This window comes from Dermacentor silvarum, chromosome 8 (genome assembly GCF_013339745.2).
Source record: "Dermacentor silvarum isolate Dsil-2018 chromosome 8, BIME_Dsil_1.4, whole genome shotgun sequence".
Classification (NCBI taxonomy): domain Eukaryota; kingdom Metazoa; phylum Arthropoda; class Arachnida; order Ixodida; family Ixodidae; genus Dermacentor; species Dermacentor silvarum.
Genome location: NC_051161.1, coordinates 4,833,363 through 5,057,762, shown reverse-complemented (window position 1 = coordinate 5,057,762; position 224,400 = coordinate 4,833,363). Strand labels below are relative to the sequence as shown.

Below are 224,400 nucleotides of genomic sequence, written 5' to 3'. Positions count from 1 at the left end.
ACGACAGGTGGTGCGACAGCTGCATACTCCGCTGGAGGCACCCCGGTAGTTCCGCGGCATGAAAATGACGGAGCGCGCGCGTCTCATTCTCTCTCCTGTGCAGCGCCGCGATGAGCGCTCGGGCTGCTGCCGCGAAACCATCTCCCGCTCAAGCTGCGTACTCCGCCGGGGGGGTCACGGTAGTTCCGCGGTATGAAAATGACTGATTAATGAGCTAGGACCAAGAAGTAAGGAAGCTCTGTTGAAAGCAGTAGCAAAATGCTTACAACATAGGCGAATACCAGACAGTTGGAGACAAAGTAGGATGAAATTAATTTATAAAGGTAAGGGGGGAAAAGATAAAATTCACTCTTATCGACCGCTGACCATTACATCGGTAATATACAGGTTAGCAATGCAGGCGATTAAATTGAAGCTGCAGGCATGGGCAGAGAATAATGGCATATTGGGAGAACTTCAGAAAGGTTTTAGAATCGGTAAGCGGCTCGATGATAATTTATTTGTCCTTACTCAGTGTATTGAAATATCCAGAAAAGAAAGGAGACCACTACATGTGACTTTTCTAGACATTACCGGAGCGTATGACAACGTAGATCGCAGCATTTTATGGAATATTCTAGAAGGGGAAGGTATAGGCAACGACTGTATGCAGCTATTGAGGTAGATTTACCGAGAAAATACTGTTTGCGTTGAATAGGAAGGGATGACGAGCGAGGATAAAGTTGATATCAATAACGGACTAAGACAGGGCTGCCCTTTATCCCCGCTGCTGTTTATGATGTACATGGGAATGATGGAGAGCGCGCTAGAAGGAATCAATATCGGGTTTAACCTCTCATACAAACAAGCTGGCACAACAGTTGAGCAGCAGCTTCCAGGTTTATTTTATGCGGACGACATTGTGTTGCTTGCTAACAAGCAAAGTGATATGCAACGTCTGGCTGATATCTGTGGAGAAGAATGTGAGAAGTTAGGATTAAAATTTAGCTTTAAAAAATCAGGTTTTATGGTATTCAATGAAAACAGTGAACATACAGTGTTGATTCAGGGCCAGGAAATACCTTAGTATATGGATAAACGAAGGCGATAGATATCTGGAGAGACAGGAGAAAACAACAACAGCAAAAGGGAAGAGAAATGTGGCCATAATGAAACAGGGCGCTATGGGGATACAATAGGTACGAGGTGCTCCGGGGTATGCGTAAAGGTGTAATGGTTCCAGGGCTTACATTTGGAAATGCGGTTGTTTGCTTGAAGTCAGGAGTACAATCAGGACTCGATGGCAACCAAAGGTCAGTGGGACGCCTCCCGTTGGGGAAGACTACTAATGAAGCCGTGTAGGGTGATATGGGCTGGACAAATTTTGAAGCAAAGGAGGCTCAGAGTAAAATTGATATTGAAGACTGAGGGAAATCGAAGAAAGTAGATGGGGTGCTAGCGTATTCGGGTATCTGTACAGGCAAAACATTGACTCACAGTGGAGGAAAAGAACTAGGAAGCTTACCAGCAAATATGCGACCGGTATGGCCAGTGTTACGATTGACATGTCACGCCCCGTGTCAAAAAGGATTACGATTGACGTATGACAGCCCGGTCGTTACAATTAACATGTGACGCCCCGTGCAAGGGGAATTATCGGAGGCCCATGCCTAAACCAACAGAGGGTGAATCCCTGATTTGCTATGGTTGTCTCGACTGGTCCTCAATCTGGCGGGCGAGTCGCAGTGCTTTTGGCCCCCTTTGTGTGTGTGCGCCCAGCAGGCGAGGGGTTCCGCCTTCCCCGAACTGTGTACCACCGGGGCCTCGTGCCGCATTGTTTACCAGGCCCTTTGCGTACATGCACGCAGAGAGCGAACGATGCGCGACAGGAGCTTGTGGGGATGCGCGACTCTCACGCGTCCCCTGATGTTGTTTTCCCCGCATGTCTCCTGTAGTCCGGCTTCTCTGCGTGGCTAAGCCCGGCGGTGGTTGCGGCGCGTTGCGAGAGATGGCGCTGGTGTCGCGATGCCAACGCCACCGAACGGCGAGGTCACTTGGCGAGGTCACGCACGAACGCTTCGCGCGTGCGCCGGCCCGCTTCGCGCGACCGTCACGCGAGGCTTAGAGCGGGACACCGGTATGGACGAACACGGATCGTTCGAGCGCGCGACCGTTCGCGTGACTGTACACGTGAACGACTAGGCGATGGTGTCATAGCATGGGGCGAACGTATTCGCTCGCTATCGGGTCGCGGTGAGTCGGACTTCCTTGATTTGTCGCGCGCCCGTGTGAATGTTCTATTGGTTGTAATTCGGCTAGTATGTATTAGTGTATGAAAGGTGCAATAAATGCCCTTTTGATTGTTTGCACTACTATGTGTCGTTCCTTTGTCCCAAGAGAACATGTGAGACTCCACAAGCTTTAAGTCACCGCTATCGGAGGCAAGCCCCCGAAACGCCGAAACGTCGCTTAGGAAAGAGGGAGCAGCTGCCGCACCCCCGACTGGACTCAATACCTGTCACGTGACGATGACGTGAGCGAAATCCTGCCTACTATGTTAGCGGGCCTATTTAAGCGGCCCCACCATGTATTTTTCATTCATTCTCTTCTCTTTGATCCTTCTTCAACTATGAAATAAACTGTGCAAGTTTCGCACAAGAAATCGTCTTGCCCCTGGAGGAGGAAATAAACTTTATTGAAAACAAGGGGAGGGGGAGGGGGGAGCCGAGGTCAGACAGAGGAGGCTAGTGTGGCGTCCAGCTGGCCGCGACCTTCGCCACCCAGTCCGCCTGCCCGGCTTGGGTTTGAGGGTTAGTATATTTTAGTACGGGGGAGTCCCACGCCTCCTGTGAGGGAGCTTGCCGCAGCAGATTGTTTGGGGGAGGATTATTCCTGCAGCCCCATAGAATATGATGCTGATCAGCTGGATCTGTGTCGCAATATTTACATTTTGAATTATAGTCGCCTTTGGATAGATAAGATAGAATTTTGAGGGACATAACAGTACATGTTTGCGCCCTGCGGAGATCCGTGGCTTGCTTTCTACTAAGGGAAGAATCCGGTGGTGGATATATCCGCTGGTCCTCCCTGTACGCGGTGACAATTTCATTGTAGCTGTGTGTTTTTCTGGCGGAGCTCTCGTAGGGAGCGGACGCATCTCACATGCGCTCCGCACCTTTTCGATCTTTTTCCGCAACCGGCTCACGCAGCTTCACCAAATTTACTAAGGACTTTCCTTGTGTGTTTCGACACCCATACGGACCATTTGGAGGAACCGGCACCAAGATTCTTCGGCGATTTTCGCCGTTTTTGGTAGGCGCCACGCCACCTCACAGCTACGCCGAACCCAGGCCTAGCGCGACAACGGAGACGCCGTTGCTCGCCCGCTCGACGCAGCCAGTGTCTCCGAGCAAGCAGTGATGAGTTACACCGTCGAAGGCGAAGAAATCGACCCCGCGGAGCTACGTGATGGTACGTGGCAGCACCCGAAATGTCCGGCCGACCCGCTAGACCTCCAAAAGCGCTTCGGTCGCAACCGACCCCACCGAGCTGACCGAGGAACTAGGCCTCGCCAGTGCTTCGGCTGCCTCCAAGAATAAGCCGCGTCCGCCGCAGCTACCGCGACGGAAGCCCATGCCTCGACTGCCCGAGGAGGACTATAAAATTGTGTTGCGACCCAAGTGTGCCGTGAATCTGACCAACATTGGACTTATCGCACTCTTGGAGGCGATCTACGCGACATCCAAAATCAACCAGGCGCAAGCCGAGCAAGCCGACCAGGTGAGAGTGCACCCGATCAAAAACACCATCACCATTAGTACACCCGATAGAACGCAGGCGGACGCTTACCGGACTCTTGAATCTTTACGCTGTGAAGAGCATAACATCGACATACCGGTATCGGCGTACGTACCGGCTCCGGACGACTCCATACGGGGACTGGTCTACAGAGCCTATACTAACGAAACGGATCAAGCCATTCACGATGAAATAGCAAACAAGAACCTGCAATTACCTATTGTGAATGCAAGAAGACTCGGTCATTCAAAACACTTTGTGATCACCTTCGCCGGCCGAGACTTACCGTCCTTGATACGTTATCGGTGTTTCACTCTAAACGTGTACCCCTTCAGGGAGAGGCCGGAAGCTTGCTTCAATTGTCGGAAATTAGGACATCGCTCCGACGTATGTCCACAACCCCGACCAGAAATCCCCAGATGCCGAAGGTGCGGGGAAGAGCACTCACCTCCACCGGAAGGAGAGAAACCGACGTGCATCCCACTCTGCGTCGTTTGTCATGGGACACACCCAACGGGTAGTCGAAACTGCAAAAGGCGCTTCATACAACCAAAACAGAACAAGAAAACGACGTCACAAAGCGACACCCAGACCACCGGAGAGACCAGGCGTTCCCACTCAAGAGGGCGAACCCAAGGCGTCTTTCGAGACCGCTCCGAGTCATTCCCTCCTCTGCACAGCAGAGAGATTGACCAGTCCACCTCCGGAGGAAACACCTCCCAGCAAGACGAACCTGCCAAGCACGTAGCCTGGGGAAGCGGTAAACCTAACCTCCGCGACAAAACAACACCGCAAGTGACCACCTCATTGGAGACACCGCCCGAGCAACAATCGCGAAACGGACGGACAACGACGCAGACAAGGGAAGAACGTTCCGGCTACAAGATCAGCCAAGCTGCCCGAGAAGAGGGCACCCCCACAAGGCCCCAGCAAAGCAAGCCACAACAGGTGAGGGAGCTGGCAGAGAAGATAAAATTTCTAAAACAACAATTGGCTGCCGCTAATAATAAAATTCGACAACTCGAAAACAAACCAACCCCAATTAGTACCTCGCAGAATCTCTGTGCGAACAGACCAGTGGTTCACCCTGTGAACCACTCCGCCCCAAGTGAGGCAGAAAATATGGAAACTGACGTAACTAAAGGCGAAAAACGGAAAGCAGCTGGCCCAACAGAATCAACAGGTGATAAGAAAGGTAAATCGGAAGGGATGGATGCTCGTGTAGCTCAACTAGAAACCGCATTTGAGCACATTCTAAATAACATGAGCAATTTAACCGAGCAAATTAAGCAACAAACGGAAAACATTGTTATCCTGAGCACGGCAGTGCAGGCACTTGCTACCCATACAGGCCTTGACATGGCACGTAAGCCGCCCGCAAATCCCTTGCATCTGTCGGGAGACAATGACTCATCTGAAGCTTCGACGTCAAAGTCAGATGCTCGACACCCGGCAGGGGGTCCAATCAGATCGCACAGCGTCGGCGCGGCGCGGCTGGATCCTCACAGGTGTTCGTGATGGCTGGAGCACCTATAATTTTATGGCAATGGAACTGCAGAGGGTTCAAACAAAAACGTCGAGCCCTAGAATTAACAATTCAAGATTCGCAAGAAAAACCTGACGTTTTGGCACTCCAAGAAATTGGCATTGCAGCCAAATTAACAGGCTATGCAACCTACACGGAAGGTCTTCGATGCGGCCGCTCTCCGACCACAGCGCTCATGGTGCATAGAAATCTGACAGCAATTCAAATAGACTTGGAATGTGACGAGGTAGCGTACACATTCATTGAAATTCTACCTAATAAAAGAGCAGATCAATCTCTTTTCGTTCTAAATTTGTATAGCCCCCCAAAAGACAAAAGTCCATCGGCATCCAAATTGATGATCAACGCCTATAAGCACGCCCATAAAGCACCACTCGTAGTGCTGGGCGATTTTAACGCCCGGCACTCAGCCTGGGGCTACCCAAAGGGGGAAAATAAAGGCAACAAGATTTGGGAAACAGCACAAGGCTACGGTTTCACCCTTATAAACGACCCGGAGCGCCCCACACGCATTGGCAATAGTGTGAGTCGAAACATGTCCCCCGACCTAGCCTTCGTCAAAAACATTGCAAAAACCACATGGGAGAATGCTGAAATGAGCGTGGGAAGTGATCACTACATTCTAACTATCACGGCCTTTCTAAAGGGCTACAGGAAACGTAAACTTACTATCCTGCATACCAGGTGGGACGCTTTTCGTCAAGTTCGCGATAAACGAACTCCCGCACCCATCTCTAACCTCGAAGAGCTCGAAGAATGGGTCGATACCATACTTCAAGACGCCAGTAATGCAACCATAGAGACGGAAATGGAAGATGACGGCCCCACTCCGGACTCGAGACTAATTCACTTATGGGAAGCACAGAAGAGCATACAAAAGCGATGGTCGTCACTAAAACATAACAAAATCCTTCGCAAAAAGCTCGTAAAATTAGAAAGGGAAATTGAACAGCACTGCCAGTTCCTTAGTCAGGAACACTGGCATCAGCTTTGCGATCGAATGAACGGACAGTTGGGCAGTAAAAACACATGGTTCCTGCTTAGGCACTTAATCGACCCTAATCAAACCAAGTCTGCATCGCGGAAAAACATGCAAAGAATTATTCATTCCTTCCCCGGAGATGACGACACTCTCATTAAAGAGTTGAAAGATCGCTACTTTAACGTCGACAAAGACTTCCCAGTCTCAAATACCTACACAGGGCAAGAAAATGAAGCCCGATAAAGGCGGCCGAGTGCCTCGGCCCGAGCCTTCCTCCTGCCTACATTGTTTTCTCCCATGTTTTTGGGAGGGGGGGGGGTGATAATTTTATTCCTAATGCTGTTGGGAATACGAATTCTATCCGTTGTGCCGGCAACGGGGCGGAGATTCATGGCTTCTAGAATTCTGTGTCCTTGAGCAGAACATGATAGGCGCCACAGTTGAGAAGCCTTATGTGAAATTATTTCTTCTATAGTGTTATGCACTCCGAGGTCTAGGAGACGCAGGCTACTGGTGCCTTTAGGGATTCCCAATGCAGTTTTGTAGACGGTCCTGATCATGGTATTGAGTATTTTCAAGTCAGATTTTCGGAGGTAGAGATATGGGCACGTGTAGGCCAGCCTTCCAATGAAGAAGGCTTTGACTAGTCTGCATGCCTCGTTTTCTTTCACTCCCTGATTCCGATTTGTCACCCCTCTGAGCATATTACTGAGCTGTTGGACTGTAGTTCGTAGCTTGCTTAACGTCACTGAATTCTGGGCCTTTACTTGGATGTACAAACCGAGTACTCGAATGGTGGTACGATTGGTACCTGCGTGCCGTCGATTAGAATTTTATACTTGTCTATGGCGTTAGGGAGCTTCCTGCACATTAAGAAGAGTTCCGACTTTGCCGGAGAGCACTCGAGCCCGTTCTTACGAGCATGTCGTTGGACTTCATCTGCAGCCCTATGCAGCGCTTCCACCACCTCATCTGAAGATCCAGTACGCGTCCATATGGTCACGTCATCCGCATAGATAGCGTGTCAATTATGTGCGGGATTGCCGATAATTTTCTCGCAAGTGGATACATTGCAACGTTAAATAGAAAGGGAGAAAGGACAGCCCCTTGAGGGGTACCGCAAGTCCCTAGGGAGATGTTGTCGCTGCAGGCAGTGCCAAAATGAATTGCGGTTCGGTCGCGCAGGAAAGCCTTGATATAGGTGTGGGTTCTGTCGCCAACCCCTAGAGCTGAGAGACCCTCGAGAATAGCTCGATGCGCCACATTATCAAAGGCTTTCTTAATGTCGAGTTCCAAAATTGTTCTGGTTACTCCAGGGATCCCTGGATCTAAAATATCTCTCTGCAGTTGCCATAAAATATCCTGGGCTGAGACGTTGGGGCGGAATCCGACCATGGTCGGGGGAAAGAGCTGCTTCGTCTCCGTTAACTCGACAAGTCGACTCAAGACCACATGTTCCATCGCTTTTCCCAGGCATGATGTGATTGAAATAGGGCAAAGGTTTTCTAATTTAAGAGGTTTGCCGGGCTTGGGTATAAAGATTACTTTTGCGTCTTTCCATTCAGGAAGGAATGGAACCATCGTGCCAATAGTCATTAAACAGTTTGGTGATGGCGTCAATAGAAACTCCATCCAAATTCCGGAGCATTTTATTGGTTACTCTATCGTTGCCTGCCGCCGATGTGGAGCGTAGGCTGGCGCAGGGCCGCACGAACCTCTGCTGCAGTAAAATCTTGATCCAGATCGGCATTGGGAACACCTTTATACGGTTCATAAGAGTCACTATCGACTTTGGTGTTTAGGTATGTGGAGCAGAGAAGGTCCATCATTGGCTTTTCCCCACCTGGAAAGGAGTGTAAGATCTTAAGCATTTTCTCTTGAGAGGCGCCCTTCGATTAGTCTGGATCGAGTAGTTGTTTTAGCAATGCATGGGTTTTTGCTACCCATGCTGTTCATTAATCCTATCACAGATTTGATACCACTGCGATGAGTAGTCCTGAATCTCTTGGTCGAGTCCCGCCAGACGAAATTTAAGCTGACGGTTATGCTTGTTCTTCAACCATTCTGTTTGTAGCGTTTGCTGTTCCCAAGGGTTAATTAACTTGGGGTCTGGTTTAGGGCTGTTTTCCTCGAAAGAAATCTCCGTTGTATGTTTATCGGCATCCCCTATCAGTTCTCTGACCCATCGACCTAGGTCCGTGATGCAAGACGGGGCTTTTCTATTACGTTTGAATCTGAAGAGATCCCACTTTGTGTGTTTCGTGACGAATTTCCTCTTTTTGGGGTATCCTTTGGCCGGGATGTCAATGGTGAGCATGTAGTGGTCACTGCCGAGGTTTAGCTCTGTATTATTAGACCATCTAGCACCATCCGCATTTTTGACAAAGCAGAGATCTGGGGTGGTATTCCGGGAGATGCTATTGCCGATGCGAGTGGGCTGTTGGTGGCGCAACCCACCACCCCGTTTCAAAGGGGACGCTCATAGCATCCATCCATCCATCCGGAGCGAGCGCGCCTCATTCTCTCTCCTGTCCAGCGCCGCGATGACCGCTCGGGCCGCTGCCGCGAAACCATCTCCCGCTCAAGCAAACCATCTCCCCGCTGCTTCGCATCCACACATGGTTCTCTTTAGCGGGAGATGGAGTAATTTTTTTCGTCCCACTTTCAGTGTGATCTTGAGAAAAACCTCGAGGCATCGCAATCTTTGATACGCAAACCTCTTCCGCTTTCTCTTGTGGCACTGCAAGAGCCTTCCGTTCAGCGCCGACAGTCTTCAGGCCTAATGTAAACGTACTGGTCTACCGCGGCCGACAGGAAGTGCGAGTCAAGAGGATCCAAACGAATGCCATGCCAGCGAGAGTCCCATCACCAGCTCTGCAGCCTTAATGTCGATCTTGAAGTAAGGCTGTCGTGTTCTGTGTTAGTGTCGTATACATAGCTTACACGTGACGTCACATCCGCGGGCTCGCTGCCGCCATGCTTGCGAACCGCGCTTGTCGCTAGTCCGACGCGCGCTCGCTGCGAGAATCCGTCGAGCAGTTGTTTTCTCTGTGTCGTGTTCTATTCGTCTTTTCCGTGGACATGCCAGCATTTCCAACTGCACGGCCCTTTTGCGAGGACTACTTCACACAGTTGATTGGATCTGCGCGTGTACGGTACAAAGAAAAAATTCAACTGTGCGAGAACGTCGATCCCTACAATGGTAATGGCTGGGTGAATCCCTGGAAATGGTTGGGTGAAGAGTTTGTCGGCGAGGAGGCTCGGAGAGTGCTCCTACTTGAAGAGGTAAGCAGCAGAATTTTTTATTTTTTTTCCCCACTTTCAAGCTCTCTCAACTGGTCGGTTTCTCCTGTCGGGTGCGGCGAGAGGGGCCGATCGGCGCACGGCTGGATCGCTGTCGCTGCCGCGTCGGCCTTTGCACACCGTTCCTGCAATTCGGCTTCCCGCTTTTCGGCGTCCGCCTTCCTCTTTTCGGCGCATCGTTTTTCGAGGTGTTGGTGTCGTGAGGGATACGTGTTCATGGCGCTGTAGCCGAGGAGAAGCGACGGAGCCCAGTCAGGGTCCGTCTCGTCGAACAGTTTAGCCGGCTTCCTTAAGAACGCAAAATGAACAAAGTTACAAAACTAACCTTTCGTTATATATCGCCGTTATCACGCTGTCAAAGTCGAAAGGAATTATTTACCTGCAGTGAAGTGTGCGCCGCAGACTCGCAGGTTGCGGTTCTCGATGTCTAAGTTGGCACGTACGTTTAATGCGCGCCAGCCATAGGCTGCGCCGCTTCGTGCTCAACGCTTTCGTGAGCTCGCACTGGTTCTCCACGATATTCGGAAATGAAAAGAAGTTGCTGTTAAGGCCAACCTCCATGAAGCGAAAAAGCGACGAACTTTCGGCGGCGGCCGCTCGGCGACGGCCGCCCGACGTCAAAAAAATGACCCTTCGTCGCCGATTCACTCTCTCCAGATATTCGCCGCCCAGCGAACCGCCGCCGCCAGAAGTCGTCGCACGCGGCGGAGAGCGTGGGCGACGCAATGGCAAAAGCTCAGAAGGTGGTATCGGACAACCTGGAGCATGAACATCTGGTCGTTCTCCATGCTGGTCTCAACGATGTGCTGAAGGGAAAGAGCCAGAACCTAAACAGACAGTTAGAGGTTGGGTTGCGTAAACTCAGAGAAACCTCTGCGAAAGTGCATGTGACCATATGCACAATCCCACATGTCCGGGGCCAGGCTAGCGCGATGGAATGGAGGGTGCTTGAGGCTAACCGGGTCATTAGGGGTCTGAGCAGACCACTTGGGTACGGCATAATGGAGGTAAACCGGGAAGTGTACGAGTCTGGCTCCCAGCCTTTTGCACAGGATGGCATTCACTACAGTGGTGCCACGGGCGGGAGCGTAGGTAGTAGGATAGCGCGCCAAGCTACGGCTTTTTTGGGGGGACCCAGAGCCCTAAGACCACCAGTGTAGATGAAGACGGACCCAGAGAGGCTCCAAGATTCAGATTCAAGAAACGTAGAATCGGTAGAAGAAATAGACGTAAGCACCAGGGGCAAGGTCATTCTGACATAGATTACATTAACATGCAAGGTGGCAGGAATAGACTGAAGTGGGAGGAGATAGACGAGCAACTAAGGCAAGAAAAGCTGATGGTATACGGGTTTGTGGAGACACATCTTAGGGACATGGAGCAACCTCCCTGTAATCCTGACTATGCATGGGAATATTGCAATAGAACAGAGGGCAGCAGAAAAGGGGGTGGAATTGGTGCATTCATTCATAAAAGTATGAACTGGCAAAGGGTCAAACAGGAATGCAAAGAGCATTTATGGCTAAAAGAGAAAGTTGCAGGAGAGCAGACACTCCTTGGCTTTGTATACCTGTGGACAGGAGCAAATGCCAAAGAGGAAAACAAAAAAATGCAGGAATGCATATCAAGTGACATTAATGAGCTAGGAGAAGGGTGCGAGATTATTATACTAGGAGATATGAACGCACACATAGAAGACATGGACGGGTACACAGACTCAACAGGCAACATGATGCTGGATATGTGTGAAATGCATGACTTAGTTGTATGCAACAGTACTGAGAAGTGTGAAGGGCACATAACATGGGAGGTAGGGAGCCTGCAGTCGACGATAGATTATGCACTAATGTCACATAGGATGCACGATAGGCTAAATGTAATGAGCATAGATGAATATGGCTCCAGAAGTCTAGGTAGTGATCACAAACGTATTAAGGTGAGTTTTAGAAGGGAAATGAAAGTAGGTAGGAGGCAAGATGAACAACCAGGTGGGATATTTTACTTGGAAAAGCAGCTTGAAATAGCAACCCAGCAAATTGAAGTAATTTCAGAGGATACAAAAACAGAATGGACATATGCAAATTTAACAGGACTATTTGAGCTAGAGCTTACTAAGGTACGAGTCAGGACAAAAGGGAACAGAAGACGTAAACCCAAGAGCTGGTGGGATGAGGAGGTTAAGAAGGCCATAGAGAAACGCCAGGAAGCATCCAGGGAACACAGATATTCAAAGCAGAGGGGTGAACCAGAAGCTGATGTAGGCAGAAAATGGAATAACTTCTTAAACTGTAGAAGGAAAGCATCCAATTTGATCAATGAGAAGATCAGAAGAAAGGGGAGCCAATGGTTGTCAGAAGTAAACAAAAAGGATAGAAAAGCAGCGAAGAAATTTTGGAAACATCTCAACTCCTTGAGTAATAAGACTAGCCTAGAGCAGAGGTTTATAGTTACAGCTCAAGGTGTTCGACTAGAGGGAGATGAGGCAATGGAACATATAAGAACAATGATGACAGAAAAATTTAAAGAACGAAACATAGCATGTGCTCAATCAGGTGAGGATGGACTAGTCAGTGCAGTGGCTCCATTGGCACAAAGCGAGTGGGAAAGGGCAGAGAAGAGGGTTCCTAGTAGCACGTCGACAGGTCCTGATGGCATCCCAATTATGTTGATAAAGACATTGGGCCCAAAATCTAAGAAAGCATTAGGAGAGGAAGTGAGCAAAATGATAATGGACGGTAAAGCCCCTGACGGGTGGAGACTGAGCAGGATGAGCATGATATATAAGGGAAAGGGGGACAAAGCCGACATAAACAACTACCGTCCCATAACAGTGACGTCAGTGGTTTACAGGGTGGTGATGCAGATTATAAAGGACAGACTGCAGGCATGGGTGGAGAGCGAGGGATGCTGGGGGAACTACAAAATGGGTTCCGAAAACAAAGAAGGTTAGAAGATAATCTGTTCTCATTGACACAGTGTATTGAAATAGCAGAAAAGGAACACAGGCCCCTATGGCTTGCCTTTCTGGATATCAAGGGAGCCTATGACAGTGTAATCCAAAAGGATTTGTGGGACATACTGGGCACTCTAGAGGTGGAAGATGGAGTAAGAAATCTTTTAAAAGATATCTATAAAAGTAACAGGGTGCTTATAAAATGGGAAAACAAGGTATCTGGGCCTATAGAGATACAGCAGGGGCTTAGGCAGGGGTGCCCTCTGTCACCTCTGTTGTTCATGCTGTATTTACAAGGATTAGAGAAAAAATTACAGAGAGGAGCGGACTTGGCTTCAACCTTTCCTATTTCAAGCAGGGAGAATGGATTAAACAGTCATTACCAGGACTGATGTATGCAGATGGCATTGTACTTATGGCTGACAGCAAGGAAGACTTGCAGAGATTAATGGACATCTGTGGTAAAGAGGGAGATAGCTTAGGTTTGAAGTTTAGTAAAGAAAAATCGGCAGTCATGACTTTTAATGATAATCAGGGCAGCGAGCATAGGATACAGGAGGTTACACTGGAGGTGGTGGATAAGTACAAATATCTTGGGAGTGTGGATAAACAATGGGGCTGAGTAGCTAACGGAACATGAAAAATATGTGACGGCTAAAGGTAGCAGAAATGCAGCTGTGATGAAAAATAGGGCACTGTGGAATTACAATAGGTACGAAGTGGTGAGAGGGATTTGGAAAGGGGTGATGGTCCCTAGTTTGACTTTCGGCAATGCGGTCCTGTGCATGAGATCAGATGTTCGAGCAAGGTTGGAAGTTAAGCAGCGAGGCGGTAGGTAGACTGGCTCTGGGAGCACACGGAAATACACCAAATCAGGGGGTACAGGGTGACATGGGATGGACGTCATTCGAGGGCAGGGAAGCCAGCAGCAAGATAGAATTTGAGGAGCGATTGAGAGAGATGGCAGAAAAGCGGTGGGCAAGGAGAGTTTTCAGTTATTTGTACATGAGGAATGTTGATACAAAATGGAGGAAGCTGACCAGAAAACTGTCAATCAAATATTTGGACTGCAGGAGGGGTGCAAACCAGGAAACAGAGAGGGTTCTGTGGAAAACAGGGATGCAGACGAAATCAGCACTGGGCACATACCGAACTTTCAAGCAAGAAATTGCCAAAGAAAATATCTACGATAATTCTAGGGAAAGCTCTTTGTTGTTTGAAGCCAGGACGGGAGTATTGCGGACTAAGATGTACCGAGTCAAGTACCAAGGTATAGACACGTTGTGCTGTGCGTGTGGAGAAGAGGAAACGGCTGAACACCTCATACTTTTCTGTAAGGGGCTTAACCCTACAGTGCAAGGCATCGGGGCTGATTTTTTCAAAGCATTGGGGTTTAGGGACAGTGAAGGCAAAATAGACTTTAAGCGGGTAGAAGTGACCAAGCAGAGGTTATCTGATTGATGGATAAAATTAAGGCAGGGGTGAAATTTCACCCACCACAAAGTACAAATTATGTTAATGGTCATGGCTAGGTGGCGTATGCCACCGCCCGATTTAAAGGGTTCAGCCCGTGGTTCAGCCTCATCCATCCATCCAGCGTGGACCAATCGGGCCACAGCGCAGAGGTTGACTTCCGTCGGTCGCCCGCCGACGGGAGTTTTGGTTGTTGACGCTTGGCTACGCCACCGTAGCTTGGCTACTGTTCGGCTATTTCCTACCTTCGTTTAAAACGCTTGTTTTCCAGCGCTGTTTCACCTCCTTGTTGGTTGTTCTGCCTCAATGTTCTAGTGAATAATATGTGGTCACGGCTTGTTTTGTGTATTCTATGTAGTTAGAGGCTTCGTTTCCCGATGATGCTCTGCCCATGGATACCCGCAACATGATGCCTTGCGTACCGCCGTGTTTTGGAAAGACGTCTGATTGAAGTTTGCAGGTGTAGCTCACTGGTACATCCGAGAAAAACGCGAGCTGAAGCATCGCGCATGTGCGGCATATGAGCGGCTCGCTACTTTAAGAGACAAAAGAGCCTTCTCGCAAGGCATGTGGGTAAAACATGGCAGCGGTCCCTGCTGCCCGCTTCGAATTGAATTTGACGTGGCTTTTGTAGAATTCGCTTCGTTCGTAGCAAATGACTGCGTAAACGGCTTTCGCTTAGTCTCAGGCCGCTTCGACGACATCGTACTATGGATAACCTTGTGGAGTTTTCGAGATCGCTTCTCGTTTCAAACTACACGAAGCCTAACGAGAGAAACCTTCAAGATATGTCAGCGCCACCTATCTCGTCGGTGAAGTCGAGAGATAGGCGTGACGATGGCATATGGCTTCTGAGATCGAAAGATCTCGCAGGCCAGCTAGAACTAATAAACGTGCGCTGCTTAGCGTACGCTGTACTATAGCGTATAGCGTACGCTATTAGTTGTGTACGGTATACTAAAACTGTCTAATAGCTTTCCTTGATGGCAGGGCAGGCTCGAAGGCGGAAGCTGACGGGAGAAAAACTCGAGAACCGTAAACAAACACAGGGTGGTAGACGAGGGATAAGTATCGGTGAAATACCGACGTGCCGCGCATAAAAAAAAAAGAAAAAAAACTGTCTAAATAGATTTCGGCTAACAGCGAACACTTATTGCACGTACTTTTTCAAGTCAGGTGCCTTATTTTACGTTTAAAAACGTTGATTTAGGCCCTGTATTGCCTTCTGCTTTTTCATTCGCCAACGTCGCTTTCGTAGCCTATCTCGTCTGGCCACAATGACTCCTCGCGGGCTGCGTCGACCGCATGGTCGGCGGCGTTCTTGGTTGCATGGAGTGTGGTGCGACGAATTCGCGACGGCGATGGATTTTTCGTCACGTGAAATTCGTCGCGAAAGTTCGCTGCATGGAGGTTGAGTCGGTTTTTTTCTCCCGCGGGTGCCACTGCGGTTGGAACAACCAAATATCATGCACATGACCATGGTACGGTGGCTAGCCACCGTAACCATGGTGACTGCGGGAGAGTGCATGGCGGACGCATATCCCAGAATTCCTTTCACCGACGTCAGTGCAAGCTATCTATACGCACTGCTGCGTCATTGCGAGCACGCCGCGCGTCTTTATTTGTTCGCGTGCGCATAGAGAAAGAAATTCAACAAGAGGGGACACTCGGAAAAAACTGGCAACAGGAAACACGTCACCATACGTCACGCTATACTTTTGACACCGAACGTTAGCTGCCGCGAGCATCGAAAAAAAAAAAAAGAAAGTGAACTTAAGTTAACAGCCATTCATTTATTTTTTAATTCTTTGCCGCGAAAACTAAAACGTTTTGCGTATAAATTATCTTAAGCTTTGCGACTTATTTTCCTTGCCTTAAGCCCGACCCTCATGGAGCGAACTTCCCCGACGATGTTCGCGCGTCAAAAAATGTAGCGAGACGCGCCGCCGTGTTTTCGCCTCACCGCCCCTCATGCGACGATCCAGCGGCGAACGCCGCCGAGCCGCTATCAATGTGGCCAGCCGTGAAGCAGGATATTACTGTTTTTTAAATGTAACCCAGAGTAAGATTTAGCATGTTGCGACACTTAATAACGTCATAACTTAGTGTTTTATAATTTTTCTTGAGTTATTTCTTCTACAACATACGCGGTTCCATTACGCTTTGAATTTCGCATACATAGGGCAACCAAGTAATTCTATGTGTGTGTGCGTCAGGAAAGTGCCAGAGGCAGCGCAATGGAAGCCAGGAGCGCGTTGTATTTTTACTTCCCATGTCCGCCGATCTGCAGCGAAACAGACAAGCAGTACAAGCTATCTACCATAGCCCCGAAAGCTTCCCATCTCAGAGGCCATATGCCGTCGTCGCGCCTATCTCCCAACTTTACCGACAGGTGGCGCTCGCATCAGAGTACCGCAAAGGTACGCGGCATGCTGGCAACATTGGGTGGCGGCGGCCATATTCCTTCCAGACTGCTGACGCGCTGTAGCGGTGCCAGTGTTTATAGAGGTGCTGTGCCAGTTGACAAGCATTCGTAATCATGCTGTAGCCGGTTTGCAATAAAACTTACTATTTTACAGCCTCCCTGTATAAGGGACACCATACCATTTGTCCCCGAATTGCTTCATGCTGTCAGCAAAATTCGCATTTTCAGAACAGCATGCAGTCACAAAGTAAGATGTGGAGGCAAGCAACATATTTATTTCACAATAGTCACAACAACAATTTATTTCGTCAAGCATGACAACAGCATAATGGTCTTCCGATTCAACTCTTGGTTTCTCAAAATCATCAGGAATGAAATGGTCCTATAGTTTGTCCATGGAGAAAACAAAGAAAAATAGGAATGTTAATAACCCTACCCTGTGACAGTGCTTAAAATATCTAAACTGTAAATAGTCGCAAAAAACAGAGTCAGGAAAGCTATAGAAGACATTTTGAAGCAACATTTTCTGTATAGACCTGGTGCTTGTTCAAAACACGTTATTCATGGGAACCGCCTCCTTTTACTCTGTAGCACAACACGCTCACTTGAAATGCATGTTTGTTGTTTCCATCGAGCCGCGCGAATCAAGCACTGCAGCTTGCTTGACATGTATGTACGTTTTCTTCAAACGCGGCGCGCAAACCGAATGAAACAGTGGAGAGCTTGCTAGGAAGTTCGTACTGCGATGTTTTCAACAGCACTAAGTAGAGGAGCTTACTTGAAACATAGGTACTGGGCGATTTTCAATAGCGCAAAACAAAGCGAGCCGCGCAAACCGAACAGTTTACTGGAATCAATAGCACAAAGCAGAGCGGGTCGCGCGAACCAGAGACCCTACTTGAAAGATAGGTACTGGGCGATTTTCAATAGCGTGAAGCAAAGCGAGCCACGCGAACAGAACAGCTCACTCAAAACCACGTGTGCTAGCTTTATAGTGTTCAATAGCCGCACTCAGAGCGATGAGCGTGAACCGGACAGGTAAAGTTTAGCGGTCACACGCAAGTACAGTCACTTGAAAGCAATAACTGTCCAGCAAACTAGTTATTCAAGAAACTTACCTCGCACAAGCGGGTGTTCTTCGAGGGCGCGAAGTTTTTGCGGCCAATTCTGTGGAGCCACGCAGACCGTCGTTCACCGTCGTCCTTCCCGCACGGAATACAGAAAAATGCTATCCCGGACTCCGTTCGCTTGCTACACCCGAAGGCGCAGCAACCAGGCATGATGATGGGTTATTTCTGACGCCTGTGTTCGCAAGCGCAACGCAAGCGTTGAACGAAACGGCGAAGTGCTCTCCGTGCGCGGTGCGTACGCTACGGGTTCGACGTGCCAACTGAAAGGGCTTGGAAGAAATATGGCGGCAAAAGGTCACGTGACACGAGCGCCCCAATCACCGGTGGCCGCGGCAGGCGGCGGCGCGCGGAAAACAAATGCGATACTCTAAAAATTTTCCAGTGACTCTAAATGAAAATGTCTCTCTCTAGGCTTAGGCGCGTTCGAAACGAGAAGCGATCTCGAAAATTCCTCAAGATTAACCATAACACTCTCTCGTCGAAGCGGCATGAGACTAAGCAAAAGCCGTTTGCGCATTCAGTTGCTACGAACGAAGTGAATTCTACAAAAACAACGCCAAATTCAGTTCGAAGCGGGTAGAGTGTACTAGAATATGGTCGAGTGGGACGAGCGGCTGGGGCTGCGCATGTTTTGCAGTGAGGCGCCCGACGTGGAAAAATACTGGGGCGGCGCTGCAGTCGAAGTGGATTGGGCCGCATCAAGGTCGCGCCGTTGGAAACTGCTGGCGATACTGCTCGGCAGGGACATTCGTACTACTTCGCGCGCTGGTATTTGCGTTCAGACCGATCAGATGGGGTTCATAATTGCATATGACATGTATTTATGCCTAAGAATAAATTCCTTTCCTTTCTCTCCTTTATTTATGTTTTATTATTTTCTAATGCGGCTCGGTGATTGCACGTGCATTGCGGCCGCAGTGTCGGCTTTCATTCTACTATATTATTGTGCGGTTCCCTTTGGAGAAAAAAAATTTTTTCACGTTCTTCAAGCAGCATGTATCTCCCGTGCGTATTGTTTTGCTTATAGTTTTCTATCAGTAGGTCTGACGAAACGCAGACGAAGCAACATATGTAACCTTCCTGCTTGCCGCTTCAAATAAGTAAAGCATATCTGCCCCATCCGGCGCCTTGTACTTAGATTTACGGGACTCATTGGTATAGATAAAAAAAAGTAAACTGCAGTGCAACATTCCAATCAAGTTTCCGCCTTTCTCGCGTAACAGAATGCGGAGTAATTGGTACGTGGTCATAAATTTATTGCAGTCGGACCTCGTGCGCCGAAAACGGTTTTAGTTAGCCATTCTATATGCTAATCTTTGGCCGTAAGCCGTACGTGGATTTTTTTCCAGTCAATACTTCAAAAAATAAAAAAGAAAGAAAGCCTGCGCGGTAGCCTAATTAGTGCCTATATCGTGGATACGGCGTTGCGCTGCCAATTCGGGAGCTCGCGGGCTCAATCCAGGTCGCGGAATTCAATGGGAACGAAATGGAAAAAGACTCGTGTACTTCTATTTAGGTGCGCGTTGAAGAACCCCATGTGGCAAAAACTAAACCGGGTGCCTCATAATCATATCGTGGTTTTGCCACGTAAAACCGAAGAATTTGCTCATATTAAAAAAAAGAAAAAAGCAGGTGGCTGCGTTCTTCGGCTTATTTCTGGGGGTGTAAACAACATAAATTATTCTCGAGCCTGATTTCTCCGAAAAACATGTTACGCTCAACCTATATTTCATGCGTAAATGTAATGCCGTTCCCAAATGTATGACCGTCCAACTCTGCAGCTTGTATATTATAAACGGCTGCGTTCAGTTATCCGGTGCACTATCATAACGACCATAATGAAACAAAGGAACGGCATGTCTCACATACAGGTAGAGATATGTGCAGATCTGTTGCGTTCATTGATGAAGATAAGTGTGGTACCACATGGGGCACTCAGTTTTAATGGGCTGCAAACATGGTGAGACTGGACCTCCAGTCCGTTAATTCTCTCAGGAACTGCGCCTCTGCGCAACTGCCACGACTCTCCGGCAACAAAATCATTCTGAATAACAGTCCTCACTTGCATGCAGTCACTCACCTTTGAGATTTCAATAGTGTTGGCATGCGTTACATTCGAACGGAAATGACTATTCGGCGTCGTACAGTATACCTATAACACTTGCGCGCGCGCACACACACACACACACACACACACGCACACACACACACGCACATACATACATACATACATACATACATACATACATACATACATACATACATACATACATACATACATACATACATACATACAAGATGGTCTTGCCTGTTAAGAATATTCTTTCTACGAATGAGAGTTTTATTTCCAGTATTCACTAATAAGTGTGTTTGTTACTGCAAACACGTGCGCTTATTCCGGCCGGGAGTTCTCACTTTTTCAATTATTGCATTTATAATATTTGTTATTTTTCCCCTACATATATATATATATATATATATATATATATATATATATATATATATATGTATGTACCCTTTCATTTAATTACCTAGAAATACATTGATCATTCTTCGCGCCATGCAGTTAATAAACCTGGTTTATTTCACTCTAATATTGTTTTCTTCAATCATTGTCCCTGATCAATATCCACCAACAAGAAGCGCGTGTAAATGACAAGATATCAATAATAAAATTTTCTTACGTAGCCTTCATGTTGCGGAGATACCAGTTAGTTTTAGAGGACAGTGGTAAAAACGGCAGTTCACCTGGCTAAAGCTAGATTTGGAACCAGCCGTCAAGAGTCATGGGCGCACCGAAGCAACTAAACCATTAAAAATGTACTGCACAGAGGTTCTGCCAGAAAAACTGGGCGTCCTCCAGCGTCCGCGTAGCGAACGCGCGCTCGCTAGCAGACGACGCGCTTGACAACGACAGCAAAATTGAAGACGTCGCGTTGTATAATCCGTTCCTCAAATATATATGTTTGGCAAAATGGTGTAAACATACATTTACAGTTGAAATAAAGCACTATTTTAAGAGCGTACTATGCGCAATTGGCCTCGGCGCTCGCAACGAAAGTACATTGAATATGCCGCGGAGCGCGTCTCCGCCCCAATCCAGTTCGCTCGCAGCGCCCTCGCACTATTTTTCCACACGCGGCGCCTCAGTGCCAGAGCGCCGTTCGGCCCACTCGACCATTAGACAGTTTTAGTTTAGCGTTAGCGTAATAGCGGGGTTACGGGAAATAGCGTTACCGTTCCGCAAACGAACTTTGCAGAAAGAGAGTTTTAGTATAGCGTGATAGCGTAGTTTACGTGCGGGACTCTATTGCATTACGCTTTGAATTTCGCATACACAGGGCACCTAATTCTATGTGTGTGTGCGTCCGGAAAGTGCGATAGGCAGCGCAATGGAAGCCAGGAGCGCGTTGTATTTTTACTTCACATGTCCGTCGATCTGCAACGAAACAGACAAGCAGTACAAGCTGTCTACCATAGCCTCCGAAATCCTCCCATCTCAGAGGCCATATGCTGTCGTCGCGCCTATCTCCCGACTTTAGCGATAGATGGCGCTCGCATCTCAGAAAAAATTTCTCTCGTTAGGCTTAGGCGCGTTCGAAACGAGAAGCGATCTCGAAAATTCCTCAAGATTAGCCATAACACTCTCTCGGCGAAGCGGCATGAGACTAAGCAAAAGCCGTTTACGCAGTCATTTGCTACGAACGAAGTGAATTCTACAAAAACAACGCCAAATTCAGTTCGAAGCGGGCGACCGGGACTGCCGCCATGTTTTACGTACACTACGTACACCACGCTAACACGGTAACGTTAACTCTGAGAAATAGCGTGCGCACGGTAAACGGTATGGGTTGGTTAGCGTTCTGCGCATGCGCACTTCGATCCCGCTATTCCGGTACGCCCGCTATTCCGATAACCACGCTAAACTAAAACTGTCTATTGTCTAGTACACTCTAGAAGCGGGCGACCGGGACCGCCGCCATGTTTTACATAAGCTCAATCCCATGATGCAACGGCCGGAAGTGCTGCCTCCTGATTGGATCGGGCTTGTCGCCGCGCGCTGGACGCTTCCGGCGGCGGGCGAAAATATCTATCCCCTCCAAATCGGTGGCGCGTGTCGCGATTTTTGACGCCGACCGAAGAGCGGCCGCCGTCGGACGAAGTTCGCCGCTTGGACGCCGGAAATTCGTTCTATGAGGGTCGGGCTTTACCTAGCCACAGGTCAATGACGCGCCAGATACATGCGTCATCCGCCAGACACTCCCCCGAAGCCAGCGAGGATGGCTGCACGCGCGTTTGAGCGCTCGCGCGCGGCGACCCGTCTGTCTCATTCTTTTTTTCTTTTTTAAATGTAACCTGGTTTATTGGGCTCTCGGCGTATTCTTGCGTTCCTTCTGCACTGGGACAAGACACCACTGCACTATTGGACTACGGCAAGGTGAGAAATCTTGTTTCACAGTCTACGACGCAATTAGGCTTACGGCACGGGACCGAGACTTAAGACGCAGTTAGCGAAAAACAGCTCGGCCATCCTGGCTCAGTTAATTTGAGTTAATGAATCGTGCTGAGACATGTTTCCGACACTTCCTAGGGGACTATTGTAACTTATTTCGGTTTTTGAGCCACACTGGCCGCACAGGGCGCCATGTCGCAGTTAGCGAGAACTCAGCCGTGGTGTGTAGTCTAGTGCATCTTGCTAGGAGAAGTTTGTGCCGCTTTCTCTGACGCCAGACATTACTGAAAAGTAATTTCGTTACTTTCTGGGGTACTTTTGAGGCACGCTGGCCGCACAGCGCGCTGTGACGCAGTTAGCGATAAGCAGCTCGGCCATGGCGATAAAGTTTGGCGTGTAATGAATCTTAGAGGGACAAGTCTGTGACGTTTTTTGTGGCTCCGCAACAACATATACTTTCTTTCGATACTCACGCCTGTTGAAAGCGCGATGGGCGATTGCCAAGAGTGATAACATGAGGTGTGCTGCTGGCGCCGGCAGAACGCGCGAACGACGAACATATCAGAAACTTGTAATTCGAAAATTACGTCTTCAAAGGACTGAAAGAAGGCATTGCACCCACGCATTTGTCTTGAGTGCCTGTTGCGTCCGTCTCGGTGTATGTCGCGTACCGTCGCGTCGCCCGAGGCCAAGTTTTGGAAACGCGAAGTCGCTCGTGTATTTGTGCTGCCTAAGTGCAGGAAATAATGCCCGGAAATTGGGGAACGCTTGGAAACCAGATGTTTTCATATATGTTTGGGATGAGTCGGGTATTTTCTACGCCATGTATGTAAAAGCGAATTGCTTTTGTTTGTAATGCCGCCCATTCACCGCTTTCGCACGTTTCGCCTCGCAGTATTCCTATGTCTAAATACCAAAATGACTCATGCTTGTAACATGCTGTTACGTGCTTGCAAATGTAACATGCTTGTAATTTACTTTTTTTTTCAGCTGGTACCGTCCGGTGGAGCTTCATACAGGAACGACTGCCTTACCTGCTGGTGTCACAACGTTGGATGAACGCACAAAAATCGCGGACCGAGATTTTATATAGAGCAAAATAAATATTTCCTCATTGCACAATAGGTCTTGCGTCTACTTCGTGAAATTGCACGTGGCACAGATTCGATGGGACTTTACGAGATCGTTCGCAATCATTTTTACTAAATAATAAACCGATTCTGCACGAAGAGCAAAAAAAAAGGGGGGGGGGGAAGGGGGGGGGGGTGCGCAGCCGGCGTGCTAGCTTGCGTTCAAAATACGCGCGCCCAAAACCGAAACCGGAAGTGATGCAAGTGATCGACACCGACCGCTTGGCACGCTGCAGTCAATTCGGCCGCTGGGCCCTATGGGAGTGTCCCCTCTTGTTGAATTCCTTTCTCTATGGCGTGCGTTTCATGAGCTTGTGCTTGGGTACACGGGCCCTCGACAAAGGTGGCAGCGGCCTTCTGAGCGGCGTTTGAAATGGGTAGAAAATGCTTCGTTCCGAACTGTAATTCTGGATACCGGACTTGTGCGGATCGTGTGCCTTTATTCAAAGCGCCGTCCGACAGCGGTCGTCTAGAGCAGTGGCGCCAGGCAGATCTGAGGGCAGACCAAACTCGTAACGCTGTCTGCCGTCGCTTGGAGATACTCAGATTATTATTAATTTTTGCATTCCTCCTAATTACATAATTATTTTCATAAGTGATTAATAAACTTTTATAATGCTATAATTGGATAAAAAAGTGTGAACGAGAGAATTGTACAGCAACATGAAAAACTCCCGATACAGCTTTCTGTTGCTCAATACCTGATACATAAAAGTGTTCCGAGCGTGAAAGAAACCCGCGAATACACGGAAAATTGCCGCGCGACTGGCCGCTCGAGGCACTTTGCGTGTATTCGTGGGCTTCTTTCACGCTCGGAAAAACACTTCTACGTAGCGCGTATTGAGCAATAAAAAGCTGTATCGGGAGTATTTCATGTTGCTCTACAATTTTCTCATTGACACTTTTAATTTAATTATAATATTTGAAAAGGTGATAAATAATTAAGACTAATAATGTAATTAGGCGGAATGGAAAAAGTAATCCAAGTGTCTCGAAGGGACGGCAACTTTACTATGGTTCTGTCTACATGACATTTGCATATCTTTAAATCTTTGTGCACCCTGAATAATACTGCTGTTTTCTGTGCAGATGTGTGCCTGATTTTCAAATTTGTTGCATCCTGGCTACTGATTTTTTTTTTTTTTTTACAATGCGCGTGCGGTGTATATTACGCACTTGCATGTTTTTATTCAACATTTTTTTCATTGTGGGAGTGTATGAGAGCGTAAGCTTCTGGGATTGTTATCCCTTATTAAAATTATCGAGCTGCTTCATGCACAATTTTTTTCGTATTGTCTTTGCAAAAGAATAAAAACAAAAATAAAAGGTCTATGAGATTATTGTGTGGTGGGTGTAAGTGCATGTAAGTGAACAGGCATGCATTGTCAAATACGCTTACATTGCCACATTCTCATATGCAATTTAAGAAAAAAGAAAGTCACCTCTTTTTTTTTTTTTTAGATCTTGCAAGAGCCACTCAGTCCTCAATGGACGAAAGCCAAATTAATAATATGCACAGTCTATGCTAAGTGGAATTGGAATAAAAAAGACATTTGCTCAGATTTTCATCAGTAAACTGTATTCGTGATGCTGTAATCCAAGATAAGACGCCTGCCTTCGTCCCGCCTAATAAATTCCAATTTGAAAGAGTTTTTACATAGCTTATGCGCATTCTCATAAGTTCTAGCCATCAACAGTCACTTTGCTCTAGTTCGTTGCATACCGCAAGGTTGAGCCGTTTCATTTCTCAATTTATATCATGGCCACACAGAATTCGCGCAACGATGTTTCAACGGTTTTCTGAGTGTGAATGGAAGCAGCGATAAGCATGAAATACAACATTTTCCGGTGCAGTCACTATTTTCTTCTGATCGAGGGATAACACGTGGGCTAATGCTTTTATTTTTTAATGCTTGGATGAACGGCTAGTCCAGACGAAACAGATTGTGCGCGCGAGCGTAACTTGAGTGGGCTTTGAGTGCTGCCCGATCGATCCGTGTTCACGTCATTCACGCCCTGCACAAGGAACATTCATGTTAGCGAAGCATTAAGCGTGGTATACTTACCCTTTATTCTGAAATAACGAATTTACTTCGCGCTTTGAGTTTTACTCACTCCACTATGAACGGAAATTTAGGGTAGGCAAGCCGGGGCGCTGCTAAGCTGGGACCGCTGACCGCGGCGCCATCTATCGGCTCGCAGCAGAGCTACTACGCTCTATCTGGCTTTCCTAGACATGGAAAAAGCCTATGACGGTGTTCCCCGCTCGAGGCTTTGGCAAAACAACAGGGCATCGGATTGGAATGTAAAAGCATAGACCTCCTCAAGGACCTATACACGGGTTGCACAGCAGTGTACAGACTACACGAACTTAGGTCGAAGAAAGTCCAGCAAAAAATAGGACTAAAACAAGGATGTCCCTTGTCCCCAACACTAATGTATACATTACTCAACTCCTTCAAACATTAGACAACGAGGGACCAGGCCTCCGACTGTCCACGATAACAACTGATGGGCAGGAGGAATACACCAAGATCTCATGTCTGGCATTCGCCGATTATATTGTCCTGTTAGCAGAATCAGCAGCTGACCTCCAACACCAGCTTGACATCTACTCCCGAGTTGCAGGAAACGACCAGCTAAGGTTCAACACTGAAAAAACGCAGTGGTTGGGAATAAACATAAACAACACTGGCAATACGAATTCACCCTCCAAGGGAACCTCATCAAAAAAAAAAAAAAAACATCTGAATACAAATACCTCGGTGTAACACTCGGCGACCAACCAAATTATCTATATCAGCACCAAAACGCCTTAGTCAAAAAATCAAATCGCCTCAAAGGCAACATCTGGAACTTGGCCAGGCACTCATACAACCGAACCCTAACACTGTTGGACGCACACTGTGGAAGGCAATAGCTGTACCAGCGACAACGTACGCAGACGACGAGCTGGCCTACTCCAGCGAAACCATAAAATGCCTGGAGCACAATCAAACAGAACTGGGCCGCTGGCTGCTGGGGGGTAGCATGGCTACAGCTAAGGCAGCAGTAAGCGGGGAAATGAGCTGGTCCTCGTACGAGGCAAAGGAAGCGAGGTCCAAACTACAATACGCCGGCAGACTAAAATTCATGGCAAACACAAACTACAGTCGCAGAATATACCTACACCTAAGATACAAAAACATCAAGACGGATTGGATACGGAAATACACGTCCCTAAACACAAAATACAACAAAAATTCCAAACACCACGAAACTAAAACAGAGACAGAGTGGCGCAAGTCATCAAAGAAATCAATGATGCCGAAACATCAATATAGCGCACGGCAGTAGCAAAAAAACAAAGCCTGGCACTCTATCACCAACACAAGCCGGAACCGTGCCAATCACCACACTATCGAGGAGACAAAAGGCAGCGCCCTACTGTTTCAAGCCCGCACCGGCGCTCTCCTCACAAACCAACGCCGCCACGAACTATTCGGCGTGGATCCGACGTGTCACTTATGTGGTGCACACGAAGAAACCCTCCTCCACGTCTTACAGCAGTGCCCGAGGCTTCCCCCAGACCTCCTATCGTGTACCCAGGCCACGGAGAAAGAGGCGCAACTCGGCTCCTTCTCGCGTCGTCGGACTTTATGGCAGACTAAAGTCCCTATATAAGAAAAGTACCGGGACTTGTTGCTGGGCTAGTTGGTTCATCTTATTCCGTAGTGTTTCGACGCAACCAAGGACGGAAAAAAAGTCAGGACAGGAAAGAGCGCCGCTTGCTAACTAATTTATTGAAAGTAGACAAGAGTAAAATTCATAGGAGAAGATGGCCTTGTGCGCACGTACATTTGCGCACGTACACTTGTGCGCAAATGTACGTGCGCACAAGGCCATCTTCTCCTAGCGCGCGCTGTGCGCGCACGAGATGTCCGCCCGGCTACCGCCGCGTGTGCTCCGTGCGCAAGCGACGGGCGAGCGCCCGCGGGAGAAGGTAGCAGCGTGTGCTCCCCACATCCTCCCCCCCCCCCCCCCCCCCTTAAGAAGGCCCCCGTACGTTGAGGCTGGCACCTAGGGACGTCCGTTTGCCCGAGTACCCGCCGAGGTTGGCGACCGAGGAAGCGTCGGGCTGGTGGTGAAGTGGGCCCTCAGCTGGCGGACACTTGATACCGACTCGGAGGCGGCTGGTCAGCTGCACTGCTCGGGCTTGCGAGACGGGATCGTTGTCGGGGCTCGAAGGTGGCTCTCAGTGCTACGCCTGTCACCGGTCAGGTAGAACGAGACATGGCGGAGCTTGTGGGGATCATCCCACCGATTAGCAGAGCTTACGCGCTCGTAATCATCCAGCCAGTCCTCAGCATCTTCACCGCGAAGACCAGCGAACAGATGGGGATCGCGCTGGTGGCCGCTGATGATCACAGAAGGTGCGGCTTGTGGAGGCGGGATGGTTAGGGTAGAAGCGCCAGGCTGCTCGTCCTGCGACATGCTGACGGACAGTGGGCACAAGCAGCGACCCGAACGAAGCTCCAGGGAGTAGGAGGCCAGGGGCGTAGAGGACGGGGAACCAAGACGCACCTCCACCACTTGTGACGTCACAGTAAGGTCAGACCTTTATTGAGCCCGAGAGACGACACGGCGAAGGAGGGCGGCGTCCACAACCAGCCTGAACAGCCTTCGACAGTCCACGCTGATGATGATGCGCCCGCACGCGCGATGAAGATGAGGGGCACACGCATGATGATAATGTACAGATGACGAAGAAATGCACAATAAATGCCCACAATATTGTTACGCGAACAACGAGTCAGTAAGACGGGCAACTATTTACAGGATGTATTTACAACAGCGGTTGCAGCGCTGACCGGTTAGGTTCACAGCGCGAGCCCAGCTCGTTCTTCCTCTTCTTTTCTCGAGTGATGGCGCCCGCGCGCCTCGGTCAAACAGTCAAATACCACACGCGTGTAGCATAATCCCCCGGCGGCAGAAGCGACGTCCCGGAGCGTCTAAATGTCATCACTGGGAGGGTGATACTGCTTCAGTCGTGTAACGTGCACGATATCGCTGAACTGGGAAGCAGATGGAGCGTCAGGGGCGATCTCGTATGTGACGGGAGTCACGGCACGAAGCACTCGGTAGGGGCCTGTGTAACGCGACAGCAGTTTTTCTGACAGGCCGACCTGACGCGACGGAGACCATAGAAGCACCAAAGAACCAGGCGGGAAGTGCACGTCTCGGTGTCGCTGGTCGTACAAACGCCTTTGGCTCTCTTGGGAGTTCAAAAGGCGGTCACGGGCAATTTCCCTTGCGTGAGCAGCGCGGGCGACGGCATCAAGTGCATATTCACTGGTGGGTGCCGCGTGAACAGGGAGAGTTGTGTCGAGGGGCAGTGCTGGTTCTCGGCCGAACAGGAGGAAAAATGGGGAATAGCCGGCTGTGTCGTGGCGCGAGGAATTATAGGCAAAGGTGACAAACGGCAGAGTGAGGTCCCAGTCTGTGTGGTCTGAAGAGACATACTTCGCGAGCATGTCTGTGAGAGTGCGATTAAGACGCTCCGTGAGGCCATTGGTTTGCGGATGGTATGACGTGGATAGCTTGTGCCTCGTGGCACAGGACTGCAGGATGTCCGCGATAACTTTTGACAGGAATGTCCGGCCACGGTCTGTGAGAAGTTGTCGCGGAGCTCCATGTAATAAAATCACGTCGCGTAAAAGAAAATCGGCAACCTCTGTGGCGCAGCTTGTAGGGAGCGCTCGGGTGATGGCGTAGCGCGTGGCGTAATCTGTGGCCACAGCGATCCACCTGTTCCCAGAGGTAGAAAGAGGAAAGGGGCCAAGTAAATCTAAACCAACCCGAAAGAATGGCTCCGCGGGAATGTCGATTGGTTGTAGGTACCCAGCAGGTAGCGTCGATGGTGTCTTGCGTCGCTGGCATTTATCACACGCAGCTACGTATCTTCGAACGGAGCGAGCAAGCCCAGGCCAAAAGAAGCGTCGGCGGATCCGGTCGTAGGTACGTGACACACCGAGGTGACCGGCAGTGGGGAGGTCGTGAAGTTCGTGGAGAACAGCCGAGCGAAGGTGTTTAGGGATCACAAGGAGTAATGCTGGGCCGTCGGGGTGAACGTTGTGGCGGTAGAGTACGCCATCTTGAAGTGTGAATAAGCGAAGGGAACTGTCGGCAAGTGGAGATTCCAGGCGGTCAATGATGACACGCAAGGACGGGTCACGGCGCTGCTCGTCGGCGACATGGACCAGAGGAAAAACAGAGAGAACGCAGGCGTCGGTGTCAGGCTCAGACGTAGAGGTCGGGTCTTCGACTGGGTAACGAGAGAGGCAATCTGCGTCCTGGTGTTGGCGTCCCGACTTGTACGTCACTGTGTATGGATATTCTTGTAGTCGGAGAGCCCAACGACCGAGCCGGCCAGTAGGATCCTTGAGCGACGAAAGCCAACACAGCGCATGATGGTCTGTGATTACTGAGAAGGGCTTGCCATATAAATATGGGCGGAACTTTGAAACAGCCCAGACGAGAGCAAGACATTCGCGCTCGGTAATCGAATAGTTGCGCTCTGCAGTTGTCAGGAGTCGGCTAGCGTAGGCTATAACGCGGTCGTGTCCGTGTTGGCGTTGCGCTAAGACGGCGCCGATCCCATAACCACTGGCATCGGTTCGGACCTCTGTTGGTGCGGACGGGTCAAAGTGGGCCAAGATCGGTGGATTAGTCAGAATCGTGATAAGGCGTGAAAATGCGGCAGCCTGAGGGGAACCCCACGTAAAAGGCACGTCTTTCTTCATAAGTTCAGTGAGTGGTTGAGCGATTGCTGCGAAATCTTTCACGAACCGTCTGAAATAAGAACAGAGCCCCACAAAACTCCGGACGTCTTTGACAGACTGAGGTACAGGGAAAGCCGTTACTGCTCGAACCTTCTCCGGGTCGGGTTGTACTCCGGAAGCATCGACGAGATGGCCGAGCACTGTAATCTGTCGGCGCCCGAAGTGACACTTCGACGAGTTTAATTGGAGCCCAGCCTTGCGGAAGACGTCAAGGATGGCTGCAACGCGCTCAAGGTGCGTCTCAAATGTAGGAGAAAACACAAGGACGTCGTCGAGGTAACAAAGGCAAGTTGACCATTTGAAACCTTGAAGCAGAGAGTCCATCATCCGTTCGAACGTGGCGGGGGCATTGCATAAACCGAACGGCATAACCTTAAATTGGTAGAGGCCATCTGGAGTGACGAAAGCGGTCTTTTCTTGATCTTGCTCATCGACGGAAATCTGCCAATAACCAGATCGAAGGTCAATGGACGAAAAGTATTTGGCGCCGTGAAGACAATCAAGAGCGTCGTCAATTCGTGGTAAAGGGTAAACGTCCTTCTTAGTGATTCGGTTTAGGTGGCGGTAATCAACGCAGAAACGCCACGTGCCATCTTTCTTTTTGACGAGCACGACCGGCGACGCCCAAGGACTCGACGAGGGCTCAACAATGCCTTTGGCGAGCATCTTGTTTACTTCCTGCTGAATAACTTGCCGCTCTGCCGTGGACACACGATACGGGCGGCGGTGAATGGGAACAGCATCACCAGTGTTTATGCGATGCTGAACAAGGGACGTCTGACCAAGTGGGCGATTTTCAGTGTCAAATATGTCGCGGTAGGACAACAAAAGGCGATATAGGGCGGCTGCTTGGTCAGGGCCAAGGTCCGGAGCGACCATGGGACTTAATGGGCCGTCGAGGTTCAAGGCATCCTGTGGGTAATCAGGAGGATCTGGAGACGCGTCGGCTGCAAAAGCAGTGACGTGGTCGTCTGTCACAGACCGGAGCGTGGCCACCACTATGCCCTCAGGTAACACTTGCTTCGTCAAGCCAAAATTGATGACGGGGAGACACATCCGATTAGCGGCAAGGGTAACGACGGAGTGTGGCACAGAGACGTCGCGCGCCAGGAGGACGTCACGAATAGGTGCAACGACATAGTCGCCATCAGGCACGGTTGCCGTTGAGGCCAATTCGACGAAGGTTAGGGCTTTTGGAGGTAACCGAACAAACGCTGTAGTGCAGAGGGTGTTCGGAGGTTCGGGGCGAACGTCGGAAACAAGAGGAAGCTCGAGGCACAGCGTACCGGTGGAACAGTCGATGAGGGCAGAATGCGTCGTCAGAAAGTCGAGCCCGAAGATGAGGTCGTGAGGGCAACTGGTCAGCACGGTGAACAGGACTGGAACGTGGCGGCCAGCAATTCCTACGCGCGCAGTGCACATACCACTGACGGCAACAGTGGCGCCATTGGCGACGCGTACGGCCCGAGTGATGGCAGGCGTAAGAACTTTTTTGAGGCGACGACAAAGATTAGCGCTCATTATGGACACTTGGGCTCCAGTATCAACCAATGCCTTGAATGGTACACCATCCACGTCTACGTCAATTAGGTTCGCGTTCGTGAGGAGCGTCAGCGGAGGATTTGTACAGGACGGACGGGATGCAGCACTACCTCCAAGAGCTGCATGGCCTAGTTTTCCGTCCGGCGGTTTGGCGAGGAAAAGCGGCGAGGTTGGGGTGACGGGGAGCGACGGCGTTGAGGCGACGGCGATCGCCCGGAGGAGCGGCTGTCAGGGGCATCAGAAGTAGAGTACGGACGGCGAGGTGAGAAACGGCGAGCGTCGGCGTATGGGCGAGGAGCAGGGAATGAGCTCCAGTACGGCGGCATCCAGGTGCTGCGGCAGTGGCGGGATACGTGACCAACTCGGTGGCAGCGGAAGCAGATCGGTTTGTCGTCGGGGGTACGCCATTCAGCAGGATTGCGTGGTCGGGGAGCGAAATACTGGTCGGTGAAGGACGTGACCATGGGAATGGATGCCGAATCAGGTCGGGAGACAGAGCAGGCGGTAGGGATGCCAAGGTTGGCAATTTCTTGCCGCACAACTGCTTGTATGACGGAAATAGTAGGGGCCGCTGGGTCAAAGGTACCGTCGAGGGGTCGTGGATGAAGGGGGGCCGGACTCGCCGCTTCAATCTCACGGCGAACGATGCGAGTGACGTTCTCTTGAAAAGGTCATGTGGCAGGAAGAGCGGAGCAAGAGGACGTGGCAGGGGTGTTTGGGAGCCGGGAAAACTGTGGGACGACGCGGCGGCTTTTGGCTACCTCGAAGCAGCGGCATTCTTTGACGATGGCGTCGACAGTAGAGACGTCGTTATAGACGAGCAAGTGGAAGGCGTCGTCCGCGATGCCTTTTAGGATATGGCCCACCTTGTCAACCTCGGTCATGTGCTCGTCGGCTTTCCGGCAAAGCGCGAGCACTTCCTGTATGTAGGCGACATATGATTCTGTCGACGACTGGACACGGGTAGCAAGCTCCTTTCGCGCAGCCTGTTGGCGACCTGACGGGTTGCCAAAGAGGTCGCGAAGCCGCTCTTTGAAAGTGTCCCAGCTGGATATCTCAACCTCATTGGTGCGAAACCAGACAAGCGGTGTCCCGTCCAGATAATATATCACATTGGCAAGCATGATGGTGGGGTCCCAGTGGTGGCTTCGGCTAACACGCTCATACATGCTGAGCCAGTCGTCGACGTCAACGCCATTTTGGGCGGAGAATGTCCCAGGATCACGGAGACTAGGAACCGTAACGTACGTTGTGGTAGGCGCCGCAGGTGTAGGTTGCGACGGGGTGTTTCCATCGGAAGCCATGGCTGAGAAGACGACGGTGCGGCCGCTTCGGAGCTCCGTGGCGAGGACGGGGAACGTTCCACCTCCACCACGATGTTACGCGAACAACGAGTCAGTAAGACGGGCAACTATTTACAGGATGTATTTACAACAGCGGTTGCAGCGCTGACCGGTTAGGTTCACAGCGCGAGCCCAGCTCGTTCTTCCTCTTCTTTTCTCGAGTGATGGCACCCGCGCGCCTCGGTCAAACAGTCAAATACCACACGCGTGTAGCAATATAATGAACGAGAAGAAAGGGAGCCGAAGGGCCCGATTATTATCAATCATATCATAATTATATAAGAAGCCAACAAACAATGACACCAAGGACAACATAGGGGAAATTGCTCGTACTTACTAACTCAATTAAAGAAATGAGAAATTATAGGAAAATGAAAATGGATGAAAAAACAACAGTCCGCAGGTGGGGAACGATCCCACGTCCCACGATTACGGTCCCACGATTACGCGTGCCACACACACACACGCGCGCGCACGTGCACACGCACACACACACTGTACAATAAGGAGCAGTGGCCGGGGCTGTGGCTAAAAGAGGGAGAACGACGACGAGAGATAAGCCGCTTTCGACTGGTCGGTCGTTCTCCTTAAGACTTCCAGACTATATACCAGTATTTCTAGCTGAGTTTCTGGCGGTTACATTGGCTCTACGAAAAGTACACTCATCAATCTCGGAAGTTGTAATCGTAACGGATTCTTTGTCGTTATGTTCAGCTCTCACTGCAAATAGTGGCTCACAAGTTTCGCGTACATTCCAATGTCTTATTCCTTCTAACTTAAAGCTAATTAGATTGGTATGGGTGCCTGGTCACAAAGGATTAGTTATTAATGAATTAGCTGACAGCTTAGCGAGAGCTGCCCTTAGTGGTCCAATCCTTCCGATTCTTCCTGTATCAGCTTACATAACCGCGGCTAGGTTCAGGAGACGGGCAGTCATGCAAGACTCCTGGAACCTGCCATTAACAAATCTAACTGATTATCGACACCTCCTATTTCCTTGGAACAGAAAATTCTGCCATAATAGAAAACTTGAAGTCCTCTTTACCAAATTCAGATGTCGCATTCCTACAATAAACTTTTATCTGCATCGATCTGGTCTGGCGCCCTCCTCCTTGTGCTCATACTGTGGTGAAGATGAAACAATAGAACACTTCTTCCTGTCATGCCGCTGTTTTTCCTCATTAAGGGGGGACGTGGCTTTGAAAATCAACTTCCTGATTTCTTCATGGATTTTGATGAAAATTGGCACAAATGTTCAGAATGTCTCCCTGATACTTCCATAAAAGTTTCAGAGTGATACCTTGAGAACATTTTATTGAGCAGAATTTTTCTCTCTTGAACTTTCTGGAGGGCCTGGGGAGCTTAAAAAACATGATGGAAGGCTCGTTGAGTATTGACTGCATAGCTCAATGCGTGCTGAAGGTCGTGACAGTCTTACTTTTTTTTTTTTTTCGCAACACACATTTTTTAGATAGTCATTTTTCAAGTTACCTTCGCACCAAGCACACTTTCGGGGTCAACGAATAGCCACGCCATAAATTTATAAAAAGTCAAGATAAAAATCCGAGACTGTCTCGACCTGCACTGTAGTCCAAGGAACGTGACAAAGAAAAAAAAAAAAAGAATCAAAATAGGCTAAACGGTAACAAAGAAATCAGCTCCAGAAACTGAGCAGAAATGCGAAAAAACAGTTTTGAGAAAACGGCTCTCAAAGTTGCACCTTCTCTTCAGTTCTCTAAAACGCACCAAAGTTGTAATCTTTGATGTGTTTTGTGACGTGGGGCTTCTTGGACATGTGGCATCTGGTCTGCTGAGCCTTTGTTCTGCCTTTTTCATGTTTGTATGGTATTCTTTACTGCTGCTCTACAAAGAGCATGGTGCCTGGGTTTCAAACCAAGTGAGGTGCGGAACTGTGTGGGCATAAATATACAGTAGTTCTAGCTTTGTATCTGCAGACTGCCTCATTGATAGCAGCCTCTAGTGCAGTCAGTGAGGCATTGTTTTCTTTTGGTAGAATCGACCATGTTACTGAATGAAGGCTCTCAGCAGCCTTCTGAATCATCTTCCATTGACAATTAATGCATGGCTATGGAGGTTAGGAGAGCCACAGATAGATAGGCAGCAATGCAGCTGCTAGGTGCTTTCCAGCCTGTACTTTTGTATCATGCAGCCAGGTGTCTGTGCCAGCCCAAGTGGCCTAGTGAACAGAGCTCATGATGAGGTTCTCTTTATGAAGGGGTGGTATGATAGGTATTATATAATTACTAGATATCGTGGCATTACGATAACAGAGTCGGCGCGCGATGTGCTGAGTCGCGGGTCCGAGGTGCCGATGTGCGAAATGCCTGGTCGCCGGTCCGCGGAATAGACGCTCGACGAGCTTAGTCGCGCAGTCCGAGGTGCCGATGTGCGAAATGACCGGTTGCGGGTCCGCGGAATAAACGCTCGACGAGCTTAGTCGCGCAGTCCGAGGTGCCGATGCGCGAAATGCCTGGTCACGGGTCCAAACGCTCGGTAAGCTCAATCGCGCAGTCCGAGGTGCCGACGCGCGAAATGCCTAGCCGCGGGTCCGAGGAATAGACGCTCGAGGTGTCGACACTCCATGAGCGATGTGCCGACACGCGAAATGCCTACCCGCGGGCTCGAGGAGTCGACGCTCGAGGTGCCGACGCGCGAAGTGCCTAGCCGCGGGTCCGAGGAGTCGACACTCGATGTGCGATGTGCCGACGCGCGAAATGCCAAGCCGCGGGCTCGAGGAGTCGACGCTCGATTTGCTTAGTCGCGCAGTCGGAGGCGCCAACGCACGAAATGCTTAGGCAAGGATCTGAGAAGTCCGTGCGCGATGTGCTTCATCGCCGAGTCGGAGACGCCTACGCGCGAAAGGCTTAGCCGCGTGTCCGAGCATTCCGTGCCCGAAGCTCGGTCGCGAAATCCGCGTCACCGATGCTCGGAATGCTTAGCCGCGGTTCCGAGACATCTTTAAAAAGCGGGATCGGTCACGCCACTGCGATGTCCGCGTAGCGCCCGCTTTAACACTCGTCAAGATTACGGAAACTGTCTAGAGCTCGTGAGGAGACCGCAACAAGCGGAGCAGACGACACCATCACGGAGTGAGCACCGGACCAATGGCGAACCGCGCTGGAGTCACGTGGCGGGCGCGGCCAATCGGTGGCTCCGGCACGACCTTCGATCATTTGCTTTTTGTGTGCTTGTTTCTCTATGGATGAGATAGCTGAAGCGGCAGATTTGAAGACGGAGAAATGCGCTTTCCAACGAGACCAAGATGGCGGCGCTCGGCTGCGCCGTTCCGGAGATATCGTGGCTTGAAAAACGCCGTTCTTTCGCGATTTCCGCGCAATTTTTCGGCACCCTTGGCTGATACAACAATTTTTTTAGAGCACTTCTACTTGGTTTTCAGTGATGATATTTCGGAATCGGATAGAATAAGAGTTACAGAAACTGAAAATGTGATTTTCAAAAAATCGATTTTTTAGCCATTTTTCGCGATGCGAAAGCCGCGTCCCCCATTAAGAAAACATGCTTTGGAAGAAAAATTTAACAGTGCTGAATTAAATTTAACGATACCCAATATTCTATCTTTTGGTGCCTCTTCTCTCGGACACTGTCATAAGGATGTTGGCGCAGCTGTTAATCAGGAGGATTTCCTTGCTAAATTCTTAAATTTTATATGAATAATTTCCTTTCGTGTCATTCAAAAATTTTCAAAAGTGATCCTGATTAGACTCCGATAATTGTTTTCCTTCAATCACCCGATTCTTGGCCAATCCCCCATAGTGGGTACGAGCCACTTTTAAAGGCAAGCAAGCAAGCAAGCAAGCAAACAAACCTTGTTTCGGTGCTCGATCGGCTGTGTTACCTCTCGCTGCTCTATCGCGCTAGTCGCGAACGCTTACTTCCAAAGTGCTTCGCGACGTCATTCGACCTACAACAATCTCGCTTAGGCCGTACTTCCACTGTTGTCCATCACATCGACACCGGCTACCATGCGCCCCTACGCCACAGGCCGTATCGTGTATCCGCCACTGAGCGTAGCGTCATCGCTGAGCACGTTGGAGACATGCTCCAACGCGGTGTCATACAACCTTCGCACGGTCCCTGGGCTTCTCCGGTAGTGCTGGTCAAAAAGAAAGATGGCACAATTCGCTTTTGCGTGGACTACCGGCGCCTCAATAAGATCACCCATAAGGACGTTTATCCACTACCCCGTATTGACGACGCGCTAGACTGCCTCCATGGCGCATAATTCTTCTCATCTTTAGACTTACGATCCGGGTACTGGCAAGTGCCCGTGGCAGAGTCAGACCGTCCAAAAATAGCCTTCATCACACCTGACGGTTTATTTGAATTCACCGTGATGCCATTTGGCCTGTGTAACGTGCCTGCCACATTTGAAAGAATGATGGACAACATCTTGCGCGGCCTCAAATGGCAGATATGCCTCTGTTATCTGGACGACATCGTTATCTTTTCACCAGACTTTCCTTCCCACTTACTTCGACTTGAACGCGTCCTCAAATGCATCGTCGATGCTGGCCTCCAGCTTAACTTGAAGAAGTGTCGCTTCGCCGCCCGGCAGCTGATGTCGTGTCGAAAGAAGGTGTGCTCCCTGATCCGGCGAAACTACAAGCTGTTGCCAAGTTTCCACGACCACAGACCTTGAAAGAACTGCGCAGCGTCATACTTCCGTTTCATCCGCAATTTCGCCAGCATCATAACACCTTTAATGCAGCTTCTTCGTGGTGGCCACAACCTTTCGACTTGGTCAACGGATTGCGATGCCGCATTCACAAAGCTGTGTCGTCTCTTGACGTCTCCACCAATCCTGCGCCATTTCGACCCAAGCGCTTCAAATGAAATCCACACGGATGCCAGTGGCGTCGGCCTTGGTGCCGTTCTCGCTCAGAGAAAGGCTGGCTTCGATGAGTACGTCGTCGCCTTCGCCAGTCGTGCATTCACAAAGCCTGAATCGAACTATTCTGTAACAGAAAAAGAATGCCTCGCTATAATTTGGGCCATAACCAAATTCCGTCCGTATCTCTATGGCCGCCCATTTGACGTGATAACTGATCACCATTCGCTGTGCTGGCTGTCGTCCTTAAAAGAACCATCTGGTCGTCTGGCTCGATGGGCGCTTCGACTGCAGGAGTATGACATCCGAGTGCTGTACCGTTCTGGCCGAAAACACTCGGATGCGGATGCCTTGTCTCGTTCGCCACTGACCGACGAAGTTAGCTCCCCGAAGGCCTCATTGTGTGAGTCTTCCCTTGCTGCCACAGACATTCTTCTGGAGCAGTAGAAAAACCCATGGATTGTGTCCATGCCGAGTTTCTTGTCCACCCCATCAGCACCCACCCACTACCAATCGCGCAATACGTCGCCAACCACACCACTTCTCCATTCGCGACGGGCTCTTTTACCGTCGTAACTACCTGCCGGACGGCCGCAAATGGTTGCTTGTCATCCCTCGGCATCTACGTTCGGATATTTGTGCAGCATTCAACGACGACCACCCAGTGCGCGCATGCAGGTGTACTGAAGACATACGCACGTCTACGCGTTCGTTAATACTGGCGGGGGATGTATCAATTCATCCGTCATTATGTCCGCTCCTGTCCAACGCCGCAAAGATCCTCCTCGTCGTTCAACCGCTCCATTGCAGCCTTTGCCTTGCCCAGCATGTGCTTTTGATCGAGTCGGCCATCGACATTCATGGCCCTCTGCCAATCACATCAGACGGCAACCGCTGGGTAATCGTGGCCATCGACCATCTTATGCGCTATGCGGAAACTTCCCCTTCGCCCAGCGCTTCTGCACGTGACGTCGCCTGGTTTCTCCTGCGCCGTATCATCCTTCGCCACGGAGCTCCCAGGGAATTACTCAGTGACAGAGGCCGCGTCTTCCTCTCCGAAGTCATCGAGGCTCTCCTCAAAGAATGCCGCATCATTCATCACACCATTACTGCATACCATCCGCAGACCAATGGCATGACCGAGCGCTTTAATTGCACTCTTGTCACACTGGCTATGTACGTTGCATCCGACCAAAGCAAATGGGACCATGTTCTACCATTTCTGACCTACACTTACAATACTGCCACGCAGACTACCACGGGATTTTCGCCCTTCTTTCTACTGTACGGACGCGAACCTTTTTCCACAATGGATACTATCCTTCCGTACCGCCCTGACACCACGGAAACCACTACCTTGTCTGAAGCTGCTGCACACGCAGAAGAGTGTCGCAAGCTGTCCCGTATGTTTGCGTCAGAAGACCAGCAACGCCAGAAGCACCTTCGAGAAACTTCCCATGCTCCTGGCTCGCTAGTGTGGCTTTGGGTTCCAGCCCCTACCCCTGGACTGTCACCGAAACTTGCGTCGAAGTACCAGGGCCCATACCGCGTGATCAGTCAATCGTCTCCAGTTAGCTATATCGTGGAACCCCTCGAGCTACCTTTGGATCATCGCCGTCGAGGACGCGAAATTGTGCATGTTCAACGTCTCAAGCTGTACTATGATCCGCCTGTGTTGTCGTACCCATAGGTCGCCGGGACGGCTTCCTTTTCCGTGGGGGAGATAACTGTATTGTAAAATAAGGGGCAGTGGGGCTATGGCTAAAAGAAAGAGAACGACGACGAGAGAGATAAACCTTGTTTCGGTGCTCGATCGGCTGTGTTACCTCTCGCTGCTCTATCGTCCTAGTTGTGAACGCTTACTTCCAAAGTGCTTCGCGACAATATATATATATATATATATATATATATATATTATTATATAATTATATATAATATATATATATAATATATATATATAATATATATATATAATATATATATATATATATGCAAGCGTTATTGATATACTGTACCACGGTGAATAGTCGTTTCCGTTTGAATGTAATGCATAACAGCACTATTGCAGTCTCAAAGGTGAGTGACCGATGCAAGTGAGGACTGTTATTCCGAATGATTGTGCTGCCGGAGAGTTGTGGCTGTTGTGCAGAGGCGCAGTTCCTGAGAAAATTATCGCAGGGGTGTTAATAAGTGTAATAAGCTGTCATTCAATATAAATGCCCTGTTTTGGGGCATCCTGTAGATCTGCTAACTTGATTCAGACAAGGAAAACTTCTTTTGACATTCTCACCATGTTTGCAACCTATTAAAACTGGGCGCCCCATGTGGTAGCACCATGTGGGTAGTACCAAGCTTGGTCGTCTGCTTCGGAAAGCACGTTATATGGACCCGCAACTTTCGGTTGTGTTGTACCACGGCTTGCAGCGAATATCGGGCGCCGAAGATTTTTTCAGGGGTGGCACGCTGCGTTAAGGCAAGAAAGTATGCAACGCCGAATACGTGTACGCAGTTCAAGAAATAAGTGGCGAAGTTTTAGCGCGGTGTCAATCGCAAGCGAAGCGAGTCACGTACGAAGTTGAACTTCAGGTAAGGTTTGCATGCTGCTAGATTCAGGCGCACAAACGCGAGGAAATGCTTGCTATAAATGAATTCACAGCAGCTATAAGCAGACATCACGTCTACGGAACTGCTCGAGCGCACGACGGTACGCGCCGCGACGGCAGCGGTCTTTCAGCATGCCGCGATGTACGAACTGCTCGAGCGCACGATCGTACGCGCTGCGACGGCAGCTATAGCGACAATTAATGATTTTATCATCATCCATGGAAGGTCAGGATGCAAGAAACTGGCAGACTTGGCTGGACTATTCAAAGGTTGAGTGCTGGTTAGACAGAGTTGGTGACTCTGAACAAGCATTCGTTTTTGTTTGCTGTAGAAGCAAAGTCAGATAAAGTGAAGAAGGGACAGGTCAAGTTTTCTTATGCACTGAACACAAATGAATAGATTCCAGCTTGCCCGCATTACAATCCTGCTTTAACAAGCATTTTAGTAGATTACGCTCACAAATACTTGTTGTCTGATGTGGCTGGTCAAGAAATTTAGACCTCCTGGTCCCAAATTTTTTGTCATGTTGTGAAGGGCAGTATTGCCCACACCTTAGAATCTTACAATCTTGATGCTCGCGTTCAAGACTACAGTGTATACAAAGCGGCTAGGCACATCCATAGCATTGAGAGTGACTGCAGTTGGCAGAGTTAGTGCTTTAGCCGCTCACTATTGTAAAAACCTGGATGTGGATAATGAAAGCTCTTAGTTGCACTTCCTCGTCGAGTGAGGTCGAAGAGCTGTGACGTACAGTTTAGACTGCTTTCAGTGGAACTGCAGGATGTCATATATAGCGCAGCCTTTTCTGGTTCCCAATTGAGGAAGTAAATTTATATGCATGCCTGTTGGCACACAACTGCGTGATTTAAGTACCATCTATAGTGTAGCTTTTCAAGCAGGCTAGCAAGGCAGCCACCGTAGTTCTTCACAAGCTGTACAGTGAAGGCATTGCAAAGGAAGAGGATATGTAGAATGCACAAATGAAGAGCAGAAAGAAAAAGCCACACCCGCGTGACATACTCGAACAGAACTTGAAATGGAGTGCCCTGCGCCAGTAAGGTGTGCTTTCCCTTAGTACTTTCTTGCTAGCACTGTCTCATGGGCACTTACTTGTCATATGAGGGTGAATCAGAAAGTCTTTGCCCCAATTTTTTTATTAGCCAAAATAAGGTACATACAGGTAATTACAAATATACATACTATTCTACTTACCTTACACTATTTTTTCACATAGTCTCCACACCGGTTCAGACATTAGTCCCATTGCAGCACTAAACTTGAGATGCCTCTGTGTTAGAATTCGTCCGGCTGACTGTGGAACCACTGTCAGACCCTGTCCTGCCAGAACTTTCTTCAGCAGACCGACAACGTGGAAATCACTATCGGGCGAGGTCCAGACTCTCCTAGTGAAATGACCGGAGCTTATTGGCGGTTCTGATTGCCACATGTGGCCTTGCATTGTCGAGGAGGATAACCATGTTGTCCACATCAAGAATCCCTCGGCGTTTTCGCCTTATGGCAGCCAGCTGGTGTGACAGTGTGGAACAATAACTGTCGGCTTTGATGGTTGCACCTTGTGGCATGAAATCCAGGAGGAGCAGTCCTCGGCGCTCCTAGAAGACCGTTAACATCACTTTCCCAACAGATGGCACTGAACGGAACTTTTTTTGTCACAGGCGAACCCGGATGTTTCCACACCATGCTCAGGCGCTTTGATTGGAAGGTGAAAGTCCAGGGAACTTTCACCCTCCTTGGCATACCATTGCAGATGATTCAGTAAAGCAATCGTTCGCTTGCCTTTCATCATGTGATCCAACTGCTTAGGCATCCACCGACATAAAACCTTCCGGTACCCTAAGGACCCGTGAATGATGTAGTAAACACTCCCATACGAAATGCCAAGCTCCCAGGAAATCTCCTTGAGGTGTACACACTGATCCACTTTCACCATTGCATCCACGCGGGAAATGTCATCAGTCAGCGACGCATGCAGCTTTCCCGAACGCTCATTGTCATGCAAGTCCTCACGGCCTTTTGCGAACTCACAACAACAACACCTCACACTCCTCAAAGTGAGACACCTTTCCCCATACGTGGGCTGGATTTCCCTGTAGATTTTGATGTGCGTTCGTCCCTTGCTCCATAGAAAACGAATCACACTTCGCTGCTCGCACGCCGTGGACGTGTGAAGCACAATCACCATCTTTAACGACTGACAGCAGCACCGTGCCGCGGAGCTACCGGCAGATAAGGCCGGGCCGGTCCAAGAAAGGTCGACTGCTGGGAATGGATATGCTGACTTCGTATTTCCACAGCCATAATTTGGCTAAAAAAAAGTAAGGGCAACGACTTCCTGATTCGCCCTCGTACTTGGAGACTTGCATCAGAAAAATGTTGTGACCAGTATCTTTGGACGAGAATGTTGCCACCATCACAATCATCAGGACATGTAATAAATGTTCCTAGTTTTGAACTACTGGTATTCTAAACTCAAGACACTTTAGCATATGTCCTTTGATATGTTCGCGGGTTGCAGAAAGCAAGTAGTAACAAACACGCCAGTAACAAACTGCGGTGGCTTGTACCAAATGCATAGTCATTCACTGTTGTCTTAAAGGGACTGACAACCGATTTTTATGGACCCAGTTTTTTATGACGCAACGAAAAGCTCACCCTCAGTAGTGTTTACACCTGCAGCGGTTACTTCCAAAAGCGCGTGCATATTTTGCAAGCAGAATTTTTCAATCTGAGCAGCCTCTAAAAAAAATAAAAAGTCCCTCCTCCAGCAATGCTGAGAAGTGATAGCGATGCCGATAGCCCATCTCGTAAGTTGTTAAATCCCCCCATTGTCCTGCTTTCACTGGAGGGAGTGCAACTGTGGTTAACCACCTCTAATGTCGCCTTTCCAACCACATTTAAAGGTAAATATAGACTGGTACAATAAGTTTGCGTTGTTGTACAGGCCTTTCTTATAATTGTACTATCGCGTTTTTCCTCAAGTAGACGCCTACGTCATGGCTGGCTGGCCCCCGGCATCGTTATTATCTTGATAGACGAGCCAAGCCAACTCATCGAAGGCGAAGGCAGCGCCACCTTTCTGCTCACTACAAATGAAGGCTTGCTGCACATTGTAAGTTAGAAAAAGCTTATAATAGAAAGAATGTGACTGCATTTCAATATTAATAAAAAATGTTGCAGTTTCACCCGAAAGGCAAAGCATCAATTGCGATAGCAAATTAGTAGAGAGCTATACGGAGTAAGGATAGTAGTTTTATCAGCTGTATAAGCTTGGACATGCAGCAGCACCAACAACACGCAGAAGTGTTGTCCACGCCGTCGGCGTTTTGCCCGCATTCGCACCGAACGCACGCGGCGTTGGTGACTGTTGCCGGTGCCTCTGGGGGCGGCTCGGAGGTTTTCGACGAGATCAGAACGGGACACTTGTCGAGCAGCGTCAGAAGTCTTTACCGCCTTCTCGCCTCGCAACGTTTTTATATAAACAGGCATTTGGTGCCGCAGCTAAACGTCGTCTCCCCTCCCTCCCGTCGCACCACGGTCTTTCGCGTGACAGAAGAAGTCGCATTTGCTCTATATATATGGCGATTGTAAAGGAGGAAAGAGACGCTTAATTCTGCAGTCCTTTAGGGAGTACGGCGCAGAATGCACGTTTGCTCTCCACCGTGCGTTCGCTCCCCGTGAAAGCGCGCGTCCCTCGCGCTCTATCATACAGCATACGGCGCGCGGCGACAATTTCATCGCCGTTGACGTGATACGGAACCTCACGGCGGCGGTGACGGCAGAAATCCGCTTTGGAGTGTCCATATAATTGCTATCGCAATAAAAAGACCAGGAATCGCATACACTAGTAGAAGGTCATGTGGTAGACCTCATAAGTACGTTCATGTTCTTGCCGCGTGGGGCGCCAAAGGTCATTTTTCGTGACTTTTAGTGAATAATTAAATATATAAATCCACGTTTAATGAGAAACACAGGGCCCGTTCTAGCCAATACGATAGACGATCTTTCCATCAGCGGGGTCATCTTAATTCACGTTCTGAGCGGTTGTCTGCCCCTTTAAATTATATGAATTGTACTGTTGCTCTGTGCTTGTCAATTCTGAGGCTGTCGCTGACTTTTACAATAGGCACCAGCATTTACCGAGTCTGTCTGTCTGCAGGCTTTCAGGTGGTGTCCTCAACATCACTTCGATTCTGAGTAAAAGTGGTTACAATTGTGAGATATGGCAGTTGAAAGCGGGTTTTTTTTTTTTTTTTCTTTCTAATGCTGTGGAACACAGTTGCACTGAATGTTGGCACACTAAGCGAATATGAGGTTATTGGCCAACCACGTTCATATTATTTCTCATGAATGTGCAGCAACAATGCGAACACAAATTAGATTCACTAGTTTCCACTTCCGGTTCTGTGTTTAGGTATAAAGAGGCCCTGCAATGTGGTTTATTAGTGACTTACACGACATGGTATGAATTAAGATGCATCCAGAATTGCTATCCACCTTAGGCCCCTTTCAACAGGAGTAAAAGTACCAGGATGCTGGGGAACAAGAAAATTTAAAGAATTTTATATGTGTAAGCAATATAAATGCTGTCACCATTCCTAACATGGCTTTAAATTCATCTAAATATGCAAGTGCATGCAGAAGCCTATGCACCTTTATCCCAAAAGGAAGTCACCAAAGTGTAAATAGGACACACAAGGATTTATTTAGAAAAGTCTCAAGTACTACTATGTACACAAATGGAAATACAGGAACCTATGGAGTCACTTTTTATCCCCGTTGCATCGTAAATCAGACGGGACTCCATTGCATTCAAGTACAAAAACTTGTGTACACATAATGTCGAATTTTTTTTTCTGAACATGCAGACAATGCAACAGTGGTTCTGTTTTTCAGTACGCTTGCTGAGGTTCTCTTAGATTACAGATGATGCATTGGCACCACAATTTCCTAGTGTGCCAAACAATAAGTATGCAGCATGTTGGCAATGTGTCAGTTGTGACACATGCCATTTTGAACTGAAGAGTTTAGGTTCAGTTGACTGTTCTCTGCACCAGGAACCACCTCAGAAATTCCAATTGCAGTTCGTATTAGGCAGAACAAAAGCAGCACAGCATGGCTCCATAGTGTACCTTAGCAGCTCATCAAACATGGCTTTAGACATTATTTGATATATGGCACACGTCGGAGATGCAGGTTAAAAGTCCCACTTAATGTTCCGACTTGGCAATCCAAATAGCCAAAAAGTTTCACCATGCTCTCATTAATGACATCTTTTACATAATAAGTTAAGAGCTATGCTTAGGAATTGTGCATAAATAACAAGTGCTAATGTTTGTTTATGGCATACATTTCGACCATTACACGTTGCACTCAGGTGTTAATGGTTCTGTTAGCCTCTTTTACTGGTATGATTGGAAGTAATCAAAATTAAAACACTGATTGCATTCAATTACAATGTGCTTTTAAAAAAGCTTCTGGAGTTTGTTTTCATCCACCAATTATTAAACTCACGTACCTTTCATACACAATATTGAGACAACAAAAACTTAACAAAAAAGGCACTTTTTCTTTCCATGAACAGCAGCAAAACGGCAAGGAGGCAACTCCACATGAAGTAATCTTGCACCACAAGAAAATGTGGCAGCACGCCATGCAGGTTGTTCAAGCTCGTAACAATAATGCCTGCATCATGTGTGACCTTTTGTTGCGTTCTACTTTAAAGCACAGTAGACTCTTCCATTTGACTTCCAGAGAACACCGTTTCATGTCCTTATACTGCCGTACGCATTGTGTAAACTTTGAACTGCAGCCAGAGCAAAGGTGGCATAATTTGTGACACAACACTGCAGTCCTCCTTCCCAGTTTTATGCTATTGTTAAACTTGCATCCTTCCCAGCAAGTCAAACCATTGTCCTTATTTAAGGATTAACATACATCACACTTTAACCTTCTAATGCCCAGCATATCAAATATGCTGTACCACATGCTCAAATTAAAATACTATCAATTTCAGCTCTGATAAAAAAATGGGAAAAGGAAATGAACTCAAGTTTGCACAGCACTGTTTTCCATACTCCTGTGCTCTGCTTGGCGCCTAGGACACCGTGATCAAAGGAAATTACTTTATTTTAAACTTAGTCTACTTAATAATGCGAGGGCAGTCTCTTGTACAACGCCTGAAAAAAGACCACTTGTTCAGGTGCCCAGTCAGTGGACAGGTTAACACATTTCCGCCAATTCTTGTTCATTAAACTTTTAATCATGATGTATATGATAGCCATTAAATATCCAATTTGTTCCAATAAATCTGAAGGAGAAAATTCCTAAATGTTCACTAAACGCTACATATATTAGATATGAAAACGACGCCACTTATGTCTGTCACATAAGAAAGTGTTGCCACAAGTTTTGAGGATGAGGAATGCATCTCCATGACGAGACATTTCTGTACATACCCATTATCGGCAGAGGGCCTGATACAACACTTAGGATGAAAAATGTTCAGCCACCCATCCTACAGCCCAGAACAGCCTTCCATCTTTTGTGCCGCATGAAACATCCGGACAACTGTTTGCCTCTAACAAAAAGAATACTGGTGAATGCTGGCTCGGGGCATGCAGCAGCATCCTTTGATGAGGTAACAGAAAGCTTGTGCCAAGTTGAAAAAAAGAAAGCCTAGACCACCGTGCTGACTCTGGAAAAGCGACCAAGGAATGTGTTGAACAACTTTTACAAAGCAGAATATCTTCCCGATGTATTGTTTATGCATTTCACCGGAACTTGGTGAGAAACAGCGCTCCTACTATGGAGTCATTAGAGCTCAGACATCGCATAAGACAATGATTCTGAAAGTTGTGAAGCATGTCAGAACAGAGACAATAGAAACAGACACATACAGTGACGATAATCAGTGCTGTGGCATCATCTGGTGATCAGCACTGTGTGCGTGTACCTGTTCCGATTGCTGCACGACTTTCATAATATGCAATGAAGCTGGTTCGGTGCTCCATGAACGAACAACCTGAATTTGGCTCCTGTTGAATTAAGGTTGGTTTCAGACTTGTGCTGGGTAAAATTGATGTCTCCTAAGTGTGGCACAGCGTGTATGATACACTGGGCATGTTAACTGTTATCCTAGAGCAACACCACTAGTGGCCGGTCAGAGCTTGGGCTTGCTGCAGTCTTTGGTAGTGGTCCTGCGCAAGGCACCTTTGTTGAAGGACGTGATGGAGGAGAGTAGGGCAGAGCGGTCAGTGGAAGATCCTGACGATCCTGACCCTGGAGTTGGTGGTCCAGGCGGTGGTGGTGGTGGTGGTGGTCCACTAGCCATCAACAGAGGGGGAGGTGGCGGAGGAGGAGGGGGAGGTGGCACTTGAGTCTTCGTCACAGGGGTGTCCTCAGCTTTCGTGCCTGAAAGTAAGATGACAACACGTTCGTGGATGCACGGGCATCTCCCCAACAGACCTGAGTAAGACAAGCGGATGTGAAATACACAGGGCAGACTTACAACCACTAGTATTACAGCAAAACTGTTGGAGCAATTAGAAGCGCTACGAAACATAGTATGCAGGCTTTTATGGTGTCCTGGGAGAATTAGATAATCAGCACAATTTAAAGGTAAAGTTGGGCATTTTAGGGGTGATGTACAGTAAAATTTTGAAGTGCATGGTTTAAGGGATACATGAAAATTGCTAAACCGTCTTTTTTTGCCTGTTCAAAGGCATTGTTCAAAACAATTAAAAAGTTTTTGCATTGTTCTGAGAGAACCAAAGGTGGTTGCAATTCCATATTTGCAAAGAATGGGGCCATGTTAAAGGTGACATGTACAGGAAACTTGAAATGTGTGGGTTAATTACAGCCTTCGTAAAAAATTACTTATACAAGTGTTCCAGAGCTTTACAAGCATATTTTACAAACAGCACAGGAAGTTTGCCCAGTGTCCTGGCGCGAGATTGCACAAGCATCTTGTTTTCCAAACATTCGATTGCATTCTCGTGATTAGCCAGTGCCGCACTTTTGTCAGCACGATGAGGCTGGAGGGCAAATTGAGCATTGCCTATTCAGCAAAGTAGGAGACAAAGCAAACATTCCGAAAGAGAGAAGCTTGCGCAATCTCGCCTCTGAATAAACTTATGTGCCACAAAGTTAACATTTTAGGTAAGAGGCTTCATGCCTGGGCAAAGTTTTAACAGCATCAGTTAATTACAGCCTTTGCAAAAAATTCCTTAATTCTCTATTTTTTTCACCAGTGAGCTGGTCGGCAACAGAGCGTCCATCCATCATGATGTAGCCAGCAAGTTTGATGCCAGCGTGCGGGCTGCGGTAAAATCGCTCGTAGAAAATCGACAGCTTCCACTTTTGTGAGATTGTGTGTGCACAGAGTCAAAACGAAACTGCTCCGGATGAAACCGTGATCACTATCGATGCAATCGTGGATGGCAGCTACACAGTTCTGAAGGTAGACAGCCAATCGAGTGTCATCCGCGGCAGTAAACGAAAAAATATATAAAAAGGTACAAAAAGTTGTGTGCTGTCATTCTCGTAAGGTTTTTGCTGATGACCACGGTGATGCGGGCTCCGCCGCTTCATTTTGATTGGATGATAGTGCTGCTATTGCTCTTTTGCATGGAGCATTTTCGGTGCTCCATGCACCAAGGGCTGTGAATTAAATGGTGTAAGGCTAAATACGTTTGAATTAACTAGAGTTTGATACCATTAAATAATGCACACGCCTGCTGGAACCAAAGGACAAGTTCGAATTAACAGATTTCCCTAATTAACGAGTTAATTAACATCACACCAAGTTGACATTTGGAGAAAATGGCATCATGTTATGTGTAAGTTGTGGCAAAACTTTATCATTACTGCCTCAATTATGAGCTTTGCAAATATAATTACCGAACCTTTGTTTTCGCCCTATTTTCATGTGTTATAAAAAGTTCATAGTAAGTTTCCCCGGTGGCATAGACGAACTAAACGAAGCACTTGGCTTATATTTGAAGAAAGGGAAGGGTTGAGTAATGGGCAGGCGAAATACAAATGTGTTTGCTTTAAGTACAGACTTTGCAGTAAATTACATATTGAAGCACTCCAGAATGTTATAGGTGTGTCTTACCAATGGTGTAGAGCAGTGGTTCTCAAATGGGGGTCTGCGAAACCCATGCCGAAAAAAAAAAAAAAAAAAAAAAGAGAGGGCGCATTTTTTGGAAGTCAGTTTAGCCTCGACTCATTTCCAGTTCCGGGAGCATGTCCCGTCCCGGAACTACGGCAGCAACCTGCACAAGATCACCCCGGTTGGTCTCAGTCACCACCTTTCCCTCTTCCCCACACCTTCCCGAACTCACCCAGCTGACCTAGGCGCGAGCTACGTGTGTGTCCGAGCCGTGTGAACAGATTGAATTTATGTGGCACTTTTGTTTGACCATTCTTTGCCAGGTAGCAATAAAAGGCACCTGTTTCACGCCACATGTTGTGTTAATTTATACCCCTCCCCCATCAGTGCAAGGGGTCCCTGACACATCCATGGCTGAGAACTACTGGTGTAGAAAATAGTAATTGCCACCAAGATCAGATTTAATGAAAACGGGAGGAACATTATGGCCAATAAATTACAACCTTTGTAGAAAATTCCTTCAGCAAGTGCCTAAATGTGTGTCGGCAATTGCCCACTGTCCTAGGATAATGTACGTGCCAACAAGTTTACATTCAGGGGAAATGGCCATTTTTAGATATTTAATGTGACACTGTATTACTCAGCTGATGCAACATGACATCATAAGTGGCTTAGTGTGTTTGTAGACAGCTGACTTTCAATAACTGAACATAAAATAAAGCTTTCATGCCACATTGTTTTAGGGAGTCTAGCTCTACTGAGAGGTAACATTTTTCCAAGCTTAAAATTGCCAGATGATTGCATCAACAAATGGCCATGTAAAGAGTGATTTAAGAGCACAGAGCAATAAGACTCACTTGGGGAGCGTGTGCCGGCAGTTGCCTGTGTCCGGCTGCTCTCTGCTTTTCTCAGCTCGAGCAACCTTTTCTTGCGGTCGTCATCCTGCGACAAACGTGCCTGCACTTTGCTCAGCTTGGTGCGCTGTCGCAGCTGCACAAGAATCGACAATAAAAATGCAACATCTTTCAGCACAGATGATAAAGGATGCTGCTGTATGAGAGAGCAGTGCCAGTATAGAAATGGTGACATGCTACCTGAACAGCTCGATCAATGAAAAGCTGCGCTATAGAGAGGAGCGTGTTGTGGAATCAAGGGCAGCTGACACCAGGCAATAAATGTGAATGGAAGCAGCCATAGGAATACAGAGCAGTTTGATCAAGGTAGGTAAGGATCACCAATCTATCCAGCAAGGTCGTGTAAACGCTTTTACAATCCAGAGCACTTGATTTGACAAAGACACTGGCCGAGTAGGCAGGATGTAACGGATGTGCTTGATGATATACTTGCACGGAGGCTGAGCTCAATCTCGTGCCCACTGCACAGCTTCCTATTCGAGCAACAGTCAATTGTGTCTTGGTCACTTCACCTCATCTGCTTGCAGACAGCTTGCATATTTTTGGGCTGCCCACAATGCATTAAAGAAATTACACTTGACCTACTGGTTCTGACTAGGTGCTTTATTACACAATTTTAAAGCTGTTTAAAGAGCCATTTATTAACACAGCTCAAGAAGAATGCTAAACACTTCCAAGGTTCCCAAATGTGAGAAAAAGTTCAGCTAACTATTGGTGGCCTCAGTGGGCACACCCTATTCATTGTACGGGTATGGGACCTTGAAAAACAGATAAACAAATAAGACCTGCTAGCAACATCTGCAGTGGGCCTATGAGCAAACACATAAAATAATGCGCAGTCTTGTAAGTGTACTGGATGCCTGCGTTTATCCTTTCAGACCACATTCCCATTGCAAAAAGAAAGCAATCAGCCACCTAATGCAGTGTAAGCCAGGCAGCGACATCAGCACCATCGTCATGAAAATGGAAATCTGCCAGTCCTAAATAATAAGCAAGACGCTGGTGCACAGGGGAGACTAAACACCCTTGTCATCTTTTGTTTTACTATGAGCATGCAGGTTTCATTCTTTGAAAACATGACAGAGCGCTGCAATCCAGAAGCAAAAGCACACAACGATGTCACTTTCATAAATCATGGTCTTTCTTCAGGGCCCAGAATAAACAGCCATCTAAACTTCACCTAGTATTAAAAAAAAAAAAAAATTCTACAAATTTTACAATACAACTTACGCCCTACACAGGAACAAAGTTTTGCATAATTAAGTTTAACTAATTGGTCAGCTAATCACACCTCAAGGGATTAGCTCACGACTACGAACACTGTGTCAGTGGTGTCATTCGCCTAGGTTAGAGCTGCATAAACAACCAGTAGTATATACATGTAGCACCTTTGGATCATGTACTTTATTTTAGCATGTGAACATAGTTCCATAATAACAATGAAAAATGCTGTTCATTATTGGAAAACTATTTATAAAAGATATTCAATTTGTTTCTGGAACCACTTAATTTATATTTGATTCGGCCTCGAAAATTGCCCCCACCATGACAATAACTATAGTGCCGTGAGTACTCGTGCTGACATCATGTTTCCACTGCATACTGGAGCCAAGGACGAGGAACCACAATAAAAGATTATGGTACTCACAACTTCTTTTGCCATAAGACCAAACAGTTCCCGCCTTGCCCAGTGGATGTGGTAAAAATACACACACCTGTTTCTGGTCCTCCTGTAGCCTCTTCTCCGTGCGTGAGCGTGCAGTCTTGAGTGCATCTCTCAAGAAACTAGGAACTTTGAGTGCCAGTTTGGCTGTGCTTCCGTTGGCTGGTGCCACTTTCTGGAAAAAGCTGAATCCACAAATAGCCACTGTTAACAGGCAAATATTTTCATTCTAAATTTTATCGTAACAAGCAGCCATTTTTCTAACACAATTTTGTGGAAAGAAAATAACACAGAACCAAAGGCTGCAGCAATTACATTGAGATAGGTTCCACACAACCACCTTGTACTATAACTGCTCTTACAGGAGAGGGCATTCTATATTTCACGCTCATAGTAACATTTGAACATTGGTTCATGGCAACATCTACACTCTTCTGAAAAACCTGTTTGATAACTTCCACCCCTAATGTGAAAAACTGGTGTAATAATGTGCCAATTCTTGTCTTATTCTTCTTGGCCAAATCTTCCACATGCACCACTTAGTGGCTGCTTTGGTGATCACAGCTGCTTTGAGTCACAGTGCATAGGTTCAACTTGCCAAGCAGAAAGCACATGCTAGTCGTCTGCTAGAACATTGAACCAAAAATACCGGATGATCTCCAGAGAGAGAGAGGCTTCTTGATTTCGTTATGACAGAAACTTAGATGCACAGCGGACATCACAGTAGGAAACTTTCAGAGCTTAGTCCACTAAAAGAGAGTTCTATATCGAGACACTAATCTGGCCAGAATATGTAACAGTACATGCCATTTCGCTGGAGCTACAGCAGTTTCTACTATTCTTAAGTCATACTTCTAAGACTGCTACTAGGCTAAAAAGAGAATCAGTTATGTAAATAATCTGAACTTGGATGGAGCGGTTGCACACAGCAGCTGCTCCACAACATTAGCAGCAAATGGTCAAAGTTTCAAGAACCACCTCTATGCATATGCAACTCTGGCAGACTTTCACTAACAATAGAAAGCCTCAATCTGAAGCTTTCAGCCTGGAGCCAACACTCTTCATCGAACGAGACAAGTCCCCTTGTTGAAACATTCAGACTAAAGGCTTCCATTGTTTGCCTCAATTCCGGCCTCAATCTTCCTGTGACTTCTTTAGGATTTTGTATGTTTATGACACACTGATTACACCGCAAAATCGTGCTATGACCATAGACAAATTTTTGTAGCATTCAGATCAATGGTCTTAAAACAATTTGGCTGTGGCACTCTTCGATGTGCTGTTCTCCAAACAAGGTAAACTTGATTAATGAAGCAAGGCTTTCTGTTGACTCACGGGTGCATAAGCAGATTGGCCACTGAAGGCAGTCCATTCTTGCACGCTTCCGCAGAAAGAAGTGCCTCCAGAACAGACCCTGCGACAGAGCCAGAGAGCAAGCAAAACCTCTCACAAAACTCAAAATATAGTACCCTCCACTATAGAGAACTTGCTTTATTCTAAATACTGTTTTGTTTGAAGACTTCCATGGCTTCAGTTGCAGTGCATGCACCAGACCATTTCTCTCTTTACCGCAGCCATTGAACATGGTTTACCAAAGATTCACAAGTGCCACGCCCAATTTAAAGGCTCCCAGTGCCCTTACGAATTTGTTGCACCATATAGGATACCATCTAAGAAGTAGGCTTTTGTTTTCTGAGTAATCTACCGTATATATTCGATTATAGGTCGACCTTTCCTTTTTTCTTGGAAATGTTACCGAAAATGAGCTATCGACCTATATTCATGACCAAAAAACCTCGACCTATACTATTCGTGAACAAAACATCCAGCTAACGGAGTTGTGTTGCATCTGCCGTAAGGCCAGTCTCGAGATTATCCAGACTAGATTTAAGAAATGCTGCATATCCAACGCACTCGAAGGCAGCGAGGACGCCATCATTTGGGGTGCCGAGGGCGCATGTGAAGCATCCAGCTATGGGATGACCCCTCTGGAAGTTCCGATGAGGAGGCAGCTTGTAAGCATAGACCAGCAAGACTTATAGTTGTCGAGCTTACGCTAAATGAAGGTTTGTCATGTTCAATGTTTCTCGTGTTTATAAAAAAAAAAAAAAATAGTATGGGTCGACCTATACTTGAAGTATAATTTTTTTTTTTTTAATTTGTCGGGGAGTTGAGTACAGTGAGGTCAACCTATATTCGTGTTTGACTTATTTTCGAGTAAATACGGTAATTTTTTATTGCCATGTGGGGGCAAACATACGGTGTTTAGTGGCACAAGGGCCAAGTATGACCAAAGAGCACCAGGCCAGTGTTTATGAGTTCGAAGTAAAGCAATGAATTACGAGTAATGGAAGTGACAGGGCTGTAAAGGGGCCTAACATATGGTCGGTGTAAATTGTGTAACACCTATATGTAATAAAATTATGGCAATGACTAATGAAGTGTGCTATGGAGACGAAATATGTATTGTGAAACAATGGCGATATACTAAAATATGTCAGAGGCGAAAATTTTCAAAAAGCACAACTGCCTTAACAGAGCCCTTGAGATGCAAGGACGTAGAGGCGTGTGCTATACAAAAGTATAATGTCATAGCTGCATCCTCTGGAGAGAGGATGCGCTACGAAATTGGACTAGTAACATGCAGGACCACATCGTTGAAGAAGCTTAAGACAGCTTTGGTGTTGAAAAGCGGCTCTTCATCAAGAAACATAGCAGCATAGAGAGGGACACAATAGCGGTATGCTATAGGAAAATGTTTTTCTCTCCCTTTCGGCTTCCTGACACTCCAGGAGGACGTGGAGGACGATCAGCCTCTCACCACATCTACCACAGGTTGGAGATTCATTACCATTCAATAGAAAATTGTGAGTACCATATGTGTGTCCTATATGTGTGTCCTAGTTGGGCCAGAAACCCAACTGCGGCTTAATCAAGTGGAGCTTATTATTTGTTTTGGCGTCTCACAAGCGTTGCCAGTGGCTTCGCAGTTTCGTTCTCAAAAAAGACTCGAGATCTGTGGGAGGAATAGTAGCGGTAAGATTAATAGCTTGAGATGTAATTGATGTCGCCATTTGGTCTGCTAGCACATTACCCTCGATACCTCTATGGCCAGGCACCCAGCATATTGTCACATGTCTACTATTTGAATAAATATTGCACAAGTATGAGTTAAGCTCAATAAAAACAGGATTTGTGTGTTTTCTTAAGGACATCAGTGCTTTTACGACACTTAGGGAGTCCGTGAATATTATTGCCTTCTGTAGTTTTAATTTCTTAATGTGTTTAACAGTAGACAGTACTGCATAGGCTTCTGCAGTAAAAATACTTGTATGAGGGTTCAAACATCTGATTCAGAGAAAGAGGGACCAACAGCCGTAAGATACGCCAGCATGTGATTTTGACGCGTCGGTGTAGAATTCAGAGCAAGAGTACTTCGATTGGAGTTCATGGAAATGCATTGCGATTTCAAGTTCAGGAGCATGCTTTGTGACCTCTACAAAGGAAACATCACATTCTATCACCTGCCACTCCCAGGGCGGTAGCAGCCTACCTGGAGGCATTAGGCGATGTTTGAGAAGTGGTACATCCATTTCATTGCTAAGTTCTCTCACACGCAATGAGAAAGGCCGTCTCACGGAGGGTCGATTATGGAAAAGTGTAGTACACGTCAAATCGTTAAGGGTTGTAGAGCACGGATGTTCATGATTAGAGTGGACTTTGAGGAAATATGTGAAGCTGATGTATGTTCTCTGCAGATGGAGTGACCACTCGTTTGATTCTACGTATAAGCTTTCAATAGGGCTTGTTCTGAAAGTGCCGGTGGCCAGGCAGATACCTAGATAGTGGACGGGATCTAGCATCTTTAGCGGGCTTGGAGCAACATAGTGATATACTACAGCACTATAATCCTGTGCCGATTGAATGAGGCTCTTGTAAAGATTCATTATACATTTCCTGTCACAGCCCCATGTTGTGCGAGATAGAATCTTCATTAGGTTAATTGTTTTTAGGCATTTTGCTTTGAGATATTTGATGTGGGGAATGAAAGTTAGCTTAGAGTCAAGTATGATGCCTAAAAACTTGTGTTATTTGTTCACAGGTATTTGCTGTCCATACAGTTAGTTCTACAGAAGGATCTGGAATCAGGCCTCTTTTTCTTGTGAGAAGAACACAAGAACTTTTGTGGGGGTTAACTTTAAACCCGTTTTCGTCTGCCCACTTGGACACTTTGTTCAAGCCCTGCTGTACCTGTCTCTCGCACACTGCGAGGTTACAGGACTTGAAGCCTATTTGTATGTCGTCCACGTTGACGGAATAAAAAATAGCCGGTGGTAATGAGGCACGGAGTGTGTTCATAACAATAAATGAGTGTGCAGCTGAGCAAGCCTCCCTGGGGTACACCAGTTTCCTGTATAAATGGACGTGACAATACATCGCCGATCTTGACGTGGAAGGCACGATTAGACAGATAGCTTTCTATTAGGTTTAGCATATTGCCACGGATACCCATTCCCAACAAGTCTCTCAAGATTTCGTAACGCCACGTTGTGTCGTACTCCTTCTCCATATCGAGAAATATTGATAAGAAAAATTGTTTATGTACAAAGGCGTCCCGGATATTTCCTTCAATGCGCACAAGATGAACAGTTGTGGACCGCCCTTCTCTAAAGCCACACTGATAGGGATCAAGCATTTTGTTAAGTTCAAGAAAATGCATGAGTCGTCGATTAATCATTTTTTCAAACAGCTTACAAAGGCAACTTGTGAGAGCTATTGGACGGTAACTTGCCGCCAAGGAAGGGTCTTTACCTTGCTTCAATACAGGGACCACAATCGCTTCTTTCCAAGCGGACGGAAGGTATCCGGCAGCCCAAATAGTGTTGAGAAGTGCAAGTAGTGTCAGTTGTGTATCAGTGTGTACATTCTTAATCATGTCATACATGACTCTGTCAGGTCCCGGTGCAGAGCTCTTACATGCGATCAAGGCAGCTTTCAACTCGGCAATACTGAAAGGACGGTTATATGGATGTTCGTTCTGTCAGCATTTGCATATGAATGGCTTACATTCCTCTATCTGTTTGTCATTAAGGAAGGATTTAGAATAATGGTTTGAGCTTGACACACGCTCAAAGTGCTCCCCAAGACAGTCTGCCTGGTCCTGCAAGGTATTCCCTTGGTCATTCACCACAAGCAACGGATGGATTTGTTGCCCCTTTAGCTTTCTTAAGCCATTGCACTCTTTTACCTCCTGTGTATGAATTTATACCCGATAGAAACCTCACCCAGCTTTCTCTCTTTGCCTGACGTCATGTCCGCCTTCCCTGCGATTTAATGTGTTTAAATTTAATGAGATTTTCTGCATTTGGCGATCTACGCAATATGCCCCATGCCTTATTTTGCCTTTCCCACGCCTCTCTACAGTCTTCGTTCCACCAGGGAACATGTCTTTTAAGTGAACCACCATTCGTTTGTGGGATACACTTTTCAGCAGCATCAATCATAAAAGCGGTAAAATATGCGACAGCATCATCGATACTAAAATTCTTTATAAAATATCGTGGTAGATAAGTTGATTTTTTAAAATGGTCCCAGTCAGCCAATGCTAATTTCCATCGAGGAATATTGGGAAGGCTATCATGCTGCTTTTATTAAGTTTAAAGTTACAGGGAAGTGGTCACTTCGAAAAGGTTTGTTAATAACATTCCATTCAAGGTAAGGCAGAAGAGAAGCTGATCCAACTGCAAGATCTATCGATGAATAGAATCGTGTTGGGCGTTGTAATATGTCGGCTCCTTCTTATTAAAAAGGCAGGCACCAGAGGTCAGAAGAAAATTTTCAATGAATCGACCTCTCGCGTCGCATCGCGAGTCTCCCTACAATGTTTTGTGAGCATTAAAATCACCCACGATTAGGTAGGGTTCCGGAAGTTGATCTATGAAGTTATAGAAATCTGCTTTATAGTTGATAGCTTGGGGGAATATATATACAGTTAAACCTGCTTATAACGAACCTCCATATAACGAATTCCTGGATATAACGAAGTTTTTCTATTCCCCACCATTACTCCATAGAAGCACATTTACTTGAGACCTCTACGTAACGAAGTGGCAGCAGGAGACCCCCTCGATATAACGAATTTCCCCCTCCGACAACCTAGAGATTTCGCTCCAAATATTGTCATTTTTGCGCGAGCAGCAACCGGAAGCAGCTTCTCCGCCGCGACGGAATGCGAACTTCGAAGTGAGCGCACGTGTGCGTGCGTGCGTGCGTGCGTGTGCGAGGCGGGCCTGTATCCCTGGACCCGGCGATCTTGCCGCCGCGGGCGTGACCTTTCCCCCTCCCTTCATTCAAACCTGATCCTGCCACTAGCTGCAGCTGGCGTAGCCCGCCAAGCCGGCACTCTCTCCTTTTCCAGTTGATGTTGCCGACGCGCTGGTACACGCTCTGACACATCACACTCGATGAGCACGGACACGCGCTGTCAAATGCTGGCGGCGTGTGGAAGCGCCGCTGGAGAAGCGAGCGAAGTGACCTTCGTGCTGTTGTCTATCGCTTCAACGCAAACTGAGCGCCGAGAACACACACCACGCACTAAGCTACGAGCCGCCGACGCACCTACACTGCTACACTCTGCCCCAACGCAGATCGCTTTCAAGATACGGCCCGCGCGCCGCCGCGGAGTACGCAGTTGATGCCAGAGTACAGTACAACGCCGCCCCGCTATCCCTCCCCCCTCGCTTGCTCGCTGGTGCCTCAACGGAAGAAGGCGCGCTTCCTCCTTGCTTTTCATGCGCGCGCGAGATTAGACGCAGTCGTCGGCTCCCCTCGCACACTCGCACATACAGCATACGGCGCGCGGCGACTGCATTATCGCCCTTACAGTTTACACGGGATATCTATGAGCCAAAACCAATTTTAGGGCCACAACGCGTCATAAACACCATCTTTATGTAGCAAATACGGATCTCAAGGGCCATACTTTTTCTGGCGGAAACCGAAAATACGTCATAGTTGTCGCCCCCGGCACTTTGGGCGGCCAATGCCATCGTCAAGCCACCAAGCCAAGCGACATGAAAAGCCAAATGGCCGCTCAGGCCGGCGCGGGGTGGCAGTTCGCAACGTATGATGCGGGAACGGTCCCACAGTTGCGACGCAACAGCGGGGTTACCAATGCATTGGGTTCTATGGGAGCTGTGCCGGGACCGGCCGAAAATGAACAGCCAGGAAAACGCAGCCCCCGGGAACGTAACAGCGGGGTTCTACTGTAACACTATACGACGCTACAACGCCATCGTGACGCTCGCTCTTCGTTTCCGATGCCTCGCGCTTGTGCGAAACGACACGCGTCCACGCATCCGGTACCTGGTGTGACATTCCAAGGATGAGTACTTCGACGAAAACGGAAAACGGGTGCGCGTTACAATTGAGGGCGCGTTGGAATCGAGTAAATAAGGTAAGCGTTTCTTTTTCGAATTTTCGTGCCGAACCTGCATATAACGAAATCCTCTTTATAACGAAGTTTTTCGGGAATTTGTCAAGTTCGTTATATCCAGGTTTAACTGTAGAACAAACAGTTACCAAGTTATTGAAGAGACCTACCCTAACCGACACTGCCTCAAGGAGTGTTTGTAAGTCTACATGATGACAAGCAACAGACTTGTCTGCAACGATTGCTACACCGCCTCACGAGGCGTTGGCCTCGTCACGGTCTTTTCGGAAGATGACGTACTGACGAAGAATGTTTGTGTGTGTTTCAGATGTGTCTATTGAACACACAGCAATTTTGGATTATATGTAGGAGTTCTTTAACGTCATCGAGATTGTGGAGAAGACCCCTGACATTCCAATATAGTATTTGTGTATCCATAGTGAAGGTGTTTTGTGCTGTGTGTTTAAGAGAGGAAATCTGTGTTAGCCCACAAGGCCCTTTCCGGGCCCCGTGATGCGGGGTTTGTCTTTTTTGGCGCGCTCCTGAGAGCTGCGCCGATCCTTCAGCGTCTGAGACGGCGGTGGACTTTGTGACGTATCTATCACCTCCGCCAAGGCACTGGATGCCCGCTCGCGGCGTACGCTCGCGGGTGTTTCGGGCTTCTCTGCGCGAGCAGAGGCCCTAGAAGTCCTAGAGCTCACAGGCCCTGAGGGCTGCTGACTCTTCTTGCTGGGTGGCGGAACAGCACTAGCTGATACCGCAGTGGTGGCAGGTTGCGCTACCGCTGGTCCACTTTGCATGGTCCGAACGGCCGCCGAGAACTGTTGTGGCACTGCCCCTTGCCGTGCCACTTTGGAGAAAGAAGGCCCCACAAATGAGAGGTGTTTTCGTGCTTCTTTGAAGGAAATGTTTTGTTTTACTTTGAGCGTGATAATTTATTTTTCCTTTTTCCATGAAGGACAGGAGCGTGAATGTGCCGGGTGTTCACCCTCACAGTGGGGTTCACCCTCACGGCCGCGGCAGCTCTGAGAGCTGTGACCAAATCTTTGGCACTTAAAACAGCGTCGGGGATTTGGTATACAAGGTCTGACATTGAGTCTGATGTAGCCTGTTTCAATTTGTTCGGGGATGGTGCTGGTACAAAAAGTGAGAATCGGGTGTTTCCTTATCAATTTCCTTATCGTCGTCAGATCTTAATTCGCTGCACATTTGTTACATGTTGTTCCTTCCAGCCCTCTAGGAGCTCTGTTTCTGTCAATTCTAGCAGGCCTTGTTCTGAAACTACAGCTCGCGTGCTGTTGAGGGAACGATGAGGGGTTACTGAAATTTGAGTGTCACCAAATGAAACGAGATTTGTCAGTTTGTCATGTTGGACTTTGTCACGAACTTCAAGGAGAAGGTTGCCACTGGCCATTTTCATAATTTTGTATCCTGGACCCAGAATGTCGGTGAGGCACTTCGCGACAACAAAAGTTGATAGGGTTCTTAGAGTCGTTTGGGGGGTTTCAGCATGGACCACGTGGAAACGTGGGAAGATGTCTTTACTCTTGGCAAAAAAGATTAAAGATTCATCGGTGCACCCTCTTTTCAAAAGAGGGCGATCAGGCAGCTCTGGGAATGAGCTTAAGCCATAAATGTATTTAATTTTCTTCAGCTGTGCCAGCCGCCCACCACGGAGCCCAACAAGGGGACGCGGCAAGATTCTGTATACACAAAGCCTGCGAGCGCCAGCAGTACACAGCCACTATAACCTAATGTATATACCCAAGACTGGATATTTTACACACTGTTAACCCTTGTCACCTGGAAAGTTGGAAGTAAACGGAAGAGAGGAGGAGACAGGAAAGATTAAAAGTGAGAGAGAAAGACGAAGATTGGAGAGAAGGATAGGAAAAAAACAACTACCGATTTCCCCCGGGTGGGTCAGTCCGGGGGTGCCATCTACGTGAAGCGAAGGCCAAAGAGGTGTGTTGCCTCCATCGGGGGGCCATAAAGGTCCAAACACCCGGCTTCGGCTCAACCTCCAGGATCCCCTTTTCCCTGGACATGGCTAAGCCACGTAACATACGGTTAAACGCGGGAGGGGCCAATTTTCGTGTGCTCGGGTCCGTGATGTCTCAACACACCAAACACCGGCTCACGCAGATGCCCCTGCGGGGGGCGGGGAGTGAATGTTTCATCTGCCTCTCACTTGTGGGGATTGAGGGATGGCGCAGGCTTGCTTCACCTATTCTGCCGTTCCCCCGGCTTTCCCCGTCCTCCGCGTAACCGGTTCCCGCGGTGGCGCTACGCACGCGATGGGTTGCGCTGAGGGCGGGGCGCTGACATCACGAGGCGGCCGCGTTTCGGCCGCTGTATAGGTGTTCTGTGGCTCTGTCGTCTCTCCGGGACCAGCGCATGGTACGTTCATGCTTTTCTTTCGTCCGCCGACACCTTTGTGACTAGGACTGGAGCTCGCGCACGGTGCCTTTGCCCGTGCAGGGAGCGCGTATTTTGTGCTAATCGTTTTCCCGACGCTAAGCCGACGAGCGGTGCCATTAGTGCTCGCGCGAGGTCGTACCCCCGCCAAGCCGCACTTGCCAAAAGCCTATGCCAAAGGATATTGCCCGTGCACTCGCGAGTTGACCCATAGGTTATCGCCAGAGCAAGTAGCATAGGCGCCGGGACTTTTCCTAGGGGCGTGTCCCAGCTTGAGCCTGTGCTCTCGCCGCGACGTGCTATAGGCGTCTGTTATTGTATTTTCGCCCTGGTGCGGGATCCCTTTGGCTCCCCGCCGCGCGGGCGTTTGTGCAGTGCTGGTGCCGACGGTTTCAGTAAACGGTTTCCGTCAACTCAGGGCTTTACTGTGTTTTTGCGTGCGTCTCTCGGTAGCCCCTTGCGGCCTCTGAGCTTGCACGCGAGCGGTGCTGGAGGCGACGGCCGGCTGACGCGGCCCTGTGGCTCGCTAAGCTCGAACCCGCGATGGTTGGTCTCCTGTGAGACACCAAGAACCCACACACTTCAACGTGTTTCCGAAACTCTAGATTACACAACCTCCAATACTAAATGCGCAGGAAGACAGCGCACATGATGCCACGCCATCTCGGACGGCCATTCTTGTCACATGCGGCAGATTAATTCTAAAACAGGGCACATGGACTGCGTGCCAATCTGCCCCCTCTCCCCCCCCCTCTTCTCGTGCCCACTTAATCACGTCACCGGAAGCTCGCTCCCCTTTCTTCTTGCTTGCGCGGGAGGACAGTGCTCATCAAGCCACCATCCTTCTCTACTCACCCACGGACGCTTCTACTCGCACCCAAAGCATACAGTGAACAAGGCGTGATAGGATCTTATTGCAGTTGGACTTTATACAGGACACGTTGCTCCGCTTTGACGGTCGGTCTTGGTCGCCCAGTGTGTGGTTTGAGATGTGCATTCGCAAGCAGCTGCTTCGAATCCAAATATTTGACCATCATTCGTCCACATAACTTTCCATTTATTGTCTCGGTTTTCCTTCACGGCAGCAGTGAAGTTCCATTATATTGAAATCCTGTGCAAACACACATACTTATATTGAGGTTCTAAATACATGGTGTTCTATAGTCAAAAAGTAATAAAAAGTTAAATGCAGTCAACGATCTATTTTCAGGATGCCCAATTTTTTGGACATGCCCGAAAATTCGAATGCCTTCGCGCCACCGCCATGTACCCCATACAGTCAATGTGTAAGAACGTCGGAAATTTCGGACGCAAAAAGCCTTCACCATCCGATTTTCCAGCCTTTTTGCCATGACGGCCTTTGTAATCCTCGGCAATGGCTTCGAAGCATGGCGAGTTGCATAATGCCGGTTCCTCAAAGCCAGCATCGCCTCGATACATACGTTGACTATATTTCAGACGTTTCAGACTATACTGTTTTTCAGACTATATTTCAGATATTTCAGATCAGACATTGACTATATTTCGTTATGTCAAGGTTAAACTGTATTAACAATTGCCACCTGAAAAGTAATTTTAAAAAACGGGGGTGTCTCCCGACGCCAGGTGAACAAGCAAGGGTCACTTTGTCTACTGGCCCCACTGGCAAGAATGATAGTACGCCTGCTGTTGTACGTGTAGGACATATTGTAGCGCGAAGGCACAATTACACAGAATATACACAGACACACGTCACAGGCGCTACTAACAACTTTATTTGAAACATAGCGAGATACAATATATATACTCTTCCCAACTCGCAGGCGCACCAGCCACTTTGGGCAGACTACAGAGGGCGATTATCAGGGCTAACACAATCATTTTGAAGATCTAAAGAAAGCAAGGTCCGCGTCGTACAAAACAACAGAGGTCTGACTTACACAAGTACTACTTTTTCCTTTTATGTAGAACACTTCCAATAGCTCACGTGCGGTTCTATCTTTACTTCTGCCCAGGATCTTCACATCATGAAATCTTGCACGACAAGGGCAGGCTCTACAGTGCGCTGAAAGATGCGCATTCAAGTCTTTCGACATGTTGTTAGCATGCTCCCTTATTCGATCATTGACGCAGCGGCCAGTTTGTCCTACATAGGACTTTCCACAAGACAGTGGGATTTCATAAACCACTCTGGTGGCGCATCGCCCGTAAGGTTTGACGTGTTGTACTTGGCAGCCTACCTTAGATCTGCCCATTATGCGGGGACACAGTTGGGCCAGCCTGTAGGGAGCAGAGAACACTACAGGCACTCCATACCTTTTCGCCACTTTCTTTAAATTGTGGCTCAGCTTATGCACATACGGCTTGACTTGCAGCCTTTGGCCACTCCGCTCAACGGCTCTGCCCTCATTCGCTGGTGTGCCCGCTTTTAGTTTCTGTTGCAGTGATTCGGCCACTGACTTCAGGACCAAATGAGGATAGCCGGCTTTTGAAAGCCTAATTAACTGTTTGTCAAAACTATCCAGCATCTTGTGTTCACAAGACCTCTTGAGTGCTGATCCCAGGCAGAGTGAAGCAATGGCTCTTTTCACAAGCTTAGAGTGCGTGGAGTCATAAGGCAGAAGTTATTTTTTTGCTTGCAGTGAATAGCACCAGCAAACATGGTCCTTTGAGAAAGTGAGGCTTAAATCCAAGAACTGGAGGGTGTTGTCTACAGGGAGTTCAAAGGTAAGAGACAAGCCTAAGCCGTGAAGTTTGAAATCATCTAAAATTTTATTAACATGAAAAGAGTTAAACGTACTTCCTTGGTCCATCACAATTAAAAAAATCCCCATCAACGGATCTAAAAACTTTAAAAATATGCGAACCGTGAAAGCTAATGTCAAGAGTTTTGTCTATTTCTGACAGTAATATGTTAAACAGTAAAGGGGCTACGTACGATCCTATGCATCTGCCCTTCTTTTGCAAGACAACCGGTTGTCAAACGAGACAAAAGTGTTCTTCAGGTAGGTCTCAAGTAAAACTAAAGAGTTGTCCACACACATAACCAACACTACTTTGAAAGGAAACATCCCCGTTGACTTCAATGCACTTCCAAACAGCAGTAAACAACGCATCGTGAGGCACAGCATCGTGAGGCACAGAATAGAACAGATCTTCAATGTCAACAGAGAATACGTAACCTATGTTCTGGTTTAGCTGGAAGATTTTGCTGATGTCATCCGAGTTTACTGCGAGAAAAGGGTCATGAATGTGAAGTTGTTTCAGGCTCTTTAACAAAAACTTACTAACTTGAAGTTGCCAAGTGCCGCGCTCACTTACAATTGCTCTCAAAGGAACATGTTGCTTGTGAGTTGTTGCACTGAAAAACACAGTCAAAGAGCCACACACGCTCTTATCGATACTCTTAGCGAATTGCTACAGCTCGTTCTCTTCGCAAAGTCTCAAAAGAGCCTTCTTTGTTTTTGGCAAACTAATTTTTATGGGAGCAAAGTTCTTGTCAATCCCCTTTCGCGCTTTTTCACTAAAGGTGTCTTCGGGCATTACGACAAAACTGCCTTCCTTGTCGGCCTGTAAAAGACATAAGTCATTACGCTTGAAGTAAGCAGGTATGCACTGCAAGGCACACATTTCACTAACTTCGCATTTAGTTGCGCATCTTTGGAGACGGTCCACACCTTCAAGAAGGCACCTATCACGTTGCTCCGAGTCCGCTTTTCCAGCCACTTTCCTGTTCATTGCTGCCAGTTCATGTGCTGGAATCTAAGGCTCTACTCCGTACTTTGGGCCTTTTCCAAATATCTTTGTGAAATCTTCAGGGTACAAGTACCACCCACCATTTGTAGCCTAGACACACAGGCGTCCTTCTCTTGAGGCTTCATAAGCTGACACATTAACTGAACCAAGATGCTTTTCCAAGCAGTGTCTGTCGTTTCCTGAATAACAAGTCTGTAGTCCTTTAGGCTTCTAGAGTCCAGCCAGTCTGAGGCTCGTGTAAAGCACAGGACTTTTAACCAGTCATTTGTCATGCACCGCATGTAAGCTATTGGAAGCGTTTTACATAAAAGAAAAAAGTAGTGCTTCTGTAAGTCAGACCTCTGTTGTTTTATACGATGCGGAACTTGCCTTCTTTAGATCATCAAAATGATTGTGTCAGCCCTGATAATCGCTCTCTGTAGTCTGTCCGAAGTGGCTGGTGCGCACCGCCTGCGTGTTGGAAAGAGTATACATACTATATCTCGCTGTGTTTTGAATAAAGTTGTTAGTAGTGCCTGTGACATGTGTCTGTGTATCTTCTGTGTAATTGTGCCTTCACGCTACAATATGCCGTTCAGCAAACACCAACTTGCCCAACACCAAGTCCTTCCGTTGTACATGTGTTGGCCTCTAATGAGACAAGCCTTAACATATGCTACTCACAGGTCCTCGAAAAACCACAAACAGAGATTCACGAGCACACTAATATGTTCGCCCATTAACACATGTAAATGGACCAAAACGGCACACGGATCACGTGAGGCTAGACTACCGCGGCGACTCCAGATATCCCGAGGATGAAGTTCCGAAAACCTAGGTTATTTACCTAGCCGCCATTTCCCTTCAAATCTGGCTTCAACACGAACCTGTGGTGGTTGCGCTAAATGTTTTGGAGCAGCTGGGGTACGATTTGAAGCATTTCTCTGGTTTTTGGTGTAGCTTGGCACAAATGTAGCACTTTGGCGCAACTGGCGTAGCTATACCATACCTGGATATACACACCATGTTGTTTTAACCGCGATCATACACTCAATAAAAAATAATTACACAAGCCATAAAGAAACGGCCATTTTTTTTCTATGGCAAGAAAATAGTTATTTGAATGGGTGGCACCAGACACAGTTCTCATGAGTGCCCTTTGTATGCATGGGACCGCTCAGTGCAGCGCAGACAGTATGGCCCTGTTCATATCTTCTTATCAATCTGCAGAGGCAACGAGCACTGCAGAGGCCACTCAGCCACACGGCAGCAGCTCCTTGGGATTAGCTAATATAGTAACCGACAGACAAGTCAGCTACTAGCAGCCATGGGCAGAAGTTTGCCACTCTCGTGTTGCCTGTATTGTGCGCTTTTTTACTTAAAGGGACACTAAAGAGAAACCGGAAGTTGAGCTTTAATGGTAGATTATCCTTTCACCATCGCAGTTATACCATTCTTACTGCGAACAGAGGTTTAATAAGTGATAAAATAGCGAAAAACTGAAGGATAGGTGCTGACACCCCTTCGAATTTCCCGCACTACATGTTCGTGACGTCGGAGATCACAAACGCACCCCGGTCGCAATTGGACGAGAGCGATTTATCGCTGTTAATAAAATGCAAAATGAAATACACCTTAAACGTACATAAACAGCATTTGCCAACTTTTAAAACCGTTTCAAGCAATGAAGTACAAGTTTAGTGCAAAATTAAATAAATAATAATAAAAAATGGCATGATATTACATGCGGTCGTCATAGTTTCGTTTTTGCTCCATGCATCATCGCGCGCGCCTGTTCCACTCTACAGTGTTGCAGTGTTTAGTTGCGTGTTTTTGTGGCTCGAAAAACGTTGAGTTCACAGGAAACAGCCAGAAAATGCCTCGTGTGTGTAGTGTTGAGAGCTGTATAAACGGCCCAAGGCTCTTGCTCAGGGGCAGTGGTAGTGTTGACCCGACTGTGTCTTTTCATGTGGTGCCGCGCGATGAGCCCCGGCATTCGCAATGGCCGATGATAAAATGGCAAAAGAGCCAGAGAAACCGATGGTATGCTCTCTGCATTTCTCGCCCTTTGAATATGTATATAATCCTGCCCTCGGAAAGTCTCTTGGCGTGCCCCAGCGGCCAGTCCTTTCTCGAGCAGCTGTTCCCTCAATGTCGCCTTCATCAAATCCCCTATACTGGTGCCCCTAAATCAGCAAACTGGCGGTTCGGTGAGTGCTGAATGTCATTAAAAAAAGCCACGAAAAAACTATACCGAGTACGCGCACAACTTTCGGCGCTTTTTCTGTCGGGAACATCGTCGCCTAGCTGACCGGACGCCTCGCTTTCCGTCGGCACGGCCGGCGGCTCCCCGCCAGTGTATGCGGAAACACCTGTCGCGCAAGTACGGAGGATTATTTTGCGCTCCGTTTCACTGAAGTCGCTGAAATGCAGTCCTGCTTCCCAGGCGACCTCTTCATTGCAAGGTTCAGCGTCAGCAACGGTATCCATCGCGACCACAGAACACCTAAGCAAGTCGCAGCGAACGCAAACGCAGCAGCCATGCAGCAGCCAGCGCCTCGGCCGTTTATGCAAGCGGTGACGTATCATGGCGCCCTCTGATTCGCTGAGAGCAATGAAATCCATGGCGACACTGCTTCAGCGTCGAATATGGGGTGAGAGAAGTTGAGGAAGAGTTATTTGGTCTTTGTTTACGAATTTCTTCGCTAATAACTCACATTTTCACACCTAACAAAAACTGCATGCATTCCTGAAGGTCCCTTTTTCATTCCAGCTGAACTTCCTGTTTCTCTTTAGTGTCCCTTTAACCCTGTCACTGCCGGGTTTTTTTCTGACTGCTCCTCACCCACTGCCGGGTATTTTTTTCATGTTGGTTCAGTAGAAATTTAATGCAATTAATGCACCATGATACTCCACAGGACATGTAAAGATATTCATCAGCAGTTCTTGAATTTCTTCGTCCGTCAAAGTGCGGACGCATGAGGCACGCTGACTCACCATGGCTGCTGTGCTCTGCCGAGACGAAGCGACGCGGATGTAAACAAGTGCGCTCCATCTGTTGTCTAAAATTTTATTTACAAGTTCTATGTGTTTAGGTGACCTCTCCATAGATGACAGGACATGAACGCAATTTTTTTTTTGCACGAGTTGTCTCGGGAGTGGCAGGGAGCGAGTTTAAAAAGCAACACGAGTATACTCGGGAGTAGCAGGGGGTGCGCGTGGGTGGTTTCATGAGTTATCTCGGTAGTGGCAGTTAAAGGGCTTTACAAAAGGCTTTACAACACATGCTTTACAAGCTCGCATGGTGTTGGAGTGCACTTGACGCAATATTGTGTTTCCTTCGAGGGCTCTGCACTTTAATCCTTTAAGGATCACTACTGTAGACGCATGGCAGTAGTCCCAAATGGTCACAGTGGTACATGTACACGCTTGAAAGAACAAACTTTTGGGAAGAAAGTGTCACTTAGAATACCTCCCATTGATTCTAAAGAAATGCTAATGTGCTGCACCTCTCGGCTGCTGCCAGAACTGATTTTTCACCTTCTCTTGTTTCTAATCTCTCAAAGTGTTACCACAAGAAGTTCACCTGCATGGTTCTCCCATAGGCAAGCAATTAAGCTTGGTTTAAAAGCCGGCACTTGCAAAATGGATGACACCGCCGCCTGTGTCATTTTTCACAAGATGCACCAGAATGATTGCACCTTGTTTAGTGATCGAACAAATGAATACCACCACATGTTTCTCGCTTGATTTTTCTGACGAGCGCACCACCAATAAATTTGCTTGCGGGCGCTCATATGCCATGCCACTCTTGCTATGGTCGTGCGTGCTGGTTTTTTTCAAAGCTATTTTTAAGATAAAGATAAGTTCTGTGACTATTATTATACTTGTGAAAAAATAGTTAATCCAGTTTATCCATATCTCCATGAATTAACAACGTGTAGTAAACATGAAAATAATTTTTGTTGCTTTAATTCCATCTAAAAAAGTGCTTACTTTCTTTTTTTCTTTAAAATAATTAGTGTCTGATGACTTTAAATCGGTTGGTGCAAGACAGGGGTAATTGGAGAATGTAGGGAGAGGCCTTCGTCCTGCAGTGAACATAAATATACAGGCTGCTGATGATGACTTTAAATCTGCAATAAAAAGAGCGATTATGGGGAGACGCGCTGCAGGAATTGAATCAACCCTTCAAGGGCTAAAGGGGCCCTGAACCACGTTTTATTGAAGTGGAATACTTTCCCGTAAAAAGTACATCAATGCATTCAGCAGAAGTGCGGTTGTTGGCAATCAAACACCCGCTTTGCTGTGCTTCTGCTCTTTCTTCAATGTCTTGCACTGCGAAGGCTACGGCGGAGCGGGGCGTGCCCACAATGCTCCGCCTGCTGAACATCACCGTGGCGGGCACTTCAAATTTGATTTTGGATGTTGACGTAGACGCCACCACTTCCACTTTTGGTGCCTACAAAGCATCAAACGCGGCTGTCCTCAGCGAGCTGCAGTGTGCTCAGTGAGTGGGCTCGTTGTGGCACCCCGCGGTGGCCACGGTATCTACACCACGTAGCAGACTGCACCTACATGCAACTGTAGTGTGCATGCACAGCGCTTGCTTTGTGCACGACAGGGCTTGAATGCGTGCTCGCACTCATATGCTCCACTCTGGCCGTGCTGCGTGATGTTGACCGGCTTTGTCCTGCACCAGTTTGACCGACGGATAGTGGCCACATTTAACTTGGCATTTTGAAGATCGTGTGGTACGAGTCTGACCTTAAGTTTCACGTGGTTTGAGGCTAGTTGGGTGTTTAAAACTAGTTAGAATTAGCAAGACTCGACGGCTACAACACCGATAAACAGGGTGGCCAAAGTTTGATTCCTATGTGGGCGGCCACGGCCGAGTGTGAGCAGACGATAGTCAGCTTCTTCCGGAAGTATGTAATTATTATCGCAATTGTAAAGCAGATATTCACTTACTTCAGCCTGTTTATTAAACTTTGTCAATATACACAGTAATAGTAGGAAGAAGCACACTGATCCAAACACCCTTCTTGATTGATGTCAGCTATTGGCCAATGGCACCCGTGTATGGGAATCTGCTATATTATGAAACAAAGCATGCCAAAAAGACTGAGGAGCAAGCTTCTATTTTGCGTTATTGCCGCTTTACCCTCTCCTTGCAATAATTTCACACTATGAAGACAACATGGTGATATCTGCGGCACCGCCAGCTGTGATGCGAGCACGGCCGAGCCGTGGTTCACTGTCCGCCGTCAGTAGCCATGCACAGCAGCTGAGCTTGACTTGCATCTGAACTCTCGTTAGTGCTAAGCGTTTGACCGTAGACATGGTTTTTAATAAAGTCAACATTACACGTCACTTTACTCTAGTGGGCATCATTTTGCCTCAGCTGCATAACCAATGTTCCGGCAACGCGCCGGTGCAGTGTCGATGCGCTATTTCTGCAGTTATTAGTTAGTACGATGGTTTTGAGAGTGATAAACAGCACTAACAAATATTTGGCTTAATACAGTTGTTCATGTTCAATAAAATTTGAAGTCCATTCTCGCTGCGCTTTTTTTTTTTTTTTCTTGCGGGGAAGTTCGGTCGTCACCATCTTGAATTTTGGTGCCGTTCGGGATATGTGCCCCCCCCTCCTAACTTTGCTGGTAATATTGACTTGCTTGAAGGGGCGGGGAGGGGGGGGAGGGCACCTGCTCAGAATTTTATGGTAGTATGCGCTGTGCTTTCGACATTTAGTTCGCAGCGAGATAAGCGCAAAGGTCAATTCGCTTGCTGCTGCTGCCACACTTCCTTACTCCAGCATTTTGACAGCGAGTTTCCACGGTCATCGAGCGAGATGTGTTCGTGTTTACCTGTGCGTGCGTGACACCGTGCTTGTTAATTTAGTCAGTAAGCAAATGTTTACAAGTTTATATGGCCGATAAAACTACTATCCTTACTTCATACAGCTGTCTACTAATTTGCTATTGCAATCATTGCTTCACGTTTCAGGCAAAACTGCGACTTTTTCTTTTTTGGCGGTCCCTTGAAAAACGTATCAACAGGGTTCTACTGTCTTCTAAAGGGTGTAAAAGTGCGCGCACGTGATCTCACGAATATTTTCGCACGCCACTAAACGCCGCAGCATGAGTGTTTTGGCCGTCATGGCTGCTGCCGCAGTCGTCGTTGCTGCAGCGGTCCTCGTCTTCTTTCTCGCTGATCAAAGTATCAGTTAAGCCGTGATGTGGTCCAGTCCCCTCGATGGGGGAACCAAAGAGACATTGCGCAGCCGCGTGATGTAGCCGGTTGCTTGGCGACTATAAATGTTGCCTAGGTCCCGCTGTGCCGGCTTGTCTGTGCCGGTCACTCCGCTGGCGCGGCCACCACCGCCGCTGCTGCTCACGCGTTCGTATGATCTGCAGTGGCGCGGCAACGCGTACGTAACAGCCGATGTTTTTCGTATTGTGAGCATGGTATTTCGGCCAAGGAATGTTATGAATTCGTATCACACCGAAATTCGTACCATCCATATGACTGGGTTTTACTGTTTGTACTGAAACTCCCCCGCGACGCAGCACTGCGGTGCCTTGGTTGAAACCACGTCTTTTCGCTACTGGTTGATATTATGGTTTCCTTGGATACATTTTTGGAATACGCAAATTAAGTACAGTTAATTCGCACCTCATTATTTCGAACTTAAGGATCATTTGAACTGACTGTCGCGGCCCGGCCACGCAGCATAGCTGTCTATGGGTAAACCAACTTGTTATTTCGCACGCGCATCGGCTCCTCCATCATTCATTCGAACTGCGTGCCATCAAAATGAGCACTGCCACTCGGTGATATAAAAAAGAAAGAAAAAAAAGGAACCTACAATAAGTGGTTAGGACGATAGTGCTGACCGAAAATAGAAAGAAAACAGAACAAGAGACGTTCCCAGGAGCGTTTTGTCAGTCAAGGAAGAGCGGGCATAGCCTCCGAGACAAAAGATAGCGCGCTCGCTCCCAATCTTGGAGGCCATAGAGTGGGTCACTGGAAGTCAAGCCTGGCCAAGCCAGCAAAGATTCCAACATGGCGGCCTCCACGATTGGGTAGCGTGGTGGGCAGATCTCAGAACGAGCGATTTAGTCCAAAAATCGATCTTAGCGGCATAAATTCGTCCGAAAAATCGATCGCAAAATTGCATTAGCTCTATGGGAACCCTGACAGTGCATTTATGAAGTCCGGAATATCCATCAAGTCCGAAAAATCTGTTGGCGACTGTAATGGAGGTGCTCGGTGTCGAGCGCCTATTTTTTAACTTCAATGAGGGTGAAGATGAAGCTACGTGTCATGTTCGCGCTTTGGAAGACAAACTGATGGCCATCGCTTTTAAAGAAAAGAAGCGAAAAGTGATCACAGATTACTTTGGTCAATAAATATTGTGAGTTACAAGTGCTTTCTAGCAACCCGGTCTCAATTCTGATTGTTTTTCAATGTCCTTCGTTAGTTCGAATTCGGTTTGATTCAAACTCGTTAAGTGTCCCTGTGAAATTCAAATTAACGGTGAGTGGGTTCCGCAATGTGTATAAAGTAAGGTGGCAGTGCGTGTGCAAGAGAATATTGCTCTAGGCTAGTGGTCTGGCATAACGTACCACCAACATTCTGAGCAGTTTAGCTCATAGGACGTAAATGCAAAATATAAAATCTATCAAATCTATATATCTGTAACTCAAATGCACTGCCATCCCCTGCTGCACGAGTGTCAAAGGGAGTGTCTCGCATCGCTCTGACAGTGTTGCCCACCAGCTCGATTTCATTTCCAGTTGCAGCCTCAAAACACTATGCAATATGAAAATGACAACAAGCGTCTCGGGTCACTTAGGCTCTACCAGCTTGACGCGTGTTGTGCCGCAATGATTCGTGCCGTGTGGGCACTTCCCACCCCGCTCAAAGAAGCTGCTGACACAGGCCAACTTTAGGAGCCCAAACGTAAGCTTGCTGAAGAATGACAATGCGCGTTGCGGGGCCACTCGAACCGCAGCAGGCCGGCTTGCATCGGCATCTGGTCTCGTGCTGCAACGATTCGCGCACCCTAATTTATGCCTCTGAAAGGCCGATTCATTTTGCCAGGATTAACCAGTAAGCTGGGTAGAAACATAGAGCAAGCACATGAAAGGCACCCTGCTCATGTTCCAAGGCAAGCATTCACGTGCACAACACTTCTGTACACACTCACTAAACGTGTTGTGCATTAGTCGTATCGCAAGAGATGTGAACAATGCTGTCTTACTCAGTTCTGGAGGGCAGGGTGCCGGGAAGCTGTCGCAAGTTGGAGTGCTGCAAGGCCTGCCGAATGTCATTTCATAGATCAGGTGGCCAAAGCTATACACATCCATGGCCTCTGCAGTCTGTCAAAATGAACAAAAGGGCATCCTGTCAAAAAAGGCTTAATGCAGATGTAAAAGTCACAAGATCAAGTCGTAATCAGCTGACTTCAACAATCAGTTTAACACCAGGGACACGAGAATAATTTTTATTAGGTGACTGAAGACATTTAATGATCCATTATAAGGAAATGATTATGAGGCCTTTTCAAAAGCTTCATTGGGGTTTACATCTTTTTGATGTATTTCTTGATACAGTATAGACCACTTATAACGTAACCGCTTATAGTGCAGCACCGGATATAGCACGGTCTTTTCAGACTCCCGTTAATTTTCCCATAGCACTCCATGTATACACGTATCACTTATAATGCAGTTGCGGGAAACGAAATACCGGTTACAGTGTGGCTGCCTGGGAGTATGGAAGTCAGCGGAGACGGCGAACGCTCCCCTCAAACGGGCGCCCCAAGGAGTGCTCGAGGAAGAAAGAGAGACGAACTGGACGAGAAGGGCACGTGGTGCAAACGAACAGCCAGTGAGGCTGAAACCAGAATCTTGAGTGCGAGCCGTGAAATATCACGGCGTGCCTAGCGAGGAGGGCCACAAAACTGCCAACGCCGGCCAACGCTCGCTTCACGATAACGGCAGTAAACGAAACTTCAGGGAGCGGGCGGCGCCAGCACTGCACGGCGAAGGGCGCACGCGGAGAGTGAAATGTGAGGGAGGAGGGCGGCAGGGAAGTGGATTTCGCCTCGGCAACTTCGCCACTTTGGTGACTCCCCTTGCCCTCCCTCGTAGCTCCCTCACTTTCGACTGTCACCGTGAGCGCCTGCCGCCATGCAGGAGCCGCCGCTCCAGCCGGCCCGGCGCCAGCTCCCCGAAGTTTCGTTTTCTGCCGTTATCGGGAAGCGGGCGTTTGCCGTTGTGGGCAGTATCATTGGCCGGCCTGGGACAGCGCCGCTGCTTCCCTCTGCGCCGTAGCCGCAGCGTGCAAGGTCAACACATGAGTAGAAAGTAGAGGAAGCATAAAGGAGAAAGAAGGGTTCACTGCCATTTTCTACGCGTGGCTACGGTAGCGTGGCTGAGACGTCGGCACGTACACACATGTTCCGGCGCAACGCAGAATCGGCGACCTTGCCATTTGAGAGAGGGTGAAATTTCCGCCGGGTTTTTTTTTTTTCTTTCTTTCTGTTTTGTTTTTGTTCGCGCGCGACATTGAGTGGGGTCTCCTCAGCTTTTACTCTATGGCGGTGCCGGAGCAATGCCGGTCGGAGGCGCCGCCGCGTGAATTATTTCGAATTAACGAGATTCGACTGTAAATTGAATGCAAACGTTCTATCCGCATTCCTCAACTGTCGCATACGCGTAGCGGCTCGGTGCACATGTTTTGCATATGTGCGGGCCTTGAAAATTGTTGCTTTGATTATAGTGCAGTACCGCTTATAGTGTGGATATTTGCGACTCCAGCGACTTACGTTATATAAGCGGTCTACACTGTATATGGTCAATTATGGCCTGGATTCATATTTTTTCTTGGTGGCTGGATCACGACAAAGGCTTTACACACCACAATTATTCAAATTGCAGATGGCATCTACCACAGCCAGCTGAAGGACATGCACCAACACAAAAGTGAAACAAGCACATTGGGGCAAAACGGAAGTTGTTCTTAGAACTTGCAGCACCATTCTAGCTAGCATGTTCTTATATAACATTCTGCATTGTTGTGGTCAATGTAACATCTGTCTCGCCAGTAATTTATGTACTTTTCACACTGTAGTGTAGCTGCCTCACACAAACAAACGACCACTGTTCACTGAATATCTGCATTTAACAGCAGCTGCTTTGAGAAGTGCATTGACAAAGTCAGTAAATTTTTTCAAAGGACCCACACCATCACATGAAATAATATGTGACAGTGACAATGGTGCATACATTCATTACACAGTGGCATTATGTCTTTTGCTCCAACTGTTTCAATGTGCCTGACAACATTGTAAAACAACAGAGAAACTTAGCTCAGTACAGACTTGCTACTAGTGCAGATGCGTAATGCAATACAGAAGGGCATGTGTCAGGGCAGCAGTACTGGTGTTATTTTCAACTACAGAATGCCTAATTTTAATCACGTTGAGTGAGTATATTTCACTGTGCTGCTGGCATAAACATGTTAGTAGAAACATAATCATGATGGGAACGTACTGTTCTCTTTTTCTCTAAGGAGAGCAGAGATACAACACAGGTATGTTTCATACACTTTACGGGTGAACATGGCATCACAAGGTGTCATGTGTGGTGTACCAGTGTCTAGAAATTACCGAAAATGTTGAATATTAAAGCTACAGTCTATGCTCTCAATGAAAGAGAAAGCTAGTCTTTTGAAATAATGGCTTTCTTTTTTTTTTTTTTTTTATTCACACGGAGTTCACTACACCCCCCGAACCTGCATGTTCAGGATGAACTGCACCATGGCATTCAATTCCCAGTGCAGAAATGCACCCTTGCTGAGTGTACTGCTGTGCCACAATGTTGCAGAGAACGTGGTGAGGCAGTGTAGTCGTAGCTACGCCAGCCGACTCAGCATGTGTTTCCAAAAGCACTCTGGCACAGCAGAATTGCATTCCAAGAGCTATGCATATAGCAGTGCACAATGCTGAAATTACCCTTACCATCAAACTGAGCCACTATCACTCATAGTACAGCGCCCTTTAAGGTCACACACAAAGCACATACTGGCGCCACACAGAGAAAGCGGTCTGCACCTGAATGCTCAATGGTGCTGCACCTGAGCTCTCCTAGCGCCAGGGGAGTGGACCAGGCATGAATCAAACAGGCCGAATGTGTCGTCTGCTCTAAGAGTTGTGAAAACCTACCCTGACTTTCTTGAGGCCAACAACTAATGGTCGTAGCCGGCTGGGCAGGCCAAGCAGCTGATTCTGCAGTGCCGTGACCACACAGTCATCACCTCGTAGGACAATGTTGCCAAGGTGCAAATGCCCTGCAATCAAAGCTTGCGTCTTCAAGCAAGAACAGCTGCACAGTATATATATAAACAGGAATGCAGGCAATGTCAGCTGTCAGAGAGCAGTCATGATTGATAGGGATATCATCTGCTGGATTGGTTTCCTTCATTCATTTTGCACCTTGCACACTAGAGGCAAGTGCCTGCCACTGGTGGCACAAGTTATAGAATGTGTTCTTCACTGAAAAGAGGAGGAATGCATCTGTTCTCGCTCTTGAGGCCTGTGCAGAAGCCCAAAGAAATATTTTAAAGGCTGTAGCCAACATCTCCTTTCAACTTCTTTTTTTGCAGGTACATTTGACGGATCTGGTAGTCTTTTTATAAAAGTACAGACAGGGACCAGGAGCTGCTGGGAACATATGGGTCCCACCCCGTCTGGTGTCTGTCTGGTGTCTGTGTGGGCCTGTGTGGGCCTGTGTGTGTCTGTGTCAATTTTGGGCCCAATAAAAGTTGATTTATCATATAAAAGTACAGCCAACATGTTTTGCTGGTTTTTGCATGTCTCTCATTAAGTTACGCTGGGCATAAGCAAGCTGAACAGCTAAATACACCCTCATTCTGCATGTCTTGCTGTGCGGCGTGCCCGTCACGGCTGCAACAACTGTCAGATCTGCTTCCATAGCGTTCCAAGGCATTGAGCATGCGGCGGCGCCTTCCGGCGACCTGCTCCGTGCACTCGTCAGAACGAGGCCGGAGAGAAAAACCAGACCAGGGGATGGTTTAGGGCCTTTTGGTTCCTGCAAGACCTCAACTCCGAGGCTGCACCATCTGGTCTGCCCAATCTTCGTGAGGAGATGGACTGCGGGACCGAGCCATTTCCCACAACTCATAACTCATGACCAGACGGTGCAATGAACAATGATGCAAGAGGCCATGAGGGCACGCTGCTTGTTCTCATTAAATCGAGTTCTCATTGGCTTTGGAATGTTGTCTTTCATCAATTCTATAGCCAATGTCAGAGGGATAGGAAAATATATTTGGAGTACACTCTTACTGCAATTTAACTTAATGCTAAATCACTACACGTCAATAACTGCAATTGCTCGTACACTATATTTTTACTCTAGAACACTTCCATGCATACTGAACCACTGCAGCCAAGAGCTGACAGTCTTCATTTCAATTCCCATTCTATTTTGTTTTGGTTGTCTATGATACTTTTTACAATGATGTAGCATTTAATGCAATCCCTTAAAACTCTGCTTATACGCACTCCCTCCTGGGTTCCCCCTCCCAATTCGACACAAGGTGTTTTGGTATGACTTGCCATACCACGTTTGTGTACAAGGGGTGAGAATTTCTCTAAATTCACCACTTTTAATCCCACCTTTTTTGTTGCCACATAAACACAGAACACTAAACTTGGGAATAACTTCAAAACCAGCTCTCTGACCCCGACAAGAGGGGTGATGGAGAGGCAGCGCACCATGGTGGAATCCGTGCTGGTGCAGCCCCGACAGAACCTGCAGCACCTGTTTGCCCAGCCTGGCCACAGTGGCTGGAGCTAGCTGCTTGGGATGTCGGACGGTGCCGTACTTCCTGAGGTAACTATCTCGGGGCTTGGCCTGCAATGCAAACCAGCATGTCCTTTGGCTCCTCTGTTCATGGCACACTGTTATGGCAACATTGTTATGGTATGGCAAGAGAGATAGATACAAACATTTACAGGTAGGCTATATATCTTTGAATGGCGGTCAACAAGCCAAAATGGCCAATGCCCTTTCTGGTGCCATAGGAATAACTGCCTCGTAACAACGTGTACATGCTTAGATACAAAGGCACTTAAAGGACAGGAAATATGTGTCTTGTTTTTATTGGTTTATTAGATAGATGTCGACACAATAATTATGCTATGGAGCCTCAATTCCCCAAGAGCACAACAAGTAATTAAAGGGACCCTAAAACGATTTTGACAATTTTAGTACAAATGTACTGAGTCATTAGGGTAGGTCCTTCTGATCATTAGGTGACACATTTAAGCACTCTGCATAAAGCGTGCAATTTATTATAAGGTTTCAATAATGTGCATCGCTTCCAATCACAGTGGAGCCCACCTCCCTTATGCGTTTTCAGCTGCCCCCTCCCAATTGACATAGTTATCCCAATTGACATCAGTTGGGCGAGCTATCTGACTGGCTACCCAGGTCGCGTCATCGATAATTTTTCCAACTTTATGGTGAACAAATGTTGCTTGTAAAAATTGAAATGTTCATTAATTTGTTTCTATAAAAAAAAGTAACGAAGAAAATACCCAATGGCAATTTATCACTATACTCGAGCACTTCCAGCACACAGCAAGTGTTGTCTGCTTGTATTACAATGTGCTCCATGTTGACGTGAGCTGTGTGGTCAGTGTTGGTCTCGAGGTTTCTCTTTGTGAGGACCATGAATCATCCTTGTTGCCTTGTGGGCTGCAAACATAGCGATTGGTGACATGTCAAGCTGCGATATCTTGCCCCTCTGCGAGGCAAGAGGCGAGCAGAGCCACTGCAGCACATCAGGCTATCAGAATGTGATCGTCGCCAGGATCTACATGTTTGCAGCTGTCACTTCGCGCCGGAGGATTACTACCACAATACAGTAGAACCCCGTTCATACGTTTTTCAAGGGACCGCAAAAAAAAAAAAAAAAAATGTAACAGCCGGGAAAACGTAACTGTGAGGAAGGCCACAAATCGCCACAGCTATGTCAGAAACAGTTGTGAATGGCTGCCAGTACGGTTATTAGCCGTCTCGATGCTCGTACCCTGACCGAGCGACCGAGCACCGTCCTCGGTGCGTGTGCATGTGTATAATTAAGGGAACATGTACAAAGTTTCGCGGCAGTGGCCCCTTTCAACTCTTAATATGCTTGACCACAATATTTTACTTAAGCTTCACCGCAAAACACATATCCATTGCGGTGAAGCTGACTTGAGAGAACCAGCGATTATGCTACTTATATAAGACCCTTGCCGGTTCCAAAATAAATGTATCGCTACACTCGGTGGATCTGCCCCAGTGTGCGTGGTTCCCGGTAGGCTTTAACTGATGCACACTTCGCTTCGGGTGCTTCGCCTGGCATGTGCAGCACCTGGCTTGTGCAACTTTGGCCGCTTATTGCAAACTTTGGTCTCTTACTGCAACTTTGGTCCCTTACTGCAACTTTGGTCACTTAGTGCAACTTTGGTAGCTTACTACAAATTTTGGTAGCTTAATGCAAACTTTCATCGCCTAAAACTTTGGTCGCTTACTGCAAGCTTTGGTCGCTTGTTGCAAACTTCGGTTGATTATTGCAAACTTCGGTCAATTGTTGCAACGTACAAGCTGGCTGCACCGCTAAATTTAAGTGAGCGCTACGTTCAAACACAACGTAAGATGCAGAAACATTACAGATTGGCGACATATCAAGGAGGAACACAATACATGGAAGTCAACGGGAGTCAGGTCGGGACCGCGAAAATGCGACGTAGCAGTCGGGAAAACGCAGCACTGAGGAACATATCAACGGGGTTCCACTGTAGATGGTTTTATCATATCTGATATTCCAGTAAAAGCAGGCAGACAGGGCGTTTTGTCAGACAGGTAGAGGCGCCAGCCTGAGCGGCCAGCAGGGTTCAGCCACCTGGTGGCACAGAGCTCAATGAGGAAAACACAGAGCTAATATAGCAGTAACCAAGTGTATTCAACTTTGCTGGTGGTGTAAATTTTCAGTATCTGCGTGAACACGTTGTATTTTTAAATGTTTCAAGCGTTTCACACTTGGTTACAGCAATGTTAGCTCTGTGTTTGGCTGGTTAAGCTCTGCACCACCAGGTGGCTGCACCATGCAGGCCGATCGGCAGCTCAAGTTTACGCTAAGATAAACCCCTTCATTGCAGCGGTAGTAGTATGGAGGAACTTTAGTTTACACCTCTGCCCATTCGTCATAACGCTCAGCTCGCCTGCGATTACCAGAATACTGGACACACTCAGCGCTGCGACAGAACGCTTGCAACACATGCTGCTTGGATAGCTCTCAGTGGGGATCGACAGCCAGGCAGCTATGAAAAAAATGGGGAGGCTTCGCATGCTGGCTCCAAGACACTGTAAGTAGACGCCATGGTGCCACATCATGACGCAGTGCCAGTGAAGGCAGAGCTTAGCCCTGATCTCTTAGCGAACAAGTTGAGGAAGAAAAGCATGTCTAGGGAGGAGGGTAACTTGTAATCGTCCGTAGCTCTCTTAACATGAGACGCGTCATTTAAACTGTGGCGCAAATGTTTTACTGTAGCTGTACCCTATGTGTCTACAACATTTGTCCAAACAGTTTCAGGGACCCTTTAATTATGTTACCCTTTTAAAGGGGTCCTGAACCGCCCCTCGGGCTTGGTGAAGAACATAGTCTGCGGATAGCATAGGCTGTTGTGAACATCTCAGCCAAGTTTTGCAGTAGTGCGTGGCACGTGAAGCTCGCAAGCGGAGTGGGAAGTCGCCTTTCTCTCAAACGCTCTTTTCAACAGAAGCCTGCCCCCCACTCTTTTTGGGACGCTTTGTTTCATAATATAGCAGATTCCTGCACGCGGCTGCTATTAGCCAATAGCTGACATCAATCAAGAAGGGTGTTTGGATCAGTGCCCTTCAACCTAGTGTTACTGTGTATATTTACTGATGAAGTTTAATTTAAAGCAGGCTGAAGTAAGCAAAAATCTGCTTTAGAATTTCGAAAATAATTACGTACTTACAGAAGGAGTCGACTATCGTCTGCACATGCTAGGCCGCATGCGTAGAAATTAAACTTTGGCCACCCTGCTCATCGGTGTCGTAGCCGTCGGGTCCCGCCAATTTAGACTAGCTTTGAACGCTTAACTAGCCTTGAACCGCGCGAAACTTAAGGTCAGACCACACGAACGCTTGCCAGCACATGCTCACTCCTGGCAGCTCCTGGTTAGATGCATGGCTGTAGACTTATTGATAGCGCTTCAAAACAATGTTACATGTGCAAGTTGGAAGTGGCTACTATCCGCCGGTCAAGCTCGTGAAGGACAATGCCAGTCCGCACCATGTAGCACAGTCAGACTGGAGCATTTAAGCGCGAGCGCACATTCAAGCCCTGTCGTGCACAAAACAAACACTGTATGCACTGCACTGCAGTTGCACTGCAGTTGCATGTAGCTGCGGTCTGCTACATCCCATAGATACCGCGGCCGCCATAGGGTGCCACGACGAGACCACTCAATGATCGCACTGCGGCTCATTGAGGGTGTGGGGATGCGAGACTCTCACGCGTTTTCCCCGCATGTCTCCTGTAGCCCGGTTCCTCCGTGTGGCTAAGCCCGCAGCGGTCGTGGTGGTTGCGGCACATTGCGGGAGATGGTGCAAGTGTCACGATGCTAACGCCACCAAACGGCGGGGTGACTTGGGAGAGTAAGGTCGAGGGCGCTTCCTCCTGGGCTTGGGATCGGCGGCCAACACGCACGAATGTTTCGCGCGTGCACCAGCTCACTTCGCGCAACCGTCGCGCGAGGCTAAGAGCAGGACACCGGTATGGACGAACTTGGATCGTTCGAGCGCGCCACTATTCGCGTGACTGTACACGTGAATGACTAGACGATGGTGTCATAGCATCGGGCGAACGTATTCGCTCGCTATCGGATCGCGGTGAGTCGGACTTCCTTGATTTGTCGCGCGCCCGTGTGAATGTTCTATTGGTTGTAATTCGGCTAGTGTGCATTAGTGTATGAAAGGTGCAATAAATGCCCTTTTGATTGTTTGCACTACTGTGTTGTCGTTCCTTTGTCCCAAGAGCATGTGTGAGACCCCAGAAGGGCAACCACGTTTGGTGCGTCGTAGGCACCAAATTCGGAAGTAATGGCGTCTACGTTAACATCCAAAATCAAAACTGTGTGCCACGGTGACGTTCAGTAGGCAGAGCATTGTGGGCACACCTTGCTCCTCCGTAGCCTTCACTGTGCAAGGCATTTGAAGGAGTGGAAGCACCGCAAAGGGCATTTGATTGCCGATAACTCCGCTTCTGCTGAATGCACTGAAGTATATTTTGTGGCGAAGTATTTCTGAAATAGCCAATTTTAACTTCAAATGCATTTCTCTACTTTAATAAAACATGGTTCAGGGCCCCTTTAATGCGACCATTTCAACATGTGCACCAAGAGCAGTGCAGCTTCGCACGTGAGAAAGGAGACTCATCACGTCATCGAAACCTGTTGTGACGGTCTCGTGGTACCAGATACTACTGGTGCACACGCACACACTATGGCTGTGGCATGGAAAGCCATATATATTCAGCACTTGACGGGACAAGAGAACAGAGCATGTCTCAATGCCTTTTCAAGAAAAGCACACAATTGGAAGGGCAGATCTACCAGCCTTTGGCAGCACGGTCACTGTATGGCCTTCAAAAACCACACTGTGCTGACTGGCAGGTTCTTAAGTTGGTTGTGACACCACATGATCGCCACCTCTGCTTTTGGTGTAGTGTTCAGCATCCTTTTCACATCCGAAGCCACGCAGCGTTTGATGCGTGCTTTGAACAAGTCCTTTAAAGCTACTGTAAATAAATACTTGTGGTGCTCTTGAGAAATTCAGGCTTAGTACCACAATTATGGTCTCGACAGCTACGTAAAAATGAAAAAGAAAAGCGGAACACAAAACTTCCGCGTCAGTGCTCCATTAAAAAATGACTATGCAGAACTGAATAAAAACCTTCAAGGTTTTTTGCGGTAATGAGTAACGAGTGCAACCTTCTCTTCGGCCTTCTCTTGTGGCATAGAAAAATGACGGCTGCCATGCAATGACAAAGCAAAATTGCAAAAAAGTTCTGAACCGTCCTGCTCAGGCAAAGCATACCAGCAATGCTTGTAATGCTCAGCAATTGTGCGCAGGGTAGATTTCTCTTTTCATTTGTGAAAGCACTTGCCACGCTTGGTCACTGCACTTCTTTTAACTCAGTGCCACATCTATGTTTACTCGATCCTGCTACAATCAGGGGAGTATTTTTTTTTTTTTCTGGCGATGTGAACTGCAATCGAGGGCACATTGTAACTGAGTAAATGCAGCACTTGTGAAAGTGCAATCTGTGAACATTCCAGTGAATTCTTGGCTGATAGCAGAATTTGCAATGCTGTGCATTCATTAGAATGAGTTGCAATATGTGAAACACAAAGATTGTGCTGGCTTTCAAAGCTATAAAATGTGAGCTCAAATCCTTAGGTCACAGCAACATCGGCTGGGATTACGTAAAAATATTCCAATCTGTTTCTATTCCAAATCCGCCATTAGCCCTCCGTGATAGGTCAAAATGGCTTGGGCCTTGCCCATCTATACGGGCAGGGTCCGAGACATTTTGACCTATTACGAAAGGCTACATGGGCAAGGCCTCAGCCATTGTGACCTATCATTGAGAGCTAATGGCAAATTTAAAGTAAAAACATATTGGAATAGTTTTACGTTATCCTGGCCATGGTCAATTCGCTACACTCGATTACTAACCAGTAAACAATGTTCTGATATAACTTTACTTAATACACACAAAGTATCACCTGTAAAAACAAAATGTCACAAGATTATGCTTTCTCTTGCGCATCAGTCAAGAACTCAAACCTAAGCAACTTTACAATACTACTATACATAGAATTTCACATATGCAAAGCAAGTGGAACAATGATTGGTAGGAGTATGCAGACAAGATGTTTCTGCAACTTGCAGGCAGCTGACATGAATCACGTTTATCTCAACCATGTCACACCTTAATCAGGTGTACAGAAATAATCTGATTGGGTTGCTTAGAGTTGCACAGACATCAAAACCACTTCTTTCATTTTTTAAAACTAATGTCAAGTGTATCTTGGCATTGGTTAGAAGTTCAGGCCCCCCTCCCCCCCAAAAAAACTTTCTTGTTCCTTTAATTTTCGGCTGTCTGCTACTAAGCCATTTCAGTTTCATGAAGTCAGCTACCCACATGTTATTACATCCCTCAAATAACATCTGCGTGAAAGTGCTTTCTAAACTAACCTAATACTGACAACATGTCCCTTAATGAGAAAGACAACTCCCTGCAGATTTTCCAGTGGTTTCTGAGCCGCAATGACTGACCCTGACAAAAGCCAAACGTGCACACTTTGTAGCACTTCTGTGCACATATTGAGGTTCCACGCTGCAGTCAGTTCAACAAATTCAGGAACATAAAGGTAATTTGGATTCTGTTACATAAATATTGTTATTTACAAAGAGTATGCATCGCTCTAGGGAAGGAATACAACCAAAACTGCGCTATTTGTAAGCATCGCACCATATCTGGGCTCACAAAATGGGCGAATTCCATCTGTTGGCGAGTGTCACAGAAGTGACCTAATACTGACAACATGTCCCTTAATGAGAAAGACAACTCCCTGCAGATTTTCCAGTGGTTTCTGAGCCGCAATGACTGACCCTGACAAAAGCCAAACGTGCACACTTTGTAGCACTTCTGTGCACATATTGAGGTTCCACGCTGCAGTCAGTTCAACAAATTCAGGAACATAAAGGTAATTTGGATTCTATTACATAAATATTGTTATTTACAAAGAGTATGCATCGCTCTAGGGAAGGAATACAACCAAAACTGCGCCATTTGTAAGCATCGCACCATATCTGGGCTCACAAAATGGGCGAATTCCATCTGTTGGCGAGTGTCACAGAAGTCTTACCTGACACAGCTCATCCCTGAGTGAGCCCTGAGGACAGAACTCTTGCACCAAGGCCGCCCCACTCTCATTGACGCAGCCAAGGCAAAAAGGCAACACATTCGGGTGCTGTAAAATAGAATAAAACACCATGAGTGATCTAACCACAAACGAAAGTGCCATTCTCTTGCTTTGTGCATTTTAACATTAACCAGTTTCATTCTCGAGAAGTAGCGACTTTGATGTATCAGAATGAGGGAACCTCTGAACTAGATAAAAGTGATGTTTTATTTAGTATTTATTTATTTATTTCAGAGCAAAAGACTTGAGAGAGTGAAGGACTTGAGAGAGTGAAGGGGGGAGAGGGGGGTACACCGTCAACAGAAACAGCAGTTATGTTTAAGATGTTAGATGCGCTACGCTACAGGTTCCCAGTAATTCAGCAAGCCCCATATATATGAGCATTACATGAGCAATGCAAGATAAAGACTACATCACAGAAACATTTCTCACAGCTTATTCAGCAAGATGTCCTTTTTTCACTGCCACGAAAAGAATTTTATAAGTAAATCAAGACAGTTTTAGTAAGTGTATTTTTCACAATTAAAGTTCCCCTTCTTTACTTCATGCATAAGCATTAGTGTACAACCAACATAGAGTTAAACATGATTGTTAAAGGCAAGTGAGAATACTAATTAAACCTTATCCCTCAACAGTATGTTGCACTGCTGTGTAGCCAGTCAAAACATGCTGTAGCTCCAAACCTTTGCACCCAAACCTCAACTGTATTGGTATGGAAATGTAAGAATGCTATTGTCTATTTTTACTAGTTCATATAAGCATGCAAGCTACTGTACATACAGAATCTATGAAGACACCACATACCTGTATGGTAGTGAGCAACTTGAGAGCCACTTGCAAGTCCTTGACACTGAGGTAGAAATCGGGACCCAGAGGAACCTAGGCATATGAGTTGACCAACAGAAGCAATGCAGTTCATGCTCGCATCCGTCACACCAAGTTCCTTTAACACTTTTACCGGTCACCAGACCAAAAGATTGCCCTTCATTTAGTGATGGTGATGCCACTAGCAGAGGCAGGTTCAATCTCCAAAGAACATCATGCCCACTCAATTAAAGTACACAGTACGTGGTTTGCCTAGGGTGCTAAAAAAAAACGTGACCACCATTTCACATCAGCAGCTGGAGAGGTTTTATATGCAATAGCAATATTGCAGAATCACTTGCAACAATAGTGCGACTTTGCCACTGCTTTGCACAGTGACAGTCACATTTAGTAATTTGCAGGTTTACATACTCGCTTCATGAAATACTGTAGTAGTAATGCATGCAGCTGAATGCAGCTGCAATCGCGGGGCACTTAACATCTGTTTTGTTTGCCATCTTGGAACAAAGTCCTTACAACGTTATACTCGGCTTAGACTTTTAGGTGCGAAGCACCTTAGGCGCTCGGGCTGTCGGCATCTCCTGTCGTCATCATCACGGTAAAGCAAGCGGGTCGCGCTCGCGCTCGGCACGCGCTCGTGCCACTGCTCCCGTGTTTGTCGTTGTCGTCTCCCACAGCTGGCTGCGTTGCCGCTCATCATTCCAGCGTAGAATTTCACTTCTCTTCTCTCATTGTAATGGGGAGGCCGCGTTTATGGGGTTAAAAGCGATTGCTTAAAGCAGTATCAACCCATTTGCGGTGCATCACTGCATGCTTCGCACCTCCCCAGGCTTCACGTTAGTGGAGCTGCATTTTTATCGTCCCATTCAGCCCTCTTTAACTGCATGTCTAGTGACATTCAGCTGGAAATTCCCCACCACTGCTATAGTCAACCACTCACACAACCATGGTTATGCGCTCCTAAAGACATCCGCCTATCACCTCAGGCCACTACAGTAGAACCCCGCTGTTACATTCCCGGGTGCTGCGTTTTCCCAGCTGTTATGTACGTCGTTTTCGGCCGGTCCCAGCACAGCTCCCATAGAATCCAATGCATTGGTAACCCTGCTGTTGCGTTGCAACTGTGGGACCAATCCCGCATTATACGTTGCTAACTGCCACCCCGTGCCAGCCAGAGCGGCCATTTTGACTTTTCATGTCGCTTGGCTTCGTGGCTTGACGATGGCATCGGTCGCCCAAAGTGCCGGGGGCACCACTTATGACGTATTTTCGGTTTCCACCAGCAAAAGTATGGCCTTTGAGATCCGTATTTGCTATCAAAAGATGACGTCTATGACACGTTGTGGCCCAAAAATTAGTTTTGGCACATAGATGTTCCGTATACAGGGGAACCCCGTTAATACGTTCCTCAGTGCTGCGTTTTCCTGGCTGCTACGTCACGTTTTCGCGGTCCCGACCAAACTCCCATTGACTTCCATGTATTATGTTCCCCCTTGATATGTCGCCAATATGTAATGATCCTGCATCTTGTTGCGCTTTAACGTAGCGGTCACTTAAATTTAGCGGTGCAGCCAGCTTATACGTTGCAACAAGTGACCGGTGCATTTCAACAAGCGACCGGCACGTTCCAACAATTGACCGAAGCTTGCAATAATCAACCGCAGTTTGCAATAAGCGACCAAAGTTTGCAGTAAGCGACCAAAGTTTGCAGTAAGCATTAAAGTTTGCATTAAGCTACCAAACTTGCAGTAAGGGACCAAAGTTGCAGTAAGGGACCAAAGTTGCAGTAAGGGACCAAAGTTGCAGTAAGCGATTAAAGTTTGCAGTAAGGGACCAAAGTTGCAGTAAGGGACCAAAGTTGCAGTAAGGGACCAAGGTTGCAGTAAGGGACCAAGGTTGCAGTAAGGGACCAAGGTTGCAGTAAGGGACCAAATTTGCACAAGCCAGGTGCTTCACATGCCAGGCGAAGCACCCGAAGCGAAGTGTGCATCAGTTAAAGCCTACCGGGAACCACGCACACTGGGGCAGATCCACCGAGTGTAGCGTTACATTTATTTAGGAACCGGCAAGGATCTTATATAAGTAGCATAATCGCTGGCTCTCTCAAGTCAGCTTCACCGCAATGGATAAGTGTTTTCCGGTGAAGCATACGTAAAATATTGTGGTCAAGCATATTGAGAGTTGAAAGGGGCCACTGTCACGAAACTTTGTTCATGTTCCCTTAATTATACACATGCACACGCACCAAAGACAGTGCTCGGTCGCTCGGTCATGGTACGAGCATCAAGATGTCTAATTACCGTACTGGCAGTCAAGCCTTAATCGCATGAGAGTGATTTTGTGCGCGACGGCGACGAGCGATGGCTCCGAGTGGCGAAATAAGCCATCGCACCAACAGATCGCTCGTTCTTGTCGCTCGGTTCTGGAAATCTAGAATGCATCGCTCGTCGCCTGGAAGTGCTACGAGCGACTAGCCAATAGCGCGAAGCCGGAACAGGATGTACATTAGTCAAGTACTACCGATTGTCGCACGGAACGAGCGAACGACTAAATTTTCATACGTGTTAGGATAACAACCTACTGCAAGACCTTTAGAAATATTTATGCGGCTCTTTACAGTAGTACACATCAACTTAAATTAATAAAGCAAGCGTCATGCCAGTTTCATTGTGTATTTAGTGCCCTCATACCGGCAACACTGGGGAGACGTCGCTCAATGTCATCGCTCGCATGCGGTACGACTTGTAGGCGACGAGCGATCACGACAGCTATCTCTATTGCGTCGCTTGTCGCTGTCGCACGCTAGATCGCTTGCATGTGGTTTATATTTAATTCACAACTATTTCTGACATAGCTGTTGCGATTTGTGGCCTTTCTCACAGTTACGTTTTCCCGGCTGTTACATTTTTTTTTCGTGGTCCCTTGAAAAACGTATCAACGGGGTTCTACCACACTGCTGATACGTTTTTCACGGGACCGTAATAAAAAATTTAAGAGCCAGGAAATGCAAGAGACGAGAAACAGGAAAAATTGAGAAACGAGAGTAGAGTTGAACTGCACACAATATTATTTTAATTCTTATGTGTGAAAAAAAGTCGTAGTTTCGCCCGAAAGCTGAAGCAACAATTGTGATAGATAATTAGTAAACAGCTATACAATGTAAGAATAGTAGTTTTATCGTCCGTATAAACTTGTAAACATTTGCTTATTAACTATATTGACAAGCATGGTGTCAGCGCCCACAGGCAAACATGAACACATCACACTCGATGAGCGCAGACACGCGCTGTCAAACGCTGGCTTGAGGAAGCGCCGCTGCAGCAGGGAGCGAAGTGACCTTCATGCTGTTGTCTATCGCTTCAACGCAAACTGAGTGCCGAGAACACACAGCACGCACAAAGTTACGAGCTGCCGACGCACCTACACTGCCTAGACTCTGCCCCCAACACAGATCGCTTTCAAGATATGGCCCGTGCGCTGCCACACAATACGCAGTTCATGCTAGAGTACAACGCCGCTCGCTATCCCTTCCTCCCCCCTCGCTCTCTCGCCGGTGCCTCGAACGCAACGGAAGAAGGCGCGCTCCCTCCCTGCTTTTCTTTCTTGCGTGCGCACGATTTAGACGCGGCCGTCGGCTCCCCTCGCACGCTTTCACTCGCACATACAGCATCCAGCGCGCGGCGACGGCGATATCGCCCTAGGACTTTACTACGTGCGTCACTTTAATGACGCTCCCATATGTTCCTGACGGCGTCTATGTGCTATGTCCTACCGCTTGAAAAGAATTTGGCCGTTCCCCATACCGTGCTCATTGTTATATACAGGCAATCAGACTTTGCTCCCTCTCCTTAATTTAACCTGCTCGACTCAAATTGTTCCCAGAGACATGTCCTTGGGCGACATCTTGCCTGTGAACGATTGCAAGATAACGGCTCTTAAAACCCAAATTCCGTCGCCCTCTACAGGAACCTCCAATTCACCGACTCTCACAGACGAACTTAGCACGATGATCACACCTGACCTTCTTCCTGCACAAGCTGCTGACCTCCGCCGTCTCTTGGAAACTTACCGCGACATTTTTGACCTTGATGGCAGCCCTTTAGCCTAGACATCAGTGGTCACCGATTGCACTTACACCGGAGACGCCAATCTGATATGCCACAGACTGTACCATGCTTCACATGCTGAACGACAAGTGATCCAATGAGAGGTCGATAAAATGTTGACTAAAGGCATTATCGAGCCATCTTGCAGTCCATGGGAGTCCGCTGTTATCCTTGTCAAGAAGAAGGACGGCAGTTTGCGCTTTTGTGTCGATGACAGACACCTCAACAAAATCACGCACAAGATGTCTACCCATTGCCGTGTATTGACACTTTGGACTGCTTTCACGGAGCCAAGTACTTTTCATCTATAGACCTTCGATCAGGCTATAGGAAAATCTTGGTAGATGACATGGACTGTGAGAAAACTGCCTTCGTAACACCTGATGGCCTCTAACAATTCAAGGTTATGCCATTCGGTCTTTGTAATGCCCTGGCAACCTTCAAAAGAATGATGGACTTTTTACTTCGTGGCTATAAATGGTCAACATGTCTGTGTTATTTAGACGATATGATAGTCTTTTCACTAACTTTCGCGAGTCATCTCACGCATCTGTCGGCCATTCTTGCTGTTTTCCGACACGGTGGCCTGCAGTTGAACTCATCCAAGTGCCACTTTGGATGTCGTCAAATTACCATACTTGGTCATCTAGGCGGTGCCACTGGCGTTCAACCCGACCCAGACAAGATTCGCACTGTCCAGAACTTTCCTGTTCCGTCTTCCACCGCAGTTGTAAGAAGTTTTGTTGGACTATGCTTCTACTTCCATCTTTTTATCAAGAATTTTGTCGAAACCGCCCGCCGACCCACAGACTTACTTAAGGAGGACGTTACTTTCACAGGCGGCCTTGCTTAAGCCAAAGCCTTCTCCGCCCTCGTACGCTTGCTAACAGCTCCCCCATTGCTGGCTAATTATGATCCATCTGTCGCCACTGAACTTCACACGGACGCCAGTGGCCATGGAATTGGGGCTACACTCGTTCAATGGCAGCGTAACGAAGAGAGCGTAATTGCATACGCCAGCCGTGTCCTGTTATCCGCCGAGAGGAATTTTTCAATTACTGAATGGGAGTGCCTGGTGTTAGTTTGGGCACTAGCCAAATTTTGCCCCTACTTGTACGGCCGCACATTTTCCGTGGTTACCGGTCACCACGCCTTGTGCTGGCTCTCGTCACTGAAAGACCCCACTGGACAATTGCGCTACGGCTCCAACAATATTAATTTGTTGTTTTATACAACTCAGGTCACTTGCGTAAGGACGCCGACTGCCTCTCCAGTCCTCCTGTCGACCGCCCTGAAGATGATGCACATGACACAGACACTTGTGTCCTGATCTGCGCGACATCCGCACTGAACAACGGCGTGATGACTGCTTACCTGTTCTTATCGATTGTCTGAATTCTGGACATTCGGAACCCACGCTGCGCATGTTCGTGCTCTGTGTCACAGCTTAGGCCCTGAAGGAGCCGAATTTTTACTCGTACCACGCCATCTTCGGACCTGTTCTTGGGCAGTTGCATGACACCCTATATACTGCAGGCCACCTCGGCGTTTCGCGTGCCTACGACCACGTACAGCGCCACTTCTACTGACCAGGCCTATACCGCAGAAAACCTGCTCTGCTGCTCGCTGGACGCCTTCACCCCATAGATGTGTCCTCAGAACCTTTCTTTCGCATCGGTGTTAATCTTCTCGGCCCTTTTCCGACATCAAAATCTGGCAATAAGTGGGTTGTCGCGACGGATTATGCGACCCGGTACGCGATCATGCGAGCTTTGCGGACAAGCTGTGCAAATGAGGTGGCGGATTTTCTCTTACATGACGTCATCCTCCATCACGGCGCACCCTGGCAACTCCTCACTGATCGCGGCCGCACCTTCTTGTCCCGCGTTGTTGAAGGCTTACTTTGTTCCTGTTCTGCCGAGCACAAGCTTTCCACCGCCTACCACCCACAGAAAAATGGACTCACGGAGCGGCTCAATCGCACGTTGACAGAAATGCTATGTACGTTTCTGACGACCACAGTGATTGGGACAGCACGCTACCCTTTGTGAATTCGTCCCATCACGAGACCGCTGGCTTTTCATCCTTTTACCTTCCGTTCAGCCGCCACCCTACTCTGCCCTTTGACACACGGCTTCCTTCCTCGACGCACACTCCTGCTGAATATGCTCAAGACGTCTTCGCCCGGGCTCACGCGGTACGCCAGATTGCCGGCTCCCAGCTCATTGAGTCTCAGGCCGCACAAAAGATTTGGTACTACTGCCAACATCGGGACTTTCAATTTTCTCCTGGCTCCGTTGTCCTCCTATGGACACCATGTCGCCGCGTTGGATTGTCTGAACAGCTGCTGCCGCGCTACACAGGACCCTACACGATATTGCATCAGCTTGGCAATGTGAACTACGAGATCGCTCCACTGGACTTGCGTGTCCCCACTGATGTTGTGCATGTGTACCAGCTGAAACCTTACTTTGCCGCGAGTTCACCTCCCTTATAGTTAGCACCGGACGGCGCCTTCACAGGCAGGGGTTATGTCGCGGCGCAAGAGTAGCGCAAGTGAGAAGACAATTTTACGTGTAGAGGTAGAATCAGTCTTGCCAGCCATCTTGTTTATGTATCGTTGCCTCTCTTGTATATATTGTAAATACACCTGTATATGTGACTACCGCAACGTAACAATATTATTATCATTATCACAACTGCATGCAAACTCAAACGAAACGTGGCCTTTGATTGTGCAGCCAGTCATTAGCTACACAAACCATTAGCAACCGTCAGTCAAATTGTGGCATCAACACAGCCCATTCGTGGCAGCATGACTTGGCAGGCCACACCTTATGCACTTTGGCTGAGCAGCTGTGAACACACAATGGCACCCTTTCTATTGTGTATTCTACCAGCACTGCACTTAAAGAACTGCACTTACTGACAATATTTGGAGCTCTACTAAAATATGCCTTTGACTTTATGCACAACTCTATGCCATTTTTAACAACGCTCAATTCACAAGGCTGTCATTAGCTGCACGAGAACATAAGTAAAACCAGATTCTGAAAGGATCTTTTACGCTGAATCCTCTAAAAAAAGAAAGGGAAAAAGAAAGAACTATGAACATTGTTGGTAATCTGGGGCAAGTGCAGCGGTCTTCATAAATTTTTCTGTATGTACTAGCTTTCTTTCTTTTTTCCTTTCTTATTCACTTTAATGGGCAACTTTATTCTAGCTGCATAGAGAAATATATCGTCCCCACCAGGCGCGGATCCAGGGGGGATGTCCGGATGTCCTGACCCCCACCCTCAAATTTCTGCATCGCCCCCTCGCTGACAATGTGGATGGCCCTGTCGCAAAAAAAAATATGGCCACCAGCATTCTTCAAAATTATTTTTCGCGAGTACCAGTGGTATCAGCCATGTAGAAGTATAAAGCTAGCTCGCTCACAAGCTTAGTTGTATTCCGTAGGGGTGTGGTGTGGCGAAGTTGCCGTAGTTATTTTTTCTCATGAACACCTTGGACCTCCTGGCGCCGGCCGTGCCTTACTCGTCCCATCGGTGGCGTCGAATGAACCAGGGGACGTCCCTTTTGCCAAGCACGCAGATGTCCGCGCGAGCGCCTTCGCGCCTGATCAACTCTGTTCCCCATTGAGGTGTCATCGGTTGCCTCATTGGCTGTCATCGGTTCCACGACCAACCTGCTTAATGAAAGAGATATCTCGCTGAAGTGTTCATATATAAATAATAACATTGCAACTAACAGCTAAACTAAGAGCTACGCATAGGCAACTTTTCTTTAACTGTAGCACTCAGTGTGATCCCAGGTTCTTCTTCTTTCTGTGGTTTTACGTGCGAAAACAAGTTCTGATTATGAGGCCCGCCGTAGTGGAGGGCTCCGAATTAATTTTGACCACCTGGGGTTCTTTAACGTGCACTCCAACGCAAGCACACGGGCGTTTTTGCATTTCGCCTCCATAGAAATGCGGCTGCCGCGGCCGGGATTCGATCCCGCGATTTCGTACTCAGCAGCATAATGCCTTAGCTGATTGGGCCACCTCGGCGGGCTGTGTGATCACAGTTACACGTTGACAATATCCAGTACGAGCACAGTACCGTTCGTATGCTACAAGTTTTTCATTATAACTTCGCAGTTTTATTGTCGTACATTAAGCATAGGATGCTCAAAGCCGCCGGATCCGTTTACCTGAGTGGCCGTTCTCGCGGAGCGGGGCGAAGCCTCGAGCAGCGGAGTGGCTGCGAAGTGGGGGAGCGTGATGTCAGCGGCCAACGCCAGCACGCGGGCCTAGGATGGCGTCGCGTGGTTAGAGAAACGGGAGCAGATGCGCGCCTTGTGTGAAAGGATGACGTCGCGTGGGAAACAAAACATGAAGACGCTGGCTCGCGCTCTCGGCTACTAGGCCACATCGTTCTTGCAGGTGGCGTCGAGACTCTTCTTCATGCGAGGTGATCCGCATATCGTAAACAACCAGCGTAGTGTTGCCGCGTCGGAGCTCCAAAGCAAACGAAGGTGTCTCAGCCGAACACAAAGAATCTTCTTAAGGTAATCAAGGTGTCCCAACAGAACTCCAAAGACGGACCCGTGTTTACGCATGCATAACAAACCTGCGACAGATCATCCCAAATTTTATTTTAAGAAACAATACAGGCTAGACATACCGGGTGTTCAAAATTAAGCTTTATGGTTTTCTTAAAATTAGGCACTGGGAGGCACGTAAAGAGCACCTGCGCAAATAAGTTATGTGGCCAGGGGCACACAAAGTGAGGTGATAATTATCGCTGTCAGCAGCCGAATTACCTAAAATTGAATAATTAACTATTCATTGACAGCAGTAAGTTTGTATGTTTGTATTCAAAAGTTAGAGGCAGTCGTGTTTCTACACAGTTTCACTTGGAAGAATTCTTCTAGCATGTCTATGCTCCGAGATATCCAACTCCAAATTTTAATTGTCGTTCGCATGATTACGCATGCAAGAGAGTGAGGATTGGTGCAAAGCTCTTCCATGATGTGACGCGGCTGTTGAGTGCGGCGTTTAGTCTGACAACGCGGCGGAGGCATTGGCAAAGATAATAACTGTCCCCCTTCTCCTCACGGCTGGCGAAAAAAAAAATCGAAGAACCCGTAACCGCTGTCGTAACACGCGACCGCGCAGCCTGTAAAGCTGGCGGCAGCTGCCATGCCGAGATAATGGCGCGAGCGGAGAAGCCGGAGTGTAATGCGCGTGCGTAATGGTGACTAGACGACCAGGCATGGTCATTGCCTGGGCTACGCAAATAAAGTGACTGCTGATTTCCAAGTATTGTAAGTTTTATTGAAATCAAAAGCAACAACTACACCATCAACAGCAGAAACCTTTTTAGCTATGCTAACGAATATTTCATACATACTGCCGCTTTAAGTTTCGTGTTGTCATGCACAAATCTCATGACAACACTTCACCAATCAAGATGTGAATGCCCTAAAAAATCTTAAAAATGCTTCCCTTCCACAGCAACACAAAGCATAAACCGCTCATGCGTCGAGTCGATAACTCTGCGCAGTAAGACAATTGAAATTTGGAGTCGGATATCTCGGAGCACGAACACGCTAGAATAATTATTCCGACCGATACTGTGTAGAAACACGACTCTCTCTGTTTTCAATACAAACATACCCACTTACTGCAGTCGAAAAAAAAATAGTTGTTCAACTTTAGTTAATTCGGCTGCTCACAGCGATAATTATCATCTCACTTTGTGCCCACCTGCTGGGTGCCTAATTGCCTAATTTTAAGAAAACCATAAATCTTAGTTTTGAACACCCTGTATTATCAGGCACAGCCGCCAAGCACATGGCTGTATTGGGTAACGTCCTTTTCCTATAAACTCGGAGAAACCGATACCTGGCTTCGCTAAAGGGCTTCTTCCTCTTACTGGGGTTTTACATGCCAAAACCAGTTCTGATTATGAGGCACGCTGTAGTGGAAGGCTCCGGATTAAGTTTGACAACCTGGTGTTCTTTACCGTGCACTACAACGCAAGCACACGGGCGTTTTTGCATTTCGCCTCCATCGAATCGAAATGCGGCCGCCGCGGCAGGGATTCGATCTCGTGATCTCGTGCTCAGCAGCGCAACACCTGAGCTGACTGAGCCACCACGGCGGGCTAGAGGTGTTGCTCTAGCCGTATAAAACGCGGGTTTATCGTGAGCAGAAACGGTGCATTTCGGTAAATCAGGAAGGCTACTATCATCATCATCATCATCATCATTGACAGAAGCTGACCCCCCCCTCAGAAAAAACCTGGATCCGCCCCTGAGGGGGACACAAAGTGAGATAATAATTATTGCTGTCAGCAGCCAAATATTGCCTAAAATTGAATAATTAACTATTTATCGACTGCAGTAAGTGTGTATGTTTGTATTGAAAAGTTAGAGGCAGCCGTGTTTCCACACAGTTTCACTTAATAGAATTCTTCTAGCATGTCTATTCTCCAAGATATCCAACTCCAAATTTTAATTGTCGTTCGCATCATTACGCATGCAAGAGAGTGAGGATTGGCGCAAAGCTCCTCCATGATGTGACACGGCTGTTGGGTGCGGCCTTTAGTCTGACAACGCGGCGGAGGCATTGGCAAAGACAATAACGGTCCCCCTTCCCCTGACGGCTGGCGAAATGAAAGAAATCGAAGAACCCGTAACCGCTGTCATAACACGCGACCGCGCAGCCCGTAAAGCTGGCGGCAGCTGCCATGCCGAGATAATGGCGTGAGCGGAGAAGCCGGACGGCAGTGCGTGTGCGTATGGTGACTAGACGACCGGGAATGGTCATTTCCTGGGCTACGCAAATAAAGTAACTGCTGATTTCCAAGTATTGTAAGTTTTATTGAAATCAAAAGCAACAACTACACCATCAACAACAGAAACCTTTTTAGCTATGCTAACGAATATTTCATATATACTGCCGTTTTAAGTTTGATGTTGTCATGCACGAATTTCATGACAACACTTCACCCATCAGGATGTCAATGCCCTAAAAACGTTCAAAATGCCTCCCTTCCACAGCAACGCAAAGCATAAACCACTCCCGCGTCGATTCCATAACTCTTCGCAGTACGACAATAGAAATTTGGAGTCGGATATCTCGGAGCACGAACACGCTAGAATAATTCTTCCGACCGATACTGTGTAGAAACACTACTGTCTCTAAGTTTTCAATACAAACATACCCACTTACTGCAGTCGACAAAAAAATAATTGTTCAACTTAAGTGAATTCGGCTGCTCACAGCGATAATTATCCTCTCACTTTGTGCCCACCTGGCCACATAAGTTATTTGCACAGGTGGTCTTTGCGTGCCTCCCAGTGCCCAATTTTAAGAAAACCATAAATCTTAGTTTTGAACACCCTGTATTATCAGGCACAGCCGCCAAGCACATGGCTGTATTGGGTAATGTCCTTTTCCTTTATGCTCGGAGAAATCGATACCTGGCTTCGCTATAGGGCTTCTTCCTCTTTCTGGGGTTTTACGTGCCAAAACCAGTTCTGATTATGAGGCACGCCGTAGTGGAAGGCTCCGGATTAATTCTGCCAACCTGGTGTTCTTAAACGTGCACTACAACGCAAGCACACGGGCATTTTTGCATTTCGCCTCCATCGAAATGCCGCCGCCGCGGCCGGGATTCGATCCCGCGATCTCGTGCTCAGCAGTGCAACACCTGAGCTGACTGAGCCACCACGGCGGGCTACAGGTGTTGCTCTAGCCGTATAAAACGCGGGTTTATCGTGAGCAGAAACGGTGCATTTCGGTAAATGAGAAAGGCTACTATCATCATCATCATCATTGACAGAAGCTGACCCCCCCCTCAGAAAAAACCTGGATCCGCCCCTGGTCCCCACAATGTTAGCCCATTCCACATCAAGGCAACTGCACTTGAATCAATGCTGCACCATATCAACTGAAACAAAGACAGCTGCTATACCGAGCTCTTCGATAGCGAGAAGTTGAAAACAAGGCAGATAAGTGTGCAACATAGCCACTGCTGTTATTCTCAGAGTCTGACTTCCAATACTGGTGGAGAGTAACTCACCCACATCAGCAGTCGAGGCTTTTCCTTGAGGTCACTCTTGTTGCGGACCATAAAGTACTGTTTCCGAAATCGCCATCCTGACGCCAGAGAAGTAAAAAACGCATACCAAGTGTATCGCACCCTTAAAAAAACCATTAAGCCAAGAAGTCTGTTTTCAAATGGCAATTCTAACATACTGCACAAAAAGTCCTCCGCTAAAGTAATTCTTAAAAAAATAAAATGCAAAAGTTGCCATGCTGGCGGCTTTTTCTCGTGCGCCACCTTTCCTGAGCACTTTTCTTTATATCAGCACAAAGGCGCACAAGCAGTTGATGCAAAAAAACTTGCGCTGCAAAATTCCATCACACTGTTCATTTAACCAGCATGAATCAGCTGGGCTGAAGAGCAGTGCAGCAAAAACAATAAAATGCATAGCATGGAGTATCGCTCCGTCACTGAAGCAAGAGTGTTTATGAGAACAGTTTCTCAAAAAGAAGGCAAAGTATGAACACTGCAACTCCAATTTTCAGCCTGATGTTACACCTTGACATCTGCTTGCTGTCATATTAATTTGATGTCCGTTTTAAAAATGTCGCAGTTTTGCCTGAAAGGTGAAACATCAATTGCGATAGCAAATTAGTAGAGAGCTATTCGGAGTAGGGATAGTAGTTTTATCGGCTGCATAAACTTGGACACATTTGGACTAACTGAATTAACAAGCGTGGTGTCAGCGCGCACAAGCAAACAAGAATAGATCACACCGAATGACTGCAGACAACGACTGTCAAAACGCTGGCAGCAAGCGCAGCCGCCGCAGCGGGCGAATTGTTTGCGCGGTCAATCGCTTCAACGGAAACTGAGCAACGAATGCACAGCGCATACAAAGGTCAGAGCCGTGTGGAGATAAGAGACGGTGCGGGCGACCGCCCCCGCCGGGCAAAGTGCAGAAGAAAAGCTGCCCCCCCCCCCTCCCTCCCCGCGCTGCCTTCCCGCTTTCTTGCTTTCGCGTGGGAGATTGAGTGGCCAGTTCCCCTTGCGCCCGGTTGCAAGATAAGCATTTGGTGAAGCAGGACAGCGTCGCCCCGCCTCCCTCCCTCCCTCCCTCCCTCCCTCCCTCCCTCCCTCCCTCCCATACCCCCACGGCCTTTCGCGCGACGGTCACGTTTGCTTTCCGCCGTGCGTTCGCTCTCTGTGATAGCTCGCGTCACCCACGCGCTTTCACTCGCGCATACGGCGCGCGGCGACGGTTTTACAGCCCTTGGAATTTATACGAAACCTCACGGCGACGCCGACGGCAGAAATCCGGTTGAAGTGTCCATATAATTGCTATCGCAATAAAACTGAAGTGACTGGATGACACAAGTCACAAAGTAACCAGCTGCCACGCAATGTTCCTCAAGGCTAGCAGTGTACATACGACAGTTTCACATAAACAAATTGCGCAGTTAAAGCATATACTTTATCATTATGATCAGTGAACATTCCGAATGGAACTAGTGGCAATCAGAAAGGCAGTTCTCTATATTTCGCCCTGCAGCTACGTATAGGTGTATTGAAAGAAAGTTCCTTCAGAGTGTCGGCTCTTCATGCTGCCAAGCTGCACACTTTAGCAGAAGAGAAAGGCGACAGCATTACATTTCAATGAATTCCCAGCTGCTAGTGTACATGATAATGAACTGGCTGATGCCAAATCGAAAAAGGCTTGCGAAGACTCGAAGCCACTGCTTACAAATCAATTTTCAGGAGTGGACACCAACTGTCTTCTGTCAAGTCTTATACGATAAACAACAGAAAGAACTGGGATGATCCAAAGAATCACCCCTCACATGCCTGCAGACACTGGACCCTAACATAACACTGAGGCTACCACCAAAAATTCAGCGCAGCTGTGCCAGTCTTCTGCACAAGCTGGGAGTGTCTTTTATATGTGTTTACATGCACTTAATGTGACACATTGCGTCTCTACAATGTGAACTGTGCCGTGTACATGAATCTATAAAGCATGTGCTATGTGTGTGGAAGCATGCCTTCAGTGCGTGGAAGAGTGACAGAGGCTGACTGATGATCTTGCCTGCCTTGATAGCCAACCATTGTCAGAGGATGTTACATTGGTCCCTTGGCATGGCTGCAGAATGTTTCCGGACCATCCAGGCATTACTTGAATTTTTAAAAAGTACACGTCTGGACTCTAGGCTATGAGTAGACTTGCCCCATTATGTGTTTTGCCTCTTCCCTCTATCATCATCATTGCCCATCATGCTCCTCTTTCCCCAGCACAGAGTAGCCGGCTATAAAGGAGTGTACCTCAGGCCAACCTCTCGAACTTTCAGATCATTAAACTTTTCTCTCTCTGTCTCTGTGCCTCCATTAGTACAACATTCATACAAGAAAGATCTACACTTATGACCTGTGAAAATCTTTTTTTCTTTTTTCTAAAATCACCATTTCCATTACCTCTGCTTGTGATGTTACTGCGCAGTAATGCAGTGCACATTACCAAGAAGCCACAGCCACTTAGCCACTCACTACTAATAGCGTTTTAAAGGACGTCCACTCACATTATTGTGCAACTCAGTTACCTAGAGTATGAACTTCAATTTCTAAAACTTTTACTATAAGCACAAAAATGTGGTGTGATGGCATGTACTTACCTATGTCTGGAAGTGGGTCCACCACTTCCCAGTGATCCTCGGACCGAAACAACATGGAGACATGCTGAAGGGCTGCCTCTAGAACATTCCAATTGAAGACAAGGTGCATGTAATGCTGCCCAAACTGCATGAGCTACATGTTTACTAGTGCTGTATTGCAGTTAATGCAGTGCGATTTATTTGGACACCAATTGCACTCTCCACACAGTTGAAATTTCACATTAAATATGCGATGTATGAATACAATTATGAAACCTGTACTGAAGCTTGATTGAGTTGAGACGATTTATTTTTCACTACATTGGTGCATACCAAATATACCAAGTGTGGAAAGAAAAAGTTCACTGAAGAGCATCATTATGACTCGCGACTTCCTAGGTTGAAAAAGGTCTTCTGATTGCGAAAATGTCTACAATATCATAAGCCATCTGATTAACAGTTAATGCCACAAAAGAGAAAATTTTTAAGCATTCTGTGAAACCTTATCTTAGATTTCTTGATTTGGCTACACTTTCTGAACTAGCTGTCAAAGTGCGGTGATGGCCAAACTTTGACGTCTCCTGCAGGCAGTTAAAGCAAATGTGCACATAAGAATGCAATGAGATTTTTTTTTATGCCTATAATTTGTAATTTGATGGCAATGAAGGGGTGGCTACGGATGCAACATTTTTGTCAGCAAACGCGGACAGCAAAAAGGCTGTTCGAATGAAAGGAAGTAAACACAATGTAAGCTTTGACCAACATGCTCTAACAGCCAACCATTCATGCTTGAAACTTATGCCAGCTAGACAGACTATGGCGATAAAACTTCAGACAAATTCCGCTCACCACTAACGCACACGAACAGTCCAGTGTCTTCTGTTGCAAACAGCTTGCACACTGCCTGTGCTGGCTACACTTGAAAAATATACTGAGAGTAGTGAACAGGCGTACGCAACTGGCTCCTGCATATGTCAAAGTGAAGTGTGTGGTCCAGAAGTGCAAACCATGTTGCTACCCTCAAACTAATGCAGAAAGTGTGGCCAAATCAAGGAGACTTCTTAAAAAATATATTGACATAGTGTTGGGTCTGTTTACAATACAAAATTAATAACAAAGGCATGGGACACATACGTACCACAGAAGTTTTGGTTGTAATTATTTGGGTCCAGGAAGCGCTTGACAGCCAGGCATTGTGACAATAATGGCTCTGAAAGCACCTGGTCCAAATATTCCTAAACAGTTTTTAAAGTAAAGCATTACAAATGCAAGTTTGCATATATATGACAAGGAATATTAACATGACATGGGGAAAAGCATGGTAAAACTTAAAGTACCATCGCAAATAACTCTGGACTTGTAACCATATTTGTGCTAATGGTTTAAAAATTCAGTTTATGCTTAGGTGACAGACAAATATGGTTGGTCCCGGCTATGCAATAATGAAGTTTGTAATGACGTTTTCATTATGACATCAGAAGGTATCATTCATGATTTATTCATGATTATATTGGCATGAAACCATTCCTCCACCACTGTATGCAACACAAACTCATACCATCCCAAAGAGGAAACATTTTCCTATAGTTCTGTTAACATTACTGATAACCATACTTTTAGAGCTAATATTGCTTAAGTAGCAGCTGCTGTTCTTTTGTAACTCACCACACTTTTGTTACCTGACCGTTGATTGTTTTCGTTTTCTCATTGTCATTATTCTTGAAACATTAGCTAATGTTGCATAAGAAGCAGTTATTATCCCTTTTATACACTGCTGGATTTTTTATTTATTTACATTTAGGTTTGTTCAATACAGAAAAGGTGTACGGCACCACAAACGAAAAGGTGCAGGGGGTGTGCCAGGCTGCACCACTCACTCAAGGGTGCACGGCACTGTCAATAGGTACTTGGCTGAATCGAATAAACCTTTTGTCTCTAGCTCATTGCTGCTCCTATCGGTGATGAGGGTATTATAAATAAATAAACAAACAATGCCAGTCTTTATGATGCAAGAATAATGAAGCTGTGCATGCAAAAAAAAAATACTAAACCTGCAGTTTCTGTTGCCTCTCGGCAATGAATTCTCGACTCATGTTATTGAATAGTTTCTTAGGTGGAAGAGGCAACTCCTGGCCCGAAGCTTGGAGCTGGCTGTGGAGGGCATTGAAGTCGCTGTACCGCCTTTGCACCATCCACGTCGTCTCCTGGTGAAAACCACGCTGCACTCGCAGGTTGTAGCACTGGGACAAGGACACGCCATTCAAGCACCTAGTTTTACTTGCATTTTCAGAAGATGCAAATATGGTTCAAAACGAAATAATTGAGTTGTGTGAACAAATACGAAGAAATTCTGCACAGAGCACAACAGTGAGCTGCCACAAGGTTCTATGGCAACTATGGAACTATGGCAAAGGGTCCTCATACACACACGTCGGATATCAAATGTCAATGGGCTGGTGGGTCTGGTTTGTAATGGTGCCTGTAAACTGACACCCATGAATGCCCTTTCATTCAGCTGCATTGGGAATACAGAAGGTCTTGCTCAAGTGAAAGCTTTGCTCACATTAAGAGGTCTAGAAATTCGCTGAAAGCTTAGCAGACCAAGCAAAATTTAGTTTTCCTTGAGCTAACCCGAATTTTGAATAATAAAAAATTGCATTACCACACGCTGAATGCAAAAAGTGACCAGCTCTTTTATCCCAACAAATTCAAAAGAAAATTTGTGTTCACTGCTGCTTTGTTCTGGGTCAAACTACAAAGTAGGGTCACATCCTTTGGTCCTCATTTCTCATTAGTACACCAGAAATTTTGCTCGCCACAGTTGCACACTTTGCCAGCATCGTCTGCATGCAACTATTACGGGTGTCACATGGCACACTTTTGACTCTGATCAAGGCCGATCCAGATCGAATTTATCGGTCGCGATTCATTCCTTTGCACAAGCTGCACGAGGGAGCCAATCGCGATCGCGATCGAAAGTGGTCGTGTGACACGTCATGCAGTATTACTGTCCAAACAAACGAGGTATAAAACAATGCAATCTTATAGAGAAACTTGCATGAAAACAGAGGTGCGGGCAGTGCAAGACATTCATTTAAAATGTTGGAACAAGAACTAGCTAGCTCAGCGTGTAAATACATTTAGAGAGATTCAAAAGAAAATATGCAGTGCTAGTTTACCAACACTTTGTACTAGGGTGGTTGACACGTTTCATTTTTTTAATACCCCTGTTGCATGTGCGTGTTACATTAGTTCTGACTGAGGTCGATTCCGGCCGCGGCGGCCGCATTTCGATGGGGCGAAATGCGATAACGCCCGTGTCCGTGCATTGGGGGACGTTAAAGATCCTCTGGTGGTCAAAATTAATCCGGGGTCCCCCTCTACGGCGTCAATCAGATCGTGGTTTTGGTACGTAAAACCCCAGAATTTAATGAACTTTTCGAGCACGATCGAAGCACGAAGCATGATCGTCAAGTGTGCTGGAAAATCAGTGTAGAAGCGCTCGATTTACATTTATTCACGCGCGATCGAATGCCCTAGCTGTGACACGCCACCGGTACATTTCTCTCAAAAAACATTTTTTTTTTTTTTTTAACAGTTCATAATTACCAGCACAGCCGTACCAACGCCTCCTATAAAGACATAGGAGGCGTTGGCCGTACATGAGCTCCTTGTTATACAACGTGAAGGAAAAGCTATTCACGGCCACTGAGGCACGCGCAGCGCAAGTGTCGGTGCATAAACGAAATTTCATTCGCTGTGGCTGTGTTGCTACGTTGCAATCGCGCTGCTCTCCTGATAAATGCAGTTGTGCATGTCCCCCATTCACTAGCAGAAACACCAAGTAGAAAACATGTTTATGAAAAAAAAAAAGCAAGTTTATTGTTATGTACAAACTTGACACCACATCCTCTGACAGTTGGGGCGAAACTTCCATGAACTGATCGGGTTAGAAAAAAAAAAAAAAATGTGCCTATCGTCAACAGCAGCGGAGCCGTGTACACAGCATAGCAGAAGCACCTCACGACGGCAAACTACACAATGAAGGGGGAATGTCAGGCAGAGCAACTAGCAAACAAATTTGCGACGAGTAAAATATCCCACGTCAAATAGAAAAGACGGTCTGCCGGTGGTGGAGGCGTATCCCCCACGGCACAAGAGTGAAACGAGTGTCAGGGGAGGTGCGGAAGACATTGGCGGAGTCATCACGAACACATATGAGCAATGTTTCCGAAGCGATAAAACATACTCACAGTATGGCCTTGGACATTTTCAAACGATTCAATTACACACGAGAGTGGTAGCGTGTCATCGAGTAAAATCTTCGTGCTGCGCCTCTCTTCAAACATCGCCATGGCTAGAGGCATTCATTTTTCTGCGCGACGAGAGAGTAGTGCGGTGGCGCTGACTTCCTGCCGGTTGCGAACTATTATCCCATAGACTTTCTCCGCTGGTGCTTCACAGGCACATCAAGCCTAAGGTAAAGTTGCTCATCCATTGGAAGCTAGCACAGGCTGGCACCAGACGGCTAGCAGACGTTGTTTTTCGTTTGTGTTTTGTGTGTGCTAATTTTTACACCATTGCAGTGAATGTAACGCTGCGTTCGCAACCTCGTTGTCAACATTTTCAATGTGAACACCGCCTTTGCACTGCGGCCGCCCTTTTAATGTGGTGGCTAGCCAAGTACCTTTGGAACCGTCGCTGATGTTTCAGATGCGCGGTTAAAAGTTCGGCTTCTTCGTCTCGCGGTCATGCCGATCTATCTGCGGTGGTACAGCGGGAGAAAGTACCTGCCCACGGTATAACTATTCATTGCGAGCACAATCACAGCCTAAAAAACTCCTACATCTGAACGGTTGAAAAGTTTTCTCAAATCGTGGACGGTGCCCGACTTCTCAAAGTCAGAGCGCCACGAAACCGCTGTCTACATGATGGGTGAGTCGCAGAGTATTCCATTTGCGTAACCTATGTAAACTGCGTTGTGGCGCTTTGTTGGTCTCATAATGGTACAACATTATATATTAGAAACACCGCCTGACCAGCTCAATTAGCGTACTCGTGCATCGTTGCGATCTCGCTCACAGCTGTCAACTGCATGGGTGACGCGCCACATGTACCGACGTTTAGGGAGATGCGCGCATCATTTGTCTCCCGCTTACTGTCACATTTTGCCAAATGCTTTCAGCTTCCGTGTTCCTGAACACGCTCACGCCGAAGTTCTACGTTGCTCTCACGGGCACTTCGTCCCTGATCTCCGGCCTGATATTGGTGAGTTCGACAGATATATGTCTCGACTCACTCACCTCTCCATGTGTGGACTCGCTTCAGGACGCTTGTAAATGTATGCCAAGGTTAACATGAAAGCGTTCTGGAGGTCTGTGAAGGTTTTTCAGGGCCAGCTTTCGTGTTTGTTGGCCAAAACTAAAGCAGTTTATCGTGTCCGTCATTTGCTGCCGCGGTTTTTCTCGCATTAATTACATTAGTGACACAATAGTTTCTAATAATCTTGCTCTGTCATAAAGTGCACTATAGCATCTCTTTATATATATATATATATATATATATATATATAGTTATTGCTAGGGGCACCGTTTATGTACTGGGCATTTGAAATTCCTTCGAACCTAGTGAGCACACAATAAAAGCTGAAAAAACAATGATTTGTTTTCTTTATCAAGAAAAGATACTTTTTAGATTTATATGTGTTGTAAACTATTCTCTATGCTAGTTATTTTTGCACATCTACCATAGAGGTTTCTCTGAGGTAAATATCTGTCATGACTTGTCATGAATAGTAAACTTATTAACAACAGTGCTAGCCTATTCTGTTTGCAAAATATATTTTAAGGTTACCTACACAGGAATTGATGAAAGACACAGTTAGCTATGTAAGATCGTTTAATTATTTTGTTCAACTTCAATGATCATGTCCTCGTTCAGGATATGAATCCAACCTTCTGCCATGATCTTAAATTTTTTTGCGCGCAAACAAACAGGGACGAAGAAAAGGAGACACAAGGATGAGCGCTTTCCTTGTGTCTCCTTGAAGCGCTCGTCCTTGTGTCTCCTTTTCTTCGTCCCTGTTTGTTTGCGCGCAAAAAAATTTAAGAAAATGAATCTGTTCCAACTAGGCCGACTCGCAGTTATGCTTCTGCCATGAAGCGCTTATGTTACATCGTAGTGTAAAGGGCTTCTGTTATCAATAATATCAGTCAGATTGTCAAGAAACCTTGAATGTTGCACAGATGTACAGCACATGTTTGATGTCAATGAATAAAGTGATGTGCTTGGGGAATTAGTCATGAATGTCATATAGGGAAGACATTTTGGAATGCTTGTGCCCTCTTGTGCAAAAGTCACCATCTACTTCAGATTACTCTCCATGCCAGAAGTTGACCTGTGCAATGTACTGTTGCCTATATTGTCACTTGTTGGAAAGTACTTATGGCGTTTTTCACTGGTCGATCTGGGGGCAGGATTTTTTGCTTCACGGCGGCGAATCCAAATTTCACTGGTCAAGTTGGAGCGGGTTTGCGTTTTCCACTGGTCGTTTCGGATCAACTCGCTCCGTGCCGGATCGCTCTCACTTGCTCCACTGTCGAGGCGCGGATTCGGGCGGAATAGGCGAAACAGGGCGAGAAGCATACGGGTCACTTTCGCTTGCTGGGGCACGGTGATTTTGGTGGCCATGGAAACACACAGAGCGGAAGTCGATTTTTGTGATGTGTGCGCACAGACTTCCGATACGATTCAGCGCGGAGCATTTTCGCTTTCCGCTGGCAGATTAGGATTGGTGAAATGCAAGCACTCGCTCCAGGATTTTGGAGGCCGCTCCAAATCAACCAGTGAAAAACACCATTAGCAGTGGCACTAGTGGCTAGGACAATTGGCAGCCATTAAATGAAATGGCATGGCTTACATCATGACCTTCATAAGCACCCACAAGAATCATTAGTCTGACATATTCTATCATTCATTTGTAGCACTGTAAGCATGTGATATTGTTCAGACCAACTAGCCAACTAGCTCAGCTTTCTGCCTTAACCAGAATCAAGCACTTTCCTCCATTGTTTTCTGCAATGGCCGTTATTACATATATATATATATATTTCTTGCATTCTAATTTTGATAAAGGCTTTAGAGTGTCACTGGTGAGCCCTCACTGCAGCAAATTTTCACTAAGCATAGTAGCATGGTTGCTGGGATCATGTGATGGATTGGAAGGAAGGGTCTTTCACTTGTATTACAACATATGCTGAATTGTTCCTGTGCCTGTAGATCTTCGAGTGGTGGTACTTCCGCAAGTATGGGACGTCGTTCATCGAGCAGGTGTCTCTGAACCACCTCTCTCCATGGCTGGGGGGTGGGGCAGAGGAGGCCGAGGGGGACCGAGGGGGGCCCCCTGACAGGGGCCCCTCCTCAACGCCCACGCCTTCCTCGGCTGGCGAGTGCAAGGTGTGGCGCAACCCGCTGTCACTGCTGCGAGGGGCCGAGTACTCGCGCTTCCTGGCTGCTACCCGCCGTGAGCCACTGACATTCTACGATATGAACCTCTCTGCACAAGACCATCAGACGCTGTTCGCTTGCGAAGCAGATGCAGGACACCCCGATTGTGAAGGTGGGACATAGCAGCTACCGTGCACCTTCCCTCATTTAACAGCCAGCCTTTCTCATAATGCTTGCACTTAGAGCACCATGCGATTTTGGAAAAGGAAAGGGATGTTTCAAACTTGGGCTTCTTCAGTTTTAGTAGATATTGAATACCTATGCTTTCTGTGACAAAGAGTCCTAATGCAGCAGACATTAAAGCCTGACAAACGCATCTGTGCTGTGTGCCTACCAATCTGGCTCCTATTTAAAGATTACAGGCATTATATCGTCTCGAGCCTTCAGAAGAAGTCTTGTGGATTTGATAAACCGTAGAGCAGCTGGCTCCTGGAAAACACATCCGTCGGGGCTTGCTCTCGAGCAGGGAAGAACCGCGCGGTCTTCTTTGTTCTTTTGGGCGCGACCCACTCTTGCCCTCGACCCACTACCAACAGGTGGCATTATCCGCCCTTCCGAACAAAAGCATCGCCTTCATGCTGCAAAATAGGCGTAAGAAGAAAAAAAAAATAAATAAGACAAAGCGAAAGTACAAAATAAAAAGAATAATCGTCACGCCGCCACAATCAATGAATGAAGAAGAAACTCGCGAGGATAAACGGAAGGATGAAACAAATAGGCGTGAATGAGTGAAAAAAAAAAAAAGTCATGCATGCGCAATGTACGGTGTCATGCGCACAACATGAACTACGTCCGCGCTCGGTTGTCTTTGTGTCCTGCCCCCCCCCCCCCCGGAATTTTTTCGTGCTGGCATGCACCGCCGACCAAAACAACCACCGGCGCCGGGAATCATTCTGGATTTTGTCTACAATGTCTTTTTCACACTCGAAAAGACATTTTGGCACGAACATTGCCAACTCGGGCTCGATTTCGTGGCAACGCCCAAGCACCTGGAGTCACATAACGCAAGGAGCCCCATCCGAGCACAAATTTTCAAGGGCTTTTTGATAGCGAGCGGGCGCATTGCGGCATCTTGCAGCGGCCGCGGAATCTACAGATCACATGGATTTCAATTCTAAAACTTTATGGGTATAAAGTTCTCATAAACTTTCGACATGAAAAGTGCACTGACATTTCCAAAGGCGTGCTTTAGATTTTGAATTCCAGAACTTTATGGGTTTAATGTTCTTATAAACTTGGGCCAACATGTGTGCGCTGGAGCCCTCGTGTCCAAGCCATTCTAGAAATGGAAGCACGCGATCGAAATCTTCTAAACATACGAAAATACTAAATGTCACCGTGAATGCAAGCTGGCTGCATAAATTTTCTCCAAACATTTTCAGGAAGCGTGCCCAATGTGATCGATCAGTTGGACGATGGCAGGCAAAGTAAAATAAGAGAAAATGGAAGAAAGTTACCGGCCTCTTATTGAGGCAGTTCTTTTTTTGTGGGCGACAAGGTCTGGCTCTCCGTGACCATAGGGACAGTGGTCCTATGGATTAAACAAAGCCCCCGCTGAAAATACTGGGATATACAGAGTGCTTCTTCGCATGCGAGCTGATTGTGGAGATACATATCTGAAGAACCATTTGCTGCCCCAGTAATATCTCGTATTTAAGCCCAAATGTACAAAACCAAATTATAGAAATTTGTGGTGAAATTATCAAAGAAAGCCTAGATGGCAAAAGTAAACGCTGCAGACTGCTTCTTCATACTTGCTGACGAAACGACGGATATTGCTGGAATCGAACAGCTTACTGTTTGTGCAAGGTACCTAAACAAGGATGCCAGCAACATTGAAGAAGTGTTTTTAGTAACACCGGAATAGATGCCCTCTCTCATTGCGTCTGCAGGTTCTATGTAAATGTGTACAAACTGCTGCAGACTCTTGTCACCCTTCCAGTGACCACTGCCAGTGCAGAAAGAATTATTTTTTAACATGAGATTACTAAAAAACTACTTGCGCTCTACAATGTCTGAGGAACGCATGGTTAGGCTGGCGCTTCTATTTGCCCACAGAGACATCAGCATCAACGTGTCCGGAGTCATTGACCGCTTCACTAAGCTTCCCCGCCGAGTGAAGTAATGGTCCTTTAGATAGCGAAGCAGCAAAAATCAATGCAAGTAAAAAGCTCTGTTCCTTCAGGTTCATAAACTCGTAATTATGAAAACTGTCACAGCTGTCCCCGATTCGTCGTCGGCGCGAAGTCGATCGACGGGGTAGACAAGCTGGTTGGTCGTTCCGTACGCAAGCGAGCACAGTGAAAAGAGTCAGAGTCGGGAGTAAACAAAAAACAAGATATTTATCGGCTGATAAATACACACAAGTAAATAAAATACAATAATAAAAAAAAGACACAAGACAGACTAACACACCTGAGCTTAATATACACAATGATAAGGACAAATAAATACGAGCGATTAACAGTAGATATACAAATGAAACAGGGCTCGGATCAAATATACAAGAATAACACCTAACAGCATTTCACTAAACAAAGTTCAAAAGAAAACAAAAGAAACAAACGATGTCATACGCGCGGCCGGGCAGCAGCAGCAAGTCCATAAACCATGAAGTCGACGCACAAAGCTTTCCCGAAGAATGCTGGCGGCCGATCTTGTCGAGGTGGATGCGAATTGCTGGGCTGGGTTTCCCGGGAGTCTAGATTGGACGTCTTCTCTCAAGCAGGTTGAGCTAACTTGAGGCGAACTACCGTGAGCTTCGTTGCAGACGCTGGTTTGACGTCTCGTACGTCAACAAGTTCCTCGGAGTTCCGACGTGGCCAGGCGGCCCAGGCGATACTGGACGGCACTAGCCCCCCAACGGCTTCTCAGCAGCGCATAGGTTCAGCTTCTAGACTAATCAGCAGGGCCCAAAACATGCGCCTAAATAGCCTCTCCTTTCCCTAGTTCCCTAGGTAGGCAAACTGCCGCTACGTAGCATTCTCCGAATTCAGCTCTCTTAGCTCCCAACAATCTTGGCCGCACTCGCACTATGGACGAAGAACCGCAGATCAGCCTCTCTCCCACTGTCAAGGGCCAAAGTTGATCCCGGCACTACCACGTGGCCGTACGCGCACACTTCGGGGCCCGTAATTCGGCGTGTCGATGTCGAATGCATTGTACGCTGCACAGTCAGGAGCCCACGTGTTTGCCGCTCGTAATTCGGCGTGTCGATGTCGAATGCATTGTACGCTGCACAGTCAGGAGCCCACGTGTTTGCCGCTCGTAATTCGGCGTGTCGATGTCGAATGCATTGTACGCTGCACAGTCAGGAGCCCACGTGTTTGCCGCTCGTAATTCGGCGTGTCATTAATCAGCGTCCAAACCATTCGAAAATATGCCGCTCCGTGACACAGCCCCCCACTTTCAGAATATTATCACATAATATTCGCTTACACGAGTGGCATTTTCGAAAACAAAAACAAGAAAAAGAAGACCATTCCATGTATACATAACATTATACATCTAATAACCACGTGTACCATGTAAAAAAAAAATCGAACACAACACCACACGTCCAGGCACACAACAACAACATTCTCCAACTCGACTGCACAATGACCGCAATTAAATGGTACTCGAAATAACATATGCAGCACACCTGCCATAAATCGTCTGTTCGTACTCCACATCAGTTTCAATACACGCACTAGTGCAATGGCAACCAAAAAAACGTGCGCCAAACACGCGCTCAGAACTACCAGAATAGTTGCGCATCTAGCAAAGTACTTCCATGCACCAATTGAACCGCAAAACCCTGTCGTCTTCCAAACACACATGCGAGACACACGCCAACGCTTTGTTTCCCTTTGTGCTCGCGGAAGACACGCTTTAAGGAACGGCGCAAACACTCTTCCAAACGACAAGGCCGCCCCACGGCTCCTTCAAAATAAAGCGACTCACTCTCAAAGAAAAAAGAAATCCTGAACCCTTCGGTAAAGTGAACTGATACAGCGTATCCCACCCACAAGCAAGCCTAACTGCTACAGAAAGAACGACATATCAAAAAAACAAAGTTTTCAAAAACTTTCTACGCGCGCAAGCCAGCTCTCTCAGAATATCGGAGGGCTTCCAAAATAATTACACAAAGCTCCAAACTTGCTCACCCAACCAATCTCTAAAAGATTAACCTAACACGGAAAAATAAAGAAACAAACTGTTTCTACCAACAACCTGCGTCACTTTCATTTCTAGTAGCTGAAGGTAGAGCCATATCCTTAAGCCGTACTCGAGGCGGGCGCGGTTTGACGGCTGGTCTGGTCAGCGAGGGAATACAAAAGGTACAGCGGCCATGCTCCTCGCTGCCCACCCTCGACACTTGACAAACAGGCAGCATGCCTTTCACGCATCGCACTGCAACTTTACTGACGCGTATGCCTAGTTCACGGCACCGTATCGGCTCTCTCTTCTGTGCCATGTCGTGCACACTCTTCAAGGAACCGAACGAGGGGGAACACACCGGCACCCTTGCCCTTGTCCGCCCCGCGACGAACGGCCCTTTTCTCTCTTCCTCCCCCGGCGGCTCGGACGCGCTCTTGCTGGAGACATTGCAATCTGCAAACGCACCTTTCGAAATTCTTCACTGGGCTCCCCGCAGAGTTTAGCGCCCTTTGTTTTCCTCGGCTGTGTTGCCTTCTCTGCCGCATTACGGCCTCTGCGACACCGCTTCTTTCTCTTTCTCCTAGCACGCTTTCTGGTGCCGATTTCCAAGCCTTCCTCTGGCTCGTGGTGACCCGCGCGCATATCGTCGGCCACGACTTCCACCCCAACCGCACGGTCCGGAGGATCAGCGGGTGAATCACCCTTCTCAAGGCCACCTTTACTGTCGGAGAGCTCCAAAAACCTCGGTGTAATACAGCTATTTTCTTTAGCGCACCGTAGCTCGCCTACTTGTGCGCTGTCCCCAACTGCACTGTCCTGCCCACACTGTGCTTCAGCGCACTTTTCTGATCGATGGCACTCTCCACTGGTGCCCTTGCCTAACACGTTCGCCTCACTTCGGACTACTTCTGTAGGCGCAACATTCGCGACGAACTCCAGGGATAACTGCGTCAAATCATCTACAGCCATACTAGCTGCTTCTCTAGCATTCTCTTGGCACAGTATCACTTCGCGCTCAATCAGGTCCCCATCAACGGGTCCCTCAACAACTACGCCCCGGTCTGCGGATCTGGCATCACCTTTGTTAGGCTCGCAAAGTTTAGCCTCTCTTACTACTATCGGCAGAACCGTGCGTGCGATTTCTTCGCACTTTCCGTGTGCGACTTCTACGGGCACCTCACATTTCTGTTGCTCCTCCTGCACTTCAAGGTGCTCGCTACTAGCCCTGCTCAGGCTGCCAGTTTGCTTAAACTGAATCATTAATTGTAAAAGCCGTATTTCGCGTTCTACAGCTTCCTTCGCCGCCACTCGCTCTTTCTCCCTTTTCTCTCGGGCCAACGCCCGCTCTTTCTCCTTTTTCTCTCGGGCCAACGCCCGCTCCAGCTGTTCCGCAACCCATGTCCTCAGCTCATCGCCCTCTAGGCCGAACAGTTTGCCTATTTCTATCCACTTTTCAGACTCCATTGCCTCCAAAATGCGGCTACACGACCAAAAACCGAGCACTCACAATTCGCATGCCTGCGCGTTCGATACTGCACACGAATTTGTCAGTAGCACTACTCGATCAATCTCCACGATTATCGTTCTCAGTTCACCATGCTACTTTTGTACGGAACGTCCTGTTCGCGGACGCCAGTTTATGTCACAGCTGTCCCCGATTCGTCGTCGGCGCGAAGTCGATCGACGGGGTAGACAAGCTGGTTGGTCGTTCCGTACGCAAGCGAGCACAGTGAAAAGAGTCAGAGTCGGGAGTAAACAAAAAACAAGATATTTATCGGCTGATAAATACACACAAGTAAATAAAATACAATAATAAAAAAAAGACACAAGACAGACTAACACACCTGAGCTTAATATACACAATGATAAGGACAAATAAATACGAGCGATTAACAGTAGATATACAAATGAAACAGGGCGCGGATCAAATATACAAGAATAACACCTAACAGCATTTCACTAAACAAAGTTCAAAAGAAAACAAAAGAAACAAACGATGTCATACGCGCGGCCGGGCAGCAGCAGCAAGTCCATAAACCATGAAGTCGACGCACAAAGCTTTCCCGAAGAATGCTGGCGGCCGATCTTGTCGAGGTGGATGCGAATTGCTGGGCTGGGTTTCCCGGGAGTCTAGATTGGACGTCTTCTCTCAAGCAGGTTGAGCTAACTTGAGGCGAACTACCGTGAGCTTCGTTGCAGACGCTGGTTTGACGTCTCGTACGTCAACAAGTTCCTCGGAGTTCCGACGTGGCCAGGCGGCCCAGGCGATACTGGACGGCACTAGCCCCCCAACGGCTTCTCAGCAGCGCATAGGTTCAGCTTCTAGACTAATCAGCAGGGCCCAAAACATGCGCCTAAATAGCCTCTCCTTTCCCTAGTTCCCTAGGTAGGGAAACTGCCGCTACGTAGCATTCTCCGAATTCAGCTCTCTTAGCTCCCAACAATCTTGGCCGCACTCGCACTATGGACGAAGAACCGCAGATCAGCCTCTCTCCCACTGTCAAGGGCCAAAGTTGATCCCGGCACTACCACGTGGCCGTACGCGCACACTTCGGGGCCCGTAATTCGGCGTGTCGATGTCGAATGCATTGTACGCTGCACAGTCAGGAGCCCACGTGTTTGCCGCTCGTAATTCGGCGTGTCGATGTCGAATGCATTGTACGCTGCACAGTCAGGAGCCCACGTGTTTGCCGCTCGTAATTCGGCGTGTCGATGTCGAATGCATTGTACGCTGCACAGTCAGGAGCCCACGTGTTTGCCGCTCGTAATTCGGCGTGTCGTTAATCAGCGTCCAAACCATTCGAAAATATGCCGCTCCGTGACAAAAACGTATGACTGTTCATTAGCTTTTAAAACCACAGAAATTTTTGCCGTTTATTCTAACAGTTAGCATCATGATCAAAATGACGAAGACATCAATAACCAATTTTGACCGACCTTACTCATTGAAAGCCCGGCCCATGCGGCGTTTCCCAACAACACACTCGGATATTGGGTCGTTCAACTTGCCTCATCATGTGTGGCTTTCGTTTGGCCTTTTCTTTCCTTTATAACTACCTGCTTTTACTTCTATTTTGAACCGAAGCAATACCCTTCTTTAATTTTTGGTACAGAACATTTGTTGCCGCTCTGAAGGCAGGTAAATTACACATTTTCATACTGATTTCTGCATTATTCCTCTATTGTTCTACCCATATGGTGCTGTCGCAACCGCTGCATGGCCAAAGTACATATCACGATTTCTGCGATTGTAGTTTTGTTCTTGCCTGGATCGTTTGTCTTTCTATGCGTAAAGTTTACTATCTGTGACTGCACAACATGTTTATTTGTATTTTTTGATGCATTATATGTGTGACGTTTGCTTAAACACGTAGATTTGTTGGAGACTTATACGTATATTTAAATATCTTATTGCGAGGTTTTGGGTATATATACTAGCAGTGCACTTTGTTTCCAGCGGCACTTTTTTGCCCTTTAGCAAGTTTTATCTTCGCATTTGTATATTGCATTCTATCTTCGCATTTCTAATGTATATTTTGCAGAACTCCTGCTTTTTATACGTACTCACTGTTGCAACTATAATCTCAGTGTAATTACCGTAAAATTCCGAGCAAGCGCCCCCCCTCGAGCAAGTCGAAATTACCGGCAAAGTTAGGGGGGGCGCTATCCCGGAACGGCACCAAAATTCAAGATGGCCACGACAAAATTTTCCCGAAAAAAAAAAAAGAAGCGCAGTGGGAATAGCATTAAAATTTTATTGAACATGAACTTTATTAAGCCAAAGATTTGTTAGTGGTGTTTATCACTCTCAAAACCACCGTTACTCAAAACCACCGAAAGAACTACAGAAAGAGCGCATCGACGCTGCACCGGCGCGTTGCCGCGACCGGCGACACGAACATTGGTTATTGGTTATGCAGCTTCTATTCCAGGCAAAATTATATCCGCTATAGAGTAAAGTGACGCGTAATATTCACTTTATTAAAAACCATATGTCCACGGTGAAACGTTTAGCGCTAATGAGAGTTCCGATACAAGTGAAGCTCAGCTGCAGTCCATGGGTACCGACGGCGGACAGCGAACCGCGGCTCGGCCATGCTCGTATCGCAGCTGGTGGCGCCGCAAATATCAGCATGTTTACTTCATCGTGAGAAATTATTGCGAGGAGAGGGTAAAGCGGCCACGGCGGTAACAAAACATTGCTGCTTGGGAGCGTCGGCGGTTCGTGCTGAAGCGCCGTCTGCTACAGATTCGAAGTGAACTGAAAAAGGCCTAGCGACGATATCGGTGGCGAGTGATTAGCAGCGGTGAAGCTGCCGGCGATGCCAGAGCGTAGCCGCGACCACTCCTCTGTCGCCGAATTGTCACGTCGCTGTGCCGCAGGGAACTCCTCTGCGCCGTGCGAGAGGCAGATCTCGCCGTCGGCCGGCGGTCCGTGAACTACAGACCGCCAGCTGCAGTTCGCCCGGATGCACTCGTGTGCCCACTGGGGCGCGCGGGTACGACTATGATTCGATAAATGGCTCATCGGGGCGCCCCAATGCGCATCGGTGCGATTTGCCATTATTTTCGTGAACTGGATGTGGCAGGCCAGTGTTGGTGCGGAAGCGGGGGGGGGGGGGGGGGGGCGCTTTCCCGGAACGGCGCGGAAATTCGAAATTGGCAGTGAATTTAGGGGGGGGCTCTTGCATGGGTGGGGGCGCTTGCTCGGAATTTTACGGTACAATACACAACCGGCAACAGCTGCTCCTGCACAATCTATTGCAACTGTAAAGGCGTTTATTAGACACCAGCCGTTTGGGCCGTCCGTTGTTTGAAGGTCCGAGCTCTAAGCACGAGCGGCGTTTCTCGAGGAAAGCGCAGGAGGGATCGACCCACTTGAAATGGCTGGAGAGCGTGACCCGCTATGGGCGTTCGTATTCATCCTTACAATCACCTCGGGAGCGAAGAGGGAGCCGTCGGGCGACCTAACAGCTGGTCATTATGACAGGGTCAGAGTAGGGCTTGAGGCGCTCGACGTTGATAGTGTTGCGTCCACGACGGCGCATGTCCGCAGAAGGTTCAACTGGTTCGACCACATAGTTGACGGGAGATGTGCATTCGACAATACGGTAGGGGCCCTCATACTTGGGCACTAGTTTGGATGAGAGACCAGGCGTAGCGGAAGGAATCGAGAGCCACACAAGCGCTCCAGGAAGGAAGGTGGGTGCAGAAGTGGTGTCACCGCATGTGCTCTTCTGCCGCTCTTGGTCATTGGATGTAAAGACCCATGCAAGATCGCGGCACTCTTCAGCATGTCTTGCCGTTTCAGAAATGGGCGCACATTCAGATGCATCCGGCCGGTACGGTAGAATTGTGTTGATGGTGTGCAACGGTTGCCGACCATAGAGTAAGAAAAAAGGTGAATAGCCAGTTATACAAAAAGGTGAATAGTGTAAGTTACAAATGGCAGAATGATGTCCCAATTAGTGTGGTCGGAGGCGACGTACATAGCAAGCATGTCCCCGAGCGTACGGTTGAAGCGTTCTGTAAGGCCATTGGTTTGTTGGTGGTACGCCGCAGTTGTGCGATGAACAACGTGGCACTCCTTGAGAATGGCTTCAACTACTTCGGACAGGAAGACACGCCCACGATCACTGAGTAGTTCCTGAGGTGGCCCATGTCGCAGCATGAATCGTCAAAGCAGGAAGGAGGCAACATTGCGCACTGTAGCTGCCAGTAGGGCGGTTGTTTCGGCGTAGCGTGTCAGGGGGTCGACGGCCACAATGGCCCAGCAATTTCCAGCCGACGTCAAGGGAAGGGGCCCATACAAATCGATGCCGAGGTGTCCAAACGGCCGGGTAGGGCAAGGTAAAGGTTGCAGACCGACTGGCGAAAGGCGGGGTGAAGATTTCCGGCGCTGGCAATCGGGACAAGAGCGAACAAACTTGTGAACGTAGCTGTACATCCCGCGCCAGTAATACCGCTGTTGAAGGCGCTGGTAAGTCTTGAAAACTCCGGAGTGTGCACACTGTGGATCAGCATGGAAAGCTGCGCATACTTCGGAACGCAGACTGTGGGGTAGCACTAACAACCACTGGTGCCCGTCGGGGTTATAATTGCGTCGGTGCAGCAGGTTGCCACGAATGGCAAAATGACATGCTTGGCGACGCAACGTGCGAGTGCTTGGTTGTGCCGACGAACTAGAAAGCAAGTCTATAAGGGAGGCAATTCAATGGTCCTTGCGTTGCTCAGAAGCGATGGTGTTAAGGTCGAGCGAAGAAACAATAATCTCAGATAGTGAGGAGCAGGCATTGTCAGGCAAGGGAGAGCGCGAGAAGGCGTCGGCGTCAGAATGCTGGCGTCTGTTGCGTTACAGCACCCGGACATCGTACTCCTGCAGGCGAAGTGCCCATCGAGCAAGACGGCCCGAGGGGTCCTTCAAGGACAACAGCCAACATAGTGCATGGTGGTCCATGACTACGTCAAATGGACGACCTTATAAATAAGGCCGGAACTTAATCAGAGCCCAGATGATGGCCAAGCATTCTTTTTCCGTCACAGTGTAATTTGTCTCAGCTTTCGTAAGCGTACGACTTGCATAAGCGACGACATAGTATTCAGGAAAACCCTTTTTGCGTTGGGCAAGAACAGCACCGAGGCCGACGCCGCTGGCATCTGTGTGCACCTCAGTAGGAGCTGTCGGGTCGAAGTGGCGCAAAATTGGCGGAGACGTAAGTAGATACCGGAGCTTCCTGAAAGCTTCATCGCACTAGGATGACCATGAAGTGAGGGGCCCGTTGCATGACAGCACTTTCGTCAGGGGTGAGATGATGGCGGCGAAATTGCAAATAAAGTGTCTGTAGTACGAACACAGACCAATGAAACTGCGCAATTCTTTGACAGACATTGGCTTAGGGAATTCGGCGACGGCCTGAAGTTTGGCTGGATCTGGGAGTATCCCATCCTTGGATACGACGTAACCGAGGAGTGTCAGCTGCCGAGCAGAAAATCAGCACTTCTTTAGGTTTAGTTGTGGGCCAGCGTTTGTTAAGCATGGTCAAAACACACCGTAGGCATTGAAGGTCTGTTCTGAAGTCTGGCGCAAAAACAACGTCGTCAAGATAGCACAAGCATGTGTGCCACTTCAAGCCGTGCAGAACTGTGTCCATCATGCGCTCAAAAGTTGCGGGCGCATTACAAAGTCCAAAAGGCATTACGTTAAATTTGTATAAGCCGTCGGGTGTTACAAAAGCTGTCTTTGGCCAATCGGCGTCTGCCATGGGTACTTGCCAGTACCCTGAGTGCAGATCTAAAGACGAAAATAATTCTGCGCCCTGTAGACTGTCAATGGCGTCATCTATGCGAGGGAGAGCGTACACGTCCTTGTGTGTGATCTTGTTGAGGCGCCGGTAGTCGACACAGAACCGCACGGAACAATCTTTCTTCGTAACGAGGACAACAGGGGATGCCCATGGACTGTTGGAAGGTCGTATCACCTCACGGTGAAGCATGTCGTCGACTTCTTCATTGATTACACGACGTTCTGCAGGAGATACACGATACGGTCGTTGCCGCAATGGCGATTGCGAGCCAGTGTCGATGTGGTGCGTAACAGTGGATGTCCGGCCTAGGGAAGGTTGCCCGACATCGAAAGAATAACGAAATTCTTCTAAGAGGCACAAAAGTTGAGATCGCTGGACCGGCGTAAGGTCATCAGCGATAGAAGAACCGAACACATCACTGGATGGTCCCTCACATGTAGAAAGAGCAGTGAGCGCACTGGAACTAGCACAGCAATGGTCATCGGGGAGGTCTATAACTTGCACGTCTTTGATCGCTTGTACATGGCCGAGACATTGCCCTTGGAGCAGCATCACAGAGTGTGGAAACGGGTTGCAAACGAAAATGGTGCTGTAGCCCTGTTTGATGGCCACTGTCGCAAAAGGTGGCAGCAGGCCTGTCCGGGTGAGAAAGCGGTCAGATGGAGACAGTAGTGCAACCGCGTCGGAGAGGCCACTGCAGTACATGGGCACGATCGTTGACCTGTTGGGAGGAACATGAGTGTCGTCTTGAACAAGTAGCTTCCTCAACAGCGAAGTATTGTCGGTATAATGTAACAGTGGCGAGAGTTCCATTGCGGCCCGTGCGCAAGGGATAACGGCATTGTGACGCGAGAGGAAATCCCAGCCGAGGATAACGTCATGAGAACACTAGTTGAGGATGATGAATTCTATGGCGTAGAGAAGGTCGTCAATAACAACACAAGCAGTGCAAGCCGCTAAGGGGTGGATATGCTGAGCACTGGCTGTGCGGAGGGAAAGTCCAGAAAGGGGCGTCATGACTTTCCGAAGTAGGCGGCAAAGCTTAGCGTCCATAACACATACGGCGGCTCCAGTATCCACGAGTGCAGATGCGCGAACACCGTCAATAAACACTTCGATCACATTTGAAGGACTGCGTTGAGGACTTTCACGTTTCAACGGCGCCGCAGCCCTTGCCTCTTGGACTGCGATGATTAGTTTTCCTCGTCCCGAGTTACGGGACGGGATCGCATCGGCGACAGTGAGCGACGGCGTAGAGACGGTGAACGGCGGGTAGTTGGCGTCGGGCGCAGAGTCGGTGACATAGCCAAATGGGGGTCGGAATATGGACGGTTGAACTGGCTTGTCACGGCTAATGCGTCGCTAGGCGGCGGAACGCGATTACAATAACGAGCGATGTGACCGGCATGGCCGCACGCAAAGCATATCGTAACCGGTTGTCGGAAGTACACTACCGGTTCGCTGGGGTAGGTCCCATCCAAGTAAGAGGTCGCGTAGTACAGGGCGGCTGCTGGTATGACGGCATGGCGGGCTGCGGTCGGGGCCTAGCCGCGACGTTGGCATAACCGAGAGGCACACGCGGAGAGAGTGGTTGAGTCCTCGCGACGACTTCAGTGTAGCTGAGTGGTGCAGCCGTCGGGACCTGTTGGGGTGTCGCGACGACATCAGCGTAGCTTAGTGGAGCGGCTGCAGGAAGATGTTGATGCTGGTCTGGCAAGACCTCGGTGATTTCCTGCTCGATCACGCGACGGATCGTGGGCATAACATTCGTTGCGGGCTGTTGCACATGGGGTGGCTGAGTGAAGGTTAGCAAGGAGAGTTGGCGTGCAACTTCCTCCCGAACGAACGCTTTAATTTCTGTAAGCAGTGCGGACTGGTCGGAGATGGTGGTAAAACCAGCAATGTGTTCATCACACGATGAAGGGCGACGTGTCAACGAGCGCTGCCTTCCAAAAGGAAGCACTTGAAATTCATAGAGACCATCTGGGGTCACAAAGGCTGTTTTCTCGCGGTCTCGTTCGTCTACCTTGATTTGTCAGTACCCGCTTTTTAACATCAAGAGAAGAAAAATAGTGGGCACGCCATAGTCTATTTAACGAGTCGTCGATACGCGGCAGCGGGTACACGTCCTTTTTAGTCACGTTGTTAAGCTTCCGGTAGTCGACGCAGAAGCATAGCGTTCCGTCTTTCTTTTTGACAAGAACGACCGGAGACGACCACGGGCTGTTGGAAGGTTCGATGACGCCACCGTCAAGCATCTCCCGGACTCGCATACGTATGGCTTTGCATTGTTTTGCCGACACGCGGTAAGGCTGCTGGTGTATCGGGCATGCATCTTTGTACGTGATAATCCTGTGTTTAGTGATGGAAGTCTGGCGTACCGTTGAAGAACTTGCGAAGCAGGTACTGAATTCAAGCAAGCTCTTGAGCAGTGCTGTCTGGCTATCGGTGGACAGTTCAGAATTGATGTCAAGATGGCCCAGAGATGTGTCTGCTGTCTCCACTACTTCTGACGTGAAACAGTTGTTAATGTTTGCTACTGCGTCTGCAAACGCTAACGAAGTGCCGCGGAAGAGGTGTCAGTGCTCGTTGCTAAAGTTGGTAACAAGCAATTGCGAATGGCCATCACGGAGCTGTTAAACACTTCGAGCCACATAAACACCTTGCTTCAGTAGGTGTTCCAAGTTAGTTTCAGCCACCGCTTCGCCATCGCGTAAGCCACAGCATGTGACGTCGACGAGGACACTGGCTCGTGGAGGAAGTGTTACACTATCTGCAGAAATACATGTACGTCGTCACGCCATTGGCAGTCTTGCATGTCAATTGCTTGTTCGGATGAGAATGTGATACGATGCGGTTGCAGATCAATAATAGCTCCAAACTCCTGCAGGAAGTCAACCCCAAGAATAACGTCGCGGGAGCATTTGCGTAAGACAAGTCAGCTCGTACAAATGTAGATACTTGAATCTCAACTCTAGTCGTGCAGGCGCCCAGTGGAGTACGACGTGGCCGCCAGCGGTTCGAGTCTGAGAGTTATGCAAGGGCCTGATTACTTTCTTCAGCTGCGTTTTCATTTTCCCGCTTAATATTGAGGAGTCGGCGCCGGTGTCCACTGAAGCACTAATGCCGTAACCGTCAATAGTCACTGGTATATCGAGCAAAAGCTGATCGCCACATTCAGCTGCAGGTGATGTCGGATCGGTATCTTTCCGTATCTGTGTCGATCAGAGGTCTTCAGTACTTCAACCGTCAGGGACCTCGCCCCCAAAGATCGCCTCAGTTAGTTTTCCCGGCGGCGACTGGGTCACCGCTCGGGACAATACCACTGTGGTGGAGGTGAAAATCGTCTTCTCAGACGTGGCAATCGCGAATGCCTCCCGGCAAGCGGTGGCAAGCACTGCTGAGAAAGGTAGTTCGCAATGTCCCGAGGTCGCTGGCCGTATTGGGGCGGCGGCGAGTATAAGCAAAAGCCGCGAAGCCCAAGGCGTCGGTATGGGCACTGGCGGTACAAGTGGTTAGCTTCACTGCAGTGGAAGCACGGAGGCAGGTGATCGGGTGTGCGCCAAACATCCGACTCCCGAGGGGGCGTGCGTCTGTCGTCGACGTAGTGAGCCACTTGCTCGAACGATGGGCAACTGGAGTGGCATGTGCAAAGGGCGGCGGTGTGTACCCAGTGTCGTAGTACGATATCGGCTGCGCCGACTGAAATGACTCTGTAGGCGGAGCACGAACGAACAGTGGTGGAGAGGAAGCAGGGCGCTTTAAGGCTTCCGCGTAGGTCGCACGGTGGTATTCAGGAGGTACTGCCGCAGCGTTATCAGGAGGCAAAGTGTCATGGAGCGCCTGGTGCAGTTCGTCCTTGATAATACTTTCTGTGGAGCTTACCGTAGGGTGCGGTGTTACGGCAGCCTTTTGCAACTCTTCACGCACTGCAGAGCAGATGAGTTCTCGCAGACAGTCACTGTTGCTTCCTATGGCCGTGAAAATGTCAGCAGCAGACATGCTGTTCACTTGCCGCTCATACAGGTTCGACCAATGCAAAAGCATCTTTTCCATGGTCACGGCCTCGGACAAAAACTCCGCGACTGTCTTTGGAGGGCGCCGCACTAGACCAGCAAAGAGCTGCTCCTTGACCCCACGCATCAGATGATGTAACTTCTCATCCGTCATTCTTGGATCAACTCGTCTAAAGAGTCGTGTCATGTCTTCAGTATACGTGGTCACAGTTTCGTTTGGCAACTGGACGTGGGCCTGAATCGCTCGTTCCACTCGTTCGTGGCGATCAGCACTGGTGTAGGTTTCCAAAAGCTGACGACAAAACTCGCACCACGACGTCAGTTGCTCCTCGCGGTTCTGAAACCACATACATGCGCCATCCTCCAGGTAGAAGTAGACGTGTCTCAGTTTTTCCGCGTCGTTCCATTCGTTCACGGCGGCCATGTGCTTGAAGTCGACCATCCAGTCTTTGATGTCTTCGAAAACTGTGCCATGAAACGTCGTCAGGACCCATGGGCTCTCAAGTGTGTACCGGTTCGACATTGTGCTTCCCGTACCGGTTGGGGCAGTTTGAACGGAAGCGCTGGTCATACCAGTTGATGTGATGGTAACTGTAGCTTCGATGACTTCTGCAGACAGTCCCTTGATCCTGCGGCTAGCTGGATGCACGGGAGTGTCGACAGGCACTGGATTTGTAGTGCGGATCCTTGGAGGAGGTCTGCAACATCCGTGAGGGCGTGTACCCCGCACCTCCACCAGTTTGTCACGAGCCTTCAGATGTAGTCTTGTTGGTTTAATAAAGCGTAGAGCAGCTGTCTCCTGGAAAACGCGTCCGTCGGAGCTGGCTCTCGAGCAGGGAAGACCCGCATGGTTTTCTTTGTTCTTTTGGGCTCGACCCACTCTTGCCCTCGACCCACTACCGACAGGTGGCAATATGCCATGATTCAAGCAGAACTTTTTGTTGGGCTAGTTGGTGCATGTTACTGAAGTATTAAAGCGCCGAACAGACGACACAAGAAGCGCTCGTCTGTGTCTCTTCTTGTGTCGTCTGTTTGGTGCTTTAATACTTCAGTAATATGCCATGAGTTTCACAACTTCCATACCACCTTTACACCATGCTGTAAATTGGAGACGGAAGGCACCGGAAACACTCTGTGCAGGCTGATGGTTCATGTCTTTTCGTTGCACACAGTGTATCGCAGTATGCACATTGAATCTGTAACTATGGGCGACGTCCTATGTTTCACGTCCTATTAACAAATGTGAGTACTTATAGCACACTGAAATGTTCAGATACTGGTGAAAATTAGTGTGACATGGCACTGTACCGTTCGCCTGACACAGTCTACATTTCTTGTTGCAGTTGTGTGCAGAAACGAAAGATCAGTTCACGTCATCACAGCCCGAAAGTCCATGAATTGAGAGTGTGTGTATTTAGAATTTAGTGACACAATGGCAGCTCAGTGCCAGAGAATATTGATATCAAAATGCTCTTTCATGTACGAGATTGCTTTTGATATTAAACTGGTACTTCTGATTCTAAACGAAATCAGGAGTGGCTGTTGTTGATACCTCAGTGTTTAGAAAGCTCGACAGATGTTATGTGAAAATAAAAAGTTGTCGCAGTTTCACCCGAAAGGCGAAGCATCAATTGCGATAGCAACTTAGTAGAGAGCTATACGGAGTAAGGATAGTAGTTTTATCCGCTGTACAAACTTGGACATGCAGCAGCACCGGCAACACACAGCACTGTTGTCGACGCCGTCGGCGTTTTGCCCGCGTTCGCACAAAATGCGTGCGGCGTTGGTGACTGTTGCCGGAACCTCTGATATAAATAGGCACTTGGTGCCGCAGCTAAACGTCGCCTCCCTTCCCTGCCCCCCCCTCCCACGGCCTTTCGTGCGTCAGAAGAAGGCGCGTTTGCTCTACATATATGGTGATTGTAAAGGAGGAAAGAGACGCCTACTTCTGCAGCCCTTAAGGGAGCGCGGCACAGAACGCGCGTTTGTTCTCCGCCGTGCGTTCACTCCCCGTGAAAGCGCGCGTCCCTCACGCCCTTTCACTCGCACATACAGCGTTCGGCGGCGCGCGGCGACGATTTCATCTCCATTGACGTCATACGGAACCTCACGGCGACGGTGACGGCAACGGCGACGGCGACGCCGACGGCAGAAATCTGCTTTGGAGTGTCCATATAATTGCTATCGCAATAAAACTGCGATCTCTACAAAGCCTGGGACGTGGCATTTTATTGCATAAATTAGCTCTCACAAACGAATACAAAAAGTTCATAAATGATTGCAATACTCCCTAATGCAAAATTTGAGCGCAGCTCTATATGTGTTTTCATTTCGCGATATATTGACCGCTATACTGTGCAACACATTCGCTCAGGATATCTTGTGATACACAAACACCGACTACCTAGTCCATCTCTTTGCTCTCTGCCCACCTTCTCCTTGGCTCACACTTTCGTAATATCTTCCTCCTGGCTTTTGATATGCCGGGCATGTTCTTTCTTGTGGTAGACGTACACACGTTTGTATTCATTGCCTTCTGAAATAAACAGTGTAATCGTATCTTCACAAACCTCTCTTGCTGTGAACAGCTCTTAGCAAGAGCATTTCCTGCAGTGGAAATTTAAGCAGTTGCAGAAGCACAGCAAGCATTATTAATATAGCAATGGCAAAGAGGCTCGAGCTTGGACTGGCTGCACTTTCATGCTTTTTGTTCTTTGCACAACCCCTGCCCCCTCCCCCTCTCTCTCTCTCTCTTTTTTAACAGCGAAGCTGTTTAAGCCAGCCGTAATTTGTGGTGCATGCCAAGAAACTGCCGCGCCGTAGCCATGGCAACCCGAAGGAGGAGGAGGAGGACTGCGTGCGCAGGCACCCGGTCTCCTCCTCGCCAGCTCCCTGCCTTCCCGACCCCCCCTCTCCTCTCTCCGCGGCACGCTGAGCCAGGAGCAAAAAAAAAAAAAAAAAAGGAAGCCGAAAGCTTGCGCTAGGCCGCGCAAAGCTCAAGACACAGCGAAGCTGGCCGAATGATATCGAGCGGCTAGCCTCCAACACGTTCGGCGTCGGCAAGCAGCAGCATTCTTGGCACTGCTCCAACCTTGGTTAGCCTGCCTGCATTTGTGGCATGCCAGAGCGCTTTTGCTCGTAGGTGCCGATGCGTCCAGCGCTAGTCACGCGAAAGAGGAGGTACCTCCTAAAATGATAACTCGAGAATACCTTCCTACATGCATGGTTTAGTTAAACCAAGTTAAGATCTAGCACCAACCAAGTTAATACCTAGCAGTAGCAGCCAGTAAGTTTCGCTGTGCCTAAGCTTTGCGCGACCGAGTGCAAACTTCCCGTTTTTTTTTTTTTTTTTTTCCCAGTGTTATCTGGTAAACTTGCACAGAACTGCCAGTTAGTATTTCATAATATATCTTTTCTATATGAACATATTTGGTGCCCCTGTCTATCTTGCCCCATGTATTGAAGCTGGGGCATTTGCCATTGCTTCATCCTGAACCCTCCCCAATGTTGTGACCATTCTCCCAGTCAATTTCTTTTCTTTTCTTGAGCAAGACTGATCTCTACTGCTCCCACTGTCTTTTGCTGCCAGCTCTTCAATGGCACCCCTTTCTGTATTTGGAGCCTCGGTAATGGCCAGGTGAGGATGTGCTCACCTTATGGTGTGAAGAAAAGTTCTCCAGAATTATTAGTGCCAGAAATACACCGGTTGGTCTAGCCATCATTCAGCCTTATGGTGTGCCATAAAGCATGGTGGCATTTTACTGTGGCAGCAGCTAAATGCTCAAAATTGGATTCACTCTATCTGTCCATCCGTCCTTTCTGTTGCGCTGCCACCAACGGCAACCATGACTGTCCTCGTTATTGTGTTGACACCTGGCCAACTCATTCTCAGCTTCATCCTTGCCACAAGGCGAGGGAAAAAAAAAGACCCTTTGCCTACCAATGCCACTGCACTGCTCACACTGCAGACAATCCAAGCACCAGAAAAGCAGAATATATTGCATGACATTTCAGTCATTCCTTTCTTGCATGATCAAACAATAAATCATGACTGAACACCTGTACATTTATATTGTCACCTCATAGGTACCTCTCAAGCATTCAAATCGGGTAATATAAGTGTTCATGGTACTCAGTTTTTTTGTTTGTTTTTTTATAATTAAATACATAAGGTGTCGCATACGAACATTGGCAGAATACATGCACAGTTGCAAAACAATTGTAAGAGCTTAGCACACCCGATGGGATTCTAATTCATGTCCTTGTGGCAATGTGTGCTTTTAGTTAACACTTGAGAAATACTGCACTGTCACAATCATTCACTCTTGGTAATCTCTGCAAGGTTTGTGCACCAGGCACTACTGTACTGAATGAAGACAACTCTTAGCAAAGGTGTTGCTTAGGAAGTATCCGCTCAGAAGAGGCCCACGGCTTTGACCACCCCGTAACGTAAGCCTTAGCCCTCATTGGAGACCTGCTCTCACTCTCTTCTTTTCTTGGCGGTTTTATGCAGTCTGCATTTCACAGGCTCTTTGAATTGCTGCTGACTGTGTGTGCATTCAGGCAGCAAAAGTGGCACCTTTTTGAAATAAGGTGCTCAAGCTTTCATTTGAACTTTTAGCTGCCTTTATGGCAATGGCAATGTAATACCTTGCACAAGATTAGGCAAACCTCGCTGAGCTGTACTGTTTTGGTTTGTAAAGACTCAGCCTTGTGTCCTAGGAAGCCTTAGAAACGGGCTCAATTGCTACGGAAAGACTTGAAGAGTACACTACATCCTGCACTAGCCAGGTGACCTTGAGCATTCAAGCCTCGTCCACGGTGTTCAACAAAGCCCTATCACACTGGGCTAGCAACAAATCACCGAGCACAGTAGCAATTCATGCCCCAATGCATGCCCCATGCTCTTGCTCTTCCACAAGGCATACATCAAGCACACGTAAACTCATTAAACCTGAAACAATGATGTCTTGTACAAGTCCATGCATTCTGCCACACACTTCAGAATTCACTCATAGGCTTGTACAGTGTGTCTTTGTGCCCTTCAGTTTAAAAATGACTGTAAGGTGGAAAAAAATTTACTTGGCTTCCATTTTGCATAGGGTTTATTGCAGTTTTCTCTGTGTTTCTGAACGCTGCGTGCTTCCAGTGCTTCTTCTTGCTGACATAATTGTAATCAGGTCCAGCAGCAGCAGTAAATAAAAACATGTAAAAAGCTGTGTTACTCTCTGTTTATGTTGCACATATTGATAAATAACTTTTCAAACTTCCATCCCACAGTGATGCAAATGGCCTGGCGAGAGAGAGACCCCAAGACACGCATCCAGCATGCTCATACAGCACTTGAGAAGAATCCGGAGTCAGTACTGCCACATACATTTTTTTTTTTTTTTTTGTCTGTCTGCTTGATATGAAAGATTCTGTTCTAGGATTGGTAAAGAGAAACTGTGCCTACCTGGCATATGCACGTAATCTTGCTCTAGAATTGTTGTCCTTAGCATTAGCCAAGAAATGTGTGCACCCCACTGAGAAATTATATTATTCTACTGGAAAGCGTTCTAAGCTTCGGGCTTTGCATTGAAACCTTGAGGAATAAACCATAATCACACAAACCACTTGTGCATGTAGCAGCTGGCATTGCTGTAAGTTTGTGCATAAAAAAATTAGAGGCAGCTTCACACTCGTGGTGCGAAGACTGGGCAAACAGCGAAGCTGGTAACCCCACCTAGCTTTATCTCGGTTTGGCCAAGTTTTTGTGAGGTTATGCTTTGAGACTCGGCCACGTTTTGCGCAAGATCACCCCGGAATCATCGACAGCCCAAGGAGCAACGAACACTCGGTCATTAACCCATTTCGGACGAGCTCAGCTCGTCTTTGCTGAACTGTTCTAAAACCGTTTTGGACGAGTGTAGCTGGTCCGCTCGAGGTAATATCTCCTTTTGAGCGTTTTGAATGTGGCACACTCGTTTGTAGGCTAGTTGGTGTGTCACTTCGCAGATGGCAGCACTGGGCAGGTAATTACTGCTTTTTCATCCGCCGCTTTATATTTCTTTGGGAGGAAATTCGTGTTTAAAAAAATGGCGTCCGGTGGGGGCGATCAAGTGTTTCTGGTCAAAGCATTTCGCCATCGTCCAGCTTCTTGGACGATAGTGATTCAGAAACCAAAGTTTACTTCGTTTCTGGAAGCGAAACAATAGCGATGACTTCGAAATTAGCAGTTCATCAGATGAAGAAGACTGCTAAGAAGACACTATTGCGAGTGCACGTCATTGGCGGCGCATCAATGTGAAGAACATCCCCACGAAGGCTCCTCAGTTTCCGTTTTTGGGTGTCCCTGGTAAGGCGTTCGATATAACATTGCCTGATGACTTGATAAAACTTTCCAAACAGCGCTCTTGCTGTGTTTTAATTGTTGATTACCAGAAAGTAACTGGCCTCATTTATCAGGAGCAATAATAAACTTTAATATGCTAATTTTACTTAGTTTGTGCTTGAATATTTTTTTCAACAATGATAACTTGCTTTTTAGAATAAAAATATTCAATATAAACTTTTTCTTAAACTAAGCAGTTTGGGTACAGAAATTGTCAAAATAATAAAACGGTTGAGGGGTATCTGGACGCTTCTGGACATGCAAAAGCTTTTGCTCGATTTCGCGAGCTCGTAACTCCAGATCTTCTGCGAATCGCCAATGTTTCGGCGGCGCGATACTCGGGATTGGACAGAAGTCGTCTCACTCGCTCTTGAGTAGCGGCGCGATGGCTTTCGCGCCGTGCTTCCTCTACTTCGGGAGTGATGCTCGGCGCGGAGACGGCGGGGCTTTTGTGTCGTCGCGGCAGTGACGCAGAGCTATATATCCTGTGCGTCGGCGCAGTGACGTCACAGCTTAGCTCGGCCTCTGCGCAGCCGCAGCAACCACTCTGCACGGCACGGTGTCATCATGGCTCAGCAAAGCTAAGGCAAAGCGATGCGACGCGCGCGGTTACATCACAGCTCACGCAGCTGTGGTGAGGCTCGGTGCGATCGGCACAACTGGGGTCAAGCGTTGCTAGGCGACGCATCGCGATGTCATCGCCATGAGGTTTTGCGGCGTACACTCGATGGACCATCCTCGAGCTTAAACAGCTTCGCTAGTTTACAGGGGTATGTGCCATTGTGCTTGGACCCTTTCTGCACTACCTCCAGGATCGGCGGACATTTCGGGCATACACCACCGGACTCCCTCCAGCTTAAACAGCTTCGCTGTTAAAAACCACTTTTCTTTATCCATGTTCTTGATCCTTGAATGTTTGCTTCAGCATGCACATGTGTTCATAATGGAAATGAGTATATTCATATGCAGGTGTGTGACAGCCTACATCTTGCTGGCTGAAGAAGAGGCTCCAAGTGTGTTAGAGGTATGTGTTGTGCCATATTGTTTGTTGCTGTGGCAGTGGCCATCGGAAGTGCGCAGTTTTTTGGAGAATCATGGATTCCTAGGCTGCCACGTGCAAACCAATGTCACCATAGACATTGTATACAAACTTACTGGAGGGGAATCTTACACAGCAATAGTTAAACCATTGTTAACACTCATTGCATTGCAGATCTAGTTCTTGAGCTCTGTGAGTTTTGTTTGCTTCTATATGACTCCCCATGCAGTTGTAGTATGGTTACGTTTCACTGCTGTCATTATACCATGCAGAATTGTAGGAGGATGCTGAGTTCACCAACTTTTGCATGTCACAGCCTCATAGTAAAAAGTGCAGTGCTGGTGCAGATATTTTAATTTCTCCTGTCGTTCATTTCTTGTTAATGTTAAAGGTCGTAATGCTCTAGTGGTGCTGCTAGTTGGTAGCAAAAGCAGTCATTTAGGCTTTAGAAATGTAATTCACCAGCGAACATGTGTAGCCTGACATCTCTAAAATTATTTTATTTATTTATTTTATTATTTATTTGAAGTACTGCAAGCCAATGATATGGCTCGAGCTGGAGGGGCATCATATAAAATACAAAAGTACAGTATCAAACAACGCAAGTGATGAACACAAGAAATAGTATGTATCGTAAAGAAAATTACAATTTGTGTCATGAAAATTGTTTAACAAATGTGGTCATAAAAAGGGGAAAACTCGATACACATGTAGTAGAAATGCCTAACAAAATAACCAGAAGCATAAAATAAGTAGTGAGGTCAGAAATTCAAAACATAGCGCTGCATTTCATTAACAAAATCACCAGAGGTAAATATGTTGGCTGGCAAAGAATTCCACTCTGCAACTGTGCGTGGGAAGAAACTATATCGAAATGCGTTTGTGCGGGCGAAGATTGGTGCTAAAGAATGTTCATGACTGTGTCGCGTTGTCCTCATACTAAGGCACCTAACAGATTTTGGGAGAGCTAAGTTAATTTTTCCAGAAAGGCAGTTATGAAGGAATGAAAGGCGCTTAACTTTTCTTCGGGCTTCCAACGTCTGTATATTATTGAGTTTCATTAAATCTGAAGGAGAATCTAGGCGTTTGTACTTTGCAGATATAAATGTAACTGCTTTCCTTTGAATTTTTTCAAGTTGCATAATATCTTTTTTATAATACGGATCCCATGCGACGGAAGCATACTCGAGTTTTGACCTTATGCAAGCATTGTAAGCTAGAAGTTTTGTACTAATTGGTACATTTTTAAGTTTTCTTTTGAGGAACCACAGTTTTCTTAGGCCTGCTTCACAGATATCCGATATATGTGCTGACCACGGGAACTTGTTTGTTAACGTAACGCTGAGGTATTTAGAGTTGTCGACTTCTGAAATGGGACTGTTATAATTTTGTAAAAAGGAGCATGATGTGAAGTGCCTAAGGCATATGTTGCAGCATTTTTGATGCCTAAAATGTTTATGCAGTTGTTGTAGCATCACTAGTGATTGAGCATAAGCACAGTTAGATGCTGTGCTTGTGTCGCAGCATGTGGAGGCGCATCACATGGGGGCAACAAGATATGTCCTGTGACCTAGGCAATGCGCTGCTAGATTCATGCCCATGTTGGTGTGCCTGTGCTTCTTTTCTTGCCTGTGCGGGCTACTGTAGTGCACAAATGACTCCCACATTTCTCCATACTGTTTTAGATTAAAGTCTCTCTAGGTTCTATAGAAATTGCACGGGCACCCTCATAAGAAAGCACACTGGCGTCAACACCCGAGTCCAGCATGGCATAATAGGCAGTCTTGTGGGTGCTACAGGGGTGGGACTCTTGCGCCAATTGCGCATTTTTTATACATAGGCAAATTCCTGCACCAAACTACGCCAAACACAGAAAATTGACCAAAATTGCGTCACGCTGCGCCAGAACGGCTTCGGCAGTCGCCGCGAACAGCGAGTGGGGATTCGTTCTTCGAAAAAGAGTGCAGTCATTCACTTCATATTACGCACACCGTGTGACGGCACCTCCCGCAGAGTTTCTCGTAATTTTCGCGCTTTAACACTGAACTTTTCAGCGCTTCCGGCAGGTGGCCAGCGCGCGCGCGGCCACTGCCGGCTGTTGTCATTGCTGTCGGAACGGCTAGGGCTGTGTTTAGAGTGTTATAGAATACGGTGTAGTGGGCCGAGCGGAGCAGCGCTCCCTAGCTGAGGCGCAAAACCACAAAAAGTAGGCTGAGAGTGCTGCGAGCGAACTAGATATTTCGGAGGCACGCCCTGCAGCGGGTGAAGTGGGCGGGTGTCTGCGTCCTCAGGGCCGGTATAACATAGAACTGTTCCAATCAGTTTTTATGCCCATATGGGCGAGGCGTGAGCCATTTTGACCTATCACGAAGGGCTAATGGTGGATTTTAAATAAAACATCTCAGTATTGCCCGAAAGGCGAAGCATCGATTGTGATAGCAAATTAGTAGACAGCTATAAGCAAGTAGTTATGTCTGGTGTATAAACTTGTAAACATGTGTTCACTCACTAAATTAACAAGCATGGTGTCACGCGCGCACAAGCGAACATGAACACATCTCACTTGATTACCGCAGAAACTCGCTGTGAAAACGTTGGAGTGAGCAAGCGCAGCCGCATCAGCGAGCGAATTCACGTTTGTGCTGCCTCACTTCAATGCGAACTAAGCAGCGAAAAACAGTGCACACGAAGCTATCAGCACTCGCACTATGTCCCTGTCGCAGATCGCTTTCAAGATAGGGCCTGCACGGCTGTGCCATATGCAGCAGCCGCCGGAGTAGAACGACCCCTCCCCCCAGTGCCTTGCGCGCGATGGAAGATGGCTCGCTTCATCCCCGCTTTCCTCCCTCTCGCGCGCGAGATTGAGCCGCCATCGTGATTGAGCCGCCATCGTCGGCTCACCCTCGTCGGCTCATCCTCACGCTTTCACTCGCACATACAGCATACAGCGCACGGCAATGATGTTATCGCCCCTGGACTTTGTATGGAACATCACGGCTACGGCGGTGCCGCAGAAACGCGCCTGGAGTGTCCATATGATTGCTATCGCAACAAAACAGATTGGAATAGTTTTGCATTATACCAGCCCAGGGTTGATTGCGGCTCTCTTAGTCTGCGGTGACATATGGTGACACTAATTATGTTACAGCGTCGATTGGACCGCATAATTTAAGAACATTTTCCGCTATCGTCGTGAGCGTAGGCGCGGAAATTTATAGTTTGATCGTTGTGCAACTGATGTTTCCAGCTCTACAGGAAAGCATGCACCGAGCCGCCGCTCAACCCCCTCTTTCATATTCTAGTACGCCATAGCCAACGTTACTAGACTAGCTTCAGTTGCAAAACTCGGCGGCGTTGCGCGGAACCGCCACCCGCCCGTGCCTTCATGGCGCTGCCGTCGCACCCAGCTTCACTTCCCCACTAGCCAGCTACGCGAACTGGCCGGACGACACACGCGGTGCAGCGTTGGTGCATTCTGTGGTTGGTTGTTGACGGCGGATTTCAGGAAGCATGTCATCCGCGAAACTGTAGCCTTCACCGCATTTGTTAAGGATATTAGCAGACGATGCCGACGTTCTGCGTTCCTGACTGCAACAAGCGGCTATCGAACGATGTCGACAGTTCGGTGCACCACTTCTTGTGTGCTCCCAGCAATGCGACACTTTGCTCGGCGTTCAACAGAGCGATATTGCTCGTGCCGACCGGGAACTCTCTGCGAAATCCATGGTGTGTGATTTACACTTTCATGAGCAGGACATCTTAAAGTGTTTGTGCATATTATCAATGGACAGACGGTTCAAGTGCCACGAGACAAGTGGACATTTGCCGAGGGTGCGGTGCCGAAAGTGTTCCCAAACCTTCCCTCGTATCTGTCGAACCAACTGGGGGAAAAAATAAAACGCAAACGAAGAGAGATGTTTGGTGACCTGTTCTGCGCCATCTTGGAGAGCTGTCAGCGAATACGCTGAGTCGTGTTGGGTGCCCCTTGCGCTTTCAGGAACTGAGTGCACGCATCATTAAATTTTTAACAATGGAGCTGTTTAAGCTTTTTGCTTCCCCGCGTAGTGTTTGCAAAAACTCGCCTAGCGATGACGTCACTGCGCATAGCTGCGCCTCGCATTACCTTGCGATAGCCAAACAATATCTAATCTATCAATAATCAAGAAATTCCGGAAAATTCTGGGGATGACTTGGTAGTGATTAGCCTAGCCCAACTAGAGGCTGGGCTAGGCTAATACGTGGCTAATACTTGGCTAGGCTGATACAACGTGGCCAGTACCTTGTGACAGCCAATCAATAGGTAATCGATAATCGATCAATTTTCAATAAATTCCAGAAGAGCATAACCCATAAGGCCAGGACCAGCTAGGTGCCAATCATCTCCGCTGTTTCTTTAGCCTTGCGCGACCTGTGCAAGCTACACTAATTTTTATTTAGTCACGCGCATGCATGCACGCACACCTTGCAGGAACCTTGCATAAAAATGCATTCCTAGGCAAGGTTCCTGGAGCAGCGGCGGGAATCCAGTCTTGAAGTAAAGGCAGCAAGGAAATGTGCCAACCTGTGGTAGGTGGAGTTGGTTTCCACGTAGGCCCAAATCATTTGCCTAGATTATGTCCCTTGTGACAGTTTAAGTATTAGCTATATATAGGGGCATACAGTTGTTTTTTACTTCGTTTTCTTTAATAAAACATTCATTGGTTTACAAGAAAGTTGTACGGTTACTTTAAGTGGCTAACAAATTTGGTCTTGCTAGCGGGCATATAACTGCCCCAGACCAATGTGTTAAGCAAGTAAAAGCAGCGAGGAAACGTGCCAAGCTGCTGTATGGGAAAAGTAAACTGCGTGAAATTTTTCAAGCGGCAGGAAGAAACACACAACACTTAAAAAAGCAGCCTCTGCACTTCGTCGTATGCGTTTCTTCCTATCGTACAGTTTACCCTTCTTTCAGTATGAACCAACTAGCCCGATATATCTTATTGCTGTAGGTGGATACCGCTTTCGCATGGTATCACTAATTTGGACTATAGGGAGAACGCCAGCGAGCGTGAAACACACGCAAGCTGCCCGTCCGTACGAGCTCAAGGCAGCGAGGCATCTGCAGTGGAGCGCGATGGAATGGCGCCGCCATCTGGCGGCTGTCCAAGGAGTGGCGACAGCAGCGGTAAGCGCACGGGCGGAGAATTTTACAACTGAAACTGGTCTAGTAACATTAGCCATAGCTACGAAGTGCGCTTCTACTACGACCTTCTTGTTGGTTTATTCTGTGTTTCGTCGTGGTTTCGAAGTGCGCTGCCGTATTCCATTTGCACCTGTAGTGAAGAGGAATGCCCGGCGCTGCAGCCACATCGCCAGTCATCGGGAAAGCGTGAGCTCGAGATTGCCTGAGCTGCTCTGGTTGAGACACGCTGCGAACGCTGCCTGCTGCTCTCTTGTCCTGTGTTCGCACTAGATTTTGGTGGAGGTGTTGCGGTTTCCCCCAACCTGGAATTACGTCCATCATGCCTGACGACCCCAGCCCGACATCCCCACCGGTTACTCCAGCCATCATATGTGCCGGTGCCCAGCGTCTGTGGGATCCTGACATCTTCAGCAGCACCGATGAGAAAGACGTTGAAGATTGGCTGAAATCGTATGAACGTGCCAGCAGCACTAACAAATGGGACGACACCCTCAAGCTCAACAACGCGATGTTTTATCTCTCGGGCGTCGCCAAGCTGTGGTTTAGAAACCATGAAGCCGATCTCCGCACGTGGGCTCGCTTCAAAACCAGCATTGCAGATGTTTTCGGCTGCCATGGCGTGCGCAAGCTTCACGCTGAACAACGCCTACGCAGCTGATCCCAGCAAACTGGTGAAACGTTCACCAGCTACATAGAGGACATCGTCGACCTCCGTCGGCGTGTCAACCCGACGATGGCGGAGGTGGACAAGGTACGTCACATCATGAAAAGCATTTCCGATGATGCCTTTCATATGCTGCTGTCAAAAAGCCCTGAAATTGTTTCTCAGGTCATTGAGCTTTGCCAAAGTTTTGACGAGCTCTGCAGGCAGTGTCTTCTCACACGGCGCCCACCTGTGTCCGATGAAAGCCTCGCGAGCGTAGCCGTGGCTCCTGACACGGACTCCCTGCTTTGCCAGATAAAAGAGTTCGTCTGTGCTGAGGTCGCTCGTCAGATTTCGCTGCTGTCTTCAGCCACGTCACCACCCTCGCCTTTACCGGCCAACCTTCCCCAGGTCATCCAAGAGCAAGTTTGCGCAGCTCTCCCTTCTGCCCGCGAGACTCCGCCGGTGCCGACTCTCATTGCTTTTCCCGAGGTGACTGCACCTCTCAGCTATGCCGAGGCTTTTGCACGGCCGCCACCTCAGACCTTTGCGCCATTCCCATCAGCCGTGCCACTGCGTCCAGCTCCCCACTTCGTTCAGCCGCGGTACCCACAAAGCAGTGGACAATGGCGCACTTCTGACAACCGCCCAATATGTTTTGCGTGTGGTGTACCTGGCCACATTGCACGATTTTGCTGTCGCCGCCCAACATCCTACCGCCATAGCTTCGACACAGAACCCTGGCCAGATGTCTTCTTACTCGGACCACCACCCTCTTGTTGACCACCGTTCGCCACCACCCCGACGTTGCTCGCTTTCGCCGATACGTCGTCGTCCTTCTACGCCAGACCGGGAAAACTAATCGCCGCAGTTCCAGAGGCGAGAACTACGTCACCCACGAACAGACCAAGGCCTCTCCCTTCTCCGACTAATGTTATTGGTGTATATGTGGATGGCATCGCTGCACTTGCCCTCGTTGACACTGGTGCCACAGTTTCAGTTATTAGTGCCAGGCTTTGCCGTTTGCTCAGGAAAGTTAAGATGCCACTGTCAAACGTATCCCTTCGTGCTGTCAGCGCAGACCGCATCACGCCTGCAGCTGCGTGTACTGCACGTGTTGTGATCAACAGCCTCCTCTACATCGTCGAGTTTTTGGTGCTGTGTGCTTGTTCCCACGATCTTATTTTGGGCTGGGACTTCCTTTCCGCTAATAAGGCCGTCATCGACTGTTCTCGTGCTGAAGTTGAATTTCAAACCCTGTGAGACGCCCCGCTCCTTGACGCTCGTGAACCTGAAGATAAAGTTTTTGTTGCCGAAGGCAGTTACAATTCCACCACCCTCTTTTGCCCTTGCTACAGTGTCATGCAACATTGTTGCTGATGCCAGAGCACTTTTTACGCCATCCGCCATTTTCGCTCGTCGCAAATGTTCCCCGCTGCCTTTCGCTGTTTTGGACGTTCATGCCGGCGTCAGCAGACTGCTCGTCTCCAACCGATTGTCCTGTCCTCTCACTTTGCTTCGTGGGGAGTGCGTTGGCCGCGTCCAGTGTGTCGACCCTGCTACCATCATTGGCATGCCAACTGATTCCATCGCCACTCATGAGGTCGCCGGAGTGACCTGTAACCCCGCGCAGGAGCCGACTTCGCCCGATGTTCTACATAGTTCCATAACTGACACGTTGACTGTTTCCCAACGCACCCGGCTTCTACGCCTTCTCGACAAGTTCCTTTCGTCTTTCGACTGCCAGCATGTTCCCTTGGGCCACACATCAACTGTTTGGCATCGCATCGACACGGGTAACAGTGCGCCACTGCGACAAAGACCATATCGTGTATCCGCAACAGAGCGCCGTGTCATCGACAACCATATAGCTGACATGTTGAAGCACGGCATCATTCAGCCTTCGGATAGCCCCCGGGCGTCTCCCGTTGTTCTTGTTAAGAAGAAGGACGGATCGATTCGATTCTGTGTCGATTACCGTCGTCTTAACAAAATAACTCGTAAAGATGTTTACCCTCTTCCGAGAATTGACGACGCCCTTGACTGTCTCCAAGGCGCAGAGTTCTTCTCTTCTATCGACTTACGTAGCAGCTATTAGCAAGTCCCCATGGCACCCGAAGACCAACCTAAAACGGCCTTTGTAACACCAGATGGCCTATATGAATTTCGTGTCATGCCTTTCGGGCTTTGCAACGCCCCAGCAACATTTGAGCGTATGATGGACAACCTTTTGCATGGTCGCAAGTGAAAAACGTGTCTGTGCTACTTAGATGATGTGGTTATTTTTTCGGCCGATTTTCCCACCCATCTCTGTAGACTGGAGGAAGTGTTACAGTGATTAACTGCCGCCGGTCTTCACCTCAACCTGAAGAAATGCCACTTTGGCACAAGTCAGCTCACCATCCTTGGCCATGTCGTATCTAAACATGGTATTCTTCCTGATGCCCGTGCAGTTGCTGATTTTCCCAAACCTTCCTCCGTAAGAGAACTTCGCAGCTTCCTTGGCCTTTGTTCTTACTTTCGCCGCTTCATTCGAAATTTTGCGTCCATCACCGCTCCCTTGAATCAGCTTTTATGGAGCGACTTGAACAATTACGCCTGGTCCCCTGCTTGTGACGATGCCTTCCAAGAGTTGCGTCGTCTATTAACATCGCCACCTATACTGCGTCACTGGGCACTATGTTTGGCCATAATCTGGGCACTTGGTAAATTTCGACCCTACCTCATGGCACCCCCTTTGATGTAATTACAGACCACCATGCACTTTGTTGGCTGTCCACGTTGAAGGACCCCTCAGGTCGATTAGCTCTCTGGGCTTTGCGGTTGCAAGATTTCGACGTGCGCATTGTCTACAGGTCTGGCCGCCACCACATCGACGCCGACGCGCTTTCCCATTCACCCGTGTCAACCGAAAGCGATGCCTGCCTCTCTGCCATTGACCAAGTACTTTCGTTCCCAGCAGGCTGCGACATGGCTTCGGAGCAACAAAAGGATGCCTGGATTAGTGCCCTTATTCGCTTCCTTTCAAACCCATCGACTGTTCCTCCACCTCTCGAGCTTTGCGCCGTCAAGCTTCTCACTTCGAAATGCGGGATGGACTTGTCTATCGCCGGAATTACATCTGCCGCAAGTGGTTCCTAGTCATACCTCGACATCTTCATGGTGAAATATGTTCTGCCTTCCACACTGACCAGCAGTGTGCACAGTGGGTGTCTTCAAGACATACACCTGGCTTCGCTCCAGGTTTTATTGGCGGGGCACGTACACCTTTGTGTGCAAGTACATTCGGTCGTGCCCTCAGTGCCAACGCCGCAAGGTTCCTGCTCAGCATGTCTCTGGTCCACTCCAGCCAATCCCGTGTCCTGCCAGGCCCTTTGATCACAGTTGGATTGACCTGTATGGACACCTTCCCTTCCAAGCATGGCTTCCGGAAACCGCTGGATAGTCGTCGCCATCGACCACTTGATACGATATGCAGAAACAGCCGCTCTGCCTGCTGCCACAGCCCGTGATATAGCATCCTTCCTACTGAAAAACATTATTCTCCGTCACGCCGCACCTCGCGAACTTTTGAGCGATAGAGGACGTGTGTTCCTCTCCGAAGTTGTAAACGCGCTCCTTGAATGTCGCATCGTTCATCGCACCACCACTGCCTACCATCCTCAAACTAATGGTCTGACGGAAAGATTTACCCGCACCCTTGGCGACATGCTCTCCAAGTACGTCGCCTCTGATCATACTGATTGGGACCTGATTCTGCCATTCATCACGTTCGCCTACAACAATGCACCACAGGCGACCACAAACTTCTCCCCATTCTTCCTCTTGTATGGCCGCGAACCTTGGACTACCCTCGACACCATTCTTCCGTACAGACCCGACTCATCCGAAGTACACCCATCTCTGAAGCTGCCCGCCGCGCAGAGGAATGTCGTCAGCTCGCCCGTTCCTTTACAGCCGTCGACCAATGGCAACAAAAATCTCGACGTGACGATGATCACCTGCATTGTCACTTACTTCCGGACTCCCTTGTGTGGCTTTGGGTTCCTGCCGTTCCTGCTGGCCTCTCATCCAAGCTTGTATCCAAATATCAAGGACCCTACCGTGTTGTAGCGCAGACATCGCCTGTGAACTATATTGTCGAGCCTGTCACGCCAGCTATGGACCAACACTGTCGTGGTCATGAAACTGTCCACGTACAACGCCTTAAGCCGTATTATGACCCAATGATTCCATGTTCCCTATGAGTTGCCAGGATGGCTCCTTTTCCAGTGGGGGGCAATTGTAGTGAAGAGGAATGCCCGGTGCTGCAGCCGCATCGCCAGTCATCCGGAAAACGCGAGCTCGAGATTGCTGTAGCTGCTCTGGTTGAGACACGCTGCGAACGCTGCCTGCTGCTTTCTTGTCCTGTGTTCGCATTAGACACCAAAATTCAGATTGGCCTGCTCCAAACTGCTTCAAATTGACATTTTATCTGCTACAAATCGCTCCAAAATTAAATTTAGTCTGCTCCAAGCTGCTCCAAGATGCTATTTTGTCTGCTCCAAACTGCTCCAACACACATTTTGACCTACTCCAGAAATTGCGCCAAAATGACTTTGGACAGTCCCACCCCTAGTGCTAAATATTCCTTACAATTACATAGGCAGAAAAGCGGCCTGTGTTGATGTGTGGGAATGCCGGAGAGTGAAGGCTTCAGATTGACATCTTCTTTGAGAGCTCAAGACAAGTCTCATGAACAGCATTTTGTGTGTCACAATGGTTGACTTTCTACCATAACTGAGTGTAAAGTTGCTGCTTTTTTCTGTATTATTATGAAGAATGTCTCTTGTCAAAGAAATAAGCACTTGTGCTGGGGTATACAGTTATATCAAGTGCGAAACAGCACCTGCTGGTTGAAGAAGCCAGAAGAAAGAAAAAAATTCTGCAATCGCCATCTTTCGGTGTCCATCGTATGTTTCTGTTTTCGTCACTTACTTGTTGCACTATATGTGAGTAAACATTAATGAAAGATGTATTATGGGAGAACCAAGACTTCACTAGAAAGAAAGCTTTATTTTTGCAGCTACGCTTTTTCAGCCCAATCACATTCGATAAAGGCCAAACCACCCATACTCTGACATTCCCATAATGTCTGTTAGACAGTTGAAGCCGATTTGCTTCTCAGTAATCTTGTAGGAAACTCTTATGGGTGCTGATGTGCATTCGTGTTTGGTTGTTGTGCAGAACATGTCATACACAAATGCACATGTGTTTTGCTTAATACTTCTGTGCCTGTGCAAGGAGATTAGTGGCAGCTTTATGCAATTAACCCTTTATGGACAAGTATTGCATAGCAACCAAAACAATATTTTCTTGTCGAGTCACAGTCAGAGTCAAAGCACAGTCAAAGGTGAAAGACCGATTCCATTTACTTTTTTTTTTTTTTTTTTTACGCTCGGGGCCTTTTGGCATTAACAGAGGGGTTTAAGGATGCAAGATCTTCGGTTGTAGTCGTATTACACAGGTAATGCAGGAGAAATGTAATGTACATTTATGTTTCACATGTAATGAGAAATGGCGGTACAAGTTCCACATAAAGCCTTAAGTGGCTTGGAGTGAAGCTGGTTTCTTATGTTCTGCCTAGTGTTGCCCACCTATTGCTGAAAAATGTTTCCCAAAAAATATTTCTTTTTCTTTACATTGGATCTTGGTGTATTTTGCACAGTCCAATGGAAAATATCCTTCAGGTGTTTTTATGTCTTCCTTGTATGACATTGTGTCCAAATAAAGCCCCTTGATTTTAGTGAGTACTGTACTCTACTACTTCCAGCTTGCCTTCCCAGTTCTCGGATTTCACTCTCGCACAGATGGATGCCGATATAACTTTCAGTGGATGTCAACCGACCCTTCTATTTGGAACACCGCAGAACACCCGTAACATACATTGGAATAATTTGAGTCATTTTCTAATTCACATACCAATAATTTGAGAGCAACTTTTTAATACACCCATTAAAACGATATTTTTTTATTTGCAAGCTTTATTTGTCGTGATGTTATCCTCTGCCACTGTTTTAAATTTGTGGGCACCGAAGTTCTCCAGATGGTGGTGCCTCTACGAATGTGCACTACTAAAGAGAGAAGAAAAGGAGTTCATACTTTTACTGTTTGCAATTGCCAGATCATTCAGAAAAAAAAAAAAAATTCTTCTGCTCTCATATATTAAGTTGGTTGCAGCACTTCTCGGCAGAGAGTCAACCTTGCTAAATTGAGGAACAGAATGTAATCAGATAAATGCAGCTTCCAACAGTGTGTCAGCAGCATTGTGAGGGATTTAGAAAATTTTATTGCATTAAATATGCATGCAGTTTATTGTGCACAGTGAACGACAGACATGAAAGGTTACTGTACTGGTTAGCAAAGGCAACGAACCAGTTTGAGTAAACATTTTTATTTATGCAGGAAAAGTAAATTTTCATACACACATTGCATCAAAAAATAGCATCTTTATTGATTGCTACTATGCTAATAGAGAACTGTGACTGTTGTACGGTAAGCAGTTATAAATAGCACACAAAGTCAATGGCAATATTTAAGTAAGCATTGAAAAATAAAGAAGGTTGAGGTGGGGGGGGGGGGGGGGGGGTGGATGTGCCCAGTACACCAGATTCAGAAAAATGTTAATTAAACTTTGCCTGGAAGTATTCAAAAAGGCACAATATACTAGGCCTTGCAATAAATAGCATGTTTTATTGGAGTGAAGCATTTTCTTTCAATATTTTGCAGCCACAGTTTATGATGAGCAATGGCACAATTTCCTTGGGGAATTGAAAATAATGCAAATTGTTTTTTGGGATATTTGCTGCGTTGAAATACACAGCTGTAAGGCATTCTGCTGGCGAACAAACGTAGGAAAATGAATGTGCGTCCTGCCTGTGCGACCAGCACTTTGCAGGGAAATGGCATCCAAAAATAAGTAAACTGGCAAAGCAAGTTTCACGATGCCTACGTGAGATGCAGGTCAGCTGACAAAGCAGGTTGTATCCAGCACTGTGGCCGCTGAGCACGCAGGAAGTGTCGGGAGAGGAGAAAATGAGGAGGGTTAAGAGGAGGCTGGTGGCTGATATTGCTACTTTTCAGAGCCAAAGGGCTTTTCAAAAGGTTTCAGTGAACCACTTGGCATTCAACACCCACCCTGTCTATTCCATGTTTACCCATCAGGCTGACAGACTATTTCGGCAAGCGCTCAAGTATGCTGAGGCGAACCATCGCAAAAGCCAGCCATTGCAGCACCAGGGAACCCTTCATGAAGCCATTCACAGTGAGCAACATTATGCATTCATGCTGAATTGTGTGCTAAATGCATGATTGCCATTTTCACGCAAATGTGTTGCAATTCCCATCCAGCATCCTACTGTGGTTCAAAACTTGTAGAAAACAACGAATTTGCTCACTATATACCTGCTCATTTTACTGAAATTTTTGAGAATGTTTAACCGAGGGCATATACAATCAAAGCTTGTTATAATGAAACGGGTTACAATGAATTAATTGATATGTAGCAATGTAATCGTAATCACCATTGAAATTTTCATAGAAACCCAATCATCTGATGATTTCGCGCCAATTATGCCGAAATCTGCCAGTGCACAACGTTGCTCCTTGTAAATTGTCTGATGCAGTAGTTCAGAACTTTACTCAAAACTCTGGCAACATTCCTAACTAAGTCGGCAGCCATGTACGTACTCCGCTGCTGCAGCCACCTCCTGCACTCTGTGCACTTAGTCACTCTGTGTCTTGGTCAAAGGTCATCTACTATGCCGTAATGAAATTTGAACAACAGTACGTGGAGGAAAGTGTTTTTGTATCTGCTAACCACGGCCGCAGTAAACTCCTGCACATGGGCATTCAAGGACATACTGACCTATAATTATCCATATGATGATCCATTTCATTGTCCATTATTCTTGCCCTGGTCATCGACTCAGACAAAGCTGTGCTGCTGTTATCACTGTGATCTAGAATTCTGCTCGACAAATAATGAGATGAGAAGACGAAATGGATCGTCACAAAATACGACCTCTGCTCATGTTCTCGGCCATCGCTCAACTTATGAGCTTTTTTGTAAACTAACCAGCACAGCAATGCAAGCCTTATTTTGTGAAACACCCTTCACTGGACACCAGCATGAAAACATGCTTTTCTGTTAAGAAGTTTCTGTTCATATACGGTATGGGTTTTGTACAAAATCGGAGGCTTGCAGTGCTTCCCCAGCACACTCGCAAAGCGCTGTAAGACCTGTTAGGCTGCCACTTGTAGGCGCACTACAACAGAAAAGCTGGATTAGCATTGACCGCTGCCTTAGAGGATGCAGTCATCTCACTCGCAAAGACACGGTTGTTCAGTGGTGTTTCTTTTACATCAGCTCACCCTGTGATTACCAACAGCTTCCTTCCCTCTCTGCAAGCAGTGTCAACCATGAAGGCTGACAGCCATTATAATGAAGTAATGGATTTAACAGAGTAAATTCGACTCATCCCTTCAACTTCATTACAGTGAGGTTTCACTATATATATGTGGAATGCAAGAACACCTGTTAGATGACTGTCTAACCATATTGGATGAAATTTTCTGGTGTGAGATGCAGAAATGAGTTAAAATTCATATAAAAGCAAAGGCCATGTTCTAGTGACTGTAGAGCACAATTTATTTATTTGGAACTTCCAAGTTTTTACAAAGTAAACAGAAATCAGAAAATGTAAAAATAATTGAATAAAATTTACAACTTTTTCTCGCATGCACGCACACAGACTGAAGACACAACATTTTTGGAAGCTGCACCTGATGACTATTTACTACAAACAAAATCTACATGCTGATTTACGATTTATGTGCAACTATTACTTTTGTTACATTAGTTTTGCAAAAAAGCACTGGTCAAAACACATAGCATCTTCTAATGAATTTTTCCGTATTATATGTTCAAACAGATTTAGTTTACAGAATTCAGATATCTGTTTTAGATACAAAGTTGCAGTATGCTAAATTTCCAACTCGCATTTGTTTTCCAGTGTCTGTGTACTAGTTCCGTAAAACTGTATGAAGGCCCCGAAAAAAACTGTTACAATTACTAGAATTTACCTTTTGCTTCCAAATGCAAGATTTTACTAACCTCAGTAAAGTGGTTGACTAATGAGACGTTTTTACATTTTTATCTAGTGGATTTGAAAAGGGAGCTCCCAAGCTAGGCCTTCCTCATCATTTGAGCTTCTGCGCTATAGATTCTAAAAAAGTATATTCAAATAAAAGAAACACGCAATGAAAAGTGAGAATTGTCACTGCTGGCTTCTTCCAGGTAGCATCATTATATAGTTATTGTCTGTTGTGAACAGGGCTGATAAATGTTGCAGTGTGACAAGAAAATGAGCCTCACAATGAGCCACCAACATAGAACGCTGTAACATCATCTCTCAGTAGTGCCGCCTTTCATGCTTGTATGAGAGGAGTACAAGACTTATTTATGGTAGCTCAAATTGTTCTCTTGTCCAGAGCCTGTCAGCATGCTTGCCTCATTTCTGCCTGAAAACAGTGGGTGCCTGCAGTCTCGCTCATGGTGCACTCTTGAGCAATGCTCCGCTACTCTCTGTATCCATTGCATTCACTCATGTAATGGTGCACCACTTGGGCTCTTTGTTATTTATTCATTTTTATTTGCTGAATAAAGCATTGCCTAAAGTAGGACAGCATCAGAAGTCAGCTGGAGCAAACAGCTTGTTACCATTGCTTGCACCGTGAAGGAGCTTTGCAGCGCCAGTGCAAGCTGCAGATTTGTGAAGTCACTGTGGCCTTTTTGCAGGAAGGGACTGCAACGTGCTTGTGTACGTGCGCCGGAGATTGGCCATGTGTGCTCGAAAGCTGGGCAAGGTTCGTGAGGCTGTCAAGATGATGCGTGATGTGAGTGAAGCCTCAATTCCCAACCATGCCCAGCTACTTTCAGCATGACTTCAGGTGTTAATCAAGGGAAGTATGTCACTCTAGCAGCCTCCTTTCTAATGTGACTTGGTAATGATAGCTAGCAACACAGGAAATAAAACATAATTGTGAATAACTGCATGCGTGCCCTGTGTTGTTAGTAGCGGTAGACGTAGAGGAATCTGCCAGTTGCCCAGAACAGAGCAGGTGCATGACACCTGCCAGTCTAAGTTCATCCAGGAAGTAGCAAGAGCATGGAGGCAGTGTTTGATTGATTAGACGTGATAAAAATACATTCTGTGGGGTCTCAAGTGTGGTCTTGGGACAAAGGAATGACAACACAGTAGTGGAAACAAATCAAAGGGCATTTATTGCGCCTTTTATACACCAATGCCAGCTAGCCCAATTACAACTACAGTTAAGCCTGCTTAAACGAACCTCCATATAACAAATTTTTGAATATAACGAAGTTTTTCTATTCCCCACCTGTACTCCATAGAAGCACGTGTATTTGAGACCTCTACGTAACGAAGTGGCAGTGGGAGACCCCCTCGAAATAACGAATTTTCCTAGAGATTTCGCCCCAAATTTTTTCATTATTGCGCGAGCAGCAACCGGAAGCACCTTCTCCGCCGCAACGAAATGTGAAGCAAGCGCATGTGTGCGTGCGTGTGAGCGTGTGCGAGGCGGGCCTGCATCCCTTGACCCGGCGATGCTGCCGCGGGCGTGGCCTTACCCCTCCCTTCATTCAAACCTGATTCTGCCGCTTGCTGCAGCTGGCCTAGCCCGCCAAGGCGGCACTCTCCTTTTCCAGTTGATGTTGCCAACGCGCTGGCAGGTGCTGTGACACATCACACTCGATGAGCGCGGACACGCGCTGTCGAACGCTGGAGGTGTGTGAAAGCGCCGCTGCAGAAGCGAGCGAAGTGACCTTCGCGCTGTTTATCGCTTCAATGCAAACTGAGCGCCGAGAACACACAGCACGCACAAAGCTACGAGCCGCCGACGCACCTACACTGCCTAGACTCTGCCCCAACGCAGATCGCTTTCAAGATACGGCCCGCGCGACCGTGCACCGCCGCGCAGTACGCAGTTGATTCCAGAGTACAGTACAACGCCGCCCGCTATCCCTCCCCCTCGCCAGTGCCTCGAGCGCAACGGAAGAAGGCACGCTTCCTCCCTGCTTTTCTTTCTTACGCGCGCGCGAGATTTAGACACGGTCGTCGGCTCCCCTCACACGTTTTCACTCGCACATACAGCACACGGCGCGCGGCGACTGCGTTATCGCCCTTAGATTTTATACGGAGCATCTATGAGCTAAAACCAATTTTAGGGCAACAACGCGTCAGAGACACCATCTTTAGATAGCAAATACGGATCTCAAGGGCCCTACTTTTGCTGTCGGAAACCGAAAATACGTCATGGTTGTTGGACCTGGCACTTTGGGCGGCCAATGCCATCGTCAAGCCACCAAGCCAAGCGACATGAAAAGTCAAAATGGCCGCTCGGGCCGGCACGAGGTGGCAGTTCGCAACGTAGTGATGCGGGAACGGTCTCACAGTTGCGACGCAACAGCGGGGTTACCAATGCATTGGGTTCTATGGGAGCTGTGCCGGGACCGGCCGAAAACGACGTAAGAGCTGGGAAAACGCAGCACCCGGGAACGTAACAGCGGGGCTCTACTGTAACACTATACGACGCCATCGTGATGCTCGCTCATAGTTTCCGGTGCCTCGCGCTTGTGCGAAACGACACGCGTCCACGCATCCAGTACCTGGTGTGACATTCCAAGGATGAGTGCTTCGATGAAAACGGAAAACGGGTGCGCGTTACAATCGAGGACGGGTTAGAATTGAGTAAATACGGTAAGCATTTCTTTTTCGAATTTTTGTGCCGAACCTCCATATAACGAAATTTTCTTTATAACGAAGTTTTTCGGGAATTTCCCAATTTCGTTATAACCAGGTTTAGCTGTATTGAAACATGCTGTTGAGCGCTGACAAATTGAGAAAATTTTACTCATTGCGCAAGGAATTTGAATGAATATGTTCGCCCCATGCCGGACAGCAACGCTTAAGTCCTTTGTGGGTGCAGTCAAGCGAACAGAGGCGCATTCGAAACATAATGTTTGTCCATCCCGGTGTCTCGCTCCGAAGCCTTTCACGGGACATTCCATCAAAGCATGGCGGCGAGCGTACAACGCCAACCTCCAGCCAAAGAGGAGAAAGCCAGTACGCCTTGTGCCTGAGTATCCCCGCCGTCAAGTAGCGATGGCAGCAGAACACTCATGCCATCTCTTGTACTGCTGCGCAACCACCTACTAACGCTGGCGCTCGTACAACACAGGGGCTGCCATATTACAGGAGATGTGAGAGCCATGCGGGGAAAACAACATCATGGGATTCACACTCATATACTAGAAGAAAACTTCTTAATAATTGCCAACACAGAGCCATGGGAAAAGTGCAGTGTAGGTCAGAGCTGCGCACTGTCCACTGTAGGTAGGCAGCTTCTGATCATCAGACCAGCTTCACCAGGAATTGAAATTAGTGGGTGTGTTGAAAATAGAAGAGAGGTGGTTGGGGGGGGGGGGGGTCATTCTTTATTTTTTATTTGTGTTGATGTGTAGCGTAGCACTAGCAACATTTATGACTCCGACACTTGTGACAAAGATTGTGAACAATTACTTCACTTTACACAAGGAATAAGGTCGTACTTAAGAACAGACAAAACTAAAAAAACAGTGGGACTACATAAAATCTGTGTTCTACAGAAACACCAGGAAGTCGAATTGATGCTCAACACATGTAAACAAACGCGGAAGATGTATATTGGAGCTTTGATATCGACACACGTACATTGTTTATCATTTGTTTATTCTTTTTCCGCGTACCGCTTTTCACCTGCTAACTATTGTGTCGCGATGTGTCAGTTTCGGTTTCACTTCTGCTCGTGCCATCACTTTCGTCTGCCCACCTTGTGCTACACCTACGTCACCGTGACGTCATCACCCTTCTGTATATGATAAGGAGTCACGTGGGTGGCCAGGAGTCGCGCCACAACCCTCGGAAGCATCTCGTTGATTCCTTTCACTCGGCGCTCCGCACTTGGGGCTTCTCTGTGTTCAGGTAGCTCAACGATCGCCCGTCACCTCGGCATGTTGGTGTTCGCACGCCATCTTCTCAATTCCACATTTAACAACTGGTGCAGACCACACCTACGCTTGCTGCACCTCACGAAGAATAATGGTTTGCATCTACAAGAGAAGTGCACCAGCACGTGCCCACTTGGCTCACTCGTAGATGTTTTGACAGGCATCATTTTGTACTTTGTTAATGATGGTGCTTCAAAAGGCTGCAATATTGATAAACGCAATTGTTTTGTTTTTAGAGTCATTAGACGGCCGAAAGCTAGAGAAAAAGCACATTCTCACATGACATAAATCTGCCTCATTGAGTGTTGATTGTACCACACTGTAGCCGCATAACCAGGTGTGTGGAAACGCGAGACAGCAAGAGTGCCAATCTCTTTCTGGAACAGATATTTGTGCTCATGCCTTGCATGGACGCGTACAATCTGTCACACACCATCTATGCATGCGTAAGCACGCCGGCACGAGTTTGCGCGTGCCGGCAAGTGTACGTGTAGTTTGGCCATTAAAGTTATCACTCGACGCAAGACGTGCCTGCATGCATCGGGACTTTCTCGAATGTCATCGCTGTTTCTATCGGCTAGCCGAAACTTGTGTAAATCAGATGGCATGCACAATGCGAATAATCTTGTGCATTCTAGAACAGACGTGAGCACCAGTGATTATGCTGGAATCTACGCCGAGTTATGTATGAGGGGGTACCCAAAAGTGACCGGAATTATTTTTAAAGAGCTATTTATTTATTAATTTTATACAAAACAACCTTGTCACCTTCAAAGTACTCTCCATTACACTTAATAGATTTGTCCAGTCTGCGATTTCATTCTTCTAAACATTTCTCAAACTCGTCTGTTTTGATGGCTGATAGCTCCTTTCTCGTTTTTTCCTGCACCTCTTCTACATTGTGCATTCGCAGTCCTTTCATGTTCTTCTTCATTTGACGAAACAAAAAAAAAAGTAGCACGCAGCGACGTCATGTGAGTAAGGAGCGTGGGGCAAGGGAGTCGTGCTATCTTTTTGCCAAAAATTGCCCCACTGAGATGGCTGGGTGCATTGTCGTGGTGGAAGAACCAGTCCCTTCACTTCCACAAATCGGGCGTTTTTTTGTCGCACACTTTTTACGCAATCGCTTCGGTACTTCGAAATAAAAAGCTCAAATAGCACGACTCCCATGCCCTACTTATGAAGCAATACAGTATAGACTACTTATAACGTAACCGCTTATAGTGCAGGACCGGATATAGTGCGGTCTTTTAAGACTCCCGTTAATTTTCCCATAGCACTCCATGTATACACGTATCACTTATAGTCAAGTTGCGGGAAACGAAATACCGGTTACAGTGCGGCTGCCTGGGAGTACGGAAGTCAGCGGAGACGGCGAACGCTCCCCTCAAACTGGCGCCCCAAGGAGTGCTCGAGGAAGAAAGAGAGATGAAGTGGAGGAGAAGGGCACGTGGTGCAAACGAACAGCCAGTGAGGCTGAAACCAAAAACTTGAGTGTGAGTCGTGAAATATCACGGCGCGCATAGCGAGCGAGCGCCACGAAACTGCCAAGAAACTGCAACGCCAGCCAACGCTTGCTTCACGATAACGGCAGCAAACGAAACTTCAGGGAGCGGGCGGTGTCGGCACGGCACAGCGCCCTTCAGGGCGCACGCGGAGACCGTGGAATGTAAGGGAGGAGGGCGGCAGGGAAGCGGATTTATTTCGCCTCGGCGCAACTCCGCCGCTTCGGTGGCTCCCCTCGCCCTCCCTCATAACTCCCTCACTTTCAACTGTCACCATGCGCGCCCGCCACCGTGCAAGCGCCGCCGCTCCAGCCGGCCCGGCGCCAGCTCCCCGAAGTTTCGTTTTCTGCCATTATCGGGAAGCGGGCGTTAGCCGGCGTGGGCAGTTTCGTTGGCCGGCCTGGGACAGTGCTGCTGCTTCCCTCTGCGCCGTAGCCGCAGCGTGCAAGGTCAACACGTGACTAGAAAGTAGATGAAGCATAAAGAATGGTTCACTGCCATTTTATACGCGTGGCTACGGTAGCGTGGCTGACACGTCGGCACGTACACGCATCTTCCGGCGCAACACAGAATCGGCGACCTTGCCATTGGAGAGAGGGTGAAATTTCCGCCGCTTTTTTTTTTTTTTTCCTTTTTTTTTTTTTTTTTCGCGTGCGACATTGAGGGGTCTCTCCTAAGCTTTTACTCTATATGGCGGTGCCGGAGCAATGCCGGTCGGAGGCGCCGCCGTGTGAATTATTTTGAATTAACAAGATTCGACTGTAATTTGAATGTAAACGTTCTAGCCGCATTTCTCGACTGTCGCATACGCGTGGCGGCTCGGTGCACATGTTTTGCATATGTGCGGTCCTTGAAAATTGTTGCTTTGGTTATAGTGCGGTACCGCTTATAGTGCGGATATTCGCGACTCCGGCGACTTACGTTATAAGCGGTCTACACTGTATTAAGAAAACGCTGCCGATCTGTAGAAGAGACTCCTATCAACATGCCAGCCAAATATTATTGCATTGCATGCAGCAGCGAAATTATGATCTCGCGTCAGAAACGTCAAAACTTCTTTTGCTCTCACTTCCACAATGTCATGAAGAATCATCACAAGCAGCTGGGCCCACCAGCAGCTATTGGCTGGTTTTGTGATCGCGAGAACATTCTCAGTAGAGCGGCAAGTTGGGCTAGTTGGTGCATGTTCATTGTGCATAGAGGGGGATACTGCGCTATAAAAACATGGACGCGGCCCTGTCCACTTCTGTTGTCCATGTTTTTATGGCGCAGTATCCCCCTTTGTGCAGGATGAACATTCTTATTAATACTATAATTGCTAATTTTGAGTGAAATAAATGAAACATACATATGCCTGCAATTCAAAAAGCGAGAAAAATAATTTCATCTTCGCACTGCTGGTGTGCACACAACAGTGGCGCACGCTGCATACCGCGGCTGCCACGGGCTGCCACGACGAGCCCTCTCGCCCCTGAGACACTCAACTTTTGAGTGGGGCTTTCCCCCCTTAGCTTCTTCCCTGTGTAGCTTCCAGTGTGCCAGCGGAGACGACAAAAACAGAGAAAGTAGCACATCGCTACAATAACTCTACTTGAAGGGTTCGAAACATTTTTGCCGAAAGAGATTCGGAAGACATGTTTCCTTAATAGTGAGGCCATTCTATGGCCCTTCGTGTGCATGCCATTATTATTAGTTAAAAAGTGCTTATTAGTTTGTGATATTATTAGCTAGAAAAGTGTTTCGGCGATCCACCAGCCACGACAGCCAAGGCCAAAGTTGGAGTGACTGGTGATTTGCCGGCTGCTCAAGAACGGCTGTTTCTGGCTTTTTTTCATAGGCGGCAGCACATTGCAGGCTATTTTCTAGTTGTTTTGGGTTTCGCTCACTAGATGGACATATTTGTCTACACTTTCAGCAGGAGCTATTTGTGAAACAATGGAGAGCTTTCTGCTTGCCAGACTCCACTCTGTTAATGTAGCCATTGCAACAAAAGTACCAGGCTCGAAAAAAAGCATGCAGGCTTCTGAGTGGGCAAATGTTTTCGGCACATACCACCGAATACTGTGAAGCAGAACCATTCGATGCTGCACGTGCTTAGTTTATGAGGGACAAGTTTTTGAGTACAAAAAACACAAGAGTACACTCTGCATTCCTGCACGCTTTAAACTATTTTTCGCTCACTTTCTAGTTTTTTTACCACATCTGATGCAGAAGCCTGTTGTGACCAAAGTAAATCAGGCATTTTGCAATGCGATGGTTGAAGCAGATTATAGAGCAACTTTCTTACATTGTGGACCATGCTCAGTGCAGCAGGAAAATGGGCCACGAAACACCAGGTACGGGCAGGCGTAAGCGAAGGGGTTAAATCCACCTGAGGCACATGCGCAAGCAGCATACAGTCGTACACTGCCCTTGTGTTCATGTGAGCATTAAAGCATTTGCAGCACAAGCACATGTGCAGCTCTCTTGACTATCGAAACTATCTGCCCAAGAAATATAGCAATGTGCCTAATGCTGTAAAACACAAAATCACCATCAATTGGCTCGTAATTTGGGACTTTAGCCGAGGTGGCCTTCAAGACCTTTGCACGTGATGTGTTTATGCACACCAATCTCTTGTTTGAGCCTGAAAGCACTGCCATGTTGGCACTTAATATATTGTAAGACCTAAGCAAACTGGCACCGCAACTAAGACCTGGTGGTGACACATCGGTATAGGAGACCTAAGGATGTGCAAATACTGAATACTAGTTGCTTTCAAATCGAACATCAGCTGCAGTTCATGCTTGGAAGTCAGTGTTGCCTTAGTAACGTAAAGACTTCGGCTAGTTGATTTCCATCACTTGAAGACTACAGTGCATAAGCGGATGAGGACAAAGAAGGGCGTAACAAAAAGAAACGCTGACTTACCATTTTAAGGTCATTATCATCAGCCACATTTTATTGAAGAATATCAGTTTATGATTATATTTACCAAAGAAAAATCATAAGACTGAAAAGATCAGACAGCGCCGTCACCTGGCCCGTCGTCTCAAGGCTCATTGTACTGCAATGAACCATAAATTTGGTCAATGATTGAAGGAGTGCTGGTTAGGCTTAATGACCTAGGCAGTATGGTGTGTGGCCATAATGAAAATAAACTGCTGACTGGCATGGTAGCAGGTGGCATAGCTTCGTGGGAACCTTAATTTTGTTGCCAACTTGTTCATAGAATGGTGCAACAGTGATTGGGTTTGACATATAAATAAATGGTACATGTTGCGAACTTTTTTTAGGAAAGAACTTGGTTGTTAAAGGGTTAAAGAAGCTTAGGTTGTCAAAATTAATCTCAAGCCTTCCACTACAGCGCCACTGGCAGGCTACCACATCAGTGGCATTTCGGAGTGTGGGCACACTCTCTGTGTGTTTACTGGACGCAACAGGGTAAGCTCGTGTGTAGACAGAAAGCTCCGAACTGAATTTGCATAACACAACCTAAATTTTGTGAAAGCTTCATGCAGTCAAAGTTGCAAATGACATATGAGCAGCACTTCATAGCACCACGTCGATGGCCGAATGCAAAACGCATTCAGTGAAGCATTTTTCACCGAAGCATTCACTGAAATGAATTTCACTGAGGCACAACACCAAGCGAGCTCATAAATAAAACTGATTTTTTATTTAAAATTTGTTTTCCGGATTGCCTGATCATTCTGGCATCCTTGCGCCCTCTGGGTGTATAAAATATCGCTCACGGATTGATCTCAATCTGCGAGTATGAACACGTTTATCCGACACAATGTGTGTGCCTTCCGGTGGCTGCTTGGCTCGATTTTCACACATGCTCCCAGACTTATTTTTCACTCTCACCTTCTTCATGCACACTGCTGTTGTCACCGTTTCGTTCATCTACATTGTGTATAGGTTCCAGCCAGCTTAGTCATTTGTGACAAGCCTTGTACAAACAGTGACTGTGCCATGGAAAGGCTGCACATGGCAAGGCACTCGCCAGTCAAATGCCCATGTGCAAGCTAGCACTTTGAGACGGTTGACTTGTGCATCATGTTGCACAGCAACAGTTTGCTTCCCTCATGCAAGAGTGCACTAGATTCCTCATTCTTTCTTTGTGGCAACTAGCACTTTGAGGTACTACATGACATTGCACCGCGTTTGGTATCAGTCAATTTAACGAGTGCACCTTTGGAATCGGCCCAAATCGTAACAGAAAAGGTACTGTGATGATAAAAAACATGACAACAATAAACCAGTCGTCATGCATTGTTGTTGAGCCATCCTCGTCGTGTTAGTCACCTTAACATTGCCATCACAGACAATTGCTCAACCTATACAAACTCTACACAGACATGTTGTGCCATCTGGTAACCTTTTCCAGTTATGTTATGTGCAAAATGCTTCACGTAACATTGATTTCCACATTGCAAGAAAATAGCGCAAATAGAACATGGGCCGAGGAAAGGGCACGACACTTGTTCTATGTGTCATATCCTTTCCTCAGTCTGTGTATTATTTGCGCTATTTGCTGTCAATGCAGTAAAGCCTCGTCATAACGAAGTTGAAGGGGGAGCTAGAATTGCTTTGTTATATCTATTATTGCATGTACTGCACTATAAATCTCTATGGGGATTTCAAGAGGAATTTCACTTACTTTGTCATAGCTATTATTTAGTAATATCCTGCTTCATTATAACGAGGTTTGAGTGTATGTCGTACCATGCAGGGCAAATCCCTTCCATTCTCAAATGATTCTGACAGTGCACATAACTTTTTGTGCCATAGCATGCACTTTTAGTTTTCCTTCGTTTCCTTCAGCATTCCACTCATTCATCATTGTTGCCATGAACACGCATGTTTGAGGCATGCGATATCTTTACATCCAGATGACCAATTGGGCTGGTTCAAATGTTGAATTCATGGTTACGAAAAATTCAATGCAGAACAAAGGACAAAGAAAGGAAATGCGCTAAAGAAAGGAAATGCGCTCGTGACGTGTATTTCCTCTATTTGTGACGTGCATTTTCTTTCTTTGTGCCTAGTCATTGCACTGAATATTTCATAACCATGAATCTTTACATCATATGTAATATTTAATAATTGCATCTAATCTAAAGGGTTTGACATTGGCACTTCTCCGGTTTGTCTCTGGAGGAATCTGTCCACACTGTAATGGCTCATATATTAATCCAGAATGTATAACATCCTGAATGCTGAGTTTATCACCAAGTGAGACCTATGCATTGATGTTCACAGCAAGTTATTGTCTTTGTTGCAGCTGATGAAGGAGTTTCCCAGTATGAACCTCTTCAACATCCATGAGAATCTCATCGAAGCTCTTCTGGAGCTCCAGGCCTATGCGGATGTTCAAGCTGTTCTCGCCAAATATGATGGCAAGTTCATGCATCTTATTCAGTTCAACAACTGACTAGGATGTCTTATGAAGTTCTGTCAGAAATTAAAAGGTTGTGCTTTAAAATGATAGAAACACAATAATGTTACGTGTAGCTGATACCCAAGGCTATTTACAATTTATTTACACGGAAGCATTGGAGGCCAAGATGGCGACGCTATATCAAGCGGGAACACGTGGTCGTCTTCCTTCTCTTCAGTGCAGCCACACTGGCGGCTGTTTCGTATCATCACCCCCGGCAGTAGAAGCACCGTCCCGGTGCTTAAGCTACACATCCACGGTGAAAGGTGTGTGATATGGCGTAAGTCTCGCTACGTGAACAATGTCACTTGCAGCTGACGACGATGCTGAGGGATCAGTATGGATGATGTCATATGCGACATTGGTCACTTGTCGCACCACACGGTATGGACCAGTGTAACGCAACAGCAGCTTTTGAGAAAGTCCCACAGGGCGGATGGGTGACCAGAGAAGCACCAGAGAACTCGGAGACAAGTGCACGTCACGATAGTGGCAATCATAGAGGCGTCTCTGATGCTCCTGTGAGGCCTCGAGACAGGTATGGGCGAGCTACCGCGCGTGGTCGGCACATGCGATCGCGTCACGAGCGTATTCAGTGGCTGAACGTGCGGGCGAAGGCAGCAAGGTGTCCAAGGGCAACGCTGGTTCTCGGTCGTATAGGAGATAGAAGGGAGAATAGCTGGTGGAGTCGTGACATAATGAATTATACGCGCGAAGGTCCGAAATGGTAAATGAAGATTCCAGTCCTGGTGGTCAGCCACAACGTACTTCGAAAGCATGTCGGTGATGGTCCGGTTGAGGCGCTCCGTGAGGCCGTTGGTCTGCGGGTGGTAGGACGTGCTGAATTTGTGCTTTGTTGAGCAGGAGCGGAGGATGTCTTCGACGACTGCTGAGAGAAAGCTACGGCCACGGTCAGTTAGTAATTGGTGTGGAGCACCGTGCACTAAAATGATGTCGTAGAGTAGAAAGTCAGCGACGTCAGTAGTGCAACTTGTCGGGAGTGCTCTTGTGATTGCGTACCGCGTAGCGTAATCGGTAGCGATGGCGACCCATTTATTTCCGGAGCCCGAGAGAGGCAACAGCCCTAGAAGGTCGAGACCAACACGGAAAAAGGGTTCGGGCGGGACGTCGATTGGCTGGAGACATCCAGCTGGAAGCGCAGAGGGCTTCTTCCGGCGCTGACAGGGCTCACAAGCGCCAACGTAACTCTGCACGGAGCGGGCAAGACCCGGCTAAAAGAAGCGACGGCGTACACTGTCCTATGTGTGCGAGACGCCCAAGTGCCCAGCCAAGGGAGCGTCGTCAAGTTGGCGGAAGTCAGTTGAATGCAGGTGTGATGGAATGACGAGCAGAAGGTCAGGGCTGTGGGGATCAAAATTACGGCAGTATAATGTCCCCTCCTTGAGGAGAAACATCCGGAGAGAGGCATCGCCAGGCGTTGATGCCAGCCAGTTGATGAGGGCTCGTAACAAAGGATCGTGGCGTTGCTCGATGCCGATTTGAAGCAACTGGGACACAGAGAAACTGGTCCTGCACTATAAGCGGTTACGTTATAAGTGGTCTATACGGTATGTGGTTAGGGCTTCACTTCCTTTTACATGCTCTTTTATGCCAGTGCACAGTCACTGTCATGCTTACTTGTCACTATTCCTGGCATAGGGCTAAAGAAACTCGAATGTGACCACAAATAGAAAACTTATTGTCAAAAATATCATAGTTTCAGCCTAAGAGAATATTACACAAAGTAGCTATAGTGGCAGTATGAATTGAAGTCAGCATAAGCTGGCTAAGTAAAAACTGCTGTTGTGCTAGGATTCCTCTGTTGCTGCCATCGGACAAATGCTGCCATCGAACGATTTCATTTGTGTTTACTAATTAAAACCAAAGTCTTTCTTAGCAACTTTATCACGACTTTTCCCTATCGGGTATGTTTCAAACCTCTTTCCTGGACCAATGTTCTTTAAGATAAAAGGCATGCGCTGTCTGTGTGTGTGTGTTTTTTTTTTTTTTTCACGGCATTTGTTTGTGGGCTGCAATTCTGAAATTCTGAAGAATAATTTTGCCAAGAATGTAAGACCTGGTATGAACTACTTTAGTTATAGAATTTTGTGCCAGTATAACCAGCATATACCGCATGTCATATAGCATGACATGGCATATAGCATGCATATACATACCTAAATGTATACGAAACCTCACTGCGATGATGACGATGAAAAAAGTTTGCTTGGAGTATTCATATAATTGCCATCACAATAAAATGTTCACCTGGCTTTTTATTTTGATTATTTTTCTAATGTAACCTCTATGGTAGCGGTGCTGTACATTGTAAGGCTTGTTTTGCTTTAAAGAAAATCTATTGTCAACCCCTTGAAGACCAACCGCAACGAAATCTTGAGCCTAGTTTCAGATAGTGTAGATAAAGAGCAGCCTCCTTGCAAAATGTTACGCTTCAATCACAAGTGAATGCATCACGAAAAGCTAGCCAAAACAAAAACGTTTGATACTCAAACTGAAAAAAAAAAGCATTGCCATTACCGCTCGCCAGAAGTGACACACAAAGAGCCAGCACAACTCCTTGGCACAGCCGCGATGCACTGAAAATTTGTCATATCTGCTAACCACTAGGTGTACGTGTTATCTGCTTAGATATGGTATGGTATGGTAAAACTTTATTATTGTCCGTCGGAACGCGCGTCAGCACGTAGGTGCCAGGTGCTGACGCGCTATCTGCTTAGGTGCCATTTAAAAAATCCTTAGTAAGAAAATCAGACAATTATACCAGCCCTGCAGCCTTGGTAAGATTGCTTCAATAGTATAAACTCATTTATAACCAATTTAGACCAAGTTAACTATTGTTGCAGTCAATTGCCCTTTAGGCTTCAGCCTGTTAGTGAAAACATATGATCGCCGTATTAGGCGCCATGTCGCAGAAAATCCGGCGTCGGTGGCGGCTAAAAATCATCCCAAACCACCCCGACCGCGCAGGCCCTTCGCTGGCGCAAGGCGTTAGGGAATAAAATTTAATTTCTCAAAGTCAAATTCATCAGGAAAATCATAAAGTAAGACTTTACCACATCCTACAGAAGTGATCGCGTCTGATTGTAATTTGAATATACGAAAAAAAAGCCTGATAAGCAGCCAGGGATCTTTGAATGCTGTCACATTCCACTCTTAAAGGCGAAGTTTAAGCGTCCTCCAATTCTGATGGTGCGTGGCTCAAGCAAGCAATGCTCACGATTTTAGAAACAGAAATCTGTCTCGAGCTTGTCGGCTCATTTTTGTATCACTTTTATTTTGCTCAACAGTGAGAAGTTCCTTTTTCGTATTTGTTGAAAGGAAAGTGCAGTTTAGCAAATAGCAATTTTATATTGGGTTTAAACAAATTTCGAGCACCGTGTGTTGTCCTGACTGAAGCACTGTGCAAGTTACTTTGTGCCTGATAGGTCTGGTAGTGAGTCAACAAGAAAATTATCTCATAAATATGCTGACATCCTGAGCCTAGTGAAATAGTTCTTATAGATGTTTACTTAATGCTCTGTGCAGACATCAACCTACCCAAGTCAGCGAGCATCTGCTACACAGCTGCTTTGCTCAAAGCACGTGGTGTAGCTGACAAGTTCTCGACAGAGGCTGCTGCACGTCGAGGCTTGACAGGCCCCGAGCTGAATGCAGTAGAGGCTGTGCATCGAGCCGTTGAGTTCAACCCGCATGTACCCAAGTACCTGTTGGAAGCCAAGAGCCTCATCTTGCCACCCGAGCACCTTCTCAAGCGTGGCGACTCTGAGGCGCTTGCGTATGCGTTTTTTCATTTGCGCCACTGGAAGCGGGTTGAGGGGGCTCTCAACTTACTGCACTGGTCCTGGGAGGGGACATTCCGGATGCTGCCGTACCCCCTGGAGCGAGGACAGCTCTTCTATCCATACCCGGGCTGCACAGAGGCAACAGACCGTGAGCTCCTGCCACCCTTTCACGAACTCTCTGTGTATCCGAAGAAGGAGCTGCCATTCTTCATCCTCTTCACAGCAGGACTGTGCTCCCTGACGGCCCTGCTGGCCCTGCTGACACACCAGTATCCGGAGCCCGTGGGTCTGGCAGCACGCACGCTTTTGGCGTGGCTCGCTTTGCCCCTGGGCTATGTGCTGGACAAGCTGGAAGCACTCCTGCCATCCAGCTTGCTTCAGCAGCTGTCACGGATCTGACGTTGCATATGCCTCATCTCACCGCCCATTTGTGCTCATAGTAGCCATGGCAGACCCCATCCCATTATGTGTATGCATGTGTGTGCGCAGCCAAGTGGACACTTCCCATTCTCTGCGGGTTTGCTCGAGGCTGTAATTAATCCATAAAGAAATGCCTAGTCAACCAAAGCTGTGCGTTTGCGTGTGTTACATCGTCAGACCATTATGGCATACACTTGAGGAGCATTGGACAAAAAATGATCGGCGCACAGCCGTACAGGGCCAAGGTCTGTTTCGCACAGCATCGGTATGGGCAAGCTCAATATGATCTTGGGTAAAGTCATCCTAGTGCGGCCTTCGTATGTGCGGCATCGGTACGGTGACTTACCCTGGCATAACCACAGCACCGTCTGCATACATTGTGTGACGTGATCTATACTGAACCAGAGCCACAAATGGTATCGAATCAAATTCAATCTCGCTATGTCATGGAGTTTGTAGTCTAAGGTTCTCTCAAGCCGCCTTTGTGGGTAAGGCTTAGGCTTGACAGCCAACTCCCTTTTGCTCGCCTTGTACGGCCGGGCTTCAGCAGTACCAAGATAAGCATAAAACACTGCAACACATGGTAGAATAACAATAACAAAAGAGGAGAGTACACTTCCGGAACCCATTTTGTAGTTCCCCCAGAATCTCGATCCTCGCTCTCCACCCATGCCTGCAGTCTGTCCTTTATAATCTGCATCACCACCCTGTAAACCACTGACGTCACTGTTATGGGACGGTAGTTGTTTATGTTGACTTTGTCCCTCTTTCCCTTATATATCATGTTCATCCTGCTTAGTCTCCACCCGTCGGGGGGCTTTACCGTCCATTATCATTTTGCTCACTACCTCTTAATGCTTTCTTAGATTTTGGGCCAAATGTCTTTATTAACATAATTGGGATGCCATCAGGACCTGTCGACGTGCTACTGGAACCCTCTTCTCTGCCCTTTCCCACTCGCTTTGTTCAAGTGGAGACACTGCACTAACCAGTCTATCCTCACCAGATTGAGCACATGCTACGTTTATCATAGAGTTTCTCACTATATTAGTGAGAAATTAGTGAGAAACTCTATGACGTTTCTTTCTTTAAAATTTTCGGGGGCGGCTGCGAGCGCTAGCTACGGCGGCCGCTCCAAACCTAAATCATTGTGACCCTGCCTCCGAAATTACAGCGGCGTTTGTTGCAATCCCGGAGGCAGGACCCGCGGTCTCTCGTCAAGCTATTGGTCGAGCGCGTGCCAGCCTCATAATCGTCACTTCCTCCGCAACAGGAAGTAGGGTTGGCAGCGAGCGCTGTCTTTCCGCGACTACCATAGAGTTAATAAACTGACTGAGTCGGTATATTAACTCTATGGCGAATACCCTGATTTACGGTAATCTCCACTCCAAAGGGAAAACGAGCGACGCGGCAGGCATCTAGTAAAGGAGGCATAGAGTTTCTCACTTTATTGTGTTATAGTGAGAAACTCTATGCCTAGAAATGTATTCTAGGCACTGCACCATGGAGGAAGGAAAAAGGCGATAGCTGCTGACACGCGCGTGGTAGAAGCGAAATTACGGTGGTGTAGCGAAATGCCTGGCCAAAACGCTCCTGCCACGCGCGGAAGTGACGTCAAAGTTGTGGCCACGTGATTGTGACGTTGTTTAAACAAGTGTGTCGTGTTTCGGTTTATAGTTCCCTCCTCCATGGTAGCCACCGCGTAGCCACCGTATCCATGGCGAGATGCATAGAGTTTCACACTGAGAAACTCTACGGCGAGATGGGTCAACACTTGAATTTTTAGGAGGTGTTGGATGGGTTCACTGCGCTGCTGTGCGATCAAGTCATACTTAGTGGGCCGAACGGCGCTCTCCCGCTGAGGCACTGCGTGTGGAAAAATTGTGCGAGGGCGCTGCGAGCGAACTGAATTCGCTCGCAGCGAATTCGCTTTTTCAAAGCATTGGGGTTTAGGGACAGTGAAGGCAAAATAGACTTTAAGCGGGTAGAAATAACCAAGCAGAGGTTATCTGATTGGTGGATAAAATTAAGGCAGGGGTGAAATTTCACCCACCACAAAGTACAAATTATGTTAATGGTCATGGCTAGGTGGCGTATGCCACCGCCCGATTTAAAGGGTTCAGCCTCATCCATCCATCCATCCATCCATCCATCCATCGGATTCTGTTCATGCTGTATTTACAAGGATTAGAGAAAAAATTAGAGAGGAGCGGACTTGGCTTCAACCTTTCCTATTTCAAGCAAGGAGAATGGATTAAACAGTCATTACCAGGACTGATGTATGCGGATGACATTGTACTTATGGCAGACAGCAAGGAAGACTTGCAGAGATTAATGGACATCTGTGGTAAAGAGGGAGATAGCTTAGGTTTGAAGTTTAGTAAAGAAAAATCGGCAGTCATGACTTTTAATGATAATCAGGGCAGCGAGCATAGGATACAGGAGGTTACGCTGGAGGTGGTGGATAAGTACAAATATCTTGGAGTGTGGATAAACAATGGGGCTGAGTACCTAACGGAACATGAAAAATATGTGACGGCTAAGGGTAGCAGAAATGCAGCTGTGATGAAAAATGGGGCACTGTGGAATTACAATAGGTACGAAGTGGTGAGAGGGATTTGGAAAGGGGTGATGGTCCCTAGTTTGACTTTCGGCAATGCGGTCCTGTGCATGAGATCAGAGGTTCGAGCAAGGTTGGAAGTTAAGCAGCGAGGGGTAGGTAGACTGGATCTGGGAGCACACGGAAATACACCAAATCAGGGGGTACAGGGTGACATGGGATGGACGTCATTCGAGGGCAGGGAAGCCAGCAGCAACATAGAATTTGAGGAGCGATTGAGAGAAATGGCAGAAAAGCGGTGAGCAAGGAGAGTTTTCAGTTATTTGTACATGAGGAATGTTGATACAAAATGGAGTAAGCTGACCAGAAAACTGTCAATCAAATATTTGGACTGCAGGAGGGGTGTAAACCAGGAAACAGCGGTTAAGAAAAAGGTTAAGGAAACGGAGAGGGGTCTGTGGAAAACAGGGATGCAGACAAAATCAGCACTGGGAACATACCGAACTTTCAAGCAAGAAATTGCCAAAGAATTAAAATATCTACGATAATTCTAGGGGAAGCTCTTTGTTGTTTGAAGCCAGGACGGGAGTATTGCGGACTAAGATGTACCGAGTCAAGTACCAAGGTATAGACACGTTGTGCTGTGCGTGTGGAGAAGAAGAGGAAACGGCTGAACACCTCATACTTTTCTGTAAAGGGCTTAACCCTACAGTGCAAGGCAACGGGGCTGATTTTTTCAAAGCATTGGGGTTTAGGGACAGTGAAGGCAAAATAGACTTTAAGCGGGTAGAAATAACCAAACAGAGGTTATCTGATTGGTGGATAAAATCAAGGCAGGGGTGAAATTTCACCCACCACAAAGTACAAAATATGTTAATAGGCATGGCTAGGTGGCGTAAGCCACCGCCCGGTTTAAAGGGTTCAGCCTCATCCATCCATCCATCCATCCATTGGGGCGGGGACTCGCTCCGCGGCATAATCAACGTACTTTCGCTGCGGGCGCCGAGGCCGATTGCGCATAGTACGCTCTTAGAATAGCGCTTTATTTCAACTGCAACTTTATGTTTACACTATTTCGCCAAACATATATATATATGAGGCATAGATTACACAACGCGACGTCTTCAATTTTGCTGTCGTTGTCAAGCGCGTCGTCTGCTAGCGAGCGCGCGTTCGCTACGCGGACGCTGGCGGACGTCCAGTTTTTCTCGCAGAACGTCTGTGCAGTGCATTTCTTTAATGTTTTGGTTGCATTGGTGCGCCCATGACTCTTGACGGCCGGTACCAAATGTAGTTTTAGCGAAGTGAACTGCTGTTTTTACCACTGTCTTGTAAAATTAACCGGTATCTCTGCAACATGAAGCTACGTAAGAACGTTTTATTACTGATATCGTGTCATTTTACGTGCGATTCTTGTTGGTGGACATTGATCAGGGACAATGATCGATAAAAACAATTTGAGAGTGAAATAAACCAGGTTTATTAATTGCGTGGCGCGACGAATGGCGAATGTATTTCTAGGCAATTAAATTACAGGGTATATAGACATATATATTCACGATATATGTACGTGTACGGGAAAAAATAACAAATATTCTAAATGCACTAATTGAAAAAAGTGAGAACTCCCGACCGGAATAAGCGCACGTGTTTGCAGTAACAAACACACTTAATTATTAGTGAATACTGCACGTAATACTCTCATTCGCAGAAATAATATTCAGAGCAGGCAAAATCATCCTATATATATATATGGATGCGGCCGAAGATTCACTCGCCGGTGGATCACGCGAACGGCACAGGTGAGCGGAAAAGTCTTGCACGTTTGGCTCCGGAACGCATAATCAGTGCTTCAGGTGGGAAGAAGCAGAGTTTGGCAAGGTATTGTATACAGTACTCGTGATATGGTAACCTTTTCCTTTCTTTTTTTTTTTTTTTTTTTCTAAGTGGCCAGCCATTACTGATGATGTATATATATATATAGTCGTTTCCGTTCGAATGTAATGCATAACAGCACCATTGCAGTCTCAAAGGTGAGTGATCGATGCAAGTGCATGAGGACTGTTATTCCGAATGATTTTGCTGCTGGGCGGGTGTCGTGGCTGTTGCGCAAAGGCGCAGTTCCAGAGAGAATTAACGCACGGGTGTTAATAAAAGTCCTGCTTAACAAGTTCCTAGCTGTCATTCAATATATACGCCCCCGTTTGGGGGCAGCCTGTAAATCTGCTAACTTGATTCAGGCAAGGAAAACTTTTTTTGACAGTCTCACCATGTTTGCAACCCATTAAAACTGGGTGCCCCTTGTGGTACCACACTTTTTCTTTACTTCAACGAACGCAACAGATCTGCACATATCTCTGCGTGTATGTGAGGTATGCCGTTCCTTTAATTGTTTCATTATGTACGTCGTTATGATAGTGCACCAGATAACTGAAAGCAGCCGTTCATAATATACAATTAAGCTGCTGAGTTGAGCGGTCATACATTTGGGGACGGCATTACATTTATGTATGAAATATAGGATAAGCGTAACATCTTTTTTTTTTTTTTTCGGAAATCAGACTCGAGAATAATTTATTTTGTTTACAGCCCTAGAAAAAAGCCGAAAAACGCAGCCACATATGCTTTTCTCTCTTTGTTTATTTTAAATAAATTCTTGGGTTTATGTGGCAAAACCATGCACGATATGATTATGAGGTTTAGTTTTCACCATCTGGGCTTCTTTAACGCGCACCTAAATACGAGTGTTTTTCCATTTCGCTCCCGTCGAATACCGCGACCTGGATTGAACCCGCGGGCTCCATGGAGTTTAGCAGCCCAACGCCGTATCCACTATGTAGCAAACAATCAGGCTACCGTGCCAGCTTTCTTTCTTCCTTCCTCCATTTTTTTTTTTTTTTTTTTTTAAGTATTGACTGGAAAATTTTTGCCACGTACGGCTTACGGCCAAAAATTAGCACATAGAATGACTCCGCATTCTGTTACGCGAGGAAGGCGGAAACTTGAATGGAATGTTGCGCTGCAGTTTACTGTTTTTTTTTTTTTAATTTATTACAATGCTTCCGGTAAATCTGAGTACAAGACGCCGGATGGGGCAAATATATGCTTTACTTGTTTGAAGCGGCAAGCAGGAAGGTTACATATGTTTCTCCGTCTGCGTTTCGCAAGACCTACTGATGGAAAAATATATGCGCAACAATACGCACGAGAGATACATGCTGCTTGAAGAACGAGAAAAATATTTGTTCTCCAAAGGGAACTGTACAATAACGTAGTAGAATGAAAGTCGACACTGCGGCCGCAATGCACGCGCATCACCGAGCGGCATTAAAAAATAAAATAAAGAAGAGAAAGCAAGAAATTTTTAAGGCATAAATACATGTCATATGCAATTATAAACACCATTTGAGCGGTCTGAACGCAAATATCAGCGCGCGAAGTAGTACGAATGACCCTGCCGAGCTGTACGCCAGCAGTTTCCAATGGCGCGACCTTGATGCCGCCCAATTTCCCTCCGATCGCAGCGCCGCCACAGTATTTTTCCACATCGGGCGCCTCACTGCAAAGCACGACTTACTGGAGTTTAGTAGGTCCTGCTGCAAAGCATGCGCCGCCCCAGCCAGGGAGGCGCTGCTTTATTCTATGCTGTCCATACGAACCACTTGCTTCTACTCACGGGGCAGGTTGTCTTTATTCTATGAGGAGGCATTCTAAAAGTTTCAGGCCATTCATACGCGGTACTTGTTTACTCTGATTTCCCGGGTGCACAGACTCTCAGGCAGTTTTAAATGCAGGGAGATGACGAACTTAATCGATAAAGATACGAACGTTCGGTAAGACATTAATATTTGCGCTCTATTTCCTCTCTAACTACTAATTGACAATCGCACGTGCGCCTAAGCATTGCGGCGGGCACTTGGGACGATAGGTGGCAACAAATTTGATTCTCTGTTCGCCAGGTGCCAAGGCACAAAAAAAAAAAAAATAATAATAATAATAAAACGCTCGTCTTACTTGCAGGGTGAGCTCGGTGCTCAACAGAGATGTTACAAACTTTGGAAAAAAGCACCTCACTGATGGAAACCAAGACACCTGTTGGAACTCGGACCAGGTATACATACTGTACCTACATGCTTTGTTTGTATATATATATATATATATATATATATATATATATATATATATATAAAGAAGTAATGCTTCAGCGAAAAAACCATTGCTCATAAAAAGTCGTTTCAGGGAACACCTCAGTGGATCTGTTTAGATTTTGCTGCACCTGTTGCGCCTTCCGAAATTCATCTTCAGTTTCAAGGTGGATTTGCTGGCAAAGAGGTGCAGATCGAAGCAGCTTCTGCCAGTACCGGCGCGACAACGTGTTTTGGTATATTCCCAGAAGATAGCAATGCGTTGCAGATATCCTTTTCTTATCATGGACTTTTTTATTATTTATTTATTTCTTTCGGAGGTGATGCTTTAATTCCCGGGATGCTTCCTTGACGAGAGCAAAAGTTTAATTTGCAGCTGGACAATCCGGTGGAAAGGATGCGGATAGTGTTTCGCTCGAGCACAGACATGTTTGGCCGGATCGTACTGTATCATCTGGCGATTTCCGGGGGAAAATCGAATGCATAATTCTGTTGCAAGACTGACTATGTAAGCAACTCGCTGGATTAGCACCTGTTGTGCATAATAAAGAACTACATTAAATGAACACCATTCTTTTAATCATTACATACACAATTGCCTAAAGGATGACGTACACATACATGGGTGTACAAGACATGCTTATCACCAATGTACATCATATTGTGCCTCCAAGGCCATTAAATCTCTTCAGAACTTCTATTTCTTATTTTGTTGTAACATTACAGAAATTGTGTCTCTTATCAAGCCTGGGTCAAGCCAGAAATTTCAGTTTTACCTCATCATGACGTAGGTCGCCGTTTGCAGCTTGGTAGCCACATAATTCACCCTCTCCATAATTGTGAGCTAGCTTTCTCACAATACAGTGTGCAAGCAAATGGGTGCATAGCTGTTCTTGAAATTTGTGTTCAATAAGAGGTTGGTTGTATTATGACATCAAAAATGTAGACATGGCATGCTCATGATGAAACCATGCTCAAGAGGGAAGCCCCAGCATCTGCAGCTAGCACATCTTCACTTGAACCAAAAATGTGCAATGCAGAGAGGCGCACTCGAGAATTGGCACTTGTTCATGGCATTTTTTATCATAATCCAGCTCTATCATCCCTGCAGCTTGCTAGCTCTCGAATTTGGTTCTGGTCATAGACTCCTTTATGTCATAGTGCAAACCAATTCTGCCAATTCCCAAGATGCTGTTGTGTAATAAACCTGCCATGTCCACCTGTGTCTGCCACCATACAAGAGCACTAGTAAGACTTTCCTTCAAAAGTGTTGCATTCTCTCAATTTCTATCAACTACTTTTCCCTGTGAGGCACGATCGGTAGCTTCCGTCATTATGGCTTACCTTATCAATATCCATTATCATTTTACTAGTGATGCCTTTGCTGGACTATTTGTGCATTAAGAGAGGTTTTCTGGCTAGAATTAATGCACTTTCTTGTGGAGTAGAAGGCCATTTGCTTGCAGAAATAGCACAAGGAAGACGACGGCTTGAGAGAAAATGACTTCAAACTACAGCTTATTCCCGGCGCAGCTATTGAAGGGGCCCTGAAACACTTTTCTAACTAATCATAGAATGGCCTCACTATTAAAGGACGTCTCGCGAATTTCATGAGGCCATGCCAACTGAGGCAGCTACGCACAGTGCAAACATTTGAGATTGCAAACATATATCTTTAATTTATTAAACTCAAAATAGCAATTATAGTATTACTAAGAATGTTATCGCGATTACAGAATTGTCCAATAGCATTGGTGGGTCCAGCCGCTTTCGATGATGTTGCATGACGGCTTTGTGAAAGCGAGGGCAAGCAATTTTTCGTTGATTGTAAATTCCCTGCTGTATGCAGTGCAGTAATATTTGTCTCGCATGTTCACAGGAGCCTCTTCTGTAGATCGGCAACGCCTTCATACCATGTTAAAAAAGTGTTCCAGGGCCCCTTTAATGCACCGTCGCAAAAACATGACAGCGAGAAACTAATCGCAGAGTGTGCGCCCTCAGAATGTTAAAACACTTAAAACATTTATTATCACACCGCTGCACCCGAGTCAGAGCCACAGACAATATCCAATCCAATTCAATTTCGCGATGCATACCATCCAAGCCTGACAAGCCATTCATGCGTGGTACGTGTAAAAATAAATAAATGAATAAATAAAAGTAAACATGAATGTGGACAAGAACTGAAAGCAAAAATGTGAAAAGCAACGACTCTCGAGTCATTTTCCTTGCACTTTTAAGGGAAACAGACATATGTACAAACTTGCCCAAATTTCAGTTCTTGCAAATTTGCAGATTGGCATTTTCTTTTTGTTTCTGCAGAGCATGCAGTTCACAGATTTTTTGCTATGGATATGTGGCAATTTGAGGCATGAGAACAGAACAGAGTCGGGCATGCGAAAGAGGAAGAAGAGCACAGCTGGAAAATAAATATTCATCAAGTACTTGCGGCTCTGGCTTAGTGGTTGTGGCATTCTTCTGTGGAGCACGAGGTCTCGAGTTCAATGCCCAGCTGTGGTAGCTACATTTTGATGGGAGAAAAGGGCTTTTCTTGTAGCCCCTGTGCTGCTGCTTTGGGATCGTTCAGTTAAGATCAGTCATCTTGTATAGTAAGGCGATTGCTTTCTGAGTGTTGCCTCGGCCATATGGCACCTTTCTGGACAGCACTTTGTACTTCACTATTACCAACCGACTCTAGGCCAATCCACTGCAGTGACCATTTCTAGAGAGGAGGAGGAGGAGGAATAAACTTTTATTGGAGAACCAGCACTTTATGATGGCCGGGCCTAAGCCTCCCATGAGGGGACGTCGAGGGCTTGCCTTGCCACCGCCTCACGGGCGTGCTGGGTCACCCAGGTTTGGTCGTCGAGGGCGGAGCTCCGCAGAGCCTCACGCAACCTCGACGAGAGGGTCGTGGTTGCGTGAGGTCGTGGTTGCGTGGGAGTGCCCAGCACAGTGTGTGCACTGTGCTGGGCACTCCCACAGCATATGCGGAAGCGTAGCCGGGTGAGTGCCACAGCACCGGCAGTTAGGGGTACTCTAAACTTCAGGGAATATAAGGTGGAGGCGGGCGAGTGAAGGGTACGTATTTGTTTGTAGCAGACGCAGGGTGGTAGCCTGCGCCCGGCTGAACTTGGGGTGAGATGGGGGGCAGGTTCCCGCTTCCCCATCATCTTAGCCTGATCTATGCATGCCCCCTGCAGTGCCCCATTGACCGCTTCATTTTGAACAAGGCTCCCATGTGGGGGTTGAAACGCAAAGTTTTAAAATACTTTTTCACCTTGGTTGGCATCTGTTTTGTTTTTCACCATGATTATTTCATGGTGATTTGACCAGACGAGATTTCGTCAGACTTTTGACTTCATCCCATGCCCCCTCCTTTGTGGGGATGTGCGAGTTTATTAAGCACACAACAGTGATACGGTAGTTGAGACCTTTATGCAAATTAATTGAATAAAATGAGTTTTTAAGTTGACTTCATGCTTTGTTAGATCAAACCTCTGTAGCTATGATCAGCACAAGACTATGCAAGCTCCATTTGCCACCTGGGGATACAGAGAGGTAACTAGCAGGACAAGAAAGGCACCTTGATAGCTGGATCAAGCATTGCACTGGCCAGGGACAGCATAAGAGACATGACTTCAAGGAACTGGACAGATGCAGTGCATGATATTTTGAAATATTAATAGATTAAACCAATGCAGGTATGATTATCAGAAATTGTTGTTTTGGCCCTTGTGCTTTTTAACCTACTAAAGCAATGGCACATATGCACATCTGCACATTGGTCAGAGACATATGTAAAACTTCGTCATGCATTTGGGGCGTATATACATACTGCTTAATATTGGCTGTGTTACGTCCTTTAAAACAATCTGTCTGCGTCTTCCCCCTCTTTACGGGCACTGGCTGCTGCTGTCTTGCCGAGTATGCAACATGGGCCACTGGGTACCTTGCCCCATGCGGAGAAAGAAGCAAGGGGAACAAAATATGCCGCCATCATAAAAGAAAAACCAAACCAGAATGGCACCAGAGCGTGCATTTAACCAGGAACTACAGAGATATCAGCAACAGAAGTGAACAAAATGCCAACCAAAGTGTAACGAAAGCATGCATTGAGTGAGGAGTGTTGAGCTACATAGAAGGGATGTGAAGATATTTCAGCAATAAACAAACAAAAAGCTTCAGTTATCACCGATTCCCACATGTGTGTGGGATCTGCGTATTATTTTATTTTGATTGTGCTTGTCCTCTTTTTATGTTGAGTTTAGATGGTTTATTTTGTTTTGGGGCATTTTTTCAGATTAAAAATTTGTGTATTTCTTTCTGCTTACCAGTTTTGCAGAAACCCTGTTATATCTTCCTAATGTGACTAATCCTGACTAGGATTACAGTAACCATCGAGAAACAAAAAAAATTAAAAAAACTGTAACCAGCTGTTGCATCGCATTAAAAAAGGTGAAATACATTGGCACCAGTATTGTCAGCTGCCAGCATCTTGGCCATAGTGGGTAAGTGCCATTATGATTTGGTGAGTGGTCAAGTTGGTAAGAGAGGAAGATGATGACAGGGTGGACATGGCTGTCTGAGCCCCTGCATGACCTCGGGAGTTATGACCTCAGGGGTAGGTCACCAGCTGAGAGGGGCCAGATGAGCAAGCCACGCACCATCTTGGTTCCCAGGCTGAGGATGCAGCGACCCACCACGGTCAGCGAGGATGTGGTCTCGCTCCTAGCGTCCCTGGAGCAGGGCCTGCACGAGGTTGGACCGCAGCTGCAGTGCCTGCTTGGCATGCTTGAGTGGCAGACAGGCCAGAAGCGGTCCACCCTGTTCATCAGTGAGTTGCCGTGTGTGCAGCTGCTTTGGCATGATCGCCACACACTGGGGAGCCCTTGTGCACAACTGCAGCTTTGCTCCGATTCTGCCACTATATTTGTCAGATTTATTGTTCAGACAATGCTGAAAGGCCAGCGTGAATCAACTTCTTTTAGCCAGCTCATTATCACTAAGGGCTCAAGATAGTTCTTTAAAAAATGGCTTATTGGCAATAAATGCCAAAGAAAGAGTCACTGTGTAAAGAGTCTTAGATTAGGGGATGCAAGCTGCACACCCAAGTGTTGGGGGATGCAAACTCCATTGTTGATCCTTTCAATTCTTTTGTGCTCGCTTTGGGTTCTGTTGTATGAATGGCACTTTGCGTCCCCTAATCCCCTAATCTAAAACTCGCTATTAACTATAGCTCTCGCAAGTATAGGGAGCACACAAAAGCCAAGTATGTGATCAACATTATCCTGCATTGTGCACTGCTCAGTATTGACTGCTGCCCACATAGCTGACATGGTGACAATAGCACCTAGCTAAGGCAGTGTCAACTCTCATTCTATGTAGAAGGCTTGCGCAGTTTCTCCAGATGCAGAGTAGTTTAACCATAACGAAAACTAAAGGGCCCATGTAACACTTTGAAGCTGGTAAATAAACTTGCTCCACTAGATAATAAACATCTGAGCCTATTATTGCTATACTTGCTGAAATAGACCTATTGTATCATTTAAAAGACCACCTGCTTTTTTCCTAACTTCCTGAAATTGTCATCACTTTTCATGGATATTCTTGAATGTGGTGGCCATTGGCTGGATTTCTTTAAATATCACACGTAAGCAGTGCCTCTGGCAAAAGCAGAGAAATCTCACTACTAATTCTGCCAATAAAGCAATAGCACCATATGGTGCTTGAGAATGGTACTGCAGTACCAATACTATGGCCACTCAGATTACGCTGCAATATCCAAGTCAAGCCCATACAAAAAAGTTTGCTGTGAGGATGGATGGGGCATGGAAGGCATTGTTTTGCATGGGCATGGTAGCACATCTTTAACCCTTTAAGACGCCATTTTATCCTGCATGTTGATTGAAAACTTACTTTCACCACATTTCTTGCATCTTCAGAATCATAGAAAGTGTACAGCTGCAGGAAAGATTAGGAGTTTTAAATTCTTTAGCGAGTTTTGTCTAGCTTACAGAATATGTGGACTCCACACAAAAACTCACTACAGGAACACAGTATAAGAGAACGTCAACTATTTCGTGTATATTGAAAACTTTGGAAAACAATTATCCAGTTGCTTGAAAATTATGCCTAGTGCATGACATTGTGAAAAACAGTGCAAGAATTGAACCCACTGCATACAGCAACATACTGACATCGAGCAAGGACACTTGACCTTCCCACTAATTTTACTAAAAGATTTTACACATGTTATCCAAATTTGCAGCACAATTCTAACCATAAGCGTTTCAAGATATATGCGACACATGTTAAATGTCAGTACTTTCATCAGTGCTTTTGCTGTTGATGCACTATGTTGGCGTACATAATTGTGTACACAGCGTGTGAAAGGGTTAAGCACATTTGGAGTGATGAAAAAGACTGGACAGCTGGGATGTGAGCAGCAGTACTTGATTGCGAATAACTCTGTTCATGCAAGGAGCACTTGTATATACTCTTTTCAGTTAATAAGGTTTGTGAAGAGATGCCCTTTAATACAAGAGACATTCCGCATATTTCACAAAGGTGTACCAGGGCCCTTTTAAAGGCCAACTGCTCTGAAACTTTTCACTAAATTGGTTATTCATGAGTAGTATATACTGCTGAAACAACCTGCAGGCCTGGTATTTGTATCACTTCCTCCTCAATAGCTTTAAATAGCACTAATGCAGCCATTGTGTGCAACTGGTGGTTAGCGGATGACACCTATGCTTACAGACGTCAGCAAATCTTAGCTATTGTCATGTTGCCACTTTTGAATGTGGCTTTGGTTATTTTTTTTTCTTTTTTTTAGCCCCACACTGTTGGAGTGCACTTCTTAAGCTACTATGACTATGTCTGTTCACATTATAACAAAGTGCCACTTATAGCAAAGTCAATTTTCTGTGCTGATCACCTCGTTTATTGAAGGTTTACAGTAGCTAATCTAGAGTGGGAAAGTTAGAGGCCTCACACGGCATTTTATATAGTGTTACTTCAAGTTGAGTTATCATGGTTTTATTGTGTTAAAGTTATATTTCACAAAGCAAGCATCATATGCTATATCACATGAGTTGATCACCTCTAATAGCATATTGTACTGCTTATACAACAAAATCTGTTTACTATTATGTTATTTGTGAGATAAGTGGAAGACCTTCATGATTAAAAAAAACTTCACTGGTGATCAAGATATAGCAGTAAATGTGAGAGAAATGTGTTAGCATTAAGTTGCACCACTTCGAGGCCCCGGATCTACGATTTGAACCTCGTCCACCACATTGCAAAGTGTTGTTCAGGAGCTCACTTGACACACGTCCTGCCTCGTCGAGGAGTGCAACTGGTCCGGAGCAGACCACCATCAGTTGCACTATATATATACATGCATGCATGCATGCACGCACGCACGCACGCACACACACACACACACACACACACACACACACACACACACACACACACACACACACACACACACACACACACACACACACACACGCACACACACACACACACACACACACACACACACACACACACCTTCATCATCATCATAAGCCTATATTTATGTCCACTGCAGGACGAAAGCCTCTCCCTGCGATCTCCAATTACCCCTGTCTTGCACTAGCTGATTCCAATTTGCGCCTGCAAAATTCCAAACTTCAGCACCCTACCTATAGTTTTCTGCCACCCTCGACTGCGCTTCCCTTCTCTTAATTGGTATCCACTCTAATGGTCCACTGGTTGTCCATCCTACACATTACATGGCCTGCCCAGCTCTCCATTTTTTTCTCTTTGTCAACTAGAATATTGGCTATCACGTTTGCTCTCTAATCAACACTGCACACTCTTCTAAGCTCTCCTGTCCCCTCTCTACCTCTAACACTTTACTGGCTTCTTACACTTCACACACATGCAGTTTTTTCCACTTGGACACTCCTAATGCTAGCACATTAAAATAGCTATACTTTTGTACATGCTCTTGCACATTCATATTGAGCGCAGTAGTTTTGTAAAAGTGATTCATTTCACAGACACAACTGTCAAATAAAGCTTGGTAGTGTGCACCCTTCTCTTAGGACTTGTGCTGTGTCTCTGGCGATGCACTTGGTGCATTTGACCAGCACGTTACGAATATTATCAATGTATTCATTTATTTATTTGTAAAATGTAATGACATTTTGGCCATGTCAACATGATGTCATTAGTTTGTGTGTAGCATGGGATTCACAAATAAGAAGCAGAACGTTTTCTATGCATAAGAGCTGCTGCTTTTAAATCAAAACAGCCCTCCAGCGCGCAGCCTCCATCAAGAATTTCATGTGTAAATTGCAGTGAACCTTGAGCTCTAGCAGCTGGCTTCTGCGTCTAATTCCCACAGTGCTTCGAGGTACAGAAAGAAGTGAGCAGATGAGTGAAAACAGTTGTAGGGACTACTAACATGTTGGTCCTTTAAAAAAATATATATATATTGTGTGAGCTTTGTCTAACCATTTCATTGTATCTTATTGATGATGTGTGAACATTCATTGAGGAGTTGTGCATGCAGAGCGCATGGTGGCAGAAAAGTTTTTGACCATTCAACCTTGAACTGGCGGTAGTCAACATGGGCCAGAAAGTCATGAAATCCCTGCTTTTTTTTTTTTAGATGCAAAATGTTGCATGCATGCTACTTTAACTGGCAAACATGGCAGGCTGTTTACTTTGCATAGTGTGTTAATGGCCTCATGTTGCAAGTGAGAGGCAGCTGAAGCTTTTGTCTGTTCCGGTGTCCTCCTGAAGACATGCATTGCCTTCCACCTTTGCCTGCGGCTGCCACCTCCATCCAGTCATGGTCACGCTCCTGTGCATCTACATGGTCACCAGCAAGAATGCCCCGCTTGTGTGTGGCCTTGTTGTCTACCTCATCGCTGCCTACTCCTCGTAAGCACTGCTGTCACACCTTTATAGCCAATTCACTTCAGCTCTCAGCACTCCCCATGAAGGATAAGTCAAAAGGGTATACTGAATTGGTTACTCTGTTGATTTTCACACACATAAAAAAAGAAGAAAAAACAGAAAAAGAAACGCAGAGGAAACAGGGGGCTTATAAATCTGTCTTTCTACTCTCGTGTGACCTGTGTCAACATGCGAGTGTAACCAATACTTTTACAGTCTAAAGCGGCCCCTGAGCATTGTAATGAGCTTACCAGAGAAATAATGCAGGCTGTTAAGAAAAGCTATTGTGAGCTTGATTATGGCACTAGCTCTTTCATGCTTTTATCTGGTGAAGAAATTGAGTCGTCTGGTAGTCTTGTGAGTTGGGAATGTAAGATGGTAAAAAATACTCTTGCTTTTTGGTTCTCGGTTGTGTGCTTTTGGTACCTTGTATAAAAAGTACAGGTATCTAAAAAACAGATCATTTTCCAATGAGCACATGGCAAATAATATCATATTCCAAGAAAAACAGTGCAGCAACAGGGCCAGCAACGCAAGCACTAGCCCAGCTTTGCACTCTTGTATAGTATCATATTGATGCATGTACAACACTTAGAGGCGGCAAAATTAAAACAAGAATCCGTGCAAATAACTGCATACAACAGCGTTAAAATGTTCATGAAAGCAAGCCAGCACAATTAAGGACACAAATAAATGAATGCTTCAGAAATGATTTTGTATGTTTAGTCATCGTTTTCACTGTTGTCTCCCATTGAAGTGTGCTGTGGCTTGTGGAGATGAGTATAGTAGTACGTCGCTCGTAGGGTGTCTCACCCTACGAGCGACGGTCAGGAAAGGCTTACCGTGCTCCACGCCCTTGTGGAGTGCAGGGAAGCCGAAACAGAGAGAAAAAGGCACTTTCCTCTAGCGTACCGGTACTGTCTCCCTCTCCATCCCGCTATGTTTCTGGGTTACAAACCCCTCTTTAACACCAAAGCTGTCCTGGGTTTTCTTAGCGATGTTACATTGCATGTTATTTGCCCAATTGTTTCATAGCGCATCCTCTCTCCAGAGGATGCCGCTGCGATAGTAGTTTTGTATAGCACGCGTCTCCAGGCCCTTGCATTTCAAAGGGCCTGTCAAGGCAGTAGTGCTTTTTGAAAAGACTTATCAGTGATAAATTCTCATTTATCATCATTATCTTGCAATTTGTTCTTTCGTTTCATAGTGCACCTCATTAGCCATTGTCATAATTTTATTACATATATATTTTACGCATTTTACAGCGATTGTTTTTAGGCCCTTTTACAGCCACGACACATCTACCTTTCGCAATTCATTGCTCCATTGCCAACTTATTAACAGAGGCCTGGCGCTCTTTGGCCATACCTGGCCCTTGCGCCATTAAACACCATACATCATCAAGGGCACGACGCTCCTCCACTCCGCAACGCACAAAGGCACTATAGCAGGGTTCGTCGACTCTCCGACATGGCACAGATCGAAGACTCCCGAGTCAGTTCGCCCACGGTCACGGGTTTATTCACCCAAGGTTATACAGTGCGATAGTGACGGCGCTTACGGGCAAAGGCTCACCGCAAGACCAATCAAGTATGCGCGCCCGCTGCGCTAGGGCTAACTGGGTAGCGGTCCACCAAGCACGATAATGAGAAGTCGCGAGAGCGAAGGTGCCACGTAAACCACTCGTTGCGGGCCTGTGAGCCATGGAGGAAGGAAAAAAACAACAAAAAAGTATTTTTCTTCCTCCATGCTGTGAGCAACCGCTGCGGCGAGGAAGTGCTCAGCGGAAGAGAGCTCAGGTGGAGAGGGTGCCGGGGGCCGCCACTCGGGAGGCCAATCAGGGCGCGTCCCGGTGACGTGTTCTCGCGTGACAACTCACTCCCGAGAGGGAGAAACACAGTTTGCGTGGGCCGTGTCCGCCATGTTGCCGTTAAGGCGGCAGTTCCCGGAGATAGAGCTAAGCACAATGCGTGAGCTGGGGGACGAGGCACGGGAAGGCACCTCGATGCCCACAGTTGAAGGTGAAATTTATGTGTAAGTCGATCCCCCCACACATTTGCACTTGAATTTTTTAACTTTTGGTGCAACCTATATACACGAAAGTATGGTGTGCAGGATTAACAAAAACAAAAAAACACTTTGAGAAAAGTATAGAGAGAGAAGAAAGGGGAAAGGCAGGGAGGTTAACCAGATCGGAAGGTCCGGTATGCTACCCAACACTGGGGAGAGTGGGGAGGGAAGGAAGAGGGAGCACAGCGGAGGCCGTGTATGACTGCCAATAACTCCACTTCCACTGAACGCACTGAAGTACTTTTAATGGCAAAGTATTTCTGAAATAGTTTATTTTCTACACTTTCATTTACTTTCTCAAAGTGTTTTTCTTTTTGTTAAGCCTGCATAAAAAAAAAAAATTTAAAGGGGCCCTGAACCACTTTTCATCGAAATGGAGAAAGACATTTGAGATGAAAATAGGCTATTTCAGAAATACTTTGCCGCAAAAAGCACTTCAGTGCATTCAGCAGAAGCGAAGTTATTGGCAATCAAACACAGCCTTCGCTGTGCTCCCTCTTCCTTCTTCAATGCCTTGCACTGCGAAGGCTACGGCGGAGTGGCGTGGAGCCTCTACGCTCCGCCTTCGAAACGTCACCGTGGCGCACAGTTCAAATTTCATTTTGGATGTGAACATACACGCCACGACTTCCGATTTTGGTGCCTACGATGCACTAAACTTAGCCAAATGCAGTTGTCCTCAACGAGCTGCAGTGCACTTAGCCAGTGGACTTCTGGGGGCACCCTGCGGCGGCCGCGGTGTAACCGATCGCAGCGACCAATAGCAGCCGCATATTGGAACGTGCTTTATTACGTAATAAAGCACATAGAAGAGAGTGAGCATCATTCATGGCCTCTGTTGAAACGAGAGTGTTTGAGAGAAAGATAACTTCGCGCTCTGCTTGCGAGCTCCACGCACCGCGTACAACAGCAAAACTTTGCTGAGATGTTAACAGCAGCATATGCTACCCGCGGGTAGTGTTATTTCACCAAGCCCGAGGGGTGGTTCAGGGCCCCTTTGAGTGCAAATTTGTGGGGGAATTGACTTGCACATAAATTGTCAGACTTGTCAGACTTGTATGTCAGACTTGTACACATCAATATATGTCAGAATGGTACACATTACAGAAAAAAAGTTACTGCTTAAAATTAAAATTACCTCATTCAAAAATGCAATTGATTACAGGGACCAGTTACTGTCCACGAAAGTAATTGAGCAATTATGAAAAAGTAATTGATTGCTGAACTTGAAAAAGGGGGGTACCAGTGAATACACAAAGATGCGTACACAAGGAAAAGGCGTTCGACACAGACGGATGTTGGACTTTCAACTATGCTTTATTGAAATTTACATTGACGCACAACACCTCCGACGCATGCGAATTGTCACCTCCTCCCAAGACATGCACTGATATCAGCTGAAAATGAACATTGCCGCACACAACATCCAACGCATGCGCATCTTCTACTCCTCCCAAGACACGTGCATCAATGTCAGTTTGATCACCTATACCTACCCGCTAGGTAGGCACGTTCCTAGCTTGTTAAACACAAGGATGTGTGATACATCTTTGTGATACATCCGTAATTGATTGCCTTTACATTACTGTAATTGTACAAATACAATAAATAGAATGAGCTGGCCTGGCTTATTCAGTGTGTCCTCTGCAGCCCTTCACATGTTGTTTATCTTCACTAACAATTGCTTTTCAAAATTTTCTGTGGTCATCTTCCCTAGTTTTCATGTAAGGACATCAGCAGTGACACTGGAAAATCGCTCAGTGTACACGCTAGAGAGAAGGGCAATGTTGTAATGTGTGAACACCGAACAAGGAAATTATGGGAACAAAAGTCAGGAACTACTTAGTATGCATTTACAGTGGAAAAAGCAAAGTCTGAAATCATTCGAGATGAGCACTCACATAGTGGCGATTGTGCCACATATAGAAACGTTAAGTCATTTTGAGATGCAGAATACAATGTTGACATTACAGGCCATGCAACCTGCCATTAAAGACGAAACAAATACTGAGCGTTGTGTGGCACGACCATGGGCGTTCTACCGTGGTTCCCACCAAATTCAAGTGTTCAAAGCTGTCCCACCTGTTACAGCATGTTTCGTCATTGAAGTAACTGGTTACATGTAATTGGCTACTGGAAAAAAAGTAATTGAATTACAGTCAGCATTACAGACTCACAAAAGTTATATATAGATCAGTTACAAAACTACCCAAGAATATTATTGAGTACAAGTAATTTGTTACATACAAGTCTGAGATATATACTATTTCTTTGTACACTTTGCTTTTTGCAGTGGTGTCCTTTAGCTTTGTCGCAGCATATTCTGTTATTTGTGTTTAGCTGGTTAATGAAAAAAGTGCCTCTTCGCTTCTCATGTAGAGTTTGTTAAAAGGACCTTGAAAGGATTTTGACGATATTGTACAAACGCACCGAGTCATTAGGCTAGGCCCTTCTGGTTATTAAGTGACAGATTTAAGTGCTTCGCGTAAAGTGTGTAATTTATTATAAGGTTATAAAAATGTGCATTGCTACCAATTGCAGTGGCGCCGCTCCCGTGTTTCTTGAGCCTCCTCCTCCCAATTGATGTATATTTATCCCAATTGACGTCAGTTTGGCGAGCTGATTGGCTATCCACGTCGCTTCATCTATAATTTTTACAACGTTATGGTGACCAAATGTTGTTCATGATAGTTAAAATGTTGGTTAATTTGTGTCTACAAAAAAAATAACAAAGAGAATACACAACAATTTATCACTACACTCAAGCACTTCCAGCACACAGCCAGGGTCGTCTGCTTGTGTTACAATGTTCTCCATGTTGACGTGAGCTGTGTGGTCAGTGATGGTTTCGAGCTTCCTTTTCGCGAGCACCATGCATCGCCTTTGTTACGTTGTGGACTGCAAATCTAGCAATAGGCAACATGTCCAGCTGCGACATCGTGTCCCTCTACAAGGCTACATGCGAGTGGTGTGGCTGGAACGCATCGGGCTGTCAGTATCCGATGGGTGCCAGCATCTACGCCTTTGAGCCTGTCACTTCACGCCAGAGGATTACTATCACAATAAAGAGTTTTAGTGTATACAGTATTCACAGTAACGCAAGCACAAGCAGCCTGGGCATTTTACCCGATAAATGGAGGTGCGAATGTGAACGGCCTGCACGGTGCAGCCACCTGGTGGCACAGAGCTCAACCAGACAAACACAGAGCTAATATAACCAAGTGTATTCTACTGTGCTGCTGGTGTAAATTTTCGGCAGGAGCGTAATCATGTACACATTGTCTTTTTAAATGTTTAACATGTTTTACACTTGGTTACAGCAATAGTAGCTCTGTGTTTGGCTGGTTAAGCTCTGCACCACCAGGTGGCTACATCGTGCGGGCTGCTCACATTTACGCTAAACTTCTTGATCGCAGCAGGAGTAGTATGGAGGGGCTTTAGTTTATGCCTCTGACTATCTGTCAAAATGCCCAGCTCGCCTGCTGGTTACCGGAATATCGTACATGCTCGGCGCTGCGACAGAACGCTCGCAACGCATGCTACTTGGATAGCTCTTGCGGGAGATCGACAGCCAGGCGGCTAGCAGAGGGCTTCGCGCGCTGGCTCCAAGACGACCTAAAGTAGACGACACGACATCACATCATGACGCAGAGCCAGAGAAGGTGGAGCTTAGCCCCGATCACTCGGCAAACGAGTTGAGGAGTAAAAGCATGGCTAGGGTGGAGGGTAACTTATAATTGTCTGTAGCTGTCATAATGTGAGACACTTCACTTAAATTGTGGCGCTAATGTTTTACTGTAGCTGTACCCGAGGTGTCTACAAAATTTGTCCAAGCCATTTCAGGGACCCTTTATATTGTTAGTTCCAACAACGGGGCAAATTTTTTGTCACCTGAGAAATTATAGTAGAGTTTATATTGTTTGGCTTTGTGGTTTTGTCTCTGGCAGCTTTCACAACATAGAAAATTCTTCCAAAAGTGACGACAGCCGATGGATTACTTTCTGGCTCATCTTTGGCCTCTTCAACATGCTGGACTACTTCACTGACCAGATTAGGGAGAACTTCCCACTCTTTTGGTTGTTCAAGGTAAGGCAATTTTATGCGGTTGTATACCTATGGGTGCACAAAGTATGAGGGTACCTATGTCCAATGCTCACAGAAGGGCACTATACTGAGGCTTTTTTTTTTTCCTTTGACCTCGCATTGTTCTTTTTTTCCCTGGTTCCATCAAGTGCCTTTTTCATTTACCTTTTACTGTGGTGTACTGCACTTTTACAGTGCATTCAGTAGTCTGCGCATTTCTATCCTTTTATTCAATGGCTTTTGAATTTAAGATATATCTAGTAACTAAAGGTAAGCATGCTTCTTGGAAGGGCTTAATAATAACTTTTTTTTTCTTTTATTCTGTTATTCATATCACTGCATTCACCTGGAGGGCAATAATCTATGGGAGGCGTATTACAAAATATACAAATAGATTAGCACAAGTATACACCATAATACAGAAATGCTCAGGACGTTGAGTGGCATGAGGAAACAGGTATGTCATAAGGCAACAACACACAGGGAGAAAAAGTACAATTAAGAAACAATAATAAAACAGGGAAAACCAGCAATAATGTAAAAATTGACAGGTAACAAAAGCAGCAAGTGAATATACAAGTACTGCATCTATCTGAATAAAAGAATGTAAATTACATTTAGAGATGCAAATGGTACAACAATGACTGTGGAAATTAATGGGCATCAGTAGTAACAATTGCGTTGGGTAACAAGTTTCATGCATGGAAGGGAAGAAGAAAGAATAGAAAATCTTTTGTGCGTCATAGAAATTTCTTTATTTTCCACTCATTGTCCTTCTTCATTGTGTATGATGATGGCTTAATATATGAGTGCTATGAAATGCCAGTGCAATTGTCAATTTGGTCGAATGAGCAATTTTTTTAGAGCTGTGAGAGTGGTATCGTCCAGTTGAGTGGGTGACAAAATGTGCAGATCTTTTCTGAATGGCTTCTATTTTGTTTATTAGCGTTTTAGTGTCGGTGTCCTGGACTACAAAAGCATATTCAAGGATTAGGTGAATTTTTGAGGCGTACTAAGTTTCCTTCAAGTCTCTGGCTTTTTAAAGTTTCCTTTAATAAAGTGTAGTGTTCTACAACTTGCACCGTAATAATATAGCCATTTTGTTTGTTCCATGATGAAGAAAAGAATTCTGGCAGAACCTGTCTCATTATGAATGTCAAAGCTAGCATTGAAGCAATGTAGCGACACGCCGTATTGCCGCTGCAGAGACGCGTTGAGGCATGCTCCCCACTGCAGAAAATGCTGCGCCATGTGGCGCGTGTGCAGGCAAGATTGTCTGAGCATATGTGATGCGTGTTCACCCAACACTGGAGAAGGGTGGCACATACTCAGTATATACCCAATGACCAAAGTTGGTCCAACAGTTGGTTTCGAACCCTGTTAACTCAGATCGATGCTGTACCCATTAGATCCAAAATGGCAAAAAGAATGGTTAGATAGACAGGCAGACAGTCCCCTGAAAGTGCGTCAAGTTCGCATTAAAAAGTTTAGTTGAGTGGGGCAGGAATGACCACTTCCGAAGCTGTGCTGGTAGCCAACAATATGATTGTTGTTTAAGTGCTGAAATATGTTTGAGTAGCAGAACATGTTCAAGTACTATTTCACATCAAGTGGAACACAAGTTAGTGAAATAGGTTGGCAGCTTGATACTGTGTCACAAGGCCTAGCCTTATGCACAAGAACCACATTTGCCATTCTTCAAATGTTCACATTTGCCATTTTCTAATTGGTCACATTTGGCCTGGACATGCTTGCAAAACTGTGCTTTTTAATTCGCATAAATACAGTGATGCACCATTTTTGTTTGTGCCTGTCTTTTCATCCTCCACTTTTTGAAACAATGTGTTGCAAGCTAGACAGGTGTACTGGTGTGGACATTTGATGTGCACTGGCATATGCTAGCTGGAATGTTTTTTTTTTCTTTATGTCTGCTGCTTATCGCTGTTGTGTTTCAAAAGTTAGAAATTAGCTGTGCAACTCACACAGAAGTGCCCATAACATGACATTTGGTTTATTTTGGTTGCGGTTTTTCATTGTGCTTCATTCGAAGGGTCAAATTTGAGTGAGGTTCGAAAATGAACTCTGCAGCTTTTATTCTTGACCTGGTGTCTGGCGCCGACTGGAACCAACGGTGTGACCATCATCTATTTTCACCTGCTGTATCCACTCTTTCTTGGCATGAATGACCGCTGCGCCATGGTCACAGACTTCGAAAGCGGCCGGGCATTCTGTAGCCGCGTTTGGCATCGCTGCTACCCGTGGGCACAGTGAGCATTAGTTCCATAATAATGTACTTTGTATGTAATGCCAGCCATGTTAAAGGGCATCAATTTATGACGATAAGTTTTCATGGCAGATACAGAGTGGCACCGCAAACTGTACCACAGAATATCATTCCCAGCAAAGAGCATTTGTTGCAAATCTGCATTTTGAATATTCATGCTCCAACCAGACCAAGCAAGGAACAATTGGATACCTGGCTTTCCTCACACTGCAGTGGAACTTGTCTGCTATTTGAAAGAACAGAATTGAATATATGGCAAACCTAGCTATCAGCTAGTCCAGCGGTAGGCCACATTGTCAGGGCGTGCTGAATTATGCATAGAGATTTAATTATTTTGATGAATAAAAGTTTAAGTGGAAAAGACAGATCTAATCAGCAAGCAACTCCTGCCGTACCTCTTTATGTGAGTCGGGGCAAGCGTCCTCTTTGGTAAAGCCAATAGCGGGTGTCCTCTCAGTTGGCAAACAGAACCGATTTGTCAGGCATAGCTGCATGATGCGTTAACTTCTCTGCCTGAGCCTGACTTCTCGCAGCTTGAGTTAAATTTTCTCTTTGCATCAACACCTTTCAAGAAGGAAAGGCTGTGCAGCAGTCTCTGGTAGCATAAGTATAAAGTGCAATTCTATTGACTGCGATGTCAACAGCCGCTGAAAGATGTATATCGCACAATGTTGCAGTAGAATCTGCCAGTTTTGATGTAGCAGCCATGGCTGTCTCATGAGGCAATCCTGGCTTCGCATCCGCCCTGTGCCACTGAAGCACCATGTAAAAAGCAGCCATGCAAAAAGACTTGCTCCGAAAAGAGCAGGAAATTTTCCTCTGAATCTGCCACTGGAATTTACAGTAGACAGTTTTAGCAGAGCGCCGCTTACGCTCCGCTCAGATTTCACGCTCTGAGATACTGCAGGGAACTGCATAGATTTCGCATTTGATAAGCGCGTCTTGCCGAGACGCGAGCGACGCGCTATCAACTCGGCTGCAAAATGACGAAGAGGCCAAGTAGACACGCTGTCACCCTCCGCTCAGTCGGCTTTGTAACGGAGCGAGGGATGCGGTCTTCGTTCCGCTGCCGGTATGAGCGTTGTGCGCAAGCGCAATAGCGTTCCCGCTAAGCGGTTGTGGCATTTGCTAGCATATGCCGGTCTGAGCGGAGCGGACCGCAAGCGCTCAGCTAAAACACTCTAGTGACGTGAGCACTAAGTCGTGCCTCCTGCTTGAAATGTTCCCTTTAAAAAGGACTTGAGTAGGCTTATCTTTCCCATTTACCAAACAGCTGTTCCACAAAAAATTTTTTTTAAAGTGATCCAGTGACTAATAGGCAAAGTGACCAATGAGCCGCACAAGTTAGGGCGAGTCTCCGTACATGAGTTAAGTTCAGGGGTTTAGCAAAAAAAGCTGCAATTTAAGGCCAAACTAAGTTTTTCTCATGCCCAGCCATGAAAGGGATGGTGTATTTGTGGCAAGCAATAGATGTTGTTGCCATTTCATGGATTTGAGCCATTTACCTGTAGCTCCGGAGGGCATGTGAAAGTTCTATACTTATATTGAACTGCAATAAGTAGCTTTAGCCAAGCACAATCTCTCTAGCATCATAGGAAGCTGCTTCATGGGTGCAATTTGTCATCAGCATCTGTATTTCACTTCTATGCTACTTTCTGGTTTACAAATCTTCTGCTGTTTTCAAAATTGGCCCATTTCCTAAAAATGGAGTTTGACTTGATTTCTTGTTTTCAGTGTTTACGCATTAATTATGTAAGGTGTGATGATATGTAATGCTAAGTCGCACAACAAAAGGAGTGTAGGATTTAGTGACAAATGGACCCCCCCCTCCCCCCCCCCCAAAAAAAAATGGCATAGCTAATTTGGCATAGCATAGGCGCAATGCTTAAGAGACAACAATGCTGATGGGCACTTATCTAGTCCTGGCTTTTGGGCTAGGCTAAGCACTACCAAGTCAACCCCAGCATTTCTGGAATTTATTGATTATTGATAGATTATCGATTAGCTATTGATTGGCTATCGATTGGCTATCGCAAGGTATTGGCCACGTATTTGGGCTAGGCTAAGCACTAGGAAGTCATCTCCAGCATTTCCCAGAATGTATTGATTATTTGTCGATTATCGATTAGCTATTGATTGGCTATCACAAGGTATTGGCCACATATTTGGGCTAGGCTAAGCACTACCCAGTCATCCTCAGCATTTTTTGAAATTTATTGATTATTGATCGATTATTGATTAGCTATTGATTGGCTATCACTAGGTATTGGCCATGTATTTGGGCTAGGCTAAGCACTAACAAGTCATCCCCAGCATTTTCCGGATTGGCTATTGTTTGGCTATCGAGTGGTTATCGATGACTGACTTAGCTGAAGTAGTCCCTACCATGCATAACTAGAATTAGCTAGGCGCAGCTTCGCTAGTTCACTGAGGTATGTGCCATTGCGCTTGGACCCTTTCTGCACTACCACCAGGATCGGCCCACATTTTGGATTCAGCAGACACATTACGCCCGGCTTAAACAGCTCCGCTGTTAAAACTCTATTCAATGATGCATGTGCAGAAAATTTAAACATTCAAAGAGGGTTCTAGCACATTTATGGTCATGGCTAGATGTATAACTTAGCTAAATGGGCCATGAAATACCATGTGAAATATGTTTGCATTTTACATAGCCATTTACTCACAGACCCAAGTAGATATATTATGTATAATAAGATACGAGAAGCTATCTTACTTTATCAGTATAATCAAAGCCTATTGTATAAAGGGATTCTCTTAAGTGTGAAGTTAGTGAGAGTAAGGTTGGTACAAGTAACTAGTGACTCTTAAGTGTGAAGTTAGTGAGAGTAAGGTTGGTACAAGTAACTAGTGACTAGAGCAGGTCACAGGCACTGACAGCCGGAGTGCTAGTTCAGCAGGAAGTTGTTGCTTTACCTATAGTCGGTGATAACCTAAGAATGCAGTGGGAAGTACACCGCTGCCCAACTCAAAAAGGGTTTGTATAGATGAGCCAGCCAATTCGTCATCATCATCATCAGCCTATATTTATGTCCACTGCAGAACGAATGCCTCTCCTTGCGATCTCCAATTACCCCTGTCTTGCGCTAGCCTATTCCAACTTGAGCCTAAAAATTTCCTAATTTCATCAACCCACCTATAGTTTTCTGCCGTCCTCGACTGCGCAATGCCCTTCTCTCGGTATCTATTCTGTAACTCTAATGAACCACCGGTTATCCGTTCTACGCATTACATGGCCTGCCCTGCTCCATTTTTTCCTCTTAATGTCAATTAGAATATCGGCTATCCCTGTTTGCTCTCTGATCCATACCGCTCTCTTCCTGTCTCTTAATGTTAGGCCTAACATTTTCTTTGCTTTTCTTTGCTTCTTTGATAACCTCCAAGTTTCTTTGTTATCCTCCAAGTTTCTGCCCCATATTTAGCACGGGTACAATGCAATGACTGTACACTATTCTTTCAATGACAGTGGTAAGCTCCCAGTCAGGATTTGGTAATGTCTGCCATACGCACTCCAACCCAATTTTATTCTTCTCTAAATTTCCTTCTTATGATCAGGGTCCCCTGTGAGCAATTGACCTAGATAAATGTACTCATTTAATGACTCTAGAGGCTGACTGGTGATCCTTAATTTTTGTTCCCTTGCCAGGCTACTGAACATTATCTTTGTCTTCCGCATATTAATCTTCAACCCCACTCTTACACTTTCTCGGTTAAGGACCTCAATCATTCGTTGTAATTCGTCCCCATTATTGCTGAATAGGACAATGTCATCTGCAGACCGAAGAATCCTGAGATATTCGCCGTTGATCCTCACTCCTAAGCCTTCCCAGTCTAAGAGCTTGAATACTTCTTCTAAGCATGCAGTGAATAGCATTGGAGAGATTGTGTCTCCTTGCCTGACCCCTTTCTTGATAGGTAACTTTCTACTTTTCTTGTGGAGAACCAAGGTTGCTGTGGAATCCTTGTCGATATTTCCCAAGATATTCACGTATGCCTCCTGTACTCCTTGATTATATGCAATGCCTCTATGACTGCTGGTATCTCTACTGAATCAAATGCCTTTTCATAATCTATGAAAGTCATATAGAGAGGTTTACTGTACTCCACAGATTTCTCGATTACCTGATTGATGACATGGATATGATCCTTCGTAGAATATCCCTTCCTGAAGCCAGCCTGTTCTCTTGGTTGGCTGAAGTCAATTGTTGCCCTGATTCTATTGGAAATTATTTTGGTGAATGTTTTATACAGCACTGCAAGCAAGCTAATGGGCCTGTAATTTTTCAATTCTCTGACGTCTCCATTCTTCCGTATTAGTATAATGTTGTCATTCTTCCATTTCTCTGGTACACTTGAAGTCGTGAGGCATTGTATATAAGCCAGCCAATCACTGCCACTCATTTTCGTGACATGATGGTGGAGGTAGGCTGCTTTCAGTACAGGCATCTCGTGAACTATGCTTTGGAGCATGGAGGGCCAATGCAATGAAGTTTTATGGATAGAACTTTTACTGTATCCTTAGGTTGTTGCCAAGTGTAGCTACCTTGAAGACCAGCCTTGCAACCAGTATGCTGGATCACCCCTGAGACTGAAGAATTGCCCAGAACTATCATTAGCTCATACCTTCCAACTTTTACGATCTTATTATAATATGCCTGATTTTTAGGGCTTGTTTACAAGATGACTGCCATGGTGACAGCAATATTTTTATAGTGAATTTGCATCTAGTTTGGGGATAAACTGACTGCGAACGAATACGAGTGCAGTTGTCAAAGGAATGCTCAGAGCCTGATTTCTTGAACCTGCTCGATTATTTGGAGTTACCTGAACCACCGCCATGCACTCCATAGACCTGTATATAACAGCAGCCAAAATATCTGCTTTCATTGCATGAATACTTTATGAAAGACTTAATATTTCTGTTGGTCTGTGGCACAGATCATTTTATCTCCAGAGCAGGGTGCATGTTTCAGCATCCTTAGAAGAAGAAAGCTCGGCAATTTTTTTGTATAATCAGAATAAGATGCTCTTTATTGTTTTTCACTAAATTTGAGTATTTTTTGGCATTCACTGTAGCAATCGTTCAAAGCAATGTTGGCAGGTTTATTAGTGCCATGTTTATTACCTGCAGTGTTATACCAGGGGTCCAGGTGTTTCTACGAAGACATTAAGTAATATTTAAAAATAGCCAATCTGAAATAAAAGGATGCTTCCTTCAGAAACATGCCACCAGTGGTAGTGACCGTGGGGTGATGGGCGATATGTGGTAATTAGTCTCTAATTAACAAAAATTCATTACTTAACTTTTAAGCTTTGTTTCAGCAAACACTCCATACCAGCCATATCAACTTTTGTATCTGAAAAATAGCGGTTGCCAGCAGAATCGTGGCACAATGAATTTCTGCTATCAGAGCATGCGAAACCGAAACTGGGAGGCTGCAGCGAGCGCAATGCCATGCGCCTTGAGGTGACATTCGAATTACGTCACCCAGCAGCCAGCACACTGCGACAGCGAGGAGCATGCAGCCGGAGCACACTGGCTGCCCGCTGCTAGGCGACATAATCAGAACATCACCTCAAGGGGCACGGCATTGCGCTCGCTGCAGCCTCCCAGTTTTGGTTTTGCATGCTCTGATAGGCAAAATTCATCAAGCCACATTTCTATGGGTGATCACATTTTCCAGATCCAAAAGTTGATATGGTTTGTACTGAGAGATTGCTTCAATTTCCCGATTAGGATGATTTTGCTGAAAATAAAAAATTAAAAGTGAATAAATGGGTTTTTCTCAATTAATTACTAATTACCGCATATCACCCCATGGTTGCCTCCAATGACAGCATATCTGCAAATGAAGCGTCCTTTTATTTTAAAATGACTATTTCTAAATATTATTTAAAGTCTTTGTAGAAACACCCGGTATCAGGCACGTAGCCAGGGGGGGGGGGGCTGATGGGGCTTCAGCCCCCCCCGAAATTTTTTCGTGCGGGCATGCACCGCCAACTAAAACTACCACCGACGCAGGCAATCATTCTGGATTTTGTCTACAATGTCTTTTTCACGCTCGAAAAGACATTTCGGCACGAACATTGCGAACTCGGGCTGGATTTCGTGACAACGCCCTTGCACCTGGAGTCACGTAACGCAAGGAGCCCCATCTGAGCACAAACTTTCATCGGCTTTTCGATAGCGAGCGGGCGCGTTGCGGCATCTCGCAGCGGCCGCGGAATATACGGAGCGCATGGATTTCAATTACGAAACTTTATGGGTATAAAGTTCTCATAAACTTTTGACGCGAAAGGTGCGCTGACATTTCCAAAGGCATGCTTTAAAAGATTTTCAATTCTAGAACTTTATGGGGTTAATGTTCTTATAAACTTGGGCCAACATGCGCGCACCAAAACGCTCGTGTCCAAGCCGTTCCATAAATGGAAGCGCGCGCTCGCAATCTCCCACACACACGAAAATACTAAATATCACCGTGACTGTCAGCTAGCAGCTGATAATTTTCTCCAAACATTTTCAGGAAGCGTGCCCAATGGGATTGATCAGCTGGACTAGGGCAGGCAAAGTAAAATATGAGAAAACAAAAGAAAGTAAATGGCCTATTATTGCGATTTTTTTTTTTTTTTTTTTTTTTGCGGGCGACAAGGTCTGGCTCTCCGTTGTCACAGGGACAGGGGCCCTATGGATATAAGCAATGCCCCTGCTGAAAATACAGGCATTTTCAGAGTGCTTCTTCGCTGCGAGCTGATTTTGGAGATACATATCTGAAGAACCATTTGGAAAGTTGGCCCAGTAATGCCTCGTATTTAAGCCCAGACGCATAAAACCAAATTATAGAAATTTGTGGTGACATTATCAAAGAAAGCCTATATTCAAAAGCAGGCTGCTTCTCCACACTTCCTGACGAAACGACGGACATCGCTGGAATCGAACAGCCTACTGTTTCTGCAAGGTACCTAAACAAGTATGCCAACGACATCAAGGGATTCTTTTAGGTTTTAGCACCGGAATAGGTGCCCATCTTTCATTGCGACAGCAGGTTCTATGTAAATGTGTAAATACTGCTGCAGCTTCTAGTCACCCTTCCAGTGACCACTGCCAGCGCAGAGAGAATATTTTTTTAACAAGAGTTTACTAAAAAACTACTTGCGCTCTACAATGTCTGTGGAACGCATGGTTAGGCTGGCGCTTCTATACAGCCACAGAGACGTCGGCATCAACGTGTCCGAAATCATTTACCGCTTCGCTCAACTTTCCCGCCGAGAGAAGTTTGTCCTTTAGATAGCGAAGCAGCAAAAATCAATGCAAGTAAAAAGCACTGTTCCTTCAGGTCCATAAGTTCTTAATTATTAAAACGTATGACCGTTCATTAGCTTTTAAAACCGCAGAAATTTTCGCCGTTTATTCTAGCAGTTAGCATCATGATCACAATTATCACGCGAATACAAAAATTACGAGTATACCAATAACCAATTTTGACCGACCTTGCTCGTTGAAAGCCCGGCCCACGCGGCGTTCGCCAAAATACACTCGGATATTGGGTAGTTCAACTTGCCGCATCATCTGTGGCCTTCGCTTGTCCTTTTATTTCATTTTCAGCTACCTGCTTTTATTTCTTTTTTGAAACGAAGGGACACCCTCCTTTAATTTTGGGTGCAGAATAATTGTTGGCGTTGTGCAGGCAGTTAAATTAAACATTTTCGTACTGATTTATGCATTATTCCTCTATTATTCTACCCACATGGGGCTGTCGCGACCGCTGCATGGCCCAAGTACATATCACGATTTCTGCGATCATAATTATGTTCTTGCCTAGATCATCTGTCTTTCTGTGCGCAAAGTTTACTATCTGTGACTGAGCAACATGTTTATTTGTCTTATTTGACGCATTATATACACTGACGTTTGCTTAAATACGTAGATTTATTGGAGACTCATACGTATTCCTAAATATCTTATTGCGAGGTTTTGTGTATACTAGCAGTGAACTTTGTTTCCAGCGACTCTTTTTTTGCCCTTTAGTGAGTTGTATCTTCGCATTGGTATATTCCATTCTATCTTCGCAATTTCTAATATATATTTTGCACAACTCCCACTTCTTATTTGTACTCACTGCTGCGAGTATTATCTCGGTGTAATGACAATACACGATGAGTTACAGCTGCTCCTGCGCAATCGATTGCAACGAGGGATAGCGTCATTGAGGTTTCTTCCTGGCCGTTGCATATGTAGAAAACTGTAAATAAGGTTATTGAATGACAAAGATTCATCAAAATGTTTGTCCTCAACTTATTCATTTCATGGCCTTTACGCTTTTCATATAAGCTGCATGCACTGCTTTGCTGGTTTCGAACTGATATTAGAGACTTCTAGTATTGCGGAAAATGCTTGCGTTAGCGTTAGCGTGTTACGCACGCTAAATCTTTGCGGAACGCTGTTCGATAGAGTTTTAGTGTAGCGTAAGACAACGATGCGCCGCTAAGCGCAAAACCATCTAGCTGCGAGTAGTCAAAGCTGCAAACTGAGCAGCTCGACAACCAAACTAGCCGTGTGGATCCACGCCAAGCCTTAAAACGAGCCTGCATGTCAAGCGCTCAGGCCGAGGGTGCCACCATGTTTGCAACGCTAGAAACTTAGCGAGCATTTAGCGTATCCGCTATATTTGAAAAATAGCGGGCGCAGTCTGACCTCGCTATTTTATTGCGTTTAGCGTGGTGCCATTTCCGCAATACTAAAACTGTCTATTGACCCTTTTCGCGGCAATCCCGTGGGCGCTGCCATATTTGATCACGTGGTGACGCATCCATTGCTTGCCTCAACTGCCTCCGTTGCCTCCTTGTTTACAATGGAAGTGCATGACACCGGTGCGGCTTAGAAAACATCTGTTTTCGGAGATATCATAGACGGTGACTAGATGGACGACACGAAGCTTTGATCACAGCTTCAGAGAACATGCAAAAGCGCTTTCGGAGCTGATTAAGCTATGTCCAAACGGCGTATATGGTGCCTGTTCTAAAAGCGGGGCTAAATATGAATTCCAAGCTGTCCGATTATATATTCAGTCAGGATTACTGCGTTTTGCTCTTTGTTCTTTATTGGGCAAATATTTTGAAGCAGTGGCTTGTCAGTTTCTGACTCAGTGAAGTTCCTATCTGATTATTTTCTGCCTAATCACTCGTGGATGTGCTCAGTTCCGGATCCGATAGATTTGTTCTTGCTGCGCACAAGGCTTCAAACGTAGCTGTTTTGTACATTGTAATACCTTGTAGCAAATATATATTACAGTTAGTATCTTGTTTACTTTTGTGGTCTATCACAAAACATTCACCTTTGACCATTAGTGCACTATAGGTGTAGTCCGTCATTTATTGTGTGTATACAGTGCGCATATAATCAAGGGTAAGTCCATTCACTTATTCTTGATACGTCGGCGATAGAGTGGGCGTAAGTTTTCCTGCCATTTGGACAGATGTGTATAGATAACGTGCGCGAAACTTAATATGACAGGAAGCGGTGCTACTCCCTTTGTCATTGTTTAACGAGTGGTACTCATTCTTGCCGACGTTATGGGGATGAAGCCCTTTCTTTGAAGGTTAGCGATACAAGGCTGGCGGATGAGCAAATTTCTGTATCCTCGAGGAAAGCCGTACATCACGAAGTGCCGGTAACACGTTCGGACAGTTGCAGCAGCAGTCCGCGAACTTCACCACACAGATTCATTCTATTCCTTAACATGCCAGTCACTATTTTTGCAGCCAACTTCTGCACACGTCTTCAATCCACATTATTAAATCTAGCATGATTGGAGCACAGTGTGTTAGCGAAAACTCAGTTGCATTTCCGACAACTGATCGCACAGAAGCAAGATAGAAGCGGTAATGGTTTCGTATTCGTGCGCGGTCGCTGAGGAGAGGTATGGCGCGCCGCTGTGAGCGCCATCTCGTTTCTCTAAAACAAACTTCTCCCCGAAAAAGGCCAATAGTTCTAAAGTTCATGTGATGTTTTCCTTACTTATTAATTAGACAAAAAACGCGGAAGCATTGATATCAGCTATTTCTGCCACAATTTTTGGGGCATATGAATTTATTCTTTTATGACAACATACATATTTTAATGGACAGTGCATAGCGTTCAATAATTCGTTTGTAGCATCTAATATACATTGGAATTGGCAATGCAGTTATTATTCATGCATTTGATCCCTCTACAAATTTTATAAGGAGGAGGCCGCGCTGCAACCTGAGCCCCCCCCCCGAACAAAATTTCTGGCTACGCCACTGCCCGGTATGTGTCATTTACGACTATGGTTGCCACTCACATCGACAAATTTTTTTCATTTTTTTTTCCCGTGATGACTGTACATGCCTCGAACAATAACTAACTCTAATTTTGCAAGTTGAGATGTGCCGTACTAACTAAAAATGTAATGAAGTTTTTTTAAGTATTTTGCCATGTAATGTGTATCAAAGCGTTTAGTGCGTGCTTATACTGTGCTGGTCTTACCAGGTTTGTCAGTCTTCATTTAAAATGCATGTAAACATTGTAGTACAATGCAATTACATCCAGTAAACTTGATAGCAAGTTGGAAAGCTTGGAACATGAGAGAGATGAATGTATGAGAAATGTGCACAAATCGGCTAAAACATAGAGGTTGTGCTTGTACCACCCAAGATGTCAAACATATGCTCTAAACCAAGTGTAGAGGTCATTATGTTGGATGACTTCCTGGTAGGTCAACTGGTGTCTGCTCCCCACTTTGATTTCTTCAGGACCACGGAGTAAGATAAACAGGAGCGCCATCTCCGCCGCCGCGCAACGCATTCGCTCGGGACAAACCGTGCAATACAAATTATACATCGCGTAGCGCCATCTGTAGAGGCGCGTGGAAAACACTCAACAGCTTGCTTCCATGTGCGCATGCGCCGAGTGGCGGAGACCGGCGGCGGCGGCGGCGCAGAACGGGCAGCCCGGCACCCACAGAGCGTGTCGTCTGCTACAAACGTGGACCCTCGGCCGTCTCAATTTGACAGCAATCAAACACAAAAAATATATGCGCACAAATAATAAAAGCGCAAATAAACACGCGGTAGCGCTTTTATGCACACATACGAAACATTTTTAGATGTCTTTAGAGGAAACTGACGATAAATTACGCTGTACAAAAAGACACAACAGAAGTACTTGTTTTTCACTCCTCTACGTCTGCGCGAAAGCGAAGGTGCGAAGTTTCCGTCTTCCTCGCTTTGTTTACCATGTCTGCAGTATGTTTATTCATGCCTGACGGAACAAGGTACCTTGATACTTGTGCGTAAAGAGACTGAGCAACAGGACAGTGTTTTGTTCCCGGCTGTAAATCTGGTTACGGCAAAGGATGCGAAAAGTTTTCGCTCTTCGCTTCGCCATCTGATCTTCAACTACTGCACCAGTGGCGTCAAAAAATTCATGAAAGTAAGCGAGCGCTTAAAGCAATGGACAAAATATGTGCGCGACACTTCGAGAAGCAGCTTATTTTTGATAGTTACTTCAGCAAAGACAAAGGCGATGTCCTACTAGATGTAAAGAAAGTGCCTAGACTTCGAAGCGGAGCCGTTCCTTCAATTTGTTTAGGGAAGCCTGGCGTAGCTAAATGATGCTGAATGCCAGGAGCAACCAGAAGACGCCAATGCGGAAGGACGAGAGGAGCCCAATTTGAATTTGTCTACAACTACACACAGTGCAGGTGCCTTTCCTTGTCCAGAGACATGCCGTAATTTAGAGAGAGAGAGAGAGAAAGGGAAAGAAAGACAAGGAGGTTAGCCAGTGTAAATACCGGCTGGCTACCCTGTAAATTCTCAGCCTTGCCTTCAAGATGATTCCCCCAGTTATGCAGACACATAATCAGAGCTTCTCTTGTGAAATAATGAGCAGGAAACACTGGCAGGAATTCCTAATTATTATGTTTAATGAGAATGTGGCGATTCTGCTCGCAGGAGAACCGGGCGACACGAAAAGCACCGCGAGAAACAAAGAAGCAAGCGAAGCATCCTAGCACTTGATGCGTGCTCAGATAAAAAAGAGTGATAAACGTCAGCTTTTCCATAAAAACTTCTTTTCATTGTCTGTCATTGCTTGAGACCACCCGAACTGCCGTTATATTGCCTTACCATTTACTATAGCTTTTCTTTCCGTCTTAGTTTCCGTAATTTGTTTATTTTCTGTTCCTGTGCCTTGTAAAGTTCCATGTAGGCCACCTGACAAATGCCCTGCATTTGGCCTGTATAAAATAAATTAAATAAAATGATACATGACTTGTTTCTCCTGCTAACGTCACTACGTGAACCGCAAGAGCTATGCGCGGCACAGGCGTCAGGGCGTGCGCGGAGCAGCTGATAAGCAGGTGCCGCGAGTGACTCCCCACGCCTTTGCTCCTCTCCGCTGCAGAGTTTTTCTTCATTCGTAGCGCCGTCAGGCGAACACGCTGTGAAGCAGGAGCCAGCGTTGCAGAATGTGTCCCTTCCAGACGAGCGGAGTCCGCGCTCCTGTCTTATCTTACTCCGTGTTCAGGACCCTGTAGACAACAGCATTCAGCATGTTGGGATGTAATTAACAAAATGTGGCATAGGTTTTGAGTGGTTCTGTGCTTTATGCATGAAGTCATTTTCCTCCGTATCAATGCAGCATTGTATTAGCGTAGAAACTGCTACGGCTAATTTTTGTTACAGGGAGCCGGAACCACTAGCCAGGAAAATGGAAGATTCTGGAGAGCCTGCCCGGTCAGTCTACCTTTCACCTGCAGCTTATTGCACAAATGTAACCATTTGCATTGTTTGCACTTGCACCCTGCCACTTGTTTCCTAGTCTGTCCTTATTCCACAATATCTATTATCATATCCCACAGCTCTGCCTTTAATGGCCCTGCACTCTTACATTTTTTCATGCATCAGTCACAGTAATAATCAATCGATCATTAAATCCGTATTATGTTTCAAGTACATAGTACTTGAAACATAATACAAATAAGTTACAAGAACAGAAATAATTGAAGCAGCAATACAGCAAGCAAGTTGCAGAGAAAAAAAATGAAAATACTACATCAAAATACTACATCATGAAAATACTACATCAATACATAAAAAACTAATTATTCAGAATTACAGTATACCAATAAAACCAAGGCATTAAGCTATGAATTATTTTATAAGTTTTCTTTTAGACATTTCTTGAATAAAGTTAATGAAAAAATAGTTTTTAAAGTACGTGGTAAGTTATTCCAGACTTGGATCGTAGCAAATGCTCAGGTAGATTTTTGGAAGCCATAGGCAGTAAAAAAAAGTTCTAGTACCATTCATGTTTATCAAAAAATTAGGGTTAGTCAATGGAATCAAAATTTGTTTTATCATTTGCTTATTCAATAAAACAATAAGATTATAATGAAATAAGCAAACTATATTCATGACACTGTTGCACTGAACCAGAGCGTTAGTTTTATAATCGCAAGGACAGTGAAAATGATGTGAAACAATTGACTTTTTATGTTTTAGAGATAAACATTACACTGATGTGTATGTCCCCATGACACAATGCTATAGTTGAAGTGGCTGTGAATGAAAGCAAAGTACAATGAAACAAGGCTATGACAAGAAAAGAAACAGATGTGCCTCAATTAATGTATAAATTTTGAATGCAGTCATTTTCCTTGGCATGTGTCACACGAAAGCTTGCCTGCACTCATTTTTTCTATGTACTTCACCGGAATGGAATTGTTATTCCCTGTTCAATCAACTCCATCCAAGACACTGTTCGTTGCTGGCTAATATGCTGGTGCTTCTTCCTCTTCTTCACTTCAGTAGAAACAAAAATGTACTCTTAGTGGTTATATATTATATTAGTGCTTATATATTATCGTTCAGGCCTTGCTATTAACAGTGGTGGTCCAGCCAGTTTAAGAATTGGAGCAATTTTTGGAGCAGGAAAAAAGCTGTTTTGTAGCAATTTAGGAGCAGCCACATTAGCATTTTGTAGCAGTTCTTTGTGTTTTGGATCAGTTGGAGCAGAAGAAAAGCAAGTGCATGACATTTGGTGCAGCTTATTACTACTACACAATTGTTAAGTACTTCTTTAGAGCAAATGTTAGCTCGACTGCCTAGAGCAGAAAACGTTGCAAACAGACTTTATTTGCCTATGTAAATAGCACTTGTAGACTACTGAGAATAGTTTAAGCAATCAGACATAATACAGAAGTGACTAGAAATGCAGAAAAACAATTTTGTACAACAACAATGCCTAGTCGCGGGCCCGAGGAGCCAACGCTCGATGTGCTTACTCGCGCAGTCCCAATGCCGATGCGCGAAGTGCCTAGCCGCGGGCTCGAGGAGCCGACGCTCGAGGTGCTTAGTCGCGCAGTCCCAATGCCGATGCGCGAAGTGCCTAGACGCGGGCTCGAGGAGCCGACGCTCGATGTGCTTAGTCGCGCAGTCCCAAGTGCCGATGTGCGAAATGCCTAGCCGCGGGCCCGAGGAGCCGACTCTCATTCAGTCGCGCAGTCCAAAGTGCCAATGCGCGAAATGCCTAGCGCCGCGGGCCCGAGGGGCCGACGCTCGATGTGCTTAGGCGCGGAATGCCTAGCCGCGGGCTCGAGGAGTCGACGCTCAATGTGCTTAGCCGCGCAGTCCCAATTAAGTGCCGATGCACGAAATGCCTAGTCGCGGGCCCGATGAGTCGACGCTCGATGTGCTTAGTCGCGCAGTCCCAAGTGCCGATGTGCGAAGTGCCTAGCCGCGGGCTCGAGTAGCCGACGCTCGATGTGCTTAGTCGCGCAGTCTCAATGCCGATGCGCGAAATGCCTAGCCGCGGGCTCGAGGAGTCGACGCTCAATGTGCTTAGCCGCGCAGTCCCAATTAAGTGCCGATGCACGAAATGCCTAGTCGCGGGCCCGATGAGTCGACGCTCGATGTGCTTAGTCGCGCAGTCCCAAGTGCCGATGTGCGAGATGCCTAGCCGCGGGCTCGAGGAGCCGACGCTCGATGTGCTAGTCGCGCAGTCCAAGTGCCGATGCGCGAAATGCTAGCCGCGGGCTCGAGGAGCCTACGCTCGATGTGCCTTGTCGCGCAGTCACAAGTGCCGATGCGCGAAATGCCTAGTCGGGCCCGAGGAGCGACGCTCGATGTTGCTTAGTCGCGCAGTCCCAAGTGCCGATGCGCGAATGCCTACCGCGGGCCGAGGAGCCGACGCTCGATGTGCTTAGTCGCGCAGTCCAAGTGCCGATGCGCGAAATGCCTAGCCGCGGGCCCGAGGAGCCGACGCTCGATGTGCTAAGTCGCGCAGTCCCAAGTGCCGATGCGCGAAATGCCTAGTCGCGGGCCGAGGAGCCGACGCTCGATGTGCTAAGTCGCGCGCAGTCCCAAGTGCCGATGCGCGAAATGCCTAGTCGCGGGCCCGAGGAGCCGACGCTCGATGTGCTTAGTCGATCGCGCAGTCCCAAGTGCCGATGCGCGAAATGCCTAGTCGCGGGCCGAGGAGCCGACGCTCGATGTGCTAGTCGATCGCGCAGTCCCAAGTGCCGATGCGCGAAATGCCTAGTCGCTGCCTCGAGGAGCCGACGCTCGATTTGCTTAGTCGATCGCGCAGTCCCAAGTGCCGACGCGCGAATGCCTAGTCGCGGGCCCGAGGAGCCGACTCTCGATGTGCTAAGTCGCGCAGTCCCAAGTGCCGATGCGCGAAATGACTAGTCGCGGGCCCGAGGAGCCGACTCTCGATGTGCTTAGTCGAGCAGTCCCAAGTGCCCGATGCGCGAAATGCCTAGTCGCTGGGCCTGAGGAGCCGACTCTCGATGTGCTAAGTCGATCGCGCAGTCACAAGTGCCGATGCGCGAAATGCCTAGCCGCGGGCTCGAGGAGCCGAGGCTCGATGTGCTAGTCGCGCAGTCCCAAGTGCCGATGCGCGAAATGCCTAGCCGCGGGCTCGAGGAGCCGACGCTCGATGTGCTTAGTCGCGCAGTTTCCATGTGCCAATGCGCGGAATGCCTAGCGCGGGCCCGAGGAGTCGACGCTCGATGTGCCTAGTCGCGCAGTCCCAAGTGCCGATGCGCGAAATGCCTAGCCGCGGGCTCGAGGAGCCGACGCTCATTCAGTCGCGCAGTCCAAAGTGCCAATGCGCGAAATGCCTAGCCTCGGGCCCGAGGGGCCGACGCTCGATGTGCTAAGTCGCGCAGTCCCAAGTGCCGATGCGCGGAATGCCTAGCCGCGGGCCCGAGGAGTCGACGCTCGATGTGCTTAGTCGCGCAGTCCCAAGTGCCGACGCGCGAAATGCCTAGCCGAGGAGCCAACGCTCGATGTGCTTAGTCGCGAATTCCGAAACATCGAGTGCTGAAAGGCTTAACTGCATGTCCGATCGAGGATTCCGTGGGCGAAGCTTGGTCGCGAAGTCCGCGTCGCCGATGCTCTGAATGCTTAGCCGCGGGTCTGTCCACAAACGAAATGATCGGCCATGCTACTGCATGTCCGCGTAGCGCCCAAGGCAAAGGCACACTTGGCGCGATGTCCGCGTAGCGCCCCAGGCAAAGGCGCGCTTTGGCGCACTTGGCGCAAGTTGCACTTCGGTGGGCGCAGCAAGGCGCAGAAAAGTAGAATTGTAGCAAAATGGCGCAGTTGGACCACCACGGTATTAAGGAGGATGGTCTAACACTGCAATGCTATAGCTTGGTCCTGAAAGCTTTCCCAGTCAAAAAAAGCAATTGACTCCAATTGGAAATTGGTACCAACTGGAAAATTTCCAAGCGTAAATTAGTACATAACAGGACCAATTGAACCAACTGGAACATGACCAATTGGTTTTTGTTGGCGTGACCAATAGGACAGAAACATGTTTGCTATAGCCTTCGTACTGCATGCATATATAGCTATAGCTCATTCCAGTTTCCTTGAATGGGTTCAAAAACTGAAAGTATCATTTCCCAGTTGATTACGTTCTAGCTAGTTTATTCCTTTTGGTAGTCCAATTAGACTCAGTTGGGAATGTAAGGTGGGCCTAGCTGGTTCAAACTGGCAAGTCCAATTGGACTCAATTGGTTGCATCCCTGACTCAATCGTAACCAATTGGAGGTAAGGATTTCCCAATGGGCCCAGTTGATTCCAATTACAAGTTCAATGGGACTTAATCGGTTTCACTTTGACTCAATCGTAACCAGTTGGAACTAGGGATTTTCCAATCGGCTCAAATTGGGTCCAGTTCATTTCAGTTGGCAACTCCAATTGGTTTGTCCTCTGATCCACTCACAACCTTTTGGAAGTAAGCATTTTCCAATTGGTTCCTATTGGTCCCAGTTGATTCCTATTGGAAAAGCTAATTGGAGTCAATTGTTTCTTTTTTTCTTTTTACTGGGTTGTGCACTGCACAGGACTCTTTATGCTTCACCACGAAGGTATTGGCATCTCAGTGAAAAGGGAACCTCCACTTTAACAAAAAAACTCTCATCCACAGCTGTGTAGTAACAGGACCTTCCCGCTCACTAAGCAGTGCTGTCATCAACAGTTCAGCTAAATAATAGTTTCATACAGATAGCAGAGAGCCTGCAAATTCACTCTAAGGAGAGTCTGACCTTACTTGCAACTTTTGACATGTCACATTTTGTGTGGCTCATTGTGGCTATTGGTTATGTTTGCTTATATTTCATAACTAATCAGGGACTCTGGCAAGAGCAGTAATTTCCCAGCTAACATCTCTCGTCGTATCTGCATATAACTAATAGCGGTGTCACACGATCACTTTTGATCGCAATCGGACCTGATCCGGATTGAGCTTAATCCAGATCGAGTGCTGCAGCATGGTCAATTTCAATTGCGACGTTGCACAGTTTGGATGCAGACTTTCGCAATCTGTGCATTGCAATCAGGCTCCTTGATTGCGATCGTAGGCTGACATCTGTGGGCTCTAGTGCAGTGTGCTAGAAAACGCCAAAAACAAAGAAGACAGCAGAGTTTGCTGTTGGGCTAGTTGGCACACGATTTCGAAATTTAGAAACAGTGCCATGTGTATTTGGCTGTCTTACTTTCTTGTCCAGACTTTCTTGCTGTTTTTAAATTTTGAAATAGACAGCTCAGTAAAAGCACCTAAACAAGCTACTCAATAGTATGGTAATTATTTAGTATTCTAATTAAAATATCCAAATTTACTAATATTTTTCAAATTTGTACTTTTAGCCACGACACCATGGAGAGTTACAGACAATCAGCAGGCAAAAACTGTTACTTACCTAAACGCTATCCAGATTGTTGGAACGTGTGGCAGCGATCATTGTAAATCACGGCCAAGAAATTCAATCCGGATCGCTCCCAGTCGCGATCAAAAGTGACCATGTGACACCAGTATTTAACCCCCGTCATGTGTGATGTGCACCTATTTTATGCAAGGAAGCTAAAATGAGATGAGAAAGCACACTTTAGGGGATGCGGGGCAACAGAGCATTTCGGAGTTGTTTAGAAAGGGTGGGAACTTAATTGGCCAGAATGCATTCCGGGTCCTGAAATACAAGTCTCGTGTGTGTGAGACTGTTCACTTGAGACCAAGCTGTGCAGAGCATGCAAACATGCAGAAATTTGTGAAATGCTGATTGCAAGAGCAAACTCGTGATGTTCTGAGCCCTCCAATTTTCTTCGCACTAAGAAGACAAAAAAAAAAAAAAAAAATTGGCGGTGCATCCATCCTTTAGGATCCTTTAGGATGCTTTGTGTGTCGTCTTGACCTTCTTTTTGTGGTTGTTCCCTCTGGGCTATACAACCCAAAGATGATATACCAACAAGCCCAAATTTCTACCATCCTTTAGAGATTATTTGTGACATTAATGCGATTAGCAATCTATCTTATGAGTATTTGTTGATATGTTTTATATGATGATTATTCTGAAAAGCGGCATATACCAGTGGCACATATATCCAGTGATCCAAGTTGGCATCAACGAAGTTTATTGAAGAGCAACAAACCCAGTGGCACAGTGACCCAAGTTAGCGGCAAAGAGGTTCATTGAAGCGCACCACGTATGTACACAGCGACCCAAGTTGGTTGCAAAGAGGTTAGGCATGGATGTACACATATACACGCACGCTTGCGCACACGCACGTGTACCATGCAAACTGGGTGAAGTTCCCAAAGAATGCTAACCACATTAAAAAAATCAATGTGTTGATCATTTGTAAGCTTACTGGAACTGCTGTGCTTCCGAATGGTAGGGGGCCATGATTGCAAAAGATATTGACCAAAATGTCTGAACGGGTGTTCATTTGCCTGTAGGCCAGCTGCTCAGGAGGAACCAGCACGAGCTTCCGAGAAAGCTGCTGCAGAATCTGCAACTGAGAAGCCTCCTGCTGATAAGAACCAGCTGGTGGGTACAATAATGACCTAAGTCTGCAGAATCAGAATGGTAGAGATTTGTGAACTACTCCCACAAGGCATAACAGTTTAGTCACCAGACTGCAATACTGCTGGTCAATCGATAATGTGACGATGATGGCATGAAGACAATGGGATGACGATACCATTAATTAGGCCTGCTTCATGCAACAGTCTGCACTTCACATTTACATTGAAGTGATGAAGTGATGGTGTTTGGTAAGCAGTAAACCTTGTTAGCTAAAGGGCAGTGTACTTTTCACCTTCTTGCTTGCCTCATCTGCTACAATCAAAGTATCCTTGTGAGTTTTAATTTTGTGAAGCACAATCTGGTTTCAGGAAATATTTTAATCAAAGTTCAGTTCAAAGCTTATCAGAATATTTCACAGGTGTCACTGAATGTTATACTCTAGCATTATTTAGCTGTTACCATTCTGAACTTTAGCAAAGGGGGGGGGGGGGGGGGGGGGTACAGTAAAGTGCATCCACAATTAATGTTTACACTGGTGGATAATTGGCTTCTTACAGTTACAGTTGTGTAACATGCAGATTGTTTTAGCCGTTTCACAAAGTAAGTTTTAGTTGAGTGCTGCTTATTGCAAAGGAACAGCTGTTCATACACTAGGATTAGCTGGTGTATACTCATGTTTTGTAAAGTGGGCAGTTCTTTTTTTTGCGCGCTATATTATATTTGTGTATGAAGTCACTGTTTTCCAATGAGACTGAAATCTTTAATTATGCGGTCATTAATGTTATGGAAAAGGTCACATTGATTTCCACACTTTGGTGAGCAGCTTCACGAATACAATTTTATTGTTGTTCAACTGATTGTGCTAATGCATGACTGCATGGACAGCTTCTCCTGTTTCTGCAGGCGATGGCAAAGTCAAAACATCCGAGAGTGGGTCAGGGGCCTCAGCAGATAAAGCTGGTGATGTCAAGCTGAAGAAAGAAGCTACAGCAGCCAAGATGGATGGAGCAACTGCCAACATTGTAAAGGGTTCTTCAGGGAAAAGTGCAACAGTTGCCACCGCAGAAAAAGAGAAGCCAGAGCCTGTTGGCGAGAAGAGCAAATTGTCTGAGGTCACCAGTAAGGGTGCCAGCAAGGCACCAGATAAGCACAAGGGCACAATGGCTGAACAGCCCCCTTCCCCTGGTGGCAACAAGGAGCCAGGCATGCCAGCCGGCGGAGTGTCACTTCGCTTAAGTTCTAAAGATGAGTCACAGTCGGCAACAACGGCTGCTGTTTTGAAGTCAGCAAACCACCGTCGCAGGCTCCCACGAAATATGCCAGTGACACTATCGTCAAGAGCAAGACAGGATCACAAGACTTGAATGACGGGACCTACCAAAGCCACCTCAGCTCCCACCGAAGCTCAAAGAATGAGAGAGGCGCTGGAGCAAGTTCATGGAATGATGTTAGCTTGTTCTCAAAACAAGATGATGACAGTGGATCAGCAAGAAAGTGTGACGATGACCGTGGAGGCTCGTCGTCTCTTCTCGCAGGGTAGCAAGAGCAGCATCCCAATCATCCAACCCGTGGTTCAACCCTTGTTCAGTTTGTACAGCTCTCCTTACAGCTCAACCTGTGGGTTGGCCAATAATGTTTCAGGCTCTGGCCAGCCACCTGCGGGTCCTTATGCATTGGTCCGAGCTACCCCAGCTACCACGCAGGACCATTTTACCCAGGCTGTCTGCAACGGCCTTCTCTGGGCTACAACAGGCCACGGATGCTCCTCTACAGTGGACCCACACAGAGGCAAAAATCGCTGGCGTTGAAAAATGTGTCATCTCTTGAAGAATCCGAAGGTGACATGTTCATGGATGACTCTAAGCCAGCAAGAAAAACAAAGGGCTTATCTCAAAGCAGTTCCGACAAGGTGCGAGACGATGATGTAGCTGATGGCAAGTATGCGCCGCGAAAAGATGGTATGGATTACAAAATGGTTAAGGCTGGTGCTAACAAGGAAGAAGGGAAGAAGACAAGTGACGAGGAAAGGATGGAGGATAAGAAGAAGTGAGCAGGGGAGGAGAAGGCAGACAAGAAAACCACTCATTGAGATGAAAGTAGCCGATCAACAACAGCTGGAACCAGTGGCAATATTTATAGCTAGTACACCTGTGTGCACGAGGTTGAAAAACAGTGCCTGAAAACAGCACTATATTTTGGCTTTGGTACAAATTGTTGTGGACTGAATGAATATCAAGCTTTTGAATTTCACTGCATAGTGCCCCTCTGTGCAAAACTTGAAAAACCTGCTTAGGTGTGTGGTGCTTCACTGTCTGCTTTCAGTCTCTCTCAAGCTGCAACGCGCTCAGTAGTAGATGCTTGAGTGGCCCAAGCAAATTTACGTGCTGGAAATTGCAAACACCCTTCAAATATGCTGCTGTAACAATCATGGAAAATGAACATGGTGATGTTCAAAAAGTAACTTTGTTTTTGTTTTCTTTTTTTAATGTAAATTGGTATATTTCTTTAGACTAGATAGTTTATGCTTTTGAGAGAGTGGCCGAATAAATGAAATTTGATAAAAGCTGCATAATATTAAAGGGTGTCCAATCTTGGCTTAACTGGGGCACTTCGACAATTCTGCCTTGAGGTTATTTTCTAGGTAATGTGTACTTGCGATGTTAGTATGAAGCATTTGCTTGCACATTTTGTGCTCCAATGTGTGGATTTTTGATATGTTTTTCCTCTTACAACGCTTTTAGTGCAGATGTGAGGTCTTTTACAGGCAGCATCCCAGATAGCCACAAATAACATCCAATAGATGTACCGGATTGATCCAAACATCCAGCGAAAAATGGGATGACATCCTTTACATGCACATACATCTAAGGGACGTACAATGGCACCAAAGTTTTTGGATGTCCATTGAACATCCATTTAGTTCATTCATCCGACGTACAGCTAACAAAATTTTCGATGTCCTTACAACGTCTCTAAAAACAGTACTTCAGACGTACATTGCACAAAGTTTTAGATGTCCATGGAACGTTCATAAAGTTTGTACTTTAGATGTGCATAGTATGCCACGCATAAAATTTAAACATATGTGTAATCTGCGACCATGCAGTTAAAGCCGTCTCTTCAATCATGCTTTTGTCGTGGACAAGACTGGTATCAGTATTGAACGCTGAATCATCACTGCGCTGAACAGCAATCAACGCTGAACGGCACTGCGACAGCACCTACTGTCAAGACGGACACGTGTGCACCCGGCTACCATTGCATCGGCACGACTGCGTGACGATTGCGTGCATCTAGACAACTGCGCTGTGTGCGGTGGCTGCCGGCGAAGACGAACCTTCTTAAGCAGCTGGCTCTGGACGGCGTTCTTCATTTCAGCAGCAGTGGTTGTGGCCTAAAGTACGGTCCTAACCATTGCCTGAATTCTTGCACAGGTTAGTGCTTTAGTAATTTTTTCATAGTCCTTCACAAATACCCTCTGTGCCACCACCACTGCTGCCTTTTCGCTCTGTGTTTTACTGCTTGTGTTTATTGCTCTGTGTGCTAAACCGCGATGCCGACTAACGCTGAGCTGGCAAAGTAAATTGAAATACTCCGTTCTGAAGTCGCAGAGATGCGCCAAAGCATGATGGCTTTTAACGACTTGTGCGAATCTGTTAAATCAAGGAATGAGACAGTCTTGTGCAAGAAAACAAATCCCGGAGGGATGAGAACAAGTCCCTCGTGGATAGTAACAAAAACCTTACGCAAAGAGTTGGTGACCTGCAGCAGTACTCATGGCAAAACAATGTGGAAATTAAGGGCATCCCAAAAAACAGACCGAGAAAACTGCCTGTCAATTGTACAGGTCTTCGGCGAAAAGATCGGCTGTCCTGTGGCTGCTGCTGCTGATATAGATATTGTTCACCGCGTACCCGCTAAACAGGGAACCAACATCATTGCACCATTCTGCTCTAGGACAAAAAAGGCTGACTTTGTATCCAAAGCGCGAAAGGCCCGACTCACTACGACCGCTATTGGGCTCTCGCATAAGCCACCGACATCTATTTTTGTCAGCGACCATCTAACACCGGAAAATAAGCGACTTTTTGCGCAGGCGCTAGAACTTGTGAAATCTAAAGGTTGGAAATTTCTGTGGACCGACAACTGCGCTATCAAGGCCAGAAAGTCAGAAGACAGCCGTGTGCACCGAATCTCCTGTGTGACTGATCTATCTTCACGTAATCACATGTCGTTTTCTTAGCATGCTCTGATCTTTACAATTCATTATGGCTGAGTCTGTTTTTTCACCTGATAAAACTACAGTGGAATCTCGATGATACGATCACGGCTAATACGAATTTCCGGACGATACGAATTTTTCTGAGGTCCCGGCCGAGCCCCATTACTTTGCAACGTGCTAAAGAACGCTTGTTACGAATAGATTTTCGACCCGCGTCGGCTGATACGAATAAACGCCGCCCCACCGACGACCGCGAAAGAGAACAGCGCGCAGTCACGCGGGTTTTCACACCGCGCCTGGGCGCGAAGAGTTTGAAGCGGTGGCGCTTTTGTTGCTTTTCTTTTTGTCTCTTCGCTCGCTGCGGCGGCTGCGCTTCTCCACGCGAGGCCGCCGCAGCAAGTGCAGGTTCGTGCGGTCTATCACTTCAACAGAAACTGAGGGGCGTAAGCGCATACAAAGGTCAGAGCCGTGTGGAGATCGCTTTTAAGATACGGTGCGCGTGACACCACCGACAGCCGGCACAGGCGCAAAGTACAAGAAGGCATTAGAGCCCCCCCCCCGCTCCCTCCCTCCCGCGCTACCTTCCCTGCTCCTTTCGCGTGGGGAGATTGCTGCGCCAGTTACCCTTGCACTCGGTTGCAAGCATTTGGCGCCGCAGCACAGCGTCGACCCCCTTCCTCCCTCCCGCTGTGCTCTCCGCTGTGCGTTCGCTGTCCGTGAAGGCACGCGTGCCCGGCGCGCGGTGACGACGGTGACGACTTTATCGCCCTTGGACTCGTGCTCCACGTCTCATGCTCCTCCTCCGCATCGCCCTCGTTGATCTCCTCTCCCATCGGTGGGCGCACCTCGTGCTCGCTACCACCCTTCTTGGCGAGATTTTCCCGCGGAAGCCGTAATTTTGTCTCACGCGGCTGCACTGTAAGCGGTATGCGTATACATGGAGTTCTATGGGAGGGTAAACGGGAGTCGGAAAAGGCCGCGTTGTAGACAGTTCTGCACTATAAACGGTTACGTTATAAGTGGTCTATACTGTAAATGCTTTTACGTACGTGTGCCCTGAGTGAGTTCACCCTCTCGACTCTTTAATTTAGCTAGTTTTATTTGTGTTTCGATGCTACAAATTTAGGCTAATACAATTTTTTTTTCGTGACCCCGTGAGATTCGTATCATCGAGATTCCACTGTAATTCTTTGCTGAAACAAAAGCAGCCCACGCTATCTTTAGTACATCTTAACACCCGCAGTATTCGTAAGCACCACAATGACCTTGTCACGTTTCTTTCCATTCTGGACCACGCTTTCTCTTTCATTTGCCTGTCGGAGAGGTGGTTGTCATCACATGACGCAAATCTGTACGGTCTTCCCGGTTATACTTCTGAATACTGCCATCGCGAAGGACATCGCAGTGGCGGTTATTATTAGTAAATAATAACCGTATATTATTATAATAACCGTAAATTAGTATATTAGTAAATTGAAGAGTGTCATATAAACGCTGTCTTGACCTCACTTTGTGCACCTCTCTCTGTGAATCTGTGTTGGAAGTAGATCAAAGTAACTTTCAGTCAAGCAGTAACTTGTTGCCGATCAATCGTAATATTATAATTGCGTCCATCTATCGCTCACCTTCGTCTTCTTATATTGAGTTCTGCAGAGAATTCGAGCAGTTACTGAAGAAGTTAATTGACGAGAACAAGGATATTATAATTTGCGGTGACATTAACATCAATATAATTGACCCTAACAGTCAGTCATGCTCTGAGTACGTTAGCACTTTTCTTAGCTGTGGATTTTTTTCGCTAATTCATACTCCAACTCGGTGTGAACAAGGTGGTTCTAGCACTTTAATAGATTATATCCTTTCCAGCTTACCTACTGATAATACCACGGCCGGTGTAGTGAACTATGATATAACAGATCATTATCCCATATTTTTTAGCGCAGGCTCCGTAACATCTACTCTATCTAGAAAAAACATCAGGTCATTCTTTGATTCAAATAAATTCATTCACATCATTCGTGCGACTGACTGGACTGACGTGTTTCAGGAGCAATGCGCAGAAAAATCTTTTGCATCTTTTTCAGCGAAGATATCGGAGTGCACTAACTTATGCATGAGTAACTTCACCATGACGCACTGGTTCAGTACACCAAGAAAGCCTTGGATTAGTAACAGTTTAATGCGGTCCATAGTAAAAAAAGAGAACCTTCGCAAGAAGCTCAAAGCTCAGCCATTTAATAACACATTGCGTTCACGATTCAAAGCATATTCAAATGTTCTTGCAGCCACCCTAAAATGTGGTAAGCGTAATTACTACGAAAACAAGATTAGACAAAATGGAAACGACAGCAGAGGGAACAGGCAAGTTATTAAAGAATTTTTAAATACTAATACCACTGATGATGGCATATCATGTGTCAGCTACAGTTCAGTTAATTTAACCGACCCTAAGGACGTCGCTAACGCTTTCAGTAACCATTTTAGCACTATAGATGATCTACAGCATGAACCACCCTTGCATAGTTTACCATGCAGTCCTTATTCATTTTACTTACACCCTACAACTTCACAACAAGTTTGTAGTATCATAACATCACTCAAAACAACTGGTCCTGGCCTTGATCTCATCCGACCGTCGAACATTAAGCTTGTGCAGAAAGAAATTTCACCGGTACTTGCCGACGTAATAAATAACTTATTTAAAGATGATGTCTTTCCCAAAAGCCTCAAAATGGGTAAGGTAATCCCAATTTTTGAAAAAGGTAATCGTGAGTGTTTGAATAATTATCGTCCTATTTGCATTTTGTCTTTCTTTAGCAAGGTAATTGAAAAACTTATTCACAAGCGTTTAACTAATTACTTATCCAAATTTAAGCTATTATCTTCTAATGAATTTGGTTTTAGAGAGCATTTGTCAACAGAACTTGCACTTGTTACGTTTACTGACAAAGTTAAATTAGCTATAGACGAAGGCCTATTAGTCTGTGCTCTCTTTATTGATTTCACTAAAGCGTTCGATACAATTAACCACTCCATGCTCCTACACAAACTAGAATCTTGTGGCATTTCTGGCCGGCCTTTGCAGTTAATTCGTGACTACCTAACAGACCGACCACAAGTATTCCAAGTGAATAGTTCCTTCTCCTCACCTAAAATTAATAGAGGCGTCCCTCAGGGATCAATACTTGGGCCACTGTTATTTTTATTGTTCATTAATGATTTGCCACAAATATTAACGCATGCCCACTGCCTTCTCTCTGCTGATGACACAACAATTTTCGTATCCGACAAAAATTCCGTCACACTACTAAACAATGATTTTGCTAACGTTCATGCATGGTGCCTGAAAAACATGTTATACATCAATCCATCGAAGACAACATTCATGGTATTTCATTCCCCTCAAACATTATTTATGGATTCCTTAGTTGTGTCACTTAACAATCACATAATTACAAGATCTGGGTCAACCAAATTTCTAGGCATTATCTTAGATGAGCACTTAAAATTCAACCACCATGCCCAATCTCTTGTTCAAAAAATTTCTTTTGGCATTCACGTTATTATCAAATCGCACTCTTTTTTTCAGCCAAATATTCTCTTGTCTTTGTATTATGCGTATATTCAGTCATCTTTCATATTGCCTGTCATCATGGGGTAATACATACTTCACTCATCTCCACCAACTAGAAGCTTTACAAAAGCAAGTGGTACGATTGATGACATTTCAACCTTTTACATCTCACTCTGCTCCCATTTTTGTTCCCTAAACCTTCTCCCCTTGCGCATGCTATTCAATCATAAGCGGTTGGTAATAATGTTCCGCCTCATAAATACGGAGTTAGGTATTCAAAGTTTTACCTGTACTGACCTCACTAATATTAATAACACAAGGTTTCCGCACGTCACAATTTGCTCCTTCCTAAAATTCGAACTAACTATAGGAAATTTACTGTTATGTTTCAGGCATATCATCATGGAATTCAATTCCGTCCGATATCAAATCATGTGCATTTGAAGCCTTCAAGCGCAAAGCTAAGGCATATTAACTCATTACGGAACTCCTAGTAGTTTTATTGTGCGATGTAAACATTAATAAATATATTTGTATTGTACTGTTCCTAATTTTCTTTTTATATTTTTAATTGTTTTTTTCTGTCCCTGTCAATACTTTACAGCATTGCTTGTTCCCCATGCTACCACCACCTAGTTTCGTATTAAAATGCTTTTTTTTTTTTCTTCCCGATGAAGACTTTTCTGGGTTGCATGTAGAGATGCGAAGTGAGGAAAAAAACGGGAAAATTCCGGAAAAAAAACTGTTTGTTTGTTTTTTTCGTTTTTTTCAGCGCAGTTGGAAAAATTGGCCAAAATTTCCGCGGAGAAAAACGTACAGAAATAAAACTTAGGCAACACCCAGCGTTGAACGTGAAAACGAAACGCGAAACTGAAACACCAAACGACGGCTGACCACTCGCCATCGATATCACAATGTCGTACAAAAATCCCTCACGTGACTCGATCCTAGGCACGTGAGTGATGAAGCCCCTAAATGAGCGTGTTCTGTGACACGCTCATTTAGGAGCTTTTGAGAAGGCTCGATGGTGGCGCCAAGTGACGACGGCATGGGATGGCGTGTTCGTTCTCCGCGTGATCGTTCTCTGGCCCGCGCCGACCGCGCGTTGTTCAACATTGTGCTTGCGTTGCCTGTGAATTGTTGTAGGTTCTGTGTAGTTGGCGGAAAGCCGTGAGTAGTGCTTGTGTGGCAGTGCGGCTTTGGCCTCGGTGAGCTCTGGCAATACAGAACCTGCGTTGTGTGATCCGTGTTCCTTGAAAATGCGGAGGTGGTGACGATTTAAATGTCGAAGTGGCGTAGCGCCTCGGCAGCGCAGTTCAGCGAACCGCGATGTGGCGTCGCCGTGTCCGCCTTTGCATAACGGACGTCGAGGGATGTGCTGCTCTCTACAAGTCAGAAAAATGTGACTGCGTCGACCGCCCACGGTTCAGCGCTGAATGTGTGGTTTGAGTACTGTGCTTGAAACGAGTGGTGCAGCTGTGGTGCCCTAATTTCGCACAATTGAGACGCGTGCTTTTGTGCAAAAAGGGCAACAAAACCTATCTTAACCCACTGAGGCGATGCTACAATGTCAAGAATGCCGTGCATGTTTATTATGATGGTAGTCTCTACAGCAAGCAAGCGTGCACTGCAGCTATGCTGTGAATATAGCCTCAACTCGAATGTGGCGTTTGCAGAACCCTTATGTTTCTGCTTTCAAACAAGCTGTATGTTGTTAGGATTATCACTCACTGCTCACATGAGACATGGGAGTCCATCGTGTGGGTTGGGGCTCAGCACGAATGTGTGGAGTTGGTGGCTGTGTCAGGTGCCTCACTGAATTTTGTCATTGGAATAAGCTCAATGTAGGACACACCCTATACCTGATGGCTCACTTTCGCGGATATTGCCTTTTCTTCCTTGAAATTTCCAGCCTCAGGACGCGCCTCGCATTATATTCGGGTTCGTGACACATATAATCACAATAAATTTTTCTTTAGGAGAGACCAAAAGCCGCTCGTTGCATCATATTTGTGGTCGTGTTACTTACATGCAAATCCAGTACTTTTAGTGCCCATTGACTGACTGAGGGTTGCAGGACTTTGGCAGTGGTAGCAGCACGAAGCAGCTGCCCAAATGGTATACCCTATAGTGTTAGATTTCTTGTGCACATGGGTGTACTGTGAAACACGTTAAAGGAATTCCACAGTTGCTGCAGCATCACGTCTGGATCTGTGGATCACTGAGCGGTTGTTTGATCACATGTCTGAATTTCTGTTGTCACTGAGCAGTTCTTTGATCATTAGCTTAGGCTGTATGTTTTCTACATATTATATTACAGCAATGGCGTCAGAGTAGCTGCAAAAATGGGATTTTGCTGTACAATCGCAGGTTGGTTGCTTTTCTGACTGTTACATTGCTCTATTGCTGCAATTGCCGCTAAATGTTGCTTTACCATGTCTGGTGAATGCCTTGAACGTGAACCACATTTGGATGATGCTTGTGAAAGTATAACATACTCCTTGTATGCAAAGAAAACTATCACACCGGTAGGTGTGGTGGAGTCACTGATGAAATAGAAGTTGGAAAATGAAAGTTCTCGCAAAATCTGGAAGTTTTATGGCACTTGCCATCAAAAATGTGTAACAATCCAAGCAAACATAAAGTTAACCTACCTATTGTGAAGAATATTAAAGTGATGCTTCAAGTTATCAACTTAAAGCTTGATATACTGGTGCCAATCAAGGAAAGAGTTGAGATTATATAGAAGGATTCAGTGCAATTCATGTTTAATCAGCTTGGCAATCTTGTCAAAACGACCAAATAAAATTGTGACTTTAAGAGATTGCCATGATAACGTGATGAGGTTGCTGGCATTATTTGGTGCTTGGGAAACAAAGCATCACAGGTATGTGGTGATTGAGCTTCTCAAGAAAGAAATTAGGTGTGCCACTAAAGATATCTAATGAATTGAACCCATAAACCACTGAAAGAAGAGTGTGCAAAGGCAAATGGCTACAGCTATATTTGCACAGTAATAGAAAAGTTGTAATTGGGCTGATGGTGCACAGGTGATGGATGTATATTGCATGTTCGAGGGCTTAATTTTTCATGAGCTACTCATTTTTGTTTTCCTGTTTTGTTTCCATGTGCCTTAGTGAGTGGAATGCCTGACTGCAGACTCCCGTCATTATGTACAATTAACGAAAAATAAAGTAAATTTTTCTATGGAACTCTTTATTTGTAACTTCTGTTCAGTTGCAAATGACGCAGTTGTCCCTACTCTGCACTGAATGGTGAAAGGGGGGGGGGGGGGGGGTGAGCGACATGCAGGCACCCTCTTTACTGGAGCTTTGGGGTGCCCTCACCATGGCTGCTCACATGCCCATTTTTCTGGCTGTAACAACCTAGAGTCAGTGCACAGGTGTTTTTAGCGTCCCAGGATTAAGTAAACTTGACGTCACTATGCACAAAATTTAGATTACGACAGCCCAAGATGGCAACTGCCATGAACTGAATATAAAATTGCCTATAAGCATGCATTGTGCAATTGAATGCCTGTGAATTCTGTAATGCCACTGTCATGAAATTGACTGGCATGGTTTGCTTGAAACTGAAAACATGTTCGATCCTCAGTTGTGGCACTCACTTCACTATAAACATATTTGATAATGCATGTGCAGATTGTGAAGGAATTGAAGCCGGTGTTACTCTTGGTGAGAATCAGTCATGCTCATTAGAAATTATAGCTAAGGCTATATATACATTACTTCAGTTGAGATCGACTAATGTTGAGATAGAAGCTCAGCTGTGGCACATAGGTACAGGCGAATAAATTTAGAAAGAAAAATTCTGGCACAACCCATTTCACGATGATGCCGATGCTAATACGATAGCATTGAAACAATGTAGAGACATTGTATTGCCACCACAGAGATCAGTCATGTGTGAGCCGGGCTCCTCTCTCACGAGTCCCTCTGGACATGCTACGCCTGTTAGCAGGGTTGCCGCTAAGTCGGTGCTTGACATTCGATTCGAATCTGCCCAGCACCTAAGAAATTTTTTTTTGTCATTGATGAGCGGCCCGGCCCATACCTCGTGACCTATTTTTGTTTCAAACTGGGTGTCCTCAGCACAACAGCCCCAGTGCTCTACCCCTTATACCATGGATCACCCAGTGACCCAAGTTTACAGAAAAATAGATAAAGACCCGGACAGACAGGAAGATAGGATATTCCACACTTTTCAGGGTCTAAGAATGGTAATTCTAGGCAATATACACAACTGGCCTGTTACGGATACGTTGCCGGCAATGCAGGAAACAATTTACAATTTAGAGCTATTGGTAAAACCACAACAATATACACAATTTTGATTTCACAAGAAACAGTACTGCCATCTGGTTTATGTATTCATCTACGTCACAGGCTCCAGAAGGAGTATTGCGTGGAGGGGGAAGTTACATACACCAGAAATAGAAACACTTGAAACTACCCAAACATACAAATTTTTGTCTGAAGGTTATAGTATTGTTAATGTCAGCAATGTTATCGAGAAGACCATTCCAATGCCTAATGGCACGTGGCAAAGCAGATAAGTCAAAGGCATTAGTTCGACCAAAAATGTTCTGGACGCTAAGGCAATTGTGCAAGCACCTAGATGTGTGGGATGGACAAACAAGAGGCAAGGTGGATGAGAGCTCACTATGAATGATTTTATGTAGCAGACAAAGCAACACTACATTCCGGCATGATTCCAAGGATGGTAGTGACAATGACAACGTAATGTTAGATACGCTCAAATATTGGTTGCAATCCCTGGCGATTAAACGTGCAGCACAGTTTTGGCTATACTCAAGAATGCGGATTAGATATGTCTGATGACGTGACCAAATTGAACCTGCCAATTCTAGTTGGGGCAAGAATAATGTTTGATATGCAAGCTTTCTTGTGAAGGAAGGAGCAGCATGAAGGTCGTATTTTTTTGAAGATTGATGATCAAAGCACTTGTGTATATGGAGGTTAATCGATAGTGCATACAACACTGCCACAGTGCAGTCAAGACATTGCAGTAGTGAAAAAAATTCAGAGCACTTATCAAACAAGGACATGTATGCAAACAGCAACACAACACACATGGAGATGAGATGCAGTGCAACAATGCCCTTGTAGCCTACAATGTGTGGTTACTCAATATTTAGAAGCAACGGCACTACCACTAGGGCAACTAGAAGTGTTGTGCATGGGTGACGAGTTGATCATAGTAGCAGCAGAAGGCACAGGCTGTGAACTTGCGGGGCGATCAGCTGTTGCGACAACAATGAACTGTAGACTGCCTAGGTCGAAGGGAACACAGTACGTTCGCCTGTTGGCTCTTCACTGATGTTGCGTAAGGGCCTATAATTTGTGCAGAAAGCATGTGGCCATCCATGGCTCAATCACAGTTGTATGGTTGTGGGTGCCGATATCGCTCTTAAGTTTTCCAAAAATGTGGGCATGACCAATTTGTTCGTCTGCAGTTTCACCTTTCTGTCACCACCAAAGAACACTGCCAATGGTGCAGTTTTTTAGTAGGCTTATTTTTTTTTTAAAAGCACCTTAAGAAGAACATTGCCAAGAATTTCTCATCAAATTGACAAAACACAAAGAACAAACCAGCTTAGCTAGCCTCCCCATTTTGCAAACAGAATAGCAGCTCACTTTGAAGAAAATGGGCCCATATTGTCATCATGCTTACTGAGGGCATGCAAAGCGTGGAATGCCAGATTGGGAGCAGTACTGGGGCACTCCTGACAATCTTCTCATGGTAGACATTGTCTTATAACACATGCTAGGCATGTATATATGCTACATGCTTTTAATGTGAGAAAAACTGCAAAGCTGGCGGCAGCATATCGCAGCACCTTCGCCATCGGCGTCTGTCAAGCAAGGACTGGTTAATTAAATATTATTGCGTCGACGCTACCGAATAGGGCGGGCACAGAGGCGCCGCTCCAGGGCGCCGGTTCGCGAACTGGCCGTTGCCAAGACGCCGACGTGAATTGGATATTTCGAGCGTCTGCACAGCACGGATTTCACAGCGGTCTGCCACCACAGCTGCACCACTCGTTTCAAGCAAAGAGCACAAACTGAGGCCTCATGGCGTTCTGCCACCACAGCTGGCGCGCGCCATTCGTTTCAAGTACAGTACTTGAACCACACATTCAGCGCTGAACCGTGGGCGGTCAACGCAGTCACATTTTTATTACTTGTAGAGAGCAGCCCATCCCTCGACGTCCGTTATGCAAAGGCGGACGCGGTTCGCTGAACTGCACTGCCGAGGCGCTACGCCACTTCGACATTTAAATCGTCACCACCTCCGCGTTGTCAAGGAACACGGATCACACAACGCAGGTCCTGTATTGCCAGAGCTCACCGAGGCCACAGCCGCACTGCCACACAAGCACTACTCACGGCTTTCCGCCAACTAACACAGAACCTACAACCAATACACAAGCAACGCAAGCACAATCACACACGCAATGTTGAACAACGCGCGGTCGGCGCGGGCCAGAGAACGATCACGCTGAGAACGAACACGCCATCTCACACCGTCGTCACTTGGCGCCACCATCGCGCCTTCTCAAAAGTCCCTAAATGATCGTGTCCTTAGGTGCCTAGGATCGAGATTTTTGTACGACATTTAGACGCACGCGTCAGCTGCACCGTCAGTACCATTACAGTGTACTAGAAGCCTATTCTAGTACACTGTCAATGCCTCCTTTACTAAATGCCCGCCGCGTCGCTCGCTTTCCCATTGGGGCGGCGGTTCCCTTAGTTCTGCATGAATTTCGCGAGGCGGCGCTCGTTGCCTTTTCAACTTCCGGCGACGGCGGCAGCGGCGGCCGAATACTTCCGCCGGCTCGTTGATAGCGTCTGCCGCCTCCGAGACGGTAAAAAATGCTATAGTAATCTCAGAGGCCGCAGCACGTGATCTAGGTTGCAGGCGTGCGCCATCAGGGGCGCTCGTTGCCTTTCCGCGGAGACGAAAAAAGGGAGAGGGCACGGAACCGGGTTTATCGGTCAACGCGGCAGGCATCTAGTAAAGGAGGCATTGACACTGTAGTACCATGTAGGGTTGCCAGATTGGGCTATTAATAGCCAAATTGGGCTACTTTTTACGCGGCTTGGCGTCGAAAATTTCAAGTTGGCTACATGGCTATATTTTGGCTATTTTTGTATTAAGGACTGAAGGACGGGTCCTGGGACCACGTCAGCACTGCAAAAATTTGGGAACGCCGGTTTATGAAAACCCAAAGCTCATTGCTGCTAAAAAGTTATGTAGGCAATCTCGAGGGCTGTGTTTTTAGGCAATGTCGGCGCTGAGTGGATGGCGTTAAGTCATCGCTGCCGTGTTTACACGTCTTTCCAGGTTAAGCTCTCTCTTTTTTTTTTTTTTTTTTTGGTTTCGGCGCCATCTGCTGCCGATTCACGCGTGGTTGAGGAAGAAAACCGTTCTCAAAACTAAGCATGGGCAAGTGGGCGAAGTACAGCCGTGCATATAAGAAGTAATGGGAGAAGGACCCCTCTTTCAAAGGTAAATTTTACTTTATGCGCATATTTGGTTTTAAAAGCGTCTGGTGGTGCGTTGTTTCGGAATGGAGTAAGAAACTCGACCAATTTATTACTCTATTACAATATTTCCGAAATTCATTCCGCATTCGAAGGCAACTATTGCATTTTCAAGGCATAAAGCCATTCAACATTTAAAATATTGCAGTCGAGAATGAGGATGTTTTAAGGTAGGGTCAAGGTCTTGCATGAGGCTCCCACATGATCACGAACTTCGGCACAGGCACGAGCGCGCTGACGCACTTTGTACTCGCTCGTCGTCTGCCGTTATCGATCGGTAGCCACGGCACGGTGCGCGTGGAGGACCACTGCCGTTCCGTCCCCTCTTGCCCTTCTAGTCTTTGGAAACACGCAGATATATTGTCGGCCCACCGGCTTTATTAAAGAAAACACAATCGAATGCGCTATAGGATATTTATTGCGTTTCCTTTTTGCAGAAGCAAGAACGCACGTGCGCCATTTTTAGTTAGTGTGACGTAGTGACAGTAACGGAGGGTTCGCCAGCCTGCTCGAGCCGAGCGTGTTCGCGAAGAACGAGTTATCAGAGTGCGCGGGCTCGTTTCCTTTGCTGTTGTCTGCCCCGGCGGGCTGACCACCCGTAAAATGAGTATTTTTGGAACGTGAGAATGCTTTCACTATATAGGTATAACAATAGTGGTTGTCTATGATAAAAGAACAGGTAAATGAGCAAGAGGTATTTCCTTTTATTGCGATAGCAATTATATGGGCACACCAAGCGCATTTCTACTGTGGTAGTGGTCGTCGCTGTGAGGTTGCGTCTAAAGTCCAAAGCGGTAACATCGTCGCCGCGCGCGTATGTGTTCCCTAGTGGAATTACATTTCTTTATTTTTTTCAAGTCACACTGAAGGTAAGGTACACAGCCCCCCTCGGAAGTTTGGCAACACACGCATTCGTGCCTGCATTCACAGAAACTTACGCACACGTTTTCAGATTGCACGAATCTTGCCAGGGAATCCCTGCTTAAAAATTGCACAGTTTCAACGCTTCGATCGATACTGATACCACATGGGTTATTTGCAGCGCCGTAATCCAGGTGGCAATTGAAACTGTTAACTTTAATTCACCTCTTCTGCTACGGGCCAGCAGGTCGTTTTGTGTTTGCACTCAAAGGCGAATTGCAGTCACAACTGACCCTTCTTCGCACGAGGAAATTGCGAGAAGGTTTCAAGTTTTCTCCAGACTCCAGTGTGCCTTTAAGCGGCAGCATTTGCTAACTCAGCGTCAAGCTGCTTTCGAGTAAAATATACAAAATTGAGAGAGAGAGAGAGAGAGCGGGATATAAATAACATGCTTATCTTATGACTCAAGCTTAGGAAAGGCATCACTATTCTAAAATGCATTGAGCTCGGGCCGCCTCTTGGGCACTCGATCGTGACCAGCCGAAGCTGATCCTAGAGGCTGGAGCTGACAGTATTTTGCCCGACACTTATAGAAAAATGCCTAGAGTAAAGCGAGGCGTGAACTAAAGTTAGCTCACAACGTGGCTCAGTAAATACTGATAGCGTCATGAATCAAACGGAAACGAAATCCTTCGGCTCGTTGTAACAATAAGTGGTGTCCAAATCCACGTCTGAGTGGCAGCTCTCACTAGAATTCTTTGCGTGGATCTTGAGGTCACTGTTGTGCTGGTTGCATACGGCGAAAGTAATTTTGGAGTCGGAAATACGCGGTGAACCATCTGCACCATCTATAAGACACCTGCAGAACATCATCAAACTTTTGGCTATATTTCTGGCTACTTTTGGGTCACAAAAAATTTGGGTCTGGCTATCTTTGGGTTACATTTTGAGATCATTTGGCTATTTTTTGTTGGGGCCATCTGGCAACCCTAGTACCATGGAGGAATGGTCAGTACAGTGCCTATTCTAGCCACTGTAGCGTCGGCGTGGCTTCGTCATTCGGGTGTGGTTTCTCATGTTTTGGTGCCCGTTATTGTTCAATTTTGACTTTCCCTCGTGTGCTTGTGCTGGCGGAAGTCCACATATGAAGCCGTGTGGAAGCAGATTCTGCAATGGTACGGCCAATTTCCGACATGTGGATGTACTTCACGGTCGGGGAGACATCTTGATCCATGTTTCCATAGTCGAAGCCACGACGAAATAGCCACAGAAGAGACATTTCAGTGTTCTTTGGTCTAACTGCCGTAACAATTCTAAGAAGCCGCACCCGTCCACAGAGAACTGGGGCGCGATCTTGTACGCGTTCCAAAATGGAACGGAGGCGTTCCGTTCCATCAAGCCGCACACGATTCGTCAATTTGAACCGCGTCGTTCAAATTGACCAATCGTGCGCAGCTAGATGGAACGGAACGCCTCCGTTCCATTTTGGAACGCGTACAAGATCGCGCCCCTGAACGCGTTCGCGGTGATGCTTCCGGCTTGTCTTCGATTTGTTAAACCCCACATTCGTTTGTGAAAAGGCAGAAAGCATTTCACTTCTGTTATTTACATAATGAGACTTATGGCTTTTGACATTTGGCAATAAACTATTGACCGTATGCTCAAGAAAATTTGTTCTTTTCCATTTTTTTCCAAAATTGCGGAAAAAAAAGTAAAAAAAAAAACAGGTTTTTTTCCGATTGCTCAAAATTTTCGGAAATTTTGCATCTCTAGTTGCATGTACTACAACCACATTTCTGTACTCAAAGCTCTGTTTCTTTCTTTTGTTTTTAATTACCGGAGTCCTGTTACCTGAATCGTTTATGGTTTCTTTTGAACTGCTTCTACATTTTCCCTTTATATGTTATTGTGGCTAAAAGCTAACTGCATCATTGTTGACGCGCTAGTGCACGGCGTTTATTCATACTATCGCTTTATTTCTGAAAATCCTGATAATAGGAAAACAAGATCATTAGAAGCACCAACGGCGGCTACCTCATCCATATTTTTTCACTTCAACATAATATTTTAATTTCCAGTGTGAGCACCATGCACAGACACATTATATTTCAATGTGTACACAGGACAAAGTTTATTATATTTTTAAAGAGAAAGATGTAGCCAACTAACAATTATTTCTAATGATATATGGATGTATGGCATATGTCTAGAGAATAAATATGTTGCTGTATATTCAACTCGCTACAAATTGCTTTGCGCCCTTTTTTGACACTGAAAAAGACCCGCAGACGTCAGTGACCCCTTCAGTAGAGTCTTTTATCAAAGGTGTGTGAAATACACGTGAATGATATATGCGCATCTCAGCGTTGCTTCTCTTTCCAGTAGGTAATGCTAGCTAGCGACTCACGAAAAAAATAAACTTTGAATAATTTACAACATTTATTGGGGATGGAAACATCGCAACGTGCATGCAGAGGTCATCAATATATATATCTAACTTAGTAACCGAAGTGAGGCCAAATCGAATATTCGCTCGAAATCAGAATCAATAGCAGTCATGTGCGGCAGCTTTTACTAGGACTCGGAATTTAAAAAAAAGAAAAAGAGGCTGCAATTTCGCCGCAAAGGCAAAGCAGTATTAGTGATAGCGAAGCATAAGACAATTATTACACGAAGGAAGATTCTTCCCGTCTAAATCCGTCTACGAGTCGCACCCCCCAACTTGAGAGCACATATATATTTTTTTTTAATCCAACCGAGAAGCAATCGCATTCATCGCTGATTCCGATCGCGCTCCACTGCGAATTTTCCCGCGCAGCGTACTTTCGCGCGCCGCACTATAAAAAAAAAAGTCGGTTACAACTTATGGAGTTTTTCACTG

General features: G+C 46.6%; 4 protein-coding genes and 1 long non-coding RNA gene across 7 annotated transcripts; 4 read left to right on the top strand and 1 right to left on the bottom strand.

Annotated features, from left to right (window-relative positions):
- The first annotated feature begins 21,598 nt into the window (after positions 1 to 21,598).
- On the top strand, positions 21,599 to 23,164 carry LOC125947547 (uncharacterized). Its single transcript, XR_007468371.1, has 2 exons — positions 21,599 to 22,027; positions 23,033 to 23,164. It is a non-coding gene; the product is annotated as an uncharacterized LOC125947547 (long non-coding RNA).
- A 21,888-nt stretch (positions 23,165 to 45,052) lies between these two features.
- LOC119460540 (PX domain-containing protein kinase-like protein) lies at positions 45,053 to 105,755 on the bottom strand. 2 transcript variants are annotated; one of them, XM_037721467.2, is made up of 14 exons: positions 105,599 to 105,755; positions 103,397 to 103,585; positions 102,484 to 102,580; positions 101,367 to 101,444; positions 98,737 to 98,813; positions 86,535 to 86,609; positions 85,674 to 85,778; positions 78,438 to 78,576; positions 76,863 to 76,987; positions 73,896 to 74,013; positions 53,398 to 53,476; positions 52,115 to 52,247; positions 50,343 to 50,475; positions 45,053 to 47,783 (listed from the first exon to the last, which is right to left on the bottom strand). In XM_037721467.2, the coding sequence occupies exons 1-14, from the start codon at positions 105,710 to 105,712 to the stop codon at positions 47,533 to 47,535; spliced, it is 1,713 nt and encodes a 570-aa protein (XP_037577395.1). In that variant the 5' UTR covers positions 105,713 to 105,755; the 3' UTR covers positions 45,053 to 47,532. The 2 variants fall into 2 exon arrangements, with proteins under 2 accessions (XP_037577395.1, XP_037577396.1); XM_037721468.2 differs by having other exon boundaries at positions 50,343 to 50,427.
- A 124-nt stretch (positions 105,756 to 105,879) lies between these two features.
- On the top strand, positions 105,880 to 161,959 carry LOC119460539 (suppressor of tumorigenicity 7 protein homolog). Of its 2 annotated transcripts, XM_037721466.2 has the most exons (9): positions 105,880 to 106,280; positions 106,531 to 106,613; positions 108,624 to 108,963; positions 129,595 to 129,673; positions 131,657 to 131,711; positions 144,755 to 144,854; positions 147,390 to 147,487; positions 157,434 to 157,548; positions 161,136 to 161,959. In XM_037721466.2, the coding sequence occupies exons 1-9, from the start codon at positions 106,274 to 106,276 to the stop codon at positions 161,789 to 161,791; spliced, it is 1,533 nt and encodes a 510-aa protein (XP_037577394.1). In that variant the 5' UTR covers positions 105,880 to 106,273; the 3' UTR covers positions 161,792 to 161,959. The 2 variants fall into 2 exon arrangements, with proteins under 2 accessions (XP_037577394.1, XP_037577392.1); XM_037721464.1 differs by lacking the exon at positions 105,880 to 106,280 and having other exon boundaries at positions 106,521 to 106,613.
- Positions 161,960 to 167,996: 6,037 nt separating this feature from the next.
- LOC125947439 (nuclear receptor 2C2-associated protein-like) lies at positions 167,997 to 169,083 on the top strand. The gene is made up of 4 exons (XM_049672153.1): positions 167,997 to 168,205; positions 168,393 to 168,483; positions 168,612 to 168,786; positions 168,880 to 169,083. The coding sequence occupies exons 1-4, from the start codon at positions 168,171 to 168,173 to the stop codon at positions 169,002 to 169,004; spliced, it is 426 nt and encodes a 141-aa protein (XP_049528110.1). The 5' UTR covers positions 167,997 to 168,170; the 3' UTR covers positions 169,005 to 169,083.
- A 4,118-nt stretch (positions 169,084 to 173,201) lies between these two features.
- LOC119461925 (receptor expression-enhancing protein 5) lies at positions 173,202 to 198,830 on the top strand. The gene is made up of 5 exons (XM_037723290.2): positions 173,202 to 173,354; positions 177,370 to 177,463; positions 183,496 to 183,634; positions 185,720 to 185,898; positions 198,642 to 198,830. The coding sequence occupies exons 1-5, from the start codon at positions 173,207 to 173,209 to the stop codon at positions 198,775 to 198,777; spliced, it is 696 nt and encodes a 231-aa protein (XP_037579218.2). The 5' UTR covers positions 173,202 to 173,206; the 3' UTR covers positions 198,778 to 198,830.
- Positions 198,831 to 224,400: the final 25,570 nt, after the last annotated feature.

Coding starts and splice junctions, on each gene's coding strand:
- LOC125947439 (XM_049672153.1), top strand. CDS start 168,171: ATGACGAACTTAATCGATAAAGATACGAACGTTCG. Junction 168,206..168,392: donor GATAAAGATACGAACGTTCG/GTAAGACATTAA, acceptor TCTTACTTGCAG/GGTGAGCTCGGTGCTCAACA. Junction 168,787..168,879: donor AGATAGCAATGCGTTGCAGA/TATCCTTTTCTT, acceptor GACGAGAGCAAA/AGTTTAATTTGCAGCTGGAC.
- LOC119460539 (XM_037721464.1), top strand. CDS start 106,521: ATGCTTTCAGCTTCCGTGTTCCTGAACACGCTCACGCCGAAGTTCTAC. Junction 131,712..144,754: donor AGGCTCCAAGTGTGTTAGAG/GTATGTGTTGTG, acceptor TTTACCCATCAG/GCTGACAGACTATTTCGGCA. Junction 144,855..147,389: donor CCTTCATGAAGCCATTCACA/GTGAGCAACATT, acceptor GCCTTTTTGCAG/GAAGGGACTGCAACGTGCTT.
- LOC119461925 (XM_037723290.2), top strand. CDS start 173,207: ATGCAGCGACCCACCACGGTCAGCGAGGATGTGGTCTCGCTCCTAGCG. Junction 177,464..183,495: donor CTCATCGCTGCCTACTCCTC/GTAAGCACTGCT, acceptor TGTCTCTGGCAG/CTTTCACAACATAGAAAATT. Junction 183,635..185,719: donor CACTCTTTTGGTTGTTCAAG/GTAAGGCAATTT, acceptor TGAACTCTGCAG/CTTTTATTCTTGACCTGGTG.
- LOC119460540 (XM_037721467.2), bottom strand. CDS start 105,712: ATGCCTCTAGCCATGGCGATGTTTGAAGAGAGGCGCAGCACGAAGATT. Junction 98,814..101,366: donor GGACCCACTTCCAGACATAG/GTAAGTACATGC, acceptor CTCTGGCGTCAG/GATGGCGATTTCGGAAACAG. Junction 76,988..78,437: donor CCAGCACGGATTCCACCATG/GTGCGCTGCCTC, acceptor CTTTGATTGCAG/GGCATTTGCACCTTGGCAAC.